General features: G+C 39.0%; 2 protein-coding genes and 1 pseudogene across 3 annotated transcripts; 2 read left to right on the top strand and 1 right to left on the bottom strand.

Annotated features, from left to right (window-relative positions):
- The first annotated feature begins 39866 nt into the window (after positions 1–39866).
- Positions 39867–40586, top strand: LOC149224967 (ARM REPEAT PROTEIN INTERACTING WITH ABF2-like). Its single transcript, XM_089388319.1, has one exon. It carries the CDS (start codon positions 39867–39869, stop codon positions 40584–40586), a length of 720 nt encoding a protein of 239 aa, XP_089244445.1.
- A 16298-nt stretch (positions 40587–56884) lies between these two features.
- LOC149224965 (phosphatidate cytidylyltransferase 4, chloroplastic-like) lies at positions 56885–288132 on the bottom strand. Of its 2 annotated transcripts, XM_089386366.1 has the most exons (9): positions 287835–288132; positions 287387–287723; positions 286893–287263; positions 285787–286106; positions 285314–285507; positions 235419–235543; positions 208601–208734; positions 137230–137345; positions 56885–57278 (listed from the first exon to the last, which is right to left on the bottom strand). In XM_089386366.1, the coding sequence occupies exons 3-9, from the start codon at positions 287259–287261 to the stop codon at positions 57187–57189; spliced, it is 1350 nt and encodes a 449-aa protein (XP_089242492.1). In that variant the 5' UTR covers positions 287262–287263; positions 287387–287723; positions 287835–288132; the 3' UTR covers positions 56885–57186. The 2 variants fall into 2 exon arrangements, with proteins under 2 accessions (XP_089242492.1, XP_089242491.1); XM_089386365.1 differs by having other exon boundaries at positions 286893–287723; positions 287835–288128.
- Positions 210179–211393, top strand: LOC149224966 (protein YLS7 pseudogene; annotated as a pseudogene).
- Positions 288133–288358: the final 226 nt, after the last annotated feature.

Genomic DNA, 288358 nt, shown 5'->3' with positions numbered 1-288358 from the left:
CTTTCTATTTTATAAGATAAGGGAGATAGAGTCACTTTTATAGATGGAAAGGTTATGGTTTGGGATAAAATATCTAACATAGACAATGCAAAAATCATTGGGACTCGTGAAGGAAGACTCTGCAGATTGTTGACCTCTCTCTCTCAAGATTTGGTTCACGTTGAAGTAAGTCCATGTGAATTTTGGAATAGAAGATTTGGACACCTTCACTACAAAATCTTACCAACTCTAAATTCGATGGTGAATGGCATCCTTGAGCTCAAGGAGGATCATGCAGGAGTATGTAAGGGATGTCCATTAGGTAAAATGTTAAGAGACAATTTGGAAGTAGTGCTTCAAGGTCAAAATAAATCTTGGATCTCATTCACTATGATGTTTGTGGTCCTATGTCTATGAAGTCTCTTGGAGGTCATCTATGTTATGTAACATTCATTGATGACCACTCCAGGAAAAATTGGATCTATTTGCTGAAGTCCAAGGATGAATTATTCAACAAATTTCAGGAATTCAAAGATGAAGTAGAGAACCTTACAAAAAGGAGGATGAAGGTACTAAGATCTCACAATGGAAGAGAATACACATCAAAGGAACTCATAGGTTTCTGTAAGGAGGCTGGGATTAAGAGGGACTTGATAGCCCCATTTGATACTGAACAAAATGGAGTTGCTAAATGAAAGAATCGGTCGATTGAGGAAAGTGTTATTTCCGTGTTACATGATCGCCTAAATTTTTGTGGGGTGAAGCAACAAAAACTGATGTGTATGTTCAAATTCGAAGTCCTCACAGATCACTAGACAACATGACTCCTAAGGAAGCATTCATTAGGAATAAACCAAACGTAAACCATCTTTGAATATTTGGTTCTCCTGTCTATATTCACATTCCGAAGTATAAGAGAAAGAAGTTAGATCCTACAGGCACGAAGGGAATATTTGTTGGCTATAGTAACACTTCAAAGGCATATAAGATCTACATAAAGGAAGGGCATCGAATAGAAGTAAGTTGAGATGTAATATTTGATGAAAGTATTGAATTTAAGAAATTGAAGGACCTCCCTATTGACTCTGATGATGAAGAACTTCTAATATTTGAAGAAGAATACACTATGGAGGAAGAGGATTCAAATCATGAAGAAGTAGGTCCCTGTGAACCTGTGTAACAAGTCATCATCCTTGAGAGTAGAAAGAGACCTAATTAGCTAAAGTCTACTCTTCTAGATGTAGAGAGACATGGAGTAGCCAACGGTATGTTTAGGGAAAGTAAGAAGCCTAAAAAATATTCAGGGTATGCAACCTATGTGACAAAGTTAATTGAAGCAGAACCATCCACCTTTGAAGAGGCTGTCAAACATCAAGAATGTAAAGATGCCATAAATGAATAATATCAATCAATAATGAAAAATGGAGTTTGGGAAATCGTTCCTAGGCCTGAAGACAAATCTGTGCTAACTTCCAAGTAGCTCTAAAAAATTAAACGTGCAGTAGATGGAAGTATTGATAAATATAAGGCAAGATTTGTGGTTAGGGGTTTCTCCCAATAAGAAGGCATCAATTATGAAGAGATATTTGCACCAACTGCAAGGGATACAACTATACATTTGTTGGTCTCTTTCGCAGCATCGATGGGATGGAACATCCATCAAATGGATGTCAAGACAACATTCCTGAATGGTACTATCGATGAAGAAGTCTATACAGAACAACCCTTGGGATTTGAAGTAAATGATAGAGATACTTATGTTTGCAGGATAAAGAAGGCACTTTATGGCCTTAAGCAAGATCCAAGGGCTTGGTATGCTAGAATGGACACATATCTGTAAAGATTAGGCTTCTCAAAGAGTTCTGCTGATCTGAATCTCTAGATCAAGGTTGTGAAGGATGAGCCCATAATAATTATTCTATATGTGGATGATCTTCTAATGACAGGTGTGGAAGGTCACATTCAAGAGTGTAAAAAACAATTGGCAACAAAATTCGATATGAAGGATCAACTTAGGCTGATGCACTATTACGTGGGTTTGGAAGTTTGGCAAGGACCCGATGAGATATATCTAGGTCAAGGAAAATATGTGATCGAGATGCTAAAGAGGTTTGACATGATGGATTGCGAACCTATGAAAACCCATATGATCACAAATTTGAAGAGGCTAAGAATTTATAATTCAAGCTCTGTGGATTCGACAAGGTATAGACAATTGGTTAGCTCACTAATGTATTTGGTAAATACTCGACCAAACATTTGTTTTGTAGTGAATATCCTCAGTCAGTTCTAGGTAGAGCCCAAGTATGATCATTGGATAACAACCAAGCATATTATGAGATATTTGCAAGGAACAATCCACTACTGCCTGAAGTATGATAGAAAGAATGATGTCCACTTGATTGGATATACAAATTCTGATTAGGAGGCAGTGATATGGATGGGAGAAGCACTATTGGAGGATGTTTTAGTTTGGGATCCTCCATGATATCCCGGATGAGAAGAAAACAATAATCGATTACTTTGAGTAGTGTTGAGGTTGAATATATTGCAGCCTGGGAAGTAAGCAAGGAAGTTGTCTGGTTGAGGAAGCTGTTGTCTGACTTGTTTGAAGGACTGATGGACCCTACGGTGATACATTGTGTCAAAACCAGCTGCATAAGGTTGTCTGAATACCCAATGTTCCATGGAAAGACAAAGAGCATAAAAACAAGTATCACTACATACGGAAGTTGGTGCAAGATGGAGTGTTGCATCTACAATACATCTCCATCGATGAGCATGTAAACATCTTGACAAAATATCTTCCTAATAAGAAGCTTGTGTATTTAAGAGACAAGCTTGGATTGGTTGATATATCCTCCCCAGTTGAGAGGGAGAGATAGACACATTAGTCTTTTCTTCATGTTGTGAAGAAATAATGGAGGATTGGGTAAGCATCTGGTTTCCAATGCTCTTTGAGGATGAGGTAGGGAATCCTGTTGAGAAATCAATGCTAGTAGATATTAGGGTTTGATTCCTCTTTCTTGATAATTACTTGTGGATTATGTTGGCCTCTTTTACTTGAAATATTTACCAAATTACCAAATTATGTATGTGTGAAGATCACAAGAACAAGAGACACAAGATGTAGACACACAACCAGGGAAAAACCCATATAAGGGGAAAACCAATTCAAGAACTCTTCCTTCAGTAATTCAATTCAAGATGAGACACTTCCAAACTTCTTAGACCTAAACAAAGACGTCCTCCAACAACCAAGTCAACCCTTCCTCCTTGTAGATGTCCTTTTCTCAGCCTTCCAAGTGTCAATGCTTCAAGGTACAACTTCGGATCATAATTTCGACGCCAACAATAGATTTTCAGCCCTCAGCTTTAGAACTTCGACCCTGCAAAAAAGACAAAATTTTGGCCCTAACCTCAGCTCAATATCTTTGTAGGTGTGAGAGAAAGGTAGCCCAAAAACTCGATTTTCCTCTTCCCAACTTCTCTCCTTCTTCTCCCTCAACTTCACACTCTTTTCTAGCTACTACTTATTAGATATCAAACTTGTTGATGATGCTCTCCAATTGAAGTCAAACTTCTCAATATATAGGCTTCTTGTGAGGTCAAATTGCCCTAATCCAGGCTGACTTGGTGTGAAGGTGACAAATTACCTTTTTGACTTAAAAATAATTCTTTTTACATGATACAAAATCCCAAGAAGGGTCTAATAATAATAAAAATGACTCTAATGACTCAAGACAAAACCTATAAGTCCTCAATGGGGACTTTGACCTAGAAAACATTGACCCAAGCATGAAACCCATGCCTTAATAAGCCATTTTATTTAATAATAAAATTTTCTTTTAACAAGTATAATTATGACGACCGAAGCTAGTTACATTCTTGAACACTCCTTCTTAATTAGAGAGGTATTCATAATTACATTTTACACATAGATACAAGTGCATGGAAGGTTTCAAAATGACATGAACTACGAAGATTCTAACACACCTAATGCTACAGACTAGATTCCTAACCAGGGTAATCTATCCGGGTGGGACTAAGATGAACTAAAGATTTCAACTAGTCTAGGTACAATCAAGCTTACAAACTAACCATCAACCCAAGGATCTAGGTGTGTATCCAAGGTTAGAGCTCCAAGGAAAACGCCACCCTCCCTCTTTGGGATCTAGACATCAACACATAAGTCGACCAGATGTTGTCCCAATCATCCGCCATTAGATGCTTCATCTTTCCCTATCAACTAAATCTGTAATATCGACCAACCCAAGCATGCTTCTAAAATATTCAAACTTCTTATTCAGAAGAGACTTCATCAGTACATCAACTACCTGTTCATCTGTTGGAATATATTGTAGCTTTACGACCCCATCTTGTACCAGGCTCCTAATGTAGTGGTACTTGTTGTTGATATGCTTTTTAATTGCATGGAATACAAGATCTTTAGACATCTTGATGCTTCTTTGATTATCACAATTTATCAAAGTAGGATCCAGAGACTTCCCAAACAAATATGAAAAAGGTTTTCTTAACCACACACCTTCCTTTCCTACCTCACATGCAACAATGCATTCTGCTTCAGCACTACTTAATGCATCAAGATACTGTTTTCTACTCATCCATGAAATCATAGCAGATCCCAAGCTAAAACATCCACCTGTAGTGCTTCTTCCATCACTTTCACTGCCACCCAAATCAGAATCGGTAAAACTTGTTAACTTGACTTCCTTTCCATCATATTTTAGGCAATGATGTATAGTTCCACGTAGATATCTCAAAATATGCTTGGCAACTATCCAATGGTCATGACGAGGCTCCAACTGAAATTGACTAAGAACATTAAGGGGAAAACATGTATCAAGTCTTGTATTTACTAGGTACATCAGAGAACCCACCAACTTATGATAGCTAGTAGGATTGATGAGACTAGAGTCAAAGATTCTCAACTTCTTGAGATTAATGATCATGGGAGTAGTCATAGGTTTGGAATCCATCATACCGAATCTCTACAATATCTCGATTATGTATTTCCCTTGATCCACATATATTTCTCCAGGTTTATGCCAAAATTCCAAACCCAAGTAATAATGCATGATTCCCATATATTTCATTTCAAATTTCGCTGCCAACAACTTCTTGCATTCTTGTATTCTGTCTTCCACACATGTAATCAACAAATCATCCACATATAGTAGAATAATGACTGGTTAATTTTCACCACCTTGATGTAGAGGTTTAGATTTGCAAAACTTTTGACGAACCCAATTCTAAAGAGATACGCATTCATTCTTGCATACCATGCCATAGGAGCTTGCTTCAAGCCATATAGGGATTTCTTGAGTTTGCAAACATGTGTTTCCGTACTATTTATCTCAAATCCTTTCAGCTGTTCAATGTATACTTCTTCATCGATGGTTCCATTCAGAAATGTTGTTTTTACGTCCATTTGATGAATATTCCATCCCATTGTAGAAACCAACGAAACCAAAGATCTTATAGTAGTATATATTGCAATAGGTGCAAAGGTTTCTTCATAATCCATACCTTCCTTCTGAGAAAAACCCCTTGCAACAAATCTAGCTTTATATTTGTCAATACTTCCATCAATATGATGTTTGATTTTGTAAATCCATTTTGAAGTGACAACCGATTTGTCACTAGGTATAGGAATTATTTCCCAAACCCCATTCTTCATGATGAATTGATGTTCTTTTTGCATCACCTTCTTCCATTCTTCTTGATGAGAAACTTCTTCAAATGTAGTTGGTTCAACTTTTACTAATTTTGTCATATATGCTACATATCTTGAATATCTCTTTGGTCTTTTGCTTTCTCTAAAAGTTCCTTTAGTAGCTCCATGTCCTTCGACATCTTAAATAGTAACTTTTAACCAATTTGGCCTCTTCCTTGTTTCGGGTATGATCATGGGTCGAATAGGCTCACTTGGTACTTTGACTTCTTCTCGGTTTGTAGTTGTCTTATCATGATGCTCTTCTTCTTTAAATAGTGGTGTATCATCGTCATCAGAATCTATTGGAATATCCTTGGATCTTTTGTAGGCACGATACGATTCTCATCGAATATAACATCCCTGCTTACTTCAATTTGTCTTCCTCCTTTGATGTAGATTCTATATGCTTTTGAAGAGAGACTGTAGCCAACAACGATTCCTTTAATGCTTGTAGAATCTAATTTATTTCGCTTGTCTTTTGGAACATGGATGTATGTGGGACACCCAAAGATGCAAAGATGGTCCACACATGGCTTCTTTCTTGTGAAGGCTTCTTCAAGTGTCATATTCTCTAGGATTCTATGAGGACTTCTATTTTGTATGTATATTGTTGGTAGATCTTGATTAAATATCATAGTTCTTATACATTCTTCAATTGTTTTATTTTTCTTTTCTGTAACTCCATTCTGCTCGAGATTGTAGGGAAGAATGATCTCCCTCTTAATACTTGCTTCTTTACAATATGCAACTATTTATTTTGAAGTGTATTCCCACCATTCTTGGATCTCAAAGTTTTTATCTTTCTTTCAGTTAAGGTTTCCACTTTAGATTTAAACTCCTTGAAATTTTCAAATACCTTGTCCATTGTCTTGAGAAGGTAGAACCGTGTCTTTCTAGAGTGATCATCAATGAAGGTCACATAATAAAGATGGCCTCCAAGATATTTGTTAGACATAGGCCCACACACATCAGAATGAATGAGGTCTAATATTTCCTTAGACCTTGTATCACTACTTATAAAATGCTTCCTTGTATTCTTCCCCAAAGCACATCCCTTACATACTCCTTCACAATCTTCCTTGATGTTGGGGATGCCATTTACCATTTGATTAAGAGAGGGAATGATCTTGTAATGTATATGCCCATATCTTCTATGCCATAGTTCGATAGGATTGATCTCCATGTGAACTAGGGCTTGAGGAGATGGAGTTATGACTCTATATAACCTTCCTTCATGTACTCCAATAACTTTTGCCTTATCAATGCTTGAATCCTTTCCCCAAACCAGAAATTTTCCATCTACAAAGGCAACCCTATCTCCTTTATCTTCTAAACAAGAAATTGAAAGTAAATTCTTTTTCAAACCTGGAACATAGAGTATATTGTTGAGATGTAGCTTTGCTCCATTTTCCATCTTTAATGATGTAGATCCCAGGCCCTTGACCACATAATTGTTGTTGTCTCCTAGCTCCACTGCATGAGATGATGGTTCCTTCGATAGAGTATGAAGTTATCCACTTTCTCTCATCATGTGTCTTGACGCTCCACTATCAATGATCCATGCATTGTCATTATCGAATGTACCTATGAGAGCAACCAAGAACCCTTCACTTTTGACTTTATTAAATAAGTTGTAGATAATCCTTTCAATCCACCTTCCTGCAATTATTATAATATTGAATCCCATTTTCAAGTAACTTGTCATAGAGGGAGTAACCTTTCCTTTCCATCCAACAAAGCGATCTCCGACCTTCTTCGACCTTAGTTCTGATACCATGTTGAGAAATCAATGCTAATATATATTAGGGTTTGGTTCCTCTTTCTTGATAATTACTTGTGAATTATGTTGGCCTCTTTTACTTCTTTATTAGATTAAATTTCATCAAGAAATTTCCAAATTATGTATGTGTGAAGATCACAAGAACAAGAGACACAAGATGTAGGCGCACAACCAGGGAAAAACCCCTATAAGGGGAAAACCCAATCAAGAACTCTTCCTTTAGTAATTCAATTCAAGATGAGACACTTCCAGACTTCTTAGACCTAGACAAAGACCTCCTCCAACCACCAAACAACCCTTCATCCTTGTAGATGTCCTTTTCTCAACCTTCCAAGTGTCAATGCTTTAAGGTGCAGCTTCAGATCATAATTTTGGCCCCAACAATAGGTTTTCAGTCCCCAGCTTCAGAAATTCGACCCTACAACAAAGATATAACTTTGGCCCCAACTTCAGCTCAATATCTTCACACATGTGATAGAAAGGTAGCCCAAAAACTCTATTTTCCTCTTCCCAGCGTCTCTCCTTCTCCTTCAATTTAACACTCTTTTCCAGCTACTACTTCTTAGAGACTGAACTTGTTGATGATGCTCTTCAAATGAAGTCGAACTGCTCAATATATAAGCTTCTTATGAGGTCGAATTGCCCTAATCCATAACAACTTGTTGAGGGCAGGGCCGACTTGGTGTGGAGGTGAAAAATTACAAAATAATTTTTTTTACATGATACAAAAGCCCGAGAAGGGTCTAATAATAATGACAATGACTCTAATGATTCAAGACAAAACCTAGAAGTCTTCAATGGGGACTTTGACCTAGAAAACATTGACCCAAGCATGAAACCCATGCTTTAATAGGTCATTTTATTTAATAATATTTTTTCTTTTGATAAGTACAATTATGAAGACCGAAGCTAGTTACATTCTTCAACACATCCAAGATGTAAGAGTAGTCGAAGAGGAAATTCCTTGAGGATGTGCTATTCCAAGACAGGAATTGTCCTAAAAGGACATACCTTGTGAACACTCGAGTGGGGTATGTGCTTTGAGAGACAATGATGATGGTGTCTATCAGTCATTGGTCTCACCAACATTGTGCTATGATCTTGTGGAGAGATGGAGCTGTTAATTAAGGCCTTGCTATGTGACGATGTTGGTTGGTATGATGCAAAGAGATAAGTTGAAATGATAGCTTAGATGAATTACCAATCTGACTCTTCTTATGAGATCTCTTCAATTTAAGAATGTCCACGCACCATTATGAATACCTCCCTAGTTAAGAGAGAGTGTTGAAATGTGTAGCTAGGTTCGGTCTTCATAAATATGAAATGTACTTTTGATTCTTGTATATTGTAATAAGAAAGAAAATTTGTTATTGTTATTTTTGTAGCATGGGTTTCATGCTCAAGGTATTTTATTTAGATTTCAAGAACCCATTGAGTGCTTCTAGGGTTTGTCCTAGGGTCAAGAAGTCAAAAGAGTCAATTTCATATGAAGAAGACCCCATTAGGCACATTATAACATGTAAAAAGTATTATTTTTGTATTTAAAAGTGTCAAAATACCCTCCAAGGCCAAATCAGCCTCGTAGCTAGGAAGTCGGCCTCATTAGGACATGTCCTCCTCCTTGGAAGCCTATATATATGAGGGAAATTAACCTCCTATGGATATTCACTCATTTCTCATCATCTATGCGAAGGAAAAGTAGAAGAAGGTTAACAAAGAAGGAAGAAGGAGGGAGGATGAAAGTTTGGGTTATTTCTCTCTCTCTCGCTCTCTGACATGTACAAAGAAGGAAGGCTATGGTTTTCATGCTGCAAGATCGAAGTCGAAGAAAATGCAAAAAGAAGGTTGAAGGAAGGTCTATTAGGTCTCCTACAAGCCCTAGAAGAAGGAGGAACCCAATCAAAGGTCAAAGAGAACCTTGGAAGCCCTAAAATTGCTCACACGTGTGGAATCAGTAACCGTTGCAGGGGTCGAAAATTTCAAACCTCCGGTGGAGGCTGAAATTCTGTAGTTGGGAGTCGAAGTTGTGTAGTTGGAAGAGACTTTACTAGGTTTGACTTAGACAGAGGAAGCACATCATCAAGAAGGTCAAACTTGGTCTTGGAAGGGTATTGGTCTTGGTCTAGAGGTCTTGGAATTCATCATTTGAAGAATCTATAAGAAGAGAAGATATTTGTGGGTTTTCCTCTCAAGTGGAGAGGTTTTGGCCCTGGCTTGCAGCCTACATCCCGTGTTCTTGTGTATTGTTGATCTTCTTGTTTTGGAAGCTATTTGATGATAAGAACAACATAATAATAAGAGAAGAAGCTAATAATCAAGAAAATAAAAATACATCACAAGCAGTTATAAAGTTTAAGAGAAATAATATTAGTTGCAACCCTTTCGATTTCCCAACATAAATAACATAATGATATTTCGTTCAATGGTTAAAAATGTGGAAGGGGAAGAATACACGTAGGAAATGCACATAGTTTCACCTTGTTGGTAACCCCAATAACCTTTACTGGTACCCCTTTGCGTAGTATCACATTAAACAATACTTGTATATGAAATCTCACTTCCACGTACCTTTTGGTATATAGGAAGTCCCCTAAGTATACCTGAGCAAGCTTTAGATATGATAATAAACCATCTTGTTGCTATAGTGCATCGAAACAACACTTATGGAGACCACTCTGTATTACTTGGGTAGTCAAGTAACATGGCTACGGGTATGGTTGAGCTTCCTTGGTTAGTGCCATGATATATTGGGATGAGTACTATTATTGGAGTCCACACATATATCAGAGAATTATATCAACTACACTCCCTTGTCCCTAAGACCCAATAAATTTTTCTAGTGAGCTCATCCATGAAGGATAACCATACTTTGTGTTAAATAGGTAAAATAAGAGAATCATTATGGTCTCACATGGATCCAAAGAAAGATCCAAAAGTTACTTCACCAATTAAACATTTAGATAACTCAAACATGACTCAGGAGAGATACATAACCAAATTTCCAAATTAGAGAAGAAAGTTAATGAATTGAGTGATATGTTATTAACAAAGGATGATTTAATAAACACCCAAATACAAATACAATACACATAAGATTAGATGTAGGAATGGATGGGGAATTTACAAGAGTTCCATGTCATCCATGATCATATATACACTATAGAAAAGGTTCTCTAAGGGATATATTAAGACACAAGAAAATTAGGAAAATGTGGAATACATAAATATTGAGTCACATAATTATAATTATTCATCATATCCAAATCCACATCGTCATGGGTTAAATGCAACACCAAGGAATTATTTCATTCCAAAGATAGATATGAGGAAGTTCAATGGTAGAGATTCTATAACATGGATATTTCAGATGCAACAATACTTTTATTTACACTAAGTGTCAACCTATCAAAAGGTAACTACTGCATCCTTGTATTTAGAAAACGATCAATTTGTATGATATCAATGACTTTGTGAACAAGAAATGATTCTATTATCTATTGGTCCATTTTTACAAATAAATTGATAACAGATTATGGGGATGCCAAAAGAAAGGAATTTTTTACTGAATTAATAAATCTTCGGTAAATAGGTCCAATTGCAGAGCATATTAAACAATTCCAAAAACTAAGTCTCATGGTAAAGGACATTCTAGAGGATAAACTATTAGATATCTTTATGGGAACTTTATGTAGGAATTTACAGGGTAAGTTCCTCAGAAAGAACACCAAAAGGACACCGCTCACAACCAGATCACAGATCAATACACCAGTATTTTTGACGTGGTTAAAACCCTCAAAGAGGGAAACAGTCCACGGCCTGCGCCAACGTGGCTACTACAGGCAATTTATTAATCAAAGAATGAAAATTTACATAAGCTTCTCTCATGCACGGATTACCCGAACAATGACCCTCCATGCGCTTTAAATAGAACTCATGGACCAATCGGGTGTCAAGCCACGGATCAAGTGTCGGTAATACCGAGGAGAGAGTGAACCGTCGGATCACTACATATCGTGACCGTCGGATTGTAAGTTACAAAATGTACAATGGTAAAGAAACACACTTTACCTAACTCTATACCTAACTCTATACTAGACCAAGTTGAACTTAACTATATCCTATGTGTCGGAATATCCTAACATCCCCCCTTAAGAACAACTTGGGATAGGATTGAAGGATTTACAAATATGACACAATAGGAGAAGGAAGGAGGCACTAGAGCCTATCCCCCCTTAGTGACAACTTCCTGAACTCCAAGCATATATCGAAGTTTAGTGAACTTCGCCTCTGTGAGAGCCTTTGTGAAGATGTCTGCAACCTGATCATCCGTTGAACAATATTGCACTTCAAGAACATGGTCATGAATGAGCTTTCTGATGAAGTGCATGTGTAGTTCAATGTGTTTGCTGCGCTGATGCTGGACTGGATCTTTTCATAGCTGAATGGCACTTTGATTATCACACCAAAGTGTGGTTGGATGCTACTGCTCAAAGCCAAACTCTGATAGGATCTGACGAAGCCATAAGGCTTCCTTACTAGCTTCCACGGCACCACGATACTTTGCTTCTGCTGACGAAAGAGAAATGGCAGCCTGTTTCTTACAAGCCCATGTAATAGGTCCTGAACCAAGAGTGAAGACATAACCGGCAGTAGACTTTCGATCATCAGGTTCACCAGCCCAATCAGAATCAATGAAACCAACTAATAGAGGAGCTTCTTTGGCACTGTAATGAATCCCAAACTGTACTGTACCTCGAACATAACGAAGTATTCTTTTAGCTGCTTTCCAATGACTTTCACGGGGGTTTTGCATAAAACGAGCAACAAGGCCAACAACAAAGGAAAGGTCAGGACGAGTATGGGTTAAATAAAAGAGTTTTCCTACAAGTTGACGGTATAAGGTAGCATCAACTTCAGGAGAAGTACAAGAGACTGAAAGTTTGACTCCAGACTGAAAGGGAGAAGGGGCTGGCTTACAGTCTTCCATGTGAAAATGACGAAGAATATCACAAGCATACTTGGATTGGGAAAGGGAAATACCCTCCTTGGATTGCAAGACTTGAAGACCGAGAAAATAGTGTAAGTGTCCTAAGTCTGTCATATCAAATTTCTTTTTAAGGCTGGACTTCACATGGTTTATAAGGTTGGGATCACTACCAGTAAGAATAAGATCATCAACATAAAGAACAAGGATGATAAGAGAGTTGCCCACTTTCTTGGTGTAGACAGTATTGTTAGAATAACACCTAGAAAAGCCAGATTCTAAAAGAAAGCTATCCATTTTGGCATACCAAGCCCGAGGAGCTTGCTTGAGACCATAAAGAGATTTCTTAAGTCGACATACAAGGCTGGAGTCTGTTTGGATGAAGCCAATGGGTTGTTCCATATAGATTTCTTCATGCAAGTCCCCATGCAAGAAGGCAGATTTAACATCCATCTGATGGACTTCCCATTTTAAAGAGGCAGCAAGGGAAAGAATAAGGCGGATAGAGTTCATTTTGGCAACAGGGGAGAAGGTTTCAGTGTAGTCAATGCCTTCAACCTGTGAAAAGCCCTTAGCAACAAGACGAGCTTTATGTTTATCAACTTTCCCATCTGGTCCATACTTGGTTCTGTAAACCCATTTACATCTAACAAGTTCCTCAGGGTAAGTTCCTCAGAAAGAACACCAAAAGGACACAATCAAACATGAAATGAATCTCTTTGAACCTAAATCCTTAGAGAATGTTTTTAGCTTGGAAAGGAAGGTTGAAATTAAAAATATGGCCACTAGAAGAGTGGTCACTAATAATTATAGAGAGCATCATGCTTCCTCTCCTAACCTCACTCAATAGAAAAGGTTGAAAACTCAATAAATGGATGAAAGAAGAGAAAAAGGACTACATTTCAATTGTGACAATAATTATAGTAACAAACATAAATGAGGTGAGAAGATATTATTCTACATGGAATGTGAAGAGGAAGAAGATCAAGAATTGGAACCATCACAAGATATATAATTAAAAGAGAATACTGTAATGATATCTCGTCATGCATTGGTCGACATCAATACTCCACGAAGCCTCAAGATAGAAGGTTATATAAAAAAGAAATAGGTAAATGTTGACCCATATATTGCCTACTTGTGTTACAAAAGGTTGCAAAGTGTTGCTAAGTTCATGTCCATATGTTAAAATCAAACTATAGTAGATTTGGTCCCATATTGAAAGTATCGTAGATGATTGATTACATTCTACTTCTATATGGAACATGATTCTATGAGCATCGCTGATGGTTTATAATTTTTATCATGCATATGGTTTCAATTTTGAGAGAGTCCATAAATACATGAGTCTACATATGGTGTCTTATAATATAAAGTGGTTTTACATATGTATCATTATGTCGTCACATGAAAAACCAAATAAGATCGACAACACACCTTGAACATAGGCCTGGAATATGGTTTGAAGCCCATGGTGGAATGTGAATAACATTACTTAACACTCCAAGGTCAAATGATGTGTTTTACCATGAGAGAAGAGACTAAAACATATATAAATTATGGTATTGTTCAATGGTATAATCACAAATACAAATCATGATAATACTCGTGTGATGGTAAGAAGGTTTATATATTAAGTTCATGGGAAAAGCTATGGCATAGGTTCTCAACCTTTCATTGTTATTTATCATAATGTTGTGAATCCTATTACTAAAAATCTTGTTATTACACTATGAAAAAGTTGTATTATTAAAGCATGGTGCACAATGTTTACATACAAGGGTTTATTTTTTATATTTTGATACAATATGAAGATATGTTGCATGCTATAACATATTATAAGTTATATGGCATAATTGATGGCATTAATCAACAATTAATGGTTAGAATTGACATGTTATGCAGAGGTGGTAAGGTTCGTGGTGTTGTTTTGGGAGTTTCAATAGACGTAATTGCCATGCATTGACTATGAAAAGAAGTGGGGCATTAATGCCATCAAATTTTCAACTTATCGCAATTAGAATTATTTAGGATTGAGCTATACATACTCGTTTGGTCATTTGAATTTTTTATGTGTTGGTTTTGCTCCTACAATATGGTTTTTAGTTAAGCTTGGACTTGGACATTTGTTCAATGGATTCTAGTTGGATTTAAGCTTATAATTCGCACAAGAGAAAATTATGGATGAGGTAAGTACCTAATGTGGTTTTAAAGCATCATTATAGATTGATTTTGTTGATAAATGTATTAAAATGGCCTTGATTTAGCTGGTTGCTAAGTAAAACACTCATTTTTCCCTTCTAGCTTAGAAAATATTGTCATTTACTTTGTGAAGTAAAGTCATATGGTATTAGTCTATATTATTAGTAAATTTGCACATATTCAATGAAAGTGGTTATGGAAACTCATTGCATAAGAGTTCATAGTGAATGAAATGTTATGCCATGTCTCACTTATTCTTGGTTTTCATTCTTCCATTGAAACACACCCAACCCCCTAATGCCATATTAGGACTATGGGGCATAAATAAACTTGATCTTCAAGGTACTTTATGAAAACGGGTTATCCAAAAAATTTCTTTCTTCCATCACGTCAAATCACAATTTAGATACCACCATCATCTTTTGCTTGTCAAGATCTTTCCAATGATATAAATTTCATCTCATTATGAGCTCCAGACATAGTTATGCCCATTTGAAGTTTTTTCCCCATAGGGTCACATCATCATCCATAATCATCCATGTGGCTTCCTTGGTCACATGGCATCTTCGCACTAGTTCATGTCCTTGGCCCATATCAACGATTTTCCGTATGACCACATGGTCCATTTCCTCGGGGTTTTGATATAGTTGATATGTTGGGTAGCCGACAGGCTGAGATATCGAATAAGACAATATAATGATTGGATGATATTCCAATATAGCTCGCGTGGTTGATATACTCCAATAAGTTGATATTATTGCATGATTGATTAGGTTATCGATGAATTTCCTTATAACTAAAAGTCATTGCAAAAGATAGATAGACGACAGAGTTGTGGCCAACACATCATGCCACCTCATTTTATGACATCCAATCATATTCCACCACACAACAAAGGTTGAGATGCTCTACATGTGGCAATGTTGATGCGTATATCGGGATATCGTGATATTAGATATTTTCCAAGCACAATCCCTCAGAAATGTTGATATGATGATATGATAACTCAACTTGCCACGTTGAACTCCAACATCCAATCACTGTTTGGAAAGTGGAAAACGCTGAAGTATCCTCTGCCACATTGCACTTGTTAACGTGTTCCATGTGTCATTCGTATTTGCACATTTGGCATGCCCAAAAGGGAAAAATCCGGGTGACACATGACATCACCATGTCAACGTCGAATGTCATGATGATGTCACCCTCTGGGAACTCTTGATATGTCGATGCTTCCGATATGTAAAGGACATCGTTAGACACATCCGGTTAACAAAACATTTTTCCATCAATTGTTGGTCATCACCTAAGGCCACACCATATTGGGGATTTCCCCAACTATAGTTCTTTTAATCCTTTTGGGGGCTTATATTCCAATTCAACCCCTTTCTGGTTGGCTCCAAATCCTGGCTCCCTTCAGGATATGTGACTAGGGGCTAGGGCCAAGATTTTCCTAAACTCCAAATTTGTGAAAAACTTGAAATTTTTGCCTAATTAATTCAGATATCTTGATCCTCTTTCTAAGGCCAAACAATTCTCTGCCTTTAACCAGACAAACTTCAACTTACTCGTATCCATAGACAGTCAGATCCTTAAGCTCCCATTCATCATACAGGTCTTAATTCAACATGGAGGCATTCAAAAACATGAAATAAATTTTTATTTGCATACAACCATTACAATCCAAGCTGGTTGTTCCATTTATGAACAAACGACATATATCATTCTTATTTAACATATATGAGAGGTTCCCATTTCACACAACATTCATATTAATAAAGGAATGTATTTCAAAAGTTAGGAAATACACGTTAGCTACTCAACACATTGACCATGCATATTAAATATGACAAAACCACAATTTTCAATCTACCATTGAACACATTAACAATGAATCTTGCATAATATTTAATCGTTAAGTATTGAACAACATTTATAGTTCATTTCAAGGAAGAAATACACTTATCTGTTCCAATAAATTTGGTTGGAAACTAAAGAAGGAACTTGCACTCTCCACCCAACCATAAACACAACTACACTATAAATCCTTGTAGCTGGCCAAGCTTGACGTAAATTTGATCTCTGAAGGACACTTCACTCAGGGTATTACACCAAAAGGGTTAATTTGGGGTATAAAGAATGAAGGCCAATCTCCTTAACTGGTTGGGAAATAGGGGTGCCACTTCTCAAGCACTAAGTCTGGGTTCAAAACATAATAATATATGGCCATTGAGGGTTGGCACAAGGCAAAGGGAGACCCCTTCATCGCCTCCTACATTTCCCTTCGCAATCCTCCCTATTTCAAGTGCTTTACATGCATAAACACAACCAAATAGCAAATTTCTCCTAGATATGCTCGACTCAGGTGGAGGGCTCTCTCACTATTTCTCTTATATATCACAATTCAAACATAGAATCTATGGTCTAGTTTCTGAACATAGGTTCATAGGGTTACAAGTTTACAACTTCGCAATGGTTCCAAGTTTACACACAGTTCGGGTCTCTTCGCTATCTTTGTCTCAAGTCACTACCATACTCCAACTCTATAACCATAAAAAATAAATAAACAATTGTCAACCTTTTCTCCCCATGAGCACCACTTCACGTAGGAGGGGGCATTTTCTTAGGTTGCAGAGTCAGCCAAGACTCTACCACCATGTATGTAACCCATGCTTAGGCAGCTTGAGTACCTCTTTCCCCATCCTCCCATAACTGCTTGGGCAGTTGGTAGTTCAACAAGAACATCAAGGGTTAGAACTTTTAATTCGGGGACGATAGGAAACTTCCCAATCACCCTTATGGGCTTCCTAATCAAGCTATCCTTTTAGAGACCTAGATCCATATAGGCATGTATTCTTCTTCAACTTCAATAGTTTATAATTAAATAAAAATATTTACATAAGACAATCTTGGCAATATATCTACGACATTATCATCCTTTAATTACATTACATAACTTGGAAATTAAAAAAAAAGGGATATTACATCCTTATTATCACTTTCCATCATCTTTTTTTCATTCAAGCTCTACATACTTTGTTTGGTTGGCTATGAAATTGAAATATTGTTGTATACGACTAACTATATATTTATATTGAAATCAATTGTGCATACTCTAATAAAAGTTTTGTTGTGAATATCTCTTGAAGTATACAATAAGGGTTTGAGCTAGGAGTGTTACTAAATAGTTGAAAGAAGGAAGATACATGAACTATGACCACACCTGTATTTCCCATTCGTTTATAAAAAAAATGTATGGGTTAGAAGCATAATATCATATCAACTGTAGTTGAAGGTTGAGAGTAAAAATGTGTTTTTTTCACTTGAATGGTTATATGAAAGTTTTACGATAATATAATGTAGGGTTCGAGCTCAAGTCAATTTTATTACTTAAATATATATGGGATATGACCATGCCTTATACTTTGTGCCATAATGATATGGATAAAAAATAAACCCTACAACTATGGCTACATGCTAATAATGAATTTTTTTTACCTCTCATGTGACATGAATATTCTAAAATGAAAATATAATAAGCGTTTTCGAGGGTTGTAATGCTTTGAATGAATATATAATTGACTAACTTGTTGCTTAGAATATGGTACCCTAAATTTGTGTTTTGGTATCATGTTGGTTATGTGAATTGTTGAGATTGATATTTATAACAAAGTATTGAAAAGAACAAAACTCACAATGTCAAAGATTTTAAGACAAGAGTTTTTACATATCTTTTAGACCTTACCTTTGATCTTGATGAACATGAGAAATTTTCCTTGTTTGTGCATGCTTGTTGAATTTGGTTTTGACTATAGAAGGAGGCTTGGCATATATTAAGAGGTGTGATTTTATTTGGATACAGAGTGATAGTGTTGGGTAATTTAATTGTGAGTTAAATTACTTGCATTAAATGTCAATCCAGGTTCGTATACTTGTGAAGTACACTTGCACAATATATGCTAGGCAATTAACTCTCAATCAAAAAGGAAATTAACCTATGGAAATGATTGCAAGACTCAGAAAACCAATTAATGAAAAGATCTAAATGAGCACACACACATGTTCTTTCTCAAAGACTATATCTATAAAAGCATCAAATTCATAACTTGAAAGAAACAAGCTATTCTAATTCTATACTATGATTTTTTTTTTGAAATTCTATTCTATCAAACATAAAGGTAAATCCTATTCTATTGGACTCGGAAATGAATATGATCTATTGAACTTAAAAGCAATTCTAATATATTGAACTTGAAAGTAAGTCTAATCTATTGAAAGCAAATGACTTGAAATTAAGATGCCTAAAGCCTATTGAAAATACTGATGTGTGCATACTAAATAAAGCCAATCATAACTATCAAATTATCTATGAATCTGAAACTAAGAAACTTAAATGAAATGAGCATAAAAGAACATAAATAAAGTGCATAGAAAACGAAGCATCTAATCAAAAGACTTGAAATAAACTTTACATAAAATGAAAATAAAATAAACTAATCTATCTCACAGAAATGAAACACTAAAATACACTCGTACTCATCAAGTGGCCATCCTAAAATGCATGAGAGCTCAAAGGGGTTGGATCCAATGGTGGAAAGCCATGGGGGAACCTTGAGGTAGTGGTCAAAGGGATTTGTTTCCCCAATTATGCTTGATTCAAGCCTCTGAAGAGATGTTGTAACTGGCCTATTTGTGGCACTTACGAAATAAGTTACCAATTCTCCAAAAAGTTTCATTCTGATTACTAAAAACAAAATAAAAATATTTTACATTTGCAACCATGTGCAAATTTTGTAAATTTTGCCTTGTAAGTAAATCCTAAGATAACTCCAACCATCTATGGTATTTATCTAAGATAAAATAATATACTCCAAGTAGGTAAATTTTTTTTAATGACAAAAAAAATTAACATTTACTTAAAAATAGAGTATTTGAGAGTTAGTTGATGGAGAGAAAATTTTTGTTCAATTACTATGAATATTGTTGGATTCATATATATATAACTTCAAGGGTTAACTCAATTGGTCAAGTTTTCATTCTTAAAGCACTTTGCTATTGAGAGCTCAGAGGTCAATTCTCCTCAACACTCTCTCCATTAATGAGACGGTGGGAAGTGATCCCTTCGGATCCATTTACCCATAACAATGTTTCCATGGACGTAGCAGTCACTGATCTTTGAAGTCCATGAACCACATTCGATATATATATATATATATATAGATATGAAATTAGAGTGTCCATGTATTAATTGGTTAACTACAATATAAATAAGAAAAATTATAAAGTAAGCCAATTATATATATATATGAAATTAGAGTGTTCATATTGTTTGGTTAACCACAAATAAATAAGAAAAGTCATAAAGTAAGCCAATTGTATTTTTTTTTTTTTTTTTTTTTTCTAGTTAAGACTAACCTAAGTACCCACAGGGGATTTGAACCAGTGACCTATCGCAAGGAGTGCCTTAACAGTGCACCCATTCACCGTCAATCCAAAGCCCCGTGGGCAAGTAAGCCAATTGTATTAGGTTTATTAAAAATTTACATTATTATAACTTTTCTTGCAACATAAAGTTAAATTTGTAATTATGTATAATATAATTTGAGTTGTCATGTGCTGTTATTATAATTGAATTTAATATTTTCATTATAAAAATTGTTTCCATGTTCTAAAATATATAATAAAGTGAGGATGTTATCTTAAAAAAAGAAAAAAAGAAAAAAGAAAAAAGAAAGAAGGAAGAAGATTTCTCGTTAGTATGATGGGCACCCTAGAACTCCTTGACACAAATTTGACATCTAATGTTACAAATATAATTTATATAAAAATACAAATACAAATGAATGAATAATAATCATAAATTAATGAATGATTAGTTAATGAAGAGGCATGTCTCTAAAAGACACGACCATCAAGGAAGGGCACCTGCCTAGGTAAGCAAGTCCTCATTGTAACATTCATCAACCTTACATTTCATATTATTAGTAAAATATTATTTACAAATACCTTTGTGTATTTTACATTTAAAGCACTAACACATTTAAGTTTTGTCGCTTCAGTGGTATTAAAGCCATGCGAGCCTTTGAACATTATTTGCCGCACAATGTGCTATTAAGTATAGGTCCCGAAATTATGGGATTAACCAAACCTCATAAATCTATAATTGAGACGGTGAAATTCGAGAATCATTACAACAAATAAAAATATCATTTGTAGAATCAACAAAACATCTTGAAGCATATGCAACATGTCTAAAGGGAGAGAACATTGACATGAATGAGAATGATAATCGAAGTGGGTATATGACAGTTGAGGACGAAAGAAGGGAGGAAAAAATGACTCTATAGAAATTATTCATGAAGAATCACTACATTCTGTAAGAGATCACGATGATTTTGATTCAGTTAAGATGACGCAGCTAAATTGCGTCTTTTCAGTTTTCCACATGTCGCCTGTGAATTAGGGCCACATTTACATCGGAAGTGATTTTATAGGCGGATTTCACATAAAATCCGCAAACAAACAAACCATGGAAAAATACAACACAATTTGTAAATGAACACCAGTCCCACTTCGACGCATAAGACCAGATCTCAAATAGAATTAAACCTGTGTTGATAACTCATCGGGTCCGATTTCCAAATTAACCAGTGCGCATCTTCCCATGCGATATCTGTCAGATTTCCAACAGATTGGACGATCACGATTTACCCATCAATCAACTCGATTTTATAGGGTTATTGGGTCCAGTTGCCGCTTTATAGCGAGTACATCTTTGCATGCGATCACCTAATCACCGTTGGATCTTCCCTCGATGAACGATCACGATAGTCTCATGACTTTCATGCAACTTTTGTTGGTTTTCTTTTTCTGCGTTCCGCCAAGTTAACACTTCATTCGTTGTGGTACTTTGTCATTACATTATTTTCCAAATAATTTCTTTCATGAGATCTAATTGAACAAATGATCTCGATGTATTCAGACAAATACAACAAAACTATGCTGAATTCCCTTTTCAACCTCATTTCAACTAGATAATCATTGATCCGATCTATGATCAATGATGAATTCTCTCATAAATCAACTCTGATCCACCTTTAATTGGAGTTTCGACAATCAAATCTCTGCCCATCATACACTAACTCCATTACAGGATTTTATAATGCATATTTCCTTCACAAAACAAATAATTTATCACACCAGTTATATCCTGAAACTAAGGCTTTTATACTTTAGAAAAACCTCTTCACTCAATTAGAAATCATGTACGAAAATTCATTTAAACAGAGATCGGTCTCATTCCATTAAGGTTACACACAATAACAATTCTGAACACAATAAAACCATCCTTTCATTCATAAACAATATTTACATAAGTTCAAAACATCTTGTGTTCTGTCTAATCTTCTTTAGGCGTGATCTATGTTTATTTTTCCATTCTCATCTCTCTGTCTGTAGACCTAATTTAGTCATCTCTTTCTTAATTCTCTGTCCTTCATGCCTTTAAGGATTAAAAAAAGTTTCTGGAACCATTTTTGGTTCAGATCCATAGTTTTCTCAACAAAATCCTAAATATCTCCTAAATCTATTTTTGACTCAACTAATTTCCTAAGCATTCTCTCTAATCCTAAAAATCATGAAACCATTTCCTAATCTAAATATCTATAATATTCCAAAATCTGTCAGTCCTCATTAATTTCTCATGTTCTCCTATATTCAAGAACATTTACAAATATCCTATCAATGATTCAAAAACATTAAATTACATTAATTTAATCCTTTTGGGATTCAACTCCCTTTAAACACAAGACCCCCTATTCTACTAAATACAATGATTTTTCCCTGAGCTGGATGCTCCTGCATCAGACTCCCAAGGTGAAATTTTTTTATGACCTCCTGGTCATAAGATTTTATGTATCACTCCACCAGGATCCCAAACTTTAGTTTGTAAATTTCCATAAGCTTTGCTCCCTTGTTGCTATTGTATGTCTACTATCCTCTGTTGCATCTTCTTCTCTTCAATCAGCTTCAAATTCTGATTGATCATCCCTTCTACTGTCAATCTTCTTCTTTTGGACTGTTTCATCATTAATTTCCTCAGTTCTTCAATCTCTATGCCCAACATATCATTGGGATGGTACATACTCTGCCATTTATTTCTTCTTTCTTCTTGCTGAAGCTTTCTGCTACTGTCCACTAGCTGCTGCATCTCCACATTCTGCATATATTCAAATTGTTGATTACCTCCTCCAACTTTTCCCATTTCAACTCCTGTTATTTCTCTTGAAATTACTCCAGTCACTGCTATAGATATTGCTGTAGTTACTGCTCTAGATATTGCTGCCTCCCAAACTTCCTGAATATCTTTGAAGATATCTCCCTCTGCAATATCTAATTGCTGCTCCTTGTCTGCCAATTTACTTTGAAAAAGTAAATTTTTCTTTAACTCTTTGTCTTCTATACAATTCCTTTCAGCCATCTCATCACTATGCTGCTTATCAATTCCAACATAACTCCCCTCTTTAATCCATTGCTCAAAGAATTGTATTTCATCTTCATGCTCTCTTGTTTCCCAATGTTGAAATTGCGATTTTTCTTCTTCTTCCATGGCTGCCTCTTCCTAAATCAAATCTTGTCTCTCCAACATTCTTTCCAACAATTTAATATCTTTATTCCATGGATTAAATACTTCCACAAAATCTTCCTCTCCCTTGTCTATTTGGCTGTTTTCCTGTAGCAAATTTTCTCCGGTATCTACACTAAAACCTGCAATCATAAAACAATTTTCAAATTAAAAATATGAGGCCTTTGTGCCTCTTCTTCCTCTGACAACATTTCAATATGCTGCTCTGATTTTTTTACCAATGTCAGCACATCAGTATCCTGATTCAGATTCTCCAAAGAATTTTCGAGATTGTCAGCTTGTCTCGCCTCCACATCATCTGTTCTAAGAATGTCTCCCTGCTCTAGTTCACAGTAGTGAACTCTTTCCTCTATTATATATTCTTTGCAATCTTCACCAGGCTCTTTCCTTTCTTCTGGTGCTTTTAGCCAATTCTCCAGTAGTTTTACCTCTTTTTCCCATTAACTGTTTGTCATTACATCGAAATGATGATCTCCCATTAATGTTTCAGCTATCATGATCTATCTTTCAAATTTACCTTTTACTTGTTGTATGTTACCTTTACCTTGGATTTGTTTGATTCTTGTTGCAACCCTTACATCCTTACCCTCTTGATGCTTTTGAACTTCTACCTCATCTCTAAATAATTTCTGCCCAATCTCTTTGATTACAGAATCATACTCATTCATGCTATTCAGTGAATCTGCAAACAAGCTATTGCTTTCAAAACATTCTTTTGTCTTCATGACTATTAGAGACATGTTTTCATCCCCAGGAACTATAATTGCAGCCTCTAATTTTCTGCGATCAGGTTCTTCTAGCATTTTAATCTCTTCTTCAAATTTAATACGTATTTCCTCATAACACTTTTCATTTCCAGCTTCAACTTTTACATGGTTACTATTGTTCAGGGGTTGTTCCTCAATTTGATTTTTGTCCATAGACAATTTTGTTTCAGTCATCTCCATAACAAAAGTAAATTTCTGTTCTTTCCTTATGCTTTCAGAAAACAATGTTGTATTAGTTCTACGCTGTGTAACAATATTTGAACATTGTACTCCTTTGACATTTACAATCCCTGCATTCATCAAACAATTGTTAGTTTTTTTTTGAATGTAGGGCTTAACAACCTCAACTGATTTTCCCCATATCAGCTCTTCAAGCTGAAACTCATCTTCTTTCTCCACAAGAAATTGTCTTTGTTTTACAACATCTTCAAATAATTTTCTTCCACCAAAATCTATGAGTTTTTTTTGCTGTAACAAATTAGTAACTTCCTCCTCTACGAGGCATTCTTCATCATACTTCACCTCAGGAACTTTATTCATCCTTGTGATAGTTTCACAAGACTGTCCATTACCTTCTGCAAATCCTGCAAACACACCAAAACCATTAGACTCAAACATATAAGGCTTGATATCCTCTTGCTGATCTGAACTTGTCCAACAGTTCAGAAAATTATTAATATTTCCTTGCTCAACAAAGTAAACTTCTTGTTGTCTTGAATTCTCACTGTAATTTATAAGATCTTTCACAGATCTCCAGTGTTTATTTTCACTCAGGAATTCACCCTGTTCTGGTCTGAAAATAGAAACTCTCATTTCTAACTTTGCTTCTCTGAGTTTTTTCTCCAGCCACTTCACTTGCCTTTGTTGTAGCTTTTCCTGTAATTTAGGCCACTTCACTGCCGTTTTCCTAAAGACCCAACCTTGTCTTTGGTCTTCTCCTATCATCATATTTAATTTATTAAATTTTTCTCTTATCTCAGCAATCTCCTTGTCACCCTCCTCTTGACTCATCCGTTTCCAGCAGATTTCTTTAGCACCCTTCTTCTTCATCTTGTAGCTTTCTTCTGAACCTTGCACATGACTTCTCATAGTCATTTTCTCTTTTGTGTGAGCTTCTACACCTGCAACCAATCAACCTCCTACTGGTTAATCTTCTCACCAAGCTTCTCCTCTGCCTGGTCTTCAAGTTCTCTCCTTCTCAGAACTTGCACTGAGCAACCTTGCTCTCTTTTCTGGTTGCTGCACTCACTTCATTTAAAAACACCACTGTCCCTGTCTATTCCAAGCCTTAGTTGGAATAAGGTCTTGCTACAATTTCTAAGAACTTTCAAAAGTTCTTCCTACAGTCTTATTGCTGTAATCTTGTGCCAAACTTTCCATTCCTTTAATCTGCTGTAGTCTTTCTCAGAACCCCTGTGATGACTATCAGTAGTCATCTTCTTCTTTCCATCTCTATGAGTTCATTACTCACTCACTCACTATGAGCTGTACTAAGCCTCTGCAACAGCAAGTCCTTCCTGCTGCCACTTACCTCACCAAGTTCTTCCTCTGGACTTGGAATTTTGGCAAGTACTGGTTCTCTATCTCTGGAACCTCCTTGAGCTTTCCTCTACTCCCTCTAGGCTTCAACTCATCTGCTCTTAAGAACATGATTGTCCTCTTGTATTTCAATTTCTAGATGAAATACTAGGTTCTGACTACACTTCTTCTTTCACTCAGAAATCCTTACTAGTTTTCTTCATCACTGCTTCTTAAGGTTTGATCTTCTTTTGCTGAGATATTCTTCCTTCATCTGTAACCTGAAATATGCAAACTCAATCCTCAAAACTAAATTTATCACAAATATACCTGCAAGATCTTGTCATGATCTTGTCTCTCCTTCTCCAACATTTTGAATGGTTCATATGCTTTTTAACTTAGATTCTGCAGATCTGAATTTCCTCATAGTCTTAGGCTACCATGCTTCCACTACATATTTTTTTTCCAATCTACAACTGCTACCAAACAGATTTAAAATCTGATCATGTAACTTCTTTTTCAACCTCTGTTACAACTTTCTAAAGAACTTTAATTCTATTTCACACAAAATCAATCATTAACTAATCATACCTCTTTCCAATACATGTATAATCCACTTCTTCTGCTTTAATACCACAAATGACGCAGCTAAACTATGTCTTTTCAATTTTCCACGTGTGGCCTGTGAATTAGGGCCACATTTACATCGAAAGCGATTTTATAGGCAGATTTCACATAACATCCGCAAAAACAAAAACCACGGAAAAATACAACACAACCTGTAAATGAACACCGGTCCCACTTCGACGCATAAGACCGAATCTCAAATAGAATTAAACCTGCGTTGATAACTCATTGGGTCTGATTTCCAAATTAACCAGTGTGCATCTTCCCATGCGATATCCGTCGGATTTCCTACAGATTGGATGGTCACGATTTACCCATCAATTTACTCGATTTTATAGGGTTATCAGGTCCGGTTGCCACTTTATAACGAGTACATCTTTGCATGCGATCACCTAATCACCGTTGGATCTTCCCTCGATTAACGGTCACGATAGTCTCATGACTTTTACGCAACTTTTGTTGGTTTTCTTTTTCTGCGTTCTGCCAAGTTAGCACTTCATCCGCTGTGGTACTCTGTCATTACACTGTTTTCTTGTTGACACCTAATCATCAGGATTGGGTGAATAACTGAAATTGATGTAAATAAATAATAGAGAATATGAATAGTCCCTGGGAGATGAAATGAACAGTCTCTCCCTCATGTATATAATAAAGACCAACCTGAATGAATATCAATGAATTGTTTTGAGGAGTTACCTCCTGGTCTGACATGGTATCAGAGCCAGCACCATTTTTGGCTTCCCTCTGCTTTGTAACTCCCTATTCTGCCTATGGTATTCTAAATCCTATGCAGACTGGCTAGCCTGGTAACTCTGACGCTTCCACTGGCCTGAACGCATTATTCTCTATTATTCTTTGCTACGCTACTCCTGTCGCTACTCCACCTACATACAAAACACTCACTGACATAGTCTAATAACGCTGCTCTCTGGCATTGTGCGCATTTCGTTTTGAAGATTTTCTCGGAGGCTCCTCCAGGCGACGGTAACACTGTGGTATCCGTTGTACTGTGTTGAAAGTTTATTCGTTGTTCTTTGCGTTGATGACTACTGACGGTTGGTCCATGAAGGCATAACAAACCAACCCATGCTGCATTGAACTGTGTGAAGACTGTGGTATATATGTTGCGTTGAACAACAAGGGTGTTCTGGTGATGGTCATTTGAAGGTCGTTTGATGGTGCCTCTCGTTCTAGCGAATGGTGGAAGCTGTTACCAGTGGGGAGAGTTTGGCCACTTTGCTAGAGACTGCACCAACGGTGGCAGTGCTGGTGCTGGTGGCGACGGTGGCGGTGGCAGGGGGCAGCTGTTATTAGTGCGGTGACTTTGGTCATTTTTCCCGAGATTGCCCTAACCGTGAAGGTTAGGCATATCGGAAGCCTGCCATTCCTCTCTTCTCGTTCTACTTCAGTGTTTTGAATGTTGTGCCCGCTGCCGCTACTCACGCCTTCCCCAAGATTTCGTGGTTTGTGGCTTTTGTTGTTGTAAGCCTGCTCCAGTTTTGGATGGTATCACTGTTGTAAGCCTGCTTTGGTTTTTGGATGGTTTTAATACACTGTTGTTTTTGTTTAATACATGCTCCTCCATTTCATATACACGCTCCTCTATTTCATATATACACTGTTATAATGTATTTTGTCTCCACACTGTTTTCTGAACGCTCCTCACCATACTCCAGTGTTGAATAGTCTTGAAGAATGCGTTGAACTCCTGGTGCATTGGTCATTTTTGTTGGGTTGGTTGAACGATGGACCGTGTATGCCTATTGTGAAGCTGTTGCAGCAATTTTGTTGCATCCACTAAAAATCCTTCCAATTTTCACTGCAATTGGTCGATTAACGCTCGAGTTTGAGCCAGGCTAGAGCAATGGGAAAGTGATATTCGTTAAATTGTGGATATGGTGTTGCATTCTGCATTGACTGTATTCAAATATTGTTGTTGTTTGGTATGTCCTTTTTTAATGGTCGAAATCCATTAACAGCACATACGTTGAAGCGTTCGATGGTCAATGGCATGTGTTCATACCACATAATACCTCTGTCTCCATATATCATATATCAGAAACAATTTTTTAGCAGCAAAAGTTTTTTTTTCTCCACAAAAGCACATTTTTTTTGCCAGCAAAAGTATTTCTACAACACTCAGATTTTACAATGCATTCAATCATATCTTCTTCTGAAGAGGCTATGTGCCTTGCTCATAAAGAAAAGAATCGTGCCCAAGATTCTTCCAAAGGTGGTCGAAGAGGAAGAGGAAGATATTTCAAAGGCAGGGGGGCAGACTCTCTCAAGGAGAAAAGTCATATTTGCACTGCATACGCTGCAAAAGAAACGGATCACATGATGCCTCTAGATGCAAGTTACCTTGGGACAAAATTGAGCAACAAAGAAACCAACCCAAAGGTAAAACTAATGACACAGACAAAGGTAAAGCACTTGAATCCGCTCATTATGTTGTGGCACAATGTAATATTGGAGTAAATGAAGACTTATTTAATGCTTCACTTGCTTCTTGGAAAAATGATTGGTTGCTTGATTCAGGAGCAACTTGCCACATGACTCATAGAAAAGATTTTTTTGAAGAATTTACTAACAATGTTGATGGAGCAGTATACTTTGCAGACCAATAAAAAATCAAGCCATCAGGGTTTGGCACAATCAGGCTTAAAATCCCTGGTCTTCCAGACTTTCTTTTGCATCATGTTCTATATCTCCCACAGTTGAAGAGAAACTTGCTGTCCTTGGTCCACATCTGTGTAGGAATTTACAGGGTAAGTTCCACAGAAAGAATACCAAAAGGACACCGCTCACAACCAGATCTCAAATCAATACACCAGTATTTTTGACGTGGTTAAAACCCTCAGAGTGCAAGGAGGGAAACAGTCCACGGCCTGTCCCAACGTGGGTACTACAGGCAATTTATTAATCAAAGAATGAAAATTTACATAAGCTTCTCTCATGCACGGATTACCCGAACAATGACCCTCCATGCGCTTTAAATAGAACTCATGGACCAATCGGGTGTCAAGCCACGGATCAAGTGTCGGTAATACCGAGGTGAGAGTGAACCGTCGGATCACTACATATCGTGACCGTCGGATTGTAAGTTACAAAATGTACAACGGTAAAGAAACACACTTTACCTAACTCTAACCTAACTCTATACTAGACCAAGTTGAACTTAACTATATCCTATGTGTCGGAATATCCTAACATCCCCCCTTAAGAACAACTTGGGATAGGATTGAAGGATTTACAAATATGACACAATAGGAGAAGGAAGGAGGCACTAGAGCCTATCCCCCCTTAGGGACAACTTCCTGAACTCCAAGCATATATCGAAGTTTAGTGAACTTCGCCTCTGTGAGAGCCTTTGTGAAGATGTCTGCAACCTGATCATCTGTTGGACAATATTGCACTTCAAGAACATGATCATGAATGAGCTTTTTGATGAAGTGCATGTGTAGTTCAATGTGTTTGCTGCGCTGATGCTGGACTGGATCTTTGCATAGCTGAATGGCACTTTGATTATCACACCAAAGTGTGGTTGAATGCTGCTGCTCAAAGCCAAACTCTGATAGGATCTGACGAAGCCACAAGGCTTCCTTACTAGCTTCCACGGCACCACGATACTCTGCTTCTGCTGACGAAAGAGAAATGGCAGCCTGTTTCTTACAAGCCCATGTAATAGGTCCTGAACCAAGAGTGAAGACATAACCGGCAGTAGACTTCCGATCATCAGGGTCACCAGCCCAATCAGAATCAGTGAAACCAACTAACAGAGGAGCTGCTTTGGCACTGTAATGAATCCCAAACTGTACTGTACCTCGAACATAACGAAGTATTCTTTTAGCTGCTTTCCAATGACTTTCACGGGGGTCTTGCATAAAACGAGCAACAAGGCCAACAACAAAGGAAAGATCAGGACGAGTATGGGTTAAATACAGGAGTTTTCCGACAAGTTGACGGTATAAGGTAGCATCAACTTCAGGAGAAGTACAAGAGACTGAAAGTTTGACTCCAGACTGAAAGGGAGAAGGGGCTGGCTTACAGTCTTCCATGTGAAAATGACGAAGAATATCACAAGCATACTTGGACTGGGAAAGGAAAATACCCTCTTGGGATTGCAAGACTTGAAGACCAAGAAAATAGTGTAAATGTCCTAAGTCTGTCATTTCAAATTTCTTTTTAAGGCTAGACTTCACATGGTTTATAAGGTTGGGATCACTACCAGTAAGAATAAGATCATCAACATAAAGAACAAGGATGATAAGAGAGTTGCCCACTTTCTTGGTGTAGACAGTATTGTCAGAATGACACCTAGAAAAGCCAGATTCTAAAAGAAAGCTATCCATTTTGGCATACCAAGCCCGAGGAGCTTGCTTGAGGCCATAAAGGGATTTCTTAAGTCGACAAACAAGGCTGGAGTCTGTTTGTATGAAGCCAATGGGTTGTTCCATATAGATTTCTTCCTGCAAGTCCCCATGCAAGAAGGCAGATTTAACATCCATCTGATGGACTTCCCATTTTAAAGAGGCAGCAAGGGAAAGAACAAGGCGGATGGAGTTCATTTTGGCAACAGGGGAAAAGGTTTCAGTGTAGTCAATGCCTTCAACCTGTGAAAAGCCCTTAGCAACGAGACGAGCTTTATGTTTATCAACTTTCCCATCTGGTCCATACTTGGTTCTGTAAACCCATTTACATCTAACAAGTTTGCGTCCCTTTGGTAGAGGAACAAGATCCCATGTATCATTTGTCATCAATGAATGATATTCTTCATTCATAGCTGCTTCCCAATGTGGATGGCCTGAAGCTTCTGCAAAAGTGTCAGGATCATGATTTACTAGAGCTTGAGCCAGTAAAGAAGAGGCTCTTTCAAACTGAGAACGTGTACGTCGCTGATCTGTAGGATCACCGGCAAGATCACCTGCTGCATCCCGAGTGGCACGGACCCATCTTGGAAGTTGAGGATCCTGAGAAGGTGGGGGAGGATTATCATCCTCGCTTTCATCATCTGAAGAAGAAATGTTTTCAAAGATAGAAGAGATAGGAAGAGGTGGCACATCCGCCGGACTAGGCTCGCAGGCCGATTTATTTTCATCAAACTTTACATCTCTTCTAATGATAACATTTTTAGACTTAAATGGAATAAGTCTATAACCTTTTACATCTTCAGAATATCCAACAAAAGTACATTTCTCACTCTTAGGTTCTAAAGCTTTATGCTTTTCATCTGGAATATGGGCCCATGCTTCACTTCCAAACACACGAAAGTGACTTACATCTGGTTTAATGGAACTCCAAGCTTCTTCTGGAGTGATATTCTCTAGAACCTTAGTAGGAGTGCGATTGATTATATAATTTGCACAATTAATTGCTTCGGCCCAAAAACTAAGACTGAGTCCTTTAGATTGCAGCATACAATTAGCCATTTCCTTTAAGGTGCGATTTTTCCTTTCAGCTACACCATTTTGTTGTGGAGTGTATGGAACAGTATGTTGCATTTGAATTCCATTTTCGGTGCAAAAGTTGATGAATGTGTTTTTAACATATTCTCCACCATTATCAGTTCTTAGCTTAAGAATTTGATGTCCAGATTGTTTTTCAACAAAGGCTTTGAAGGCCAAAAAAGTGTTGAATACTTCGCTCTTGAGTTTTAAGAAATATACCCAAGTGCGTCTGAAGAAATCATCAATGAAAGTTAAGAAGTACTTGCAGCCAGAGAATGAAGCAACAGGAAGAGGACCACATAAATCACTGTGCACAAGCTGTAAAGGGGCTGAGGCGTGCCAAGAGGCACGTTTGTCAAAACTGTCCCGATGATGTTTTCCGAGTACACATCCGGAACAAACACCATCTCTGCAAGATACCATAGGAAGACCTGTCACCATATTTTCTTTACATAGATGCTGAAGGGAGCGATAGTTTAAGTGACCAAATCGCTCATGCCAAAGTTTGCTCACTTCATCATTATGAGCAACAAATACTGAGGGAAGATTTGATGACCCAAAGTTGTGAAACTTATACAACCTTTTGGAATCATCAGCAAGACCAGTAGCTAGAATCTGTTTAGGATCTTTTAGATCCTTGATTACAACATCATGAGGTGAAAATTCAACAATTTTACCTTCACCTGAATGAGTTATCTGATAGACAGATAGAAGGTTGCAGGATAAGGTTGGAACACATAATACATCATTAAACTGACCATTGTCTAGATGAACAGTTCCAGTCCCTACAACATTAAGAGATCTATCATCACCAATATATATATTTTTGGTGTTACAATCATTTAAAGAAGAAAACATGGCTTGGTTTTTGGCCATGTGACAAGAGGCTCCAGAATCAATGAGCCACTCATGAGAATGAGAACAAGAAGAAGATACATTTAATGCATAACCAGACTGAGATGATTGACGATGACATGCAGAAAGTGCCATTCCGGAAGTTGAAGTTGAAGTAGGCTCCACATGGATGTTATGTTTCTTCATTGCGGCTTCCAAGGCTTCTATCTTCTTAAAGCATTTAGATTCTAAGTGGCCATCTCGATTACAAAAGTTACAATGTCTATCAGTCTTCTTCCATTTGTTTTTATTGGTCTTATCATTTTGCTGAAATGATCTTTCATTTTGAGGCTGAGATGGTTTAGGACCATTCTTTTGAGGATATGACTTCTTATGATTCTTGGAATTTGGTTGCTGCTGGGCGGCTAACGCTTTCGTGGAAGAGTTGCCAAGATTAAGAAGACCAAGGTGTAAGAGTTTTTCTTGTTCTCTTATTAAGGAATCACAAAAGGAGTCAAAGGAAGGGGCCTTGTAGTCTTGTCCTTGACAAATGAAAGCTTCTCTTGTAGAATGGAAAGTGGAAACAAATACAGAGTAGGCTGGTCCCAACTTAGTAAGGATGGAATAAATAAGGTTACCATCGTCTTTCTTAACTTTAACACCTTCCAGGAGATATCTAAGGTTCTTGAATTTGGACAAGAAATCTTCAATGCAAGAAAAATTATTAGGATCCAAAGTAAGCAGCTCATTTTCAAGTTGATGGGCTCTAATTTCATTTTTAATCCCAAAAACTTTAGCAAGTTTTTCTAATGCTTCATGAGGAGTCTCAAGTTCTGCAATGTGGAATCTAAGATCAGGAGAAACAGACATCCCTATCAAACCACGTGCTTGATCTTGTCTATTTTCCCATTTTGCCGCCTTGTCTTCATCTTTTGGTTTCTTCTCTTGGTCTGTGGCTATTCTGAAGAGACCTTTAATTCTAAGTAAATCTTCGATGTAGGCTACCCATTGGAAGTAGTTAGTGCTGTCAAGAATGACTTGGCATGGGCTTTCCATTTAAAAAAAAAAAACTGAAGCTGAAGATGCTGAAAGTAAGTGTTCCAATGGATAGATCTCGAAAAAATAGGCGGTTTTAAAAAAAACGGCTCTGAAAAAGGCTTCCGGATGAAGAAGTTATGGCTTTTTGAAAAATAATTGTTGAAGTTGCCGGCAAAGTGCGCGAATGTGCGGGAATGAAAAAATCCACCCCCACAAAATGGAGACTTGAACCCAAGACCTCTACTCTCTTAAAATAGCTTTGAACCAATTGATCTATACAAAAAATTTGAGAGAGAGAGAGAGAGAGAGAGAGAGGGGGGGGGGGGGGGCTTGGTTTGCGTGCTTGCCTTGAGAAACCTCTTTTTCCCTACAAAACACAAAACGCAAAACCCAACACGAATATGCAAAGAAAAACGAACCTTGCGGCTCGAAGTTAGCTTTAGCCAAAAAACTAGAAATTTTAAAAAAAATCTCAAAGTTAGCTTTAGCCGAAAAACTAAATATTTTTCTCAATGTTTCTGATTTTCCGAGATCACACTAAGGTGCAGGGAAAAGATCATACGCATGAGAAAAATCCTTCCTTTCTGTTTCTGATTTGCCCAGATCGCACAGAGTCGCAGGGCAAAGAGCATACGCAGAAATGAAAGGTATAGATCCGGTTAAAAAAAGGCTAAATAAACCGAAACCGAAATAAGCAGAGAGAAAATAACAGTAAACTGCAAAAAAAACACTGTATACCTCCCGATCTGAAAAATGACGCAGCTAGGGCTACCGGAAACCTTTTCGCGTGAAACGAAAGGGGTTCCTCACTGGAACAGATGCTCCGAACGCAACAGAGCAGTCCTCTCGGCCCAAAAGCAGTCAGAAACAGCAGATCTAGGAAACGATAGCCGCATGCAGTTCTACCGGCTTCAGATTTGGATCACCAACGGACGCGGCCCTCAAATAGCTCCGATACCATGTAGGAATTTACAGGGTAAGTTCCACAGAAAGAATACCAAAAGGACACCGCTCACAACCAGATCTCAAATCAATACACCAGTATTTTTGACGTGGTTAAAACCCTCAGAGTGCAAGGAGGGAAACAGTCCACGGCCTGTCCCAACGTGGGTACTACAGGCAATTTATTAATCAAAGAATGAAAATTTACATAAGCTTCTCTCATGCACGGATTACCCGAACAATGACCCTCCATGCGCTTTAAATAGAACTCATGGACCAATCGGGTGTCAAACCACGGATCAAGTGTCGGTAATACCGAGGTGAGAGTGAACCGTCGGATCACTACATATCGTGATCGTCGGATTGTAAGTTACAAAATGTACAACGGTAAAGAAACACACTTTACCTAACTCTAACCTAACTCTATACTAGACCAAGTTGAACTTAACTATATCCTATGTGTCGGAATATCCTAACAATCTGCCAGCAAGGTCACTCCATTCATATGTTTGATGGCAAGCTTGAGGTGAGAAAAGAATCTGACCACTTAGTTGTCATGAGGAGGATAGAAGAAGAAAGGCTTCTCAAGCTACAAGGTACCTCTGCTCATGCACAACATTTCTCATACAACTTTCATTATGAAGAAGGTACACTTCCATCAAGTTTATTATGGCATGCTAGATTTGGAAATTTGAACTATGACAGCCTCTGCTTGTTGAAGAAAAATGGTGTTACTGGTTTGCCTACAATTCCTAGGAAACTTAAGCAATGTGATGCTTGCATTCTAGGAAAGCATAGCAAACAATCTTTTCATGATTCACATTCAAGAGCACATAGAAAACTTGAACTCATTCATTCAAATTTATGTGGTCCAATGCCTGTTCCTTCTGCAAATGGAAACAAATATATGATGACATTTATTGACGACTACACCAGAATGTGTTGGGTTTATTTATTGAAGAACAAATCTGATGCTTTTCAAACATTCAAGAACTTTCATAAATGGATTGAAAATGACGCACAATCTCATATTGGCTCTATTCGCACTGATAATGGAAAATAATACACTTCAAATGAATTTGAAAACTATCTTCACCAACATGGGATCAAACATCAAACAACTGTGCCTTATAATCCCCAACAGAACGGTGTAGCTGAAAGAATGAATAGGACAATCTTAAATATGGTTCGCTCCATGATGTTTTTCAAAAATGTAAAATTGATGTTTTGGGTTGATGCAGTTCTATGTGCTGTATATATAAAGAATAGATGTCCATCTAATGTTATCAGAAACAAGACTCCCTATGAAATGTGGTATGGGCACATTCCTTTGGTAAAGCATCTCAGGGTCTTTGGTTCCACTTGTTATGCCTTGATACCAAAAGGTACATAGAAACAAACTTGGTACAAGAAGTCGTAAATGTATCTTCCTGGGGTATTCAAACACCTCTAAAGCATACCGTCTCTATGATGAAGTCAATAAAAAGTTTGTTGTATCTAGAGATGTAATCTTTCTTGAAACATCCAAAACTGACAATGTTGTTGAGCGACAACTTGATCGCTTGGATAGATTCGCAAATGTAAAATCATTTCAAGAATTTGATAATTAGATTCCGCATCTTGAATCTTCTTCTGAAGCACTCTCTCTTGTGCATAAAACTCCAACTTTTAAGTGATGTGTTTGATAGAATTGGGAGAATCAATCTTGATTCAGTCCCAACTCAATCAACGGAGCAGCCTGGACCATTTGAGAAAGGTCCCCCAAAGTGGCTGACAAAGACACTTGAAAGTGTTCATCCTGATGAGGTTGGAAAGACAGGAACTAGAAATTCAAACCAGCAAAATGGAGGTGATGTAGATGACTCTGATTCCTTTGTTGATATGGATGTTTCTTATGATTGTGAATTGAATTTGTCTACAAATTTCGAACCAACTTCCTTCAAAGAAGTTGCTTCTGATGATGAATGGAAAGAAGCGATGCAAAAGGAGTATGATGCCCTAATAAAGAATGGCACTTGGAAGCTGGTTGATCCTCCATTATGAACCAAACCAATTGGCTGCAAGTGGGTCTACAAGAACAAGTATAAAGCTGATGGCTCACTTGACAAGCACAAAGCCAGGCTTGTGGAAAAAGGTTTTGCACAGAAGGAAGGGGTCAATTATGAGGAGACTTTTGCCCTCATAGCAAAATGGGCTACCATCCGGACACTCTTTGCCCTAGCAGCTCAGAACGGTTGGAAAGTCCATCAAATGGATGTAAAAACTGCTTTCTTGATGTTTTTATGTCCCAGCCTGAAGGATTTGCCGTGAAAGGACATGAACATAAAGTATGCAAACTTGTGAAATCCTTGTAATGCCTCAAACAAGCACCGCGAGCCTGGTATGAAAAACTAACTGAGCATCTTCTGAAACTCAATTTCAAACATTATGATCTTGATGATGCAACTTTATGTGTCAAGAAAGTTGGCAAAACAATTGTATACCTTGTGGTATATGTAGATGATCTTTTGATGACAGGGAACAATAAAAGCTACATTGCATCCATAAAGAAGGAACTGAAGAAAGGTTTTGAAATGACTGATTTGGGCTATGTTCATTACTATCTTGGTATTGAAGTAACTCAACATCTGAAGTCCATATTCCTTTCTCAAAAGAAGTACATTGGAGATCTGTTGAACAGGTTTGGCATGACAGAATGCAACCCTCTTACTACTCCAATGGAACAAAACATAAAGCTCACATCCATTGAAGTAAAAGAATTTGAGGATGCAACAAAATATAGACAGCTTGTAGGAAGTCTCAACTACCTAACTACTACCAAACCAGACATTTCATTTGCTGTTGGAACCCTCTCCAGGTTTATGCAAAAGCCTTGTGAGGGACATTGGTCTGCTGCAAAAAGAGTTTTAAGGTACTTGAAGGGAACTCAAGACTTTGGAATCAAGTATACACAGGTGTATGACTTCAGCTTGATTGGATAGTCTGATTCAGACTTCGATGGAGACAAAGAAACTGGGGTATCTACTTTAGGTTATGCTATGAGTCTTGGATTAGGAGCTGTCTCCTGGAGATCACGCAAACAATCAGTTCCAGCAGATTCCACAACAGAGGAAAAATATGTGGCAGCAACTGAGGCAACAAAAGAAATTGTGTGGCTCAGGAAAATTCTTGAAGATTTGTAGGTAAAGCAAGTACAATCGACTCCACTCATGATTGACAATACCTCGGCAATAAAGTTGGCCAAAAACCCAAAGTTCCATGATCGAACGAAGCACATCAATACTAAATATCATCTAATTCGACATCATGTTGAGGCCAGAACAATCCATCTCTGCCATTGTTCCACTAATGATAAAATTGCATACATCTTCACCAAAGCGCTTGGAAGAGAAAAGCTTGAAAGATTCAGAACGATGCTTGGACTCACCAACATCCCTTCAGATTAAGGGGGGGAATGTTGACACCTAATCATTAGGATTGGGTGAATAACTGAAATTGATGTAAATAAATAATAAAGAATATGAATAGTCACCAAGAGATGAAATGAACAGTCTCTACCTCATGTATATAATAAAGACCAACCTGAATGAATATCAATGAATTGTTTTGAGGAGTTACCTCCTGGTCTGACATTTCCAAATAATTTCTTTCATGAGATCTACTCGAACAAATGATCTTGATGTATTCAGACAAATACAACAAAACTATGTTGAATTCCCTTTTCAACCTCATTTCAACTGGATCATCATTGATCCTATCTGTGATCAATGATGAATTCTCTCATAAATCAACTATGATCCACCTTTAATCAAAGTTTCGACAATCAAATCTCTGCTGAGAAATCCGTCATATGCTAACTCCACTACAAGATTTTATCATGCATATTTCCTTCACAAAACAAATCATTTATCACACCAGTTATATCCCGAAACTAAGGCTTTTATCCTTCAGAAAAACTTCTTCACTCAATTAGAAATCATGTACAAAAATTCATTTAAACAGAGATTGGTCTCATTCCATTATGGTCACACAGGGACAATTCTGAACACAATAAAACCCTCCTTTCATTCATAACAATATTTACATAAGTTCAGAACATCTCGTGTTCTGTCTACTCTTCTTTAGGCCTGATTTATGTTTAGACCTAATTTAGTCCTCTCTTTCTTAATTCTCTGTCCCTCATGCCTTTAAGGCTTACAAAAAGTTTTTGGAACCATTTTTGGTTCAGATCCATAGTTTTCTCAACAAAATCCTAAATATCTCCTAAATCTATTTTTGACTCAACTAATTTCCTAAGGATTCTCTCTAATCCTAAAAATCATGAAACCATTTCCTAATCTAAATATTTATAATATTGCAAAATCTCTCAATCCTCACTAATTCCTCATGTTCTCCTATATTCGAGAACATTTACAAATATCCTATCAATGATTCAAAAACATTAAAATTATATTAATTTAATCTTTTTGGGAACCAACTCCCTTTAAACACGAGACCCTCTATCCTACTAAATACAATAGTTTTTCCCTGAGCTGGATGCTTCTGCATCATAAGACCATATCCAATACAGTTGATTTGGAGCAAACAGGGGAGGGTGAAGAAAAAAATAATGATGAATATGCATTTCCAATAGCTATCAAAGACGATAAACATGAAATTAATGACATGATTTCCCCATTAAGGGATAGGAAGAAACAAAAGCAATCTGAAATTTTTATAGTGGTCTTGATAAAGAAGCTGCATTGTATTGCATTCAAGCCATTTAAAGTACAATTCCCAGTTCAGAGGCAGTTAAATTGCCACAAATTATAGGATTACTACCCAAGTTACCACTTCAATCTCATCTTCTTCAGACAACTTGTTTTCCAGTTACCAACTGTTTGAAATGGCTAAGTAGTGCACCCAGTGCGCCAACCTTTCTGCCTTCCATTGTAGAGATGTTGATAAAGGATCACGGCGTAACACAAACTAGTCTTACATCAAATTCATAAAAGGATAGGCCTATTACTTCATCCTCTACTCAGACTCAAGATACTTATTTGCTAAGAAATTCAACTAACATGCCCCAGAGTAAACCACCGGATTCATCATAACAAATTTTCACTTCAGCTGATAGTGTTTTTTCGGAAGTTCATAATGTTGAACCTTTGGGTTCATCATCATCTTCTGTAGAAAATGAGGTATTAGCCCAGAGCTGTGGTGTAACAAAGCCCGTGGCGGTCTTAGCTACTGATGACATCAAACACTCAATGACATGCCCAACTGTTTAAGCTCAGTCAGTGCCAATTGTTGATATAGTTTCAACGCGTGCCTCTGTTTCTGCTCCAAAACTGGGATTAAAAATTATCATGCTTTCTATCCAAATAATTTATGGTCTCCAAAAATAGAGAATGCACAAATTCAGAGATCATTCATCAGATCTTTACCGAGAAACCAAATCTGTCTCCAGCCATTCATTCAAGCCTTCCAGGTGACCAACTTATGGGCCTCTTTGTCAAGGTTGCTAATAGGAAGAACAGGTTCAATAGCACCACGATTTTCGCGGTTCCTGACGGAGATTTCAAAGCCCCTAATGACATTACCTTCTTGCCAGACAATAACACCAAGCATTTTCAGGTCTACAAGTGCATGCTCAGCGAAGCATCCAACGTATTCCGCACAATGCTTTTTGAGAAGTCCTTCAAAGAACTTGCAGAAGGATTTGTGGAGATCCCCAATAGAAAACATTCGACATTTGTATCAGTGATGCAATTCATCTCTACAGGTCGTCTGCAATATTGTCATGTCGACAATGCTTATGCCATTTTCGAAGCTGCCGACTTCTATGGCTTGCATTCTTTGAAGAAGGTCTGCGAGTACTTTATTTCCCGTGAACTCATGATCGTAGAGAGTGTTGCATATGTCTATGAATTTGTTGAGAAGTATAATTCGAAACTGTCGATGCACGTATGCATGATTTTCATTTTGGAGTATCATGATCAGGTTCGATCCTTGCCTTGGTATCGAACTCTGATGGAGAGGATAATCCCAAAGATCCGCCTATGGTTGCCCATGATAATTATCGAGCCACTCGCGATCTTTGATACGTAGGCGTGCAATTGCATGATGGTCGCCACCATCGTCATGTAAAAACAAGTTTTCAATTGATTGATCGTTAGTACCAAAAAAAAATGTTGCTCTTTACAGACAAAATGTTGTTCACTGTGACAGAATGCCATAAACGTCCACCGTACCATCCAATTCCGACAGCCACAGAACTATTCGACAACAATGGTCAAACAACGATTATTTTCGTGGAATATTCGATGTATACGACCATCCGCATTCCGACTCTGTCGTTTCGTGGGACATTTATGCCATTGGCGTGAGGAATATATATATATATATATATTAAAAAATACATATTATTATTATTTAAAAAAGTGTGAAAAAGACTTAGTTTTAAAGACACTCTTACCAATGAATTATACCTGCTGAGGTACCAGTGACAAATTACATATATCGAAATGAAAAAACACAAGGTGAAGAAAATTGTCAGTAATAAAGTTTTGAAGAAAAACTTTTGAAGGGAGAGGCAATGTTACGAATATAATTTATATAAAAATAAAAATAAAAATGAATGAATAACAATCATAAATTAATGAATGATTAGTTAATGAAGAGACATGTCTCTAAAAGACATGACCATCCTTGAAGGGCACCTGCCTAGGTATGTAAGTAGGTCCTCATTGTAACATTCATCATCTTTGTATATTTCATATTATGAATAAAATATTATTTACAAATACCTTTGTGTATTTTACATTTAAAGCACAAACACTCTTAAGTTGTATTGCTTCATCTAATACCACACACAATCACTTGTCTTATCAATAAACCATCAATCTTATTCACCTAATATCATTAAAAAAACTGATTAAAGAAACTTCCTATTCTTAGAGAAGACAATAAGTCATGTGAAGGACACAAAAAGGTAATTAGACTTCCTATATTTCAATTTTTCATGTGGTTGACACTAGAAATCTCTTATATTTGTGACCAACTTTTAAATTTGTTAGAAACTACACCTTATGTACGTGCTTTCATTTTTACATTGCTTTTGCCCATGCACATGTTCTCACTTTTGTCAAGCACACCATAATTTCGGTATCTATACCTAGACTAAATCCTAACTTTTCAAACACAACCTTAAAGGCAACTCTTGCATGGCCCTTCACAAATCAATCTTACCCATCACAAACTCAATCTGATCTCTAATATGTTCCCACCTATTACAAATCATGGAACCTTGATATCTCTATATGTAACCTATGTGATCACTGTTTGTACCTAACATTTTTGTCTATCATAAATATCCTCTCACATTCTAGTAGTCCCACACCCCTTTTCAACAAATGTACTACTTTGTGCAACCCTACTCTTGCACTTGTGACTTCACTCAATACTCATGCTTGTGACATTCCTATGCTATCATTTATAAATTTGCAATGACTCAACAATGTCGATTCATTTACATGGTTTGTGCTTCAACATGCATACACTCCACCTTTACTTTGCAAATATGTAATGTTTCTACCCTTAATGTTTGTGATAATGATCTCAAATCCGCTCACCACCATTATCCCTTTCGTATTTTGGACTCTACAAAATGCATGCATTGTTGTTCTACATAATGCCTTAGTTCTCATACAACACTTGAACCTTCAATTTCTCTTGATGTTAACTTAAGTATCTTACAAATATAAATTTTGTTTTACTTTGTTTTTCTATTTTTCAAAATAAATAGATATACTGACTTTTATCCACTAAAAAACCATGTATTTCATCATTATAATTTGATCTAAAAAAAAATGTACTTAACCAAACCAATTTAGTTGGCTTGCCTTTCTCTTTGTTTAATGTTTGACTTGTTGTGAACAATCCTTTGATCCATGTCTAATCAATATAGAGCTTAGGCCCCTTCTTTACTTTCTTCTTGACTTCTCTTCACATTGGTTCTAATACCATGTTAGAAAACCATACGAGCACATCAACAATAAATGCAAACGACAATAGGATAAAAGAGAAAGACATACATGGTTCATTCTTCAATATGGTAGTTTTTTATACGGATATATAGGAAACAATATTCCATACCAAAATCTCATATAACCAATTTACTAGTTAAACATAACCACCCTATTAATAAATTATCTTAATATCACATGACTTAAATACCTTAAGTCACTTTATTATATCACATTATAAATCATATGACCATTAGAATATGCTAACTTTTTAAGTATGAAAATATATTTAAATTATCACATTATTAAATTCCTAATATTAAATCATATGCTAAGTCTAACAATAATTTTAGTGTATGTCCAATAGTTTATTTAAATTTATCACAACATTAGGAAGTCCACTCACCATATATCATGATTCACCTCCACTCTACAAAGGCGTGAAAAGATAGTGTAAATCTTCATGGCTCTACTTTGGAGATTAGTAATAACCATTGGTAAGATAGAGGACAAAATTCCCATTTCATTTAAATGCTAGCTAAATCTGACTTCCTATTTATAATGACTCTACTTTGGAGGTTAGTGATAACCATTGGTAAGATAGATGGTTGACAAAATTCTCATTTCATCTAAATGCTAGCTAAATCTAACTTCCTATCGATAATGGCTCTACTTTGAAGGCTAGTAATAACCATTGGTAAGATAGATGGTTGACAAAATTTCCATTTCATCTAAATGTCAGCTAAAGTTGACTTCCTATTGATAACATTAGACATGTTGTTGAAGGACTATGTTGAAACCCAATCGCAGTTTGAAAACTCAAAAAAAATTAACAGAACTCCTTACAAGAATTTGACACCACATCCTAAAAAGCAAGTGTCCCTTTAAAGCATCTCATCCTCTTATTTTTAACTACGATTGTACCTTCATCACTTGTCAATCTTGAAGACTAGAGAGATTAAAATACCAACCCATATAATTGACAAAGAAAGAAAGTCAACAAAAATCTTATGCAACTCATAAAATGAAACATGGCCCTTTGTTTCTTTAAAATAAATTTAGATAGTTTTGCTATACTCAACAAGTTTGTTTTTAAATGAATACTAATTACAATTGCAATAAATTTGTAGTTTGTACCTTACTAAAATTTAAATTCATAATAAATTGTCTAACTCTTATCATATATTTAATACATTTCTAGCGAAAAATCAATATCTTTTTACAGCTAGAAGGTTTGTGACATTCTCTTAACGATAAATCATCTCCAATTTTTTAGTCGCCAGAAAACTTGTGCGAAAGAACGGAACAACTAAACAACTTATAAGGACATACCCTCCTCTTAACTTAAACAAAATATTAATTATTAATTTCCAATATTGTAAGTTTGCCATCTTCATGCTAAAAAAAAACAATGTCCCATAAATGGGCAATCTACACTTTTTCAAAAATAACATAATAACACTTAAAATAAATTATATAACTATGTTAAAAATGTTCAAAAACAAAATTCAGTTTGATGCTTCAAATGCCTCTATAAACCATAATTTATATTTTTTCAAGTCAACAAATAACACAAATTAAAATTAATATTATTAATATTAAAATTAATATTATTAACCATATTAAGTATGTTAATAAATATTAAAATTAATATTATAAACTATATTAAGTATGTTAATACAAATATTTGATTCAACACTCTAAATCTTCTCAACCTTTCATCTATTTAATTGTATAATATTTTTGAACTTGTCCCTATGGTTGTAACTAGATTTTACCTCCACCTTAAAAATGATGTTGGATCCTATGAGGCCGAGCTGAATTTTAGCATTTGTCATTCAAATTATTTATTTTTTAATATTTTAAAAATATCTTTGATTATATCTTTTTAATGAAAGTTTGAACATTAAGAAATGCAGAGTTACTTAGGCTTTTGCCCATACATGCTTTGTGCAGTTCCATTGATTAAAATGTAAATAAATCTATATTCACCCCGTGCCCTAAGCACAACTATTTGAAATTAAATTTCACATTGCATGAACTAAGCACGACTATTTGAAATTAGCTTTAACATTGCCTGCACTAAGCAAAACTATTTGAAATTAACTTCTCACGTTACATGAACTAAGCACAACTATTTGAAATTTAGTACAATAGTCCGGACAAAGGAAAAAAAGGTTGGTTGAAACACAACCTAATGCATGCAATACTATTTTGTAGAGGGCAAATTGTCAAAACAAGTGTGGCGCTAACGGACGTGTGCAGGATCACTGATTCAAGGCAACTCCATTCACGGTAGAGATTATTCCATACATGGCTTATGTCTTACATTTGCATTGGAACACACATATTTAACTTTATGATTATCTGTTACACTATAGTATTATTCGAATCGATGGATATTACCATAATTTATGAATATTTTGTATACAAAGTATTTATATACTGTTACAGGGCAAATATTAAGCACCATGCAATAAACCAACAATGCTTTACCTAGTATACATAGCCAATATAATAGAAAAAGTTGAGATAGTGATGCCATAAACTTATTCTTCTAAACCTTGCTCATCACGTAGTAATATCACTAAAATGTGCGTGCATACATGTTTACCAAGTAAATGAGCTCTAATTGTGAGTCGGGAGCAGTTGGTAGTTCTGGTGGATGTCAAGTTAAAAAATAGCATAGGAGAAAGCTTGTGAGATTGAAGGCCCTAACTTAGAACCGTTGTCAAGGAAGCGAGCTTATTGGAAAAGGTCAAAGAGGGGTTGAGCTTACCTTGTTAGAGCCCGTGTTGAGGTATGATTTAAGACTTCATCCTATAACATTCCTTGCCCAAAGGACACATGTTAATGGAAGTGATGAACCCAATACTGAGTGCGTTGGGGCCTCTTAATTCCTTTTTATCTTTTGTGCCAACTTAAAGGACTAGGATATTAAAGAGTCTCATTAAGCCTTGCAAATTCGTTCTTATAGTCAATTATTGTAAATATATAACAACATCAATAAACCATGCCCCCTTGGAATTTTCTTGTTAGACAACTAATCCTTGGGATTAAGGTTGGGTTAGTTTGTGTTAGGGTGATTGGTTAATAGAGTCCAAGAAGACCTAGACGCTGATTCAACGGTTTCTTGTATGTATTAATATGTACACATTGTACATCATTCATTAATATACATTTGAGTTTGGTTTCCAATTTTGTTGTCTTACAATGGTATCAAAGCACTGGTTCGAGGAGTATCAGAGCACAATTTATCTGCTCTTGAAATGGAGTAAGTCACTAGTTTTGTGACCATGAATGTCTGCGCTCCTGAGGACGGATGGTGCTAGTTTGAATATTGAAGGAGTCGCGACTATCGAGGACCAAGAGAGCCTGAGTTAATTGCATATATTTTGGTGCAGGGTTACCCCCACACATACCCACAATATGCATTAATATGCATCCACACTTCTGTCCCAGGTATCTAACTCTGCAATGGAGTCAAAGCTTCAATATACATGAATGGTTAAGGCCCTACATAACAGTTCCTTTATCGGAACTCAATCACCCCACCAAAACCTCCTATCGGGACTTAAACTAGTCCTCAAGCCTTCGTTTATGACTTTGGTTTAAGCCTTCCATTACTTCCTTATCAGAACTTGAAACCACCTCACAACCTTTATAAACCCTTAATCACATTTATATAACTTTTCCTCTTTAAACCTTGGTTAATATATATGTTTATCGCATAAATGCTTTATCGGCACTTTTTCTTATAAAACCCATTAACAAAGAAAAATGCCCGCAAACATACCTTCTTTCCGCATTCCGTACGGCTTCGGCACAGATTCCGAGGCTGTACCTCTATCGCAATCGGCTATCGACTCTTCATGGGTCACATATGCCTCATCACCCCTTTATTCCCGATACGCGACTATCAGAACGCATATATATATATATATATATATATGGGATTTCATTAAAACTCCGCTCTGAAACCCTTTATTCAGATTTCAAATCCCATGCACCCGCATATAATAAATCATCGGATCCGCGTTCTTCCTCCGCACTCTCCGAACTCCACTTCCTCAATCGCCAACTAGCGCTTTATCGCTATCGGCACATCGACGTTCCCATTGACCGCCAACCCTAACTCCTCCGATTGCGATTTAGCGATCCAATCGTGATCGTTGATCTGATTCATGATTCGACGGTTGAGATTTATTCGTGCGATCACATTTCGCTAACCCTCCAGGCCAGATCCTTTCACTTCAAAGTGTCGATCTTACAGAGACGATATGGTATAAAACCTCGCCTATAAATGCTTCAAATCTGGAACTCGATTCCGACTAAATTTTCACTCCTTTTTTAGTGTAAATTGAGTTTTCCACTTGCCGTCCAAAATTACATGATTAACTCTGCCAATGTGATATTCTGTCTGCTCTTTAGCGACGTCATCTGGATTGTTGATCCTCGAGATCTAACGGTTGTTGAGCGTCGAACTTCACTTCTTTGTTCTTCCTTTTTCACTTAGTTTTTGCGTTAGACTTCAGTTCTTCTGTGGTTTGCTCCTCCTCAGCCTTCTTGTTGTTTTATTGCGCAAATCCCCCTGAGCTTTACTCCTTTGTGAATCTCACTTCGCTTCCACCTCAGAGTTTCACTCTTTTCCCCAATTTGATTCAATATTCTCTGTGGTTCCGGTTTTTCCAAAGGATCCTGTTCTTTGCTGTTCCGCTGCTCAACACTTTCTGAGTTTAACTCCTCAAACTCTCAACTTCGCTATCTCTCCAGAACTTCGCTCTGCTGCTTCAATTGGACTCGATGATCCATTACGATTCTTCTGAATCGTTCTCCTCTCTCTGCGTGTTCTTCACTAGAACTCTGCCTGCAATCATAATTACAGAACCTACGAATTCACCAATTACATGTAATTCAAACATTCAATATAATTTCACACATTCACACAGTCCAGAATAGACTTCTATATATATAAATATGAACAAAGATTACAAAATGAGACTCTCTGTCTCTCACAGGCCTGATTTTTCAACTATCAGTGCCCTCTCTCCTTTTGAGTCTGCCCGTAGGCTTACATATATCCAGCATTGGTTCTGTTGAACTAATTCTGGGGTAAATCCTAAACTGACTCCTAAATCTCTTGTCCACTTCTACTTCCATTAATTCCTAAAGTCTCTCTCTTGTCCCTCCAATCATGAACTGTTTTAAGAGTCTTGATTGACTTTGGACTCTTGTCATTTATTCCCACTCATGTTCTCATTTATTTGAGAGCACTTACAATTTCTTCCATTATCTAATTAATTCCTATTCTATGCTCAAAAGCCTAATATTACATTAATTTATCACTTAGGAATCCAACTTCCTAAAAATACATGACCCCTCTATGTCTACTTAATTACAATGATTTTCTCTTGGGTGAATGCTCTTGCATCAAACTCCCAAAGTAGAAAATATTCATGATCTCCTGATCATGTGTCTTTTGGTCTTGTCTTCCTGGATCCCACACTTTGTTTTGTAACTGTCAACATGCTTTGTTCTCTTGTTGCTGCTGTACTTCTGCTGTCTTTTGCTCCATTTTCTTCTTCTTGTCAATCAGGTTCAAACTCTGATTGATCTTGCTTCCTATTGCTATCATTTTTCTCCATTTGAATTGTTTCATCATCAGCTCTCACATTTCTTCAATCTCTGTCTCCAGTACATCTTTGGACTGGTCCATTTTTTGCTTCATATTTCTGCCTCCTCTTTGTTTCAGGTTGTTGTTGCCCACTAGTTCTTCAATCTGCTGCTGGTTTACTTTTTTTTCTTCATTTGCTCTTGTTCCAATTGCTTTGCTTACTTTGAATTCTATTTTGCTTGCTCCAACTTTTGGTTTGCTTGCTATGACTTCTACATTGACTCTTGCTTTGCTTGTTGTGCTTACCGCCTCCCTATCATCCTTACCCTCTTTCATGATTGAATCATGACTGTTCAACACTTTCTCCAACAAATTAACTTCTCTATTCCATGGATTGATTTCTTCCATAGACTCTTCTTTCACCTTTATTTGGCTATTCACTTGTGCCAAATCTCCTCCAACAATGGCAACAAAACCTGCACTCACAAAACACTTGTTAAAATAAAAAACATAAGGCTGCTGTGCCTTATCTCCCTTTGGCAACAATTCATTTTGCTGCTCTATTTCTTTCTCTTTTGTCAGCACATCAGTATGCTGTTCTGAATTCTGAAAAGAATTCATGAGACTATCCATTAGTCTCTCTTCCATACTATCTATGCTAATGATGTTTTCCTGCCCTTGTCCACTGTAGTGAACTCCTTCTCTTGCAGTGTCAATCTGCTGAACTTTCATATCCATTTCATTTTCCTTGTGACTGTCATTCATGACAATTCTTTTGTCTTCCCTTTTCAACAGTCTATTTTGAACATCTATTCTCTGTCTTTCCAACTCCCTTCTTTGAAAATCTAATTTTCTATATAACTCAACAATTTTAATTGGAGTAGATTTTGGAAATTTCACACAGTTCTCCATATGTTATGGATAGATCATCAAATGTCCTTTCTCCCTTTGCTAAGTCTTTTTCATAGACTTCTTCTTCCTTCTTAACATCCTTCAGTAGATGTCCCTCTTTTTCCTTGACTATCTCAACAACTTCCACGGCTATTTCCATTGTGCCTATCATCATGGTGGATTGATGATCCTGTACTATGTTTTCAGCTAACATAGTCTCCTCTTCAAGTCTGCCTTCAGTCTCTTGCTGTTTATCTACCCCAAGAGCTATCCTTGTCTCACCATCTTCACTAATATTCTCCTGCATTTGTTTTGCATCCATAGACAAACTATCAATCTTAAAAACAATAGACTCTATGGTCCCACTTGATGGTTCAACCATCATATCTTCTTGTTGTTCTAAATCCTTCATATGATTAAGAAATTCTTCGATGGTCTCCTCTTCAATCTCCTCAAGCCCTTCACTTTGTTGCTTGATATCTTCCTCCAACTGCATTTGAGACCTATCTATCTCATCTTCTTCCAAAACAAAATTTAGATTCTGCTGGTCTTCTTTCTTCTTCATGACAATATCAACAAATTGTCCTTCTTTACATGTTTCACCTGCAAACATACACAAATTGTCAGTTTTAAAACCATGTGACCCTTTGGCCTCACTTGAAGTTTCAGTCTTCAAGTCTTCATTCTCTCCCAGAATTTCTCCCTGTTTTGGTTCATAAATGGACTCTTCCATTCCCAACTCAACTTCGTTGAGTTTTTCCATCAGCCACTTTACTTGCTTTTGCTGTAGCCTTCTCTGTATCTCTTGCCATTCCACTGGCTTATTCTTCAAGACCCAACCTAGTCTCTGGCTTTCCTCAAGCATTCTTCTTAATGCATCGAGTTGTTCTTTTAACTCTGCAATCTCTTTGTCAATTTCTGTTTGACTCATCCTCTTGCTATCTGCTTTGGCATCCTTCTTCTCATATCTTTTGTTGTGGCTTCTTTCTGAACCTCTGCTATGACTATCAGTAGTCATCTTCTTCTCTTCTTTCTTCATGAGCTCCTCATTTATCTGCAACAAGCCTTTGCTACAGTTAGTCCTCCTTGCTGCAATCTTACCTCACTAAGCTCTCCTCACTTAGTCTTTTGGTAAGCATGGTCCTTTATCTCGAATCTCCTCTCGAGCAACACCTTTGCTCCTTCTAGGCTTCTGCAATCTCTTACTCTCTCTTGAGAACAACTCAGATGTCCTCTCTGTCTAATCTCTTGTTGGATTCTTCAGGTTCACTGCCACTTCTCTATCATAGTGTTTTCCTTACTCTGTCTTCAAGAACTCATCTGGTTTTCCTCTCACAACTTCTCTTGCTGTCACTTGTGCATTAGTATAAAAAACACATATTCTCAATTTAAAACAGAACATATTACCTCACCTTCAAGATCTCAGCATGATCGTGTTTCACCATTCCACCTGTGCTTTGAATGGATTGCCCTCTGTTTTGTTTCCAAGTCTTCTTTCCTTCAGAACTTGCATTAAGCAATCTTGCTTTCTCTTTCCTCTGTTCCTGTCTACTCCAAGCCTCTACTGGAACTGCTATAGTCTTCCAAGAACTTCAAAAGTTCCCCTTACAGTCTTTTGCTGTATTCTTTATCATTCATCAATTAACTTATGCACATGACCTTCTTCTGTGTGCAAACTTCCTTTCGTAGAAATCTTTCCTCGCTCTGATTTCAAACCTGCTCTAATACCATTAATGGTGCAGGGTTACCCCTGCACATACCCACAGTATGCATTAATATGCATCCACACTTCTGTCCCAGGTATCTAACTCTGTAATGGAGTCAAATCTTCAATATACATGAATGGTTAAAGCCCTACATAACAGTTCATTTATCGAAACTCAATCACCCCGCCAAAACCTCCTATCGAGACTTAAACTAGTCCTCAAGCCTTCATTTATGACTTTGGTTTAAAGCCTTCCATTAACCTTCCCTATCGGAACTTGAAACCACCTCACAACCTTTATAAACCCTTAATCACATATATATAACTTTTCCTCTTTAAACCTTGGTTAATATATATGTTTATCGCATAAATGCTTTATCGGCGCTTTTTCTTATAAAACCCATTAACAAAGAAAAATGCCTGCAAACATACCTTCTTTCTGCCTTCCGTACGGCTTCGGCATAGATTTTGAGGCTATACCTCTATTGCAATCGGCTATCGGCTCTTCATGGGTCACATATGCCTCATCGCCCCTTTATTCCTGATACGCAACTATCGGAACGCATATATTTATCTATGGGATTTCATTAAAACTCCGCTCCGAAACCCTTTATTCGGATTTCAAATCCCATGCACCCGCATATAATAAATCATTGGATCCACCTTCTTCCTCCGCGCTCTCCGAACTCCACTTCCCCGATCGCTGACTAGCGCTTTATCGCTATCGGTGCATCGGCATTCCCATTGACTGCCAGCCCTAACTCCTCCGATTGCGATTTAGCGATCCAATCGCGACCGTCGATCTGATTCATGATCCGACGGTTGAGATTTATTCGCGCGATCGCATTTCGCTAACCCTCCAGGCCAGATCCTTTCACTTCAAAGCGCCGATCTTACAGACCCGATATGGTATAAAACCTCGCCTATAAATGCTTCAAATCCGGAACTCGATTCCGACTAAGTTTTCACTCATTTTTTAGTGTAAATCGAGTTTTCCACTTGCGGCCCAAAATTACATGATTAACTCCGCCGATGTGATATTCTGTCTGCTCTTTAGCGACGTCATCTGGACCGTTGATCCTCGAGATCTAACGGTTGCTGAGCGTCGAACTTCACTTCTCTGTTCTTCCTTTTTCACTTAGTTTTTGCGCTAGACTTTAGTTCTTCTGTGGTTTGCTCCTCTTCGGCCTTCTTGCTGTTTTATTGCACGAATCCTCATGAGCTTTACTGCTTTGTGAATCTCACTTCGCTTCCACCTCAGAGCTTCACTCTTTTCCCCAATTTGATTCAATATTCTCTGTGGTTCCGGTTTTTCCAAAGGATCCCGTTCTTCGCTGTTCCGCTGCTCAACACTTTCTGAGTTTAACTCCTCAAACTCTCAACTTCGCTATCTCGCCAGAACTCCACTCCGCTGCTTCAATTGGACTCGATGATCCATTACAATTCTTTTGAATCGTTCTCCTCTCTCTGCATGTTCTTCACCAGAACTCTGCTTGCAATCATAATTACAGAACCTACGAATTCACCAATTACATGTAATTCAAACATTCAATATAATTTCACACATTCACACAGTTTGGAATAGACTTCTATATATATAAATATGAACAACGATTACAGGATGAGACTCTCCGTCTCTCACAGGCCTGATTTTTCAACTATCAGTGGCCTCTCTCCTTTTGAGTTTGCCCATAGGCTTACATATATCCAGCATTGGTTCTGTTGAACTAATTCTGAGGTAAATCCTAAACTGACTCCTAAATCTTCTGTCCACTTCTACTTCCATTAATTCCTAAAGTCTCTCTCTTGTCCCTCGAATCATGAACTGTTCTAAGAGTCCTAATTGACTTTGGACTCTTGTCATTTATTCCCACTCATGTTCTCATTTATTTGAGAGCACTTACAATTTCTTCCATTATCTAATTAATTCCTATTCTATGCTCAAAAGCCTAATATTACATTAATTTATCACTCAGGAATCCAACTTCCTAAAAATACATGACCCCCCTATGTCTACTTAATTACAATGATTTTCTCTTGGGTGAATGCTCCCGCATCATATTTCCACGGTGTAAGTTTGAATGCTTGGAGCAGCATGGTGTCATACTTAGCAAATAGATGATTTGAAACTATCATTGCAGTTTTAATAAAAGCATCGATCAAAGGGTACCAAATGAAATACAAAAAAACTTTTGGAAGAGTTACGCTTTGTGCAAAATCGCCTTGGGATTTTGGCGGAAAGATGTTGTGCGAACTCGCCGTGGAATTTTGGTAGACATCACTGCATTTAACTTGGCAAGAGAAGTGATCCACCTGCGAATTCAGATCTGGATTTTTTGGTAAACTACATCTGTGTGCAAAATTGTTTGTTTGGCATTATTCAATAATAGTCCTGATTGTGTTAAGGAGAAATTTGAGAGATTTGATCGAGGTTTGAAGAGAATTATGGGAATTGCGCCTGACAGATTGTGATAGTTGTTGATTTTCTGGCTCTTGTTTTCTCACTATGTTTACAATTATGTATGCATGAGATTACTATTGAAAGCCGAATGGTTTCGCTTGTAAAGATCGATTGCTGATCTATTTTAGAATTTGATCGGATTTTCAGAATGTTGATTTGGCAGTGATCTTTTGTGTTGTTTTAAACTTTGACTGATATTCAATCGGTATGTGTTGTGAGAGTTTGATCAAGCCAAGGCAGGTTCAATATTGAATGCATCCCGCACCCTTGACTACAGTTTGGCACACTGCTGATCGATCGATCCCGTAGTGGATGTTGTGACTACTGTATTTTTTATTTGCTTAGCAACCTAGTGGGGTGAATCATGCTGCACATGTTTGAGGATTTATCATAGATAGTGTCGCCATTCAACTGCCCTTCCACCCTCTACAACATATAGTGATCTGCCTGAAAGTTGAACTAGAAATTGAAAATGTTTGATCTAGTTGCTGCATTGGCATCATTGTCTAGAAATCATTGTGGTCTGTAGCAGAGAATATTTATCGTCTGAAGAAAAATAGGATGGCCAACCAGTAAAGTACAGGTACTTAATCATATCATATGTTTATGGAAAAGCGTTTTCAAGAAAGATTTAAAAAAACAAAATAAAATGTGGTGGACATTTTAAAAATGTTTGGCAGTGATTTATTAAAGAGTGAAAACAATAAAAGAAAATTCAAGGAATACATTTTTACAAGTTGTTTCCAGAGATGAAAGGTGCAAGAAGTTGGACAAGCGGATATGTATGACCAGTGGTTCTAACAAACTAGAGTCAAGGGGGCCTTCTCGGTAAGTTTGCAAGATAACTTCGTTGCTCAAGAGTGTTGCAATTTTGGTGATAGGCGACTAAAAGGTTTTAGCACAATAGTGATTTGAGTTAGAGTATTAGGGATGCATGTATGCATAATAAGATTGAAATTTTGAGGAAGGCATTGCGGTTAGCAAAAGTTCATACAATATTTGGTATCTTGAAGGTCACAAGTTCAAATCTTTGTGGAAACAATTTTGGAAGTTGTTAAGACGACATAATTTTTGCAATAGTTTCACTTTTATCAGAACATTGTTAATCTTACATTGTGAATTTGTTTGTATTGGGTGCATTTTCGGTGGTAGCTGACACCCTTTTCAAAGTTGATTACAAGTTTTCTCTAATAGGAAGCTGGAAAAAAATGGCTAAACGCATTGATTTGTTAGAGTTATTAAGTAGTTATTAGAGTTATTAATGTCGTTTATAGTTCATAAAGTGTCCAAATCAGCAAAAACGTCTTGTCTGACATTAGAAATTATTTGCAAAATTCACAAGAGAAGATCGATTTTTTTCAACTTGAATCCCAATTCCAACGAGATGAACCACATGAATTACAAAAGAAGAATTTTGAACCTGTTCTTGTTCAGAACAACAATTTGTTTGAGCCTGATCATCAATTAGAGAATGATCAGAGTAATGAAGTGATTTCAAAAGCAAATTGGATGCAGTTGAAAGTCTAGATGTGAACCCTACTATAAGAGCTTGGGAAGAAATGACACATAACAAAAACATAACTGATTAGGGGTATAACAAGGATGTCGTGGATGTATCTTTTTATATTCCTGATTTTTCTAAACCTATACAATTTCGAAGTGTTGTATTTCTAGATGGTGTTGTTCCAGAACAAGTTGATCGATGCCAACATTGTGACAGAGTTGGACATGTGAAAGATTAATGTTTTGATCTTCACCCGTGTGAGCACTGTGGAAGGCGAAATCACCATTCAAACATATGTTCTAGAAAGAAGACCACTGCAAAAAAGAAACTAAATTTCGGATAGATTGCTTCTTGGGATTTGTCGAAAACAACCAAGAAGATTTACAGGTCATACCGCAAGATATGTTTGAGAGTGTTGACCAACCTTGCAGTGATAAAGGGTACTTAATCTTCTCACCCTGTATTTGACAAGGGGGGAAATGATATTGAAGGTCTACTACATGTTTGAATATTTGTCAAGCGAGCCTGAGACAAAGATCATAATTTCGCTGCTACAGTCTAGAGTCTGAGTTTAGATTCAGAGTTGTAGACAGAGTTTTTGATTTATGCTCTATGAGAATGAGCATGATTGCATGCTTTTGGCATAACTGCTATGAAGGTTCTAGATGTGGGTATTGTTTGTGGCTTTCTCCTAAAAACCACCACCTTGGTTTGTGGTCATCCTTAAAAACCATTTTCGAGAGACATTCAACTCTTGGCTGAGATGCATTTTTGCATTTTGAGCTCTCATTCTTGGACTTAGGATACATCCCTTTGGATTAAGGGGGGATGTTAGACAACTAATCCTTGAGATTAAAGTTGGGTTAGTTTGTGTTAGGGTGATTGGTTAATAGAGTCCAAGAAGACTCAGAAACTGATTCAATGGTTTCTTGTATGTATTAATATGTACACATTGCATATCATTCATTGAGATCATTCATTAATATATGTTTGAGTTTGGTTTCCAAGTGTGTTGTCTTACATTTCTAGAATGCTCATCAGAAAAGTGAGCCTAGGCTAAGTAGTTGGTGCTTATTTCATTCATAATCATCTATGGTAGAAGTAACTCTCTAACCAGCCCATGAATTGTATGCCAACAAACACAAACGAGAATCGAGAGGGCAAGAGGGATTGCTCTATTATAACACAATTGTTGAAAAGATCAAGCAAATAACCTTATCAATGACTTGTGAACAAGTTCTTTTAATATTAGTAATTGTAGTTTCTAAATGATTTTAATCAAGTTAGTGATGCCTACACATCAAAATATATCCTCCCCAACAAATTTAACAACAATTCTTGAAGAGGGACATACTCATCAAAAGATATCTCCTCAAATTCACGTTCTTGTAGTCATTGAGAATTGTAAATAAACAGTGCCTTATGCATTTATATTTACAAGGGCATCTATACCAGCAAGAGCAGATGTTTTTATGATCAACAACATAGAAAATTAGCGTTATTTGATAACAAATGAACCTGCACATCAAAATATATCCTCCCCAACAAATTTAACAACAATTCTTGAAGAGGGACATACTCATCAAAAGATATCTCCTCAAATTCACGTTCTTGTAGTCATTGAGAATTGTAAATAAACAGTGCCTTATGCATTTATATTTACAAGGGCATCTATATCAGCAAGAGCAGATGTTTTTATGATCAACAAAATGGAAAATTAGCGTTATTTGATAACAAATGAACCTGCAAAACATGTGACAAGAGCCCTATAATGACTTAATGAGAAACATTTTCAACACGCAAAGGTACCATTGGTGACATGTATTGAAAATCTTTAATTCCTTTGAGAGGAGGGAAATCTTACATCCCTTTGACTTTGCCCACTAAACAAGTAGGCTGCTATAGTAAGGATATTTTCAAGCATCCTGAAATGAGTACTGAATCCTGATAGTATACCTATGGCATGTAGAGATGGCCTTGAGGTAAATGGCAGCTAAGCTGCGGCTAAATTTTGTGCAAATTTTCCATCCCATAGATCCTGTAGGGTATTTTAGGATGTAAATAAATTTATTATTCTTATTATATAAAAAAATTATAAAGAGTAAAATCAATACATGCAACTATGTTAATTGCCTCTGACAATCATTGAGAAACAAAAGTGCCACCACAAGGAAAAATGGCCTTTTGTACTGTGCTGCCGATACATCTGAATAAATCAATTTTGCTCTAAATTGTATAAACATTATTTCATATATATCCTCTCCTTCTGATCAATTTTACACTACGAAAGAATTAAGTCACAAATGTGGCTAGAATAAAAATATTTGATCCAAGTATAGTTTCTGTGCTTGATGGATAATTACCTGTTCAGGGCCATGCCAAGGAAAATGTTTTGATTTCAAATTCAGAGCAATCTTTAACTCCATAAGACAGGCTTATGGACTGATTGCAAAAAATTCATTTACAATTTGGCTGCCATTTTCATGGCATTGCTGGGGATCAACTAATATCAAACACCATAAAGGGGCAAGCCAGTTTTTACAAATGAATAAACAAGAGCACCAGTGAACATGTAGCTATCAACTCGGTCTAGCAAGCCACCTAAGCAGATCACAAGAAGATGGCAACAAGAAATCAAACAATCATTATAATATCAGACAATTTTTTTTACCAAACAATACTTAAAGATCATTCATTGCCTAAACCCTATAGCAGAAATACACATTCCTAAAGCAACAAACAAACAGAGAAAAAACTAAATACTTCAGACTCCACAGCTAAACCTGAAGTACAATACTGATGCCTTGTGTTTTATCGTGTTATTAAGAGTGCAAGCTGAAAAAACAAGAGCAATTTTTTTTCGCAAAAATTATAAACAAGCAAACATCTAAGCTTTCTTTCAACCACTCCATCTAATATTTAGGAACTTAGCACTATGTCTGGACACATTATCATGTGCATATAGTACAAGTTTGACAGTTGCTAATATTAGTTTTTGGTTACTCCAGGTCATTCTTGTAGGAAGAGGGCACATGATGTTTAAGGGGCCTACTTGCAAGATGGGCATGCCACCATGACAGATTCCTTTACAGTGCTTGGCATTTTCTATGAGAGTTATGACAAATTCCTCTTGCATAGTTATGACATCTTCATGACGACTTCCTTACACAGTTATGACAGATCCATTTCATAAAAAAATGTGTAGAGAGCTGTTATTAGTGGCTAAGTTTTGTAACTGTTTTTCTCTCTTGTCAAGTTTGAGGATTATATTCATACATGTGAGGTGTGTGAACATATAGTAAGAGTCTGAAGGCTTGCGAAAAAAGAGTTGTAGTCCCTTGAGGGCAGTGTTACCTCCCCAACTTGCATTTAATAAGGAAATCCCTAATCCACAAGGTGCAACCCAAAAGGGAACTACTACCGTGATAACCATTGTAACCTAAGCAACCTATCTTCTCACTTTATGCCATCTTCCCTTCGGTTCAAGGGCGTTATCTCTAGGAAGTAGGATTACCAAAGCTAAACTATCAGGCACAAGGTGATATAAGAGAGTAGCTTTAACAAAATGTTTTTTTGGAGTATAACAAAGTAGAAAGGGGATGGAACGATTAAGAGATTAATGCCTATACAAACAAGGGAAAATGGAGACAAGACCCAATCCAAGAGGGCAAGCTTAATAAAAGGTTAAGACTACAAGGGCCACATAAACATGCCACAAGAAGAACATTGTTGAAAAATGAAATTAAAGGAATACTAGGAGGGCCTTGAAAGTGCCACATCAAAACCTTGCTAATGAGGTGTGCCTAACCATGGACTATTAGTCTAACACTCACTCATGTACATGTAAGATGCATGGAAATAATCCATTTACAAGACAACAAAGGGTTAGGGGGGAGAAACTCCTCATACAAAACCCTTCCAATGTGATAGTTGTATTCTTCGCCAATGGCCAATCAATAGCTAATACTAGCAACTCTATGATCATAAGCAACCATAGAAAGCATTAGAACATTAGCCTCACTTTGATAGGAAACAAACCCTTACACATCACATATGCTCCAAGAGAGATATATCCATTAAGCTCCAAGGAGCAGAATCTCCGAAAATCCAACCATGACAAATGATGGAGAGCTACTCTATAAAATGAGTTGAGCATTGTTGTTGCCTAAGATGCACACCTAGATAAATGTGGGAAAAGTCCCCAATCCCACTAGGTGTGGTCTTTAAGGCACAACGCTCAGAGAAGGGGCTGTCACCTATTCCCAACTCTCTTTGTTTAAGCTCTCTCCTTCCAAAGATGTATTTTGTTCAAGTTGCCAGACGTCCAAGGGAATAGAAATTTACGCAATGGTTTAATGGAAAAACCCTCTAATGCTTGCAGCTAAGAGATAAAAGCCTCCAAAAATTAAAACTTTAAGCTATCAAGCTTCCAAAAATCAAATCTTAGAATTCCCATGCCTTAGAAATGCTTTGCTCTCTTCAAGATAATTTTGCTCAAAGAAATTTTGATGTCCAAGAAGAGAAGCCTCTCCTATGCTTGCAGCTAGCAGAGAAACGACTCAAAAAATGCAGACAACTTCCAAAAAATTTCGATCTGAATTTATTCCAAGATTTCAAACAAAGGTCTCTTCATATCTACTTGAAAACCCTAGCCGTCAAGCTATTTTGTAAGAAGACCTGAAAGAAAAATTTATGAGGGTTTTTATCAACGAACAAAGGTATGGACAACCCCAAAAAAATGTGACTCGATTGATCCTCAAGCCTCCAATAGAATCCCTTTAAATTGCTTTAAAACCCTTGGATCTCAAGCCTCCCTAAAGATCTGTGCAAATCAATAGATAGAGACTTAGATCTGTAGCATAAGAAGTTAGATCACGAGTATATACAATGAGTGAAGTTTACATACAACAAGGGTCAGTAAAGTATACAAAAATATTCACAAGATTTACAAATTTCTTAACCCAAAGCGTATCAGTACAACTCCACTCTTGGGCAACATAAATATAGCTCTAAATTAGCTAGATCTGAAAATAATGCTCATAAATTAAAATAGATTTGAATAAATTTTGATAAAATTCATGAGCTATTATGGCAAAGAAACTCCCTTTAAAATATATCTTATGATAAGTCTTTGAGGGGGATCTATGCGGGTTCTTCCCACTTCTATGCTTGAGAGTTGGTTAGTCCAACCAAAAACATCCCCAAATGCTCAAGATCTGGTTTAGAAAAAGATCTCTGCACACTTGAAATAATTTTGTTAGATCACAAGGAGATAGATAACACAATGAAAGAGAAGACTAGGGGTTCAACCAAAAACCCATGAGCGCCTCAAATTCTAAAGTGTTTCTATAAACTCAAATACTAATGTAAGATACCTTACAAATACTAGATCCACAACTGGCAAGTGAAATAACAGAATTTTGATTAGCACTAATAGAGTATTGAGGGAAAGAAAACCAAAAAGATTTACCATAGAGGCTGGAAGAAAAACACCACAAAAATTTTACCCCCAAAGTCTTTCATTGTTATTGAGAAAATATTCAGTACATAGTCCAACAGAGCTTCCAGAGCCAAGAGCTCGATTACATGATGTTTTCAATGAGGATCTTGAGATTCCTTAAATAGAAAAATTCAAAAATGAGAGAGAGAGAGTCTTCTCCAAATGGAAAATTCTAGATCCCACGAGAAAGTGGCTTGATCCATGTCAACTTAATCTCAACCCTTGATGAGCCTATGCAGAGCCTGAGAGAATGTAGCCATTTTGCTTGAAGGAATGGATGAATGGTCTTGAAATTAATTTCTAGAGTGGTTTGAACTTTGGACTACCAAAAAATATTTTCCAATTCTTCTCCTAATTCTCATTTAATTTAACAAACTTGGACCATCTTCCTCAAGAAAATCTATTTTTTGGACCACAAGAAGGACCAACAAATTTGCCTTGGGACTTTTCCTGCTTGATTTGTGGAGATTCCTCAACCTTTTGACTTAACTTCTTTCTTGGGAAAGTTCACTTCACCTTTTTTTAGTCTTTTTCCACTTGGAGAGAATTTTATTTTTCTCTGATTTTATTTTCTGGGTAATTTCTGGCTAATTATTTGCCCTTTTTTGCCAAAAATTAGAAAAATGGGGTTTCGAGGGGTAAAGACATATTTTCTCTGTTACACCGAAACCGCTCCCGAGAGGCGGGAAACTTGTTCCAATGGTTCTCGCGCTCCCGGGAGCTTTGTAACTAGATGGGAACATTCCCTTTTCAGCAAGAGCTGCAACGGGAGTTGGGGAAAGTTCTGGGAACTTTGAAGACTATTTCTTTTGGAGTTCCGGTGTTCCCTGGGGTTAGGGAATACAAAGCCTGTAGAGAAATATGCTGAACTGCCCACAAAACATGAGCCTATGTTGAAACCTTCGCAGGAAGAAAGGCCAAAGACATCCTTAACACTGATATCCTTAATTGAGAAACTGGAGCAATCTCTTGATGGGTTAAGGAAGCATGTGGCACCTCGATGTAAGGGCGATATCTGGGATGTCATGCTGATGAGTATTTCTTTTGTTGTTTATGTATATATATCACAGAAGATTGTGTGTGGTAGTCAATGCTTAAACATTAGAGGTTCTTTACTTTTTCTCTTAAGAATAACTAGAGAAACATATGTAAAACTATTCCTTTGTATTTTTAAGCTAGATTGTTTCAAAGACTGGTCATGTGTTAGAGAACTAATAATGAACTTGACATTTTAATATTTTATATATATAAAAGGGAGAGACTTGGGGCAGAGAATATATTTATATATTTAAATTGATTTGAATATTTGAATATTTGAATATTTTGATTCAATATTAATTTTGATTATTATATAAATTATATAATTAAAAAAATATTTTATATTTTTATATTTTTAATTTTTCTATTATATAATATTACCGCTCCCGATTAGCTGTTTCTTGTAAATTTTGGGGAAACTTCTAGCCGTTCCCGACACCCGTACCCAAGTTCCCAATGTTCCCACGTTCCAGAAACTCATACAACATAGCTTATTTTCAACCCTCAAAGTGTGTCTAAAGAGAAAGTTGAGGTGTTGTGGTTTAATTATGAGTATCCATACCCCCTATAACTTCTATAGGCAACATGTTTTACATTTTACATCAAAAAATTATTAAAAATCTCGACCAGTGGGAAACTTTAATAATTAAAAAGAGACACTTTGACACAACCAAATTCTGTGAAACTATAGACATGATCTAGTATGGTAATATACATAAACTTTATACACTAGGAATCACCTAAGACTTTACCATCAAGCCTCACTCCAACTTTGGGGGATATTTGGGAGAAAATATTACTAATTATTTAGTGTTGAGAAACACAAATAATTAGCTAAGGAAAAAAAACTCCCAAAAGTGAAAACTCTCTAGCAAAATCCTAAGCTACCTAGATGTGTTACATGACTCACTTTTCATCATATTAAAATCATTTTTTACATAATCCCCGCAAGGCTACAAAATTTGGAATACAAAAATGATGACAATTTTTTGAATGATAATGATGATGAATTTTTAGAATTTTGAATGTCTAACCATGATGGAATGTTATGAAATGTACTCTACTCATGGGGTACTTGACTAATCCTCAAATGTACATTTGAGTTGTCAACAAGCTTCATCCCCATTTACAATAAAATAATTATTGTTTTGATGTATCCATTAGTTCTCCAAGGAGTAACAATAAAATAACCTTCTGAACAACATCCTTATTAAAAGTAGCAATGAGTTGTTGAGATCCCCTTTCCTCTCCAAGAAGAAACAATAGAATATACTTGGAGTTATTTGGATACATCCTTATCTCCAAGGTAAACAATCAAATAATCTTCCCTCACATAACCAACTCATGGGACAAGCCAAACATCAAAACAATAATGAGGTGGTTTTGTGTATCCCCCCAAGGTAGAGATCTAGATACATCCTTATTTCCAAGGTATACAATTAAATAATCTTCCCTCACATTACCAACTCATGGGATAAGCCAAACAATAATAAAATAATGAGGTGGTTTTGTGTATCCTCCCAAGGTGGACATGTCCTTCAAAGATAGCCTTAAACACATAAATCTTTGCTCTATGTGCAAGGTGTATTCCACCATGTGCATACATTAACTTAAATCTTCCTAAATAGCCAAAATTCTCAAGCAACAAAGCTGTAGCGCTATTCAAAAATTTGGTCAAAATGCAGTGGGAAATTTAATGCGGAAAATTGGAAACCACCAAAACTCATATTTATTGAAATTTCTATTATGGCCATAGTTTGGAAATGCCGCAGCCACTCTACATCTAATGGCATTGATTTGGTAGAAATTTGGGCACTTTGTCAAAAGGTAACTACTCCCAAAGCTAGGACAACCTCAAAATATGCAATGAAACCTTAGATCTAGGGTTTGGAACCTCCTAGATCTCCTCCAATGTTAAACACCCTCCTCAAACCCTGAATAAGTGTGCAATTTGGCCTCGAGTGATGGATGTCCTCCTTAAATCAAGTGCTAAACAAGTGGATCTATGAAGCAAGGCATCAAATCTATGAAGAAAACATGTAAAATAACATTAGTACTCAACTCACTCCATGAAGAAAAGGGGTAGTCCCTTCATCCACTAATAAAATAAAATTATACCTCGACACGGACATATGTGCAAAAAACCACTCAAATGACATGTGTAGCTCGTCAAAAGGTGAATGTATAGTTCTCCAAGGTAAGATGTCCATAAAATGCATGCAAGCAACCTCCTCAAGTGGATGTTCTCCTCCAAGTAGGCCATGAAACCATGAAAATCCTCCACAAGAGACAAGTGGCATCTCCCAAGGCAAGCGTCCTCAACCATAATATAGATACGAGTGCAATAAGGCTCCAAGAAAGGTGGACATTCTCCATAATGAGGGTTCGAACTGAGTCAACCTCAAAAGAAAGCAAATATAATACCCCCAAGTGGCACATGTAGCTCTCCAACAAGACATCCCACCAATGATGCATGAGAATGTGTATGCAATGATCCACTAGTTGTTGTAACAACTCCTTGAACATAGGGAAACCTCAACATGTGTGCCAAGAGTGAGCACTCCATCAAAAGTGTTAGTACATGATGCCCAAAACACAGATGCCAAGTGTCTCCATATAAGTAAGGGTGCTCTCACACCAATGCTCCAACTATATCGAATCACCCAAAAATGTGAAACTGAGTGTGAGAAAGAGGAAAGTTCCAAGCAATCTACACTAGTATGAAGCCAACCGAATGAAGATGCCAATATGATGTCAACTTACTCCAAAAGTGCTAGGTTGTTCCATCACGGGGGTCATATATCTTCATATCCATATTGAAGGCTAGAACATCACATGACCAAGTGCAATGCTTTCTTCATGCTAATCAAGTATAACAAGAAAAACACCATCAAGACACCCATGACTATACCATCGCATCAACCATCAACCAAGGCATTAAAATCATTAAGTGAACTCACAGCCTATGTCACATGGTTTGGGTTTAATTAAGTTTTGGCAACAATTAAGTTTGAATTGAATTTGACTTTTTTAATAAGGTTCACCATTCATTTTTTATATATAAAACTTTAAAATAAATATAACATAAAATAATAAGAAACAATACCAATGTCAATTGGGTTCAGCTTGGGTGGTTGGGAGGAATAATTGTTATCCTTCCCATCCAGGTCCAAATCCCAAAACTGACACTCGAGTAATCTATGTGGATCTCTTGAGCGAGTATATAATGTGGCACTAGCATGGTAACAACAACCTCATTCTTGCCTTCAAGTTAAGAGGGATGATGATTAGTTTCCTTGGGCAGTCCCTAATGTTGAATTTTGTAACTATATTCCGTCTTCATAATGCATATTTTTCATCATTTGTGTATTTATTAAAGCATGTTCTTCATGCTCAAAAGAAATTTTATTATTATATTTGTCAAAAGAAAAATTTGAATTGTGGAGTTTTGGTTTATGACTTCACAAGAAGACCAATTCAGCCCTCCTCCTTGACAAGTCAGCTCAGCCCCAAAGAGGCACCTATTCGGCCCCCAAAAGGACTATATACATATGCATTCGTTCTCCCTCCAAAAGTGCAATTCAGATCATCTGTTTTTATATATCTCTGAGGCTAGCAAAAATGACAAGAAACAAGGACAAATTCAAGGTTTGTAAAAGATGAATATCACTCTCACGGAAAGGATCGAATCTCTGTGGAAGACCAAACCTCTGTGCTGCAGTAAAATTCTGTAGAAGAACCGAATTTTATGGAAGGACCAGAGACCTAATTCTGTGGGCATATATCTTGGAGGGTTGACTTGGCTTTTTGGTGGACTGTTGGTCTAGTCATTTTATTGGTCAGTTTATCTATAACTTTGATGCCTCTCCTGTTGACTTAATTCTATAAGGAAATATTGGTGGGATTTTCCCCCATGTGGGTTTTCCCAGGGTAAACGCTTGTGTTATTGTGTGGTTGTCTCTTTATGATCCTCTAACCATTTTGTTTTTACTGTTGAAGTTCTGTGTGTAATTGTTTTATGATAAAGGTAAGAAGAGATCTATCTAAGAAAATCATAAGAAACAATTATCAGTTAGAGGACTATTGAAAAATAAACATGGTATCAGAGCTATGGTGAAAGAGCAGCCCTAGAAGTCTTCTATGCTCCACGTCATCATCCAGAGCTTAATTTGTCAACTAGCCCTAGATACCCTAGTTTCAAAACCTCTGTTCATCTACCTCCATAGATAGAACCTCAGAAGTATATTACAGAAGTTTTATTTAAAGTATAATCTTGTGCCAGGTACAGGAAAAAAGACTGAAGCCTTATTACTTTGTCAAATCTCAAGAAGGCGAAAATCTAGATCTGTTAAAGGATTCTCAGTAAAAGGAACAAAGATCTGTCTCAAGTCTTAAAAAGTCTGGCAAATTATGTATGTCGAGAAGAGCTGATTAAAAGGAGGCTGAGATTATCTAGGCTCTAGTCCGAAGTACTTCAGGCCAAAATTATCTGAGGTTAGCCCTCAGAGAGAATTGCCTCAGTAGCCTGGAAAGAAGCCTCAGTGTAGTTTTCAGGAGGACCGAGAGCCTCAGAAAATTCAACATGTTTTATGCCTCGATCCAAGCTAAAAAAGTTCCAATTCAATCTTCTGTCAAAGCACTTATTTAAGGTCAAAGCCTTTATTGAATCAAGATCTCACAAGTTCTCCATGCGAAAGACATTACAGTGATATGTTGTTCAATAATAAAGTATGTGATCTCAGAAAATTCTGAATTGGCTCAGTCGATTGAAAGGCCAAACTATTTTTGTTGGAACATACCTCTTTGAAAGGCCGAAGGCTGTTCTTTGTAGTCTCTGGAATAATTGCAGAAATCCTGGGATGGTCAAAGAACCTCAGATTAGGCCATAGGCCTTGTAGAATCCAAAAGAGGCCAGGAACCTATGAATTATCCTCAGAAAAATTGATCAGGGCCGAAGCATTTGAAGGTTCACTTTTAGGTCTTTTCAAGACTGTCATGATTCCTTTGATCGAGTTATCCCAGAAGTGGAAGATCTCTGAAAATGGTCAAAAAATATTCTTGACAACGGCAAAAGTTGTTATTGCTTTGAGACAGAGTTGAAGAAATCTCAAACAATCTTCGGATTTCTTAAAAAGTCATCATGGTAGCCGAACCGAAGGAAGCAATCAAGAGGAAGTTTGAAATCCTCCCTATCCAAAGGGGTGAAATATTAAGACCAGAGAAGCCAAAAGTCAAGGATGTTTAAGCTACAAAGATCGTAAAACATTAACAATGGACCTTGTGCTATTGCACATACTGATACTGAAATTTGGATATCCTGTCATGAAGTGTAAATTCAAAATCTCTATCACTATCATAAAGCATACAGTGATGAATCGAATTCGTTGGACAAGATAAAATTATGAGGACGAGTTCCTCTTTAAGGTTGAAGGCTGAAGAAAAATGAATCATTTGCAGATCTAGAAGTATTTCAATTTTGAAGGATAAGCTCTTGGGTTCAAAAAGGCAAATCTGATGTGCAACTGATCTGAGAAGATATCATTTATGATATGGATCTTTTATCATTGATCTTGACACATTTTCCTATCTGATATATCATCACATGTGTCCTATGATTTTGGACATTTGAGTATCTAGGGTTTGAAAACCCTAGCAGGGAAAAATAGGCTTAGACAAGAAAGGTCTAGGGTCTATGGACAAGACCCTAGGATTGAACAAACATTTCTGCTAAGAAACCCCAACCTCAGCAAGGAAGGAATGACATCATGATGAGGACGAGGATGCTAAGGTGGCAATGGATGCAAGGAGCTACCATTCCACTACAATCCTCAAAAGATAAGTATTTTATGTCTCTTTTGTTTGATTATTACTATTGTTGTTATTTGACTATTAGTTAGTCTCTTGTCTTTGAATTCTTTGCTTCGTTGTAATTGTTCTTCCATGACCTCCTAGTGAGGATTGCAGGTACATAGTGAAGGCTGCCAAGGCTTTGACTGTGAATGGAAGAAGTGGAATAACGAAGCAAAGTGTGTGTAAAGAGGACTTTCCTTGAATCATAAATTGAGTTGACAAATATTATGCTAGAAGAAATCTGAGATCAGAGGGAGCCAGGAGATCAACAAGTTTGAAGTTTGCAGTAGATGGCAGCATAGTCAAATTCAAAGCAAGAATTGAATAAAAGATTCTCCTAGTAAGAAGGAAAGGATCATGACAAGACATTTTCCTAGTGGTAAGGTACACCTCTATTATCTTTGTTTTGAAAATTGCATCAGGTTCATGTAGAGATTACTTTCCTCATTAAAGTGATTAAGGAGGAAGAAGTGTACATAAAGCCACCTCAGGATTTTGAGGTACATGAAAAGAAGTCTCATGATTAAAGTGTTGGAAAATCAGGAGACTTATGTATTATAGATGATTTTCTTTAACTTGATGATTACTTGTGATATATGTTGGCCTTTTATTACTTTATTAGTTCTCGTTCATCAAGCAATTACCAAAAAAATGAAGATCACAACAAGACAAAGTACACAAGATATGGACTCGAAGACAGGGCAAAACCCAGAAAGAATGCTTCTCTTCTTATAGAATCTTCTTACAATGAGACTTCCAAGACCGAAAGACCAAAGCCCAAGATCCTCCCAAGCACCAAGTCAGCCCCCCCAACAAGATCTATCCAAGGTAGCTTCAAAACTTCGACTTTCTGTAGCTTCGCTCTAGAATTTCAACCCTGCAATTGCACTTCAAAGTTTCATTCCTGCAATTTTAGACCTCCTGCAACTGACAACAACAAAACCCTAACTTCGCACATGTGGAGAGAGAGAACTGATCCCAAGGAGAGAATTGATCCCAAGAAACTTCGACTTCTTTTCTTCCTTGCTTCGTCCTTTCAACACTTCTTCTCCTTTTCTATTGCAAATCAAACTTGTGTTGGATGTGTGTCTCAAATGAGGTCGAGCTCCTTGTATTTATAGCCTTCTTGAGGGGTCAAATAGCCCTCCATTAGGTCGACTTGACCTTGATTGGGGCCGACTTGGTCTTGGAGGAATCAATGGCTTTTTCTTGACAAAATAATTTCCTTTGTTGTAATGAGTCCAAATGGGACTATAATACATGACATAAATTCTCCTTTGTCCTAGAAAGACCTAGAAGCACAAAGAACATGCTTTTGACCTAGACTTGAGCATGAAACCCATGCTTTACATAATATAATTTTTTCCTTTTCTTTCTTTTTCTTTCTTTACACAAAGTATACAATGTCAAGATTACAAATAGGTCATTAGGAAGACCAAACCTAGTTAAAATTTCCAACATAAAGAAGGTTATCACAAGTAGACACATTGGGCTTGGTTAATCTTATTTGATTTGTCTCTAACAGAAGATGAAGGACTCATGTCAGAGGAAGCAATTGTAGAAAGAATTACCTCCTTAACAGAGGGGGTAGTAAGAGAGCCCTGTTTTAGCTTCAGAGGGAGTTGACCTCTTAGTCTGAGATGATGGACTGTCTTTAGCATTGTCTGACTAGATAGCTGAAACTTTGAAAGACAACAATGGCAGAAGGAGCAACTTGAGCAAGATATGTTTTAGTCTAAGAGGGAGCACCAAGTTAGGGTGATCAAAAAGCATTTGTGATCTAGTGTAGGGAGCAGAACAGTTTATGGTTGAGCCAAGATAAGTTGCTCAACATGTGTTGTAGTATCGACATGGTACAGTTGGTCATGAATGGTTTGAGAAGTACAACAACAAATTTAGTTTGGGCAAAAGAATGTTGAAGACAAAAAGAATTCATCAAGATGTTGCTTCAGTTTGGGCTCCATTATAATTTCTTGGATGAGCATGAAGCAGTCATTTGTTGCACTCAGTATGGCAGAGGCCGAGTATATTGTAGTTGGATTGGCAAGTTGAGAAGCAGTATGACTTCAAAGGTTACTTGTAGGATTATCTTGATCAAGTGCTGGTGATGACCATGATGACAGGTCGAAGCACATTGGGATCAAGTACCACTTCATTCAAGACATGGTGTTGAAGGGAGCTGTGAAGCTCCAATACATCTCCACTGATGAGCAAATTGTTGATATTCTTACAAAGCCTCTTTCTAGAGGGAAGTTTGTGTACTTCCGATTCAAGCTTGGGCTCATGGAGAATACCTCTCTTATTGAAAGGGAGAGCTGATGAGACACCATTATGAATGGACATTCTCCCTATGTCTTCATGACCTTGGTTGGAGAATGGTCTGATATTCTCCCTATGTCATTATGACCTTGGTTGGAGAAGTTCTCCTTGTGTCATTATGACCTTGGTTGGAGAATGGTTTGACAGATTAGATAGAATCATGGACCAACATTCTTCCTGTGCCTTTATGACTTTTGTTGATGAATGGTGGGCTGACATTCTACCCGTGTCACTTTGACCTTGGTTGGACAATGACCCAGTAGAAGACATTCTCCCTGTGTCGCTTTGACCTTGGTTTGAAGAATGGTCCGACAAAGGATATTCTCCCTGTGTCAATTTGACCTTGGTTGGAGAATAGTCCTAGAGGCCACTTAGATGAGCAGGAGCCTCCCAACATCATGCTTGGATCTCTTTCTAAGGTGAGCTTGTTTATCATGATGACGCCTCTGGCGTTTCACCTAGACCATGTCCATAGTTGTTTGATGGTGAACTGTGATTATGTTGATGGTGATTATGATATTGATGATGGTGCTTATCTTAATCTTCATCCTTCCTTATAGAATTGTCATCTTGAGAACATCTTGATAGTCATTATGAATACCTCCCTAGTTAAGAGGGAGTGTTGAATTTTTTAACAATGGTCGGTCTTCATAATGTATATTTTTCATCATTTATGTATTTATCAAAGCATGTTCTTCATGCTCAAAATAAATTTTATTATTATATTTGTCAAAAGAAAAATTTGGATTGTGGAATTTTCATTTATGACTCCACAAGAAGACCAAGTCGGCCCTCCTCCTTAACATGTCGGCTCAACCCCAAAGAGGTTCCTATTCGCCCCCCAGAAGGACTATATACATATGCATTCATTCTCCCTCCCAAAGTGCAATTCAGATCATCTGTTTTTATATATCTCTGAGGCCAACGAAGATGACAAGAAACAAGGACGAATTCAAAGCTTGTAGAAAATGAATATCTCTCTCAAGGAAAGCATCGAATCTTTGTGGAAGACCGAACCTTTGTGTTGTACTGAAACTCTGTAGAGGAACCAAATTTTATGGAAGGACCATAAGATCTAATTATGGTGCAGACCTAATTTTGTGGGCAGATATCTTGGAGAGTTGACTTGGCTTCTTGGTGGATTGTTGGTCAAGTCATCTTGCTGGTCAGTTTTTCTACGACTTTGATGTCTCTCTTGTTGACTTAATTCTATAAGGAAAGATTGCTGGGTTTCCCCCCATTTGGGTTTTCCTAGGGTAAACTCTTGTGTTCTTTTTGTTGGAAAAAGTAACTAGGTTTAGTCTTCATAATTGTCATTGTACTTATGTCATTATATATTTTATGTAAAATGCAAGAGAAGAAACATAAATATTGGTTTTCAAGCATGGGTTTCATGCTCAAGTCAATTGGTCATCTAGGTCAAGCATGTTCTTCATGCTTCTAGGGTTTGTCAAAGTTAAAATAATATTGGTCATGAGTCAAGAGAAACTCAATCTGTTTCTGGCCTCATGGTCAAGAGAAACTCAATCTGTTTCTGGCCTCATGGTCAAGAGAAACTCGATCTGTTTCTTAACCACCTTAATTCTCAATATGACTCCATCAAGTTCACGATGGAAGTTGAGGAGAATGGTCGCCTTCCCTTTCTTGACATTCTCCTTTCGAGGATGGATGATGGTTCCATTTGTCACCAAGTCTTTCGGAAAAAGACTCACACGGAACAATATCTCCATGCCAGTTCTCATCATTTCTCGGCTTAGAAATTCGGGGTTCTTAGCACTCTTGCTACCCGTGCTCTAAGAATCTCTGATGATAGCCACCTTGAACAAGAGAAATCCCATCTTCTTGAAGTTTTTAAAAATAATGGGTATAGCAGATCTCAAAGCCTCAAGGCCTTTCACAAAGCCTGCAAAGCGCCTAGAGTTAAACCTGCTCGTGATGATCCTATCTCTAAGGTTCATCTCCCATATATCCAAGGAACCACTGATAGGATTGCCCATATCCTTAAGAAGATTAATGTCTCTTCTTCATTCAAACCTCTCAATACCATTAAAAATTCTCTTAGATCTGTTAAAGACCCTATTGACCCTAAGGACTCGAAAGGGGTCTACCTTGTTCCCTGCTCCTGTGGTATCCCCTACATTGGAGAAACATGTAGGTCTATTAAACAAAGAATCAATGAGCACGCAACAGACCTTAGACACAATCGCTCCCGCTCACCAGCCTCAGCAAAAATGTAGAGAATTCGAAGCACCATGTCTGCATTGAAGAATCCAAAGTTATCGCTAGGATAGGTCAGGATAGGTCATTTCCACCACAAGAAGCTTAGGGAGGTGATTGAGATCAAAAGGCATGCCAGAATCTTAATAGAGATGATGGTTAGAAATTGAGTAAGAGTTGGATTCCAGCTCTCTCATCATAACTCACCATCCCTTTCTTCTCCTTTCTCCTTTATTTTCTTCTGGTTTCAACCTTGTTCCCCAATTTTTTTTTTAATCCCTAAAATATGTTTGCATAACAATAGAAAATTACTAGTTATTTGTTTATATATATATATATATATTATTTTACTAAAATATGTTTGCATAACATAGAAAATAGCTAGTTATTTTATTTAGTTATTCTTTATATATGTATATGTATATATGTATATATATTTTGACTCTTGTTTTTAATTTTGGCTATAATTTTTGAGGGTTTCAAATATCCCTCTTCGAACAATATAATCTTAATATAGAAATTATTATTAATTGATATTTATTGAACTATATTGGAATCAAATATTTTAAATTCCTAACAGCTAGTTTTCTTCCAAATACATTTTTAATATGAATAAGTCAACCCCTAACAAATAAGATGATTTAAATTATTACTTTACGTAAATCGATAATATTGAAATACTATATTTTATATTTAATTATTCCTTAACAACTATTTTTAACTAAATATAGAATATTTTAATAAAATAACTTCTTACCACTAATTCCAAAATAATTATTTTCTTTACCGATTAACTAATTCACCAACAACTATTTTTAACGGCTAACTCTAGGCAATGATGCATCCTTACTATTTATTCCTTCTGATCGATGGATTTCTCACCTTGTCCTGAGGATGAACCACATTAGTTGGTTCGAAACATCGACCAAATCCTAGCAATGTGATTAATCCGAAAGACTTACTTCTACATTATGGATCACAAAAGTCTTAGATCTAACATGACCACACTTTCTCAACAATCCAAGGAAGCAAGATGCAAAGACATGAAATTTTTTCGAAATTCAGATTCATTAGCCAACACAGTTTTATCATTGTAAACCCAATTTTTGCAAGTTATATTGTAAATGATGCTAGTATGACCATTGAATTATGTAACCAAGCCTAGGTAAGCCTCTAATTTTGGCAATAGATTTCATCCTAGGAAGTTTTTTAACTTCACCGAATTATGTGTGTTTCTAAATATGGATAATTGGCAAAAATTTTCTTCCAGCTTAAACCCCAAAGCTAGGGTGGAATCTCTTGACAAGGTCTTAGGTGAGTCCTAGTGTTATATCGAGTTTTTGTAAAAGTGTGTTTGGGAATAATTTAAGCACATTTGGCTAAATTATTTTATTACAAACCACTTGGTCTATACTAGATCATATTGTGTCGCAAAATTGGGTAATGTCATGAGGGTCTATATGTAAAGGTGTATTCCCCCTTTGAGGGTTGAATTAATTGTAATATCTTGATGTAAAAAATATTTTAGTGCATGGTCCCTCATACTTAGACACCATGGCTAAAATATTTGAGGGTGGAAAAAATTATTAATCCCCTCTAGTGTCAATTAATTAATTTTTCTGGCAAAATTAAATTAAGAAAAATTAAATTAAATCCTATCCTAGAAAATTAATTAACTTTGGGTCAAAAAATAATTATAGAGAAATTAATTTCTCTCCAAGTGGAAAATAATAAAAAAAATTGTGAGTCAAAGAAAAGTCAATTTTTGGAGGTCTTCCACCAAGGAAAAAATGGATATTTTAAGAAAAATTGAGCCCTTGGACCTTGGTTGTTAAGTCAGTGAAATTTTTTATGAAATTAATCCAAAATATTTATTTTTGGATTAATTAAAAATGGGTTTTAAGAAAATTTTGATTTTTTCTTCAATTAAAAATTCGACAGTGGAGATTAAAAGATTATCAAGGTTTTTTCAATGGTCGAGATTATTTTGATGGGGATCAAGCCAACTAGCCATTATTTTCCACTTGGAGGGATTTCTCTATAAATAAAAGTCATTTTTCTTCTATGAATATCTTTGGATGATGTAAAATTTTGTAACGTTGGTATTGAGTCACTGCTACGCTGGGAACATTTTGTATCATAATAAAAAGACTTTGGGGTTTAGTTCATGGTGTTTTTCGAAAATTTGTTCATCCATTGTTATTTATCCAAAATTATTTTCTCCACAAAATTTAAATTTTGTAAATCTTGTATATCTGTAAATTATTTCTAACCTATTTTTTGCAGCAATTGGGGTTTTATTATTTTTGGGGTTTCAAATTTTTGTATATATATTTGAGGTTTTGGCATTTTTTGATTCATTTGTATAGGTTAATTTCAAGTTGATCAAAGGATTTTTCGCTGTGGTTTTGAGGCAGATGTAGCCTCCAAGCTAGCCATCTAGTCCAAGAAGCAAGTCGTACAACTTTTTTTGCAGAGAACTTGTGGAAATTTTTTCATTTGCAAGGGTTTCAATTTTTTTTTTGGCCTTAAGGCCTTGCCATCCAGCCTTTTTCTCCTAGCAGTGGGCCCTCGAGGGCTTGTAAGGTTGTCGGCCTCCCTCATCCTTAAGCCGCTATCCCTATAAGGGCTAGCCACAACCCTTAGAGGCTCGTTTAGGGCCTCGGCCCCATGGTTTTGGCTAGTCTTGGGCCCCTAAAGGCCTTAGCCTCCTTGATTTCCCTGGTCGTGGGCTTGGGGATCCTCCAAAGGCTCTTCGTCTCCCGTTAGCTCCTAGTCGCAGGCAATGTCACATGGTTCGGGTTCGAATTCGAATTCGATTACAATTAAGTTCGATTCGAGTTCGAATTTTTCGATGAGGTTCGAATGAGGTTCGCCATTAAGTTCGTTCACGTATATAATTTTAAAAATATATATAATAATTAAAATTACATAAATCTTTTATATTCATTTATAATTAATATATATTTATAATTTTTATCATATACTATCAATAAATTTATAACTTTTCATAAATATACGTTATATTATTTTATAATATTTAAAATAACAATACCATAATTTAAAATATATTAAAAATAATTCTTGTAAAAATATATAATTTTTAAATTAGGTTAACTTATATTTATTATTATTATAATAATAATAAAAAATATACATTAGCCTATCGTAATGCCTCATATAAGCTGAGTTCAATACATTATAATGTGTTAACATATTGTATTGCTTGTAATACATGTACGTTGAGTTCATTGTAATATTGTAATACTTATAGAATTATAATAATGTTGACGCCTTATAATATAATGCTTTTAACGCATTATAATGTATGTACGCAGATTTCGACGCGTAAGCATTATAATATAATGCTTTCAACGCGTAAGCAAACAATATGAATGCCGTTATAACGCAACAGGAACCGAACCTTTTCGAACTTATACGAACCTTAAGATTTTCTTTGAAATTCGACGAATTTCGGACCTCAACCTTTGGGTTCGACGAACCCTGTGACACAGGTCGCAGGCCAAATAAGGCCTTTTCCTTGGCTGTTAGCCCCTAGGAGGCCTTCTCCTACCTTGCGTTAGCCCTAGACGGCTTACTTGCCCTTGCCGTGGCCCTCCTTGCCCTCATTCCACTCATTTATACCCTTGTTCAACCCTTCTAGCCTCTCACTGGCCCTTTCTAGCCCTAGTCTTGGGGTTTTCTAGCATTTTAGCCCTTGCCCTAGCCTTGTATTAAGTCATCTTTGGTTTTACATTGTTTTAGTAGGCTAACATTGTGGTTTTGCAGCAAGTATTGGAGCTAATTTGATGGTTGCAGGTACCCAAGTCCATTGGAGGTCAAAATAGCCTTTAGGCCTCTAGGGCTCTTGGTTTGCCTCTTTTCCCTTCATCATTTTCTTTGTTTTGTCACAACCACTTTATGCAGTCATATAGCTCAAAAAATTCATTAAAATTGACTAAATATCATTTAAAAATCACTCAACTTGATTAACTAATCATTTGAGCTATTGTGGCATTAATATTTTGACACCTTGTTGGTTTATTAAGGACTGAATCACTAATTTTCTGAATTATTTCAAGTCTGATATATGTTTTTCTAAGATCTGATCTGAACATAATAAATCTGATCTCTAGTGTCCAAACAGTCTTATAATCAAGTAAATATCATTGGAAGTTGAATGCATTGGTTTTGTAACATATCTTGGGCATCTTGCATCATTCCTTGACTGCTGATATAAAATTGCAGATCTCTGAATACAAGGTTGCAGCGATAATAAACCACACATAAGTCTCTAAAATTGGCTAGGGCAATTTTACAATTCATAACTATTGATGGTTGAAGTGATTAGGGCAATTTTACAATTCATAACTATTGATGGTTGAAGTGATTTGGGCTTAATTTCGGTCATTGACATCTAGTTTCACACTTGCATTCACACATAAGTGCTCTAATCAAGTTGATAAAGTGTTTAATAAGTTTGACTAATTGTTCTAAGTGACATTGTGGATTAATGCTCTAAATTTCTCGCTGCCATTGGATAAGTAGATTCATTGCTAGATTGGATATCTCTTGTGGATGCCTATTCTAATCATAATTGTGATAAGGGATCTAATTTTCTCTCTTGTATATCTAATTGGAATAAGTGGTGATTTATTGGTTATTGTCATGAAGATTGCTAATTGTCTTAAGAAGCATTAGTCTTGTATTGATTATCTCTTGAGCTAATTGTCTATTGATATTACCGACAACATTTTCTCGCATTGTTAAGCTTAAGTACTTTCTCTTGTGGTTGAGATTGTCTATTGTTCAAGTATTTACTATTTCCTTGTTCATAATTAAAAGATCATTCTAATTGAATACTTAAGTGATCTCAACCTAAAAGCACTCATCTCATCACTTGCGCTTGCCTTCTAGGATTAGCCTCTTGCATTAATAAATTTACTTCTAAGCCTAAGCTTAGTTGATAGAAACATAGACCCACCTTTCTCATCTAGCTTGAGGAGTTTAGCACCTCTTCAGTGATTAACATGGTGACCTTGTAGTCCTCAGAGCCACAATCTCTGCAGCGTTGGAGCCATCAAGTGGTTAGAACCTTAGGGGAAGTATCGTTAACCAAGCCTCAACTTGCTTCCCCTCAGTTTCTCTCTCACAACCTACTCTAGAGACTAGCTTCAAACAATTAAGAGAAAGCACACACTTAGAATAGGCATATAGTCTAAAATTAACCAAGATTTTGCATCTCACCTAGATTGCAGGATTTGTATTTCATATAGGATAGTGAAGCATCCTCAAGCAACAATTGTTCATCTGGTGACTTGGTAAACAAATCTAAAGCAAGTAATTGACTCCCAAGATTTTGCCTCTCACCTAGATTATAACATTTGCATTTCATATAGGATAGTGAAGCATCCTCAAGCAACAACTGTTCATCCGGTGACTTGGTAAACAAATCTAAAGCAAGTAATTGACTCCATTTAAGGCATTGATCTTTCACAATAATTTGATCTAATCCCTAACTTGCTAAATTCAACCAAGTTGCTAGGCCATTTAGTTGTGTCTCCCAAACTTGTTGGTTGCAACCAAATCTCCCATCTTCACATATCTAGGGACTACCCCCCATAGTTTGCTATAGGGAGACAACTAGAACGGAGAGGGCAGGGATCAGAGTGACAACCTCTGCTTTGAGTGTTGTCGCTTCTTGCCTGTATAGTTTGGGCGACAATAATTTATGGTGCCATTGCTGGGGATAAGTTTCTTGTTCCCGGTGTTTCGACATTTTCGTTTTTTCTTTCATTATCAATATGTCAATCGTCGCCACATTTTCTGGCACTGTTGTCAGGGACCAATTAGTGGACCTTAGCGTTACGACACTTTATCATCATCTTTTCATCCTATCATTCTTCATTCCTTCACTAATCTTCTCATCACCTTGTTCACCTTTCTATTTGCACTTTAGCACCTGGACATTTGGGTTAGTTTCTTGTTTGGGTGGGGACTCCACTTATTCATCCATTCACAAGAGCTTGTATTCAAAAAAATCCTGGTAGCTTGGTTAAACCCGCTCTCGATCCTAAAAAGGTTCTAAGAGCACGGTTAAACAAATCACATTCTAGCAAGCATTTAATCTTTCTCAGACAGGAAGCCCTCCCTGATATCCACTTGCTTTCCCCTGATCCCGTTAGTCAGGACTTCATGGATTTCTACAGGCCTTACAACTTTGCTAATATCTAGGGGCAGCCTCATAATCTTCCAGCCGATGGTTTGGATAAGATACCTACCTTTCAAGGGAACAATGCAATCACTGTTGATGCTCACATCAGGAAGTTCACAACTTTTATGCTAAAACATGTTCATGTCGTTGCCTACAATCATGAAGATGTTAAGATGAAGCTCTTTGTCCTTTCATTAGAAGATGATGCATTATAGTGGTACTTAGACAAGCCTGATAACTCCTTTGATTCTTTGCAAGCACTCCTCAATGCATTCAGGGGAAAATACGGGGACAAAAGGGAAGGAAGATATTTGTTTAAAGCCATCAATAGCATAAAGAAGAATGAGAACGAAACGGTTGAAGAATTTAATCAGAGATTCAATGGTATCATCAAAGAAATGACTCAAGATTATAAACCTCCGGACAAGTCTTTATTAGAGCAATATCTTGAAGCATTTTGTGTTGAGACATCTTATGAAATAAGACGTGCAAAACCAATTGATTTGGATTCTGCTCAAGCTATAGCTGAAGAGTTAGAAAAAGATAAGAAAGCATCTGGTAAGTCAGAAATTCCTGGTTTTGAACGAGGTTCGATCAAAGCTAAAAGAAAATAAATAAAGGAGGTAGAGCACGACCCAATTAAGGAACTCACTCAAATGATTAAGGAAATGAGAGTTGAGCATGCTAGAGAAATGAGTGCCATGCAATCTAGGCTAATCCAGATGGAACGAAATCAAGCTCAGAATGTCCAGCCTAGAAATAATAATAACAAAGGTAACAATAATCCATGGCCAAGAAAGAATCCTCTGAATTATCAAAGGCCTCCTACTCCTCTTGAGTCTAGTAATATCATTGATCAGCCTATACCATTTTGTAGACCTTGTGAAAGTTTTCATGAAGAAAGTGCATGTGCCATTGCTAGAAAACTTTAGATGAAGGAACTAGTGAGCAAATAAATAATGTAAATCAAAGTTCTTCAAGGGAAGGTCATTGCACGGACCCTTCATCTTTCACCATCAACAACTTCAATGATGAGAAAGATCCTATCACACAGATGTATGGTGAAACTCCGTCTCAGGAACAAATTCTGGAAATTGCTAGAAGCAAAGGTTATACTTATCAAAAGAAAGGCAAAGATCAGAATCAGAATAAATAGGTTGCATCTAAAAGCTATCAATCAGGATTGAAAATTGATTGGGCCACATGGATAAACAATGTTAAGATTTTTGTCCCAGTGCTAGAACTTCTAAAGATTCCTTCTCAAAGAGAAACGTTCTTCAAAGCTCTAGGCATGGCTCAATAGGATAAGACTGATGCACATCCAAAAGATGAAGAAATTAAGTTAAAGGATTTAAATTGTTATATGACTAATGAAGATAATCAACCTTTCTTCCTTACTTTGGAAGTTAATGATCGCTTGCTTCACAATTGTATGTTGGATTCAGGGGCCTCAACTAATGTCATGACTAAGAAAGTTATGGATCAACTGAATCTGAGAATCTCAAGGCCTTATCACAACATTTGCTCTATGGACTCTAAGAAAATTGAGGTCCTTGGTGTGGTTAAATATTTGCAAGTTGCTTTGGCAAATTATCCATATAAAATCATCACCATGGACATAGCAATCATAGATGTGTCGAATGTATGGGGAATGCTTATGTTAAGAAAGTTTGCAACTGACTTGGGTGGATGTATTCAGATGGACTTATCATATGCTACTATTCCCACAACAACAGGTGGTATGGTCAGGTTATACAGGGAAGTTGAAAGAAGGTACCATGTTGAAAATCTGAAGAGGCCAAACAATGATGAGGAAATTGAACCACAGGGTCATCCTTCAGAACATAATGCAATTGTGACTAAGTTCTTCCAGCCTATATATCATTTTTCTTCATCTCATCTTCCGAGCAAGAAAAGAAGGTGGTTAGATTTTGACAAAGATATGCAAAGCAGTGATGAAAGTTCACATCAGCCAAAAAGGGTCAAGATTCAACAAGGGGCATCTGACAACTAGCTAATCGATTTACCCATAAGCAAACAAATGTTCCAGATTGTGCCACAGGGATGACATCTGATGCCATAGGGCATCTTCTGTATTGTATTTCTAACCCTACACTCTTAGTTAGGATTTTATTTATGTCATTATTTAGCTTTCTTTTATGCATTTATATTTCATGTTTTTATGTTTCAAGATGTTAGAGTAGAATTTGTTTATTCCAACAGATGTTCTATATGTACATGATGATTTTGATTTTGATTTTGAATGGATATCTATTTGATGGACTTCTATTTTCTTGGATACAAAAATCTGGATTCTCACATTCTTTCAAGGAAGCAATGTGTTCTCATATGGAGCCAGATGTTAACCACACTTTGTAAACAATCCATGGAGGAAGGATGCAAAGACATGAAGAATTTTTTTCAAAATTCAAATTCATCAGCCAACATAGTTTTATCATTGTAAACCTAATTTCTGCAAGTTATATTGTAAATGGTGCTAGTATGACCATTGAATTATGTAACAACACCTAGGTAAGCCTTGGTCTTGGTAACAGATTTCATCCTAGGAAATCTTTTAACTTCACTGAATTATGTGTATTTCTAAACACGGATAATCGACAAAGTTTTTCTTCCAGCTTAAACCCTAAAGCTAGGGTGAAATCTCTTGACAAGGTCTTACGTGAGTTCTCATGTTATATCGAGTCTTTGTAAAAGTGTGTTTGGGAATAATTTAAGCACATTTGGCTAAATTAATTTATTACAAACCATTTGGTCTATAGTAGATCATACTGTGTCGCAGAATTGGGTAATTTCATGTGGATTTATATATAAAGGTGTATTCCCCCTATGAGGGTTGAAATAATTGTAAATCTTGATGCAAAAAAATATTTTAGTGCATGGTCCCTCATACTTAGACACCATAGCGAAAATATTTGAAGGTGGAAAAAATTATCAATCTCTTTTAATGTCAATTAATTAATTTTTTTGACAAAATTAAATTAAACACTAAGCCAGAAAATTAATTAATTTTGAATCAAAAAATAATTATAAAGAAATTAATTTCTTTCCAAGTGGACAATAATAAAAAAATCGTGGGTCAAAGGAAAGTCAAATTTTTGAGGTCCCCCACCAAGACAAAAATGGATATTTTAAGAAAAATTGAGCCCCTAGACCTTGAGGGTTAAGTCAAGTCAAATTTTTGAGGAAATTAATCCAAAATATTAATTTTTGGATTAATTAAAAATGGGATTTAAGAAAATTTCGAATTTTCCCCCAAAATTAAAAATTCGATGATGGAGATTAAAAGATCATCAAAGTATTTTCAACAGTCGAGATTATTTTGACAAGGATCAAGCCAACTAGCCATTATTTTCCACTAGGAGGGATTTCTCTATAAATAGAAGTCATTTTGCTTGTATAAATATCGTTGGATGATGTAAAATTTTGTAACGCTGGTATTGAGTTGTTGCTCTGTTGGGAACATTTTGTATCATAATAGAAAGACTTTGGGGTTCAGTTCACGATGCTTTTCTTCCGCTGATCTGTGGTATGTGTTAGCTATGGGTGATCCTATTTTGACCTAAATATTGATTAATAATTGTCATTTCATTTGTCGGTGATACGAACATTCTATTGATATATATTATCTTAGGTGATTTGATTCACTATATGTTCTAACAATTTTCTTCAAAATATAATAGAGATTTACGGGTACGCTAGCCCTTGGGCAACAAGTTTGCAGACTGTGGGGAAATGATGACTATGTTTGGGCTTTGAGCTTTCCATATGGTATTTAATTTTGCAGGAGGGTTTTCTGCCAATATTTATTTTTCAAAAATTTGTTCATCCATTGTTATTTATCCAAATTTATTTTCTCCAAAAATTTCAAAATTTGTAAATATTGTATATTTGTAAATTATTTCTAGCCTATTTGTTTTGCAGTAATTGTGGTTTTATTATTTTTGGGGTTTCAAATTTTTGTATTTGGGGTTTTGGCATTTTTTGTGAGTTTCAAGTTGTTCAAAGGATTATATATATATATATAAATTTTTTGTAGTTTTGAGGCAGATCTATGCCTAGGAAGGAAAGATCTAGCCTCCAAGCTAGCCATCCAGCCCAAGAAGGAAGTCATCCAACTTTTCTGCAGTGAATTTGTGGAGAATTTTTCATTTGCAAGTGTTTCAATTTTTTTTTGGCCCTAAGACCTCGTCGTCCAGCGTTTTTCTCCTAGTCGTGGGCCCCAAAGGGCTTGTAAGGCCCTCAACCTCCCTCCTCCTTAGGCCACTATCCCTCTAAGGGCTAGGTGCAACCTTCAGAGGCCCGTTTAGGGCCTTGGCCCCCTAGTTTTGGCTAGTCGTAGGCTCCTAAAGGCCTCGACCTCCTCGATTTCTCTGGCTATGGGCTTGGGAAGACTCCAAAGGCTCTCAGTCCCCTTTTAGCCCTAGCCGCAAGCCAAATAACGCCTTTTCCTTGGTCGTTAGCCCCTAAGGGGCCTTCTCCTCCCCTGCATTAGCCCTATTGGGCTTGATGTTAGCCCAAGAGGGCTTACTTGCCCTTGTCGTGGCCTGCCTTGCCCTCATTCCATTAATTTCTGCCCTTGTTCAGCCCTTCTAGCCTCTCATTGGCCCTTTCTAGCCCTAGTCTTGCGGTTTTCTAGCCTTTTAGTCCTTTCCCTAGCCTTGTATTCAGTCATCTCTGGTTTTGCATTGTTTTAGTGGGCTAACATTGTGGTTTTGCAGCAAGTATTGGAGCTAATTTGGTAGTTGCAGGTACCCAAGTCCACTGGAGGTCAAATTAGCATTCAACTAGGCCTCTGGGCCTCTTGGTTTGCCTCTTTTCTCTTCCTCATTTTCTCTGTTTTGCTACAACCATTTTATCCAATCATATAACTCGAATAAATTCATTAAAATTGACTAATGATCATTTAAAAATCACTCAACATGATTAACTAATCATTTGAGCTGTTGTGGCATTAATATTTTGGCAACTTGTTGGTTTATTAAGGACTGTATCACTAATTTTCTGAATTATTTCAAGTCTGATATATGCTTTTCTAAGGTCTGGTCTGAACATAATAAATCTAATCTATAGAGTCCAAACAGTCTTATAATCAAGTAAATATGATTGGAAGTTGAATGCATTGATTTTGTAACATACCTTGGGCATCTTGCATCATTCCTTGACTGCTGATATAAAATTGCAAACCTCTGAATACAAGGTTGCAGTGATAATAAATCACACATAAGTCTCTAAAATTGGCTAGGGAAATTGTACAATTCATAATTATTGATGGCTGAAGTGATTTGGGCTTAATTTCGGTCATTGGCCTCTAGTTTCACTCTTGCATTCACACATAAGTGCTCTAATCAAGTTGATAAAGTGTTTAATAAGTTTGACTAATTGATCTAAGTGACAATGTTGATTAATGCTCTAAATTCTCACTGTCATTGGATAAGTAGATTCATTGCTAAATTGGATATCTCTTGTGGATGTTATTATAATCATAATTGTGATAAGAGATCTAATTTTCTCTCTTGTATATCTAATTGGCACAAGTGGTGATTTATTGGTTATTGTCATGAATATTGCTAATTGTCTTAAGAAGCATTAGTCTTGTATTGATTATTTCTTGAGCTAATTGTCTATTGATATTACCAACAACATTTTTTGGCACCGTTAAGCTTAAGCACTTTCTCTGGTGGTTGAGATTGTCTATTGTTCAAGTATTTCATTGTTCATAATTAAAAGATCATTGTAATTGAATATTTAAGTAATTAAGTGATCTCACCTTAAGAGCACTCATCTCGTCACTTGCACTTGCATTCTAGGATTAGCCTCTTGCATTAATAAATTTACTCCTAAGCTTGGTTGATAGAAATATAGGCCCACCTTTTTCATCTAGCTTGAGGAGTTTAGCACCTCTTCAGTGGTTAACACAGTGACCTTGTAGTCATCAGAGACATTGTCTCCGCAGCGCCAGAGGCATCGGGTGGTTAGAATCCCAGGGAGATTTCGTTAACCAAGCCTCATCTTGTTTCTTCCCGGTTTCTCTCTCACAGCCTACTCTAGAGACTTGCTCCAAAACAGTTAAGAGAAAAGAGACACTTAGAATAGGCATATAATCTAAAATTAACCAAGATTTTGCATCTCACCTAGATTGTAGGATTTGCATTTCATTTAGGATAGTGAAGCATCCTTAAGCAACAACTGTTCATCAAGTGATTTGGTAAACAAACCTAAAGCAAGTAATTGACTCCGTTTAAGGCACTGGTCTTACACTATAATTTGATGTAATCCTTAACTTGCTAAATTCAACCAAGTTGCTAGGCCATTTAGTTGTGTCTCCCGACCATCTTCACATTTCTAGGGACTACCCCCTATAGTTTGTTGTAGGGAGACAACTAGAATAGAGAGGGTAGGAATCAAAGTGACAATCCCCACCCTGAGCATTGTCGCTTTTTGCCTGTACAATTTGGGCGACAACATTTTCTGGTGTCGTTGTCAAGGATAAGTTTCTTGTTCTCGGTGTTTCGACATTTTCAAATTTTCTTTCATCATCAATTAGTCAATCATCGCCATATTTTCTAGCACCGTTGCTAGGGACTGTGAAAAATCGGTTACCTGATTCCTATTGCAGCAACTGATGTTAATTCTTCTAATTGTTAATTCGATTAAACAATTTACTTCTTGTGTGCTAAGACAAATATCGAATTAAATACACTACAACCTACACAAATAAAAACTACGAAAGTACATACAACGGAGGAGAGAAATAATCATCACACACATTTACACAATTATTTTTGGACAAATGTCCCCGAAAAAACAGCAGCTGAGGGTTTGTATTATTACACAGTAGTTTTCTGAATACAATCTCTGGACACCTTGCTGGCTATCCAGTATAGAGAATATGACTAACAGAAGATTAGTGAGAAATACCTCACACTATCATTGGTGATCTTGACTAATTCAGCGACAAAATGGCTAGTCCCTTGCTGCCTCTACGCAATCACTGCATAGGCACAACGTCACAACATCTAGGGACATCGTCACTCTTTTTGCTGATCGATCTGCCTCTCTAAGTCTTCGATTTTGTCGTCCCGGTCTCACACCCCAGCTTCCGGCTTCAGAACTCGACCTCTCCTCAAGCCTCTACGTCAGTTTACGATGCCTAGTGTAGCCTCTGCGCTGCTTCTCCCGGATCTCTCTCTGCCTCCTCTGCTGAGTATTCCCAGATCAGGAAAAACCTCCAACCAGAACTATCCCTACCCGTCACTACAAGAAATCACTTCGAACTTCTCTCCGGCAATTGTTACGCTGCTCTCTTCAGAAATTCGATCTCTGATCTCCCACTCGATGTAATTTCCAAATGCCCCACAAGCCTCTTCTTATAATTCTCCAGTTGAGAATCAACGTCCCAAATTAGATTCTAATCAATGGCTCAGATCATTTTGGCTTGATCCTTGTCTTTTTATAGAAATTTCACCCACAGTTTGATTAATACCCTTTAATTATTTTAATTTCCTAACTTTAGACTTGGGCGCCCATTAAAAATAATTAATTATTTTAATAAAACTGTCTCCGAGTGGAATTTCCCAAAACGATTTCTGGGTATTGTGGAATACATGTATCCTAGCCTCCCTGCACATTTTTAGGCTTAGAGCACATCTGATGCTACCAAAAATCAACACTCCCTCTTAATGAGGAATGTGCTCTAGTAATGCAACCTGTTGAAGCATCACTCAGACTCTGAAACATCTTCCTCTGTGTTGCTGATGTCTAACATCTCTACCCATCAACTACTACGCAAATGCTGCATCTATACTGCTGCTGACCCTGCCACTGCCAACACTGCATCTGTACCCCTGCCACTGCCAACGCTGCATCTGTACTGCAACTCCCTCTCCAGTTCTGCATCTGTGCTCTTGCTAGCACTGCCACTGCCAACGCTGCATCTGTACTGCAACTCCCTCTCCAGTTCTGCATCTCTGCTCTTGCTAGCACTGCCACTGCCAACACTGCAACCTTCTCCAACTGCTGTTGTTGCTACTGCATCAGCAATGGAACATCATCCAAAATTACTGAACAAGGGTTCAGTATGATGCATTTGCTGCTAGTCTCTGCGTTGTTGCTAACTCTGCACTGCTACCAACTCTGCTATGCGTTGCTTAGTCTCTGGCACTCCTAGCCATTGCAATTGTCACTTCGACACTCCTCTACACCAACTGACACTGGTCCATTCTGCTACTACTAATTTGAGCTCCCATAGCAAGGTATTGATCTGATAGGTAGACTCCTCTAGGATCTTGCCTATCTGCAGTTCTTTCGAACTACAGTTCTAGATCACCCCACCTCTCCCTTGGAGGTATCTGGGCACCATGGCAAACTCCTCCTCGATCTTTGCGGATGCAGCCTTCGGCTCATACTTCTCGTCTTTGTCTGTTTTCTTGAGAGGACACTGTGTAGCATAGTGACCAAGTTCACCACACCGAAAGCACTTGATCTTCGAAACATCTTTCTTTTTCTTCCGCTGCTCCTGTTGCCACTTAGATGCAAGGGTTGCATTCTCTTCCTCCTCCTTTGGCTTTGTCCCACTGTTGCTACTGCTACTATCAATTTTGCACTTGACTAAGTCTCTCCTCATCTCTTCTTACTGAAGAGTGGCCCACATTCCTTCCCAATCCGGCAATCTCTCTCTGCCCAAAATACTCTAGACAAACACTTGCCATTCTTCTAAGACTGAGTTTAGGTCTAGCCTCACCATCTTGGTAGGCTGAGGTGTTGACCCCACAACTGCCAACGAGTCTTGGATCTCCTGAAGCTTTCTAAGGAACAGATCAATGTGTTCCCCCTTCTGCATCTGTGTGGATCTCATCTTCTGCTCCAAGTACATCTTCCACTGCTTGGAAGATCCTTCGTATAGCGTGGCCAAAGCTTCCCACATCTGTCGAGCAGTATCCTTGCCGACAATGTGACACACTACATGATCCTTCACTTTGTCGAGGATCAACCTCTTGGCCTACGTCATTTCGGCCTTGTACTTCTTGAGCAGATCTGGATCGTATAACTACCACCCTGTCGACATAGGTTTTGAGATCGTGCTCATCCAGAAGACATGAGATCCTTGCCTTCTAGATCCGTAGTTGGATGCACCCTCCAACCAATCCTGATCTCGCAACCCATAAGCTGCCATCTCTGCCAGTGAAATGTAGAACTACCTCCTCTCTCCTCTGTGCTCTTGCTGGGCTAGCCTACGCACTCCCTACTAGAGTTAGTAGATCTACTGCTACCTGCTACTGCTCATCAAATGAGAATTTAGACTTCTTGGCTAGAAGTCCTTTGAGGAAGAATTCCCTCAAGTGTGTCTTCTTCTCCCCCACTAATGTTATTTTGCCAGCAACTACTACTAAATATCTGCGTCCCAACTGAAGATCTACTCTGCAAGAAAAAGTAAGCTGCTCACTTCTGCCTCTGGAAATCTTTGATTTGGAGATCAAATTTCTTTGTCGACTCACTCAGAGAAATCGAATTCTCCTCAACACTTCGACCTTCGTAGACCACGAACTGCATTGCCTCTGGGGTTTCGAATTGTTGCCTCCGCAGTAATTTTGAACTCCTCTTCCTTTTTGCTTCTGAGCTCTTCTGCTCACGATCTATGCTCTGATACCATGTGAAAAATCGGTTACTCGATTCCTACTGCAACAATTGATGTTAATTCTTCTAATTGTTAATCCGATTAAACAATTTACTTGATGTGTGCTACGACAAATATCGAATTAAATACACTGTAGGCTACACAAATAAAAAATGCGGAAAATACTTACAACGAATGAGAGAAATAATCATCACACACATCTACACAATTATTTTTGAACAAATTTTCCCCAGAAAAATCCAGTGTGGGAAAACTAGTGCAGCAACTGAGGGTTTGTATTATTAAGCAATAGTTTTCTGAATACAATCTCTGGATGCCTTGTTGGCTATCCAGTACAGAGAATATGAATGACATAAGATTAGTGAGAAATACCTCACACTATCACTGGCGATCTTGACTAATCCAGCCACAGAATGGCTAGTCCCTTGCTGCCTCTATGCAGTCATTGCGTAGGCACAATGTCACAATGTCTAGGGACAGTGTCACTCTTTCTGCTGATCGATTTGCCTCTCTGAGTCTTTGATTTTGTCCTCTCACTCTCACACCCCGACTTATGACTTCAGAACTCGACCTCTCCAACAAAAATATGGATCTCCTCAAGGCTCTGCATTGCCTCTGCGTCTGCCCTGCCTCTCCCAGATCTCTCTCTGCCTCCTTTGCTGAGTATTCCCAAATCAGGAAAAATCTCCAACTAGAACTATCCTTGCCCCTCACTGCAAGAAATCACTTTGAACTTCTCTCCAGCAACTGATGCGCTGCTCTCTTCAGGAATTTGATCTATGATCTCCCACTCGATGTGATTTCCAAATGCCTCTCAAGCCTCTTCTTATAATCATCCAGTTGAGAATCAACGACCCAAATTAGATTCTAATCAATGGCTCAGATCATTTTGGCTTGATGTGTGTCTTCTTCTAGAAGTTTCACCCACAGTTTAGACTTAGGTACCCATTAAAAATAATTAATTATTTTAATAAAACCGTCTCCAGGGGGAATTTCCCAAAATGATTTTTGGGTATTGTGGAACACGTGTCCTAGCCTCTTTGCAAATTTTGAGGCTTAGAGCACATCCGATGCTACCAGAAATAAACAAGGACCAATTTTGTGGACCTTGGTGTTACGACACTTTATCATCATCCTTTCCATCTCATCATCTTTTCATCCTATCATTCTTCATTCCTTCACTAATCTTCTCATCACCTTGTTCACCTTTTCGTTTGCACCTGGACATTTGAATTAGTTTCTTGTTTGGGTTACGACTCCACTTATTCATCCATTCACAAGAGATTATACTAGAAGAAATCCTAGTAGCTTAGTTAATCCCGCTCCCAATCCTGAAAAGGCTCTAAGAGCTCAGTTAAACAAATTACATTCTAGTAAAGCATTTAATCTTTCTCGGACAGGAAGCCCTCCCTAATATCCACTTGTGTTTCCCTGATCCTGTTAGTCAGGACTTCATGGATTTCTACAGGGCTTTCAACTTTGCTAATATCCAGGGGCAACCTCATAATCTTCCAAATATTGGTTTGGATAAGGTACCTATCTTTCAAGGGAAGAATGCAATCACTTCTTATGCTGACATCCGGAAGTTCACAACTTTTCTGCTAAAACATGCTCATGTCGCTGCCTACGATCATGAAGATGTTAAGATGAAGCTCTTTGTCCTTTCATTAGAGGATGATGCATTACAGTGGCAATTAAACAAGCCTGATAACTCCTTTGATGTAATGATGTAATGAGAGAGCAATCGTGGTGGCATGAATTACCTCTGTCCTCGACCTGCTTTTTCCACCCCTCTATTGCGCCTTTTGCTTTCATGATTTATATTTATTTTGTTCATAGCTTAGGAGCCTGTTGCACACATTTTGTCAAAGTTCCAAGGAAGCAGTTGCGCCAAAATTTTCAAAAGTCCAGGATCATTAGCGAACAACTTATTGAGTCATTGTAAACCCATTCTGCAAATTTGTATTGTAAATGATGCTAGTACGACCATGTAATTATTTAACAACCTAGGTAAGCCTATGATTATGGCGATGAATTTCATCCTAGGAGGTTTTTTAACCTCACCGATTACCTGTGTTTCTAAACATGGCTAATCGAAAGAGTTTTTTTCCCTCCAACTTAAACCCCAAAGCTAAGGTGAAATTTATTGTCGAAGTCTTGGGTGGATCCTAGTGTTATTAGTCGAGTTTTTGTAAAAGTGATTTGGGAATAATTTAAACTATTTGGTTAAATCATTTTATTACAAACCACTTGGTCTACTAAATCATATTGTGTCACAAAATTGTGTAAATTTTATGAGGGTCTATAACGAACGGGTATTCTCCCTTCAAGGGTTGAATTATTGTAAAATCTTATGTAAAAAATATTTTAGTGCATGGTCCCTCATACTTAGACACCATAGCTAAAATATTTGAGGGTGGAAAAATAATTAATCCCCTCATGGGTCAATTAATTAATTTTTCTGGGAAAAATTGAATTAAATCTTAAACCAGAAAATTAATTAATTTAGAGTCGAAATTAAAATGTTAGAGAAATTAATTTCTTCAAGTGGAAAATTTCGTGGATCTAAAAGAAGTCAATTTCAGAGTAGTATTGCAGCAGTATCAAGAAGAAGAATGACTTTGAATTACGCAGAAAGAGGCAAAGTTCGACTTGGTCTTGGAGGAGTTTTGGTCAAGGGTCTAGGTCTTGAAATTTGTCAATTGAAGATTCTACAAGAATAAGAATTCTTGTGGATTTTCCTCTCAAAGTTGGAGAGGTTTTGGGCCTAAATGATCACCTATATCTTGTGTCCTTTGCCTTATTGTTCTTTATGGTTTGGTAGTTGTTTGATGAAGAAAACATTAATAATAAACAAGTGAAAGAAGCAGCAAATTAAATGAAGTAAGAATACACCACAAACAGTTATCAAAAGCAAAGAAATCATCCCATATTGCTGCCCCTAGATTTCTCAACAAGTCCTTGACTTCAAACTAGCATAACTCACAAACCATGAGGCCTCTCGTGGCATGCCATATACCACCAAAACCAGTATAACGAGGAGAATCCGATGGAAAGGGTCTCCAAGAAAAAATTGGCGATTTTCTACTTCAAAAATCCTCAACAAGTGCGGGGTATGTCCATTGTCTAGGGAACCCAAATCCTAGGTTTCCAACCATCCTTCATTGGAGCTTCCAACTAATGTAATCTAGATAAATATTAAGAATGTTCAATAACAGATGTTGACATCAATGACGACATCATTCAACAAGAAAAAATGTCAAGCTCCTGGATCTGCTCATTTTGTTATTGCTCACTGCAAAATTTGCATAAATGTAGATTTGTTCAAAACTTCATTTGCTTCTTGGAGGGATGCATGGTTCCTTGACACCAATGCTACTTACCACATGACTTTGCAGAGAAACTTCTTTGAGGAATTGAATGACAATATAGGGGGTGTAGTATACTATGCAAACAGATCTCGTTACAAACCTACGGAAATTGGTACCATCAAGCTCAAATTGTCTGGATTCCCTAAGTTTCATTTGCATGATGTTCTCTATCTTCCTAAGTTGTTGAGGAACATGCTATTGCTTGTGCATAGTCGACAAAAAGCCATACTACTTACATGTGTTGATTTGGGGTAGCATCGGATGTGCTCTAGCCACGAAATTTGGTGGAGAGGTTGGGGCACATGAGATCTCCTTTACCCAGAAAGGGATTCTAAATAGATCAAGGGATATTAAAATAATTAATATTTTTAATGGAGTCCCTAAGTCTAAACTTAGGGAAATAAAATATTAATGTGTATTAATATGAATCTGTGTTAGAGTGGTCCAAAAGACATGGATCAAGCCAGATCTAATCTTAACCGTTGATTAGGGACTTAATCTTGGCCATTGAGAAGTCAACAGGAAAAGTATAAGAGGAGGCTTGAGGGTCACTTGGAGAGCACACCAGAGTGATCAGTCATTCTATTCTCTAGAGTGGGGTTTGCTAAGACAGATAGAATTAGTGATCGGGAGAACAATTAAGGGGCATTGAGTACAGAGAAACAGAGAATGCAGAGATTGTGTCGGGATAGCAGCGCAGCAGCCAAGGAGAGTGACGCAGAGCCAACAAGGGCTCACGCAAGCCCACGCAAAGGCAGCCAAGTGCTGTGAAGAGCACCAGAGAGGCCAACCTGTCTGACGCAGAGGCCCAGAAAGCTGATGCAGGGCCTCTTAGGGTTGATGCAAGCCAAGAGAGGAACATGCAGGGCCAGCGTGAGACAGAGAGGGGCTGACGCAGTCCAGATTAGGCAGACATTGGGGTTGCAAAGCAGTTTTGTGCTAAAGAGCTATCGGAAGGATTTTCTGGGGTTTCGGCCAGGAGACTTCTCTCAAACTGTGAGGTATAGCCACTAAGGAAATTCTCTGTTGGGTAGGCCAGTTTCCACACCTAGATTGTACTCTGATATTACTTAATAAGAAAACCCTCAGATAGTTGCACCAGTTTTCCCGCATTGGGTTTTTCCGAGGACATTGGTCCAAAAATAATGGTGTCATGTGGTGTGTTTGTTCTTGTTTCTTTTAGTTGTTGATCTGTAATATGTTGAGCATGCACTGGTGTTTATTTTCGGTATTTACTTTGTAAATAACTTGTTAAAGAAAAATAACAAGTAGGTAGGAATAAATCAGAAAAAGTGCATGAAGGGTTTCTAAACTAAGTAAAATTAGAAACTTCAACCTGGTATCAGAGGGTGATTGCAAATCACAAGAGGACTAAAAGACATCCGCTGAACGGAGAAATAGAAGCAAAAAACAGATGTCCCGAGGTGACAGAAGTTGTTTCTAGCAGCGCAGAAGCCAAGGAAGTGTGACACAAAGCCAACCAAAGCCACACAGAAGAAACTGGGAACTACGCAGAGCCTCAAAGAGGCCAGAGGGCTAACGCAGGGCATCCCAGGGGTGACGCAGAGCCAGCGTCAGGCAGAGAAGGGCTGACACAGTTCACAGAGAGGTAGTTGTTGGAGTCTAGAAGGCTACAAAAATATTGCTGAGTGGAGTTGGTGAGGTACTGTGGTCAGAACAGTACCTGACAGAGCAGGGCCAGAGGAGTTGTTACCGAGGGTTTTTAGCCGAGGAACCTGGATCAGCAGTGCAGTTGCACAAGACGATCAGAGTAAGGGACATCTCAACAAGCCGTAGAAGGATTTCCAGGAGGGAAATCAAGACTCAGAGGGAGTCCAGAAGAGAACATCCAGACGGGAAGTAGAGACTTAGAGGAGTCTAACAGAGAACTTCCAGAAGGGAAGTAGAGAAGTGCCATGGCACTTCATGGGGTAAGAGACCAGGATATACTGGACGGACCATCGAACTTCGCAGTCTGGAAGGCTAGAATCTTACCAATGCTTGACAGGAATCGTGTCAAGAACTTCGCCTTGAAAACGATAGCTATCCCAGTCGACCCAAATGATAATGACAAGTACAAATAGGCGATGGTGAGGGCCAAGTGCATTATCCTTGACGGGGTCAAGGATCATGTGGTACCACATATAGCCGAGAAGGAAACGACAGTTGAGATGTGGGAGGCCCTCAAGAACCTGTACCAGCATACCTCTGTGCAGAGAAGAATGATGCTCGAGAACCAGATGAGGTCATATCAGATGAACAAGGGTCAATCGATTGACACCTTCCTCGGAGGACGGAATGAGATCCAAGACCAGTTGACTACTATAGGAGCGACATCGGATCATGAGATTATGGTGAGGACAGCCCTGAATGCTGTCTCAAAAGATTGGGAAGTGTTTGTCCAGAGTATCCCTGGCAAAGGGACTATCCTACCTTGGGACAAGATGTGGGCAGCTCTTCCCCAAGAAGAGATCAAATGGCAGTCAAATACAAGTAGCAGCAACAAAGGGATCAAGGTTCAGCAGGAGGAGGATGTGGCCCTAGCATCTGAGGGAAAGCAGGAGAAGCGAAAGAAGAAAAATCTCTCCAAGATCAAGTGCTTCCACTGTGGCGAGATGGGTCATTATGCAACCCAGTGCCCAAGGAAGAAGAGTAAGGGAGAGTCTTCCGAGACTAAGGCAGCGCCAGCACGGGCAAAGAAGGAAGTTTTGACAAATGATGACCGTGTCATGAGTGCACACACGCCACTTGAGCGGAAGTGGGGAGACATCGAGCTATAGTCAGGCGGACTACAAGCGATGAGGGGCAGGAACCTCGAGGCCCGAAGAGGAGTAACAGGACTGGCTGAGCGGGTAGAGATGGATGCGGATGGAGTGGTAGAGAGAGCTACAGTGCAGGAGTCCCGAGACAGTGCAGAGATAGCAAGTTGTAGCAGTGTGAGAGGCACAGGAGTGTTGCACCAGTGCAGGAAGGCACAGAGAAATGTGCAACAGTGTGAGATGCATGGAGTTGTTGCAGCAACGCAAAGGTCAGAGAGGGAGCACTTGTCAACGACAGAGGGAGCTTCTGCATCAGAGGGTGTTTCTAGCCCAACAAGGAGGTCAGTTGGGAGATCAGTTACTTACTTCTCAGTAACTGAGTTGCAGTGTAGCAGTGGGCAGCATGATGAGAGGAGGTGCAGTGTGGATGCAGTGCTAGGAGAAAAGACCAGCAGCAGCATGGATGCAGAGGGAGCTGTCGTATAGATGCAGCAGTGGCAGTGGCAGAACCATGGGCAACAGTGCAAAGGATGTTGGGCAGGAGGGCCTAGCATCAACACAGGTACCGATGCTGGATGATCAAAGTAATACTTAGTGAGGAGTATAGCTAGAGCACAGTCCTCTCTAAGAGGGAGTGTTGATTTGGGGTAGCATCAAATGTGCTCCAGCCACGAAATTTAGTCGAGAGTTTGGGGCACATGAGATCTCCAATACCCAGAAAGGGTTTGGGCAAATTCTAAACAGATCAGGAGATATTAAAATAATTAATATTTTTAATGGAGTCCCTAAGTCTAAACTTAGGGAAAATAAAATATTAATGTGTATTAATATGAATCTGTGTTAGAGTGATCCAAAAGACACGAATCAAGCCAGATCTAATCTTAGCCGTTGATTAGGGACTTAATCTCGGCCATTAAGATGTCAACAGGAAAAGTATAAGAGGAGGCTTGAGGGTCACTTGGAGAGCCCATTAGAGTGATCAGTCATTCTATTCTCTAGAGCGGGGTTTGCTAAGAGAGATAGAATCAGTGATCGGGAGCGCAGCTGAGGCGCATTGAGTACAGAGAAACAAAGAAGGCAGATATTGTGTTGGGAGAGCAGCGCATTAGCCAAGGAGAGTGATGCAAAGCCAGGAAGGGCTCACGCAGGGCCACGCAGAGGCAGCCAAGTGCTGCACAGAGCACCAGAGAGGCTAGCGTGTCTGACACAAAGGCCCAGAATGCTGACGCAAGGCCTCCTGGGGCTGACACAGGCCAAGAAAGGCTGACGCAGGGCCAACTTGAGATAGAGAGGGGCTGACGCAGTCCAGATTGGGCAAACGCTGGGGTTGCAGAGCAGTTTTGTGCTGAGGAGCTGCCGAAAGGATTTCCGAGGTTTCAGCCAGGAGATTTCTCTCAAACTGTGAGGTATAGCTGCTAAGGAAATTCTTTGTTGGGTAAGCCAGTTTCGACAGCTAGATTGTACTATGATATTGCTTAATAAGAAAACCCTCAGGCAGCTGCACCGGTTTTCCCGCATTGGATTTTTCCGGGGACATTGGTCCAAAAATAATGGTGTCATGTGGTGTGTTTGTTCTTGTTTCTTTCAGTTGCTGATATGTAATATGTTGAGTATGCACTAGCGTTTATTTTCAGTATTTACTTTGTAAATAACTTGTTAAAGAAAAATAACAAATAGGTAGTAATAAATCAGAAAAAGTGCATGAAGGGTTTCTAAACTAAGTAAAATTAGAAACTTCAACAACATGTTTGATGGAAAATTTGAAATGAGGTCTTCATGGTCTTCATGACACGATGAGAGGATGAGAGTTTGTTGAAGTTGAAAGGGACATTTGCACAAGCACATAAATTTGTATGCCTCTCTCACCATGAAGAGGTTACATTGTCATCCATTCTCTTGTGGTGTGCCAGATTTGGGCACATCAAATACTATAGTCTTCATGTGTTGAAGAAAAATAGTGTTTATGGCTAGGTTGCACGAAACGGGGAAACGGGTAAGAGTTTCCGAAACGAGAAGCGATACGAAACGCAACCTCCCCAAATTTTGGAAACGGGGAAACGCGAATATATATATGTGTGTGTGTGTGCAATCATAAAGCATAAATGATACATTATAATTTATTACACTTAAACATTAAGATTTAATTTACATCACATTTATTCATGAACGATCACATAATGAAAATAAAAATATCGAAATATCCAAAAGCAACCTTTATTATATATCCAAATCTCCAAATCAGCCTTTATTTATATTAATAGATGAGGCTGCAAGTACAATAAAGACTATAAGGCTACAAGAGAGAGATCCAAATCAAGATTTTCTACATCCACATCCCATTCTTTAGAAGGACCACTGTTGTATTGAGAGTCTCCTCCTACATAGTCGAACGACCTTAGTGCTCTTGATTAAATACAAGTTTCATACCCTAGTACCCTACATGATCTTGATTATTGGGAGTTTCCCCTGCATAGAGGGCTTGGTTCTCTTGATTAAATACAAGTTCCATACCCTAGTACATGATTAAATCCAATCCCCCCAATCCTGAAATCCTGAAAAACAGATAAGTCTGCTGGATTTTGAGTGAGATCTAAAATTCTACTTTCTCCATATGAAATCCAATGAGGGCGAAACCACTCTCAAACATCCTGAGTCATTTCATGGTAATGTTAAAAATTTAAGTAAAAGGATGAAAATGAAAAATAAAGGAGAATATCACTTTTACTTTAAGAATTTAACATTACCATGAACTGAATATGCCTCAAACTTCCTGATGAACTGCATATCAACACTAGGGCAAAAATTCACTTTTATAACTTTAGACACGCATCTAGAAACAACTAGAAGTCACTAACATACCCTAAAAATAAATTAAAAAATAAATAAAATAAAAAACAAAAGTTAATGAGGAAACGTGGGTCGTACGGTCGTGAAACGCGTTTCCGGCCGTACTAGCCACGTTTCCGAAACGAAAACGTGGCCAGTACAGCCGAAAACGCATTTCACGGCCGTACCAAACGCGTTTCCGCGTTTCGTACCAGTTTCCATACGAAAACGGACCTCCGTTCCACGTTTCCTGCAACATAGGTTTATGGTTTTCCTACCATTCCACGGAATTTAACGCAATGTGATGCATGTATCCTTGGTAAAAATAACAAGCAACCTTTCCATGATTCTACTTCGAGAGCATGTTGAAAGCTAGTGTTGATACACTCTGATTTGTGTTGTCTCGTGCTTGTTGCATCTACTTTTGGTAATAAATATGTCATGGGTTATTGATGATTACACCATGATGTATTGGGTTTATTTGTTGAAATATAAAACCTCAAGCATTTGAAACATTTAAAAATTTTCATGTATAGATTGAAAATGAAGCACAATCTTGTATTGCCACACCCTTTGTATTGATAATGGAGGGGAATTTACTTCTAATGAGTTTGAAAGCTATCTCCACCAACATGGGATTAAGCATCAAAGCATCGTTCCATATAATCCTCTGTTGGCATTATGATGCATGTGTTGTACTTGATGGCAACCCACTTGTAGCAAAACAACTCACTTGAATATGGTAACTAGATGAATCTACAGAAGAGATATCAGATGTGACAGAATGCGTGACAGTTGTGTTTACAAATGTGACAAAATGCAGGGTAGTTCAAAGAAATCAGTTCAGAAATAATGTACAATGGCAACTCTCTCAGATGATAGTTCACAGTACAGCAGGTTAACAGCAAAGGATTACAAATCAAACTCCAAAGAAAGAAGAAAGAGAGGTATATGCAGGTTCACCTTGTCCAAGCTGCGTATACACACAAGTTTACTGAACAAAAGGAGCGTATATGTACACACACACTTTCACAGAAGTAAAAGCGCGTACATGTTGGAAAACTAAGTTTTTGGTTCGAGGTATTTGGTCCGAGGTATTGACCCTAGGTATTTGGTCCAAGGTATTGGTCCTAAGTGGTTTAGGTCCAAGATATTGAAAAAGGCCTAAAACTATATAAGGAGGAGAAGATCATTAGGCCAAGGTGTGCAAATATTGAATATCTGATGAAGTATGAGATCTAGTATGCAGGTTATCGGCTTATGGTGATTTGCTTGATCTGAACCAAGAATGAACCTTAGCGGTTGATAAGGGATAAGATCTAATGATGGATCGGGACTTTAAGGCTTGAAATGAATTATCATTATGTGGTTTGATCATGTATAGTCTAGATCTGAATACTGATGCATGTGTTATTATGTAAATCTTATGATTTGGGTATAACTAAAGTCTGGAATAGCTGCAAAATTATGAATTAATATTTGCAGATATGTACCTTGGTTGGCTTTGATAAAAGCGCATATACATGCTGGTTCAGTTCATCAGAGTAGCGTATACATTATGAAATATGATATTTGAATTTGCAGTTGGTTCTAGTGGTTGTTGCAGAGTTCTGGGTTCTGTTCTGTGTTCTAGTGACTATGTTTTGATGATAGTATTCTGAATGTTCAGATTGGCTGATTGTGATTTGCTTCAGTGATGATGGGCCTTCAGTGATTCAGTTGTGGGTGATTCAGAGATTGATGATTGAATTTCAATGATTAGTTAATGCAGATGTATTTGATGGTTGTATGGCAGTGGTGATTGATTTTGAGCTTCAATGTTGTTGATGGGTCCAGTATGAAAATTGGATGAAACGTGGCCTTTAGATTATGGTGTTGTGTTCCAGGGGTATCCAGTCTGAAAATTTATGAAACGTGGTCCCTGGAGAAAGAAAGAAGGTCGTAGCCTTCTGTAAGTCGGTGCCTACGTACTAATAAAAATATCGGCTAGTACAAGAGCTAGGGGGTTGTAGCTTCCTTCCCGTAGAAGCTGGAGAACAAGAGAAGGTTGTAACCTTCTGCAGATAGAAGCCTGCGTACTGGTATGAGTGCACCAGTACAATGTTGTAAACAGATTTTCTTATTATTAAAAGAAGACAGAGACGATAGCAGCAGGTGGTTTTCACCCACATTGGGTTTCCACCTTAAATCTTGGTGTTCATGTGTGTTGCTTATGTGTGATGGTTCATTTTGTTATTAACTGCTCATGGCTACTATTTAAATTTAATAAAGTACTGATACACAGATTAAATATCAACATATGATGAATTAACTGAATCATAAGTTCACTAGATATACGTTGGTTGCCTTAAGAACAGTTGCGTGCACACGCGAGTTCCCTTCACTGAAGTAGCGTATATAAATCTGATTATGGAAATGAAAAAGTTATTGATTTACAAACATTGATTCACCCCCCCCAGTATTATTTCCAACAATTGGTATCAAAGCGGGTCCTTTGACAGAAGCTTGATCGCTTGAAGGAGATCCGTAGAAGCAATGGGAAAGAAGAAAGCACCTCAAAAGAAGAAGGCATATCAAAGGAACTATGACAGTGGGAGAGTCGATTGGGGATTATGTGGAAGCAACTCTTCAGATTCAGAATCGCCTCAGAATGAAGATGAACAAGCAAAAGAACTATCAGGTATGAATTTGTTATCCTCTGGTGATACATTTCTCTGTCCATTTGAAGATGATGAAAGTGACAGCAAAACAATTGAATTTACTCTTATGGGTGAAAGAAAAAGATATCAAATAGAGGCAGAATTTAAAAGGCTTACAGACAAAATTAGAGATCAACAAGATCTATTGAACAAAAAGGAGCGTGTCTTCAAAGAAGAAGTTACCAAACTAAAAGCTCAACTAGAGGAAGGAAACAAAGTAAGGAAGTAGTACAAGGAAAAGGAAGATCAATGTCAAAAGCTACAGGATGAAGTGACATCATTAAGAAATGAAGTAAATAAAAGGAGCACAACAATCAAGAAACTTAAAGATAGATCCAATTACTATGAAGATCTTGAAGCTAAGATCCTCTCTCTAAAAGAAGATCTTGAAAAATCAAATAAAAAGAATGAAGAACTACTCCAAGCTCTTGAAGAACAAGAAAACGAAGTTCTCGAATTAAGGCAACAAGTGGAAGAAGGAAGAAAAGCTGAAGAAATCATGAAGAAGCAGTATCTTGAAAAGGAAGAGCAATATCAAGTTGACGAAAATATACTAAAAGGTAAATTAGAAGAAAATGATAAGCTTTTACGATTTCAAAATAGTACTAAGATCTTGGATGATATTCTTAGTGGTCAAAGGTCTCCTGCATCAAAACTGGTCTTGGTTTTCATGAATCTGTTGAAGGTGAATCTAGCTCACAAAGTGAGGCAAGGAACTCTAATGCAAAATCTAAAATGCTCAACAAGGAGATTAGAGGTCAACCCCATCAACAACCAAGGAAAGAAATTCTTCAAAGAAAATATTTTACTCCTAACTGTGGAAGTGATAGTCGGTTATTTCCTCAAATGAATAATGTTGAATGTTTTATATGTCATAATCTTGGACATGTTGCAGCGAGATGCGGAAGTAGAATGGTTCAAGACCATCACACAGAAAGATCATCAGCTTCCAGGTACTTTAAGGGATATTGTTTTTCTTGCAATATGTTTGGTCACAAAGCCATTGACTGCTATAGAAGAAATATGAAACATGTAAGATGTTATGCATGTAACAAGTTTGGACATATAGAAAAGGAATGCAGGAAAAAATTTCAGGCACCATATCAAAAGGAGAAAACATCATCACATTCGAAGATATGGAAGAAGAAGGAAGTACAGTGAGAAAAATGTGGCATGGCACAGTGTACAGACATAACAGACTCAGGGGGAGCTGAAAGTGTGAAAATTCAATGTTCTAAATCTCATACGCAAGTTCATAAAGACAAGTCGCGTATATACACGAGTTCGAAGCTGCACAGTCGCATATATGTGGTTTGAGAAAAACGCAGTGGGACGGACTCAGAAAAATTGATTTGATATGATTCAACCAATTATCAGTTATTTTTTCTATTGTGATGATAGATGACTATACTCTGTGGCTGTTATTTAGAAGCGCTTTTGATCCTCACAAGTTGTTGATAACTTGATGTATATATGATTGATGATGATGCCTTGATACTTCTTACTGATATATGCGATGATTAGATCTGACAGTGAACAGATGGAACAGGTTCAGGGGGAGAACATGCTATGCTCCTAATAAAGCATTGTTGGAATTATGTTTAGAAGTCTTTGGTACCTAATCAATGATGATGATGCTTATGTGGCTAAAGTGTTTAAATGATACATCTTTCTATGTGACGGTTATGAGTTGCCCATGATGAAATCTCAGATGATACTTGTATTGCTTAGGGTTACATAGTTATTATTCAGATCAGATTTATGGATGACTGTGGATGACTTTTTGATGATGTATACAGTACATATATGTTGTTTACATGGTGATCTTCATAAGGACAAGGAGAAGTACAAAGCTTGAGTACACAACTTCATTATTTGATGATAAGCCACTCATTTCTTTTATGCTGGTGTCATCATGCCTTCAAAGATGCATAAAGTTCATATGGTGCAGTTATGATGCAGGATTCCTATAGTTCTTGGCTCTCACATGGTTGAGGATTGTTGTTGTTGATGATATCAAGAAATCTTGACAAATGACCATGAGCTCATGGTTTGCTAGATACATATTGATATCTCTTTGATGGATATATAGTATGCTGGATACATGGATGATTACTTAAGTTGCATATTGATAAATATTGTTGGTTGGCCAAGAGAATGGTGTTATTGCAGGTCGCATAAAGACATAGCTATTTGAAGACATGGCTTACTTAGACACATAATGATGATGAGTTCTTACCTTATGATGATAGGTTGATACTCACATATGTTGATTATCATGGTTGATGCTTATCAGATGTGGGATGTTCCCTAGTGATGATACATGGTTGATATATTAAGGGTTCTTGTGAAAGATCATAATGTGATGATCATGGTGTTTTCACATATGATATGATGTGAATGACTTTGTGTTACTGCTCGGAGATATGACATATGCTTAGTTGATTCATGGAAGGTTATGATAAGGCTCTTTCTACTAAGGAAACGAAGCAAGTTGATCTTCATGAGATCAAGAGGATGAGTTGATATCTATATACGGCATACTTAGTCATACTTTGTCATGGACATATACAAGTTACAGGTCTGGAGGTTGTTGATAGATGCTTATGGTGCAGATCATGCATAGTGTACGATAGTCGCTGATGACTATCATGGTCTTGTTTAGATATTTGTTCTCTGTTATAAATGTCATGTATATCATTCGATGTAAAGGTCATATAAAGACCCATGATGCAATAATTTATCTTTGTCTTTTGATGAGTCCTTTTTGGTCATATGATGTAATTTGTATCCCCACTTTGCATGGGATGGACGATGTAATTTCTATCATGTATAAACAATTGGTATATCCCCACTTGGTTGGGAGGATGAGTCAAATTTGGTATATCCCCACTTGGTTGGGAGATTGATGTATGTATGAGTCATTGATGATAGGAAGGTCAAACTCACATAGTCGAGTGATAGAGTCATGTTATTCTTTTGGAAAATATTTGCAGACTCTGCATGTGCTCAGGGGGAGCATGGATGATATAGTGCATCTCAGCATGTACAAAGGGGGAGTTTAATCAAAAAATTCAGCATGTGCTTAGGGGGAGCATGATCAATGTTTATATTCAGCTGTTCAGATATGAAAGTCTTTTTTTTGGTCAGCCCTTTGCCCTTGATATCAAAGGGGGAGAATATCTTGGTCCGCCCTTTGCCCTTGATGTCAAAGGGGGAGAGTATTTTGGTGTTGCTTGTTATCTCTAACAGTTTCTACAGCTTGCGGTAATCAACACCAACATGGTTGCCATCAAGTCCAAAGGGGAAAATTGTTGGCATTATGATGCATGTGTTGTACTTGATGGCAACCCACTAGTAGCAGAACAACTCACTTGTATATGGTAACTAGATGAATCTACAGAAGAGATATCAGATGTGACAGAATGCATGACAGTTGTGTTTACAAATGTGACAAAATGTAGGGCAGTTCAAAGGAATCAGTAATGTAAAATGGAAACTCTCTCAGATGACAGTTCACAGTACAGCAAGTTAACAACAAAGGATTACAGATCAGACTCCAAAGAATGAAGAAAGAGAGGTATACGCAAGTTCACCTTGTCCAAGTTGCATATATACGCAGGTTTACTGAACAAAAGGAGCGTATATGTACACACGCACTTTCACAGAAGGAAAAGCACGTACATGTTAGAAAACTAAGTTTTTGGTCCGAGGTATTGACTCTAGGTATTTGGTCCAAGGTATTGGTCCTAAGTGGTTTTGGTCCAAGGTATTGAAAAAGGCCTAGAACTATATAAGGAGGAGAAGATCATTAGGCCAAGGTGTGCAAGTATTGAATATCTGATGAAGTATGAGATCTAGTGTGCAAGTTATCGACTTATGGTGCTTTGCTTGATCTGAACCAAGGATGAACCTTAGCGGTTGATGAGGGATAAGATCTAATGATGGATCAGGATCTTAAGGCTTGAAATGAATTATCATTATGTGGTTTGATCATGTATAGCCTAGATTTGAATACTGACGCATGTGTTATTCTGTAAATGTTATGATCTGGGTATAACTGAAATCTAAATAGCTGCAAAATTATGAATTAATATTTGTAGATATGTACGTTGGTTGGCTTTGATAAAAGCGCGTATACACGCTAGTTCGGCTCATCAGAGTAGCGTATACATTATGAAATATGGTATTTGAATTTGCAGTTGGTTCTAGTGGTTGTTGCAGAGTTTTGGGTTTTGCTTTGTGTTCTGGTGACTGTGTTTTGATAACAGTATTCTGAATGTTCAGATTGGTTGATTGTGATTTGCTTCAGTGATGATAGGATTTCAGTGATTCAATTGTCGGTGATTCAGAGATTGATGATTGAGTTTCAATGATTGGTTAATGCAAGATGTTTTTGATGGTTGTATGGCAGTGGTGATTGATTTTGAGCTTCAACGTTGTTGATGGGTCTAGTATGAAAATTGGATGAAACGTGGCCTTCAGATTATGGTGTTGTGTTCTAGGAGGATCCAATTTGAAAATTTATGAAATGTGGTCCCTGGAGGAAGAAAGAAGGTCGTAGCCTTCTGTAGGTCGACGCCTATGTACTAGTAAACATATCGGCTAGTACAAGAGCTAGGAGGTTGTAGCTCCCTTCTCGTAGAAGCTGGAGAACGAGAGAATGTTGTAACCTTCTGCAGATAGAAGCCTGCGTACTTGTATGAGTCTGCACCAGTACAATGTTGCAAACAGATTTTCTTATTATTAAGAGAAGACAGAGACGATAGCAGCAGGTGGTTTTCACCCACATTGGGTTTCCACCTTAAATCTTGGTGTTCATGTGTGTTGCTTATGTGTGATGGTTCATTTTGTTATTAACTGCTCATGGTTACTGTTTAATGTTTAATAAAGTACTGATGCACAGATTAAAGATCAACATATGATGAATTAAGTGAATCATAAGTTCACTAGATATATGCTGGTTGCCTTAAGAACAGTTGTGTGCACACGCGAGTTCCCTTCACTAAAGTAACGTATATAAATCTGATTATGGAGGTGAAAAAGTTATTGATTTACAAATACTGATTCACCCGCCCCTCTCAGTATTATTTCCAACATCCTCAATAAAATGGTGTAGCAGAAAGAACAAACAAGACACCCTTGAATATCATATGCTCCATGCTATTTTTCAAGAATGTGAAGTTGATGTTTTGGGCTGATGCATTTTTTGTGTCCACTATATTTGAAAAACAAAAGACCATCTCATGCTCTTGCGAAAAAGACTCTTTATGAAATGCAGTATGATCGTATTCTTTCAGTGGGGCATCTCAAGGTTTTTAGTTCCACCTGTTACGCCTTGATTCCCAAGGAGCAAAGAAAAAATTAGGTGCAAGGAGTCAAAACTGCATCTTCTTGGGGTACACTGAGGCATATCGCCCTTATGATGAGGTAAATAAAAAGTTCATCGTTTCTAAAGATGTGATTTTTCTTGAATCGACTAAAAATGACACGACAATTGAGCAACAACTTGATCATCTTGATATATTTACCCATGTAAAGACATATCATGAGTTTGATAATGATATTCCACATCTTGAAGGGGGATCCCTACCTTGGATCAATCTCTAGAATATCCTTTTTAAGTGCCATCTCCCCTTCATGTTGAAGATCCAACGACTTCATCAGAACAAAAGGTTCAATTAGATATTGCGATTGAGAGCTAAGTCATAGGGTTAGCCGAACTTCTAGGTTGAAGTTCGAAATTTGACGAACCTCTGAAAAATAAAAGTTTGTTGTGGTTCGATGAAGGGTTCAACTAATTTTTCCACCGCCAACCGCTTCCACATGTTGTCGTGGGTTTTAACCAGAGTTTTCCACATCCCTTGCTATGGGTTTTCACATGTTTTAACTAGAGTTTTCCCGTGCCTTTGCTAGTAGTTCTCTGTGTCTTATCCAAATTGTCGACCAAGCCAATTTTAACCAACGGGCCTCATCTTTGTATTGTGACATTGTCAATTGTTGCGCTAGGTGACTACTACTTCCTACCTGTGGGCCTTTTGCAAGGATGTGATTCACTATTGGCGATGCTTACTGCCATGACACATGACCACAGACTAAGATCGACCAACTAAGCGTACCTCAATGTATCGTGACTAAGACTAAGATTGGTTTCCTCTCCCGATCCCTTTGGTCGAGCGACTAAGCATACCTCACATGTTAAGTAATTTCAATACAACTTCGTCACTTTCCACGAATGTGCAATAGGCAACCCATCCCTCGGTTCCAAAAGATCCACTCACTTTGAAAAAGATATGATTGAGACTAAGCGCAAAGACTTGAAACTGGTAGGAGCCATTACATGTCGTTATTTATGATTTTTTAAATTTTTTTATTATATATATTTTAGATTATATTTTTTTGTATATTACTCTCTCTCTATATAGATATAGAAAATATCATTTAATAATAATAAGTTAACAATAAATATTAAATATTAATAAATTATATGTGCATGATTTATTATTATAAATTAAAAACAAAAATTATTGAATTATATAAAACAAAAATAATAAATTACATAAAATTAAAATTAGTATAAAATATAAAGTGTAACATAAATAAAATATAAACATATACACATAAAATTATTATAAACTTACATATATATATATATATATATATAGTTGAACCTAAACCCAAACCTCATTCGAACCTCATTGAAAAATTCGATCCCAAGTCAAATTTAATCATTGTCAAACCCAAACAATGTAACTTAGATTGGGATGATTGAAAGGTTCACTCTTAATGGGAATGTGACACCATCTAAAACAATTGAAAAACCGAGAACATCACAAAAGTTTCCAAAGTGGGTCATGAAGACAGTGAAAAGTGTTTGTTCCGATGAAGTTGGAAAGATAGGAACTAGAAAGTTCGGTAAGACAAGACAATCGAAGTGATCTAGATGATCAAAATTTGGGTGATGTCAATGATATGGAAGTTTCATATGATTGTGAATTGAACTCATTTACTAACTTTGAACCAACTTCCTTTAAAGAAGTCATTTCTCATGATAAATGGAAAGAAGCTATGCAGAAGGAGTATGATGTTCCCATCAAGAATGGGACATGTAAATTGGTGGATCCTCCATTTGGAACCAAACTAGTTGGTTGCAAATGGGTTTACAAGAACCAGTGAAGCACAACCCTTATAAGACCCTTCAAGACTCATGGGTCTTGACGAGTCATATGCCGAAACCAGTGTAAAGCATAGAACCTGTGCATAAGACCTTTACCCGCGCTGACCTGTGGACTTGCATAAGATTCGTATCGGGCTCGTACAAACCCGTATAAGACCCATTCCTGGACCCAATGTGGACTTCCTTCAACAAATTTCGTTTATTTTTTTTTTTATTTTTTTTTAGATTCGGTGGAGGGAAAGGGAAAATGGAGGGAAGGTAATTCTTTATAAGAACCTCTATTAAATTATGGTATGTTCCATGCGTAGAGAAATTTACTTCAATTCTTCTTATTAGCCCAATGTCAATTCTCAGTATAGCAATCACATTAACATATAAGTAAAATGATGATAGAACATAAATAAAATCGACAAAAGACAAGCCAAGACAAGAGACACAAGATGTGGTGGCTAGCCAGGGACAAACCCCAATGCGGGGAAACCCTTTGATCAATTCTTCTATATTCTTCAATAATTCAGTAGAGAGAGAGATAGTACAATATCACAAATATGTGATTTATAACAACAACAACATAAATCAAACTAGCAAGGTCAAAGCTGGTCAAACAACTCACCAATAACCTTTAAGATATCCTAGGAGAACTCGGCCTCCAACAGCAAGTATGTACAACCCAAAACAGTCCAAGTAAGAGAGACAAATCAGCAATGAAAGCTACAACAACCTACAGCCAACCCTAACCAGTCAACGTTGTCCCAAATCAGCCCTCCAAAAGTCAACGCAACACTTCGTCTAGCCTAGGAGAGGCTGCCCATGCAAAGCTGCAGTCAAAGAGGGTAAGACGCTAGTCAAATCAGCCCTAAATCACCCCAAACAGATGGTTGTACCCTCCTGCGTCCTCGCTGTCCTAATTTGCATCCTCACAATGATGCCCTAGAGATTTGCGTCCTTCTTCAAAGCTGCCCAAGAGATCTACGTCCTCCTTCCTTGTGTATACCCAAGAGACAAGGAAGAGATGAGAGGATGAGAGTGAGTGAAATCAGACAATGTCTCCTTTTATATGCAACGTTGAGGTTAGCTGGGGGTGTGCAACACAACTTAACTTGCTAGCCGACCTTGACAAATTGTCAAAAAATACAAATAAATTCATATCTCCATGAATACATGTCGAAATCGAATGATCGTTAGATTAATCCTACACCTCTCAACGAGAGGAATCCAAGAAAAATATCAGTTGCCATAAATAAGATGACCCACATGGAGCTTGGCCCTAGTTGCCAATTTTAACACTCCCTCTCAACTAGGGAGAACTCCATCTGCTAATCCATTTGTCTGTCAGTACTATCTCTGCCATCAAATGCACTGCCTTGCACTGCTTGGCTCTACTCTCCTCTGCTCTGCTGAACTATGAAGAATAATAAATGATTGAGAACGTATCATACCATCCTCTACTGATCCGAAGTCAGTCCCAGATAAAAGAGAGTGCTCAATAGTGCTCTTACTGACCCGAAGTCAATCTCAATGAAGAGAGTGTGTCATACCACTCTTATTGATCCCAAATCAGTTCCAAAAGAGAGTGAGTTATATCATTCTTACGGACCCGAAGTCAGTTCCAATTGATCCTAGATCAATGTCATCCTAGCATAGGGAGTACGGTAGATACACGATGCGTCCATCGATACTACTATGGTCCCTATCCTCATTTCCCTACTCATTGGCCAGATGAGAGGTACTTCCCATGAGTCCCAGACTGCATGGGTAGGATGTCTCGGCAGGAGAAGGATGAACCACTCATCCTGCCTACATGTCGCCACAGGTATCACAGGGGAAGGTTGAACCATTTACCCTGTACACAACGCACCACTAGGGGAGGGTGAGTCACCCTATGGTCGCTCGTCACTCCAAGAAGTACCCCAAGCCCCCCGGAGCTCCCAAAGCTCAATGTATGCATCATACAGGACCCTCATAAGAGGGTCTCTCAACGACTCCTAGTCGTTCTCGAAAAGTCAAGAATTTAACCTTTCCCAGGGGCTTTGTCAGAATGTTGAAGACCTGTTCATCTGTCCCAATATGATGGAGCCTTATTGCTCCTCATTGTACCATATCCAGGATAAAGTGGTACCTGATATCGATGTGCTTGGAGCGATCATGAAATACGGGATTCTCGGATAAACAAATCCCACTCTAGTTGTCGCAGAGGATCACGGTAGTATCCAATGTATGTCCAAACAGCTCTCTGAAGAACTTCCTCAACCAGACAGCTTCACAGGAGGCCATACTCGCAGCAATGTACTCTACCTTAGCGGTGCTCAAATCCACCGACTTCTGTGTCCTGCTCATCCAGGGTATCGAGGCAGAACCCAAAGAGAAACAACACCTGAAAGTACTCTTTCGGTCCACCACACTGCCTGCCCAATCAGCATAGAAATATCCATGTAGCCTCACATCTCCAGCAGTGTATCTCAACCCATGAGTGATTGTGCCTCGAAGATATCTCAAAAGATTCTTAGCACCAATCCAATGAGAGTGATGAGGCTCAACCATATATTGGCTCAACGAGTTGACTACAAAACATATATCTGGACGAGAGTTCACCAAAAACATCAATGCTCCTATGAGTTGATGATACTCAGAAGCATTTCCCAAAGCAGGTCTGACAAGTTAAGCTCCATCGAAGTAGTCACGGGCTTGCAGTCCACCATACCGAATCTCTCCAATATCTTCACCACGTATTTTCCTTGAGATAGGAAAATCTCTACTGACTTCTACCAGACCTCCAGCCCTAGGAAATAGTGCATCAGTCCTAGGTCCTTCATGTCAAATTCGGAAGCCAACTCCCTCTTACATTTGTGAATGAGAGGGTCTGCACCTGTCAGGAAGAGGTCATCAATATACAACACCAGTATGAGAGGCTTATCATCCTCAACCTTAAAGTAAAGGTTTGTATCGGCTTCACTCCTAGTGAATCCCAGCTTCATCAAGTAGCTATTGATCCTCTCATACCAAGCTCGGGGTGCTTGCTTCAGCCCACATAGAGCTTTCTTCAACCTGCATACGTGAGATTCCCGATTATGAATCTCAAACCCCTCAGGTTGTTCCACATAGACTTCCTCTTTAATTGAATGATGCAAGAACGTTGTCTTGACATCCATCTGATGTAGGTTCCATCTTTGCGAAGCAACAAGGGCTATGATCGAGCGGATGGTGGTGTATCGGCCAACAGGTGCAAATATCTTGTCATAATCTACACCTTCCTTTTGAGAGAAGCCTCGAGCAACAAAGCAAGCCTTATACTTTTCAGCACTCCCATCAGCTCCATGCTTTATTTTGTAAAGCCACTTCGAGGTGACAATTGTTTTGTCCTAGGGTCTAGGGACCACATCCCAGACATCGTTCTTCATGATGGACTCGTATTCCTCATTCATAGCATCCTTCCATACTTGATGCTTCACGGCTTCTTCGAACAATGAAAGCTCATTTTGAATGATGGTGCTCATAATGGTCAAGTATCCCTGATACCTGGGCGACTTCTTATTTCCACGGAAAGTCCCTCTAGGTGCAATATGTCCTTCGGCATCATCTTGCGAAGGGGGATCAATAGGATCCAAAGATTCTTCCACATCAGGCATCGTCTCATCTTCGTTTCATCCAGCTTCCTAGTGTCAACTTCTTTAGTTTTCCTTAGAATAGGAAGATTGTCAACCTTGCTAAGAGCCATATCTTTATCAAAGGTGACATCATGACTAATCTCAACTTCCCTTTGACCAGCCACATAGATTCTATAGCCCTTATAATTTTTGCTATAGCCCACAAAGATTCCCTTCTTTCCAGATGCACCCAATTTGCTCCTTTTCTCTTTTGGCACATGAAAATATACGGGACTTCCAAAAATTCTAAAGCGAGGGACATCAGGTTTCTTACCAGTGAACATCTCTTTGGGAGTCTTGGAATCCAATGCTTGATGAGGACATCGGTTTTGAACATATATAGTGGTATTCGTAGCTTCGTCCCATAGAAACTTTGGAAGCCTTTGATCATGGAGCATCGCACAAACAACTTCCACAATCGTACGATTCTTCCTTTCCGCCACACCATTCTGCTTAGGAGTGTATGGTGTTGTGGTCTCGCTCTTAATGCCAGCCTCTTTGCAAAAGTCATGGAACTCATTGGATTCATACTCGGTCCCATTATTAGTCCTTAAGATCTTGATATTCTTCTCGGTCTGATTCTCGATCAAGGCTTTGAAGTGACGGAACCAGGAGAACACTTCATCCTTCTTTTTCAATAAGTATATCCAAGTCTTGCGAGAATAATCATCTATAAAAGTGAGATAATATAAATATCCTTCCAAAGAGTTCACAGGCATCATACCATATATGTTGGAGTGAACCAACAGCAAAATGTCAGAGGTCTTGCTATGGCTTGAGGGGAATGGTCCCCTTTTGAGATTTCATTCGGCACATCCCGTACATACACCCTCATGCTCTATTTTGAACTCGTGCATCCCTGTCACCATTTGTCTCACATCAGGTAGAGCCTTGTAATGAAGGTGGGCAAACCTCCGGTGCCATAGTTCAGACTGAAGAGATGTGTCGCAAGACATGACTCCCAACAGACTTCCTCCAACTTGATATAAAGAGTCAACTCGAAACCCAAGAGTGAAAGCATCTTTAAAATTCTTTTTCCACACATGTACCTTGCCATCGATGAAGGCCACCTTGTAGCCTTTGTCTTCCATTTCCGAAATGGACACCAGGTTCTTCTTGAGATCAGGGACATATAGGACTTTTTGCAATTGAATTGTGTTACCCTGATTTAATTGAAGAGTAACATTCCCTACACCCTTTACGGGATAGGTGGAATTGTCTCCAAGAATAATCTCCAAGTTTGTCTCCTTCTCTATCAGATTAGAGAGAGCTTCCTTGTAACCAGTGAAGTGCCTTGAGGCACCACTATCAGTAAGCCAATTGTCGAATGAGTCCGGAGGAGAGGTAGTGGAGAGGGACGATATCAGATAATATTCATCTTGCTTATTGTTAACAACATTTGATTCATACTTGGAGTTCCTTGCTTTCTTGGAGGGTTGACCACTTCCTTGATTTCCGACATTCCTCTTTCCTTTGCCATTGAACCTGCCATTCCTTTTATTGTGGTTGGAGTTGCCACGGGAGTGATTTTGATCATCGTCATGAGATGTGTCCTTCCTATTTGGACACTCCCTCACATAGTGGCCAAATTTATTGCAAGCGAAGCATCTTCCCTTCCTTCCACCCTTCAATCTGGCTTTTCCTTTGAATTTAGACCCAAAATTATTTCTCCTTTAGCTTGAGAGGAGAAAGCAGTAGGGTTACCTTTGCTTGAAGGAATTTCTTGCTCTACCACCCTTGTCTCTTCTTGAATGCATCTCGCCATCAATTCCTCAAATCCCGGAATTCGATCATTGTTGAGAAGAGTAGTTCTAAATACATGACATTCAGATGGGAGACCTCCAAGAGTAGTGATAGTCGGTTCCCTGTCAGCAATGACTTCTCCAATTGATAGGAGATCATTCTTGATGTAGTGATCCTTAAGAAGTAGGATTGAATATCCTCGTCTTTGCCCTTCTTAATATCCTTCAACTTATTTTTGAGGAACAAAACTTGAATTGCATCGCTAACTTTAAACAAGCTTACCAATCTATCATAGATCTCCTTGGAGGTGTTCAGCTCGGAAACATAGGCCACCAGACACTTGTCAATAAAGTCCCGGATGATCTTCTTTGCTTTGACTTCACCCTTAGTGTACTTGTTCCTTGTAGCAGCCAGTGCATTTGATGGAGGCTCCGTAATTCTGCCTCACATAATCCAACACTTCTTGCCCTTCCAATGTTAGATCAAAAGACATCTTCCATCCGTGATAGTCAGACTTCTCACGGAGCTTGTCTTCGGCAGGGAAGTGTGATGAGGAACCCATGAAGCCTTTTGACTTTTTCCAACTGTCTTTGGTGATTTCTCTTGCTCTTGCTTGGGCTTTGTCTTCATCTCAGCTCTGATACCATGTTAAATTATGGTGTGTTCTATGCTTAAAGCAATTTACTTCAATTCTTCTTATTAGCCCAATGTCAATTCTCAATATAGAAATCACAATAACATATAAGTAAAATGTTGATAGAACATAAATAAAATCAACAGAAGACAAGCCAAGACAAGAGACACAAGATGTGGCGGCTAGCTAAGGACAAACCCCATTGTGAGGAAACCTTTTGATCAACTCTTCTATATTCTTCAATAATTCAGCAGAGAGAGAGAGATAGTACAATATCACAAATCTGTGATTTATAACAACAACATAAATCAAATCAGCAAGGTCAAAGTTGGTCAAACAACTCACCATTGACCTTAAGATATCCTAGTAGAACTCGACCTCCAACAGCAAGTATGTGCGGCCCAAAACATTCCAAGTAAGAGGGACAAATCAGCAATGAAAGCTACAGCAACCTACAGCCAGCCCTAACCAGTGAACGTTGTCCCAAATCAACCCTCCAAAATTCAACGCAGCACTTCATCTAGCCTAGGAGAGGTTGCCCATGCAAAGCCGCAGTCAAAGAGGGTAAGACGCTGGTCACAACAACCCTAAATCACCCCAAACAGATGGTTGTACCCTCCTACATCCTCGCTGCCCTAATTTGCATCCTCACAATGATGCCCTAGAGATTTGCGTCCTTCTTCAAAACTGCCCAAGAGATCTATGTCCTCCTTCCTTGTCTATACCCAAGAGACAAGGAAGAGATGAGAGGATGAGAGTGAGTGAAATAAGACAAAATGTCTCCTTTTATATGAAACGTTGAGGTTAGCTAGGGGTGTGCAACACAACTTAACTTGCTGGCCGACCTTGACAAATTGTTAAGAAATACAAATAAATTCATATTTCCATGAATACATGTCGGAATCAGATGATCGTTAGATCAATCCTACACCTCTCGACAAGAGGAATCCAAAAAAAATATCAACTGCCATAAATAAGATGACCCACATGGAGTTTGGCCCTAACTGCCAATTTTAACAACTTCCTTCCCTCTCATTTCTCATTCACTTGTCATTTGACTCATTTCTAATTCTCATTCACTGAGTGTTGAGTCTTAGTTGAAGGTGTTGAGTGAATCCATTGCATAGTGAAGGAGCTCTTATAAGACTTTCTACAAGGCTTTCAAGACTCCATTCAAGACTTTCTCCAAGGGAGATGAATCTAAGTATATCGTTTTATGACAAATTATTGATTCCAAGTGGGACAAGCAATTATATTTACCATTGCATGCAGCGGGAGCATATCTCAATTTGAGTTTATTCTATAATGAGGGATCTAACATTCAAAAAGATCCTGAGGTGATGAGAGGTGTCATGATATGCATTGAGAAGTTGTTCCAAGATCAAGATATTCACAACAAAATCAACATGCATCGAGATATGTACAAGAAGCATCTAACATGTTTGGATTCAGGTCAAGCCAATGCCTCAAGGACAAGAAAATGCCTTGTAAGTGCAAATTGTTAGAACTTAGCTTGTAATTTTGCTAGTTCTCTTTTATATGTTTGGTGTTGCATACTGATAATCTTTGTTGTTATTTTTTTACAACTCATTGGTGGATAGATAGTGACTCTAAGGTACCACAATTACAAGAATTTAGCATCAAAGTTTTGAATCAACCTTGCAACGCTTCTGCTTGTGAGCACAATTGGTCTGTATTTGACCACATCCACAACAAAAAGAGAAACAAGTTTGAGCATGAGAGGTTGGAGAAGTTGCTTTATAAGCACCTCCCTCCCTCCCATTTCTCATTCACTTGTCATTTGACTCATTTTTAATTCTCATTCCCTGAGTGTTGAGTCTTGACTGAAGGAGTTGAGTGACTCCATTGCACAGTGAAGGAGCTCTTGCAAGACTTTCTACAAGACTAGACTCTATTCAAGACTTTTTACAAGGGATATGAATCTAAATATCTCCCTTTATGGAAAATTATTGATTCCAGGTGGGACAAGCAACTACATTCACCATTGAATGCAGTGGGAGCATACCTCAATTTGAGCTTATTATATAATGAGGGGTCTAACATTCAAAAAGATCCCAAGGTGATGAGAGGTGTCATGATATGCATTAAGAAGACGTTCCCAAATCAATATATTCAGGACAAAATCAACATGCATCGACATATGTACAAGGAAGCATCTGGCATGTTTGGATTCAGCTCAAGCCAATGTCTCAAGGACAAGAAAATGCTTTGCAAGTGCAAATTGTTAGAACTTAGCTTGTAATTTTGCTTGTTCTCTTTTATACTAAGTCACAGGACACGTCCTCCAAGGTCCCGTGTCCCGTATTTTACGTGTTGGACACGAAAACGGCCCTAAAACGTGTCGAAAACGTTTTTCATCGTGTCCTGTAAAATGTAAAACGTATTCGCCGGTTTTCGTCGTGTCCTGCATCTGGAAAACACGTATTCCGTTGATAGAAAACGTTGCCTGCATAAGCTGCAAATTTTTTAAAAGAAACAGATAATTTTTGAGTGGGGCAGCTTAATGATAAAGTCTAGGCCCTAGTATTGATATGCTATTCATGGTAATGTTAAATTCTTAAAGTAAAAGTGACATTCTCCTTAATCTTCAATTTCATCCTTTTACTTAAATTTTTAACATTACCATGAAATGACTCAGAATGTTTGAAAGTGGTTCCGGCCTCATTGGATTTCATATGGAGAAAGTAGAATTTTAGATTTCATTCAAAATGCAGCAGACTTATCAGTTTTTCAGGATTTCAGGATTGGGAGATTGTAATGTTTCCAGGTGACACCACCTACCTAGGCTACCCCTGCCACCAGTAGAGGACGTGGTCTACCTCCTATAGCTCCTACTTCTAGTTTTTCAGCTTCTAGAGCATAGCAAACTCCACTGTCAACTCCACTAGCACCAGCATCTACATCTAGAGGGAAAAGGAAAGCTGTGGCATTTTCTCGCAAGAGGGGCAGAGGAAATCAATAGGATTAGAATTTAGTTATTTTCTTATGTGCTTGTAAGTTGTACATGAACAATGAACATTGAATATTCAAGAATCAAGATCAAGCATATCACATTCTAATTTCTAAATAGTAAATTTTGATTCTATTTATTTTTTTAAAGTGAACTATGAACTTTGAGAAGTAATTATATTTTAATTTGATTAGATAAGCTGCAACCTGCAATTTAATAAGGATAAAAAACTATATTTCGATATATATATATATATATTTTTATTAAATATATATAAAACGTGTCCCCCGTGTCCTGTTTCCAGGTCGCTGCGTTTCGTATTGAATACTCGTATTACATGTCCTCCGTGTCTCGTGTCCTCATGTCATGTGACTTAGCTTTTATATGTTTGGTGTTGTAAACCGATAACCTTTGCTGTTATCTTTTACAGCTCACTTGGTGGATAGATTGTGGCTTTGAGGCACCACAATTACAAGAATTCATCATCAAAGTTTTGAGTCAAACTTGCAATGCTTCTTCTTGTCAGCACAATTGGTCGGTATTTTAGCACATCCACAAAAAAAAAGAAACAAATTGGAGCATGAGAGGTTGGAGAAGTTGGTTTTCATCTACTACAACCTTTGATTGCTCACAAAACAACAACAGCCAAAGGATTTAGATCCAATTTTATTGGATAGTATTGATTTAAAGTTTGATTGGGTTGTGGAGGAGGAGTCCCCTGATTTGAGTTGGCTTGATGAAGAGACTGAGGATCTCTCTAGTTTTCCATCTCAAATGGAAACTCCAAATACGCCTACCTCATAGTTGCTTCAGTCTTTTGATGTTGGCACTAGCTATTGGAGAATGCAATAGGGCAACTATTAATTCAATTTCTCCTTAACCTTAATAATTTCTTGTGAACTTTAGTTTTCTTATGTTTCGTTATTAGATCTTTTCATCAAACAATTATCAAGAGCAAAAACAATAAATACAATGGGCACAAGAAGTAGGCTCCAAGCCAGCGCAAAACCCCTCCAAGGGGAAAAGCTAGAAAGAATCTCTTCTCTTCTTATAGAATCTACTTCAAATGAGAAAACCAAGACCCAAAACCCTAGACCAAGTCCTCCTCCAAGCACCAAATCAACCCTCCAATAAAGCCCTTGCAATTAGTCAAAGTCTTCCAAAGACAACAAGAGTCAACGTCCTTCAAACCAAGCCTAATCTAGCTCTTGGCCCTGCAACTCGAATCTACAACTCGACCTAGAACTCTTCGGCCCAGCGGTAGCATAGAAACCCTAGTTCACTTCTCACATGTGAGCAAAAAAGTTCAAATTTTAGTCTCTTTCCTTCGCTAGGGTTTCCTCCTTTGCTTCTAGTCTTTTTGGCTTCAAACCTTGACCTTCTTGCACAAAGGTTCGAACCTGCAACTAGATATGAAATCTCGGCCTTTGTCGCAACAGCATAAACCCTAACCTTCACACATGAGAGAGAATAAGGCCCAAAAACATATCTTCTTGACTCCTTGCTTCCTTGACCTTCGCTCTAGCTTATTTTATGTTTCTTGCTTCAAATCGAATTTTTATCTTGAGATGATCGAATTCATGCCAAATGAGGTCAAATTTGCTTATATTTATAGCCTTTTGATGAGGTCGAATACCCCTATCTAGGCCGACTTGTTCTTGGAGACTCATAGGACTTTTTAGACTCAAAATCAATATCTTTTACATGTTACAACTTGCCCAATAGGCTCTTATACAATTGACAATGACTCTATTGAATCAAGAAAAATATTCTTTTGACATGACAAACCCTAGAAGCATGAAGAATATGCTTGACCTAAATTGACCAACAAAATGGAGCATGAAACCCATGCTTGAAATATTTTTATTTCTTCTTTTTCTTGTAACAATAAGATATATACATAATGACATGAGTACATTGACAATTATGAAGACCATAACTAGTTACATTTTCCAACACTAGCTCCTTGAGGGCTTATTCTAGGCATAGGTCGTCCATGAGACTCAAGATTGCTATGAGACTATCACTTATCATTTATGACATATGTATTTGAATTTTGAACTTTCTTCCATTTTTTATTTTGATTATGGAATCATGATTCCTTTTCTTACACTATCTAAATTTTTTGCTTACAAAAATCGAATATGTTATGTTGTACTATCATAGTGAGATGATGTTATGAATTATTGCATATATTGTGATTTTAGAACTTATAAGGATTGGAAATTTCATTAATTTCCTTTTTGTGCTTAAATTTACCATTTTTTTTTCCTTTTTTTTTTTCTTTATTTTGGTGAGTCTTATATGAGCCGTTCTCGATTCTTATACGAGTTGTTAAGTCAATAACTAGACGTGTCTTATACGAGTATGAGTCGTGCAACATTGAGAAGAACCAATACAAATCAGATGGCTCATTTGACAAGCATAAGGCAAGGCTTTTGGCAAAAGGATATGCATAGAAAGAAGATATAAACTATGAGAAGACTTTTCCCGCATAACAAAATGGGCTACCACTTGTGCTTTGTTGGCTTTAGTATCATAGAATAGGTGGAAGACTCATCACATGGATGCGAAGACAACTTTCTTGAATGGACATTTTAAAGAGAATGTCCACATGTCTCATGCAGAAGGATTTGTTGCAAAGAGTTAAGAACATAAGGTATGCAAACTCATCGTCTTTGCATCGACTAAAGTAAGCACCTCACGCATGGTACAAAAAGCTAATTGAGCATCTTTTGAAGATCAATTTCAAGCACTTTAATTTTGATGATGCAACTTTGTTTGTCAAGAAAGTTGACAAAATTGTTGTATATCATGTATGTATGTAGATGATCTTTTGATTCTAGTGAACACTAAATCACATATTGCATCCAGAAAGAAAGAATTGAAGAAGGGTTTTGAGATGACAAACAAAGAACATCTTCACTACTACTTGTGTATTGAAGTAACTCAGAATCTAAGATATATATTCATCTCCCAAAAGAAGTACATTGGAGAGTCGTTGAATAAATTTGGCATGGTATTGTAATCCTCTCTCTACTCCAATGGAGTTAAATTTGAAGATAACATCAAAAAAAGGGAATGAATTTGAGAATGCAAATATCAATATTTCATGGGGAGGCTCAACTACCCTACCACCACTAGACTAGATATTTCCTTCACCATTGGGATCCTTTCTAGGTTCATGCAAAAACCTCGTAAAGGACATTGGTGTGATGCAAAGAATGTTCTAAGGTACTATAAAGGAACCCAAGACTTTGGGCTCAAATACTCTAAAGGTGGAGGACTTCAAACTAGTTGGATATATAGATTCAGAGTTTGATGAGGATAAGGAGAATGAAATGTCTACTTTAGGGTACTTTGTGAGTCTTGGATCAACGACTATCTCTTGGAGATCACGCAAATAGTATGTTTCAATAGATTCCACTACAGAGGTTGACTATGTGGTTGTTCTTAAAGCAATAAAGGAGATTGTGTAGCTTAGGAAGACACTAGAGGACTTGTAGGAGAACCCGGTGAATGCCACTCCATCTTTGATTGAAAACGTTGTTAGAAAATCATAAAGGAAGAAAGATATTCTTATCTTGATAATTACTTGTGATGTATTGTTATCTTTTTTAGGTCTTCTTTAACTTCTTAAAGTCTTCTTTTATCTTCTTATCATCAAGCAACTACCAAAACATAAATACATGAAGATCAAAACAACAAGGACATAGGATGTAGGCTCTCATCCAGCAAAAAACCCCTATCCTAGGGGAAAACCCAACAAAATTCTCTTCTCTTCCTCAAGAACCAAATCAAATGAGACAACCAAGACCCTTAGACCAACAATAAGACCTCCTTCACTCCACCAAGTCAGTCTCCCAAGATAGACTAGTCAAGTCCTTCAAAGTCAACTCAAGTCAAAATACTTCAAGTCAAGTCAACAAGAATATTGGCCCTCTCTAAACTTCCAAAATCTCGGCCTGCACCTCCGCACTTCTACCTCAGACTTCTTCGCACATGTGACAAAAAATATCCCTCTCTTCTTCGCTTGGACTCTCTATGAAAATTCGGTGACCGAAATCCCTACTGCAGCAACTGATAATGTTTCTTCTATTTGTTAAACTAATCAAACAAATTACTTGCAGTTTCCTTCATAAATACAATATTGTGGAAGAAATAAAAACATTGGAAGAATAGATGCACACACACAATAATACACCGTTGTTTTTGGACTAATGTTCCCGGAAAAACCCAACTTGGGAAAACCGGTGCAGCAACTGAGGATTTTATTACTATGCAGTAGTAAATCTTAGTACAAATCTATGGAAGCTCAAATCTAGCTTTCCATACAGAGAAAATGACTGACAAACATCTAGTGAGAAAAATCTCACTTCCACCGGTGATCCGACACTAACCTTAGCTCAAGATGAGTTGCTCCTAGCTGCCTCTGCGTCACCCTTTCTTGGACCAATGTCTCTCTCACTCTACTGATTAGTTGCTGCTTTGGAAACTCGATCTTCTGGCCTCCGGGCTCGCACTCTGGCTCCTGCCTTTGAATCTCGACTTCTCCTCATCAAATACGGATCTCCCTTTGAAGCTTTGTGTTGCCTCTCTGCATTGCGTCAACCTCTTTGTGGAGTACGTTGTCTCTCTACTATGCACTTATCGGACTGGAAAAACTTCCTTCCGACCTTACTATCCCTGCCCCTCTCTCACTGCTTCGAAACTACTGAATCACCTCTAGCAACACACAATTGTTACTCTAGAGTTCGATTGCCCAGCAATATCAAATTCCTTGTGGCTCCAAGTGTGTTCACCAACCCCCATCGAAGTTCTTATAATCTCTCGTTGAGGCTTCAACGGCCAAGATTAAAACATAATCGATGCCTAAGATTAACTAGAACTTGATCCATGTCTTCTTCTAGAAGATTTTAACATGACTTAATTAATACCCTTTAATTAACCAGATTTCCTAAGTTTAGACTTAGGAATCATTTAAAGAAGTTAATTATTTTAATTGAGTAATCTCTAGGTGGAATTTCCAGAAATGATTTATGTGTTTTGGAGAATTCATGTGTTGGAATTTCTAAGTTTAACTCGTTAGAATTTCTTCCTGTACTATCTGGTTTATTTCTTCCTACTTGTTAAATTACTTAACAAGTTATTTACCATGTAAATACTGAAAATAAACACAAGTACAGTATCAACATCTACAAATCATCAACTGAAAGAAAACAAGCACACAAGTGACACCGTTATTTTTGGACCAATGTCCCTGGAAAAAACCCAATGCGGGAAAACCAGTGCAGGTATTTAGAGGGTTTTATTATTATGCAATTTTCATAATACAACCAAGGTGCTAGAAATGGCTCACCCACAGAGAATGCCCTCGACAGTAGTACCTCTCCTCGGAGACAGATATTTTGGCTGAATAATCACTGGATGAACAATCCCAGCAACAATTGCATCTCCTACAGCTCTGTGTCACTCTAATAGGGACTGCGTCACCCTATCCGGCTCACCAGCACCCAATCTGTCCCATGAAATCCTTCCAGCATTGCCTCTTGGCCCTGCATCAACTCTGCTAACCTCAGCTTCTGGAGCTTCTGCGTCAGCCCCTAGACCGTCCGCGTCTCACACGCTGGCCTCTCCTAGCTCTGCGCAACTCCTAGATGCCCTTGCGTAGCACCCAGCGGCCTTTGCATCAACCTCTCCGGGCTCTACGCTGTCTCTCTGGTACCAACTCTGCCTCTCTGCTATGTATTCACTGCCCCTCGTTGTTGATCACTGATTCTATCTCTCTTAGCAAACCCCACTCTAGAGAATAGAATGACTAATCATTCTGGTGTGTTCTCCAACTAACCCTCAAGCCTCCTCTTATAATTTTCTCGTTGGTCTGTCAACGACCGAGATTAAATCTCTAATCAATGGCTAAGATTAGATTTGGCTTGATCCATGACTTTTGGAACATTCTAACCCAGTTTTATATTAATACCCATTAATATTTTATTTTTCCTAAGTTTAGACATAGGAACTCCATTAAAAATATTAATTATTGTAATATCTCCCAAACCGGTTAGAATCTGCCCAAACCATTTATGGGTCTTTAATATCTCATGTGCTTTAGCCTGTCCACCAATTTTCATGGCTAGGGCACATCTGATGCTACCCCAAATCAACAACATGTATTCTAGCCTCTCCACCATATTTCATGGCTAGAACACATCCGATGCTATAAAAATTAACACTAGCCTTCTCTTGCAAAGACAAAACCTCCCTTTCTATGTTTCTCACACTTCCTTTTTCTTCACCAAAACTGTAGATCGAATCACTTGGATGGATGTGCCACAAGGTCGAATGTATTGTCTATATATATAGTCTCTTGTGTGAGGTTGAATCCCTTCAATGAGCCCGACTTTATGGGAGGGTAGGCCGACTTGGTGGAGGAGAGATACATGAATATTTTATATTAGATTAAAATAAATAAATATATATAAAAACAAAACAAAAAAAACAAACAAAACGAAAAAATCATACAAAATACCCAATAAAGGTCTAGAACATGATGACAATTACAATGACTCATGACTCAACCCTAGAAGCACTCAATGGGTGATTTGACCTACCAACAGAATCAAATGAGCATGAAGAATACTTTTTCCTTTTTATCTTTACAACGATTTTCTTTTCTTTACAAAGACATAAGAATTACATCATGTCATGAGCCAAACAACAATTATGAAGACCGATACAAGTTACATTTTCAAAACTCTCTCTTAACTAGGGAGGTATTCATAATTGTTCAATTGGTACAAGGATGACCTCAATTTGAAATGTTCTAAGAAGAGTACAACAACATATACAATGCTAGATACCAAAACTGCCAAGGTATCAATTCATCAAGGTACCATATAGGCTTCCTGCCAAGCTACCAACTCAACATATCAAAGATCCAAGTATTCCTGCCAAGCTACCAACTCAACATATCAAAGATCCAAGTGTCAAGACACTAATTCAAGGATCCAAGTGTCAACACCAAGACACTAATTCAAGGATCCAAGTGTTTAGACACTAATTCATAATCAAGGATCCAAGTGTCAATTATCAAGACACTCATGAGGGGCCCTGGTGTCATCCAAGACACCTACTTATCACGGATCCCTTGGTGTCATCTAGGCCAATATATCAATTCCAACAAAGCTTTATACATCATCCAGGCCAAGACACTAACATGATAGGGGATTTGGACATCATCAACCACCCTAGAAAAGGATTTCAATATCATCTAGATGTCCTCCCCAGTACCATCATACGGGTTCGCAACCTAAGGTACTCATCTCTCCCTCAAATCAAAGATCTCTATCAATTCAAGCATGCTTATCAAATATTCAAACTTCTCAGGGAGAGATCAACACATCAGCTACTTGTTCAACATATTGTAGCTCCACGACCCCAACTAGTACCGGTACTTATTATCAATATGCTAGCATGAAACATTGGGTCTTCAACCATTCTGATGTTGCTGAGGTATTCGCAATATCCAAACAAATGTTGACAAAATCTTCCTTTTCCAATCTCATAAGCAACACCAAACTCAGCCTCAGCACTACTCAAAACAACCGAGCCTTGTTCATGACTTATAAAAAATAACCACTAGTAGTGCTTTAGCCATTCCCCGATCTTATAAACTTATCCCCTCCTCATGTACTTCACTAGACGTACAACCATTAGTCCTATCCTAGTGACACATGAAGCAGAGAATCATGTCCTCCCTCTCAACCAGGGAGGATACACACTTTCCTTCATAAAGGAAATATATCCAAGCTCCCTCTCAACTAGGAAGATAAGTCCATCATCAACAATTTCTATCCTTCCGGCTACACAAGCTCTTTCGTCATGTCACCAGAGGACTTAGACCTTTCAAAACATCATTCCTTTTATCTTCATATGGCAACAAGGTCAGCCTTTTAATCATCAATGTAAATTTTAATGTAATCAGGGTTCTTATAGCTCCCTCTTTTCATCATGCTCAACATCATCATAAAGTCATCATCAAGTATGAGGTAGGCTTACATTTTTACAACTTTGACAACTATGTATATGCAAATATCATCAACAAATATATATGTACAAGAGCATGAAGTTAACTTTATTAATCTAGGGTTATCATTTCATCACAAGGAGAGCATCTAGGGTTATCAAAACTTCAAAATTGAACCTTAAATATCCAACATCTAAACCTTGTTAGAGATTCAAACATACGGAAGCATTTACACCTAGGGTTTCACTTTCATGTTATAGGATCTTATATCAACCTCTACTAGGGTTTTGTCATAAACCCTAGATATTATCAAAAAACCCTAAAAATCTAGGATTGTATCAAAGTGAATATATAGCAAAAGATAATACTGCAAGGGTTGATTTAATCTAGAAATCAAACACCTTAACAATATATAAATCTTCATGATTCTATAGAAAAACTCTAGAGATGAGAAAGAAATTTTAAAGACAAAATGATTGTACCTTTTTATATGATGGAGACCTGCTACAAATCTTAAAACATACCTTGAGTTGCTTCTTCTACAAACCTTGAAGGGCTCCCTCTCACCATGATAGTCTTCTTCAACAAAACATCAACATCCTCATGGTCCATCTTCATATGAGTCTACTTTTATTAGAGTGCCCAAGGATCCAACTTGATTACCAAGTTACCATTCTCTTTATTCATCATGCTCTTCATGGCATAATATTAGTATACATTTTCTCATTTTGCTTCCTTCATTATGTACCTGTAACATTCATTGACAAGTACCACCAAAATATACAAATACAAGAGCATGATCATGATTTTAATAATCTAGGGATACTTTAGGGAGGGAGAATTCCTATAGATTTCATATCCAAACCCTAAGTCTTTTGATATTACTTTTAGAAACATCAACCCTATGGTTTGAACCTCAAATCCAATTCTACCCTCACTAGGGTTTTCCATTTCACCCTAGACTCCCTACAAAACCTAGAGACCAAAAGCTAGGGTTTTTGTAAGAGAATAGAATAGGGTTAGGGTTTTTCTTATGACTATGGTTTCCAAATACCAACTAGGGTTTACAAGAAACTTAGATGACAACAACTTCCAACAATATGAAGAATTCAAACCCTAGAACAAAAAGGGAAATCTCAAAACCCTAATCCAATTTAGGTTAGAGCTTATATGGATAAAAACAATTATATGTACCTCAACGACTACATACCTTTGTCATCCAAGATCACAGAAGCTTTTGCAACGGTTTCTTCAAGATGTCATGATCTTCTTGTTGCTTTTAAGAATGAATACTCCAAAGATGTCGAGGTGAAGGACTACCTTCAAAGGTACTGCAACTTTTATTGATGTCAAGGTCTTCTCAAGAGCAATGCTCTACACAAGGTGATTAACTGTAGCTTCATAATCCTTCAAGCTTGGTACCAATTTCTTCCAACCAAGCATACTTTCTTCACCAATTTGAATTTGAATACAAATATGGATGCAACCTGCTTCTCATTTTTACTTACGAATCTCTGAAGATTGTAATAAGGGTAACTTTTCTTCACATGAACTATATGACAGTGCTTTATTGTAGAATGAGGTTTTTCCTCCAGTCTTAAGTTTCCTTACTTGCAGGATTGTAAGTCTTAAAATGTCACTAGTGCAATTTTTGGATAGGTAACCTTTTTGTAGTTCGATCTCTAAGCTACTTGTAGATTTCAGAGTTCATGCATAAGACTGTATATAATCTCAATCTCCTTCATATATGGGAGCACAAAAGCTTCTGCCTTGATTTAGTCTCTTATAGTGCCTTTCAAGCTTTGGAATGTACTTCTTGGCTTTTCCTAGGTCCTCGGCCTTCTAGCACATGTCTATATTATGATTTTCGGATCTTGAAATAATTATCTAGTTGCCTGGAAGTGCTTCTCAGAAATGCTTATATTGCTAAAGTGAACAGTGCTCCTTCAAAATGATAATGTGGATTCTTTCTATAATAAACCAAGACTTGTATATCAAGACTTCCTTCTTTCTTGCAAATGACATCCTTCAAAATATGTTGAGTGCTATTGATCTTCAAGCTTCCTTTTTCCTCTGTTATTTCACCTTAGCTCTGATACCATATTAGAAAATTAGAAAGGCAAAAAGCTTTTATTACCTTGATAATTACTTGCTATTATCTTCTTTAGGTCTTCTTTAAGTTCTTTATGTCTGCTTTTATCTTATTATCATCAAGCAACTACCAAAACATAAATACATGAAGATCAAAACAACAAGGACACAGGATGTAGGCTCTCAGCTAGGGCAAAACCTATTTCCCAGGGGAAAACCCAACAAAATTCTCTTCTCTTCTTCAAGAACCAAATCAAATGAGACAACTAAGACCCTTAGACCAACAATAAGACCTCCTCCACCCCACTAAGTCAGCATCCCAAGATAAACTAGTCAAGCTCTAGTCAAGTCCTTCAAAGTCAACAAGGATCTCGACCCTCTCCAAAATTATGAAATCTCGGCCTGCATTGTTGGCCCTATTGTCGCACAGATTGTCACGACAACGCTCAGACCGGGGGTTGTCACCTTGATCCCCGATCTCTCCATTTAAGCCTGTCTCCCACGGCTAAGGGGGCTAGACCCTATGGGACAATGGATGACCAACTATGCACCAGTTGGATTGGGAGACACGAGGGGAAACAAGCACTTAATTGATTTTATTAAGTTAATAGACCAGTGCCTTATGGAGTTAATGATTAAATGATTATTTATTAGATGTTGCAGAAAATATGAACCTTGTAAAACAATCATTTATCATCAAAAACCCAAGCAATGGAAGATATTCGATAAACGCACAATGCTTTAATAGTGATCCAGCAATTAAACTTCAAGAAAAATTAAATGCTTTAAATGATCATAAAATTTAAATGCTGACTAGTTACCACTTTCATATAGCTAACTTTAGACAAACATTTAAGCGCATTTAACTATAAGAAGTGGAACATAGATACCACAAAAATGAATTTTCAATTTTTTATTAAGCTTTTTTTTTTCAATTTTTTTTTTTTTTTTTTTTTATATAAAACTTAAATCTTAAAAGAACTTTTTTATTTTTTAACCATTTATGATTTTTTTATATTTTTTATGTTTTTATGATTTTAAAACAAAACTTAAAATCTAATCTAAAACTAACACCTAATCTATATACATAAAATGAAACAATGTAAAATCTAAATTCTAAATAAAACTTAAATCTAAAAACCTGAAAAAGAAACCTTTTTATGCCATTATATATATATATATATATATATATGTATATATATATATTAAAGTAAAAAAAATAAACTAGACAAAAAAAAATGAAAAAACTAAATCTAAATTCTAAAACTGAACTACATAAAAAGGCTAACTCTAATCAAAATTTAATAAAACATTAATCCTAACTAAATTGAAATCTAATTTAAACTAAAGCCTAAAAAGCAAAAAACTAAAAGGGACTTTTTATTATTTTATTCAATGTTCCACCAAGTCTCCGGGACGGGGAGACGCGGGTGCGGGGAGACGCACAAAGGGGACGTGTGGGAGTACCCTCAAATTTTAGGGAAATTTAGGGGAGACGGGGGGACGTCGAGGTATATATAATATAATTTTTAATTATATATATATATATATATATATATATATATATATATATATATATAATTTTGAATTTTCATGTTCATATTCATTGTTCAATAATGAAAGCATATTAAATAGACTAATTAGTAATAGTAATACCAATACATTGAAATTTCAAATTTGATCCATACATAAAATTTAAATTCATAATTGAATCAAATAATAACATATTATAGCAGCAATGCTGCCGGCCGCGTGGAGGGTTTGGTGGAACCGTGAAATAAACACCCACCTAGCAAGCAGAGGTTGAACCCATGTTTTAAAGAGACAAACAGCACAGGGAAATCCGAAAAACAGTTTAATAATAATAATGCATGGCCTGAATCGGATTAAAATTTAGAAGGTAGATAAAATGTTAAGAGACTGGCATAGTAGATTGCAAAACAAAAATTACCAGCACAGCAAATAGAACATAACAAATCGTTGTTTCAGCTGCCGGCTGCGTGGAGGGCTGGTGGAACCGTGGAGCAGCAATGTTGCCGCTTGCGTGGAGCAGCAAGGTAACCAGTAACCTCTACAACGTAACTACTAACAGCAAGCCGCTGCGTGGAGAAGAGGGAGGATAAGGCGTGAGCTGAAGCTCTCACGCTCTCGTGGGCGCAGTGGGAGCAAATTCACACTGAAACGATGGAAGAAAAAAATGCGCTTAGCTGTTTTAACTTTTAACAGAAGTAAGAGCATAATGAATGGCGACAGAATGAAAAGTAGAGTTAAACCTGACTTTTCATGTAATTTTTTATTTGTAATTGTTAGTTTAGTTTATTTTTATTTTTATTTTTTTTAATAAATTAATTTTCATTTTCATTTTTTTATTTTTTTTATATAAAGGGTAATTAGACAAAAATGAAGGGGGGATGCCCAGAAGAACCCCATATTCGGGGGGACGCCCAGAAGAACCCCATTTTTGGGGGGGACACCCAGAAGTACCCCTTTCGGGGAGTCGAGTCTCCCACCCTGGGGAAACACACCCCCTTGCGTCTCCCCAAAAGGGGGACGTGGGGGAAACGCACCCCCGAGGGTCTCCCCGTCTCGGGTGCGTGGGGTGCGAGGGGTGCGCGCATCCCACCCTGGGGGACGCGTCCCCGTGGAACACTGATTTTATTTATATTTTTTTAATGAAACTAAAAGATGTCTAATTTAAAGCCAAAACCTAAGTTAAAAATTTAAACTTAAAGCTAAATTCTGAACAAAACGAAAGATTAAAATTTTATTATATCCCTTTCCTTTTTTAATTTTTGTGAACTTCTTTTTTTTTATATTGTATTTTTATGAATTTTTTTGATATTGTATTTTTTTGAGATTTTTTATTTAAGTGAAAGTCAAACAAACTAGACTACAACAAAAATTTAATTTTAAAACTAAAACTACACTACATAAAACTATACGCACACAAAAAACAACCTAAACTAAAATGAACAAAAAAAAGAAAAAAAATCGAAAATGAAATGTAATCTAATATATATACAGTGCTAAAAACTAAAGCGTATTATTCTTTTTTTATTTAGAACAAATAAAGTGAGTTTAAATCTAAACCAAAAATCCAACGCATGAAATGTTTTGACTTACGCAGGCCTGGGAACTTCGACGGCAACTTTGTTTGCAGGTGCGTGGAGGAGAGGCTGCGTGAAGGGAGCTGTAAAAAAGATTAGCAGTGGGAAGGACGCAGGGATCTCGAGCTGCCGGTGGATGGACACACTAAGTGCCGAGCAACGCTGGTTGTGAAGGCAGAAGCAGCGTGTAGCTGATACGATGAGAGGAGCAGCGTAAGGAATTAGCAAACGAAGGTCTAAGGTTAGCAGGTTGATGCAACAGTGGAAGGAAACCTCGGGTTTGGAAGCTATGGGTTAAAGGAGAATGCACGCTGGAGAAAAGAAACGTAATGGATTTGGCAGCGTTAAGAGGTCTGAGAAATGGACTGGCGAGGAGGCCGAGCTGCGGATAAGGGAAAAGGAAAAGGAAAAAAACGCAGGGATATGGGGTATAGCCGCCAATGAATAGTGGAAATGAAGAGATGGCAATACGCTGTTTATGGCAGCCAGAGGAACTGAACCTGGAGGTAACAAACCGACAGTCCAGAAACTTAAATAAAATTTTAAATCCTTCCTGCTCCAAATTGCCTGATGGAAACCCTGAAAATTTCTCAAAGCCTATAGCTGCAGCCTGCAATGGAAAAAACAGAAAACCCAGAAATAATATGTGCAGAAAACAAAACTGAAACCCTAAATCAGCTAAATGATTACAGCATTTACAAATTTTCGACTCTTAAGCAGCCAAATTTGTCAATAATTACATTAATATTATCAGAATTTAATTTTAATGTGAGATACTTCAGAAAACCCTGCATGCATTCATAAAAAATCTCAAATGATAAGCCCAGGATTAAAACTAGCTGGGCTCTTTCAGAAAACGCAGTTCGGGAGTTGGCTAGTTCAGCGGAGAACTTCCCCTAACGCCTGGTAAACTCAAAACTAAGATTTCCTGCACAGCTTGAAATCAACCATTAACATAGAGGGAGAAAACAACAGTGAAATCCAGATCAAATGGAGATACCTGCCATTATATTTCAGAATCTAAACTATCATTCAAACCCCAAAGATCAGACAAGATACCCGTGTCTAAATCTATCTTCATCAAGCTATATCAATGGCTGAAAACAAAATTATGCAAAAAAATAAATCATCTTACAGCGCTTCCAGAAGAGTAACACCAACAAGATTTTTAACCCCAAAGTCTTTCTTTATTGCACAAAAAATGACTACAAGAGAGCTTTCTTTAGCACCAGACTCTCAGATCCAATCTAATCTCAAATGACCCCTAGCACCCTATTTAACAGAAAAATTCCCAACGGCTAGTTCGAGTGATCCATGTCAAAACGATCTCGACCGTCGATGAGGATCAAGATATCTTTTAATCTCATTCGTCGAAATTAAAAATTAAAGTTTTGCATTTGTTTTCTCAAAATTTCGACTTATTTTATTATTTTATTAATTAATTATATATATATATATATATATATATATATATATTTAATTTTTTTTATTTTTTTTATTATTATTTTTATCTATTTGTTTAATTCTTTAATTTTTTTATTTTTTTTGGATCCTCGAACTTAGCCTTTGGAAAAATCACCTAGGATCTAGGACTTAGGATTTAAGACTTATGAGGGGATTAAAACATTTTCTAACCCTCAAGACACTTTACATCATGACTTTTACAATTTTACATCTCAAGGGGGAAAACCCATTTGACATAGACCCTCATAGACCACCCAGTTCTGCGACACAACTATAATCTAGCAGATTAACACGCTAGGATTCCTCTAAGATTCTAATGACAAAATTCATTCCGGCTTTGGGGTTAGGCTGAAGGAAAACTCTGCCGATCATAGATCGATCAGACAAAAAACCTTCCGGAACGTAGATTATCACTAGAAAATTAGGTCCACCTAGGCAATTTATATACATGACTCAGATCTACTAAGATTATTTACAATTTACACATGCAGATTGGGTTTACAACATAATATGGTCAAGTCAATGATGATTGTGGAATGGCACGGACACGTCAATCAAGCAATATCCCTTTTGCGAATAAAAGGGGGTGTACTGCGATGGGAAGTTGACACACAGTGGTCAACAAGCCCTACACCTTCGCACTTCTACCTCAGAATTCTTCGCATGTGTGACAGAAAATAAATAGATTTTCGGTCCCTCTCTTCTTCACTTGGACTCTCCTCTTGCAAAGACAAAACCTCCCTTTCTATGTTTCTCGCACTTCCTTTTTCTTCACCAAAATTGTAGATCGAATCACTTGGATGGATGTGCGACTTGTTGGAGGAGAGATACATGACTATTTTACATAAAAATATCTTTTCTTCTTTGATACAAAAAGCCGAATAAGGGTCTAGAACATGATGACAAGTACAATGACTCATGACTCAACCCTAGAAGCACTCAATGGGTGCTTTGACCTATCGACATAATCAAATGAGCATGAAACCCATGCTTATAGAATATTTTTTCCTTTTGATCTTTACAATGATTTTATTTTCTTTTCTTTACAAATACATAAGAAATACATCATGTCATGAGACAAAAAACAATTATGAAGACCAATAATAGTTACGTTTTCAACAAGCACTTCTATAATCAAGTTGGCCAAGGATCCTAGGTTCCATAATCAAACAAAACTCGTCAACATTAAGTACCATCTGATTCAACATCATGTAGAGGCCAAGACCATTCACTTGATACCAATGTCGATAAAATCTCTGATTTCTTGGCAATGTTTCGAAAAATCGTGCTTTTTTCAACCAACCGATTTTTTGACCTGAAAAAGTAGTAATTTTTTCCTTTGGTGATTTTTTCAATTCTTTCCTGATTTTTCCGATTTCTACTGATTTTTTCCAATTTTTCCATTTTTTTCTGATTTTGAAACAGCAAATATATTTTGTATTTTTTAATATGTGTCACAGGTTGCTGATTTTTTCACTGATGTTTTCTAGACCCTTGCTGATCTTTTGCTGATGCCGATTTTTTCGACACTGCTTGATACATTGTTCCATGAGTGGGAAAATTGCAAACATCTCCACCAAAGCACCTAGAAGAGAAAAGTTTGAAAAGTTCGCAAAGATGCTTGGACTCACAAACACCCTTGCAGATTAAGTGGGGGACTTTAGATACCTAATCCCAGGAATTATGGTGTATTGTAAATATTACTACTATTAATTTAAGAGAATTATGAAGAGTCGTGTGTGAACAAGAACAGTCATCAGACCTCTTGGAAGACGAAACCAAAGGTCATATCTCAATGTATTTATATGTGACATACATTAATAAAATTCATTTATACCTAAAGTTATTGAAGGCTTGTTAGTTGTTCTCCCAAGAAGAAGGCACATAAATGTTGCAAGGAATTCGTTGCAAGATGGCTGTACCACATGGGAGAGGTTCCCTTATATCATTACGATAGGTTCCTTCACTAATGAAGCTTGACATCTTCCAATTTTGGTCAGTGTAAAGTTATGATAGATTCTATGACAGTTATGATAGATTCTATGACAGTTATGACAGATTCCTTTTGTGAAAAATTATATATGAACTGTTATTGCCAATTGAATTTTGTAACTGCTTTTTCCCTCTTGTTAAGTTTGACAAGATAGAGGGTGCACTAGTGAGGGATATATATTCATGTATGTGAGGTGTATGAACACATAGTGGGAGTATGAAGGCTTGACAGAAGCCATTGTAGTCCCTTGCGGACAGTATTGTATTTTTCTTATTTGTTAATGAGATAAATAATGATTTCCATGACAAAATTTCAGCTTGTTGTCTGCTACATTCACGCTCCTGTTTGCATAAATCAGATACATCTTTTGCAGGGATGATCTTACCTCAAGATATGCAGTGTTTGCAAACTCTAAGTTTTCCATTCAGCACTTTCTTTCATGCAGATATTAAGCATTTTCCCCTCAGCACTTTTCTTTATGCAGATATGTGTTGACATATGTAACTAGGTTTGGTCTTCAGAATGGCATATGTAATCATGATTTTATGTATTTAATGAAAAGAGAAAAATAAATTTATTATTGTTATTCTTGAGGCATGGGTTTCATGCTCAAGGGAGATTTATTTTAGGTCAAACACCCATTGAGGGCTTCTAGGGCTTGTCATTGAGTCTACAAGTCAATTGAGTCATTGTCATGTATGAAATACCCTTTTGCGCATGTTACATATTGTAAACAAAATTTATTTGAGACAAAAGACCCTTCAATACCTCGTCATGGTGCAAAGATCAAGTCGGCCTACATGAAGGGACAAGTCGGCCTAAAGATAGCAATTAAGTCGGCCTAAAGATAGCAATTCATACCCCTCAAGAGCCTATAAATAAGAAGGAACTCGACCTCAATTGGACACACACTCAAGCAAGTTCGATCTCCTCAAGATAGAAGCTGGAAAAGGACAAAGAAGAAGAAGAAGATTGAAGTTTTGGGCCTCTCTCTCTCTCTCTCTCTTTCTCTTTTGTTAGGGTTTCTATAGTTACTGGACAAGACGAAATTCTAAAGTTGCATCAATATTGTGAAGTTGCATCGAAGTTGTGAAGTTGTGTCAAAGTTGTGAAGCTGCATCGAAGCTGTGAAGTTGCATCGAAGTTGTGAAGTTGTATCAAAGCTATGAAGTTGCAACTAGGTCGAAGTTGTGAAAGGTCAAAACTATGAATCTACTGGAGAGGTTGAAGTTGAAATAGATTTTGCAAAAGATTTTTTTGGATAGAAGAATTTGCTGGATGTCGAAATTGCAGTAGTTGTTAAGGAACTGCTAGAAGGAAATCCCATCAAAGGACTTGGTCTTGGAAGTTGGAGGGTCTTGGTCAAGGGTCATAGGTGTTGGAATTCGTCAATTGAAGATTCTATAAGAAGAGAAGAATTCTTGTGGGGTTTCCTCTCAAGTGGAAAGGTTTTGGCCCAAGATGATTGCCTATATCTTGTGTCCTTTGTCTTATTGTTCTTTATGGTTTGGTAGTTGTTTGATGAAGAATGCTAATACTAATCAAGTGAAAGAAGAAAGCTAATCAAATTAAGTAAAAATACATCACACGCAGTTATCAAAGTAAGAGAAATCATCTACCCTAGCTGCCCAGAGATGTAGCAGTTATCATATAAAGGAAGTAGCTCTTGGAAACCTCATTGAAATCATATATAGTACATATGATTGAAAAAAAGTCATCTAGCATGATAGAAGGAATTCATCATACATCATCATCATTAGGAAGGAGCATTTGCAGGATGAGGATAATCAAAATCCTCTGTTGGAATCTTCATCAGAAGGATAACCTCTCTTGAAAGAAGCAAGTGTCTCGCTGAGAATTCCACCTTGTATGGGATTCATTGTTTAGAAGGATGATGGTACAGTGACAAAGGAATGCAATGTGTAGAGATGGTTGAAGTACTCTCAATCAAGAAAAGGAAGTTTTTGAAGGAAGCCTAGATGACCAAAAGAAGGAAAGAGGTGTGTATGCATGTATTTAATTGAGTCATGTCGTCATATGGTGTCATCGGTAAATGCTCTATCTCATGAGCATGATCAAAGAAAGGGGATCTCTTCCTTTGGGAAGATGCATGAAAGCATGGTTCACATATTGACTAGATGAAATCAACATAATATGTCCTCATATGGAATATGAGGTGGTTGACAAAGATGAAAGAACTATGTATGGAAAGTTCCTAAGAAGTAATATGTGAAGATAGAAACAAGAGATCATGAAAGATGCAACTACGGTCACAGGAAGTCAACATCCGACGACTAGAAGAATTGATCATGACATCTCCATAGAGAAGAAGACCGCGATAAGGTCTGTAAAGAAAAGAGACCCTTGACATATGAAGTCTTGGAGATGTGTTTATGAATGTGCAGGATGTTGCAGGCAAGTTAGATGTCATTATGAAAGGCCATCACACAGGTAATTGTGATTTGATGTTCATTTTTTATTTTGAACAACATCTGGATGGGTTGATATAGGGCTACCGAAAGAGGGTTGTAGATGTCACCTACAACTAACACTCATGTGATTGGATGAAAGATCCTAAAGGAAGCATGACTTGGAAGAGGTAGCAGTATGAAGAAAAATCCAAATGTGGACTAAAGGATCACTTTTCGATAGAGAGAAGGATGACATGACCGATGTGGCTCGTGAAGGAAACTGATGGAAGGTCGATACACTATGAAGAAGTCCCAAAAAATGAAGGCTCCATAATGTTAGAAATGAACTTCATGAAAACAAAAGAAGGAGCCCCACAAGCAACTGAGAGTCCCATGATCTCCACCTAGAGAAGAAAGTTGTTGGAAGCAATTCCCTCATTAAGAGGGAGCTTAAACAAATCCCTAGATAAGAGGGAGCTTGGATACATTCCTTTTATAGGAATGGGTACATTATTTCATGGGAATGGGTATATCCTCCCTAGTTGAGAGGGAGAGATAGACACATCATTCTTGTCTTCACTTTAGAAGAAAGAATGGAGGATTGGGTAAGCATCTGGCATTCAATACTCTTTGAGGATGAAAGAGGGCAGCCAACATAAGAGTAGTCATAGAGGACCGATATTCTTTGAGCATTGGGAAACCAAGATAAGAATAGTCCTGGAAGTACATAATCTCTGAACACCCAAGTGGGGTATGTGCCTTCAGAGACAATGATGGTGGTGTCTATAACTCATTGGTCTCGCCAACATTGTGCTCTGATCTTGTGGAGAGATAGAGTTGTTAGTCAAGGCCTTGCTATGTGACAGTGTTGGATTATATGATGCTAAACAGATGGGTTACCAATCCGACTCTTCTTATGAGAATTCTTCAGATTGAGAATGTCCAAGTACCTTGTATGGATTATGAATATTTCCTTAGTTAAGAGGGAGTGTTGAAATATGTAACTAGGTCCGGTCTTCATAATGGCATATGTGATCATGATTTTATGTATTTAATGAAAAGAGAAAAATAAATTTATTATTGTTATTCTTGAGGCATGGGTTTCATGCTCAAGGGAGATTTATTTTTAGGTCAAACACCCATTGAGTGTTTCTAGAGCTTGTCACTGAGTCTACAAGTTAATTGAATCATTTTCATGTATGAAAGACCCTTTTGGGCATGTTACATATTGTAAACAAAATTTATTTGAGTCAAAACACCCTCCAATACCTTGTCATGGTGCAAAGATCAAGTCGGCCTACATGAAGGGACAAATCGGAATAAATATAGCAATTCATACCCCTCAAGAGCCTATAAATAAGAAGGAACTCAACCTCATTTGGACACACACTTAAGCAAGTTCGATCTCCTCAAGATAGAAGCTGGAAAAGGACGAAGAAGAACAATATCAAAGTTTTGGGCCTCTCCCTCTCTCTCTTTTGTCAGGATTTCTGCAGTGACTAGGCAAGACGAAATTCTAAAGCTGCATCGAAGTTGTGAAGCTGCATCGACGCTGTGAAGCTACATCGAAGTTGTGAAGTTGCATTGAAGCTATGAAGCTGCAACTAAGTCGAAGTTGTGAAAGATCGAAACTGTGAATCTGCTGGAGAGGTCGGAGTTGCAGTAGAATCTGCAGATTAATTTGTTGGACAGAAGAATTTGTTGGAGGTCGAAATTGCAGTAGTTGCTAAGGAACTGCTAGAAGGAAAACTTGCCAAGGGACTTGGTCTTGGAGGGTCTTGGAATTCGTCAACTAAAGATTCTATAAGAAGAGAAGAATTCTTGTAGGTTTTCCTCTCAAGTGGAGAGGTTTTGGCCCTGGCTGATCGACTATATCTTGTGTCCTTTGTCTTATTGTTCTTTATGGTTTGGGAGCTGTTTGATGAAGAATGCTAATACTAATCAAGTGAAAAAGGAAGGCTAATCAAATTAAGTAAAACTACATCACAAGCAGTTATCAAAGTAAGAGAAATCATCTACCCTATCTGCCCCTAGATTTCTCAACAATATGAATCTTTGATTGGTGTTTCAGTCTTTCTGTTTTAGTTGTAGGACAGATTTTTTAAGTGCAGATCTGTGTATCATGTGGATGTAAAATTATGATAGTTAACTCTTACTCAATGGAAGAATGGCCCCATAATTGAGGTTGTGCAGGTGTGCCACCCTTGCTGTGAACTATAGATAAGATTTCCTTTTTGAATGGAAAATCCAGTTAAACATTTGCTATGAAAAATATGCCCCTATAAATCTGACTAAAGCAACTTGCCAATAAGTTTGTGTTGATGTAAAATTAAGCCAATTAACTCTTTACAATTAACTCTTACACAGATGAAGAATCACCCCATACATCGGGCTGTGTGGGTGTGCCACACTTACTATGAACTGCACATAAGATGTCCTTAAATGGAAACATCCAGTAAAAAATTTGCTAAAATAAAGATGCCTTTACAAGTCAAATTAAAGCAACTGGCAGATAGCTATCAGTTTAATCCCCTTACATCAACCTTGAAAGGCATTTCCTCAAATAGAAAACATCGTATGTGTAAAAGAGTAGGTGTAAGGGATCGATATAAAATAATTTCAAATTAATTACCAAAAAGGGATTTAAGTTTAAATATAGGGCCAATATGCTATTCTCAGTTTGATGTACCCAAAGTGTAAACAATTACAAAAATGAATCCAAGAAAACACTCCCTTGCTTGATTCTGGATTCTTTATATTACTTTGTTACATTTATTGGGATCTTGTAGCTGGTCAATTCAAGTTATAATGCATACAGTGTAACATGCAGGGAAAATACATACCATGTCCAGGGATGAGCTGTCCAGAATCCTTGACACCTGCGTCACGCTTGATCATTGACTCAACCAGGTCCCCAAAAAGAGATCCCATAAAAGTGAGAACTCCAAATGCTGATGCACTGATTGAAACAGGAAACCAATGATGAGAATATATTATATAATATGGAATCAGTGACTAAAGGTAGCTTTTTCCTGTCCATGTTTAATGAGATGAACATGATAAATGACATGAACCTAATGTTATGTCGATGATCCCATGACTAGAAAGCATTTAGAAAGTATAATCTTTAAATACATTAAATACAAGTTTCAGCAATAGGCACTAGAAGTTGCCAACTTTAGGACAGCACGAGAGAATGGGTATCTATATGTTATAATATTATATAGCAAATGTGTATCTATATGTTATATACCAATCTTTTTATATGGGATCCATGAGCATATGCCCTATTATACATGGGATGCACCTAATTACGATGTAAAAACCTTGTTTTGTTTTCTTACCTTGTGGGAAGGGGTCTTATGCCCATGTACAGAGCGATCGCATTGCTATTCCACCATGGGGGCTTTGATATAATTGGGGTAAAACATCGGTTAAGAGAATGAGAATCCATGGTAAGAAAGCTACTGTTCCTTGACAAGTGCTTTTAAATTACTAATATCTCAAAAAAGGCTTTGCCTAAATGACAGATTACCACACTCATTTGAGTTGGGTAATCCAATTAAAACCTTAATACATCTATTAACTCCATCAACTTGGTCCACTCTATATTTCCTCCTTTGGAATAAAAATATTGTTGGCCATCTTGCTTTTGTTTTATCAACCAGTTCATGTTATCGATAACTTTTTGAAAACTAGAAGACTGTGAAAAGAACAAGCTTATCACTCTATGCTCAGGAGCCCAGAGAGCATTACTAAGTCTTTAATCTCGCATTTGTTTCATAAACCAGTTAATGTTATCCATACTTGTTTAAAAACTAGAAAATGCACATTGTGAAAAGAATCAGGTTATCACTCCATGCTCAAGAGCTTAGTGATCATTACCAAGCCTTTAATCTATTAGTGGCCAGCACGAAATAGCCCTAAACTTGGCAGTGTTCCTTGGAAGTGTTCCAAAAAATCACAAGGTTGAAATGTTTGTGAACGATGGTATCAGAAAACTCTCATTGAAATAGAGCTTGCAAAGCAATGGAAAGAAGCCTCAAGTTGTAGGGCACCACAATTTATCTATAGGAAGGTGTGTGGAGAATAGAATGGCCAACTATTGAAAATGTATTTGCCATTTCAACAATTTTTTAATTTTTTTTCCTCCTCTTGGGCTTTACTCCTAGTGCCAAATGTTGAAAATGACCATCAATGAAAATCTAGGTAGCAATAAGTGCTTAATCCAAAATCTTCTATTTGCCATGTTTTTGAAAATGTCTACAACAATATCAGCACCAACAAGCGGTATCAGTATTCACTGCTCCATCATTCCTAAATCCTAACGATTTGAATGTTGAATATTCTGCAAGAATTAAGAGGAAGAAACACGGTAACCAGTAACATTTCTAAATCCAGACAAAAAAAGGACATGTTAGATTGCAGATCCAGATGATAACCCACAGTGTCCATTTTGTTCTGATCAACGTTTCAAATCTAAAACAAGATTCATCTTCATAAGAGGAGGACAAATAGTTGATCATCATAAAGCAGAAATGTAATTGTAGGAAAATCACTTTGAGAGAAGAAGATAAACTATCATATCAATTTTTCATATTGAAATAGCAATGCTCAAGGATCAAACATAAGTCTATGCTTAGTAAGCACCCATGTTCTCACTGTGGCTTCAGAGGCCCTGATTGACAGTTTATGATATTCGATCATTGTCATCTAACCATTTACAATTTTGTTTGTAGTGGTATCAGTAACCCAAGGCACTCTCCAAATCACCCATCCAAAAAGGATCCAACAAGACATCTCAAAAATTGGGTTGGGGAGGGAATGAATCATAAAACCCTATTAATCTGTCTTTGCTTGCCTTGCAAAAATACTGTACACATATAAAATACAAATACTGCACATATATTCGTAATAAATGATTGATAAATGAAAAAATGATTACAATTGTAGGCAACATTTTTATTAAATATACATTTAATGGTTACATATGGGGAGCTTTGTCCTTTGATTTGTGTATTGTATTCATTACTATGTTTAATTATTCTTTATAATAATTATTTATATTATGTATATCCAATATATTTAGATATATTACAAGTCCTCCCCCCCTCCCAACCAAGAACAAACTAAAAATGCTTTGTCCTCAAAGCATGGATAGAAAAATACTTCATCTTTCCATGTTGCTTCATCATTGGATAGATTCTTCCAGTTAATACGGTACTTGGTGATTTATATTCAACGAAGTTTCTTGATTTTGGTGGACATTATTTATTATTCAAGATCCAATACCAATTTGCCTTCTTTGTCCAATACTGGTAGCTCTATTTGGATTTGGAATTGGTTCCCCAATTTTTTTAAGGCGTGAAACATGAAAAAGTTGTGGATTTTGATTCATTGGGGAGATCCACGGCATAAGTGACTTGCACGATCTTCCTTTCGATTTGATATAGTCCACGGGACTTTCGGGCTAGTGTGTTTATAACTGGTTGCTTTAATGACAATTGTTTGTAATTTTGTAAATGTACAAATACTGAATCACATTATTCAAACTCTCGTTTTGAGTGGGGGGAATTTCCTTGCCACTTCATTCTATTCCTGGCATTTGCAAGGCTTTTCTTCAATAGATTGACCACCCTTTGAGATTCTTCTATGACATCTCTAACTATTAAAACCTTAATATCTAATCGGATTAAGTTTTTCATCTTGGAAGGTTCACAGCCATATAAGGTTAGAAATGGTGTCATTTTGTTAGAGGTGTGATAGTGTTGGAATTTCTAAGTCTAACTGTTAGAAATCCTTCCTGTTCTTTCCTATTTATTTCTTCCTACTTGTTTTGTTAATTAACAAGTTATTTACCATGTAAATACTAAAAATAAATACAACTACAGTCTCAACACATGCAGATCATCAATTGAAGGAAAACCAAGCACACAATTGACAGTGTTATTTTTGGACTAATGTTCCCGGAAAAACCCAATGCGGGAAAACCAGTGCAGCTATATGAGGGTTTTATTATTAAGCAGTTTCAGAATACAATCTGGGTGCCAGAAATGGCTCACCCAACAGAGAATGCCCTCGGTAGTAGTACCTCTCAGTTAGAGACAGATATCAGCCCCAAAATGCCCCACGAAATTTGTCAGCATCAAAATCTAGGGTCTGTGTCAGCCTCTCTGGCCGAACGTCTACCCACCATCAGCCTCTCTAGCCCAGCGTCAGCCTCTCGGGGCTTTGCGTCAACCTCTGGAGCCTCTGCATCTCCCACGTTGGCCCTCCTCAGGCTCTGCGCAGCTCCTGGTTGCCTCTGCCTGCTTCTGAGTGGCCTCTAGCTGGCTCTGCATCAACCCTCTCCCGGCTTCTGCGTTGATTCTCCCGGTACTATCTCTGCCTCACTGCTATTGCATTCACTGCCCCTCAGCTACAACTCTGATCACTCCTTCAATTTCCTCAGCAAGCCCTGCCCCAGAAAATCGAATTCTTGATCAACTCAGTGTGTTTTCCAAGTGACCCTCAAGCCTCCTCTTATACTTTTCTCGTTGACATTTCAACGGCCGAGATTAAGTCCCTAATCAACGGCTAAGATTAGATCTGGCTTGATCCATGACTTTTGGACCATTCTAACTCAGTTTTATATTAATTCACATTAATATTTTATTTTCCCTAAGTTTAGACTTAGGGACTCCATTAAAAATATTAATTATTTTAATATCTCCCAAACTGGTTAGATTCTGCCCAAACCATTTTTGGGTATTGGAGATCTCATGTGCTTTAGCCTCTCCACCAATTTTCGTGGCTAGAGCACATCCGATGCTACCCCAAATCAACACTCCCTCTTAGCGAGGATTGTGCTCTAGTAATACTCCTCACTAAGCATCACCCTAATCATCCGACATCGGTCCCTATGCTGATGCTAGGCCTGCTACCCAACATCCTCTGCACTACTGCATCATGTACTGCTACCCATGGCCCTGCCACTGCCACTGTTGCATCTGTATGACAGTGCCCTCTGCATCTATGTTGCTGCCCATGACCCTACCACTGCCACTGCTGCATCTACACTGCAACCCCTCTCATCATGCTGCATCGTGCTGCCTATAGCACTGCCATTGCTAACTGTTGCACTGCAACTCAGTTACTGAGAAGTAAGTAACTGATCTCCCAACTCTCACATCTCGGTCAGGCTAGAAACACTCTCGATGTTGATGCTCCCTCTATCACTCCATCCGCATCCATCTCTACCGACATCCGCCAGTCCTGTCTGTCCTAATCTCTTACCCCGTTCACTGCCATTTTGTTGCTCCTCTTTCAACTCTTCCGAGTCTCTCTACTTCCCTCCTAGAATTTCTCGGTGTGACTCCCTTTGAGCCTCGATTTCCCTCCTGGAAACCCCTCTACCAATGTCAAGATGCCCCCACTCCGATTGTTAGTGCAGTTGCACCACTGATCCAGATTTCTTGGCTAGAAATCCTCAGCAGCAACTCCCTCCTCCTTGGTCTTGCCCTATTAGGTACTGTTCTGACCACAGTACCCCACCAGCTTCACTCTGCAACTTACCCACAGCCTCCTATGCCCCAGCAAACTGAAGGTTAGAGCCTCTAGGCTCTGCACAATCCCGGCACCAGCAAAATCCGCACCTCCTGGCCACAGGCGTCAATCCTTCCTCACTGAGAAAGATGATTGGGCACTGCATAGGTTAGGTCTGCTCCTCTATGCCACTGCGCTAATCCTCTTTGCAGCTCGAATTGATGACGCAGGCACTGCGTCACCCCTTCCTTGTTGCTTTTCTGCTAGGAACAGCTTCTGTCACTCGGGACAGCTGTTTCTGTTGCTACTGCTCTGCTCGGTTGATGCCCTCAGTTATCTTGTGATCTGCAACCACAATTTGATACCATGTTGGAATTTCTAAGTCTAACTGTTAGAAATCCTTCCTGTTCTTTCTGATTTATTTCTTCCTACTTGTTCTGTTAATTAACAAATTATTTACCATGTAAATACTGAAAATAAATACAAGTACAGTCTCAACACATACAGATCATCAACTGAAGGAAAAACAAGCACACAAGTGACATAGTTATTTTTGGACTAATATCCCCAGAAAAACCCAATGCGGGAAAACCGGTGCAGCTATCTGAGGGTTTTATTATTAAGCAGTTTCAGAATACAATCTGGGTGCCAAAAATGGCGCACCCAGCAGAGAATGCCCTCCGTAGTAGTACCTCTAAGTCGGACACAGATATCAGCCCCAATCTGCCCCACGAAATCTCCCAACGTCAACCTCTAGGGTCTGCGTCAGCCTCTCTAGCCCAGCGTCAACCTCTCGGGGCTCTGCGTCAGCCTCTAGAGCCTCTACGTCCCCCGCGCTGGCCCTCCTCAAGCTCTGTGCAACTCCTAACTGCCTCTGCGTGGCCTCTAGCTGCTTTTGCATGGCCTCTAGCTGGCTCTGTGTCAACCCCCTCTTGGCTTCTGCATTGATGCTCTCGGTACTATCTCTGCCTCTTTGCTACTGCATTCACTGCCCCTCAGCTACAATTTTGATCACTCCTTCGATTTCCTCAGCAATCCCTGCCCCAGAAAATCGAATTCCTGATCAACTCGGTGTGTTCTCCAAGTGACCTTCAAGCCTCCTCTTATACTTTTCTGGTTGACATTTCAACAACCGATATTAAGTCCCTAATCAACGGCTAAGATTAGATCTGGCTTGATCCATGACTTTTGGACCATTCTAACTCAGTTTTATATGAATTCACATTAATATTTTATTTTCCCTAAGTTTAGACTTAGGGACTCCATTAAAAATATTAATTATTTGTATATCTCCCAAACTGTTTAGATTCTGCCCAAAACATTTCTAGGTATTGGAGATCTCATGTGCCTTAGCTTCTCCACCAATTTTCCTGGCTAGAGCACATCCAATGTGTTGAAATTTCTAAGTCTAACAAGTCAGAAATTCCTCCTGCATTATCTGGTTTATTTCACCCACTTGTTTATTGATATTCTTTAACAAGTTATTTAACCATATAAATACTGAAAATAAACACAAATGCAGTCTCAACTCATATACAGATCATCAACTGAAATAATAGACAAACACACAAGGGACACCGTTATTTTTGGATTAATGTCTCCGGAAAAACCCAATGTGGGAAAACTAGTGCAGGTATCTGAGGTTTTATTATTAAGCAATTTCAGAATACAATTTGGGTGTCAGAAATGGCTCACCCAACAGAGAATGCTCTCGACAATAGTACCTCTCAGTCGGAGACAGATATTCTGGCTCAAAACCCCATATGTACAATCCCACAACTCTGAGCTCCAACCTGTCCCACAAAATCTCCCAGCGTCGGCCTCTAGGGTCTGTGTCAGCCTCCCTGGCCCAGCGTCACCCCAACGTCACCCCAACTAGCCCTGTGTCAACCTCTGGAGGCTCCGCGTCAACCTCTGGAGCCCCTGTGTCACCCACGCTGGCTCTCTTTGGCAATGCACAGCTCCTGGCTGCCTCTGCGTGGCCTCTGGCTGGTTCTGCGTCAACTCTCTCCCGTCTTCTGCACTGATGCTCCCAATACCCTCTCTACCTCTCTACTTCTGTATTCACTGCCCCCCAGCTGCAACTTTGATCACTCCTTTGATTTCCTTAGCAAGCCCTGCCCAAGAAAATCGAATTCTTGATCAAATCGGTGTATTCTCCAAGTTACCCTCAAGCCTCCTCTTATACTTTTCTCGTTGACAATTCAACGACCGAGATTAAGTCCCTAATCAACAGCTAAGATTAGATCTGGCTTGATCCATGACTTTTGGATCATTCTAACTCAGTTTTATATTAATTCACATTAATATTTTATTTTCCCCAAGTTTAGACTTAGGGACTCCATTAAAAATATTAATTATTTTAATATCTCCCAAATTGGTTAGATTTTGCCCAAACCATTTCTGGGTATTGGAGATCTCATGTGCTTTAGCCTCTCCACCAATTTGTGTGGCTAGAGCACATCTGATGCTACCTCAAATCAACACTCCCTCTTAGCGAGGACTGTGCTCTAGTAATACTCCTCATTGAGCATCACCCTGATCATCCGGCATCGATCCTTGTGTTGATGCTAGGCCTGCTGCCCAACATCCTCTGCACTATTGCATCATGTACTGCTACCCATGGCCCTGCCACTGCCACTGTTGCATCTGTACAACAACTCCCTCTGCATCCGTGCTATTGCCCATGGCCCTGCCACTGCCACTGCTACATCTGCATTGTAATCCCTTTCATCATGATGCATCGTGTTGCCCATAGCACTGCCACTACTAATTGTTGCACTGCAACTTAGTTACTGAGAAGTAAGTAATTGATCTCCCAACTCTGACATCTTCGTCAGTTCTGCTACTCCTCTTCGAGGCTCCCGTAGCAAGGTATAATCCAAGAGGTTGGGTACCTCGAGGATCCTGCCCCTCATCGCCTATAGTCCGTCTGACTACAGCTCGATGTCTCCCCACTTCCTCTCACGAGGTGCATGAGCACTCATGGCACAGTCATCATCTGTCTCCACTTCTTTCTCTGCCCTTGCTAGTGCAACCTTGGTCTTAGAAGCCTCTCCCTTGCTCTTCTTCCTCGAACACTAGCTCACATAATGACCCAATTCCCCACAGTGGAAGCATTTTACCTTGGAGAGGTCCTTCTTCTTTCGTATATCCTGCTTTCCCTCAGATGCTAGGGCAGCATCCTCCTCTTCCTCCTTCTTGATTCTAACCCCCTTGTCGTTGCTTCTTGCCTTGGCTAGCCTTCTGATCTCTTCCTGACGAAGACCCACCCACAGTTCCTCCCAATCTGGAAGGGTCGATATGCCCAGTATGCTCTGGACAAATACCTCCTAGTTCTTTGAGACTGCGTTCAATGTTGTTCTCACCATCAATTCCTGATCTGGCATGGCCCTTATGGAACTCAATTGATCCCAGATCTCCTTCAATCGACCAAGGAAGGTGTCGATCTATTCTCCTTTCTGCATCTGATATGACCGCAACTGATTTTCTAGTAGCATCTTCCTCTGCATGGAAGTATGTTGATACAATTTCGTCAGGGCCTCCCACATCGCATATGTCGTGTCCTTTTCGGCAATATATGGTACTACATGGTCCTTGACCCCGTCAAGGATGATGCTCTTGGCCCTCGCCATTTCCTCCTCGTACTTATCATTCTCAGCCGGGTCAACTGGGATTGCTATGGTTTTCAAGGCGAAGTCCTTGAGACGATTCCTATCTAGAACAGACAAGATCCTGGCATTTCAGACTACGAAGTTTGAGGCTCCATCCAATCTATCCTGATCTCTTACCCCGTTCACTGCCATTTCGCTACTCCTCTTTCGAGTCTCTCTACTTCCCTCCTAGAAGTTCTCGGTGTGACTCCCTTTGAGCCTTGATTTCCCTCCTGGAAACCGCTTTGCCAATTTCGAGATGCCCCCACTCCGATCGTTAGTGCAGTTGCACCACTGATCCGGATTTCTTGGCTAGAAATCCTCAGTAGCAATTCCCTCCTCCTTGTTCTTGCCTTGTTAAGTATTGTTCTGATCACAGTACCCCACCAGCTTCACTCTGCAACTTCTCCATAGCTTCCTATGCCCCAGCAAACTGAAGGTTAGAGCCTCTAGACTCTGCACAATCCCGGCACCAGCGAAATCCACACCTCCTGGCCACGGATGTCAATCCTTCCTGACTGAGAAAGATGACCGTGCACTGCGTAGGTCAGGTCTACTCCTTTCTGCCACTGTGTTGATCCTTCTTCTGGATCAAACTTGATGACACAGGCACTACGTCACCCCTTCCTTGTTGCTTTTCCGCTAGGAACAACTTCTGCACTCGGGGCAACTGTTTCTGCTACTGATGCCCTTAGTTCTCCTGTGATCTGCAACCACGCTCCGATACCATGTTGAAATTTCTAAGTCTAACACGTCAGAAATTCTTCCTGCATTATCTGGTTTATTTCACCTTCTTGTTTATTGATATTCCTTAACAAGTTATTTAACCATATAAATACTGAAAATAAACACAAATGCAGTCTCAACCCATATACAGATCATCAACTGAAATAATAGACGAACACACAAGGGACATCGTTATTTTTGGACTAATGTCCCCGAAAAACCCAATGTGAGAAAACCGGTGCAACTATCTAAGGGTTTTATTATTAAGCAATTTCATAATACAATCTGGGTGCCAAAAATGGCTCACCCAACAGAGAATGTTTTCGGCAGTAGTACCTCTCAGTCGAAGATAGATATTCCAGCTAAAAACCACGGATGTACAATCCCATAGCTCTTAGCTGCAATCTGTCCCACGAAATTTCCCAATGTCAACCTCTAGGGTCCAGCGTCAACCCAACATCACCCCAACTAGCCCTCCGTCAATGTTTGGAGCCCTTGCATCACCCACGCTGGCTCTCTCTAGCACTGCACAGCTCCTGGCTGCCTCTGCATGGCCTCTGGCTGGTTCAGCGTCAACCCTCTCCCAGCTTCTGCGTTGATGCTCCCGGTACCCTCTCTGCCTCTCTGCTTCTGTATTCACTGCCCCTCAACTGCAACTTTGATCACTCCTTCGATTTCCTCAGCAAGCCCTGCCCTAGAAAATCGAATTCTTGATCAACTCGATGTATTCTCCAAGTGACCCTCAAGCCTCCTCTTATACCTTTCTCATTGACAATTCAACGACCGAGATTAAGTCCCTAATCAACAGCTATGATTATATTTGGCTTGATCCATGTCTTTTGGACCATTCTAACTCAGTTTTATATTAATTCACATTAATATTTTATTTTCCCTAAGAAGACATGGACCATTCTAACTCAGTTTTATATTAATTCACGTTAATATTTTATTTTCCCTAAGTTTAGACTTAGGGACTCCATTAAAATTATTAATTATTTTAATATCTCCCAAACCGGTTAGATTTTGCCCAAACTATTTCTGGGTATTGGAGATCTCATTTGCTTTAGCCTCTCCACCAATTTTCATGGCTAGAGCACATCTGATGCTACCCCAAATCAACAGATAGTTGAAGTTCTACCACCATTCTGCTAGATGCAACCATTTGTTGTGCTTGTCAAATAAGAAAACTAAAGGTATGTTTCTGTACATTTGTTGATTGTTTCAATTTGTCTGTGAAATTGGTGATGGAATGTAGAATTCATTGTGAAAGGTAATCCAACCTACTTACATAATTGACTCCCAAAGTTACTTTTAAAATTGGGATTGCAGTCACTTACAATCAGCTTTGGAAAACCACGCAATTTATATATTTTTTGGAAATGCCTCTACTACTTGTTTGTCCTCGTCACCTTTTTAGAGCAATATAGAATGTGGATATTTTGTTAGTCTACCTACCACCATAAAAATTATATCTTTCCCTTCTAATAATGGACATCCCTCTATAAAGCCCATTGAAAGCTCTTACCATTTTTGGTTTGGAATATGTAGGGGTGTACTAAATCACAGTAAGGGAAGACATCACTTTTGTTACTTTTATCATTCTTCATTCCTTTTCAGTGGAAAGATATCCTGGTGTTAAAGTATGCTTTTATTAAACCTTCATGACCAACTTGTGGTGACTCGTGTAATTACTAAAAAAGTTTATGTTTAAATTTGGCAGGAGGTAGGGAGATGCAATCTTTATACCAAAGGATATAATTTTTCGAAGTCAAATTTGTAATGCTTTCTATATTCTCGATAATTTGGGTTTTTTCAAGGTCTTTGATGTATTATGTCCTCATCATCAAGTACAATGACGAACATTGTATATGAATTTATCTCTTCATCCTTTTTGGAAAGCGCATCCACGACCACATTAATTTTTTCCTTTTTATGTAATATTCAAAGTCAAAGGTTTGTAACTTTTCAATCAACTTTTGTTGTTCCACGGTCAGGGTTTTTTGATGTAATAGATCTTTAAAATTATCAAATCACTTTGAACTAAAATCTGCTTCTTAATAATAATTGTTGTCAATTGACCAATGAATTTCTATTTGCTAGCATCTCCTGATCAAACCTAGACTTTAGACATTCCCGACTTGTATTTTTCTCTATTGAAGGCTTGTTGACCCACAGTAGTACTCATGCAACCAGATGGTTAAGGTCCAGCCACATTCCATCCCACTAGTCTCATTTCAGATGCATTCAGAGTCCAGACATTGACATTGATCAGTACTCCTTCCAGAGTAAGTTTCGTCAGGCCTAAATGTTAGTGATGATTACATATTCTTGATCTTTGTAAAAAGGTGAGTCCAATAAGATTGCTTTTAGTTGAATGTGAGATGACCAATCTGACCTGCTTTTTTCTTTTTTGAAGATAGACTAATGCTTGATTTCTTCATGATCAATCTATTCCACTTTTTGTTTTTCCACCTTTTGGAGAAACACATTCTTTGGGCATGTCTATAACTAGCATTTTCTATTTATGGCAGGTACAAGTTAAATGTTACGTTTCCAACAAGACAGTGGTGGTGTGGTTTGTAGTTTTGGTGGTAGAATGAATGCTAAGACGAGCAGTGGTGTACAATTTGTTAAACCAGGGCTGTAGGGGAGAAACCCCCCCCCTCTCCCCCGAATCCGCTCACGAAGCGTGCTCAGAGCGGGAGGAAATCGAGAGCATGCTCCCAAAAAAAACAAAATTGCTCCATGACTTTTTCACCCAAAAAAAAGGTAAAAGTGACTTAAATTTTTAACATTACCATGAAATGACTTGGGATGTTTGAGAATAGTTACAACCTCATTGGATTTCATATGGAGAAAGTAGAATTTTAGATCTCACTAAAATCCCAACAAACTTATCAATTTTTCAAAATTTCAAGATTGGGGGGATTCCAATGTTTCCATTGGATTTTCTCATGTACTAGGGTATGGAACTCGTATTTAATCAAAAGCACCAAGTACTTTGATGTTAGGGACATTGGTTGTCAAACTCCTCTATTATGACCCTACTAAAAATGTACGCACCACTCAAGCAAAATCTTGACTTGAAATGCTACGTTTTTACTATTTTATGTTAATGCTTAGAGGGTGATATTAATGACAAAGATCCCAAGATAGGCAATGATTTTGATGATATGTAGGTATTTTTTGTAGCATGATTGTTTTGGATGCTAGAGGCCATCTAGAGCCTATTTGTTGATGTATTTTTGGTTCAGAGATTAATTAAACTTGATGCTATTTTGGTTATGTGCACCCTTACATGCTATATAAGTAAGAACTTGTAATCTGTGGACATGTGGTTAATGAAGATTATAACTTCTAAATTATTGATGTTATATGGTTTAATCCATGTTTTATGTTGTTTATATCTAATTCATCATTCTACATTCTTTTGTTAACATATATGCATCAAAATATATAAAAATATATATTACACAAAAATTCGCTCCCAACTCTGGAGCTTTTGAAAATGCTGCTCCCCGCTCCCAAGCAGCCTTGTGTTAAACTTCTAATTCCAAATGTATTTTATTATTCCTAGTCAATTTATAACTCAGAGATTTAAATCTACACTTATTGGATAAAACACAATGGAATTTTAACTCGGAGATTTACAATGACAGCAAACACAGGAAATAATTCTCATATAGAATTAGCCCTCCAACTGAACTTCACTTTTATTACTCAAAAAAGTAAGGCCTCCCTACCTAGGAAAAATGACCCTTCTAAAAATTATAAGCTACAACAAATACAAATATTTTTCGGGCATTTGTACCAATTGTACAACCCTCCAAATCTCCTCTAAAACACCCCAACGACCCACTATTTGCTTCATTCTGCAACTTGCCCTCAATCATGTGGTCGATTTGGACTCATGCACACCTAGGCACTTGTACCAGTTGTACAAACCCTCCCTATGTGGCATGTGTGAGATCTCTAGCTAAATGTGGCCTCACATGTGCGGTTGCTCCTTGTTGATCTGCTAAACATGTACAATCTTGTTGGGAATGTCTCTTGCCAATGAAATCTCTCTTCATATTTTCTTCACTTGGCCTTGACCTCTAAATGAAACTCCTTCTTCACCTTTTGTTGAGCTCTCTCACTGAGAAAATGCTCTTCACAAATATGTCTTCTTCTCTCATAAAGTTGTCTTTTATAATTCATCATTGAGCTAAATCCCTAACCCTAATCTCCAAAGTGGTTGATGATTGAGATTAGATCTCACCTCACTTGAGATCAATGGTTGAGATTAAATCTAAGTCACTAACGTAATTAAATTACATTTCCTTAGATTTTCCTAGCTCAATAGCCAAAATTAATTAATTAACTTAATTAATGTGCTTTCCCTAAGTTAGACTTCGGAAAATCATAAAAATGACTTACTCAAATTAAGCAAGTTTCCTAAGTGATATTTTGGACGACTCGTGCATACTTGACACCTAACCTATGCAATAACACATGTTTGTTGCTAAACTTCAACACCTTCTTTTAGCGAGAAGGTATTATGCACCACTCCTAACAAATCTCTATAGAAGACAACTTCCCCTTTACCAAGGGCTTGGTCAAAATATCAACAACCTACTCATCTGCAGAGATATATCCAAGCTTCACTACTCCTCTATGAACCTCGTCTCTGATGAAGTGATATTTGATCTCAATATGCTTGGACCTATCATGGAACACTAGATTCTCTGAGAATTTGATGCAACTCTAATTATCACAATGTATCATTATGGCCTCCAACTCCTAACGAAATGATCATGTGAGCAACTTGCTAAGCCAAATAGCCTCATGACTCACCACACTAGATTTCATATACTCTGCCTCTATTGAACTAAGTGCCATGAATACTTGATTGCTGTTGAACCATGATACCACTGTCGATCCCAAGTTGAAGTAGCATGTTGAGGAGCATTTCTATCCACTACAATTCCGACCCAATCTGAGTCTATATATCACTACAGCTTCACTCCATCACTCCTGACATATCTCAGTCCATACACCATTGTACAATGCAAGTACCTAAGCACATGCTTCGCTGCAGTCCAATGCACTTGCCTCGATTCCACAATTAACTAGCTTAGGTTATTTACAGCAAAGTAGATATCTGACGTAGTGTTGACCAGATACATCAATGAACTAATCAGTTGTCTATATGACATGGGATCCACCAACTTTGAGTCAACCATCCCAAATCTCTTAGAATATCAGTTGCATACTTCCCTGGTACAAGGAAGATCTTACTTAGCTGCCCACACCTCCAACCCTAAGAAGTAATGCATCAAGTTGATGTCCTTCATCTCAAAATACAAAGCCAAATATTGTTTGCACATAGCAATGAGCTTCTCTGCACCCATGAGAAACAAGACATCAACATACAACACCAAGATGAGTGGATCATCTCCAACAAGTATAGAGTACAACTTGGGATCCACCTCACTCTTGGTGAAGCTCATGCTTATACCCATACATCCTAGAGTACCCTACCCTCAATGCCTGCCTGAGTTTGTACAAGACCTTCCTAAGCCTGCATACATTAGAATCCCTCCCATGAATCTCAAAGCCCTGAGGTTGCTCAATGTACACCTCCTACTCAATAACTCCATTGAGGAATGTCTTTTTCATATTCGTCTTATGCATCTTCCACCCCATTACCAAGGCATAAGATATGACAGCCTGAATGGAAGTATACTTGGCGATTGGAGCATAAGTATCCTCATGGGAGAACCCTCTCACCACAAACCTTGCTTTGTATTCCTTATGCTATCATTCACAACATTCTTGATCTTTAAGATCCACCTAAAGCTCACTGTCGATATTTCCCTCCAATCTCAAAACTATGTCCCACACATCATTCGTCATAATGAAGTGATACTTCTCCATCATGGCGTCCCTCGAAACCTTCTTGTCTTCTACCTCCTCAAAACTAGCACACTCAGAATCAATGGTGTTACTCATGAGAACCATATAACTGGGAAACTTCCTTGGCAGTGTACTCTCATTGGATACGCTCCTAGGAGCCTCCACATGCTCCTGAGCATCCCTCAATGTTTGTTCTCGTCATTTGAGGCCTCCTCCTGACAAAACTAGAAGGAGTTTCCAACTCCTCCTCCTAAAGTAAAGACCTTGTCCTTGCTATGAGTGGCGATGAAATATCCTCAATCTTCGAAGCCTGTCAATCCTTGTCTTCTTTCAGTGGATGGGCTCATGAGACTTCTTGAATGCCAAGCCCTCCTCAATCTTGACATCTCAACTCACCACAATCTTCCATTCTGTTGGAATGAAGACCTTATATGTGTTTAAGGTCTCACTATAGCCCACAAATAGGCCCTTCTAACCTGAGGACTCCAACTTCGTCCTCTTCTTTGTTGGTACATGGATATACACTAGACAACCTAAAGTGTGAAAGTGGCCAATCTTCGGCTTCACTCCAAATAAAGCCTCCTCTAGAGTCTTGTTCCTTAAGACATTATAAGGACTCAAGTTTTGCACATACATTGTCATATTACATGCTTCCACCCAAAGGAACATGGTCAAATCTCAATCATGAATCATCACCCTGGAAACTCCACTAGGGACCAATTCTTCCTTTCAGCAACCCTGTTGACGTTTGCAATTTGAGCAAGTAATTTTGCATAGGACTAAGCGTCTAGGCGTGCAGAAGTTGACCAAAGTCTCCTTGGATACTTTCTTTAGTGTAAGTTGCATTTGTAACTTAGCCTAAGTCTAATTTAGGAAAGCGCATAATTACTATGTTCGCTTATTGAGCTAAAGAAACATTAGAAAAAGTATAGTAAATTACTTTAGTCATTATCTTTTAATCTCAACCCTTGATCTCAAGTGAGGCGAGATCTAATCTCGATCATTAATCACTATGGAGATCAATTTACGGACATAGCTCAACAAAAAGTTATAAAGGCAAGGCTAAGGACACGGAGAAGGTACACCATACAGTATCACAAGAGTAAGAGAGGCATCTTAGTGAGGAGTGTGCTACTTTAGTGTGTTGGCTCGGAGAAAGGGGGTAGCAAGGAATTCCAAATCAACCAACGAGGGCTTGATCAGTTGGATCAAATCCACTGTTGTACATGTATTTCCTCAGTTGGGTCATTATTTCTGGATGAGATACCAAGCAGGTTCTGAATCAATCTAATGATGAAACTGATTGACTGGGCAGAATATATGTCATTTTATGAAATTGGTTATGTTTTTGCTTCTGTTGATTTAACTTAAGAACCTAGTTGTGCTTCCATTCAGTAGATTTGTAATCTGCTAGGTTAATGGTTTGTCAGGTGCTAGGTTCACAAGAAAATGTAACAAACCCTATTATGTTGTGGGTTGTAATGCACCAACAACTCTCTCTTGACCCCTACCTCCTTGCAGAAACCTTTGAAGTCATTTGCGGTGTGTACTCACCCCCATTATCCGACCTCAAGACTCTAATCATTCTACCTATTTGAACCCCTCACTAATGCTACTAATATCAAACCACACACATCGATAGGCATTAGATCGAAGATCCCTTTGGATCTGCTCTCACTACTCAGAAAAGCAGCCTTGGCATACTTGCCAAGAGCACACCCCTTGTACAGTGCTTGTTGATCCACATTAAACTGCAAAAGACCAATGACAATATCCCTGAATATTGGAAATGCTCTATGATGCTGTTGATTTGGAGTAGCATCGGATGTGCTCTAGCCACGAAATTTGGTGGAGAGGTTGGGGCACATGAGATCTCCAATACCCAGAAAGGGTTTGGGCAGATTCTAAACAGATCAGGAGATATTAAAATAATTAATATTTTTAATGGAGTCCCAAAGTCTAAACTTAGGGAAAATAAAATATTAATGTGTATTAATATGAATCTGTGTTAGAATGGTCCAAGAGACATGGATCAAGCTAGATCTAATCTTAGTCGTTGATTAGGGGCTTAATCTCGGCCGTTGAGATGTCAACAGGAAGAGTATAAGAGGAGGCTTGAAGGTCACTTGGAGAGCACACCAGATGATCAATCATTTTATTCTCTAGATCGGGGTTTGCTAAGAGAGATAGAATCAGTGATCGGGAGAGCAGCTGATGGGCATTAAGTACAGAGAAACAGAGAAGGCAGAGATTGTGTCAGGAGAGCAACGCAGCAGCCAAGGAGGGTGACGCAAAGCCAACAAGGGCTCACGCAGGGCCACGCAGAGGCAGCCAAGTGATACGCAGAGCACCAGAGGGGCCAGCGTAGCTGACGCAAAGGCTCTCAAAGCTGACGCAGGGCCTCCTAGGGCTAACGCAGGCTAAGAAATGCTAACACAAGGCCAGCGTGGGACAGAGAGGGGCTGACACAGTCTAGATTGGGCAGACGTTGGGGTTGCAGCAGCAGTTTTGTTCCGAGGAACTGTCGGAAGGATTTTCCGGGGTTTCAGCCAGGAGATTTCTCTCAAACTGTGAGGTATAGCTGCTAAGGAAATTCTCTGTTGGGTAGGCCAGTTTCGGCACCCAGATTGTCCTCTGATATTGCTTAATAAGAAAACCCTCAGATAACTGCACTAGTTTTCCCGCATTGTTTTTTCCAGGGACATTGGTCCAAAAATAATGGTGTCATGTGGTGTGTTTGTTCTTGTTTCTTTTAGTTGTTGATATCTAATATGTTGAGCATGCACTGGTGTTTATTTTCAGTATTTACTTTGTAAATAACTTGTTAAAGAAAAATAACAAGTAGGTAGAATAAATCAGAAAAGGTGCATGAAGGGTTTCTAAACTAAGTAAATTTAGGAACTTCAACATGGTATCAGAGCGTGATTGCAGATGATGGGAGGACTAAGAGACATCTGTCGAGCGAAGCAATAGCAGCAGAAAACATTTGTCCCGAGGTGACAGAAGTTGTTTCTAGCAACGCAGAGGCCAAGAAGTGTGACGTAGAGCCATCCAGAGCCACGCAGAAGAAGCCGGGAGCTGCATAGAGCCTCAGAGGGCCAGAGGGCTGACACAGACCCATCCGGGGTAACGCAGAGCCAGCGTGAGGCAGAGAAGGGCTGATGCAATTCACAGAGAGGCAGTTGCTGGGGTCTAGAAGGCTGCAGGAATATTGCAGAGTGGAGCTGATGAGGTACTATAGTCAGAACAATACCTGACAAAGCAGGACCAGAGGAGTTATTACCGAGGGTTTCTAGCCGAGGAACCTAGATCAGCAGTGCAGTTGCACAAGACGATCAGAGTAGGGGACATCTCGACAAGCGGCAAAAGGATTTCCAGGAGGGAAATCAGGACTCAGAGGGAGTCCAAAAGAGAACTTCTAGACGGGAAGTAGAGACTCAGAGGAGTCGAACGGAGAACTTCCAGGAGGGAAGTAGAGGAGTGTCACGGCATTACACGGGGTAAGAGACCAGGATAGACTGGACGAAGCATCGAACTCCGCAGTCTGGAAGGCCAGAATCTTATCAATGCTTGACAGGAATCATGTCAAGAACTTCTCCTTGAAGGTTACAACTATCCCAGTCAACCCCAATGATAACGACAAGTACGAAGAGGCGATGGCAAGGGCCAAGTGCATTATCCTTGACGGGGTCAACGATCATGTGGTACCACATATAGCTGAGAACGAAACGGTAGTTGAGATGTGAGAGGCTCTCAAGAACCTGTACCAGCATACTTTTGTGTAGAGAAGAATGTTGCTCGAGAACCAGATGAGGTCATATCAGATGAAGAAGGGTCAATCGATTGACACCTTCCTCGGAGGACTGAATGAGATCCGAGACCAGTTGACTGGTATAGGAGCGACAGCGGATCACGAGCTTATGGTGAGGACAGCCCTGAATGTTGTCTCAGAAGACTGGGAAGTGTTTGTCCAGAGTATCCTGGGCAGAGGGACTCTCCTACCTTGGGACGAGATGTGGGCAGCTCTTTGCCAGGAAGAGATCAGACGACAGTCAAAGACAGGTAGCAGCAGCAAAGGGATCAAAGTTCAACAGGAGGAGTATGTGGCCCTAGCATCTGAGGGAAAGCAGGAGAAGCGGAAGAAGAAAGATCTCTCCAAGATCAAGTGCTTCCACTATGAGGAGATGGGTCATTATGCGACCCAGTGCCCAAGGAAGAAGAGTAAGGGAGAGTCTTCCGAGACTAAGGCAGCGCCAGCACGTACAGAGAAGGAAGTTTTGACAGACGATGACTATGCCATGAGTGCACACGCACCACTTGACAAGAAGTGGGGAGACATCGCGCTGTAGTCAGGCGGACTATAGGCGATGAGGGGAAGGATCCTCGAGCTACCCATCCTCTTGGGTTAGACCTTGCTACGAGAGCCCCGACGAGGAGTAGCAAGACTGGCTAAGTGGGTAGAGACAGACGTGGATGGAATGGCAGAGAGAGCTACAGTGTAGGAGTCCTGAGACAGCGCAGAGCTAGCAGGCTGCAGCAGTGCGAGAGGCACAGGAGTGTTGCGCCAGTATAGGAAGGCACACAGAGGTGTGCAATGGTGTGAGATGCAGGGAGTTGTTGCAGCAGCGCAGAGGTCAGAGAGGGAGCACTTGTGAGCGGCAGAGGGAGCTTCAACATTAGAGGGTGTTTCTAGCCCAACAAGGAGGTCAGTTGGGAGATTAGTTACTTACTTCTCAGTAACTGAGTTGCAGTGCAGCAGTGGGCAGCACGATGCAGCATGATGAGACGAGGTGCAGTGCGGATGCAGTGCTAGGAGAAAGGACTAGCAGCAGCACAGATGCAGAGGGAGTTGTCATACAGATGCAACAGTGGCAGTGGCAGAACCATGGGCAACAGTACAGAAGGCAGCAGTGCAGAGGATGTTGGGCAGGAAGGCCTAGCATCAGCACAGGTACCGATGTCGGATGATTGGAGTAATACTCAGTGAGGAGTATTGCTAAAGCACAGTCCTTGCTAAGAGGGAGTGTTGATTTGGGGTAGCATCGGATGTGCTCGCCACGAAATTTGGTGGAGAGGTTGGGGCACATGAGATCTCCAATACCCAGAAAGGGTTTGGGCAGATTCTAAACAGATCAGGGAATATTAAAATAATTAAAATTTTTAATAGAGTCCCTAAGTCTAAACTTAGGGAAAATAAAATATTAATGTGTATTTATATGAATCTGTGTTAGAATGGTCCAAAAGACATGGATCAAGCCAAATCTAATCTTAGCCATTAATTAGGGGCTTAATCTCGGCCTTTGAGATGTCAACAGGAAAAATATAAGAGGGGGCTTAAGCGTCAGTTAGAGAGCACACCAGATGATCAGTCATTCTATTCTCTAGAGCGAGGTTTGCTAAGAGAAATAGAATCAGTGATCGGGAGAGCAGTTGAGGGGCATTGAGTACAGAGAAACAGAGAAGGCAGAGATTGTGCCGGGAGAGCAACACAGCAGCCAAGCAGGGTGATGTACAGCCAGCAAGGGCTCACGAAGGGCCACGCAGAAGCAACCAAGTGCTACCCAAAGCACCAGAGGGGCCAATGCAGCTGACGCAAAGGCTCCCAAAGCTGACGCGGGGCCTCCTGGGGCTGACACAGGCCAAGAAAGGCTAACGCAGGGCCAGCATGGGACAGAGAGGGGCTGACACATTCCAGATTGGGCAGACGTTAGGGTTGCAGGAGCAATTTTGTGCTAAGGAACTACCGGAAGGATTTTCCGGGGTTTCAGCCAGGAGATTTCTCTCAAACTATGAGATATAGCTGCTAAGGAAATTCTCTGTTGGGTAGGCAAATTTCGACACCCAGATTGTACTCTGATATTGCTTAATAAGAAAACCCTCAGATAGTTGCACTAGTTTTCCCGCATTGGTTTTTTCCAGGGACATTGGTCCAAAAATAATGGTGTCATGTGGTGTGTTTGTTCTTGTTTCTTTTAGTTGTTGATCTGTAATATGTTGAGCATGCACTGGTGTTTATTTCAGTATTTACTTTGTAAATAACTTGTTAAAGAAAAATAACAAGTAGGTAGGAATAAATCAAAAAAGGTGCATGAAGGGTTTCTAAACTAAGCAAATTTAGAAACTTCAACAGATGCAAGTGACCCATCCTCCTTGATTTTCTAGGGCACCATCTAGAATTAAGTTTTTCTTCTCCTGATAACTACTTCAATGATCAAAAACACTATCTCCCTTTTGTTGGGAATGTAACAAACTTTTGTATTGGATGATTCCCCACCTGAGGTGAAGCACTCTACTCCCACCTTTGGCGATTTCAAACTCTGAGCACGTTTTCTTCCTTCGGCACTTGGGGCCTCCTCCACTAGGAGCTTGCTGCCCTCGACTAATACACAATGGACCATGCGGAGACTCCTCATGTAGGTGCATCAATCCCTGCCTCAACTACTGGAACTTCAGCTTAGCTGGGAGAAACTGTGGAAGCCTTTGCCTCTCTGATCTCCTCCCTTGGACCCTCTCGTCCTAGGACGGTCAATATCAAAGTTTGTTAAGAAGATCAATGAAATACCTGAAATAATTCTTCCTCCCTCCCTTCCTCGTCGCGCAGCTCTGTCCCTCTCTGAACGAGGATTGGTTGGTCATTTTACTGGACTCTGGCCCTCTCGTCATTCGGTTCTCAAATGGGTGGAATGAAACTGGGCCTCATCTATCATGGGGAAAATCTCCATTAGGTTTTGTGGAAGAGGTTATTTCACCTTCCACTTCGAATCAAAAGAGGATAGAGATTTAATCTTCAGAAACGGACCACATTTCATCGATTCAAGAGGGCTTTATCTCAACAGATGGACTCTGGACATCGATCTAGAGTTGGATGTGCCAAATGCAGTGCCAGTATGGGAGAGGCTTCCCCATCTTCCTCTGCATTGTTAGGGAGATGAATCTGTTAAAAGCAATAGGAAACACGTGGGGAAATATATCGACAAAATTGAGCCAAAGGAAAACATGCATGCTTACGCGAGAATATGTGTGGAAGTAGATCTGGGGAAAAGACTTCCGGAATCAGTCAAGATCAAAGTGTATAGTTGGGTTCGCATCCAACAGCAAGATTATGAACAAATTCCGTTCAAATGCAAGGTATGTCATGAATATGGTCATTTCGCTAATAGATGTGTTAAAAATCAGGAATCAGAAGAAATAGAAAACCAGGAACCAAAATGGGAGCAGGTCAAGAAGAAAAAGTCAGCATCCAAACCCTCATCCCATCTTTCCTCTGTCTCCATCCTCCCGTCTTCGACTCTCCCCCACCTCACCCCCTCCTCCTCGACTCCTTTGCCTTCTCCTCTTAAAGATCCCCCCTCTCCTTCCTCATCTTTACCTCCTTCTTTTATCCCCCCCCCCTCTTCAAATCTTTTGGCTTCTAACCCCTTTAGCTCTCTTGGGACCCTGATCTTCCTTCCTCCCCTTCCCCTCTAGTCCCTCCCCCTCCTCTCCCATCCTCTCCCATAGCCATTCCCATTCCTCCTTCAACCGAATAATTACTCAAACCATCTCCAAAGATCTCCTCTCCTCCCTCGACCACCCTAAAAGGGCAGGTAGAAAATCCAAGCGAGAAATCAAAGATGAAGTTGTGGCAAAGGATATGGCTCTGGGCACCCAACAACCATTGGACACCTTTCTAGAAAAAAACAAAGAGAAAACCACTCAACCCAACAGACGGAAAGGTCCCTCAACTCCAAGCGATAATGAATATAGTCTCTTGGAACTACAGAGGAATGGGAAGTATGCCAAAAATCAAGGCAATGAAAGAATTAATAGCATCAGAGAAGCCTGATATTTTTATGATCTGGGAGACAAAGATAAATGAAAAGGAAATGGAAACAATGACTCAAAAAATGAAAAATTACCAAGGAACATCAATTCCAGCACCAGGAGCTTCAGGAGTGATTTGTACATTATGGAAAACAGAAAAGTGGGAGTTGATTCAGGAAAAAAAGAGTTGCATTGGATGAAAATAGACCTGAAAAACAAAAAGTCAAAGGAGATATTGATGCAGGAGCATCCGGCACTCTTCATTAAAGAAGGAATCCAAAGCGGAGAATGAAAGGACGTGGACCATCGAAGTAAACAGGGGACATTTCTGTTAAAATAGAGCTAGTTTGATGGAATGGATAAATTCTCTAGAAGACTTATTTAATGTAATCTGCCATATGCATGTATGCATGTAGAGAGAATTAGGGACAATTGAGTGATTCATGGAGAGGATTTGATCGGATCCTTTCAGTGATCCGATCCAATGTGTTTATAAATGATGAACCTGTGTGTTCAATAGGACAAAGTGGGAACAGAGAGTAATATAGAGATTGTATAACAGAGATAGATACAATGTATTCAAGAGGGAGTTTGTTCCTAGGGCTGAAATGCCTTATCTATATTCATATCGTATATAATAAAAGAGTGTGTGTTCTATAGATTTCGACATATCTATGTATTTATGTCTTTCTCAGTTATTCTGTGTATTGGAGTGTTGATCGACCATTGATCACTATATGGATCGATGGCGATCTAAAATGTCATGTCGTGTGTTTAAAACAGTGTATGGCAGATCTATGTTAAAACACAGAAATCCATCAAATCGAAAGAGACCAAGTCCAAGAGGAGGTTTGAGAAACGATGCACAGGATCTGTTGGATCTAGAAGATCAACAGCGTAGGCGACAAGAATGAGAACCGTCGGATCGTTAGATCAACAGTTATCGCGTGGGTAACTGTGGGGGCCTTACGCGGGGAAAGCAATTTTCAAAGGTGGTAAGTGGATTTTTTGGGCAGCCTCAAAACCATAAGTGGTAAAAAGGGTTAGTCACCCGATTCCATTCAGCGGAGGACACGTAGCAGCGAGGAGGAGAGAGGAAACCGCTTTTCGGGTAATTAATCCTCGTGCTATTTGTCCACCCGAAATCAATGACAATCGTCGGATCCATTGGGTGCAGATCCACCGTGGAGGATTGACGCGCCAATTTGAATATTCAAAGTGAATGTTGACCATTGGATCCAAGAAAATAATGGACGGCGGAGATCGGTGAATGGAGAGCGCAGCAGGACACCGATGGACTGGATGTGCGGACCCGACGATTTATGAACGCGGGTTCATTCTTTTTGAAGTCCGACCATGCTTTCAACTGTGTGTTTTCCTATGTATTCTTGTGTATTTCCGATGAAGTGTTGTGGTCCCAATTTATAAAGAAAATCCGACTAAGTCGTATGGTCCTGGTTTTTAAAGGCTAAGGCCAAGAATAATGCTTCCAATAAGTTTGTGGGCCATAACCCACAGGCCTCAGGGTCGAAATTTATAAAGAAAGGGGAAATTGGTATACCCGAAAACTCCTTTCATCATTTGGTATCAGAGTAGGGAAAGGATTTCCTGCGAGAAGGGAGAAAGAGTGCAAGCAGAAGGAGAAGAAGGTACAGTTGTTTAAAGCTGGAGAGTTTATGGTCTTTACTGTCGTGCAGATAGCGGCAGCGGAAGGTGAGAATACTTGCAGCGAGCCTAGAGCATGGAGTGCTCAAGTGGTTCCAAAGAAGAGAGAACTAGAAGGATGCCAAAAGACTAAGCTCAGGAGAAAGCTTGGTGAGGTATCGTGTAGCAGAGGAAGACTGTTACTGCAGAGGTTTGGTTGCAGCTCACAGAAGATCATGAAGGCAGTTCCACTGAGAAGTGGGTAGAATTGCTAAGAACAAGGAGAAGCATATGACGAGGAGGTCATAATTTTTTGTCCCTCGGGAGTCTGATCCGAGAGCATTCGGCACTCTTCATTAAAGAAGGAATCCAAAGCAAAGAACGAGAGGACGTGGACCATCGAAGTAAACAGGGGGCATTTCTATTAAAATAGAGCTAGTTTGATGGAATGGATAAAGTCTCTAGAAGACTTATTTAATGTAATCTACCATATGCATGTATGCATGTAGAGAGAATAGAGATAGTTGAGTGATTCGTGGAGAGGATTTGATCGGATCGTTTCAGTGATCCGATCCAATGTGTTTATAAATGATGAACCTGCATATTCAATAGGACAGAGTGGGAACAAAGAGTAATATAGAGATTGTGTAACAAAGATAGATACAATCTAGTCGAGAGCGAGTTTGTTCCTAAGGCTAAAATGCCTTAGATCTGTATTCATATCGTATATAATAGAAAAGTGTGTGTTTTGTGGATTTTCGCGTATCTGTGTATTTATGTCTTTTTGAGTTATTCTGTGTGTTGGAGTGTTGATCGACCATCGATCACTATATGGATCGATGGCGATCTAAAATGTCATGTCGTGTGTTTAAAACAGAGTATGGCAGATCCATGTTAAAACACAGAAATCCATCAAATCGAAAGAGATCAAGTCCAAGAGGAGGTTGGAGAAATGATGCACAGGATCTGTTGGATCTAGAAGATCAACGGCGTAGGCGACAATAATGAGAACCGTCGGATCGTTAGATCGATGGTTATCGCGTGGGTAAACTGTGGTGGCGTTACACGGCGAAATCAGTTTTCAAAGGTGGTAAGTGGATTTTCGGGCGGCCTCAAAACCATAAGTGGTAAAAAGGGTTAGTCACCGGATTCCATTCAGCGAAGGACACGTAGCAGCGAGGAGGAGAGAGGAAACAGCTTTTCGGGCCTTAATCCTCGTGCTATTTGTCCACCCAAAATCAATGATAGTCGTCGGATCCATTGGATGCAGATCGACGGTGGAGGATCAACACACCAGTTTGAATATTCGGAGTGAATGTTGACCGTTGGATCCAGGAAAGTAATGGACGACAGAGATCGGTGAATGGAGAGCACAACGGGACGCCGATGGACCGGATGTGTGGACCCGACGATTTATGAACACGGGTTCTTCTTTTTGAAGTCCGGCCATGCTTTCGACTGTGTGTTTTCTTGTGTATTCCTGTGTATTTCCGATAAAGTGTTGTGGTCTCGATTTATAAAGAAAAATCAACTAAGTCGTATGGCCCCGGTTTTTAAAGGCTAAGGCCACGAGTAACGCTTCCGATAGGTTTGTGGGCCATAACCCACAGGCCTCAATGTCGAAATTTATAAAGAAAGGGGAAATTGGTATACCCAAAAACTCCTTTCATTAGATATATTGCATTGTTAACATTTATGCCCCAAATCATTACAAGGATAAGGAAGTCTGCTGGGACACCTTAAAAAAACATCTTTTGCAAGTCCAAAACAGAGGCATAATAATAGGAGGGAACCTCAACTTGGTACTGAATGCAGAGGAGAAGTTTGGTGGGAAATGTAATGTTCATCCATCAAGCGAAATGGTAGAATCTATTATGGAAACTTGTAGATTAATGGACATGCCTCCTAGCAATGGGAAGTATACATGGAGTAACAAAAGAATTGGTAAAAATAATATAAAGGAAACACTAGACAGATTCCTAATCCAAGACACAATAGCCACCTCCTTCAGTGAAATAAAATCCAAAAGCATTCATAACATTGCATCGGATCACAAACCAGTGGCAATTTCACTTGGGTTATTAGAGAACTTTGGCCATGTTCCTTTTAGATTCAGTTCCATATGGAACGACAGTGAAGAAGTAAAAAAATCATTGGAGATGTATGGGCAAATCAAATCATTGGCTCTCCTAATTATGTCGGGGAAACTAAACTTAAATCATTGAGGAAAAAAATAGAGAAAATCTATGTTTAAAAAGAGCAGCAAGCAGAAACACAGGAGAGTCTATGGCAGGAAAAACAAGTGTATTGGGAATTGTACAAGCAAAACAGAGTGGAAGAAGAAGAGCAGAGACTAAAGTCCAGAAGCTTATGGCTTATAGCAGGTGATAACAACACAGCCTTCTTCCGTAATACTGCCAGGATCAGGAGAATACAAAATCATATTGACAGAATTATGGATAATGAGGGCAAAGAAGTAAGAGGACAAGAGGAAATAAAGAAGGAGACTTTCAGATATTACAAAAATATGTTATCATCCTCAGCAGAAAATAGTGAGTATGAATTAATTCCTACAGCATACCCTAAAAGAAATTAGCGATGAAAAAAATAGTGAATTTACAAAGAAGTTGAAGAAAAGGAAGTGGCTGCTATTATTTGGGATCTACATCTGGATAAGGCTCCAGGCCCGGATGGGTTCCCTATCTACTTTTATAAAATTAATTGGAGTATCATAAAAAAAGATTTGATAAGAATGATCAGAAATGTTTTCGGGAAATTCAAGATAGGAGGATTCACAAATTCCTCCTTCCTTGCTCTAATTCAAAAAGAACCGAATGCAAACACTTTTAGCAGGTTCAGGCCGATCTCTCTATGTAACTCCTACAAAATTATTATAAAGATTCTGGCAAATAGAATAAAAGCAGTGCTCCCAGAAATTATCTCAGAAAACCAAGGAGGATTTGTACCAAAAAGACAAATTCTTGACAATATCCTAATTGTCCAAGAAGCTCTGCACTCTAGCCTTCTTAAAAAGGAAAAAGGTATGATTATAAAGCTTGATATGGCAAATGCCTTTGACAGGGTCAATCTGGACTTCCTTGTGGCGGTCCTTCAGAAATTTGGTTTCTCAAAAAAGGCAATAGATATAATTAAGGCCTGTATAGTAGGTCCCTGGATTTCTCCATTGATCAATGGAAGACCAAGTGAATATTTCCAAAGTTCAAGAGGGCTTCATCAAGGCTACCCCCTCTCTCCTTTCCTATATATTATAATGGCGGACTCTCTGATCCGAAATCTCGAGAAATGCAGACAAGAGCAGTGTATCACAAGTCTCTCAATCTCCCCTGAAGTAAAAAGCATAAACCACTCTCTATTTGCAAATGACACCTTGGTCATGGGAGGGCCTCTTGTATAATGGCAAGAAGAATCAAAAAGGTGCTGAACAATTTTATGGAAGTCTCTGGTGGACTTCTAAATAATAAAAAATGTAGAATCTTCGGATGGAACTCTCCTCTTTGCGCTCTCCAAAAAATTTCAGAAATTTTGGAAATTCCTTTACAAGAAAAATGGAGCCATTTTCATTATCTAGGCCTCCCTATCTCCAAAGAAAATTTGAAGACTGAGATATGGAATAAGTACATAGAAAAAATGAAAAAAAAGGTGCAAAACTGGGGAATGAACTGGCTAAACATGGCAGGAAGGGTGGTATTAATCAAAGCATTACTCATAGCACTCCCAATTTATCAGCACGCAGCAATACTAGCTCTAGCAAGCATACATAAACAAATTGAGCTAGTAATCAAGGGGTTCCTATGGCAAGGAGTTAAAATATAAACGAAGAAGCATAACCTAGTGAAATGGGATGAAGTAACGCAACCCTATGAGAAAGGCGGCTTGGCTATAAGACTTCCAGGGATAATGAATTTGGCATTGGGGGCAAAAATAACTTGGAGATTTATAACTGGAGAGAGTTGTTGGTGGAAGCAAATCCTGGAAGCAAAATATATGAACCATAATAATATTCTATTATTAGAAAAAGGTTTCCCAATAAGGCCATGTTCCTGGATTTTGAGTTTGATTAAAAAGACTCTTCCCCTAATCAAAGAAAACTTCTCTAAGATCCCTGGGAATGGTAGATTCATCAAAATCTGGAAGGACAGAATAATGGGAAATCAGCCTATAGCTTTCCCAGAAAATCTTCAAGACCCGAGAAGGTGGATGAATTCAAAAGGTATCAGTACGCTGGAAGATATCTATGTTTGGAGAGATGGAAATTGGGTGGCCTGGATAGTCCACAATCTTCCCCAAGGCCTTGTCCCTCAGTGGAGGTCACTAATCTCGCATCTTAAAGGGGCTGCCCCATTGAGTTTGGACTCAAAGGACTCTCTTCGTTGGGATCCTAATGGAGGAGTTTTTTCAGTCAAATCTGGATATGCCTCCTTACATCAGCAAGAAAATAGTGATTGGGATCACTGGAGGGAGGCATGGAAAATAGAATCCCTACCAAAAATCAAAGTATTCATGTGGACACTCCTCAAAGGCAAGATTCTTACTGTTGATAATCTTAAAAAGAAAGGTTATGAAGGCCCTTTACGCTGTGCAATGTGTCAGAAAAGTGAAGAAAACATCCAACATCTCTTCGTGGGATGTCCCTTTGCTCGTGCCTGTTGGCAAGAGCTCATAAGACCTCTGGAGGTAAGTATTCAGCACTTGTTGCCTCTGCAAACGCACCTAACAAATTAGAAAAAAAATATCCATATACGTTAAGAAGTAAAGAAACGATCAAAAGATATTGGTTGAGCTTGCCCTCATTTATGTGCTGGCAAATCTGGTTAGCAAGAAACCAAAGGATCTTCAAAGACTGCACTCCAAGCAACAAAACAGTACTGGCTAAAACCTGGAGCATGACAATCGAGTTCATCAACTCCAAAGGAGCTAAAGCAATAGAATCATAGATCTCAAACATATGCAGCATGTGGAAAGAACCTGGTTAGAATTTGCGATGAGCAAGCAGCAAAAAACAAACATCAACAAATCAACCATCAGTAGATCTGTTATTAGCACTCAGAGTTGGAAAATCAGAATTAAAAACGAGGATTTTAAAGCATGGTCAAAAAAAATTAAATAGGCCCTGTTTATTGTTTGATGGAGCTTCTAAGTCCAATCCAGGCAAGGCTGGAGTTGGAGGTCTCATTATCAATCCAAGAGGATTAAATCCCATCACTTATGAATGGGGATTAGGAGAATTATCCAACAATAGGGTAGAAGCATACAGCCTCCTCTTGGGACCAGAAATATTAAGGCAATGAGGTATGAAGAACCCAGTCATAATGGAGGATTCGGCAATAATTATTCAATCAATGGTGGAGAGAAGAAGCCTCAAGAACCGAACTCTGAGTCAAATAATCAAAAGGGTGGAAAAAAATCTTCAGTATCTTGGAGAAGTCACCTTCAATCATATCCTAAGAGAAAATAACAATACAGCTAATCTGCAGGCCAATTTGGCTGTCAATCGTCCTATGGGAGAATCTAGAATTGACAATGAAATTGCTCAAAAATCCATCCCATAAGACTTCAAGCCGTCAAGTGCAGAGAATTGCACTCAAGCTGAGGACATCAAGGTGGGCATCAATCGCCTCAATACGAAAAGCTAGAACTCAGAAGCATAATAGAATCAGGAAAATCACAATGTACAGACAGCATTGTCAGACTCTGTCAATCAAGCGAGTCTCAGCTACTCAGGCTCCCCGTGAAATGAACAAGTTATCTATCCTGCAGAGGCCCTCAACGCAGCTATATAACCTTCCTCTCTCTGCGCTTGTTCCCATCTCTTCGCTACTCTTTCTCTCTGTCTTTCTCCTATCCCCAAGCTTAGTTTCCTGCGCTCTCCTTTATATTCCGCCAGGTCCCAGAAGCAACTTACAAATTTCCTGCATCTGTCTCTGTGCCCCTTGGGTGATCGAGCTTATCCTCTCTGATATTGTCTGGCCCCTCCCATTCACGCAGCTCTGGTGGTATATGTTTCTCCCCTTCGCGCTGAGCTGGTGGTTTTTGCCTCTTCTCCCCCTCACACAGCTCTGGTGGTTCGTGCTTCTCCCCTTCGCGCAGCTCTGGTGGCTTCTTTTCCTACTTCGACTCTTGGCTTATCTCTTTTTCTCAAAAAGCACCACTATAGCCTTCAATTCTTTGTTCTCTTCTCACTGGCAGCTCCTTGTTGGCCTGCCTTGTGGCCGAGTTAGCATTTACTCTCGACTTATTATAGCTTCTTCTTCTCCCTGTTGGAAAGGACGCCTTCACCTCTCTGGTCACTCTATATCCTTCGCTCTCCTTTATTTTCTGCCTAGTCACAGAAGAAGCTCTCAATCTTCCTATAATTGTCACTGCGCTCCTTTGGTGACCAAGCTTATCCTCTCTGTTTTAGTCTTGCCCCTCCTCTCCGCACAGCTCTGGTGGTTTATGTTTCTCCCCTTCGTGCTGCTCTAGTAGTAATTGCCTCTCCCCGTCGCGCAGCTCTGGAGGTCTATGCCTCCCCTCCCATAGTCCTAGTGGTCTGTGCTTCTTCCCTTAGCGCTGCTCTGGTGGCTTATTTCCAGTTTCGACTCTTGGATTATTTCATTTTCTCCAAAGAGAGCCTTGTTTGTTGTTGATCCTTTGTTCTCCTCTTGGTGGAAGTTGTTGAATAGCATCTATTCTCGTGCACTTTCCGCCTCTTCTTCTCCCTGCTAGAAAGAACGCCTTCATCCCTCAAGAAAAATGGAATGGAATCCTCTAGAAAATGTACCTAAGTGCGAGAGCTGCGCTGTGTGTAGAGTCAAAAAATTCATGATCGAACAGATTACAAAAACGATTAAGGACTAGAAATTTGAAGCAAAGTCTAAGAACTCATTCCTGAAGAAATAGCTGGGAGAGCATAGGAAGGAAATTGCAGCCCTAAAGCACAAATGCAAGCACATGGATGAAACGATCAACTATTTGAAGAGTTTACTAATCAATCAAATGGGAGAGAACTCTAACTATCAAAGCAACAAGAATCGACTTCCGTCTCATCATGAATCTTCAGTCAACAAAAATAGACTCCTCATTTCTGCTCTTCTTCTCTCTGCAAAGCTCTTCCTCCAATAGTTTATTATGTTATGTAAATGTATATTCATGTTGAATTAGTTCATAGGTATTTATAAGGATAGTGCAATCGGTACTTTCAAAATCAAAAAGGGAAGGGCTTGGAAGATAGGGAATGTTTGCCCTCTGGTTTTCTTCCGGGTCACCCCTCTCCATTTTGCATCGATGTAATGGGGGCTTGCCTCCTCTTTTCTTTTTTGGAATAGAAATCCAGTAACTGACACTATTAAGAAAAAAAAACCACTTCAATGATCAATAAAACATTAGTTTCACATAGCATTAAATTCAATATCATTTAGGCAGAGTTATACAAAAGAAAAACATCAACTAATAAACATGAAAGAGCAGTAAAGTAAACATGAAACAAAGAGACAAAAGACACAGAAAATTAGGCACATAGCCAGGGCAAAACCCACAAGGGGAGAACCCAATAAAAGTTCTTCCTTATGAGAGAGAGAGAGAGAGTTTCCATATTCATCTATACATCATAAATAATAATAACCAAACCAGTAACCAAAATCATGATGAAGTGCCATGGAAAAATTCATATCCCTGAAATTTCGGCCCTCCCTAGAATTTTAGCCTTCTGAAATTTTGGCCTCTTAGAATTTTGGCCCTCCTGTAATTTCGCTAGATTAGAGATGAGTGAGATCAAGTTAATGTGTCCAAATGGGGAGAAATAATCTCCTTTATATAGCCTTCAAGTGGGGGTCGAATGGGTGCCACTTGGGGGCCCAACCGACCTAACAAATTTGGAGGCAAATTTAAAAATTGAAATTTCCATTTATTTTTCAAGATGAAATTACCGATCATGGCTACCATATTTTTCAATACTCCTCTACCAAAGCTCACACATTGTCACTTTCATGAACAAGGATTGCACTAGCTAGACTTTAGCTCCAATTACTCATCAACCTCCAATTACTCATCCTGAATCAAGTTTAGAATCACTTAGTCGAATGAGCACCTGTCCATTCAAGAAAGTAATGGCATATCCCCTGTCCTCCATGGCTAAGACTAAGAATAAATTCCTCCTAAGCCCTAGAACAAATTGTGAAAATTCCTAATGCTCAAGGAACCCCTATTGCAGCAAAAACTGAATTTACTACTCCTACTTGATTTTAATATACAGTATCAAGTTATTCTCTGAATACTGAAGCAAATTACTTTTGCAGCCTACACTACTTCAATATTGATTACATGAAACAAAAAACTGAGTAAAGAACAATATACATAGGACACAGTTATTTTTGGACAAAATAGTCCCTGGAAAAACCCAATGCGGGAAAACTGGTGCAGTGACTCTGAGGGTTTTTATTATTAAGCAATAATTCTGAATACAAATATTGGATGCCCTCCCGACAATCCAGTGACAGAGAAAATACAATGGCCGAAAAACTGAGTGAGTTTTACCTCACTTCACCTAGCAGATTCCGGCTAATTCGGAAGCAAAACTGGCTAACCCTGGCTACCCCTGTTCTGGCCCTGCGTTGTCTCTTCTGCCCACTGCGTCAAACTTCCCAGTTGTTCCGGCAGTTTCGACTTTCTGCGTGAGGGAAGCTTCAACTTTTGCACTGGCCCTTCTACTCTGTGTCAGGCCTGCGTGGGCCCAAATTGGCCCAGCGTCAATCCTCCTGGTTGTTGCTCTGCCTCCACTAACTTCTCTCTGCCTCTTTGTCAATACTCTCGAACTATCCCCGCCCCTCTACTGCAACTGATCACTCAATTCGAATTTCTCAGCTTCCTAGCCCCAGAAATCGAACTCCAGTTCAATTCGTTCTCTTTGTGTGTGTTTCTAAATGAACCCCAAGCCTCCTTATACTTTTCTCATTGAGACTTCAACGACCGAGATTAAGTCTCTAATCAACGGCTAAGATTAAAACTTGACTTGATCCACCTTCTAGATCATTCTCACCCATATTTTGATTAATACCCATTAATACTTTAATTTTCGTAAGTTTAGACTTAGGAACCCCATTAAAAATATTAATTATTTTAATAAAATATAATCCGGGTGGAATTTCACAAAACGGGTTTATGGGTTCTTTAGAACTCATGTGCCTTAGCCTCTCCACCAATTTTCATGGCTAGAGCACATCCGATGCTACCAAAAACTAACGCTCCCTCTTAGCGAGGAAAGTGCTCTAGCAACACTGTCCAACTGCATGCTGATCTGTTTCTGAACCACCTCCTTTTTGCACTATTGTTGCCACCAACACTATGTTGTTGCTGCTATTGTATTGTTGCCCATGACACTGCCACTGCCAATGTTGCATTTGTACTACAGCTCCCTCTCAATTGTTGCATCTGCTATGTTGCTAGCACTGCCAATGTTGCATCTATACTACAACTCCCTCTCAATTGTTGCATCTGCTATGCTGCTAGCACTGCCACTGCTAACACTGCATTCATGCTGCAACCTCGTCGCTAAGAGAAGCAACTAAAAAACATCCAAAGTTACTGAAGTTAATTGTGTTCAGCATAATACCATGAATGTTGGAATATGGCTGCTACTAGTCTCTGACCCACTGAATCTTCTGCGTTGCTGCTGACTTTTGCACTGCTACAAACCTTGCCCTGCGCTGATCTCTGGTCTCAAGCTACTACATCTGTCTCTCCAAACAATCCACTGCATCATCTGACACTATGTCCATCTCGCAACTGTTGATTCTCAGGCTCCCATAGCAAGGAATTGATCCAAGAGGTGGACTCCTCAAAGATCCTGCCCACATGTAGTCCTCCCGACTACAGCTCAATATCGCCCCATTTCCCTCCTAGAGATGCGTGGGTACTCATGGCAAACTCATCTTTGTCAATCTTTGTTGGAGCAGCCTTAGGATCATGTTTCTCATCCTTATCCTCTTGCTTCAAAAGACATTGGGATGCAAAGTAGCCCATCTTGCCACATCTGAAACATTTCACCTCGAAATGTCCTTCTTTCGCTTCTGCTTCTGTTGTCCCTTTCATGCTAGAGCTGCATTATCCTCCTCCTTGGTCTTCGTGCCACTCCCACTACTGCCATTGAGGTTGACCTTTACCAGGTCCCTCCTTAATTCCTCCTGTTGAAGGGTTGCCCACATCTCCTCCCATGAAGGTAGTCTTTCCCTGCCCAATATGCTTTGGACAAAGACTTGCCATTCATCTGAGACTCCATTCAAGGTCGTCCTTACCATCGCGGTAGACTGAGGAGTAGACCCCATTGCAGCAAGTTGGTCTCTGGTATCCTGAAAATGTTGAAGATAGGAGTTAACCCCTTCTCCCTTCTGCATCAATGTCTGTTGTAACTTTTGTTCTAGGTACATCTTTTGTTGTTCAGAAGAGCCTTCATACAAGGAATACAAAGCTTCCCACATCTCTCGGGCTGTATCTTTGCCCTGCAAGTGTGAGACCACATCATCTCAAACTCCATCTAGTATGAACCTCTTCGCCTTCCCCTGCTCAGCCTTGTACTTCTTCTTTTGATAATTGTCAGCAAGAATAACCACACCACTCTTGACGAAGGGTTCGAGATCGTACTACTCCAGAACAGCTAAGATTCTGGTCTTCCGTATGACATAGTTGGAAGCTCCTTCCAACCTATCCTGATCTCTGAGCCCATGCGATGCTATCTCACCCATAGTTTTAAAAAACGGTCGTTTCGAAACGGAAACAGCCGAGTTGGTCCGTTCCATTGCCCTCCCGAGTGACTCGGTACAAAAAACGGCTCGGTTGGCCGAGTTAGCCATGACTCGGCCAAGTCATTGAATGACTCGGCCGAGTCATGGCTAACTCGGCCAACTCGGCCGTTTCCCGTACTGACTCGGCCGAGTCACAAACAGCGGCCCGTAACCCACTAAAACAGCGATTTAACATTATTTTAATGAAATTTTAAGGGGTTTGCTGATTGGTTTGGACTTCAAGGCGTTTTATGAATTAGCTAAATGTTATTTGGGGTCCATTTCCCCCTCCCAAACCCTATTTAACACACTCAAATGCTCTCTACTATTGATATGCTATTTAAATTTCATGGTAATGTTAAATTCTTAAAGTAAAAGTGACATTCTCCTTAATCTTCATTTTCATCCTTTACTTAAATTTTTAACATTACCATGAAATGACTCAGGATGTTTGAGAGTCGTTTCGGCCTCATTGGATTTCATATGGAGAAAGTAGAATTTTAGATTTCATTCAAAATCCAGCAGACTTATCAGTTTTTCAGGATTTCAGGATTGGAGGATTGCAATGTTTCCATTGAATTTTGTCATGTATTAGGGTATGGAACTCGTATTTAATCAAGAGCACCAATCCCTCTATGTACCTTGATGTTAGTGACATTGGTTGTCGAACTCCTCTGGGATTCGCTCCCAAACCAAGAGCTTCTGAAAATGTCGCTCCCGCTCCCGTTTTCAGTCCTGCTCCCAAGTAACACAAAGAAGAGAAACCGTTTGGATAAAAAACGGTTAAATGATCTAGTTTATGTCCAATACAACCTCCGGCTCAGACGAAACCATTTGCTGAACAAAAGACCTGATTCAGATCCCATTGTGTTGGAAGACATTGATCCAACATCAGATTGGGTAGTGGAGAGTCGTCCAGCAGAGTTTGATCCTGATGAGTATCTTGATTTAGGTTTAGATATCGAGACATCAGTTGAACTTGAACATGCTGTTCAGTTGAATGCAGATCCCAATCCACCAGCCTCAGTCTCACAGCCAGCAAGGACTCCAGTTGTAGGTGCTTTCTCTGCTCAGCCATGACAGAAGCGCAGCCGCATATCTACTCTATCTCAGCTTGCATCTGCTGCAGTTGCATAGCCTGCTAGTGGTACCACTTCTACAGCTGCAGTTGGAGATGATGATGATGAGGAGGAGCCATGGGGCCCCCTGTCTGACTCTGATGATGATCCAGAGATTGATCGACATGATCTTGGCTCCTCTGGCAGTAGCTACTAGCCAGTAGCTGTAGTACTAGTACTGGAGTCTAGTCACAGTTTACTTTTGTTGTAGAGGCCATTTCTAGCCTCCTTGGTTATGTGTTTTTTGTTTTGAGTCTTTGATCATGTATGACAGTTGACTATGTATTGCCATTGGGTACCATTTTGATATAATGGATTGGTTCATGAGCCTACTTTGATCATATGTTGTCTTCCATCTATATTATAATGTTGTGTGTTCGAAAACATGAATGAAAAGCTTTAAAATTATGTTTTTTAATAAAAAAATATATATATATTTAATGTATTTTTTACAACGACGAGTCATTGAAATCGAGCCGGCCGAGTCATTACTGTTTCGGAGTCGGAATCGGAGTCAATCCTCGGCCGAGTCGGAGTTGGAGTCGGAGTTTTAAAACTATGATCTCACCCAAACTGTCGAACTGACTCCTCTAGTCACTGCTCAGCACTGTTGCCCGGCAAGTGAGAAATTCAAACTTTTGGCGAGAAAAGTTCTCGGAGGAGAAAATTCCCCTTCTATGTGTCTTCGCTCTTTTCCGACGGATTTCTACCCCGGCATAAACTACGTCCTTCAAGCACTTTGTTAAGGCTTTGCATCATTCCCTTTGCCTCTGCAAACTCACGAGTTAGAAATCGTACCTCTCTGTAGACTCTCTCAGAGAGAGATTTCCTCAGAATCTTTGCTTCCCGACAAGGATTGCGCAATTCCTTCAAGGGGATTCGAATTGTTGCCAAGTGTAGCTTTTGGCCTCTCTGCTCAGCACTGGATCTGCTCTTCCTATTTCAAAATCAATGCTCTGATACCATGTGAAAATTCCTAATCCTCAAGGAACCCCTACTGCAGCAAACACTGAATTTACTTCTCCTACTTGATTTTAATACACATTATCAAGTTATCCCTGGAATCCTGAAGCAAATTACTTTTGCAACCTACACTACTTTAATATTTGATTACATGAAACAAAAAACTGAGCAAAAAACAAGATACATAGGACACAGTTGGCCAAAATAGTCCCCAGAAAAACACAATGCAGGAAAATCGGTGCAGCAGCTCTGAGGGTTTTCTATTATTAAGCAGTAATTCTGAATAGAAATGTTGGATGCCCTCCTGGCAATCCAGTGACAGAGAAAATACAATGGCGGAAAAACTGAGTGAGTTTTACCTCACTTCACCCCGCAGATTCCGTTAGCAAAACTAGCTAACCCAAGCTACCTCAACGTTGGCCCTACGTCAGCCTTGTGTTATCTCTTCTACCCACCGCGTCAACCTTCCTGGTTGTTCTGACAATGTCGGATTTCTACATGAGGGCAACTTCAGCTTTTACGCTGGCCCTTCTGGCTCTGCGTGGGCCCAAATTGGCCCAGTGTTAGTCCTCTTGGCTGCTACGCTGCCTCCACTAGCTTCTCTCTGCCTCTCTATCAGTACTCCCGAACTATCCCTGCCCCTCTATTGCAACTGATCACTCAGTTCGAATTTCTCAGCTTCCTAGCCCCAGAAATTGAACTCCAAATCAATTTGTTCTCTCCATGTGTGTTTCTAAATGAACCCCAAGCCTCCTTCTTATACTTTTCTCGTTAAGACTTCAACAACCCAGATTAAGACTCTAATCAACGGCTAAGATTAAAACTTGACTTGATCCGCCTTCTAGATCATTCTCACCCATATTTTGATTAATACCCATTAATACTTTAAATTTCCTAAGTTTACACTTAGGAACCCCATTAAAAATATTAATTATTTTAATAAAATACAATCCGTGTAGAATTTCACCAAACAGTTTTTGGGTTCTTTAGAACTCATGTACCTTAGCCTCTCCACCAATTTTCATGGCTAGAGCACATCCGATGCTACCAAAAACTAACACAAATAACACATCGTTCACTTCCAAAAAACCTCCTAACTCTAGTTTGAACAAGACAATCCCAAGTTCCAACTCCCTCTACACCATATGTGGCTTATGAGGCATTGTTTCCAAGCTCCATATGCAAATCTAAATCTCTCTCTGATAGATTGTCGAACAACTCCTATGTCCCCATCATCTGATGAGAAGCTCCTTTGTCCACGAACTAGGCACCATTGGAAACTATGCTAGAGAGACAAGAGACTAATGAAAATTCCTTGAACTTCACAGCAAACTCCTTAACCCATGTATCTACAATGCTGCTACCTAAGATGACTTTCCCTTCCCCTTTTAACATTCAGGACATTATGAAGCATAGTGCTCACTCTTGTGGCACGCAAAGCATTTTACCTTGCTCAAATCCTTCTTCTTCCAATCCTATGAAGTTGTTTCTCCACCTATATTCTTCTTGACCAAACCCTTTCCTTTGCCCCTCCTTGCATGACTAGCAAAAGCTAGATTCTCATCATCACCTTTCTATTGGCCTGCTAGAGAAATCTCCCCAATCTCCTCCTAAATGAAATCATCCCATAACTTGTCAAACTCGGGAAGTGTTTCCCATGCAACAACGCCCTTAATGAAAGTGATCCATGGCTTGGTGAAACCATTCAAGGTTATCCTCACCATCTCTTTATCTATCACAACCTCCTCTACTGCTGCCAACTAATCACTAATCTGAGTGATCTTGGTGAGATAGCTTGTCGCTGTATATGCTCTGGTTATCTTGATGTTTGTGAATTTTTCTCTCAACACCATTTTTCGATTTGTATTATTTCTTTGAAAAAAATTGTCAAAGCCTCAAACATTTCCCTTGCAAACTTCTTCTTAAATAGGTGAGGAATAAAGTGATCCTTTACCGCATCTAAGATGATCCTCCTAACCTTCACTTCCTTTTGGTTATGGATGACTAACTCTGCTGCATTTGTCACCAAGGTTATTGTGGTATTTGTAAAATCCCACAGCCCATTTTCCATCAGGACTAATGTAACCCTTGCCTTGCAAGGGATGAAGCTAGATGCACCTGCCAACCTGTCCTCAAAACTCAAACCAGTTGCTGCCTTCTCCAAATCAGATATTTTACTAAAGAAAAACCTACTGCTAGAATTTTAGATCTGCCGTAAAACCTACAAGAATTTTAATTTACTCTTCAGAGTTTATTGCTCTGATACCACATTAAACTTCTAAATCCAGTTATAGTTTATTATTCCTAGTAAAATTATAACCTAAAAATTTAAATATGAATTTACTAAATAAAAACAAGCTAGAATTTTGACTCATAAATTTATAGTAGCAGAAGCAAACAAAGGCAATAATTCCCACACAAAAATTAACCCTCTAACTGAACTTCACTTTTATTACTTAGAATAGTGAGGGATCACCAACTTGGAAAAATGACCCTACTAAAAGCTACAAGCTACAACAATTACAGAGGTTTCCGAAGAACCTGTAACAGTTGTACAACCCTCCAAATCTCCTTTGAAACACCCCAGTGGTAGTGATCTGTTGTTTGTTTCAGTTGTGCAACCTGCACTCAATCGTGTGGCCAATCTGGACTCATGCACACCTGAGCACTTGTCCCAATTGTACAAACCCTCCCCCCGTGGCAAACATAAAATATCTAGCTAAATACAGCCTTGCACATGCAGATACTCCTTGCTAATTTGCTAAACTTGTTGTGCGGTCCTGCAAGCAATGATCTCTTGCTGCTGAAATCTCTCTTGATATTTTCCTCCCTTGGCCTTGACTTCTAGAAAAAAGTTCTTCTTTACCTTTGTTGAGATCTCTCACTGAGAAAATGCTCTTCTCAAATATGTGTCTTCTTCTCTCATTAGGCTGTCTTTTATAATTCTTCATTGAGCTAAATCCCTAACCCTAATCTCCAAAGTGATTGATGGCTGAGAATAGATCTCACCTTACTTGAGATCAATGGTTGAGATTAAATCTAAGCCATTAATGTAATTAAATCACATTTCCTTAGATTTTCCAAGCTCAATAGCCAACATTAATTAACTTAATTAATGTGTTTTTCCTAAGTTAGACTTAAGAAAATCATAAAAAACAACCAACTTAATTAATTAAGCAACTTTCCTAAATGAGGCTTTGGACGAGTCCTGCATGCTCAACACCTAGCTTATGTAGAAACACCTTCTGGTAAACTCCAACATGGTTGGATTGTTTCCTAGAGTGGGATGTGGGAGTTGCTTGGAGGGTTTTATATGTCTCAACATCCCAAAGGATCCTGAAGCCTGAATCATTATTGATTTGACTCTTCAAAGGCTTACTTTTCCTCATCAAAAATTTGGATTATTAACGTTCAAGCATTCTCCCTTCATATATTAATGGCATATGTAATGGCATTGAATCAACAATGTGAAGGGTCATTGACTAATTTTCCTTCATTTCATTTCTCTAACCAAAGGCACAAATTTGTTGAGCACTCTTCACCCAAAAAACTTGCTAGGTGTGCCAAACAGCAAATGTTCAAAGAGGAATGAATGAATGATATTTTAAAATCCACGAGACTAAAAGTAGTCTATGGGACTCCCAGCCTCCCTGTTTTTTGCCTTTTGCAATCCAATCATTTTCTTGCTCAAATTGATGATGAGCTGACCCAGCCTTCTCACAGTCCCTTCACTGAAAAAACTGCCAAGGAATTGATGCTAACATACTGCCATAACTGTCCCTGATGTCTCTGAAAGCATCAGATTCCAAAATGAAATGTTTTTCTGATTCCACTGCCCCAAAAGTGCAAAAAGTACACACCCGTTCTTCCCGAGCTTTCTTAGGTCTCTTCCACTGTCCCGTTTCACACCGAAATTGATGTGAGTTAGTTCTTAATTGAGCAATAAGAATCTTTGCTCTCCACGGAATGTTAGCTCCAATGTAATCTTTTTGTTGGAGATCACAAGTGGGGTCGAATTCCTAAGGGAAATTGTTTTAAATGAGTGTCTAAGTCAACAACAAAAAATCCTCGGGTCAAACTGTCATGCTGTTTCCACTGAGAAAAGGAAATAGGAGAAAGGTGCTTTAAAGAAAGAACAATATTTATGCTTTTAATGGTTGTCAAAGGAAAGCAGGTTTGACTTCATCCATGTCATGGCAATTTTGTTGATTTTGGAAATCTTTTCATTGCCCCAAAGCAGAAGTCAATGAAGGAAAAAGGTTTATCAACACTAGGAGAGCGCATGACTGGAATTTGCCAGCCATTTTACACCTGGACAGCACTGGAAAGAGGAGTTTCTCAGTTGTTTCTAACATTACAGTTGTTAACAGAGCAAGCTTAAGGCTGTTCTAAAAAGGAAACAGGTGTGTCTTGGTTGGAGGTGCCGAAATTAGAATTTTAGCAACAATCTGTAGTCAAAAAGCCAGAAATTGTGGAGGAAAGCTACAGGGAAACGATGAGGATGACTAGTTTAGCAGTCTTTTGTGTGGGATAAAAGCATGCACGCAGGAAATTTGGGTTTATGAAGTGACACACTTCAATGGCAAACAGAAATATGTATATAAATATCTTTATTAATAAAATGAATACTGAGTTGATGATTACATTTTCAGAGAGAGCCCCGGTTATATACTACAGCTAATCAAATTTACATACTCCTAACTAATTTTTACATAACATTGCCTTCCTCTCGAAAGAATGCTTTGTCCTCAAAGGATACGTTACGACGGATGTTGTTGACAAAATGATTCATTCTCCCAAGAAGCTTCTTCTTCGGCTAAGTCCTTCCACTTGATCAGATATTCCTTGATAGTACGGTACCGAAGCTTCCTTTCTCTAGTAGACAAAATACCTTCTGGTTCTAGAATGACTCTTCCCTCATCATCTAAGGATGGAAGCGTTGTTTGCGATGTTTGATTGTTACCTAGTGCCCTTTCAAGGCAAGATACGTGGAAGACATTGTGAACACAACTTGTCTCTAGAAGGTTTAAACCATATGCAACTTGGCTAATCTTTTTGTTGATCTGATAAGGTCCATAAAACTTTGGTGCTAATTTGTTTTTTCCTTTTTGTTTTAAGGATAATTGTTTGTATGGTTGGAGCTTAACAAATACCCATTCTCCGACTTCAAACTCTCTTTCAGTTTTGTTACGGTCTACTTGTTGCTTCATACGATTCCTTGCATTATTCAGGTTTTCTTTTAATATTTGGACGATTTTTTGGGTTTCTTCTAGTTGATCTTTAACAGCAGGTAGATTTGTCTGGACAATAGCTAGATCCTTCCATTTCGAGGGTTCATACCCATATAAAGCTTGAAATGGCGTCATTTTTGTTGATGTATGATAAGTGGAATTATACCACCACTCAGCAAGATGTAACCATTGAGCCCACTTATTTTGTTTTTCTGTAGCATAGCAACGTAGGTAGGCCTCCAAACATTTATTGACAACCTCTGTTTGGCCATCTGTTTGAGGGTGATAAGCGGAACTCATATTTAGGTAGGTTCCTATATGGCTGAACAATTCCTTCCAGAAATTACCTTTGAACTTGGCATCTCTATCACTCACAATGACTTTCGGAAAACCGTGTAACTTATATATGTTTTTGCAAAATATTTCAACGATTTCTTTTGCTGAGTATGACTTCTTTATTGCCATAAAGTGAGCATATTTAGTGAGTCTGTCAACTACTACGAAAATCTTGTCCTTGCCTTCAGATACTGGTAATCCTTCGATAAAGTCCATCGAGATTTCTTTCCATTTCTGATTTGGAATGTTTAAAGGGTGAAATAATCCTGGTGTCGTAATATTTTCACTTTTATTCCTTTGACAAGTGTCACATTCTGCTACATATTTCTGAATATCATGATTCATACCCTTCCAAAAGAAGGATTGACATGCATTGTAGTAAGTCTTAAAGAATCCTACATGTCCAACTGATGGTGAGCCATGTGATTCCTTGAGTATCTTAAACTTAAACTTGGAATTTGTATTTAGATAGATTCTTCCCTTGTACCATAGGATATCATTCTTCCACTCAAATTTTGAGTTGTTCGAAGGTTATTGATTATTGTTGTTATTTCTGGATCCTTGGCATACTCACTTCGAATTTCGTTAAGCCACTCAGGGACAGCAATCGAAATTGCAAGTAGTGTTGGTTCTTCATCTTTCCTAGATAGGGCATCTACTACCACATTGTCTTTACCTCTTTTATGTAGTATTTCCAAGTCAAAAGCAGCAATTTTTTCCATCCATTTTTGTTGTTCTTCGGAAAGTGTTTTTTGTTGAAGGAGGTGCTGGAGACTGTTGTGGTCTGTTCGAATAGAAAACTTACTTCCCAAAAGATATTGCCTCCACTTAGCTAGTGCGTGCATGATAGCGAGCATTTCTTTGTTGTATGTGGATTTGAGGCGTTCTCTTTTGTTGAGCTTCCTACTTTCAAAAGCTATTGGATGTCCTTGTTGCATTAATATTGCACCTATACCGAATCTGGAAGCATCACACTCAATGATAAATGGTTTAGAAAAATCTGGTGTTGCTAATACGGGAGCATTAGACATAATTTCTTTAATTTTTCAAAACACCTTCCTGTCTCCTCATCCCATAGAAACGAATTCTTCTTTAAAAGATTTGTTAGAGGTGCAGTTATATGTGTATAGTTTTTAATAAATCTTCGATAATATCCAATCAAACCTAAGAGCCCTCTTAGCTTGGATATATTAGCAGGTTTGGTCCATTCTTTTATAGCTTTGATTTTATTAGGGTCCACCTTTACGCCTTCATGGGATATAATGTGTCCAAGGTATTGTACTTCTTCCTTTCCGAAGGTGCATTTGGATTTTTTGCGTAAAATTGGTGTTCTTTAAGTAGTGTAAGAACTTTGTCCAAATGTTGCAAATGCTCCTTCCAAGTTTTACTATAGATTAGAATATCGTCAAAGAATACTAATACAAACTTCCTAAGATGTGGACGAAATAATTCGTTGATGGTTGCTTGAAACGTTGTTGGTGCATTGGTTAATCCAAACGGCATTACTTTAAATTCATAGTGACCTTCGTGTGTTCGGAATGTCATTTTTGGTATGTCCTCTAATTTGATTCTAATTTGATAGTAGCTTGATCTTAAGTCCAATTTTGAAAAATACTTTGCGCCATGTAGCTCATCCAACATTTCGTCGACAAAGGGGATTGGGAACTTGTTTTTGATTGTTATTTTGTTTAATCCCCTATAATCAATGCATAGCCTTAATGAACCATTTTTCTTCCTTACCAACACCACTGGAGCAGCGTAAGGACTTTTACTTTTCGAGATGATCCCACACTTTAAGAGGTCTTGGATTAATCTCTCAATTTCTGTTTTTTGGTGATGTGGGTATCGGTATGGCTTGATGTTGACAACGTCTAATCCTGCCTTGACTTCTATTGTATGCTCAATTTCTCTATTAGGCGGCATCTTCATAGGTAGGTCTTGAAATACTTTTTCATGCTTCCGAATTAGATCTTCCCTAGTGACTCTTCACTGGTCATATTTGCAGATAACATTTCTAACTAGTGACATTGTACTACATAAGCGGGTGCTCCTTTTCGAATCATCTTCATCATCTGAGATGATGATACAATTTGATTTTCTGGTGCTTGGAATCCGTGTAATTTGTACTTCTGACCTCCACATTTGAATTTTATAAATTGTACTTGGTGGTTGGCGGCATAAGTACCTAAAGTTCGTAACCACTGGATACCTAAGACAACATCTACTCCTAACGCTACCATGAAAAACGGAGACTCTAAACTGAAGTCTTGAATCTGCAATTTAACCTTATGGCATTTCCCCACCTTTTCAATCTTCTTACTGTCAACTACCATCACCTTCATGTTTGGTAAGGGAAATGAAAAAATATTGAGTCTCTTTGCCACAGTTGCATCTAAAAAATTGTGTGTGCTACTAGAGTCGATGAGAACCACCACGTTGTTCTTCTTTATGTGTCCTTTTAACTTTAAAATCTAAGGTTGTGATATACCTGTCATAGCTGATAATGACACTTGTGGAATACCTTCGTCATCTAATTATGGTGACAATTCTGGGGCATCTTCTATTTCTTCTATGTCAGAATCTTCACTATTTGAATCATTGGTTGCTTCACAATTATATAGGTTCTTTGGTTCTTTTCCTTTAGCACACCTATGTTTGGGATCCCACTTCTCACCACAGCGCTTGCATTTACCCTCTTTTATCCTTTGTGTTTCCACATTAGATTTTTCATCTTCATGATGATGTGGTGGAACATATCTTGTGTTTTTTGCGTCCGCATACTGAGGTATTCTTCATCTTGTATATGTTTTTTCGAATTTTGACCAAAATATTTGTTCGAATTTCCTTTCGGTTGTTTTTGCTTTTCGTCTTGCTACTTCAATTGATGTAATGTCATGCATCTCAAGTTCTACTTGTAAATGGGTTTTGAGTCTCGAGACGTATGACTGAATTAGACGAGATTCTGATAATCCAGGTACTCGTGTTACTAAAGTCTCCCATTCTGGAGTGTATTCGTCCACACTTCCTTTTTGTCGTAATTTGATGAGTTTTGAAAAGAACTCTTCTTCTTTTACACCTTGGAATCTTTTAAAGAATGCATCCTTAAATTTTCTCCAACTAATGACGTGTGTTGTCTTTTTCCACCACATATACCAATTATATGCTTCCCCTTCCATTTTCATGGATGCGTGCGTGAGCTTTTCGTCATCGTCATTGATGTCATATATCTCAAAGTATTCTTCCGCTTTATTTATCCATGCAACATTGTTTTTTTCGTTTCCATCGAATTTAGGCATCTCGACTTTTGCCCTTTGCTGATATGTTGCTAATGGTTGAGCGAAATAAAAGGTGTTGATTGGTAAAGGTATCCCAGAGTTGCTTGTTTGTAAGGGTTGCATTACTCACTTCTTGGTGGGTGTCGCTGATTTTTTTGGAGATTCAACTTTTTCATGAGAGTCTGTTAACTTTGTTGAATCTGATGAGATGTGTTCTTGATTCTCTTCATTTTCTTTTAGTAGTTGTTCGTGTGTACAATTCGCCCTTTTACACAGAATTTTCAGCATTGTTAAGACCTCTCTGATGTCTACTTCTATTTGAACATGTTGATTTTCCATCTTTATTTCTATTCGATTTGTCATATCTTGAAGACTTTTTATTTTTTCAGCCTGATTTTTGATATTGTCAGCCTGTTTTTTTATATTGTCAGCCTGCCCCTCAAGCTTGATCTTGAATTCATCTCATCTTTTACTGACCTCATCGTGGTTGTTACTTATCCTATGCTCCGAGTCCAACAAATTTTTTTGGAAATCCGCCATTGTCATTGTCGACATTGAGCGAGTTTGTGGGGGCGTGTATTTTTCTGTCAGCTTAAATAAATTTTTTTTAAATAATCAAATTAAATTAATTAATTTAATTATATGACATAAGTTTTTTTTAATTAAAATAAATTTAATTAATTAAATTAACTTTATATATATATATATATATATATATATATATATATATAATATAAAAAATAAATATATATAATATATAATATAAGTTATACATATATAGATATATATATATATAACTTATATTATATATTATATATATTTATTTTTTATATTATATATATATATATATATATATATATATATATATATATATATATATCGTACGGATACTTATGTCCCCCTGCCACAGTCACATCTGGTTAACAGACACGTCCACCGGGAATATTACGCAGCCCACCGTAAAAGAAGGAGACCACTGATCCATTCGCCGCCCGCTGTTAAGAAAAGAGACCACGGCTCACACCAAGGCACCGCAGCTACCACGGCAGAATTGACTGAGGTTTCAGCGTAACACAACAGAGGTCGATCCGGCGGCTTAATCGATGAATCGATTGGCAAGAACCAGAGGCTCAAAAGATGTTTGGGAAAGGGTGCATCAACCAACAAACAGCAGAATGGGAAGTACGAAATAAGGGAGACATGCGTACACAGCGGAATCGTTGGCGTTGATGGCGTCGAAGGGTGAGCAAGGATTCATCGGTGGAATGCAGTGACAGCGGATTTTACGAGCTGCGGATGCAATTGAGATAGTAAGCGCAGCAGTGGCTCTGATACCAGATGAAGTGACAAACTTCAATGGCAAACAGAAATATGTATATAAATATCTTTATTAATAAAATGAATACTGAATTGATGATTACATTTTTACAGAGAGCCCCAGTTATATACAACCTTAGGTGCCTCTTGGTGAAAGCGCATGATCTTTGGTCATGCCCTTTTGCCTAAATACTATAGCTAATCAAATTTACATAATCCTAACTAATTTTTACATAACAGTTTACTACATCATTTTGTGTGGGATAAAAGCATGCATGCAGGAAATTTGGGCTTTATTAGCGAAATAAACCTGTGGGAGAGGGGTTTGATCGTCTTTATGTACAGGTGAGACAGAGAGGAGGGGGATGGACGATTTTTTATCTTGAGACGATTTTACTGAAGCATAAGTCTTCTCATTCTTTCACCAACCAAACCCTAACCACCACCTCCACTGCAGGGAAGGAAATCAATGGCAACCTGTCAGTGATCACTCACTATGACACAAACAATCTCTTGGGTAAATAATTGTTCTGATACAGTTATGCTTTATTTTAGTTATCTGAGAACTTTGGTTGTGTTGACTTGATCTTCTCTGCACTTACTTTGAATTTTCTTCACTTAAAAGTGTCAAACTTTCTACAAGAGCACAGTAGAATGCTATTTTCTGCCAGATAATTACTACCTAATGATTCTTTACACAATATTCTTATGCCACTAATATCATTGAGTAACTACACTTCAGAAAATATCAACAATAAATGCAGCGGAAATAGTAAAGATCAGAGGAAAAACAGCCATGCACAATAGAGACAACAATTTTATCCTGGGAAACCCAACAACTTTTCTTCTAGGAGAAATTGTTCTTCAGCAAGGTTTATAAATCCAATTCATCAAGAAATCTGTGCCAAAATCCAAGTCAAAACATCAATCCAACATGGTCTAATTCTAGCAAGTCAACGCTGGTCAAACAATGGTCAACCTTCTTCCCTATGGCCCCTACGGTCAACTACGGTTTGCTCCTATGGTCAATTCTGGTCAACATTCAAACTGATTACTCGATCAAAGTCTAGTCAACTTGGCCTCTTTCTCTCACACATGCCGTTGCTCTAGAAGAGAGAAGATATCGAATGATTGATGATGAAAATGAAGTGTCACATCATGTATATATACTAGTCGAATGGGGGTAAATTAGCCTAAGGGACACACCATTTCATGTGGATGGGCCGACTAGATGCCCCAAAAATATATTTATTTTGATTTTTCTTCAAGACTGACTTAGGCATATAAAAATACCTCCCGATGGTACAAAAAATCAACACTCCCTCTTACCAAGGGTGGTATTCTCCTTGGCTACAACAGATTGCCCCTTAGCTGTAATTTCTTGTTGAAAATAGTACCAAGGAGAGGTGTTACTAGGCTTGTATCCCTTTTAGCCTAGTTAGCACATTAATGGTTTTTGCCTCGATAACATTTATGAGTTATATTAATGTCTTGGTGGGAAAAGGTACTTAGAAGCTATGTCACAAGGTTCTTGGAACTTTAACTTTGAGGTTCGAATTTCGGCGAACCTAAAAAAAAATTGAGGTTCAGCAAACCTCATAGCCATTGACCAAGTCCATAGATCAAAACTCAGAACCTCATGTCACAACTCAAGCTTGTAATTTATCCTTGCAATTTCCATGTCCGTGATAACATTCTTGATGTTTACTAATGTTGATTTTTTATTATTTTTTCCTATAATTCATTTTAAATTAATATATGTATATAGTCGAACTTAGTGGCAAACCTCATCCAAAAATTTGAACTCAAACCGAACCTAATCATTGCCGAACCTGAACTCGAACCCGAACCATGTGACATAGCTTAGAAGTGTTGTACCATGTACTTTTTCTAACATAAACGTCAATTGTAGTTTATAAAGTGACTTTAAATTTAAAAGTACTAGGTGTACTTAACTAATATTAAAGTGAGGAGAAAAATCACTTTATGACAAATTAAAAAGGTACACAACTTCAAAAAGATACTAGGTGAATTTTAAGTGATGGAGCCAATGTATGAAGGTGGACATCTGGGAGAAATGATCTCAACCACACATCTTGAGATTTGATGATGAAATCTCAGCCATTGGATCCTAGGTTTAGGGATTCAATCTTTTTCGGGAAACAAAAGAGGAAAGGGGAAGTTCATCCTTCACTTCACGCTTGAGAGAGCATGATGAGTAGAGAAGAGAGGAGAAAATTTCAAGGAGAGGAGGTTTAATTGCAGCAGTAAATGAGGGGCTCAAGTCCCAAGGAGGACTGTACAACAGCACAAATTTCAAAAAGAAGCAGGCACGATTTTCAAGGAGGACAACAGCAATTCATTGACACAAAATTTGAGGCAGTCAGGCACGAATTTTGGGGAAAAGACAAAGTTGTTCTAGGCCGAAATTTGAGGCACAAATTTCAGGATTCTGCCTGCTACATGCAGCACGAAAATCAAGGGAGACTTCAGCAGTTTTTTGACATGAAATTCGAGGAGGTAAAGTCAGTTTTGGGAATGCAGTTTGGGGCAGATCTGAGCACTGTTCTCTAGGTTGTTTCTGGACACAAATTTCGAGGGCCTGCGCAGAGAAGAAATGCTAAATTTCTGTATAAATCTGATTTGTCAGTTGACACAAATTTCCAGAATGTGTGCATTTAATGCTACAGCAAAAGGGAGATAAGCACTGTGTATTTTTATGTACTTATTTACAATTACTCAAGCAATAAAATACTCCTTTGAAGACTGGTTTACCCAAGAGGTTGAGGGGTTTTTCCAGGGTCAGATTGACCAAAAATAAGTGTCTCATGTGTTGTGAATGCTTGCATTTAATGCACTTTTAATTATCAGTTGTTAGGAAAGAGAAAAAGAGTAGAAGCACTTTTTATGTTTGCAATTAATCCATTCTGGTTTTTATATCAACATGACAAAACATGTGGGTTGGGCCTAAACAAACATATGCAAAATTGTAAATGGGGTCAAGGGTGCAGGTCATTAAATTTTCTACATGGTATCAAAGCATGGTTGAAGGCTCAGATCTAAAAATTTCCATACAGCTGATAAAGAGGCCAGCAAGCATTAAATCCTGCTAACAGTGAACCAAAATCTTTTGAAACTTTGTCAAAAACCCAAAGACTTCAGCAATTCGGAAGGAGGAAGGTTTTAGTTCACAGATTTGTTCCAAATTGTTGGTTGTGGGTTCATGGCAACAGGGTTGAGAGTAGAGGACAGATTGGCAGGGTCTAAAAATTTTGGCCCATGGAAGGAGAGAATCATGCTTTTACTAGAGGAAGTTGAAGTGTAGGATGTTGTTGAAGCAATTGTGCAAGCACCCATTGATCCAGCTCAGTTGGTGGAGTTCAACAAGAAGAATGTGAAGGCAAAGAGGATCCTTCTAGATGCCATCAACGAACATTTATTCCCTCATGTTTTAGGGATGAGATTTGCCTATCAAATGTGGGAGTCCTTGGTCTCTTTACACCATAGTTCTAATGAAAACAAGAAGATGGTGTTGAGACAAAAGCTACGCAACACAAAGATGACCAAGACCGACAATGTGACCTCATACCTCACCAGGATCTCACAGGTGAAGGATGAGTTAGCTGCCATTGGAGAGGCTATTCCAGATGAACAGTTGGTTAGAATTGCTTTGGATGGGTTCCACGAGAAGTGGGATGGTTTTATCCATGGCTTGGTGGCCAGAGAGCATTTTCCTGGTTGGAGGAGGATGTGGGACGATTTCATATAGGAGGAGACCAAGAGGAGTGCAAAGGGGGCAGCAAGAGTGGTGGGGGAGGTGAAGAGGAAAATGTTTCTCTTGCGGCAAAGGGCAAGAAGAAGAAGGCCAAGAAGGGGTCTTCTAGTGGAGCAAAGCAAGAGAAGGGGAAGCAGAAGGCTAAGGAGAAGGACATGAGCAAAGTGAAATGCTTTGCTTGTGGGAAGATGGGTCACTATGTTTTACAGTGTCCCAACAAGAAGGGTAAGAAGAAACAGGGAGTTGCAGCTTCAGCTGAGGTGGATGATTTTGCGGCTACATTTGATTCAGAGTGTGCATTGGTGGTGAGTTTAGCCACTCATATTACATCTTCCCGTGCATGGTTCATTGACAGTGGAGCATCCTACCATATGACCGGAGTGAGAGAGCACTTCACAAGACTTTTAGAGAATGATGTTGACATGGAGGTTGTGCTTGGAGACAACTCCAAATTCAAAGCGGCAGGAGTGGGGTCAGTTTCATTTCAAAGAGAGTCATTACCTCCTCTAAAGGTGACAAATGTTCTTTATGTTTCGGGGCCAAAGAAGAGTTTGATATCGGTCTGAAGCTTGGAGGACAAGGGGTTTGAGGTATTGTTCTGAAAGGGACAAGTGTTGATATATCCCAGAGAATCTGGTATTCAGTCTGCTCGTGCGATTGGAGCTCGTAGTGGGAGACTATACAGACTTCTGTTTTAGCCTATTAGAGCTTTGATAGTGGAGAATAGTAGCAATGAGTTGTGTGAGCTATGGCACAAGATGATGGCCCACTTGCACCATGGAGTTTTCAAGATGTTGAGGGAGATGGTTACAGGTTTGCCTGACTTCAGCGCAAAGCATCATGACGTGTGCAAGGGGTGTGCTTAAGGAAAGTACACCAAGACACCTTTCTCGAGCAGTGACAACAAAGCTGCAAGTATCCTTGATTTGATTCATTCTGATGTATGTGGTCCAATGTCCCATGTTTCATTGAGTGGATGTGAGTATTATGTGACTTTCAATGATGACCACTCCAGGAAGACCTGGATTTGCTTCCTAATACCAAGGATAAGGCCTTCCAGAGGTTCCAAAGTTTAAGGTTCTTGTGGAGAACCAAACAAGGAGGAAAATCAAGGTGTTGAGATCAGACAATGGTAGAGTGTAGACCTCCACGGAGATGGAGGAGTTATGTGGGAGTGTTGGCATCAAGAGGGAGTACATTGTGCCTTACAACCCCCAACAAAATGGGGTGGCAGAGAGGAAGAACATGACCATTGTGGGTGCAGCTAGAGTGATGTTGTATGATCAAAGATTACCTTTCTTCTTGTGGGCCGAGGCGTGTAACATTGTTTTATATTTGCAGAACAAGAGCCCACACAAAGTCTAGGGGAGCAAGACTCCTGAGGAGATGTTTACTGACAAGAAGCCAAAAGTTGGGCACATTAGGATATTTGGGTGCCTTACTTATTCACACGTCCCTGAGGAGAAGAGGACAAAGTTGGAACCCACTATAAAGAAGGGTATCCTAGTGGGTTACAATGACGCCAGCAAAGCCTACCATATATATCTTCCTACACAAAGGAAGATTGTCCTAAGGTGGGATGTGGTATTTGAGGAGGAGAGGGCTTTGAGAAGGTCTCGGGAGGTCGATCAGGTAGAGCAGCAGGCTCCTCAGCAGGGGGGCACACTACAGGTTTCAAGAGCATTAGGTGGTGCATCAGGATCAAGAGGTTCACCTTCTTCAGGGGTGACAAGTTCACAAAGTACAGTTACGCCTGGTTCAGGATCACCTGGTGCAGTCTCATCAGGCACGGGATCTCAGAGTCCAGGATCTCCATTGGTTATACTAGAGCCTCCCTCATAAGGAGGAGAGGCACCAGTTGAGGATTTTCCCATACCACACAAGAGACTACTACAGGGAGAGGAAGTCAAAATGGCTTCATAAGACCCTGAAGGAGACTCAGGAGGCAGTGGGGAGACCCAAGTGGTCAGTGAGGGAGAGCAAACCACCAGAAAGGTTGGGTGGCTTTGTGGCAGATGTTGTGGAGACAAAGCCAGCTGGTTCTGAGGAGGCTGCCAATCAGCAGATCTGGAGGGATGCTATGGTGGACGAGTATGCCTCTATCATTAAGAATGATGTCTGGGAGGTAGCACCACGTCCTAAGGGGAAGTCAATGGTGACTTCCAAGTGGCTCTACGAGATCAAACATGTTGCGGATGGCAATGTGGATACTTTTCCAAGCTTGATTTGTGGCGCGAGGGTTCTCACAGGTAGAGGGAGTTGACTATGAGGAGAACTTTGCACCGATTGCTCGTTATACTTCTATTAGAGAAGCGATATCTATAGCAGCTGAGATGGGATGGAGGATTTGTTGAAGAATCTAGGGCAAAGTAGTGTTGTGATGATTCTTCGTTACTTGATAACAATTTGTGGAGTCTTTTTACTTTTCTTGTTTAGCTTATGCTTCTTCTTCTTCTTATTAGTGCATATGTGTGTACTTCATCAAACTGCTACCAAAACAAAATAACAAGAACACAAAGTTTGGCTCTCTGCTAGGGACAAAACCTCTCCACTCTTGAGAAGAAAACCGTTTGTAAGTTTTCTCTTATTGAAGCTTCTTATTTGAACAACTGCCAAACCCTAGACCCTTGACTAGGACATCTTCCAAGCATAAGTCAAATCCTTCCTCTTTCTACACTACAACTTCCAGCACATGGAATTCTGTCTTCCAGCACTCTACTCCTAAACACTTCCTCCTTCTGCTGCTTAGGCTTCTTTTATTCTTAGGAGAAACCCTAGAACATTAGGGCTTCTTTACTTCGTTATAGGGAGAGACTTCTTCGCTTTCCTTAGATACTTTGTAGGCCTAGATGCATATCTGAATGAGGCTTCTCATGTTGTTGTCTTTAATTGCTATCAAATCCGCAAATCTTTCCTTGCTACACGTGTGGACAGAACCCTAAAACAGTCCTCCTTTTCCTCGCTTTCTTTTCCTTCCTTCTTCACTGGAGAGAGAGGACTTGTAGGCCTAGTTTACACCCAAAACAATGATATATGAAGACTTTTACTTTTATGATGTTATGGCCGCAGGCAGGGCTTTTTGAACCTCGCACGTGTGGCTGCAAAAACCCTAGAAATTGTTTTTCTTCTTCGTTGTTTTGTCTCCTTATCTTGCTACTCTTGTAGACCTGCTTCCTTACCTTTTTGCATCCTTCTAGTCCCTTTTCTTTCTGCGGATTTCAGAGTGAGTGCATTTTCCTTTTGAAGAGTGGACAACCTCTATAAATAGAGGTTTGTCCCTCCTCTTTAAGCCGACATGACTGTCCATTAGGCCAACTTACAATTTGCACTATAATTCAACTTTTATTCATTGTTTCGCTGCTTGTAGACTTCATTTATGCTAGGAGAGGATTTGACTATGCTTGGAGGTGTTCCCATGACCTTGTATGATGACATACATGATGTAACATGCCCTCAAAGGGTCTTATCATAATTACATTTTGACTTTGACTCTCTAGAAGCAGTTCAAAATGTGCTTGACCTATTTTCAATGAGCAAGAAACTCATTGATACAAAAATAATTTCTCTTTTCTTGAATAAGTACAAATATCAAAATTACCTTTATGAAAACCTAGCCTAGTTACATTTCCTTCAACAGGATTCACTAGATGGACGTGAAGACTGCCTTTTTCAATGGTGTTATACAAGAGGAGGAGTACATTGAGCAGCCTAAGGGCTTTGAGTTGCATGGGAGGAAGTGTCATGTGTGTAGGCTTAAGAAAGCTTTGTATGGATTGAAGCAGGCACCAAGGGCATGGTACGAGAGAATAGATGCCTACTTGCAACAGATGGGTTTCCAGAAGAGTGATGCAGATCCGAACCTATACTTTATCATGGTAGGTGACAATCCACTCATTTTGGTTTTGTATGTGGATGAATTGTTTATTACAAGGGAGGACAAACTCATCCAACACTACAAGAGAGATCTTACTTCAAAGTTTGATATGATTGATATGGGGTTGATGCATTACTTTCAAGGGTTGGAGGTTTGGCAGGGGGATGGGCATAATCTTCGTGAGCTAGGGCAGGTATGCTGGTGATATATTGAGGAGATTCTGTATGGATAGTTGCAGGCCTATGGCTACTCCTATGATCACCAACTGGAAAAAACTGCATGCTTCAAATTCCACATTGGTGAACTCCACTTTGTATCGACAACTAATCAATTCATTGATGTATATGGTCAACACTAAACCGGATATTTGTTTTGCAGTCGACACGTTGAGTCAGTTTATGATGGATCCCAAGAGAGTACACTGGGTGGCTACAAAACATGTGTTGAGGTACTTACAGTGCACAGTAAGTATTAAAGGCTTTCTCTTACAAGACTTTGTAAATAAATGACGAGTCCTAGCTAGTCTAATTGGCTAGTTAGACTAGACTTAAGCCCTCAACATCATATATGACTTTGGAAGTTAATTCATATGCTACCCTTGTATCCCCTTTCATAAGATAATAATATCCACCAACTTTGACTTAGAGTAATTGGGAAATACCTTATGCCCTAGGCCAAGGACACATGTAACAAGGGTAAAGACTGTAAAGTTATCGGCCCTGGTTAGTTTTGTTTTTTTCTTTTTTTACTAAATCAGTTCACATTGGCTAAATTATTTGTGTTTATAAATCCTATCTATGTCAATGCCTCACAACCAGTGTTGCAGGAATCGCCCCCCCCCCCCCGGAACATAGGCCGGAATCGCGTCCCGTACGGAAGCGTTCCGGAACCTCCAGGCGAAGCGCGATTCCAAAATTTATGAAGCGCGATTCCTGTTTTTTTATGCGATTCCTGGAATATAGGAAGCGTTGGCCCGGATCCGCGCTTCGGAGGGCGCTTCGGGCCACCGGAAGCGCCTCGCTTCGGCCCGGAAGCGCACGCTTCACGAGCTCCGGATCCGCGCTTCCGGAAAAGTCCGCGGGTGCAGCAATGTAACTCGATTTTTTTTTAATTTTTTTTAAAAGTTAACTTGAGTTTGCATGAGGGGGTGGGTTAGGGTGAGGTTAGGGTGGGTTTAGGGTGAGTTTAGAAAAGAATAAAGCCCCCATTCTCTTCTCATTTTCTCACTTTGAGTTTATGAGAGTTGGAGAAGAGAAGAGAGGAGAGGAGAAGAGAAGAGAGGAGAGCTTGGAGGAGTGAAGAAGGAGGAGCTAGGAGAAGGAGGAGGAGCTTGGAGGACTTCATCTACAAGAGCTAAAGAGGTAAGTTCAAACCCCAAACTCCCTTGTTTTTTTGAAAAAAAAATTGTATTTTTCTCCTCCCTCTCCTACTCTTTCCCATTGTTTCTACTTGCTCCTTTATTTACAGGTTGTCCAACACCTATATCCATATTCCAAGATGGTGTTCTTTTGGCTTCTATGTATCATTCCACTCTTGGTTTTAATGATGGCAAGGGTGAGGAATAGAGAGGAAGAGGAAGGGGATGAACTTGGTCCTAATAGTAGTGACCCAATGTATGATGAGGAGGAAGGGTTTGAAGAGGAAGGGGATGAACTTGAAGGGGACACTGAAGCACAAGATGGGAAAGGTACATCAACACCCTTGTGGAACTATGTGACCAAACTTGATGGGGGAAAGGGTGGTGGATCTTACAAATTTGTGTGCCCTCATGGTTGTCATGGAGGAAAACCATATACGGGTTCATATACCCGTCTGAGGAGGCATCTTTGTGGGGTGCTGGACAGTGATGAAAAAAAGGGTTTTGTGGGGGTACAAATTTGCCCAAACATTTCAACTGAAGAAAGAAGAAAATACATCCAAATAGAGATGGCTGCATAACGAAAAAACAAGAAACAAAAAACTCATTCTGAATCAAGTGCAACCTCTAAATTTGGTAGTTGCCCATCTCCTCATGGTACTTCTGCAACCTCTGGAGGTAGAAAAACAATAGGGGATTTCCTTAATGTTTCTGGGAGGGATGATGTGGATGGAAAGATAGTCCGTTTTCTTTGTGCTTGCGGTGTACCATTCAATGTGCTTCGCTCTCCCTATTGGCATGACATGGTAAAGGCCATCAATGAAGCCCCAAAAGGATACAAGGCCCCCAACTATGAGAAAGCTAGAACAGTGTTATTAGAAAGAGAAAAAGCTAAGGTTCAAAGAGCTTTGACACGTTTTACACATGAGTGGGTGGATTCTGGGGTATCCATTGTATCAGATGGGTGGACAAATATTAGAAACCAACATTTGATAAATGTTCTTGGTGTTTCTTCTAGTGGTGCAGTATTTATTGCATGTCATGACTCCTCCTCCATCAGTGCAACTGCACAAAACATTGCAGATCTCCTATTGAAATCAATCAAAGATGTTGGTCCAAATAATGTGGTTCAAGTGATCACAGATAATGCAGCAAATTGTAAGGCAGCAGGAAAAATTATTGAGCGTACTCATCCACACATCTTTTGGTCTGGGTGCCTGGTTCACACATTGAACCTTTTGATGCATGATATTGTGAAACACAAAGATTGTGGGTGGATTGTTGAGGTTTACAGGAAAGGGAAGCAGCTCATTAAATTCATCACAGGGCATACAAGGGTAAACTACTTCTATGGCACTTACTCCAAGTTGCAATTGCTTAAAATTGCAAAGACAAGATTTGCTAGTTATTACCTCACCTTTAGGCGGCTAGTGAGGGTGAGACAAGCTTTAACTAATCTGGTGTGTGCTGAAACATGGGATGAAATTAACACTGACACAGATGGTGCTAATGTAGTCAAGGACACTGTTCTTGACAGTTACTTTTGGTCACAGGTTAAATATGTTTTGCAATTCACCAAACCAATTTATTACATGATCAAGTTTGCAGATTCAGATCGACCAGTAATTGGGGAGGTGTATGAGCAAATGGATAGCATGTTGGGGCAGATTAAAGACATTGTTGAGCCTAGAGATACCACCTTGTACAATTATATTCGTGTAGAGGTGCAAAACCGATGGGAAATGCTAAATATTCCATTGCATGCATTAGCATATGTTTTGACACCTAAATACTATCATCCATCATGGCTTTCAACACCAGCACCTGGGGGGGAAGCAGGAAAAAACCACACCAAGATAGAGAGGTTCACGAAAAATATATGGCTGCATTGAGTAGATTAATCCCTGATAATGAGGAGGCTGCATTGGTACGGAGACAGGTGAGCAACTATACGCTCAACACTGGTCCATTTGGGAGCATGCATGCAATTCAAGATCGAGAGCATTTTTCTGCTCTTGAGTGGTGGAACATGCATGGAGGGGCTACTCCACTTCTACAGAGTTTGGCATTGCGGGTGCTATCACAGGTGGTAAACACTTCTTCTGCAGAGAGGTGTTGGAGCTCTTATTCTTTCATCCACAATGTTAAAAGGAACAAGTTGAATTTAGACCGGGCAGAGAGCTTGGTTTATGTTCATTACAACTTGCGATTGTTGTCCCATTACTGTGAAGATGCAAAGTCTAATAAAGACTTGTTGACTTGGGACAAGAATCCAGAGGAGCCCAATTTGGAGGATGGAGTGTTGCGACTAGAGCAATTAGAGGATGCTCTTATCCAGGTATGTCCATTGTGGTATGAATTTTCCAATTTTCCCTTATAAAGCATTTCTCTAATTCATGTTTTTAATTTTTTTGTTAACTAGTGTTTTTTTTTTTGCATGAATTTTTTGAGCGATTCTAGGATGATGATGACCGTGTTGATATGCCACCACCCCCACCCCCATCTGGTCCCTTGGTTCCTAGGTTCCATGGTTCAACACCAACAGCAGGGGGTTCTTCTTCATCAGTTCCAGTGCCACGACTTACACAGGGACCATCTTCTTCATTGCCACCACGTGGAGGCCCGCCATCACGTTCTATTCGTGGTGGAAGGAGGAGAGATTAGTAGATATATTCACAATCTACTTCTTTTTGTCATAGATTACTCATTAGACTTGTAGACTTGTGAATTTGAATTTTGAACCTTTTTGGCTTGGCGGTGACCAAGTGACATATTTTGTAAACATTATTATTTGAATTTTGGACATGACAAATGTTGACAGTTGCTCACTTGCTAGATAAATCATAATATGCTCTATGTTTTATGTTTTATAATATGCTTAAATGTTTTATGTTTTATAATATGCTTAAAAATTTGATGTATGTTTGTAATAGCTAGAATATAGATGATTGTTGTACTAGTAAGTAACTACAATGGAATCATGGATGCCATATCTATCTTGATTTATGCAAAAATATGCATGTTTTCATGTCTTCTACAATTAATTTGGTATTTGGGATGTTTGTTTTGAGTATAAATGCAAAAAAATATAAAAATATATATATATATAGCAGACGCTTCCGCGGACGCTTCGCTTCCTAGATTTTTGGAAAATGACGCTTCCGCGCTCCGCGCTTCCGCTTCGCTCCCGCTTCGTGCAACATTGCTCACAACTAGTTGAAGTTTGTTAAAATTGGCAACTAGGGCGAAATTCCACCTTGGGGGTGTTTATAAATCTTATCTATGTCAATGCCTCACAACTAGTTGAAGTTTGTTAAAATTGGCAACTAGGGCGAAATTCCACCTTGGGACGGCTCATTTGATGGAGATGATGATTGCATTAAATTCTTCTTTTTGAGAGGACCAAAATTGATATAAAGACCATCTCATTTGGACAAGCAGAAGTGTGATTTTAAATTTATGCTCACACATGCAAATTATCAAGGTCGACCACATCATCATGTAGGCTCAAAAAGCCCAATGGATGTGTCACTTCACCCTCAACGACTTGTATAAATACAAGTGACCTCTCACCTCATTTGGCATCTTCATCACTCACACATTCTCTCTCCTTCTCTCATTGGTTCGTACTACATTGGGCATTCTTCTCTCTCACACATGTGGATCAAGAAGGACGAATTTCAGAAGTTGAATTACAAGGCCGAAATTATAAAGTTGACTGCAGTTTGACCAATGTTGACCAGCACCTTCTGGGCATCATTTGACTTCGATCTTTTGGGGATATTTCTGTCTCAGCAGGCCGCAGCTTTTGGCACAGAAACCAAGGTTTTCTGAGCACTTTGACCATAGACCAAATTACAGGTTGAACGCAGATTTCAAGTCAACAATTTGACAGAGTTTGACTATTGACTTTGTCACTGTTTTGGGCTGACTTTGACCTCCTTATCTGGCCAGATTTGACTAGGGAATACCGAGCTGTTTTGAGAACATTCTACTGTTGCTTTGACCAGCATTGACTTTTTGGTTAGGGCTAAGTTTCACTGCAATTGACTGCAAAAATTGTCGGGATGTTTTGTCTTTGAATTGTGCAAGTCAATTGGACTTTCATACTCTCTCTCTCTCTCTGCTAAACCATTTTGATATAATAATAAAAAGAATTGATGAAAGGGTTTTCCCCACATTGGGGCTTTTCCCTGGCATCCGCCAAATCTGGTGTCCTCTTGTCTTGGCTTGTCTTTTGCATTTTGTTTCATGTTTTATCTACTTTTATTGTCAATGTGATTAATGGTTAATGTGATTGCTACTGGAAATCTAAATTGGAAATTGTCATTAGGCTGCTAAAGGAACATTGAAGTAATTGTGCTAAGCATAGAACATACCATTGTTATCTAAAATTAACAAAGTTGAATGTGCTATTATAAGTTTGGAGTTGTGCATTGGGAAAGTACCATGCCTTGGGGTACATGCACAACATTTCGTGATTTGTGTAGCTACCTTGGGACCCATGCACTAACATACAACCATATCCAATTGCATTGTGATACGTGCCAAAGTTTCTTGGGATGTGTGCCCATGCATTGGGATCTGTGATAATTAACATGGACAATACCTAGACAACGACATCATCATCAAAGGTCAACATCAATTTTTGTGTAGACTTAGCATCATACGACCATCATTGTATTTATCATATATGTATACTAGCAGATGTATGAGGGAAGTTCCCCCTGATGTATTTGTGTTCACACATGAGAGTATTTGTGAACTAGTGTGTCACATCCATGTGTGTGAACATGACTAGTCACCACTCTCTCTCTCACTACACTTCCAGAAGCTTCAAGCAAGTGATTTGACCATTTCTTCATGAATTATTACTTCTAGAGCTTCTTGAAAAGGAAGCCAACTTCAAGGGAAATTATCTTTTGACAAATTGCTCATGATTCGACTAGATCAGTGCCATTGGATGCATATTGACGGCAGGAATTTCAAAATGGGGTCATAATAAAAAACAAATAAAAATTGAACAAGTCGGGTTGTTGCAAGAATTGTCGTGGGAAAATTATCACACGATTTGACCATTTGACATCCACGTGGGCACACCATTATTAAGGTAGCATTCCACTATTTTTTTATTATTTTCTAATCTTGTCTACCTCACAAATTTGGAAAAAAGTTGGTTGGAATCACTTGTATTGAGCACAAGGATTGTAGTTGATGTTTTAGAGGCTTCCTTTGGTTTCTACCTTGATCCTCCAAAGACATCAGTAGCGCCCTTAGCCTCCTTTGGATTCTGCTTTGATCCTCCAAGAACATCAGTAATAGTGCTTGGTGATACTTGCAGATCCAAGTTCATCCACCTTAATGTTGCTCAAGCCATTACCCTCCAAATTTGATGGAATTGGCTAATCCAAGCATAAAAATGAGACAGAAAGCTTAACATGCCTAATCAACAGTTTTGGCTTGAGTGATGGGTACATTATTAAATCCTGAAATGCTGAAATCCTACAAAACATTAACTTTGCTGAATTCTGTGAAGCGAACAAAGTTTGTTCTAGTTTAAATGCTCCAGAAGACTTGGAATATGTAGATCTCCATTGAAATACAAGATTATATGTTAGAATGTATGAATAAGAATTTTGATACAATGAGAGTCAGGGGCCTGCTTATATATTAGGCAGGTGCCTCATCATGGAAAGTCATGTCCCACTTAGACATGCCCTTTCAACCTAATCACTAATTAAATAATCATTAATACAATTATCCTCATTACTTATATCTATATTATTTATATATATTTTATTCATAACATTGCCTTCCTCCTCAAAAAAGCTTTGTCCTCAGAGCTTGTTTTTCGGTTTTGAATGTCTTCTCTTTTCAGCGCTGTCATCTTTGTTGATACAAGTTGATATGATCTTCTAAGTGACAAACAAAATTGTCGCACTGAGAAGGGATCACACCATCCTAGATTAATCTTTTGTGAAATCTTTCAATCACTAGAAACTTGTGATGAATCATTATCACTGCACTGAATTGTGCACACTTCAATATCCTTCTGAACAAAAGTTTGTTGTTTTTGTTCCGAATGGTCCCGAAACATAGCATGGTTGAGTTGTCTACTCTCATGATTCAGATGTCGATAGGGAACATTTTTGGTTTGACATTCCCTTATTAAGTGTGGAAATTTTTTTATTTACTTCAGGTGACGATGTTGTTGAGTTGGCTATAGAACCTTCACTTGGGATGTTTATCATTTGAACTTCGACATCTAAGTGTGTCGTTTCTTCAACTGACTTGTCTTCTTGAGTTGTCATATTCACCAGATCGATGTTCGCTTTTTCTTCAACTTGAATTTCTACATTTGAAAATTTCGACACTTCCTTTTCAACAAGTTGTTGCCCCTTGTTTTCCAAAAACTTCTTATCCTTCTTAAGCTTCTTAATTTGCGTTTGTAATTTTTCACTGTGGTCTCTAAGTCGAGAAACTTCCTCATTCCTATCAATGGTGATTTTTTCAACCTCCTTTTGCATATTTTGTATCGCCTTTTTACTTTCTTGAAGAATTACTTTTGAGATTTATTGTATGTCTCTTGGCGTCACTGAATCTAGCTTCAAAGTAACATCTTGTAGCGTTATTTTTTTCTTTTTGTGGGAAAATGTCAAAAAAAAATTGTATTTAGAATAAAGGACCCTAGAGTTTCCATTCAAGGTGAGCCCAAAACCATGTCACTATCGTCAAAAAATAAGGTTTTCACGGTGAATTACGAAGTAAAAGTATAATCTCCAATACTTAAGTGTAGATTGTTTATGTCGTATTGTTTGTCAACTGTGTCAACAAAATTCGTTTCAACTATATTTGATTCAGGAATCACTAATTGGTTAGCACATTTAGAACTAACATAATTATTTCTTTCAGTGGGACTAATATAGATTATGATATCCCTTCCTGCGAGTGATCCTTTGATTTTAAAAAATGTATCAACACATTTACTAAAGGTTTTAGGAAATATTTCATTACTAGTCTCCATTTTACTTTCTCGGGACAAGCCCTAGGGTATAAGCGTAACCTCTTTAACTTTTATTAATTCTTCAACCCCTTTAAAAATCTATCACTGACAGTGGGAACTTTTAATTGTGGATTTTTTTATTTTTATTTTAAAAACACTCTTTTTCTTTTATTTTATTTAAATTCTGTAAATGTAATTTGAATATATGTTGACAACCTTATAAGGGGCATTAGTATATCACCCCTCTTTCTTTTGCACCTTTATTGTCTTTTACCCCTTTATTTTGCAATTTCAAGACAATAATTTTTTATTCAATAAAAAAATATGTATACTTTTAATCTATCTTGACTTTCACTTAAAATTATAATTAAAATGGTTGGATTTAATATCTTATGCACTCATTAAAATGGGTCGATTTAATCAACTGACAATTGCACCAAACAATATGGACGCGATCGTACGTTAAATTAATTGGAGCCCGTGGTACGATTGCTAGTGAGCAGTGGTAGTTTGATGACACTAAGGGCAGACAATTGTTGTGAGGTGCGGCTTGCAGAAAATGAAACAAAGCAGCGATAAAAGGTTGATACGCTCAGTTGGATGGAGGCTCGATGGCCAGACGATGGGGAGGACTGCGTTTTAAGTTGACTGTTGGAAAGGGTAACGTTGGTTGAAGACAAACAGAGCAGGACAGACGGAGAAGGTTGTGGGGCGGAAGTAACGGAGGTCGGAGGGATGAAAGACGATCAAATGGGTACAGCGAATGCAGCAGCGGAGCTCAACGGACTCTGTTCCAGGCGCAGACTTGGCCGCAGTGTGGGCTAAGATTAGTGAGGAGCGGCGACAAGGAAACATGGCTACCTATCCTTTTTACATGGCGGCTAGGGTTTATTCAAACGGCAACAGTGAGAACACTGGTCGTTGGACGATCATCAATGGTAATGGATGATAAGGTTATGCAGTCGCTTTTTTATTTTTTCATTTTTTAACTTTTTTGTTATTCTTCCTTCTCCTTTTTTTAGACTCTACTTTTTATTTTTATTTTTTTGCTTTTTTTGCTTTTTTTGCTTTTTTTTATATATTCTTTTTCTTTGATTTTTTTTAATATCTTTCAATTTTTTTTTTTCCAATTTGACACTCTCTTTTGACCTTATATATATCTTATTTTTATTTTTTTAGATTAATAAAAAAAAATTATGGCCAAAGGCCAACTAGCGAATTGGAGACTCTCCAAAAGCTAGTAGCGAAACGCTTCAACGGTGACAAAGTTGAAGAATTTCAAAGGCCACAGACCTAGATCGGAGAACGAACTTTGTGTTGATTTTGGGTAGAATCAGATGTGCTCTAGCTCCGAAATTTTGTGGAGGGGCTAAAATACATGAGATCTCCAAGACCCAGAAATCGTTTGGAGAAATTCCAATCAGTTTGCGAGTTATTAAAATAATTAATATTTTTAATGGGGTTCTTAAGTCTAAACTTTGGAAAATTAAAATATTAATGGATATTAATAAAAATATGGATGAGAAGCTTCTAAGAGACGAGGATCAAGTCTGTTTTAATCTTAACAGTTGATTAGGGACTTAATCTCGGTTGTTGATTAGGGACTTAATCTCGGTCGTTGATTCATCAACAGGAAAAGTATAAGAGGAGGCTTGAGGGTCAATTGGAGATACACCAAGTGATCAAATTAGTTCATTTTTTCTGGGGCGTGGTTTGCTGAGAAAATCTAACCAGTGATCTGAGTTGCAATGAGGGGCAGAAGCAGAGATTTTGATCAGAAAGGAGTTCCGAGCAAAAGAGTACGGGGCAGAGAGGAAACAGTAGCATCAGAGAGGCAGCGCAAAAGCCTACGCAGCCCAGGAAGGGGCTCATGTAGTGCTGACGCGGGCCAAGAGGGTCTCTTCCAATGGCAGTGCAGAGTATTCATCAGAAGTCTAAGATTTTGTCGGACAAGCGAGGTTCTGAGCCGGGAGGGCTAAATAGCAGTCTTCCTCCAACAAATCGATCTAGCAAAAGGGGTGACACAGTCTCCTAGAGGAAAGACGTTGGCCCAAGCAATGATTGCGCTGGGATTTCGCAGTGTTTGTCGGAGTCAGGCCACTCAGTGGATTAGTTGTGACTTGGAGAACGAGGTAAACCATCGTATGTATTTTTTGTTGTCATGATTTCTCTGAAAGGTTAGCCGGTGTGAGAGGCAACCTGTTGTACTCAGATTATGTTTGCTTAATAATACAAACCCTCTATCTACTGCATTGATTTTCCCGCATTGGGTTTTTTCGGGGACATGTTGTCCAAAAATAACGGTGTCCCTTGTGTGTTTGTTTCATCTATTGTTTTAGTTTATGATCTGTATGTCAGTGTAGTCTGCCATAGTGTTTTTCATCATTGTTTATAAATTAAATAACTTGTTGAATGAAATAACAAGTAGGAGATGTTAAACCAGTAACTACAGTAGGATTTATGTGTCTAGATGCAGAAATTTTCACATGGTATCGGAGCATTGCAGATCATAGGATACTGAAGCCATCAGCCGAGAGATCCAGCAAATCTAATGTAGAGAGGTAGTTGTCCTAAGTGGCAGCGTTGTTCCAGAGCCACAGAACACAGAGGAAGGGTGACGCAGTGCAGAAAAGGTGACGCAGTGCAGAAAAGATGACGCAGAGGTTCACGCAGTGCCTGCGTCAGCTTTCTAAGCCAAGAGGAGGAGACGCAGTAGCCGAGAGGAGCTCACACAGTGACTACGTCGGCACTCTGGGACAGCGCAGACCCTGAGGGACTCAGAACAGTCAGTTGTCAAGGCAAATGGAGCAGTGCAGATTAGATCTGTGGTGTTGGTGGGACGTTGTTTTTGTTGTTGCAGAACAGTGTATGTGGACACGAAGCTGAGGTAGAGGGAGTCACTGCGTTAACGGATTTCTTGCCAAAGAAGTCTAGGTCCGAGTTGCTGAGCAGCAACAAAGGAGGATTGGAGAAGGGGTGATTCGACATTATTTGGCAGGAGGATTTCCGTGAAGGAAATCACAACTCAGAGGGAGTCTAAAAGAAACTTGTTCCTTAGAGGATTTCTAGCGCCAAAGAAATCCAGATCCGAGCCTTGTTGGGGCAGCAGCGAGAGAGGGAGAATAGAACATGTTCTATACTTGTTTGAGCAGAGATGGCAATTAATGGACTGAGGGATCAGGACAAATTGGATGGAGCATCCAACTTTGTCATCTGGAAGGCCAGGATCCTGGCAGTCTTGGACAAGAATCGCATCAAGGATTATGCCTTGAAAGTGGTGGTTGTACCAGTCGATGTTGATCCTCTCAAGAAATACGAGGAGGCTCAAGCAAAGGTGAAGTGCATGATCTTGGACGGGGTCAAGGATCATGTGGTCCCACATATTGCTGAAAAGGAAACAACAAGGGAGATGTGGGAGGCCTTGACCACCTTGTATGAGGGAACTTCCGTCCAACAGAAGATGTTGCTTGAGAACCAGCTAAGACAGTATCAGATGCAAAAGGGAGAAGAAATCGATCCCTTCCTTCTCAGGTTGCAAGGGATTCGAGACCAGCTGACTTCCGTGGGGTCTACACCAAATCCTGAGTTCATGGTCAGGACTGCCCTGAATGCAGTCACTGAAGACTGGGAGACCTTTGTCCAGAGCATCTTGGGTAGGGCTTCTCTCCTAGTTGGGAGGAGATGTGGGCAGCTCTTCGACAGGAAGAGATCAGGCGGTTAACCAAGGTAGAAAGTAGCGGTAAAGGAGTCGGAGTCAAGAAGGAGGAAGAGGAGGATGTAGCTCTCGCATCAGCGGGACAGCCAGGGCAACAGAAGAGGAAAAGGAAAGACATAACCAAAGTCATATGCTTCAGAGGTGGGGAACTAGGACATTTCGCCATTAAATGCCCTCGGAAGAAGGGCAAGGAAGAGAAGTCTGACTCAAAGGCTACTCCAGTGAAAGCTGACGAGGAGTATGATGACGAGGATTGCACCATGAGTGTTGATGCATCTCTGGAGAACAGGTGGGGCGACATAGAGCTATAGTCGGGAGGACTACACAAGGGCAGGATCCTTGAGGTGCCCAAACTCCTGGATCACATACGACTGCGGGAGCCCTTAATGACTGTAGCAGAATGACAAGAGTCAGTTGGTGCGAGGGATGATGGAGCAACAGTGGCAGAGCTAGAGTGCCAGAGTCTGAAGCAGTGCGGTGGAGGTTGCAGTAGTGCAAGAGGCACAGAGCAGATTGCAGCAGCGCAGTAGCAGCAAAGGGTCAGCACAGATTAGTAGCAGAGGTAGCTTCAACATCACGAGGTATCCAAGGTGACCAACATGTCAGCTTTTGGGTGGCTTTTCAGTTGCTTACTTCTCAGCAACTGAGTTGCAGTGCAGCAGTTATCAATGGCAGTGTAATGGGTAGCATGATGCTGCATATTGAGAGGGAGTTGCAGTACAGATGCAGCAATGACAGTGGCAGTGTCATGGGCAGCAGTACAGGATGCAGCGGTGCAGTGGATGAAGGGTCGCGGGCCAAGCATCAGCAACGCAGAGGATTGATGCAGTGGATTAGTGTGATGCTTCTATTGGGAAGTATTGCTAGAGCACATTCCTCGCTAAGAGGGAGTGTTGATTTTGGGTAGCATTGTATGTGTCTAATTCTGAAATTTTGTGGAGGGGCTAGAATACATGAGATCTCCAAGGCCCAGAAATTGTTTGGAGAAATTCCACTCGGTTTGTGAGTTATTAAAATAGTTAATATTTTTAATGGAGTTCCTAAGTCTAAACTTAGGAAAATAAAAATATTAATCAGGATTAATAAAAATATGGGTGAGAAGCTTCTAAGAGACGAGGATCACGTCTATTTTAATCTTAACTGTTGATTAGGGACTTAGTCTCAGTTGTTGATTCATCAACAAGAAAAGTATAAGAGGAGGCTTGAGGGTCAATTGGAGATACACCAAGTGATCAAATCAGTTCGATTTTTCTGGGTTGTGGTTTGCTGAGAAAATCGAACCAGTGATCTGAGTTGCAGTGAGAGCGGCAGAAGCTGTAATATTTCTAATTAGCCCCAGCTAATTGGAATATTCGATTTTGCCAAATTTTGCCTTCTATAGTTATTTTGTAAATAAATAAAAAAAGTGAGAAAGGGGGACATAACTCACTTTTAGAATAAAAGTCACTTCCTAGTAGCACAACATTGTGACTTAACGGGAGAGCTAAGGGGACCAAAAGGAGGACGCAGAAATGGAGCCCACGCAGACACATGGAGGGACTGCGCAGGAGGGGAGGAACACGTGGCAAAAGGGGAATCACGCAAGAGAAGGTGAGCATTGGGATTGAGAGAGGCAGAAGCTATAAAAGAGAGAAGAGCCCCCTCATTTTGATCATTCGGTTATGTGCATTTGTGATAGTCTGCAGCACTGTTTAGTGCATTAAGTATCTCCATTTGGAGATCTCACCCTTAGCCCCGGGGGACTTCGAGTCCCTGCTCGAGCAAGGTATTTTCGTTGGCATTTCAATAGCAGTATCTTCAGCATTTCAGCAGCGGTTTTATCAGTGTTCTGGAGGACTGCGCAGCACTGGGAGAGGGACGCAGTTCTTTTTGGGAGCAGTCGGGATTGGGGGTTTGTGGAGGATTTGAGCCGAGGGATTGAGCAAGAGATCAGCTCTTGCATATTGGAGGAGTTTGGCAGAGTTCTGGGCTGAGTTTCAGAGGGTTCTATTCAGTGGCAGCGCATAGCAGTGAGGAACTGCGAAGAACCCCAAGGGGGTGATTTTCGGGGGTCGGTCATTCCAGGAAAGCTTTCTGGGTTTTTCTGGGTTTCTTGAGTAGAGTCCGATTCCAAAGTTTCAGCGTTTTCTGAGGAGGGGAGCAGTCCCGAATCCTTGTTTGATTTCTAGCAACAGCAACAGCGCAGCAGTGTTCCCAACAGCTTGGACACAGATCAAAGAGGGGCCATTCCTTTGCTATTCTGAGTGTATTTCTTCACTTGCCTTGTGCAAGTGGAGGTGCCATCTTCCTGATCACCTCCTGTACTCATTTTATTACTCCAGTATAATAAAATGGCTTAGCATTCTCCCTGCATTTCTTGTGTATCTGTTTATGGTTTATTTGATATATATAGTATCATTGTTACTTGTATCTCTATGAGCATTCTCGACTATTATACCACTTGTGTGTTTCTATTATACTCTTAGACAGAGTCTAGAAAGGGCCAAGTAGCCTCCGGATCTCGTCCTCTTTTTAGAGGCAACATATCCGGTAAATGCCCTCCCAATCCATCTCTGGTTGGAGTTTGCTTGTGTTTAGGGTATATTCCTGACATGGGATATTACAGAAGCAGACATTTGGATCGGAAAGGAATTTCGAGCCAAAGAGTACCGAGCAGAGAGGCAGCAGTAGCATCAGAGAGGTAGCGTAGAGGCCTACGCAACCCAGGAAGGGGCTCACGCAGTGCTGACGCAGGCCAAGAGGGTCCATTGCAGTGGCAATGCAGAGTATTTGTTATAAGTCTGAGATTTTGCTGGAGAAGCGAGGTTCTGAGCCAAGAGGGTTGTACATCAGTCTTCCTCCAGCAAATCGATCCAGCAGAAGGGGTGACGCAGTCTCCTAGAGGCAAGACGCTGGCCCAAGCAGTGATTGCGCTAGGATTTCGTAGTGTTTGTCGGAGTCAAGCCACTCAGTGGATCAGTTGTGACTTGGAGAATGAGGTAAACCCTCGTATGTATTTCTTGTTGTCGTGATTTCTCTGTAAGGTTAGCCGGTGTGAGAGGCAACCTGTTGTACTCAGATTATGCTTGCTTAATAATACAAACCCTCTATCTGTTGCATCGGTTTTCCTGCATTGGGTTTTTCTGGGGACGTGTTGTCCAAAAATAACGGTGTCCCTTGTGTGTTTGTCTCATCTATTGTTTTAGTTCATGAAATGTATGTCAGGGTAGTCTGCAATAGTGTTTTTCATCAATGTTTATAAATTAAATAACTGGTTGAATAAAATAACAAGTAAGAGATGCTAAACCAGTAACTGCAATCGGATTTTTGTGTCTAGATTCAGAAATTTTCACACTTTGTGCAGCGATGAAGCGGCCAAAAGATCGAACTGCTCTGATACCAAATCAAGCGAACAAAGTTAGTTCTAGCTTAAATACTCCAAAAGACTTGGAATATGTAGATCTCCATTGAGATACAAGATTATATATTAGAATATATGAATAAGAATGATGATACAATGAGAGTGAGGGGCCTGCTTATATATTAGGCATGTGCCTCTTCATGGAAAGTCATGTCCCATTTAGACATGCCTCTTCAAATTAACTAATCATTAATACAATTATCCTCATTACTTATCTTTATATTATTTATATATATTTTATTCCTAACATTCTGAATGGGATATGGAATTCTACTTTCATTGTATGAAGTCCAATGAGGTTAGAATCGCTCTCAAACATCATGAACTATTATTGGTAATGATAAGGATAGAAAAGTAAAGATAAAGGGGAACATGAACTTTTATTTCAAAGAATTTAATATTAGCAGTTATGGCTTTTGAATTTCAGCAATTTTTCATTGAGTGTTTAACAGCACAATTTATCACAATGTTGGCAATTTTCAGCAGTTTTTCATCTATGAGCTTCTAATGGCTTAAGATATAAAATTGAGAAATTACCATGTCTACAAAACTTGCATGAATACCATCTTTAATTTTCCATTATAACCATGAGGATTAGGTTTGAGTGCATTTTATTTTCTTTCCTTGTGGACAACCTGCTGATCACTGAACTAGTTTTCAAGTGAAAAGTAATAATCTCCCACAGTCAAGCATATGAGCAGCAATGATATTTCTTCACAAAACTCTGCTATATCGATTTCAGATTGTATTCAAGTTCTACTACAAACATGTGTAAAGCTTAACATGAAAGGCTATAGTACCCTGTTCAACCTAAAAGAAAAAGATACCTTAAGAACGATGTAGGCCAATTGAAAACTTTGGAAAGTACAATTGTAACTGCGACAGAAGCACTAAAGCCAGCAAATGCCCCTTCCAACGTCTTCTTGGGGCTAACAACAGTTAAAGGAGTTCTACCAAAGGTCTGCAAAAGATGAATATAGAAAACGATTTTATCAATTGATTCATAATCCCCTTCTATTGTTAACACTTTTATTTAACAAAGATATGCATACAATCATTTTCTGATGAATGGTAAAGTTACCTGACACAACTGTGGATAAAACAGGTCAATATAATGTCTTTAGAGAATTAAAATATAAACACAGTCTCCATTTTCCCCTAAATTGAACATAATCACTTAGGAATATATAATGCTTCCCAAGATCTTGAACTGAGATTCATGGCCAGTATTTTCTATAATTCTAGCCATACAATTTAAACTGCAGGAAAAACAATTTAAAGCATGTGACATAGAATAGAGTAACCGTCTATCTACCATAAATGTTTATCTACACAATCATTTTGCATAAGTAGCGCATTAAAAAATGACAATTTTAGCCCCTGCATTCTGCCATTGAGTGAAAGGATGCAGATGCAGATGCAGATAATGGGAGTATGTGGAGACACCCAACAGATGATTGGAGTACCTGTGGATGTTCAAGAGATCATCAGCACCCTTGCACTTAATGGCAACATGCAAGGGCTAAAAGGCTCCTTTTTTATGTCCTCTCACCCTCTAACTCAAAATTAAGTATGATAATTTATACTCACTATAGTCATTAAAATAGTAGCTGGGATAGTAAGAACTCCCCTCCCACAGGTCAATGTTAAGATTTGAGTTTCTATGAAAATGTTCATCAAGTAATGACATAATCTTTTTTTGAAATCATCATCAAATTTTCAAACTTATCTGCCTTCCATTGTTCAGATTGTTACCAGTGGAAAATGCAAAATCCAACTTGTATTTTCATTGGCATTCTTTCAGCAGCATTGTACCAGGACATACATATATTGGCGACTTGGTTGGATGGCTTAGTTCACACATTTTGGTCACAGTGCATGGTGTTCTCAAGTTCTTATAAGGTTCAAACTTCATACTTGGATGATTGGACTTATCTTTTGTACAGATGCAGGAGGTAATACAGTGTTGTAGCTGCTACAACACCACCCGATATTCTAGCCTGTACACCTAAAGTTTGGGTCCCCCTTTATCTTTTCAAGGTTTTCATGGATCTTTCCTGTCATATCACTTGCCTAGCTATCACCAAAGGCCAGGGTTGATCATGCTTGCATCAAACTATGCATGCTACTCCTCGTCCTCGCATTCATTTTACATAAATTCATTATGGTCTACAGCTCATGCAGTCAAGCAACCTTACAAAATCTTTAGCCTTGCTCTGGTTTTGGTTTCACATGGATTAACTTCTCTTGATCTGTCTCCACCAGTATTCATTATGGTTTTTACCCATCTTGCAGGTATGAATACTGTGTTGTCCTTCATCTTCTAGAAGGAAGCATAGATGTTGTTCATTCTTCAGCTTTCTGCCCACATGAATCTGCTCCAGCTTTGTCAGCTATTGGATACAATGGAAGCCTACTTAGTACTGTGGCAGTATGAAGGTTATATCAGTGCTAATGACTTCATAGTAAGCATTGAGAATGCAAGGGCAGATCTTCATTCTCAAGAAGTGTTATCAAATTTGGTCTCACCCAAGCATAAAGGAAGGTGTGAACTTTTCCAAGGAAAATGGGTACATGATTCTCTTGGGCCTTTATATAAGAGTGATTCTTGTCCAATATTGACACAAGCACAAAATTGCCAAGGTAATGGAAGGCCAGATAAGGATTGTGAAAAATTGGAGGTGGCAACCTATGAATTATGATCTGCCAAGATTTGATGCACACAAGTTTCTGGAACTAATGCTTGAAAAAACCCTTGCTTTTGTGGGTGATTTGATTGCCAGAAATCATATGGAGTGAACGATGTGCATACTGTTGCAGGCTGAAACTCCCCAAAATAGGGGAAACAGTAAAATGCAATGCTGCTTTTTTCGTTCTCAGCCTGTCACAGTCATCCGCATATGGTCTGCATGGCTGGTACACACTTCGTCAGAAGACTTCCAATTTGCAACAGAGGGTCTTACCAAATTGCATCTTCACAAAATTGATGAAACATTTATGGATTATCTTACTACATTTGATGTTTTAGTTATATCATCTGGCTACTGATTTACAAAAGGGCAGCTTTTCTATACAAAGACAATGTTGCAGCTTTTCTATACAACGACAATGTTGTGGGTGGACAGCTATGGTGGGAAAAAGGCCACGAACGCAAAATTGAAAATGCTTAAGCATTTGCTATTGCCACAGAAACTGCATTGAAAGGCATTGTTTCCCATCCAGATTACAAGGGATTAACAATTTTCTTTGCCTTTTCTCCCGGTCATTATGAAAAAGGTGCCTTGAATACTGGAGGTTCCTGCACTGGTAAAGTGAGACCTTTTACAGACAATGAAGTTGTTGCCAATGGTTTCACTGACTTGATGAAATCACACCAACTATATGCATATGAGGAAGACATGAAAAGGGGGAACCCTTTAGATTATTACCTGATCTTGGGTGTTGAACCTTCAAGTAGTGCTGCTGAGATCAAGAAATCATATCAAAAGGCATCTTTTAAACATCATCCAGACAAGGCTGGGCAGTTCTTGGTGCGGGATGATGCTGGAGATGATGGACTCTTAAAAGAATGTAAGGAGGAGATCCACAAGGATGCACAAAAATTGTTTCAAATGATTTGAGAAGCAAGCACTCTTCCGTTCGGTCACAAATAGCAATTGTGAATCACAGTTTTTTGGCACTGCTCTCTGTAAAAGTGACCTGTGACCTCCCTAGACCCAGCACATGCGATAAGATTAGGGCACATTTCTGACTTGCGACCCCTCAACACGTCCTTTCACTTTATAAAACACATCGCTCTCTCTAGTTCACTCCGCCCCCTCCAGTTATCATTGGCGATTGTCACCTCCTGGTTTCTGCTTGCCAAGTGTTGAAATGATTTCCTTCCTACTAGCTCTGTGTTCGACCATCAGGCATTCACCTTTGGCCTGCGCAACGGAGTTATGTCCTAAAGGAACCACCATTTATCTTGTGTCTGCAAAATTTGGCACCTGTGGTTTTCCACGCCCACACCCTGTCCAGTCTTTTGTTAATATGGATTTTTGCCCTAAAACTGCTATGAATCCCTTTTAATTTTCCACCTCAAATCGAGCCCATTGCTTCAAACCCATGACTCAGTTGCATACATATTCGTTTGTGGCAAGAACGCAATGGTTGATGGTCTGAATTTGGTTTGAAAAGTAGTTGCAAAGGTTTGGGTTTGATTGTGTGTTACTTTGTGCCATCGTCGGTTTAAGCCTCGAGCTGTGTTAAATTAATAAATACATCACTCGATATACCCATAAAATTGTTGAAGTATGTAACTAGTTTTCGTCTTCATGAAAAGAAATTTTATTGTAAAAAGATTGACTTATTAAAGCATGGGTTTCATGCTTGGGTCAATGGTCAATAGGTCAATCACCCATTGTGTGCTCTAGGTCTGTCTTGAGTCAAAAGTCAAAGTCATGATGTTAAGTCCTGTTAAGTCCCTTGGAGGGCTCATGTATCAAAGCAAACAAATATATTTTATGTAATGAAAATGTCTAGAAGCCACGAAAATGATCAGGTCGGACAGCCCTACGAGTCGTCCTAGAAAAAGCTTGTGCACCCACTCAAAGGTCTATAAAAGAAAGAGGATTCGACCTCTTTTGGACACACTGAAGTTCAACTTTTATAAGAAGATCTGAGGCAAGAAAAAGAGTGTGTAGAAGAGCGGGAGGGCAGCGAAAGGATAAGGTCTTATCTGGTCTTGGTTTTTGGTCAAATCTTTTCTCTCTTGGTAGCTGAATTTTCTGTGGAAGACAAAGGTTTTCATAGGTCCAAATTTGTGAAGGAAGGAGCAGCAGACCTTGTCTTGTTTGGGTGGCTGACCTGATCAATTGGTGTAGTCTTGTTTCTTGGTCTTGGAAGTCTCCTTGAATTGATTCTATAAGAAGAGAAGTTTTCTGGTCTCCTTGAATTGATTCTATAAGAAGAGAAGTTTTCTGGGTTTTGCCCTGTTGAGGGGTTTTGCCCTAGCTTGGAGCCTATCTCTGGTGTCTCTATTCTTTGCATTGTGATCTTCTTGTTTGGCACTTATCTTGATGATGAAAACATAATAATTAAAGAAGAAGAACTAAAAGGTATCACAAGAACTTGTCAAAGATAATAGAAATCATTATAAAAAAACACTTTTACAGTCTGCCCTAGATTTCTCAACATGGTATCAGAGCAAGGTTCGTTTGCATGAGGGCAGGAAGAGGATCACACAGGGTTTCAACACAAGAAAAGAAGGCCAATCATCTAAGACCGAACACCTGGAAGGAAGAAAATATGAATTCTGGGCACTTGTTTTGAGCAGCATATAAACCCTGTTCTAGAGGACCGCAGGGCTAGTCCAGTAGCCTATTCAAGACCGAACACCTGAAGGAAGAAAATATGAACTCTGGGCACTTGTTTTGAGCGGCATATAAACCCTGTTCTAGAGGACCGAAGGGCTAGTCCAGTAGCCTATTCAAGACCGAGCATCCTGACAAAAGAAACGCAGTTCTGGGCATGATCTTTAAGGCCTGAAATCACCTTTGAAGAAGACTGAACTCTCTGAGCCACCTCAGAGATACATAGTTTTCAGAAGTTTGTACTTGTGGATAACCAAATCTCGTTTTGTGGTCTAAATAAAGCTTCGTTAGCCAATATATTGATTACATGAGAAGAACGAAGTGATAGGAGGCCTTATAAGCCTAATTGGAGGGCTTATCATAAGATTACAGTCACCCTGAAAGCAGAGCCGGAAAATTTGGGGCATAAGTACATTTGGAAAATTCAAAGTGTAGACAGACATTTTGTAGAGGACCGAGACCCATTCTACAGTCCTGTGCTCATAAAAGACCTAGACCAAATTGCTTGAAGATGCATTAGATCTATCTTGGAGGGGCATTCATCATGTTACAGTCATCCTTATTAAAATAGAAAAATCGCAGTCCTGTACAGTGGTATAGGATCCATGACAGTGTAGTATATTTACATATGTTCTGAGCTGGAACAGTCACATAAAGAAGCCGACAAGATCCCTGTGAAGAAGAACATAATTCTGAGCAGTCATATATTTGGTCTTCAAGGTCTGGACAGTGTGAGAAGAAGTCAAACCCGGTGATTGTCAAAAGGCATTCATGTGTTCTTGTAGTTTCTTCACCTACAAAGTGCGTCATTCTGAAGCAATGGTATATATATTTGAAGTCAAATCCTAAGCAGCAACCTTGAAGTCATTCTAAGTACACTCGTTGATTAATTCAGTATATATATCAGTTCTTTTTGAAAGCCCTAGCAGAGGGTAATCCGAAGTCTACTTGGCAGCATACAAAGTTTATCTCCCTTGACAAATATACATTATTTAAAGACTATCTCATCAACTAGATCTAGGATTTAGTCTACATTGATAAGCTACAGCCAGTGGAAGGAGATTCTCTTACATTAGTGATTTATGACAAGTCTCTGCTATATTGTCTGTCTCAAAGGAAGAAGCAGTCTACACCTACAAGGTTTTACTAGTATGACAAGGAATATGTCATCTATGAGAAATAGTTACTAGACCTATTGTCATATAAGAAGAAGGAGCTTCTGAAAATGATAATCCTAGCTTGAAATACTGTAGCACCTGGATGGCGTTAAAGATAAAAGTTGCAGTACCTTTGTGAACAAATCTTAAGTCTTCACTCTTAAAAGCAGTTAGAAGATCATGGCCTCTTATAGCAGCTTCTAGAATATAGAAAGGACAAAGGTACGTAATAATGAGGTACGTATAGCTTATTTATTTGTTAAGGTTCTAACATGAAGTGTTATAGGGTTTAATTGTTTATATGTCTCTAGGGTTTGTAGATATTGATATTAAATTCTAGGATTGTAAACCCTAGATGGTTCATGGATAAATCTTAGTCATCTGGAAAACCTTGCCCTATCTTGCTTATTCCTTAATAGAAACCCTATTTCTTGATTTCTAGGGCTTGTGTGTAGTTTAGGGTATATGATAAACCCTAGTATGGATGGATGTGACGATTTCATAAGCTAAGATTTGTATTTGAAAACCCTAGGAGTCCATCCTCTTAGATTCCATGGAAACCCTAGAATCACTGATGGACATCATGATTTTATTATTACATATATTTGCTTGGTTGTGTTTGTTAATAAGTATTGCAAGAGCATCATGAAGAAAGCAAAGAAAGATGGCTTAGGAAAGCAAATCTTGTGGTTTGGTAAGCATGATAGAAGGAGGGAAATGGAAGGACCTTGAGAATGGTAACTTGGTAAACAAGTTGGATCCTTGGGCACTCTGATGCGTATAGTAAGATTCATGTAAAAAAAGGTCGTATGGATACCTGATTGAGAAGATCATCATTATGAGTTGATTGATGAAAAGAAATATTTGGCACAACATACTAAGAAAGTCCACTATACATCTATAGCAGAAGTTCATGTAGCAACTGGTTGGTGAGGGTCATTCAAGGATCCTCCATTAGATGAATTCATGGGAATATTTCTTCGCCTAGTAGAAGAAGGACCATGATGATATTGCAAACATTTTCTACTCTCTCAAGATTTGGAGCAAGCTTCCTAGAAGTTTGTTGATACAATTGCAGCATGATGAAGTCCCATCTTCAAGATGGGAAGCAGTTTGAAGAAAGTTAGATGACCAGCTAAAGTAAGAGAGGAAGCTAAAAAATTCCTGACAAGATGACTTGATGTGAGGATGACTCTTCCTGGTGATTGAATAAGGATATTGATGAAGACAAGGCATGGCAAGGCTATTATAATCTGATGACTCTGATAGTTCAATATAGTTATGCTATCAAAAGAAGATGCTTTGCATAAAGATTTAGGACTGAGATTCAATTGCAAAAAATTGAGTGGATGACTTTGGCAGTCTAAGTCCAAAGGATATATATCACTGACAAGAAAAGTAGCAGGTTGCAAATGGTTCGATGATCGTGTCTTGATAGATCACTTTCTGAATGTTTCGAGGGAGCTATGTTCAAGTTCCATAGTGATTGGTTCATGAATATGTAGCAGGAAAATATTGATGATATGGAAAGTGATGGCTTGTCCCTACAAGAAGTTGTGAAAGAAGATGGCTCCATGATGTGCATAAAAGTTGATGATGATGTTGGAATTTCTAAGTCTATCCGTTAGAAATTCTTCTTGTACTATCTTATTTATTTCTTCCTACTTGTTCAGTTACTTAACAAGTTGTTGTCGCGCAGATTGACACCACAACGCTCAGACCGGGGGCTGTCACTCTGATCCCCAGTCCCTCCGTTTAAGCCTGTCTCCCGCGGCTAAGGGGGGTAGTCCCTGTGAGATGATGAGACCAACTGTCGACCAGTTGGTTGGGAGACACGAGATACGATATAAAAAGCACTAAAATGATTTGACTAAATTAGCAGACCAGTGCCTTAAGAGATTGTTATTAAAACGATTACTTGTTAAATGATATAAAAATATGAATCGTGAACAGCAATCATTTGTCATCAGCTAAATCACAATGCTCTTAAAATGACCAAAACGATATCCAGCAACTGAAAAATTTGAAAAGATGAAAGCCTTAAACCACCACGAGAATCATGAATTATTAACCAGATATCATATTCGCATCTCGACTTGAAAATTTTAGATCTCAGCATGAAAGATGATAAATCCCGAAAATGACTGGATGTGACGAAGAAAATTTTCCACAAAATTTTTATGTTTTTTCGAAAAAAATTTAAATCTTTTTTTTTTATTTTTTTATTTTTTAATATTATAAAAATGAAAATGTTAAACAAACTAAAAAAAAAAAAAAAAATCTAAACTAAAAACTATAAAAGTCTAAACTTAAATCTAAGGACTAATTAAAATCTACATAAAATAAATCCAAAAAAAAAAAAAAATCTAAGTAAAAACTAAACTAAAAATTAAGATTAAAATTTAAAATCTAAATTCTAAAACCATAAAGCTAAAACTATGAAAATTTAAATCTAAACTTACGAAACTAAAAAAATTATAAAAGAAATCTAAACTAAAACGAAATCGAATTTCAAATAAAAACTATAGCTAAATCTAATTACAATCTACGTCTGACCCTTTCAAAATATGATTAAAATCTAACAAAAAAAAAAAAAATCGAAAATGGCTGAACCCTGAGCTACGCATATGACCACGGAATGCAAAAATTTCGATTTACCTGATACGTGAAAGCATTGACGGCAGACCACTGAACACGCAAAGAGTTCTGAAGATAATACCTGGCATGCGATGTCTTTAAACAGAAATCGAAAACAATTTGCTTTACCGCCTGTGTAATCTCACCAGAAATTCGACGGAAATTCGACGGCGAGCAAATGGAAATCGAGAATGACAGCGGCGATTTATGCTCATGCAGTCCACCCGTGAAACCAAGAAAACAAACTTACTGTGGTTTCCAGTTCCCGACAGCGAATAGAACAGCGTGGAGATGCATTGAAGGATTTTCGATTTATATGCTACCGTCTGCGATTAAGATGGAATCGATTTTACCTGAGCAGCTTTGAGAATACGTTTACCTTCAAATTTCGTGAAGCCGCCTGCGTCTGGAACTCGACGGCGGCAGGGAAAGAACCCGAATCAGTTCACCTGAACGCTTATGCTTATCATACCCTTGCCTCAGTCGATGGTGGCGGACGGATCTGTGTATACTGACCCTGGACGTCTGACGGATTTGAGCCGTTGAGGATTGATTCGAAACCGTGTTGATACCGAATTGAAACAACTTTGATTTGCTCGGATCAGTTACATGGCGTGTATAGTTTGTTTTCTTTGTGCATTTGCAGGTGCGATTTAGACGGCGGAGGTGAATGCTGCAGCGGATTTGAATTGGAACGACCTCAATTTGCACGCATCCTCACTGCCGCAGCAAACAAACCAAGGAAATACGCTAAGCAAATCGGAAATGCTACAGGATGACGTCTCAGCTGTGCAGATGGAGTTCGATAAAAACTGGCGTCCACAGCAAAAATAATATTTGATCCTCGCTCAGTTTTAAAAGGTCGATCGGTTTTGTTTTGAATGGGTGCGATAGCTTCGTCGTAGCCGCAGGAGAAAAGAGGCACCGTAACCGACGTTTGAAATGGCAAATGCCCACAGGATGACCAACAGCAGCGTGGAAAGATAGCTCTTTGGACAACGAAGAAATGACCCTGCAAAATTTTTTCCTCCAGATCTTATCTGTAACCTGCAAGAGAAAGAGAACTTAAGATGGAGTATGCCAGAAGCTAACCTAAAAACCCTAAGCCCTAATAAAAACTGTACAAAACAAGAATTTGAAACCCTAGATCAGAGAAAATTGAAACCCTAAGACAGCTGATTAATCTACAATTTGGCCCCTTAACAGGCAGATTCATCAATAAGTACAGAAATATTTTAAAAAAGCAGAAATTTCAGACTGTCACTGTGAAGAACTTCAGAAAATCTCTCATGCAAATTAGAAAAATAAACCGAATGATAGACCCAGGATCAAATCCAACTGGGCTCAGCAAAAAATGCTTGCGGGAGTTGGCTGGTTCAGCCGAGAACTTCCCCGAACGCCCACAAAATTCCTTCATAAAATGTTTTCTGCACAACTCAAAACAACCGTCAATAAAGAGGGCAAAAATGCTGCTAGATCTCAAACAGTAATGGAGATACCTGCCATTACTTCAGAAACCCTAACAGTACCCAAACCCCAGCAAGTGAACAAGATACTTGTGCTCACAATACTCTACAAAAAGCTATTATTAATGGCTGAAAATAAAATATGCAAAAAATTTAAACAATCTCACAGCATTTCAAGAGAGTAACACCAGCAGGATATGGACCCCAAAGTCTTCTTTTATTAACCAGAAACAGATTTACAAGAGAGCTTCTTCAGTATCAGACTCACAGATCCAATTCATCTGAAATGACCACCTAAGACCCTATATAAAGGAAATGATCCCAACGGCTAGTTTGAATGATCCATGTAGAAATGATCTCGACCGTTGATGAGGATCAAGACATCTCTTGATCTCATCCGTCGATTTATTCACTTAAAATATTATATTTCATTTTTTTTAAATTTTTAAATTTTTTTAATTTTTTTATTATTTTTTATTTATTTCATTTTTTAAAATTTTTAAATTTTTTATTATTTTTTATTTATTTCATTTTTTAAATTTTTTAATTTTTTATTATTTATTATTTTATTTTATTTTTTTTAATTTTTAAATTTCTTAATTTTTATTTATTTTATTATTTTATTTCATTTTTTAAATGGATCATCCAACTAAGCCTTCGGAAACATCACCTAGGACCTAGGACTTAGGACTCACGAGGGGATTTAAAACATTTTCAACCCTCAAGACACATTTCATGATGACTTTTTACAATTTACATCTCAAGGGGACAAACCCACTTAATACAGACCCTCACAAAACACCCAGTTTTGCGACACAACTATAATCTAGCAGATCAACACACTAGGATTCTCCTAAAGTTCTAATGACAAAATCTGTCCCGGCTTTGGGGTCAGGTTTGAAGGAAAACTCTGCCGATCCATGGATCGGTGAGACGAAAAACCTTCCGGGACGTAGATTACCACTAGAAAATTAGGTCCACCTAGGCAATACACATACACGACTCATGTCTGCTAAGATTATTTACAATTCATACATGCAGACTGGGTTTACAATTAGATTGATCAAGCTGTTGATGACTGCTGGATGGCATGGACACGCTGCTCAGGCGCTGCCCCTTTCTTGCAAAGAAAAAGGGGGTGTACTGCATGGGTAGTTGACCAGTAGAGGTCAACACAAGTTATTTACCATGTAAATACTGAAGATAAATACAAGTACAGTGTCAACACATACAGATCATAAACTGAAAGAAACAAGCACACAAGTGACACCATTGTTTTTGGACTAATGTCCCCGAAAAAACACAATGTGGGAAAATCAGTGCAGCTATTCAGAGGGTTTTATTATTAAGCAATTTCATAACACAACCAAGGTGCCAAAAATGGCTCACCCAACAGAGAATTCCCTCGGAAGTAGTACCTCTCAATCGGAGACAGATATTCTGGCTAAATCATCGGATGAACGATCCCACAACAACAATACAACTTTCTGCTACTTTGTGTCACCCTATCTAGCTCTCCAACTCCAATCTGCCCCACGAAATCTTCGAGCGCTGCCTCTAGGGTCTGTGTCATCCTCTCTGGCCTAGTGCCAGCCCAGCGTCAACCTCTAGAGCCTTTGTGTCTCACACGCTGGCCCTCCTCAGGCTCTATGCAGCTCCTGACTGCCTCTGCGTGGCCTCTAGTTGGCTCTGCGTCAACCCTCTCCCGGCCTCTACGTTGATGCTTCTAGTACTAACTCTGCCTCTCTACTATGTATTCACTGACCCTCCGCTGCAACTCAAATCACTTCACTCAATTTCCTCAGCAAACCCTGCCCCAGAAAATCGAGTTCTTGATCTCTCTTCGTGTGTTCTCCAACTAACCCTCAAGCTTCCTCTTATACTTTTCTCGTTGGTCCATCAACGGCCGAGATTAAATCTCTAATCAACGGCTAAGATTAGATTTGGCTTGATCCATGACTTTGGACCATTCTAACCCAGTTTTATATTAGTTCGTATTAATATTTCATTTTTCCTAAGTTTAGACTTAGGAACTCCATTAAAAATATTAATTATTTTAATAACTTGCAAACTGGTTAGATTCTGCCCAAACCATTTCTGGGTCTTGGAGATCTCATGTGCTTTAGCCTCTCCACCAATTTTCAAGGCTAGAGCACATTCGATGCTACCCCAAATTAACAGATGCCTGCAAGCAGCTAATAGCACAAGCAATAGAAAAAGGAGGGCTACAATCAGTTGATAAGTACCATGATCTCCATAGAAAAATAGACAGCTAATATTGGAAGCAAGTCCCTAGTTGAGAGGGAGCTTGGATATATTCCTTTCATGTGTAAAGGAATGAGTAGATCCTCCCGGCTTGAGAAGAAGAGATAGACACATCATTCTTGCCTTTGCATAAATGAAGAAAGAATGGAGGATTGGGTAAGCATTTGAGACCGATACTTCTTGGGGATAGAAGTTGATCCAGGTGGATGTTGGTGGCCACCCACCTATCCCATTTGGACCCCCACAACTGTCTCTTTCAGTTTTTCAGTTTTCTTAATTATAGCGCAGTTTAGTATTTTTAGCAGTTTTTCGGGTCATAAACTTCCGGAGCCGTTTTGAGGCCCTAAACGACGTTTTTTGGGAAAAATCCACCGCCAGCGATTTTTTTGATAAAAATCGTCTTTTCCGTCGTAGTCCTCGGAGAGATCTTTCCAACGGGCTATCATGCGCGTCAAACTCACCCCAAAACGGGGCCCACAATTTGCCGTTTCATCTTCTAGGCTTAGGTTTTGGAATGTGAAGGGTTTTCCATTGTTTCTCAATAATAAATAGGCCTTTGAGCCTCATTGTAAACACAGTTCCAAACAGTTCAGAGGCATGTAGCCGACACATCTCTTCTAAGAGATAAGCTACCATCGCCCTAGCTGGGTTATTTCTATTTGTAAGCATATTTCAGTATTCTCCATTAATGAAATGAAGTATTATTTCCGTTGCATCTCTGTTTTTATGGTTATCGCATCTCTGTATTTATGGTTATCTCTGTAATCTATTGCGTTCCTACTTAAATCCGGATCAGTGGTATCAGAGCGATCTGCTTTTTCTCTGTTTTTCTTTGCATGTCCCCAACGAGGTCGGCATATAAGGAGTTAGGGCTTGAGTTGGTCGAACCTTTGCACGACCAGCCTCGCAAATCTCGACGACCTCCCATGGCGGATGAGAAGAAAGACGAGGGGGCAGGAGATCCTATCAGAATCTTGCTCGAAGAAGCCCTCGAGCGGCAAAGGAACGCGATGATGGATAGCTTTGCGCAGATCCTTCAGCGGCTACCCAGAGGCGACGCATCGGCTTCCAATAGCTACTCTAGAAACGCCACATCGTTTAAGGTACAAGTTAATTTTGAAATCCCCATCTTTGAGGGTCAAATAGACGCAGATGCCGTAGATAAATGGTTGAATCTGCTAGATGGGTATTTTTCTGTTCATGAATTTTCAAGTCAGGAAAAGATTGTTTTCGCTCTTCTCAAAGCAGCCCCCCACGTCAAGGACTGGTGGGAAACATACTGCGAGCAGAAGGGTGAAAGTACAGGCTCACTGTTTTCAGCCGCCCCCACTTGGAATGACTTCCGGGATGCCATCAAGGAGCAGTACTACCCTATCAAAAGCTATGAGGACAAATACATCAAATGGACCACACTGCGGCAAGGACGAGACCAAGATGTACCAGAGTTCACAAATATTTTTCATACCCTTCGCACACAGTTGGGTATCAAAGATTCTGCGCTGCATCTGGTACTCAAATACCGCGGCTGCCTACACAGATACATCCAGAAAGAGATGGAGTTCTTGAACATCTCCTCACTCGGCACAGCATATCGATATGCTATCAAAATCGAGCAAAAGTTCAAACAGAAGAAGCGAGACTTTGGATTTGCAAATCCGAAGCCCAAAGGACAAAGCCAAGGCGGGGTGACCCAAGACAACCCCTCTAAGCTGCAAGAAAAGAACAACACCACAAAGCCGAAGAAGGACACAGGAAAGTGGTGTGAGTTCCACAAGAGTCCCACTCATAACACAAGTGAGTGTCGGACCAAGCAGTCGCTGGTGGTCGAGTTGAAGGCTTCCGAATCAGATGCATGTTCTGACTCTGAGCCGGAACCCGACAAGGGGGATGGCAAAGGGAAGCAAATCATTGATGCGGATCCTAGTGCCACTGTTGCCACTGCCAAGATCCAGAAGAATGAGCCCGAAGAGCCAGAGGAGGGGGAACGTCTTTTCCACTCACAGATGTGGGTGAAGGGTTCGCCACTGCAATTCATTGTCGATAGTGGCAGCCAAAAGAACCTCGTTTCAGCAGAGGTCGTGAAGCGGTTGGGCCTACCAACTACGCCACACCCACAACCGTACAATATCGGGTGGCTTCACGAAGGACGAGATCTCAAAGTTCACCAGCAGTGCTGCCTTCCCTATAGCATCAAGCCCTTCACAGATGAGGTATTGTGTGATGTTACACCTCCGGATGTTTGTGATGTACTATTAGGCCAGCCATACTTGTGGAGGCGACATGCTGCGTATGAGTCAAGGCCTCGTGTTGCCATTATTTCTTTGGATAATTCATTATACAGGATACCAGAGGTAGCTCCACCTACCACCACCTCTTTGATCACTGCTAAGAAAGGCAGCAAGCTCATCTCACAGACTAGGAAATTTATTTTCTGTCTGGTTCACTCCCAAAGTACGGGGAAGATCGTTGCTACATCCATGACCCCCGCAAAGGGTTCCTCCACGCAGCAGCAACAACATAGGGATACAGTCATGACAGAACACAGGAACAACTTCTCCTTACCCAGAGGGGTACCACACAAGTTTCAGGTGGGCGAAAAAGTTTGGTTACATCTGCAAAGAGAACGTCTTACCAAACCCATCAGAAACTCAGACTGCTTCGACATGGTCCTTACACCAGTAACAGGGTTGTGGGTAACAATGCTTTGAAGCACAACATTCCTCCATTCCTTCGCTTGCACCGATTGTTCAATGTGGACCATCGCTGACCATGCTTCCCACCATTTCTGGACACATCAGAGATTGCAGAACAGCTCACTGGAGACCCAGCTCAGCACAAGCTTCCTCATCTCAAGAAGGAACTCAACGCAATGGGGACCATTGCTTCCTAAGGAGGGAGGAATGATCCAGGTGGATGTTGGTGGCCACCCACCTATCCCATTTGGACCCCCACAACTGTCTCTTTCAGTTTTTCAGTTTCCTTAATTATAGCGCAGTTTACTATTTTTAGCAGTTTTTCGGGTCATAAACTTCCGGAGCCGTTTTGAGGCCCTAAACAACGTTTTTTGGGAAATCCATCGCCAGCGATTTTTTTGATAAAAATAGTCTTTTCCGTCGTAGTCCTCGGAGAGATATTTCCAACGGGCTATCATGCGCGTCAAACGGAGATAATACGACCAATTCGCGACCCCGGGAAGTTGGCTGTCCAACTCACCCCAAAACGGGGCCCACAATTTGCCGTTTCATCTTCTAGGGTTAGGTTTTGGAATGTGAAGGGTTTTCCATTGTTTCTCAATAATAAATAGGCCTTTAAGCCTCATTGTAAACACAGTTCGAAACAGTTCAGAGGCATGTAGCCGACACATCTCTTCTCAGAGATAAGCTACCATCGCCCTAGCTGGGTTATTTCTATTTGTAAGCATATTTCAGTATTCTCCATTAATGAAATGAAGTATTATTTCCGCTGCATCTCTGTTTTTATGGTTATCGCATCTCTGTATTTATGGTTATCTCTGTAATCTATTGCGTTCCTGCTTAAATCCGGATCAGAAGTAGTCTCGGGCATCGATACTCTTTGAGGATGATGTAGGCCATCCAAAAGCAAGAGTAGTCGAAGAGGAGATTCCTTGAGGATGTGTAATTTCAAGAGGGGAATGGTCCTAAAAGGACATACCTTGTGAACATCCAGATGGGGTATGTGCCTTGAGAGACAATGATGAGGGTGTATATAACTCATTGTCTCCCCAGCATTTGGCTCTAATCCAATGGAGAGATAGAGTTGTTAGTCAAGGCCTTGCTATCTAACGATGTTGGTTGATATGATGATATGAGATAAGTTGATAAGATAGCTTATGAGATAACTTACCAATCCAACTCTTCTTATGAGAACTTTTCAAACTAAGTATTGTCCTTGTACCGATGGTCAATTATGAATACCTCCCTAGTTAAGAGGGAGTGTTGAAGCATGTAACTAGTTTCGGTCTTCATAATTGTATGTCTCATGACACAATGTAATTATTGTTATACTTAAGAAAAGAAATTTTATTGTAAATGAAATTAACTTATTAAAGGATGGGTTTCATGCTTGGGTCAATGGTCAATAGGTCAAGCACCCATTGTGTGCTTTAGATTGATCTTCATCTTGAGTCAAAAGTCAAAGTCATGATGTTAAATCCCTTGGAGGGCTCATGTATCAAAGCAAATAAATATATTTTATATAATGAAAATGTCTAGAAGCCCCCAAAATGATCAAGTCGGCCTAGAAAAAGCTTGTGCACCCACTTGAATGTTTATAAAAGAAAGAGGACTCGACCTCTTTTGGACACACTAAAGTTCGACTTTTATAAGAAGATTTGAGGCAAGAAAAATAGTGCTTCTTAGAGCAGGAGGGCAACGAAAGAATAAGGTCTTATCTGGTCTTGGTTTTTGGTTAAATCTTCTCTCTCTTGGCAGTCGAATTTTCTGTGGAAGACCAGGGTTTTCACAAGTTCGAATTTGTGAAGGAAGAAGCAGCAGATCTTCTGTTGTTTGGGTGGCTAACCTGATCAATTGGTGAAGTAATCTTGTGTCTTGGTCTTGGAAGTCTCCTTGAATCGATTCTATAAGAAGAGAAGTTTTTTGGGTTTTCCCTTGTTGAGGGGTTTTGCCCTAGCTTGGAGCCTATCTTTGGTGTCTCGATTGTTTGCATTGTGATCTTCTTCTTTGGCATTTATCTTGATGATGAAAAACATAATAATTAAAGAAGAATAACTAAAAGGTATCACAAGAACTTGTCAAAGATAAGAGCAATCATTATAAAAAAACACTTTTACAGTCTACCCTAGATTTCTCAACAAAAATGACCATATAAATCCTTATGCTTCAATCGCAATCTTGTCGATGGAAAAAGCCTATCCATTCATAGTAGATCGAGACTAAGGTTAGGAGTTTCCCTTTATATATATATATATATATATATATATATATATATATTTCTCACAGTGGCAATGAGTGAAGTTTGCGACTCAGTTGCTAGTCACATATTCCATCTCCAGTGAAAATACGTCTTTCAATGGCGACCTCCACTGGTGTGTTGAATTGCAATGATTCCTTTAGTCGCATATCGTAGTCTTAGCATCCATTTAATAATGCGACTTGCTCTATGAACTAAAGTTGCGACCAGGCCTACGCCTCAGATCTCACCTATGCCCTTATAGTCGCAAATTGCACCTGTTGCTTTCAACAAGGTTGTGGCCCATAAATGTGACCTAAACAAATGAGATCTCATTAACATGAGTTACTGGGAGCCTACCATGTTGCCCGACTATGGATGCTTTGTTGAACTTGCAGATGAAGTGGTAAACAAAAATGGAGTGATATTTGTAAGCAGTGCAAGGCAACAATGGGCCTTCATTAAGCACTCTCAGTGCTCCTCGTGGGACAAGCTTGTGCATCATATGTATTGGAGCCTATGTCTCCCATGTTATGGCTTTTGTTGCCCATAATGTGGTTGAGCCACCCCCAGAAGGGCTTGAGTATACATGGTCAAGTCGTGGACCAACAGTAGATGGTGACTTAGGAGTCCCTTTAAGTGCTCCTAGTGGCGTTGTTGCTCTTATCCCTAGATGGACATTACAGTGGCGGATGCTAATGAATGGGACTTCCATGGCTTCTCCATGTGCTTGCAGTGGTGTTGCTCTTTTGCTTAGTTCCATGAAGATTGAGTGTCTTCCTATCAGCCCTTACACTGTATGTAAAGCCTTGGAAAATACTACAACCACTATTGGTAACCAGCCATAAGAAAAATTATAAACTAGACATGGGTTGGTGCAAGTTGATCAAGCATATGAGTACCTACAAAACTGCAAGGATGCACCTGTTGGAAATTGTGATTTTATGTAAATGATGTAAAAAAAAAAATTGATTGTAATGTTTGCCTCATGGGTTTCATGAGCAAGGAATTTTATTTTTATATGGCTCCCATTGTGAGCCTTTAGGATTTATCATCTAGTCATAAAATTCAAAGAGATTCAATGTCATGTATGAAGAACCCTTCTTGGGCATGTTACAAATGTATATAAGTCAATAGGATTGTCAAGTAGCCCTCCAAGACAAGCACAAGATATCCTTCTTCAAATCGGCTTCAAGATGAAATATAGAAATCATGCCAGCCCACCTAAATTGAGACACAACTCTTCATATGGTCATGTCAGCTAATATACACAGACAGACAACTATAAATAGGCAGCTCGCCCTATTCCACAGTCGACAAGTTCGGATCATCTCTGAAATTCAGTGGCTAATTGCAAAAGCAAGTTCGGTGAAGGAGCTCGGATTAGGGTACAGGAACTCGGGCTAATTACAGTGAACAGTTCGGATATATTACAGTGAACAGTTCGGATATATAACTATGAACAGTTCAGATATATAACAGTGAACAGTTCGGATATATATATATATATAACAGGTTATATAATAGTAAACAGTTCAGATGCAATTGCAGTGAGATGCTATTACAGTGAATAATACGGATGATGTTATAGTGACTATAGTAACTACAGGTCTTGGTGCACAATTACAGTGGAGCCTATCACAGTCTCGGTGCTATTTCAGTGGAGATATCTCAGTGCTACTACAACAAGTGATCTCGGAATTGCTACAGCAAATAATTTCGGTGCTACCAGCAGAAGAGAGGTCATGACAAAGTTTTGAAGCTAAAGAAGATCGAAGTGGAAGAGGACAAAGGTCAAGGATCTTGGTCTTGGTATTCGTCAATTGGAATCTCTAAAAGAAGAATTTGTGTGGGTTTTCCTCTCAAAGAGTGAGGTTTTGGCCCTGGCTGATAGCCTACATTCTGTGTCTCTTGTCTATTTATGTTCATGCATTGGTAGTTGTTTGATGAAGAAGAACACAAATAACAACACAAGATAAGAAGATCCTAATCTAAGAAGTAAAAAGCATTCACAAATAGTTATCTAACAAGAGAAATCACCTAATACTTGATGCCCTAGATTTCTCAACATGGTATTAGAGCTAAGGTAACTAAGTCAAGGAAGAGCATCTTATCAAGGGATACTCAAGGATTAAATCTCAAGGAAGGCATCAAAGCGAAGATCATCTTGAAGTCAAGAAGTCTACAAAGAAGTATTAAGATCATCATCAAGAAAAGAAGGCCAAAACCCTACATCTACTCAAGATTAAGTGTTTTGAAGACTATTCATCCAAAGGAAGCTATATCAAAAGGCGGTGTCATCAAGACTCTCTCTCGTTGAAGCAAGTTCCTTACCATTGAAGACATCACCAAGAAGTCATCATTGATCCTCATCAACAAGACTTCACCATCAAAAGGGATCTCCCTCTCTGTGAGATCAAGGATCATTATTGAAGAAAACTATCCTCAACAAAGAGAAGTTTTCTATTCTCTATATCATCATCAACATCAAGGAAGTAGCAAGGAGAAAGGAGCATCCTATCAAGCAAGTATATGACCTTATCTGAATATGTAAAAATGTCTTTTTGCAAGGAAAGCAACAAATTGGTTGGGGCTTCAAACTACCTTGCATGGAAGAAAAGGACAGATCTAAATCTCATTGAAAATGAGGTCATGGATCATGTCAAAGGATCTATCACCAAACCAAGAGAAGAAGATGCTCAAGAACTTGCAAAGTATATGAAAGGGGAAGTTAGGGCTCAAAGGATTCTCATAGAATCCATCAAGGATCCCCTCATCCCATATGTATCTAAACTCAAAACTTCAAAAGAAATCTATGACAAACTAGTAGAGTTGTATTCCGTAAGCACTGCTAGAGAAGTCATCTCATTAAGACAAGAACTCTACAAGCTGAAGATGTCTAGGGAAGATGGAATAACCTCATACTTTATGAGGATATCTGAGATCTGGGATCAACTACAAGATCTGGGAGAAGTCATGTTTGATAGTGAAATGACTACAGTTGTATTAAATGCACTACCAGAGGAGTGGGGTAACTTCCCTTCAAGTATCTATGGGAAGAAAGAAGCTACTCCATTCCAAGATCTATGGTCACTATGCAAGATTGAAGAATCTAGACTAAAGGTCAAATTTGACGTGGGAGCAAGTGAGAAAAATCAAGCTTATGTTGCAATAACAAGAAGGAAGGGACAATTTGGAAAGTCTGGTCCTCGGAAAAAGAAAAAGAACATGGCTAAAATCCAATGTTATGGGTGTCATAAATATGGAAACTACAAAAGAGATTGTTCTAAAATCAAGAAGGAGAATAACAAAAGAAGAAGAGAAGAAGCTCATATCACCGAAGAAGTGGAGGAAGCTGAAAAGAAGAAGTCCAAGATAGAGAAAGTAAGATCTCTACTATGACTGAGATAGTATTCCTCACCTAAGTTCTTTTCAAATTCCTAAGTCTTTTGTTGTGAGATATGACTATCATAATTCACCTAATGGGATGCATCAAGGCATCATAGAAGCATTGAAAGAAAGAGCTCGAGACATCATCATAGAGAAGCATAAAAGATGGTTAGAATCTATGGAAGTCAAAGATATAGCTCTTGGCAATCTCATTGGAAACATAAGTGGCAAGGTCACCTAGTACAAGGTTCATCATACATATGACAAAAGGAAACATTTTTTGATGGAGATACTTTAGATCCTCAAGATTCTCTGATGGAATCTTCATCGAAAGGTTCACCAATCAAGAAAGGAAGCAAGTGTTTCATCAAGAATTCCAAACTTGTGGAATTCACGGGATGATGGCATGATGACATAAAGTGAAACAGATCAAGGGATTGAAGCTCTTTCAATCAAGGGAGCTGTTGTAGGAAGTCTGGATGACCCAAAAAAATGACGTATGTATGCTTACATTTGATATTGTAGAAGTCATGTCATATGGTTGCAGGTAACATGGATCAATGTTGTATCTTGAAAGCATGATCAAAAGGAAGGATCTCCTCCCTCGAAGAAATGCAGGAATGCATGAGTCATACATTCACTAGATGAAATCAACATAATATGTCCTTATATGAAGTATGAGGTGGTTGACAACAATTGAGGAACTCTGATTGGAAGCTCCTGGGAATGAGATGTGTGATGAAAGGAAGGAAGAGATCATGGAATATGCAACCATGGTAAAGGCTATCAACATTCAGAAGACCAAGAAGATTTGACTAGGATATCTCCATGGAAGATATGAAGACTCTGATGAAGTCTAAAAAAAAAGAGACCCTTGACGATATATATCTTTGGAGATGTGTCGATATGTATGCAGGATGTTGATGCAAACTTGTAGATGTCATGATAAAAGACCATCAGAAAGGTAATGGTGTTTTTGATGTTCATTCCTTTGTTTTTGAACAAATATCTGAATGGGTTTATGCAGGGCTTCTAAGGGAAGATCTATGGGTGTCTTCCACCACCGATGCACATGTAGTAGGATAATAGATCCTTAAGTAAACATGGCATGAAGAAAGCAACATGGCATGAAGGAAGGCCAGATATGGACTAATGGATCCCTTTCCGATGATGACATGGCTAACACATGGATGAAAGTGATGGATGGTCGATGCCCTATGTAGAAGTCCCAAACATGAAGACTCCTAGATAACGAAAAGAAGATCATGACATCGTGAGGAGGAGTTCTTCAAGCAGTTGGTTGTCCCATCATCTCCACCTGAGGAGCTGTTGTAGGTCCCTAATTAAGAGGGAGCCTGGAAACAAGTTTCTTACTTGGAATATAAGCCAAGAGGGTACATTCCTTCTGTAGGAATGAGTACATTCCTTTATTGGAATAGATATGTCCTCCCTAATTAAGAGGGAGAGATAGACACATCATTCTTGTCTTCACTTGGGAAGACAGAATGGAGGATTGGGTAAGCATCTAGCATCCGATGCTCTTTGAGGATGTATTAGGGCATCCAAGATAAGAGTAGTCGTTGAGGACCGATATTCTTTGAGGACTAGGAATCCAAGATAAGAATAGTCCTGGTGGAACACACCCTGAGAACCTGGGTGGGGTATGTTCCAAGAGAGACAATGATGAGGGTGTCTATAAATCATTTGTCTCGCCAACATTGTGCTCAGATCTCGTGGAGAGATAGACTTGTCAGTCAAGGCCTTGCTATGTGACAATACCGGTTGATATGATGCTATACAGAGGGGTTACCAATCCAATTCTTCTTATGAGAAATTCTTCAAATTGAAAATGACCAAGTACCATTATGAATACCTCCCTAGTTAAGAGGGAGTGTTGGAAAGTAACTAGGATCGGTCTTCATAATGACATGCGTAATTGTGATTTTATGTAAATGATGTAAAGAAGAAAAATAAAATTATTATTGTAATGTTTGCCTCATGGGTTTCATGAGCAAGGAATTTTACTTTTAGATGGCTCTCATTGTGAGCCTTTAGGATTTGTCATCTAGTCATAAAATTCAAAGAGAGTCAATGTCATGTATGAAGAACCCTTCTTGGGCATGTTACAAATGTATATGAGTCAATAGGATTGTCAAGTAGCCCTCCAAGACAAGCACAAGATATCTTTCTTCAAGTCGACTTCAAGATGAAATATAGAACTCATATCAACTCACCTAAACTGAGACACAACTCTTCATATGGTCATGTCGGCTAATATACATGGACAGACTACTATAAATAGGCAGCTTGGCCTATTCCACAGTCAACAAGCTCGGATCATCTCTGAAATGCGGTGGCTAATTGCAGAAACAAGTTCGTTGAAGGAGCTCGGATTAGGGTACAGGAACTCGAGCTAATTACAGTGAACAGTTCAGATATATATATATATATATATATATATATATATATATATATATATATATATAACAAGTTATATAACAGTAAACAGTTCGGATGCATTTGCAGTGAGATGCTATTACAGTGAATAATTCGGATATTGTTATAGTGACTACAGTAACTACAGACTACTATAAATAGGCAGCTTGGCCTATTCCACAGTCAACAAGTTCGGATCATCTCTGAAATTCAGTGGCTAATTGCAGAAACAAGTTTGGTGAAGGTGCTCGGATTGGGGTACAGGAACTCGAGCTAATTACAGTGAACAGTTTGGATATATAACAGTGAAAAGTTCAGATATATAACAGTGAACAGTTCAGATATATATACATATATATATATATATAACAAGTTATATAACAGTAAACAGTTCGGATGCATTTGCAGTGAGATGCTATTACAGTGAATAATTCGGATGCTGTTATAGTGACTACAGTAACTACAGATCTCGGTGCACAATTACAGTGGAGCCTATCACAGTCTCGGTGCTATTTCAGTGGAGATATCTCAGTGCTACTACAACAAGTGATCTCGGTATTGCTACAGCAAATAATTTTGGTGCTACAAGCAGAAGAGAGGCCGAGACGAAGTTTTGAAGCTAAAGAAGATTGAAGTGGAAGAGGACTTGTGTCTTGGTGTTGGAGTGGCACAAAGGTCAAGGGTCTTGGTCTTGGTGTTGGAGTGGCACAAAGGTCAAGGGTCTTGGTCTTGGTATTCGTCAATTGGAATCTTCATAAGAAGAATTTGTACAGGTTTTTCTCTCAAAGAATGAGAGATTTTGGCCCTAGCTGATAGGCTACATTTTGTGTCTCTTGTCTATTTATGTTCATGCATTGGTAGCTGTTTGCTGAAAAAGAACACAAATAATAACACAAGATAAGAAGATCCTAATCTAAGAAGTAAAAAGCATTCACAAACAGTTATCTGACAAGAGAAATCACCTAATACTTGATGCCCTAGATTTCTCAACAGCCCCTGCTATTCAGTATCGAGTTAAAATCAACTGTAGTGGAAACTCAAGTTCTAACATGTGTGGAATTTATTTAAGGGAAACTTTCAATTGTCAACAAACCAGTGAATGGACTATGCAAGTTGAGCCAAAGTTTCAGGGAAACACTGATAAGTTGGAAATATTAGTTCCTTTTGAGGAGTACATTCAACTAAAATCTAGTAATTTTTAAGTAGTGAAGGTCCCTGAATATATTCTCCTCACACATAATGGATGCAGTTTTAACATTTTGGTAGATCCAACTTCGCTTCTCAAAGGGTTGCACTATTTTGAAGTACATGGTATTGATTGCAAGGCACCTCAGTGTGGACCACTTTTTAGACTACCTATGACAATAATAAACCGTTGGTGTTGAGAGAAACACCTCCAGTAGTTTCATTTTCAGGGTTGTCCTTTGAGGCAGGCCACATTGAACAGAGATTCATTGAAGTACCTATTGGTGCTACATGGGAGGAGGGTACCATCCAAACCTCTGGTTGTGACACTCCCAAGAAGTTTTTCATCATCAGTGCATAGATTTGTCCTAAAAATGGCCTATTCATTGGGAAATTTTTATGACATTCTCTTCACCATCATTGAAAAGTTTTGGCTTTGCAGTGGAAGGTGGTCGAACAATGGAAATAACTATAGCTCGGTTTTGGTCTAGTGGCAATGGTAGTCATGTAACAAAATGTAGATTTGGAGGTCGAATTCCATGGAATCAATGCAATAAGGAAGATGGGATCGAGTTGAAGACAATAAACCTCTGGTATTGTCAATGCATCAACAAACTTTCTTGCAATGCATCTTTTCCAAGCTAAGAAGCCTGTGGGGCATTAATGTCAGTTAGGGGCTCCTCACAAATGTAGAGACAATTCAAAAGATACGAAGTGTTGTCTTTTCCAGCTAATGTTAATGCATTCGCGCTCTAAGCTATTGGCATCCAAGTTCTTAGCTTAACCTATTGGTTCAATATTCATTCCCCGAGAAGGCTACGCAACTACGGTTTCGACAAGCAGGGGAGTTGACTCCATCCAAGCTTCTGGGACCATTTAGCAATACCAAAGGCACAACATCATAAGTTGGTTGGATGAGCGCTTCCAAGAAAATGGGGTACAAAGACAGCTAATATATGTTATGCAATGAATGGGATTAATTATCACAAGATGGTTCCATATAGCTGCCGCTTCCAAGAAAATGGGGTACAAAGACAGCTAATATATGTTATGCAATGAATGGGGTTAATTATCACAAGATGGTTCCATATAGCTGCTCAACGCATTGTGTCAAGTTGTCAACCAAGCTGTGGGGTGTTGATATTGTTCCTAAAGGCTAATCTACTTGATGGCAGACGTAGTAGCAGGAAATAGACATTCAACACAGCAAATGAACATCACAACCATGTTCATTAGCTCATGCAAGTCTCCATGTCTTTGCAACAAAATTGGCAACAAGCACTCTAGGGTTTCCAAAAGCCATCTCTATTCTCCTCACAATTTCTCTTCTATCATGGTATAAATATTTCTTATCATAATGCCAACAGTTATGCAGAGATCGATTGGGCATGTAATAATCATTAGACATGAGAGAGTCATGAGGGAGTTCAAGAGGCACGAGGGTAGGCAAAAGGTTACGGTAGTTGAATAGTCACCTCATTTCTATAAACATACCCCCATGCCTCATTTGTAAGGGGACTTTAGCACTTGAGCTAGGCTAGTTTTAGAGAGTTGATTTGTGCTTAAAGAACTAGAGGCACCTAGCTCTTGGCAGCTAGTAGGGTGAGTTGTCATGAGGCTAGGGTTTTGCTTTGGAAGATGGTATGAGCAGCCCATGTTCCACTAGTGGCTTTGATGGACTTGCTAAATATGTACTCAAATTTGCAGCATGGATAATGAAAAGTTCTTCACTTACGGTATGGATTCTCGTGCATCTTTATGGTGAATGTGTTGGCTATCATGTATTTCCATTGTGTTTATATGTGTGCTTTCATGTGGGCAATATGTCAATGAACTTGTTTGTGGCTTATGGTTTGCATGTCTGCTTTGAATCCTTGCTTTCTTATTTCACACAATGTCGGTAACTTATTTGTGAATTGATTTACAATTAACCTCTAGCACTTTCATGTTTATGTATGTTTGGGATGGTTTAAGCTCACTTATCCTTCTAGTGATATGCTTCTTCTTGTTATTTTGTTGTTACATTCTAGTATCTCGTTCTGCAGGTTATCAATTGTGGGTTGACCTCATTCCCATGGTCAGGGCATTTCTTTCTTGCCATCAATCTAACATCTCCATATTTCACAGCGAGGAGAAAACCCTACATGGTGGCAGTTGGGACCACATACCGGATGGAGCTCCTATCCCAAACCGTGTGGGGTCTAATTGGGACCTCAAACCAGTGAGACCCCCTAACTGTTGGCGGTACATTTTCCCCGTCAACATACAGATAATTTCTTATTGATAAAATAATAAATCAAAATCCAAGAATTACGAGTCCTCGGCTAGAGTCTGCCAGAAAATATCATCTAATAAATAATAGTATTATCTCATAATAAGTCTTAAGCATTTGAATCTTAGCAATGTCTACAAACAATGAGGTTGACAACTGAAGACTTAACAATGTCCCAATTTTACCTACTGGATTGGAAATGACCATATCCCACTGAAGTATAACCCAATCAAGCAACTACCAGTACCTAGAATATGAAAGAAAGCATAAATTAAAGGCCATTGCATAAATGAAAATATGTTTCTTCAGGACAAGCTGCTCCTTACATGTCTTCGGTTGCTGTTCCAAATGAAGATATCACACATTTTTCAAGGAGGAAGAACTTCGGTATGGATAATAATAACACATTTCTCAAAGATGAAAAACTTTGATATCTGTAAGTGATGGGCCATTCTAATTCAATCCAATCCTTGTGAATGATCTATCAAAAAGCCCTACTATATGGAAGAAACATTTCTCCAAGCAAAAAAAACTATCTGCGAAGTTGAGATTACCTTTCCTCCTAGGAATGCGCCTGTGTCTGCTGCAATAATACTGCTAAAGGAAATCAAAGTTGCCACAAGACCCACAGTCCATTGTGCTCGACCACCTAGCAATACTGGCCATGATGCTCCTATTGCTGCAAAATATCAGCACCAACTCAAAACTCTCTATCTCACAAAGGTACACAAAGAAATATGGAGCACACAAGCTACCATTTAGTTCACAAGTAATTTCCACTTCAATGACCAGTAATGTTACTATAGCATTCCCTATTTGTCATAATCAACAGAATCTCAGATTACTAAAGAATTGATAGCCCCTAGACATAAGCCAAATACCCTAGACTCCCCTTGACACAAAAAAATATAAGAATACAAAATCCAGGACAGGAAGAAATGCCTTCTATAAACATTAGCAGGTCAAACTGCTTATTTTGCAGCAAGAAATATTGATGAAAATGCAAAAAGAGAAGGAAAGGGACAACTGAGCCTTGGCAAAAACCAGAAACTGAAAAGGAAAACAATGAAAAACAAGCCAAAAATGTTCTTCAATAAATTGCTAATGTATGGTAGAGACAAGTATCTGAGAAGTATCAATTGAGTGCTGTTATGTATCTAAGAGAATCAATTGAGTATTATTGTCTGGGAAGTATCAATCGAGTATTGTTATTTGAGGAGGTTCTGATCAGGTAAAGTATGGAAAACACTATTCATCCAAAAAATACAAAAAAGCATTCCTTGGTCTTTTGGTTAGACAAGTTGCATACTCCCTAGGTTTCAGTAAGAACCACTTTCCCATAAAAAAGGCATCATGGGCAAAGTTGCTCCCAATGCAAAAGAGAGGAGCATGCAAAGGAGCTCCCAATGCAAAAGAGAGGAGCCAAACAAAAGTCAAAACATGAACCATGTCAGATTCCACTACAAAAAACTGAATGCAAGAAAAAACTGTCCCAGTAAAAACGCACATTTTTCCTGAACCATGGCAAACAAAGAAGGAAAAGGAAGAGGAAAAAAACAAAGTATTTATAAGAAACAAAAACTCACCAGATGTAACACTGCAATCACTTATGTGTATGCCCTCTAAGTGACATTGTACACTAGAGGTATTAACCATCACATTATCGACTGCTTATCATGATTCTCATTGTCCAACTGCGACTTGATAATACTCTACCTATACAATTGAATAAAATTTACCCTATGTAGCTAAAAAGTTTGACTTTGGGCTTGTTTCTATATTGGAAACATTTCCACTCCAGAATTTGTATGGTAACTATTGATAAGCATTTCATAGGAATTCCCTATGGAAAATTCAAGCAAGAAACAACAACAAAAAAGTATATTAATGTCCACAAATAACCAAAATAGGTCAATGGAACTCAAAATTGTTACATGTATCAACTCTAATGAGCGTGCCTAAGGCATCCCCTGAAAACGAAAGACAAAAACAACAATCTAGGCTAGTAAAAGAACAAATAACGAAATAACAAAGAAATAAACCCAGATATGAAGACCCTGCGCAATGAAGTGGAGAGACAACACTAAGACTGTGTAAGACAAGAGGAAAAACAACAATACCTGAAGCAAAGAAGTTTGGTTGAATCACAAGTTAAGACCAGGAGATGAATTAGATCCCACTCTGCATTGAAATAGAGGGCATTCTACCCTATCATCCATCATGAAAGCAATATTGTTAAGCATGATAAAGTCCTTTGAAAAATGGTTTGGGCTAGGGAGGCAGGCTGGACTATCATGGGAGATGTTGGGTGCTCCCCATTGAAGCTCTCTTAACATCCAAGTTTGACGAAACTTTAGTGGAAGAGAGAAACTTGGTAATGGATTCTATCAAGATTTGTGCTGGAAAATAGAGGAGCCCAATTGCCCCCCTAAATCAAGTGCCAAAGTTAACATGTTTAAGTGACCTCATCGCATGTCTAGATGGTCTCGAGATAGCTCAAGAAGGGAGTCACCATCTTGCTAATCTACCATCACTGATTCCTATACTATCTGTTCTATATTTGACACCTTCATTAGTCAAAATGGTTGAGACAGATGTAATCAATAAAATGGATCTGGACCAAGAGGATTCTTTCAAGGCCTATAGTTTGAACTTTTGAAGGTAATTACCCTCTCTAAGGTAGAGAGCTAAACATCTATAGTCGAGGTAACTTAAAAAGGTAGATAGGGAGCCTCCCAAATTTCTATAAAGAAAGTGGAATCTCCCTTGATTTCATAGTAAATGGGACACTTGAAAATGAAAAGCTCCACAATATCCACCCCATAAACAGAAAATAACAAACAGTTCATGTCCACACACAAGATACGGTGGTCAATCTCTGTGAAATTTCCACAAATGCAGTAACCAGAAATTTATCTTCTAACTTATGCAGTTTATTTGTCTTTTGTAAATTACTTTACGGCAAATAACGATAAATTCACTACTGCAATTCTTCACAAAATTAAACACTGGCACTGAGAAAATACGCACACACATCAAATTGGAAACCAATATTTTTGGACAAACATCCCTGGAAAAAACCCAATGTGGGGAAAACCAGTGCAGCAGATAAGGGTTTTATATTAAGTCTTCAGCAATTTAAGAGTACAATGATTTGCTTGCATGATACTGGCAAAGCTCCGGAAAATAATCATCTCCACTGGCAAAATAGTCTGGAGACACAAAATCTCCTCTGCAAATCGATCTGGCCTCCTCCAACAAACTTGCACTCCTCTTGGCTATTTGCACTGCCTGCCAGAAATGCGCATCACCTGCTCTGGAAAATTTGTACAACCTCTGAGATGACTCCCTGCAAGTAAAATTGCCTTCCTCTGCCTCCTGAAGCTACTCGCACCTGCTTCAACAATTCTTCCGGCAACTAGAATTAGAAACACTGCTCCAGCTACAAGCACTGGGTAAATTGGCTAACCCGCACTACTACTTCGGCCTCCTTTCCTGTTACTGAGAGAATGGAAAATCTATGGAAACCCTCTACGGAATTCTCCTCCCAAATCTCTGTTGAACCCTTGTTGTTGATGTCTCCTTTGCTTCAACTACGCCCTTGTTGAATAACTGCAACTAAGTAAGTCAAACTGCTCAAATATTGTGTTGTTTCTCTCCAAAACCCATCGACTTGCTCTCTATAATCTTTCCTTGAGCAACCAACAACCATAATCACAATCAATGGCTATGATCATCTTAACCCCATCAAGTGACTTTTCTAAAAGTTTCTAGAGCAAAATCGATTTTCTCCGAATAATTTGATTTAATTAACCAGTTTTCCTAACTTAGATGTAGGGAAATATTTAACTATGGTCAATTAATCTAATTGAGGTGTTTCTTGCAAAACCTTTTCTAGGTTTTGGAGATCTTGTGTTCCTTAGCCTCTTAGACGCCAGAGAGATTAGAACACATGTCCGTTGCTAACAAAAACTAACACTCCCTCTTCGCGAGGAAGGTGTTCTCCACTACTCCCAACTTATCCCTGAAGATGACAAACTTTGCCTTGCCCAAGGCCTTCGTGAGTCTATTTGCAACCTGTTGATCTGTGGGAACATGTTGTAGCCAAATTGATTTGTGCTTCCGCTGTGCTACTCTGATCTCACACTGTTGATGCCCCTGCGTTGTTGCTATCACTGCAATAGGGAATCTCAATCTCTCACCGATATCTTTGCTACATTAATATTTGGGCTCCCATAGCAAAGGTAATGGTCCAACAGAGGAATCACATACACAACAATTGGATTTGATCTACTAATCAAGCCCCCCCTTAGCTAGGATCTAGATCTCTTTGTTTTTCCTTCCTCAGACCCTGCTCGATCTGGAATATTGGAGTGTCATACTCCTCATCCTCCTGAGGATACTGTTGCTATAAGTGTGAATTCATCCTCGAGTCTGGAAGCAGTTGTATGCTTCCCCTTCGTGTCCTTCTTCCGATTATGACATTGGCTGGTATAGTGACCAAGTTCACCATAGCTAAAACATTTTGACAGGTCCTTCTTCTTTTCTCCTTTCAAGCCTTGTCCCTTGTTGGGACCCTACTTCTCCTTCCTTTTTCCTGCAAGGGAAAAAATTTCCGCCTCCTTCTCCACCTTTGGTGCCTTATCACTGCTACATTCAACCAAGTTGAGCCTAAGCTCTTCCTAAGTGAAGTCGTTCCAAAGGCGTTCCCAATCTAGAAGTTTAACTTTCTCATTGATCACTTGGACGAAAACACTCCACTCCTTGGTAAATTCATTGACTGTTATTCGCACTACCTCATCATCACTGAGCTTATCACCCACTGCAGCTAGCTCGTCTCTGGCAAGTCAAACTTTGGTGAGATACAAGGTCACATCTTCTCCCTTATTTTGCTTAATGATCTTCAGCATCTCTTTGAGAAACATCTTCCTATTTTCTGTAGGATCCCGGTACAGTTTTACGATGGCATCCCACATTTCCCTTGTTGTACTCTTCTCTGCAATATGTGTAACAATATGATCTCTCACTCCGTCGAGAATCTTCCTCTTTGCTTTGGCATTGTCCCTGTACTCATGAAACTGGATGGGATTTGTTGGTACTATTAGAAAATTAGATAAAGGTAGCGTTTAATTCATTTTTCCATTCATGACAATTATTTGTGATTTATATTCTTCCTTTATGCTTATGTTCTTATCATCAAATAAATTCCAAAACAAGAAGATCACAATCATACAAATGAGCACAAGATATAGTCTCCAAGCCAAGGCAAAACCCCTCCAAGGGGAAAACCCAGAATGAAATTTTCTTTTTATAGAATCAACTTCAATGGAGACTTCCAAGACCAAACCCTAAACCCAAGCTGCTAACAAGAACCAAATCAACTAGCCAATCTTCTCTTCTGCAATGCAAGACAAAACCTCCAAGAGTAGCGAAGCAATATTTCTACAAGATGAGCTCTTTTTTAGCCTTTTGTCCTTGATAAAGCAACCTACAACATACCTTGTAGCTTCAGACCTGAGATAACCCTAGGAACCCTAGGGTATTCGCATGAGTGAGCAATAGATAACAAGATTTCATACCTTCTCTTAATTCTAGAGCCTCTTCCTTCTTCGCTAGCCTTCCTGTCTTCTATAACCCTCGCATTGCTTCTTCAATTGCAAATTTAATCAATAATGTGTTTGTTTCATATTGTCAAATGAGGTCGAATCCTCCCTCTATATAAGAAGCCTTTCTTAGGGCTAAAAAATCCCTCACAAGACCAACTTTAGGTAGTTTGGCAGACCTTATAGGAGCCTTGTAGACAATTCCATGTACAAAATATTTTTTTTCTTTGATCCAAGTGCCCAAGAGGGTCTTTTACAATAACAATGACTCTTTTGACTTATGGTAAACCTAGGTGACTTAATGACAAACAACTTGAGCATGAAACCCATGCTCCAAAATACTTTTATTTTATTCTTTTACGTCATTGCATTTCTCCTTTTAATAGACACATAAGATTTACATCATGACAAGAGTCAAATGACAATTATGAAGACCAAAACTAATTACAATTTCCAACAAGTACAACAATAATTGTTGTAGCAAACTCCTTCAGACCATGCTCATCTAATAAGAATGGCATCCTATCCTTCCAAACTCCAAAGTTAGAGGCTCCATCCAACCTGTCCTGATCCTCAAGCGCCCACTTTTGGAAAATTTGTGAGACTCCAATAACTGGAGAAATTAATAAATTGGGTTATAAAACCTCGTGTGCTTCCTCTTCCTGTGCCCTGCATTGGTTTACTCCTACAAAATCCATTTGTAGAAAACCCTTTGCGTTACATCTACTCTGATACCATGTGAAATTTCCACGAATGCAGTGAGCGGAAATTTATCTTCTAACTTATGCAAATTATTTGTCTTCTGTAAATTACTTTACGGCAAATAACGATAAATTCACTACTGCAATTCTTCACAAAATTAAATACTAGAACTGAGAAAATAATGCACACATATCAAATTGGACACTAATATTTTTGAAAAATCAACCCTGCAAAAACCCCAATGTGGGGAATCCAGTGCAGTAGATAAGGATTTTATATTAACTCTTCAGCAATTTAAGAGTACAATGATTTGCTTGCTTGATGCTGGTAAAGCTCCGATAAATAATAATCTCCACTACAAAAATAGTCTAAAGACACATAGTCTCCTCTGCAAATTCATTTGGCCTCCTGCAGCAAACTCGTACTCCTCCTGCCTAGTCACACTGTCTGCCAGAAATGTGCACTGCCTGCTCTATAAAATTCATACAGCCTCCAGGAATGACTTCCTTCAAGGAAATCTGCCTCCTGAACCTACCCGCATCTACTCTGGCAATTCTTCTGGCAACTGGAAGTGGAAACACTACTCCAGCTACACGCAATGGAAAACCTGGCTAACTCGCACTGTTATTTCGGACTCCTGCAAATAAAATCATCCTCTTTTCCTGTCACTAAGACACTAGAAAATCTGTGGAAATCTTCTCCGAAATTCTCCTCCCAAATCTCTGTTGAACCCTTGTTGTTGGTGTCTCCCTCTTCTTTAATTGTGCCCTTGTCAAATCACTGCAATTGGGTAAGTCGAACTCCTGAAGTGTTGCGTTGTGTCTCTCCAAACCCCATCAACTTGCTCTTTATAATCTCTCGTTGAGCAACCAACGACCATGACCTAATCACAATTGATGGCTAAGACCATCTTGACCCCACCAAGCGACTTTTCTGGAAGTCTCTAGAGCAAAATCGATTTTCATCAATTAATCTGATTTAATTAATCAGTTTTCCTAAGTTAGACTTAGGGAAATATTTAGTTATGGTCAATTAATCTTATTGAGGTGTTTCTTGCTAAACCTTTTCTTCATTTTTGTGTGCTTTCTCTTCCCGGGCCCCTCCAATGGTTTACTCCTGCAAAATTCTTTTGCAAAAAACTCTTTGCCCTAGACCTACTCTGATACCATGTGAAATTTCCATGAATGCAGTAAGCAGAAATTTATCTTCAACTTATGCAATTTGTTTGTCTTCTGTAAATTACTTTATGGCAAATAACGATAAATTCACTACTTAAATTCTTCACAAAACTAAATACTGGAACTGAGAAAATAATGCACACACATCAAATTGGACACTAATATTTTTGGAAAATTGACCCTACAAAAACCCCAATGTGGGGAATCCAGTGCAACAGATGAGGGTGTCATATTAACTCTTCTGCAATTTAAGAGTACAATGATTTGCTTGCTTGATACTAGTTGTTGACCACTACGTGTCAACTACCCATAGCAGTACACCCCTTTTTTCGCAAAAGGGATAGCGCTTGATCAATATGTCTGTGCCATTCGACTGTCATCATCAGCGCGATCATGTTATGTTGTAAACCCAGTGTGCATGTGTAAATTGTAAATAATCTTAGTAGATCTGTGTCATGTATGTATTTTCCTAGGTAAACCTAATCTTCTAGTGATGATCTACGTTCCAGAAGGTTTTTTGTCTCACTGATCCATGATCGGCAGAGTTTTCCCTCAGCCTAACCCCAAAGCCGGAATGGAGTTTGTCATTAAAATCTTAGGGGAATCCTATGCTTCGAGTCTATGTAAAAGTAATTTGGAAATAATCCTAATTATTTGGTTAGGTTGTTACAAATTACTTGATCTGCTAGAACTGAGTAGTCTATGAGGGTCTTTGTCAAATGGGTTTTCCCTCTTAAGATGTAAAATTGTAAAAGTCATGATGTAAAGTGTCTTGAGGGTTAGAAAATGTTTTATCCCCTCATAAGTCCTAGATCCTAGGTGATGTTTCCAAAGGCTAAGTTCGAGGGTCCAATATAAATAATAAAATTAAAAAATTAAAAATTAAATAAATTAAAAATTAAAAATTAATTAAAAATAAATAAAAATTTGAAAAATAAAATAAAATAATAAAATAATAATAAGTCAAAGTTTTGAGGAAATAAATGCAAAATTTTAATTTTTAAAATTCATTTAAAATTTCGACGGTGAGATTAAAAGAAATTTTGATCCTCATCAACGGTCGAGATCACTTTAACATGGATCACTCGAACTAGCCGTTGGGAAAATTTTACTTTAAATAAGGTGTCAGGGGTCATTTGAGATCATTCGATCTGTGAGTCTTGTGCTAAAGAAAGCTCTCTTGTAGTCATTTTTTTGTGCAATAAAGAAAAACTTTGGGGTTGAAATCTTGCTGGTGTTACTCTTCCACAAACGCTGTAAGATGTTTTATTTTTGTGCATGATTTTTAATTTCAGCCATTGATGATAGCTTTATGAAGAGTGATTTTAAACATAGGTATCTTGTTTAATCGCTAGGGTTTGAATGGTAGTTAAATTTCTGAATATGATGGCAGGTATCCCCATTAGATCTGCATTTTAGTATCGTTTTCTTCCTCTTTGTTAATGATTGAATTAAGTTGTGCAGGAAATCCTTTTTTTGAGATTACCGGTCGTTCAGGGAAGTTCTCGGCTGAACCAGCCAACTCCCGGATTGCATTTTTTGAACAGCCCACCCAGTTTTGATCCCGGGCTTATCATTTGAATTTTTCTTGTGAATGCATGAAGGGTTTTCTGAAGCATCTCATGTTAAATTTAAAATTTTGAAAATATTTTTGTGGCATACTGACAAATCTAGCTATTTAGAGCCTTTAAACTGTGAATACTGTAATTATTTCGTTGGTTTTAGGGTTTTTAGTTTTGTCTCTTGCACATATTATTTCTGGGTGTTCTGTTTTTTTTTTACATTGCAGGTTGCAGGTTTGAGGATATAATTTTGTTTGAAGCCAGATCTAGGGCCCTCTCGTGTCAATTAATTAATTTTTCTGGCAAAAATAAAATTAAATCCTAAGCCAGAAAATTAATTAATTTAGAGTCAATAAATAATTATAAAGGAATTAAAATTTCTCTAAGTGGAAAATTCGTGGGTTGAATAAAAATCAAATTTTGGAGATCCCCCACCAAGGCAAAAATGGATATTTTAAGAAAAATAAGCCCTTGGACCTTGGTGGTTAAGTCAAAGTCAAAATTTTGAGGAAATTAATCCAAAATATTAATTTTTGGATTAATTAAAAATGGGTTTAAGTGATATTTGAAATTTTCCTCAAAATAAATATTTTCGATGGCAGAGATTAAAAGATAATCAAATTCTTATCAAAAGTCGAAATTTTTGACGGGGATCAAGCCAACTAGTCGTTATTTTCCACTTGAAGGAATTCTCTATAAATAGAAGCGATTTTGTGTCTCGTGTCATGATGAAAATTTTGGCCTGACCTATCAGTGGATGATGTAAATTTGTAACGTTGCTATTGAGCCATTGCTCTGCTGGGAACCTTTTATATCATAATAAAATGACTTTGGGTTCAGTTCATGGTGTTCTTGTTCCATTGATCTATGGTACGTGTTATTTATGTGCTTTCTTATATTGTGCTAAAAGTATTTATGACCTTGTTATTTCATATGTCGGTGATAAGAACATTCTATTGGTAAAATTTCGTTTTATCTTGGGTGATCTTATTCACCATATGATCTAACAAGTTTGCTTGAAAAAATATATAGATATTTGCAGGTACAATAGACCTTGGGCTCCAAGTTCACAGACTTTGGGGAAGGCCGACCTTGTTTGGGTTCTAGGAATTTTTATATGGTGTTCTTACTTCGCTAATCGAAAATACATTGATCCACTACCATTATTCAAAATTTATTTTCTCAAAAAATATTTTATTTACAAGCATTGTATATTTGTAAATATCTTGCAAATATTTTGTAGAATAATTTTGTAAATTATTTCTAACCCTTGTTTTGCAGCAATTGGGGTTTTGGGCTTTATTTTTAAATTTTGTATATATTGGGTTTTGGGAAAAGTTCATTTTCATTCGTGCAAGTCAAATCTCAAGCCATATCAAGTGTGTGAGGGTTTCTAGCATCTTTGAAGAAAATTGTTGGGGTTTTGAGGTGGATCTAGGCCTAGGAAGGAAAGATCCACCCTCTAGCTCCCCTCCAAGCTCAACGCTCAAGCCAAGGAAGAAGTTGCTAGCCCTTGAAGACGATTTTGTGGCAATTTTGAAGATCTGAAGCAAATTTGTCAATTTTGCAGGGGTCCGAAATTTTTTTAGGCCTTCTAAGCCTAGTGTAAGCCTCACTCTCCCTTATCGTGGCCTTTGTTCTTATCCTTGGTGAGCCATTGGCTTGAATTAGGCTCCAAACCCTAGCCACAACCCTCATTGACCTAGTTGTCAGCCCTTAGGGCCTTCTAGGCCTAGCCGCAAGCCTTTCTAAGCCTCTAACCCTCCTTGGCCAGTCGTCTCCTTCCTCTATGAGCCCTCTTCTACCCTCCACTAGCCTTTCTCCCCTCTGTCGCAGGCCTAAAGGCCTCTTCTAGCCTTAACACAAGGATATATAGGCCTTTAGCCCTAGTCGCTGCCATCTCTAGCCCTAACGCTAGCCTTCTAGGCCTAGCGTTGCCCTATTTTGGCCTTCTTTGACTCTTTTCAGTCATTGTTTGGATATCATTGAATTTTTTGCCTCTAACACATTATTGTTGCAGTGATTTTCAAGTGAATTTGGAGCTAACAATTGTGGTTGCAGGAGGTCATCTCATTAGAGAAATTTTGGGCAAAGAAGACTAGTCATTTTCAAGGCCTAAAGGCCTATTGGTTTGCTAGATCAAACCCTCATCTTTATCTCTCTTTTAATTGCAGCCTATAATCATTTGCATAACAGTGGTATTGTGAAAATTCTATCATTGCAGCAACTGATCTACTTTTCCTACTTATTTCATCATAAGTTATTCATGAAATTACTTCAACAAACATTAAAATAAAAATCGTTGCAGATATCGCACCGTAATACAGAAACAAACATATGCACACATTGACACAGTTATTTTGGACTAATGTCCCCGGAAAAACCCAATGTGGGAAAATCGGTGCAACAAGGGAGGATTTTATTATTCAGCAATTTTCTTGTACAACAAGGTGCCAAACTAGCTTACCCACAGATAGACAAACTTCCAGCACTTTTCTAAACCTAGCGTAGGGCCTTCTGACCTCTGCTACAGCCTGAAACCCTTTGCGTCAGCCTAAAACCCTCTGTGTCAACCTACTGAAGCTCTGCGCAGCCTCTCTACGCTTCTGCGTCACTCCTGCAGCCTCTATGTGGATGACGCAGGCCCTTCTAGCTCTGCGCAGTCTCTCTACCTCTGTGTGGCTTCCTCTGGCTCTATGTCTGCCTCTTCTGCATTGATCTCCCATCTCTCTGTTCCATACTTGTTGCCTCCTGACTGCTCTCCAAACCACTGATTCAATTTCTCAGCAAACCCCGCTCCAAAAATTGAACTCACTGGTCTCCCTCAGTGTGTTCTCCAAGTGCCCCTCAAGCCTCCTCTTATACTTTTTCTATTGACATCTCAACAGCCGAGATTAAGTCCCTAATCAACGGCTAAGATTAGATCTGGCTTGATCTATGTCTTTTGGACCATTCTAACACAAATTCATATTAATACACATTAATATTTTATTTCCCCTAAGTTTAAACTTAGGGACTCCATTAAAAAATATTAATTATTTTAATATCTCCTGATCTGTTTAGAATCTGCCCAAACCCTTTCTGGGTATTGGAGATCTTATGTGCCCCAACCTCTCCACCAAATTTCATGGCTAAAGCACATCCGATGCTACCCGAAATCAACAAGTATATAACTCATAAAAGTGGCATAAAATCAACTAATAAGCCACCTAATATATTGCTAAGTCACTTGCATCAAATAGGGTATTCACTATTTGGCATATCTTTTACAAATTTTGATGGCTAGCATATCTTTCCAATTAGTTTATTTTAATCTTCAGAGCATTAAATTCACATTAATCAGCATCACATAATATCAACAGTAAACAACACCATTCAACAATGGACAATAATGAAGACAGTAGACAAAAGAGGTTTTTAGGTGGAAACCCTTCCAACAGAAAAACCACCAAACGCTTTTTAATATTTATCTTCAATAATTTACATCAAGATTTTCAACTCCAACTCAAAGAGGCTCCAACCCCCTGGTTTATAGGCTCCAACTTGAAGGATGCTCCCACACCCTGGTTTACCAACTCCAACTAGAAGGACGCTCCAATGCCTTGGTTTACAGGCTCCAACCTGAAGGATGCTCCAACACCATGTTTACTAGTTGCAACTATAAGGACACTCCAATGTCCTGTGCAGGCTCCAACTTGCCCTAGCACCTCCCTACCTAGCACCACCCTGCCACCCTGCTCAGCAAGATTTCGCTTGCCTTGAAGGCTTCAACCTTCAACTCACCATGGCGGACCACGTTTCATATATTTTCAGACTCGATCCACTAGTGCTCAATACAAAATAAATAATATCAAAAATACTCTGCGAACATTGTTGACTTGTAACATTGGCAAAAGATTGTCAACAACAACTACAACCCCTTCTGCTCAAAAGATCAAAACCTAATAACATTTGTCAAGTTCACTGTAAAAATCAAATCCGCTTCTGCTCAACATCAATACCAAACCCTATCTAGGCAATAATGTTCTCTACTCAATAGACCTCAACAAACTGCAAAAGAATATCTAGTCAATCAAATTTGCTTCTGCTTAATCACTACATCCATCCACTAATATTAGAAGTCTTGGTTTCATTGTTACAAACATGAATTTGTTGTCTACGAAAATCAAGCCATACAAAATGTCAATATGAAAGTCTTTGTAATACAAACCCTGACCCAACAACTCAGCAACACCATCATATCCTCAAATACATCTCTAGCAGTAGTATAAATAATGTCTCTTTGCCCTGCAAACAATTCATTCACGTTTCAAACCCTAGCTACGGCATATACATAGCATCAACAAACATACAAGGACAACCTAGCAACAACCTCTTGCCATACAATCTACTTTCTACTTCACATGGCATTAGTAGTAAAACAAGAACATGGCAATGACAGTAGCATACAAACTTTTACTAACAGCATTTTTGAACCATGTAAGGCACCAATTGCAACATACACATAAACTCATAGTCTACAGACACTTGCCAAACTTCAGTAGTAATTTTACATCAAGCTCCCAACAATATCATGATCTTTCCATATACATTCCCTGGCAGCATCAATATAAGACATTTGCTCATAAGCTTAACTAGCATTATACTTCAATCCCTTTTGGCTATGTAATGAACTAGTGTTGGTTATAGGTCAACAGCATGTATCTGTCCTTCAACCAAGTGGCTAGGCCATTCAATCATGTCTCCCGGAATTGTTGGTTACCAACGAGTCTTGCATTTGTTGAGAAATCTAGGGACAAGAGGTGATTTCTCTAGTAATGATAATTGCTTGTGAAGTCTTTTTATTTTTCTTAGTTATGTTCTTCTTAACTTGATTATTATTATGTGTTCTTCTTCATCAAACAACTACCAAAATCATAAAGAACAATGAGACAAAGGACACAAGATGTACGCGATCAACCAGGGCCAAAACCTCTCCAAGCTTGAGAGGAAAACCCAAACGAATTCTTCTTCTTATGGAATCTCCAATTAACGAATTCCAAGACCTAGACCCTTGACCATGAATCCTCCCAGACCAAGCAAAGCAACTTCTTCCTTGACTTCAACTTCGACCTCAGCAACACTCTTACTGCAACATCGTCCTTCCTTACTGCAACTTCGGCTTACCTACAATTTCTGCAACTTTTCGGCCCTAGCTTTAGAAACCCTAGATCACATGAGAGAGAAGATAATGGAGAGATCTATCATCCTTTGCCCTCGTTATGCCTCCTATTTCTTGGTAAATTCAGCCTTCAAACTAGATCTTCTTGACACCAATCTTTGACACTTTGATGTGACTGTAACTCGGCCTTTCTGCAGCAGATTGAAACCCTAGATCTCTTCGCACGTGTGGAGAGAAGTAACCCAAAACTGATCCCAGAACTTCGATCTTCTTGTCTTCTTTTGTCCTCCCTTATCTCGCACCTTTTCCTCTTACTTGTGATCGAATGACAAGTGAGTACTTGTGTCCTTGAGAGAGGTTGAGTGCCTCCTTATATAGGCTTCTTGACCATGACTTGAGGCCGACTTGTTCTTAGTGATGGTTGATTGCTTTATTGAAGACCGACTTGTTGGAGGTGCTTTGGCTTGGTCTTTGTTATGAATATAATTCATAACAAGTAACATAAATAAAATTAATGTAAATATTAAATAATCAAATATTAGTTATGTTAAATAGTCATTAAGTTAAGTGAAAAGGCATGTCTAAAAGATATGCCCAGTCACGAAAAGACACCTGCTTAGGTATATATAGCCAGGTCCTCATTGTAAACATTCATCACTTATACATTTTATATATATAATAAATTATTATTATCAAATACCTCTTGTGTATTTTTACATTCAAGTCTCCAAGCTATCAGTTTTCATACTTCAGTAATAGTTTTTATGCTTCAATGGTATCAGAGCCATGGCACACAATATAATCATGCGGGTCTTTGAACGTTGTTCACCGCACAATGTGCCATTACGTTCACATCCTGAATGTGTTGAACAGTTTAGTAAAATTCAAGAAGCATTTCAGCGTTTAGAAAAATCATATGCAGAAGTTAAAGCATGCCGAAAGGAAATTGATAACAAGGAAAATGATCTAGATAATGATTCCGATGTAGTTGATATAGATCAAGAAGATTATAATGTTGAAAATCCAGAAGAAGTTGATTTTGATATGGATGAGAATGACATAAATCGGGATTTGAATATGAACCGCTATGAAAACGATCGCAACAGGGACGAAGATGGAGAGGCCATATTTTATCCTGATGAAGAAGAAGAAGAAGAAAGGGGCTATCAACTTGAAGAAGAAAGGGGCTATCTGCCTAAAGAAGAAAGGGACTATCAGCGCAGCCCGCAATATTCCCCAAATGAACAACAGCCCGGTGAAATTAATTACAGTCAATCCAAAACAAAACCTCACATGCGCACAAAGCATAAGTCTTCTGTGCTGAGCAAAAAGAATATTGAGGGCAAAGGTCACACAGAGAGAAATCCAAAATCCACAACTCTGAAACAAAACCCCAGAGAATTAAATCCCAAAACCAAAACCACAAAATCTAAATCCTCACTGCTGAGCATAAATAGGCTCGTCAATATTGACGACCCTGGCAATCAAAATGATAAAAAAGATTCGCAGAAGACTAAGCCCAAACGGAAATGGATGGAGACGACGAATTCGCTGGACAAAGATGAGGAAATTTCAAGAATCATAACAAAAAAGCCCAAAAAATCCGCAGAAGACGAAGCAGAAGCCGCCAAGAAATTCGGTCTCGATATCGAACGTTTCATAGCTAGGCTTGAAGTTGCAGCAGAAGAAGAAGCGGAGCTTAACAGAAAAGGCGAGCCTGTTGTCACAAAGTTGTTGATGTTACACGAAATGCAAGGTGTTCTTTCCAAGAAACCTGTAAAGACAGAATTTATAGAGCGAGGGGGTTTGTCGGCCTTAAAGGCCTAGCTGGAACCCCTGCCGAACAAGTGCCTCCCTCACGTTAGCATCTGCTCTGTTGTTCTGAATGTCGTGGACGATTTAAATCTCGACATCGCGGATCTTTCTGTGAAGGAGAAGCTAAAGGAGAGCCGATTAGGGCACGTTATTAATTTCTTGACCAAATCTGAAGAAGAGGTGCCCGAAAATAGAAAACTGGCACAACGTCTGATTAATGAATGGTGTCGAGTTATTTATGGAAAGTCTTCAAATTACGGCGCTGCATGTCCAGCAATGGCCAATAGACCTCTGATTCCCAGGACAATTGTCATGAAATGTCCCGGATTTCTGCCTAAATTAGCATAACGGGATCTGCTAGAAAAGGAGATAAAGGGCCTGGACTGAAAAACACACGGGTGTGATCTGACAAACAGAGTTCGAACCTCGTAGCAGCCAAGGTTCCACAAGAGCCATTTGTCATATCAATTTCAACCATTATTCTCTTCTTAATTCATTTTTTAATATCATTGATTTATACTAAAAAAAATAGTAATAATGGCACTCGTTATTCGTTGGTCAACCTGCAATTCGACAGGAAGGGCCACAATATTAAACGCAGAAGGTACGGGGTCACGTACGGAGTCAACAAATGTGACTCGAGGAGGTGCGTCTATCCATTTTAATAATAATAATAATAATAATAAAACAATTTTTAATTAAAAGCTATAAAATCGATTTTCATTTAAAAACTATTATTATTAAAAAAAAAAAAAACTTATAATAATTTTTTTTAAATATTATTAAAAAAATCACTAACCCTGGACTCAAATCAGAGTTACCAACGAAACATAGAAGATGAGCTACCAATGACGCAGTCAAAGGAAAAAAGTATTAGCGGTCAAGTGTAAAAAGACATTCGCGACATTCGTGGCAAATAAGAGATCAAGTCTTTTTCATCAACAAGCTTTAAGGACAAAGCTTCTGAAGAAAGGGGCTATGTTATGAATATAATTCATAACAAGTGACATAAATAAAATTAATGTAAATATTAAATAATCAAATATTAGTTATGTTAAATAGTCATTAAGTTAAGTGAAAAGGCATGTCTAAAAGACATGCCCAGTCACGAAAGGACACCTGCTTAGGTATATATAGGCGGGTCCTCATTGTAAACATTCATCACTTATACATTTTATATATATAATAAATTATTATTATCAAATACCTCTTGTGTATTTTTACATTCAAGTCTCCATGCTATCAATTTTCATACTTAGTAATAGTTTTTATGCTTCAGTCTTGGAGGATCTTTAGACTTTTTACAATGATTCAAATACATATGTAACATGCCCAAATGGGTCTTTAATACATGACATTGACTCATTTGACTTTATGACTTAATTACCAAGCCTAATAGCTCACAGTGGGAGCTTGATCTACAAAATAAAATTCCTTGAGCATGAAACCCATGCCTTAAGCATAACAAAATATTTATTTTTCTTCTTTTCATTAATTACATAGAATCATGATTACACGTGTCATTATGAAGACCGAACCTAGTTACATATTTCAATAGCATTATCATATTCCATAGGGACTACCCCCCATAGCCTATGGTTGGGAGACATCTAGAACGGAGTGGGCAGGGATCAGAGTGACAGCCCCCACCCTAAGTCGTTGTCGCATCGTGCTTGTACAATCTAAGCGACAACAGGTCCATTATGCTATTATGACTCGTGGATTGTATTCCTACATCGTTATGTATTTGGGAATTAGGAGTCTACCATGCATGGTCTTCAAATAAATGAGCAATGTTGAATGTTATAGCATCGATTTTGGGATGTTAATTGGAAAGAAAATTCCAAATATAAAGGGAATAGACATGAGAGGTGTTACCCCTCTTTCAGCAGGGGCACCTATATCTATTGCAATGATTCTTAAACACCATTGCAAGCCCAAGGTCACAAGTCAAAAGCCGTGTAACAACCATGTGAGGCCTTGTACGCATCCTAGACCTTGTGTCATGTTGAATCAATATGTTTTTGGTCAGACCATGACCAATCCCTTTGAGTTCATCTCGAGTTCCTTTCATCCTGGATAGGATTAGAGGGGCATTCTTTGGGGTTATTCAAGGACTCATGGTTTTATGAAAGCCTTGTTTTGTAGGGGTGATCACCACTGTCAGGGCCAATGCACCCCATGTCAAGTGCATCGATATATTTCCACATGTTTATGTGTTCTATCAAGTCTACAGGTGTCCTTGGCTTTGGTGTAGTATCACTCAATATTTCTCAGAAATGATAGTCTCACAATTAGCAGCATTTCATGCTTCCAAAGGCAATTCATGTTTCCCAATGCAAAGTGGTCTAAAAGGTTGAAAACTCAACAAGGTCTTAGGCTGCAAAGCTCAATGAGAGGAACGACTCGTGAAACTTTTGCATTTAGATGAGGCATTCTCAAGTTACGACTGGTCAAAGCTAGGCAACAATAAGGCATCGATTTCCAGGGGCAAAACAAGTGGAGTGTTGCATTATTTTACAAATACATTACATCCAAAGACGACTACTCAGTGAGAGGAACAAAGCCCATGTTTCAATTTTTTGTGTACGTCTAAGGCCTTAGAGATCATCCACTTTGGCATCATGACATGGTAGGACAGGTTTCTAGGTGGCATTATAGGGGCAAATCTTGAAAGAATTTGACATGCAATACGTCAAAATTGATCTACAAAAGAAGAGGAGTGAAACCCACGTCTCAGATTCTCCAAATTCCCACGGGCATTAGAGATCTAGCACAGGGTATGATGACATGGAAAGCAGTGATGATGTGGAAATGCAAGGCATAATTTGGACAAACAAAGTAAGACCCAGATGAAATCAGGCCAAATTATAGCTAACCTAGGAGGCAGAATTCGAAAATTCTGTTAATTTTCTTGAAACTCTGCGACTACTTAGATGAATTTACTAAAAAAACAAGGCAACTAAAAATTGAAACCAAGTTTAATTTTCACCAAGATACAGAGTTTCTTAACATTCAACATGCAACGGAAAATAATCGAGATAAAAACACATGCACACAATATTAACACGCTTGTTTTACCCAGGACACCCAAAAGGGAAAACCTGCTTTCCTTATTGTGGTATTTTATTGATTATTCTTTGAGCAAATGGATCTATTACAACTCACATTGCTACTGCAACAAGCAATTTGTATCTGAGAAAGCACTAGCCTTCTCCTCACTATTCTAAGCTCTACAATTGTTCTTGGCATGCTCTTGATCTCGGTCTTGCACAATTGTTCTCTGCTAAAGATAGTCTCAACCTGCTCTATGAATCCTAATCCCTTGCTCCACAATCATTGCACACTCTGGCTCCTAAATTTATGTGCACTTTTGGCACCTAAATTTATGTGCACTTCTGGCTCCTAAATCCTTGCGCACTTTTGGCTCCTAAATCTATGTGCACTATTGATCCTCAACTGATGTGCATTCCACGATAAAGAACTGATCTGTGATATTGTGCCTTTGTCTTTATCTTTATAGATAGAAATCAATGCATGCAACGAGGCCAACTTCGATTAGTAGTTCACACTAGTGTCATGAGTTTCATTTATTTGTGATTGCGAGTTAACTGAGAACTCAACTCATTCTCTCTCCAATCAACATTGGAGTCTTAACTCGTTCTAACTGAACTTGTCACTGCTACCTCATCCTATAGTCTAACTGAAGAAGACTCCAACGAATTGAAGCTCCAACACTACGCATGCAAACTTGATGACCATTCCAATAAACTAGAAATCAACTCATCATAACTGAATTCTATCTCATGAATTCACACTCATGTGAGAGAAATACTAATTCATGGTCTTCATTGGCTAAGGCATAAGCCAGAAGACCTTCCATTGCTACATTTTTTACACTCCCTCTTAGCAAGGAAGGAATTACGTACAACTCCCAACTTATCTCTAAAAAACATGAACTTGCCTTTAACTAAGACCTTCACAAGATATCTGCAACTTGCTCATTTGTTGGAATGTAGGTAGCTTCACAATCCCTTTTTGCACACAGTCCCTAAGATGATGATACCCGATCTCGATATGCTTGGAGCAATCATGAAACACTGGATTCTCAGAGAGCTTAATGCAACTCGAATTGTCACAATGGATCACAGTGGGCTCCATCCTCTGCCTGAAAAGTCCCACAAGCAACTTCCTCATCTAGATAGCTTCATGTTGAAAAGTGTAACTAGGTTCAGTCTTCATAATGACATGTAATTATGATTTTATGTAAAAGATGTAAAGAAGAAAAATAAAATTATTGTAATGCTTGCATCATGGGTTTCATGAGCAAGAGATTTTATTTTTAGTTAAGGCTCCCATTGTGAGCCCTTAGGGATTTTGTCATCTAGTCATAAAAGTCTAAAGAGTCATTGTCATGTAATGAAGGCATGTTACACATTGTAAAGAGTCATACTTGTTTTGTAAGTCACCCTCCAAGACCTTGTCACTAGCCCTCAATCAAGTCGGCCTACAATGAAAGAATAATTCGAGAAAGGTGAAGTCGACCTAGTCCAAGGGGATCATGTTGGCCTAACAATGATGAACCAACCACTATAAATATTAAATACCAGTGCTCGGCCTCATTTGGAGATCATCTTTTCAGTGAAGCAAGCCTCTATCTCAAGTGCGCAAATCATCTTGGCAGAAGCCTTATAGCCAGCGAAGGAAAAAGGAAGGATAGCGAAGGAAAGAGTCATCATTTAGGATTTTTTTTGGGCTAGTATACCCTCACACGTGCGAAGGTTGCAGGTCTGAAGTTGGCAAGGAAGGATCGAAGATTGCAGTCACCTTGAAGTGATCTTGTTTGGGTGGAAGTCTTCGCTTAAGGAAGTCGAGTTAGAGAGAGAAGAGTCTCTCTCAAGGAGGAGACTATTTGAGGAGCCAAATCAAATCTAGGGTTTTTGTTGTGAGAATAAAGGGTTGTAGACCTACAAGAAGTCGAGAATCTGAAGGAAGTCGAGAAGAAGAAGAGGAAGAGAAACATTGACCTAGGGAGAGGAGGAGGCTTGTGACTTGGTCTTGGAAGGGCTCCAGTGTCAAGGGTCTTTGTCATTGTCTTGGTATTCGTCAATTGAAGGTTCTATAGGAAGAATTTTGTTTGGGTTTTCCTCTCAAAGAGTGAGAGGTTTTGGCCCTAGCTAACAGCCTGTACACTATGTCTCTTGTCCTCTTATTGTTCATGAGTTGGTAATTGTCTTGATGAAAAGAACACAATAATAACACAAGAAGAGAAGACCATAGTCAGGAAGTAAAAATACACTCACAAGCAATTATCATAATAGAGAAATCACCTATCTATTGATGCCCTAGATTTCTCAACACTTCACACGCTGCCCAACTGGCAGCCATGTACTCGGCCTCTGTTGAACCGAGTGCAACTGATCTCAACTTCCTACTGAAAAAGGAAACAACTTTGACCCAATGTTGAAGACGCACCTTGAAGTACTCTTCCAATTTGTGGAGCTCCTTGACCAATGTGCATCTGTCAAGCCCTCAAGCCTCAAGCCATCAACCTATCTATACCATAATCCATAATCTATCATGCCTCTCAGATACCTCAAAACATGCTTCACAGCAATCCAATGAACTTTGGTAGGATCCATCATGCACTGGCTCAACTAGTTCACTGCAAAACATATGTCAGGTTGTGTGTTGACTAAGTACATCAACGACTCAATGAGCTACCTGTACAATGTAGCATCCAGTCGCTCTATTATGCTAGTGTCCTCCTTCCTCCAATTTGTGACTAGAGGCGCGGTCATGGGCTAGCAATCCTGCATGTGAAACCTCCAAAGGATCTATGTAGTGTACATCCCCTACCCCAAGAAGATTTCCCCATCACCCTGCCATACCCCCAACCTGAGGAAATAGTGCATAAGCCTTATGTCCCTTATCTCAAACTCTCTTTTGCAAGATCTGCCTTGCGATCTTGAATCAAGTTTTCTGCTCTAGTTAAAATAAGATCGTCAACATAGAGCACTAGAATGAGCAGAAGCTCTCCAATTGTGATGTAGTACAGCTTGGCATCCACCTCACTCTTAGTGAAGCCCAATCCTCGAAGGTAGCTATCAATGCAAGTGTACCACACTCCCAGTGCCTGCTTGAGGTCATAAAGAGCTTTCTTCAACAAACAGACATGAGTGTCTCTGTTGAAGGTGTCAAACCCCTCTAGTTGCTCCATATAAATCTCTTCCTCAACCAACCCATTGAGGAATGTTGTTCTCACATCCATCTGATGGATCTTCCACCCCATTTGAGTTGCAAGTGCATGAATTGTCCTGATGGATGAATAACAAGCCACTGCGGCAAACGTCTCATCATAGTCGATGCCCTCAACCTGCAAGAAGCCCTTGGACACAAACCTTGCCTTGTACTTCTCCACACTCCCATCTACTCCATGCTTCACTTTGTACACCCAGCATGAGCCTACCACTGATTTGCAATCTAGGTGTGGCACAATCTCCCAGACGTTATTCTTCATGATGAAGGAATATTCCTTCACCATGGCATCTTGCCAAACTTGTTGCGGGGCTGCCTCCTTATAACAATAAGGCTCTAATTCTGACAACTCAATCATCAGTGCCATGTACCCAATGTACCTTTGTGACCGCTTGCTTTGTCTAGACATATAGCTAGGAGTCTCAACTCGCTCCTGAGCCTCTTGAATCAACCTCTCGGCCCACTTGGCTCTCTTCCTCCCTATGTTGGGAGTCACTAACTGAGTGGCTACCTCCACTCGTCTTGGTCTCTCCTCTTCATCCCGCAATGACTCCTTGTCATCCTACCATATGACCTGCTTGCCACCTGGCTCAGACTCAATCTGTGATATTGGTTGAGGCTCCTGCTTGAGAGCAAGTTTTTCCTCCTCAAGTACTCCAACCTACTCTCACTCCAAGGACTCCTTCAGAGCTTTGTCCTCCTCAAACCTCATATCCCGCTTGAGAACTGTCTTCTTAAGTAATGGTATGTACACACTGTATGCCTGAGGTGTCTCAAAGTAACCCACGAAAATTCCCTTTTCAGTTGTGGGCTCCAGCTTCTTCCTGCCCTCTTTGGACACATGGCAATAAACTTTGGTGCCAGAGATGTGAAGGTGAGAAACATCAAGCTTCTTTCCTGTGAAAGCCTCCTCCAGTGTAACTCATCCAAGCACGCTGTATGGACTCATGTTTTGTAGAAATACTGCGATATTGCATGCCTTTACCCAAGAAAAAATGGGTAGCCTCTAGTCATGCAACATGGCCTTGGCCGCTCCAACTATGTTGTGATTCTTTCTCTCTGCACGCTCCGTCCAGCCTATCCTGATTTCTCAACCCATTCACGGCCATCTCACTACTCTTCTTTCGACTCCTTCGAGTCTCTCTACTTCCCTCCTAGAAGTCCTCTGTTCGACTCCTGCTGAGTCTCTCAACTTCTCGTCTGGAAGTTCTCGGTTCGACTCCCTCTAAGTCTCGATTTCCCTTCTGGAAATCTCTCTGCCAACCTCAAGTTGCCCCACTCCGATCGTCTACTGATCCAGATTCCTTGGCTAGAAATTCGCCTCAGCAACAACTCCCTCCACCTTGGTCTTGCCCTGTTAGATATTGTTATGACCACAATACCCCACCAACTTCGCTCCGCAAATTACCCACAGCCTCCTATACCCCAGAAACTGAAGCATTGAGCCACTCGGCTCTGCGCAATCCCGGCACCGGCAAATCAGCCCTCCTAGCCAACTGCGTCAGCCCTCCTGGCCTCTGCGTGGCTCTACATGAGCCTGATACTGCCTCCCTTAGCCTCTGCGCTGCCTTTCTCTAGCCCAGAATGATGATGCAATCCCTCTGCGTCACTCCTTCCTCTATCACCTTTTGCACGGATCAGCTCTATCACTCGGGACAACTAAATCTACTGCTATTGCTCTGCTAGCTAATGCCTTCAATTTTCCTGTGATCTGCAACCACCCTTTGATACCATGTTGGAATTTCTAAGTCTAACCCGTTAGAAATTCTTCCTGTACTATCTGGTTTATTTCTTCCTACTTGTTTAATTACTTAACAAGTTATTTACCATGTAAATACTAAAAATAAACACAAGTATAGTATCAACATCTACAGATCATCAGCTGAAAGAAAAACAAGCACACAAGTGACACTGTTATTTTTGGACCAATGTCCCCAGAAAAATCCAATGCGGGAAAACCGGTGCAGCGATTCAGAGGGTTTTATTATTATGCAGTTTTCATAATACAACCAGGGTAACAGAAATGGCTCACCCAACAGAGAATGCCCTCGGCAGTAGTACCTCTCCTCGGAGACAGATATTCCGACTGAATAATCACCGGATGAACGATCCCACAGCAACAATTGCAGCTCCCACTGCTCTGTGTCACTCTGATAGGGACTGCGTCACCCTACCCAGCTCACCAGCACCCAATCCGTTCCACGAAATCCTTCTAGCACTGCCTCTTGGCCCTGCGTCAACTCTGCTAGCCTCTGTGTTAGCTTCTGGAGTTTCTGTGTTAGCCCCTAGACCCTTTGCGTCTCACACACTGGCCTCTCCTGGCTCTACGTAGCGCCTGGTTGCCTCTGCGTAGCACCCAGCTACCTCTGCGTCAACCTCTCTGGGCTCTACGCTGTCTCTCCAGCACCAACTTTGCCTCTATGTTATGTATTCACTACCCCTCGTTGCTGATCACTGATTCTATCTCTCTTAGCAAACCTCGCTCTAGAGAATATAATGACAGATCACTCTGGTGTATTCTCCAACTGACCCTCAAGCCTCCTCTTATACTTTTCTCGTTGGTCGTTCAACGGCTGAGATTAAATCTCTAATCAACGGCTAAGATTAGATTTGGCTTGATCGATGACTTTTGGAACCTTCTAACCCAGTTTTATATTAATACCCATTAATATTTTATTTTTCGTAAGTTTAGACTTCGGAACTCCATAAGAAATATTAATTATTTTAATATCTCCCAAACCGGTTAGACTCTGCCCAAACCATTTCTGGGTCTTGGAGATCTCATGTGCTTTAGCCTCTCCACCAATTTTCATGGCTAGAGCACATCCGACGCTACCCCAAATCAACAAATGACTGCTTCTAGATTAACATGATATAATGTAGTCGTTGCATGAATTGTGAAGTGCTAGATGGTCAAAATCCTTCTATCCTTCCCTGCTAGATGTTCAGATCATTGTTTTCAATAAAATGCAACTGACTATGCAGACTCTAATTCCTCCAATGCTATATGCTTATTTACATGATGCCAAAATTTGCAAAATCCAAGACTCTTCTACAAATGTAGCTACATATGCTACTCTAACTGCCATCTTCTAATAAAGGGAAAACAAATTGCTAGAATACCTGGTAGTGATAAAGTTCTTCAATGATAGAGATCCTTATGATCTTTAGTCTTCGGTTTATTTTCAGGTTCTTCATTTTCTTCAGCAATGTGAGCTCCACTTCTTTCCTTCCTCTTATTGTTCTTCCTGTTTTGAGGATCCTTGGGACAATCCCTTTTAAAGTGTCCATATTCATTGCACCCAAAGCATTGTACTTTGGATATGTCTCGGCCTCCACATGGCTGATTGTTATTGTTGTTGTTGTATTTTCGACGAGGTTCAAATCTTCCAAATTTTTCAAACTTCTTTGATCTAGTAGCAAAAGCTTGAGACTTTTCATTGTTGGGTTCGGTGTCATCCTTGGCTTTCAATCTTGATTCTTCTAGAATACACAAAGCCCATAACTCATCGAAGTTTGGAGTGTCCTTTCTTGAATAGATGTTGGTCACAAAACTACTCCAATCTGAAGGTAGAGCATTGAGTACACAAGTAGTTAATTCGGAATCAGATATGACTTCTCCAAGCCCTTGTAGTTGATCTTTCAATTGTGAGATTTTCACAAGGTATGAGGCCAAGTCTTCATCTTTTGACAACCTTGTTTTGTAAAGTTGATTCCTCAAAGATATTTTCTGACCTGTAGTATTGACAGCATATAGTTTTACCAATTTGTCATAGATTCCTTTAGATGTGCCCAAATCTGCAACAAAGGGAATAAGATGATCTTTGATGGACTCAATGAGAATTCTTTGAGCCCTAACTTCTCCTTTATTGTACTTGGCCAATTCTTGAGTTTTGTCATTATCTAGTACTGAAACTTTGCCTAGAATGTGATCCGTGACTTTATTTTCAGTGAGAACCAAATCAATTATCTTCTTCCATGCTTGGAAGTTTGATGACCCATAGAGTTTGTTGCCTTCCTTACATAATGAAGCATTTGATTTGAAGATTGAAACATGGAGTGTAAAAAAAAACTTACTTGTCAAAAGAGTGAGATGCTTGAATGAAGATGATGCCTTCAAATATCTTGATGCTTCTTGAGTGATGATTTCTATAGAGATGTCTTCCAATATGAGTGATGATCAAAGAGCTTTAAGTAGGGAGAGATTGATAAGATGATGATATTCTTCAAAATGATGATGAGTAACCAAGAGCCTTCAATGATAGAGAGAGTGAGATGGACAGTTGATGTAGTAGTCTTTCTTCAAGATGAATGATGGTATTTTAGTCTTCTTCTGTATGCCCTTTGCAAATGATTTCCTCCAAAGTAGCTTCAATGATTGTTGTAGAAATGTCTTCCCCTTATGCCAACAAAAGTGATCTTCAAGCTTCCTTCTCCTCACCTTAGTTCTGAAACCATGTTGAGAAATCAATAAGGCAACCAATTTGGGTTGATTTCTCTTACTTAATAACTGCTTGTGAATATATGTTGGCTTCTTATTACTTTTATTATGTTCTTTTCATCAAACAGTTACCAAAACATAAACCATGAAGATAAAATATAATGAACACAAGATATAGGCTCCAAGTCAGGGAAAAACCCCACAAGGGGGAAAACACAACCAACTTCTCTTCTTATAAAATCAGATCAAAGTGAGAAATCTAGGACCCAAAAACTAAGGCCAAGACCTTGACCTTCCACAAGACCCAAGTCAGCCCTCCTTCAAGCCTTCCTCAGCCAAGTCAATTCCAATCAAGTCAATGAATGTCAAAGTTCTTTAGATCAGAATTTTGGACTTGCAACTTCGCAGAGTCGCCCCAGCACCTTCGCAGAAATAGAATTTCGGCCCTATAATTCGTAGAGTTGCCCCAGTACTTCGCACGTGTGAACAGAGATAGACAAAAGTTTGATTTTTCTTCCTTCTGGACTCTCTCTCTCTCCTTTGACTTTTTCTCCTTTGATTTTCGCTTGTCTTCTTGCTCTTTTTTACAGAAATCAAAGTTTCCAATATGTGTCCAAATGAGGTTGAACTGCTCTCTATATATATACATCCAGGAGGTCAAATTGTCCCTTCTAGGGTTGACTTGGACTTGTGGAGACAAAATTGACTCTTTTGACTTATAATTTTTTTTCTTTTCCTTCCAAAAGTCCAAATGGGACTTGACTCAAGTACAATAGATTAACTCATGACAAATATTCTTTTGACTCAATAAACCCAAGAAGCATGAAGAACATGCTTGACTAATGATATAATAATAATAATAATAAATTATTTTTTCTTCTTTTTCTTTTTCATGAAATACAAAATGATACAAGTACAATGATAATTATGAACACTGAACCTAGTTACATTTTTCAACACACATTAGTGTCACGAGTTTCCTTTAGTTGTGATTACGAGTTAACTAAGAACTCAACTCATTCTCTCTCCAATCAACATTGAAGTCTTAACTCATTTTAACTGAACTTGTCACTACCACCTCATCCTATAGTCTAACTTAAGAAGACTCCAACGAACTGAAGCTCCAACACTACGCATGCAAACTTGATGACCATTCCAGTAAACTGGAAATCAACTCATTGTAACTGAATTTTATCTGATGAATTCGCACTCATGTGAGAGAAAGACTAATTCCTGGTTTTCACTGGCTAAGACACAAGGAAGAAGACCTTCCATCACTACATTTTCAACATATTCAATTAGGCATTGGAGACCTAGAAAAAGGTGGTCAAGTTCAAGTTGTTATGCATGGAAAAAACAAGTCAAAGGCTGAGATAGTTGTTGAAAAGGTCAAGGAGAACGTTGGAGCACTAAAGGCTACTATTATTCATCTTAGAATCCTTTGCAAGTGGAACGTTGGGTTTCCTTGGATTTTGTGAGAGTCAATTCAACCTATTAGTGGGCAAAGTCGTGAATTTAATGTAATATTTTGTAAAAAATTACAAAGTCTCCAACATGTGGATGACTAGTAAATATTGTTTTCTAGAGGGAAACAAACTAACCAGTTTCTAGCCATTAGAAAAAGTTTTATAAAAGGCTAGCCTCTCCTCTAGTAATTACTGTTGATTGTGAGATCATTTGATGCCATAATACAAAGAAATCAATTTGCAAAAAAAATTCTCGTGTATTGAGCATTGAGTTGATTCTTCTAGTCTCTTCTTTCTTGATTTTTCGCCTCTATCACTGTGCTTTTATAAAATTTGTTTTATAGGTACATTTCTTCCATCACGAAATCAAGGTAGAGGTCCATTGAGGGACAGATAATCACGTGGAATGGAAGTTTTCTTCTTCTTTCCACTTCTTCTCCCCCTTCTTAGAAGTGCCCTAGTGCTCCTACTTCAATCCACTTGGTTGACCTTTCTTCAGGCCTATGTTCTCCAGGTACTATGCCAATGCACAAGCCTTGTCCATCGATCTGGTCTTGAACAACATCACTTGTTTCCACAAATGGCTTTGTAGACCCCCCAGATACTTGAGGAGTACAATATAGCCATCTTTCTAATTTTGTGTACACCTGTACACTCTACCCCTGCTTTTGCTTGAAATAGTGCCACCGAATCTACTTGTCCTCTACATACTCGATAGGGTAAAATTGTGACTTTATGAGGTTTTAAAGTCCTCCCACTTAGTCACTAAAGGATCTCCCTCTAACCTCAAGGTCTTTCTGTGGCTTTCCCACCAAGTCATGGCATGGCCTTCTAACTTCAACCGCGCAAATGAAATCTTTTGTTCTTCCTCTATATGATGAACACTACAATAAACTTCTAATTGTTGCAACCAGTGATTTAGCTTCAGAGCATCAACCTCACCTCAATACGGCTTGATATCTACCTTTGCTTCCATTTTGAACAAGGACAGTGAATGGTTCACGACAGTCGCACTAGATTGATCCTTTTCAAGTTCTTCCTTTGGCTGCTTCTCAGTTTCTTCCCAATCTCCTAATCTCCACTCTGATCGAACCTCTATGTTAGAACCCCCATCTTCTCCAAATAGCCTGAGCAAAGGTTATTGGTTAGGGCCGCCATGAGGAGATTCATGTTACGGTTTATATCTGCACCTTCTATTTCCAGCCGCCAAAACCTATCTTTTGCAGGATCGGGAGGATTATTCATAGATTAGTCAACCATGACTGACGTTATATGACTTGAGGCTTAGCCGATCTAGATCCCCTGCAAATCTCTACAATATACCCAAAGAAACCTGCTTTGATACCAATATGATCCATAAATTGTTGTGGATATTCCACTAGACAATTCGTCACAACAGATCTCATACAATATATTAGAAAATCATAAATCTACACTATGAGGGTTTATTAATATTTCTCCTTAGATTTATGGATCTATTAATTATTGTTAATTGCATATGCATTCAATTTATAATTATGCAGAAAATAAAGAACAGCGAAATAAAAACTCACAAACCACAATTGACATAAGATATATCCTAGGAAACCCTTTAAGGAGAAAACCCAACTGGAAGGTGAGGCCACTTCACTCTCTTTCTCTGAATATAAAATGGATGCGAATACAAAGAAGTAAGGCTTGTGCCTTGTGGGCTACTACAGGGCACAAATCCTCTATGTGTGTTCTCTCCCTATCCCTCTCGGCAACTCTGCTCGTTTATGGAACAAGATGCACTCCACAAGAATGGAACCCCTTTCCCTCCTAGTAGCTTGGTAATAACACATCCCGATAGCCTACTAGCGGTTAGGTTTGACTCCTTCAACTCTTAACTAGAGTTACAATATGGAATCTTCTAGAGTCTTCTTCAACATGATCACATGGCTAGCCCCTTTTCCATGAATAATGAGGGTTGATGCGTTATCCTCACGCATTATGATGGTCAAAACTGGAAGATTAACTTCTGAGTGGCATAACTTTTGCATATGAACTTTGATTGAAGTGGTTTTTGCGTCATTGGAAAGGTCTTTGTGTGTAGAATAGGAAAAAAATGTGTGGCACTAAAGCACCAAAGATTTACCCCCCAAAATCGTCATTTGATGCCTTGAGATGCTCCAAGAAGGTTTCAAACCCAAATTTGCCAAATCAGATTACACCCGTAAAAATGGCCCTATGAGTTAATTCCTCCACTTTTTCCATTGTGAAAGCATCGAGATGGATGACAAACAATATAACGATCCGATGTGGATCAATTATGGTCAATTCTAAGCTTGTAATTAGCTAGTTAAGCGGAAAGAGCGATATCACTAATCTAGTATTAAGGCCTATCATGAACAGAGTTTAGGTACTGAGAGTTGATTTCGAAGAAATTTCCTTTACTCATGTTTACAGGGAAGTCAACCACAATGCAATACTCTTTAAAAGGAAGTTTTAACCATTCCAAAGGATGTGCTAATTGAGCAAGAATTCGGAGATAACTCCCCTCAAGTAGCAATACAAATGGTTCTTTTTTGATGGAGAACATGATTGTTTCTTTTTGTAATAGTCTTGTATACAACCTATGGAATGAACTATTAAGGTTTTGGCTTGCCTTAGTCATTTTGTTGGAATGTTTTGATTGCTCAGAAGGGTTGTCCAAAGATGAAGTGTAAGGCAAGGTTGCAAGTAGCAATAGTTTCTTATAGTCTGGGGTGGTTGGTTTAAAGGCCTAAAGGTCAATTTATGTGTATTTGATTTCTTCTTGAAATATCAATACAAATATTTTTTTCCTTCAAATTATATTAAAAAAAAGAGTAATGTGAGGTTTTCAACCTTTCTTATTTCTATTGTTGGTATGTTATCCTACCATCTAATAAACCAATTTTTTACTAGATTAATGTAACCTCACTTTTGTAACAATGCTTAAATATAGCACTCTTAGCCTTACAAGGAAAATATGCTATAAAAATCAGCAAACTAAGGGTGATTTGTGGCATGCATAGCAGCCCCTATTGCCTTACATTCTCATGCACTTGTCCTCTTTTATCTATGCTCCATTTTCCCAAGGCATGATCAGGCACTGGGTCTTGGGTTTCGACCTTCATGTTCCCCTCCCACACCACTTATTTATTCCACCTTTGCTATAAACATTCATTTTGATTAGGCTAACTTTTTAGAAAATCACCTTGAGCCTCCACCCTATAGCCTTCGCAATCCTATCTATAAAAAATCCCCCCCTTGAGTTGGAGAAGAACCAACCAAAAGTGTGAGGAAGAGCTACAATGGTGATAATGGGTAGCCTTCCTAATGTTAGTTTTCTTAAAACTTAGCAACTAATCTATGAACTATGCTAAGTAAAGAGTTGAAAACTGATCTTTAACTTCAATCCACAAATATACTGAGTTTTCTAACTAGCATGCAGCAGAAGAAATAAGGAACAAATGAAGACAAATACACCATAAAACAGTACACAACAAATTTTACTCAAGAAATCCCAATTAGGGAAAACCTGCAAACTGTGTTCTCTTTATTTTTCTTCAGCAATAGCAAATTCTAAAAAATTTACATGAAGAGGGAAAAGACTTCCCTTCACTCATAAATTGACCAGCACACTTTTGTGCACCAGTTAGACTTTATCTACCCCACTTGGCCTCCCTCTTCTACGTGGCATGAGTTCCATACAATCATGTACGGCCTTCTGCACAAGCACACTTGCATTGGTGTTGGAATCACGATTCTGGAAGTTGTGATGGTTGTACGACCCCCTTTCTCTTGCTGGTCTGCACTATGTGGAAAACACTAGTGCTGGAATTCGCTATGCTCTATTGCTGAAGAGAGAACACATTGAGCTAATGCGTAATGACCAAGTCTATGCCGTTTTTCCCTCTTAGAAATCAACATGGGCCCATCAGTTCCACAAAGCGCTGAGATTAAGTCTCCTTGGACAGCTGAGATCGCTCCAATTCTTGACTAAAGGAAAATTTAATTTTTCCTATGTGAAGGAATAAAAAAAACTAAAAAAATTGCACCTTGGTCCTACTTGTGGGCCCCCCCTACAAAATTTAGTGCACCTGCTAAATTTAGTTGAACCCTTCCTCCTCTAACTCCATTTAACACCTAAGTGCACAAAACTAGTCCCTTGATGCTCAAGACTTTACATCATTTAAGGGAGCTAGATTTTGTTGTAACATGTGACATCCAAGCTAATTTCATGCCTTTGTATCTAATAATATCCAGGCTTAGCTTTAAGATTGGATAAAGCATTCCCTCTTAACTATCCCTATCATGATTCACGTGAAAAAATCCTCATTTTTAAGAGCTTTCCTATCATGGAACAAGTTACCTAGAATAACACAATAAACAATGAATACATCCAACAAATATAAACATGTAGCACAACTCCTGATCCGGATTTAAACAGGAACGCAACAAATTACAGAGATAACCATATACACAAAGATGCAGCGGAAATAATACTTCATTTCATTAATGGAAAATACTGAAATATGCTTACAAACAGAAATGGCAATAAACTAGCTAGGGCGATGGTAGCTTATCTCTGAGAAGAGATGTGATGGCTACATGCCTCTGAACTGTGTTACAATGAGGCTCGAAGGCCTATTTATTGTTGAGAAACAATGGAAAAACCCTTAACATTCCAAAACCTAACCCTAGGAGATGAAACGCCAAACTGTGGGCCCCGTTTGGGGGTAAGTTGGTACATCAACTTCCCGGGGTCGTAACTTTGGCATATGATCTCCGTTTGACGCGTACAATAGCTCATTAGAAAGATCTATCCGAGCACTATCATTGTTGGAACGGGCAACACCAGTCCATTCCATGGACTCGTGTTGCCCCTGGATTCCCCAAAAAACGTCGTTTAGGGCCTCAAAACGGCTCCGGAAGTTCAGGACCCGAAAAACTGCTAAAAATAGTAAGTTGTGCTACAATTAAGGAAACTGAAAATGCTGAGAAATACAATGGTGGGGGTCCAGGTGGACTTGGCAGGTGGCCACCAATATCCACCTGGATCATTCCTCCCCCCTTAGGAAGCAATGGTCCCCATTGCGTTGAGCTCCTCCATGAGATGAGGAAACTTCTGTTGAACTTGTTCCCTAGTGAGCCACTTGCCCTGCTGAAGGAGTTGGCCCGCTTTGACAACTCGATACAGTTGGATATTCTGTTGGCGAGTGTTCTTGATCTGTGTGTCCATGATCCGATCAGTTGCAGCTTGTTCCATGCAATCTGGATTTAATTCTGTGGGTTTGAGCTGTTCTGCAATGTCGGATGTGTCTAGCAATGGTGGAAAGTATGGCCGAAGGCGGTCCACATTAAATACTGGGTGCAGGCCAAGGAATGGGGGAATGCTGAGCTCAAATGCATTGTCTCCCATAGCCTTAGTAATGGTGTAAGGACCATATCGGAGTGGTCTCAATTTCCGATAGGCTCCAGTAAGGCGTTCCTTTTGCAAATGCAACCAGACTTTGTCGCCCACCTGAAATTTGTGTGGCACCCGATGTTGATCATGTCGCTGCTTGTACTTGGCATTTGATTTCTCAAGAATGTCATGGACCTGCTGGCAAATATGTTGGATGCGCTCAATGAAGCTGGTGGCCTTATCTGTTTCGGACTGGACATGAGCTGAATTCATGTGAGTAGCTGCAAGTGGCATGGCCACATCAATGGGGCATAGTGGCTGGAATCCCAAACCCACCTGAAAAGGGCTATGGCCAGTGGAGCTGTGAAGAGCTCGGTTGTAGCTGTGCTGAACGTAGGGGAGGCTCTCGTCCCATGTGCGTGGATGCTTTGAGTTATACATGCGCAGAATGTGCACAATCATCCTATTGACAACCTCTGTCTGGCCATCAGTTTGAGGATGGAAGGCTGTGGACTTCGTGAGTTTGGTGTCCAGCATTGACCAGAGACTGGACCAAAAGGTGCTGAGAAACCGACTGTCCCGATCTGAGATGATAGACTGTGGGATCCCAAAGTGCACCCACACTCGTTCAAAGAAGAGTTTAGCAGTGGCTTCTGCTGTGATATTCTTCTTGCAGGCCATCATAATGGCCATCTTTGAGAACTTGTCGACGACCACAAAAACACAGTCATTTCCATGCTTAGTGGAAGGAAGGCCTGACATGTAATCCATGGAGATGGATTCCCAAGGTCGACTAGGGGTAGGCAACAGGGTATAGAGGCCTTGCTTCTTAATGGTCGGTTTGGCAATGGCACAGGCAGTACATGATCGGATGTACTTCCCAACATCCTGTCGAAGATTCGGCCAATAGAAATAGTTTTGCAGTACTGCCACTGTTTTCTCGACCCCGAAATGCCCAGCAGCCCGACTGTAGTGTGCTTCCCAAATCATCTTGGCACGCTCGCTTGAAGGAACACAGAGGTGACCGAGGTGGCATAATAGGGCATCCTGGAGGTGAAAATCTGCAACCTGCCGACCCTCCAAGAGTGTCTGGTATGTGTGGCCGAATTCTGGGTCGCTTTTGTAGAGAAGTGGCCAATCAGAAGTCTCGTGCCCGCAAGAGTTGAGCACGGTGGTTAGCGCCATGATCGGTGGTCGACTGAGGCAATCTGCAACATTATTGGTGCTGCCCTTTTTATACTTGATATTCAAGTGAAACTGTTGCAGGTATGTAGACCACTTCTGATGGCGATCATTCTGCAATTTCCCTTGGGTCTGTATGAACTGCAGAGGTCGGTGTTCTGTGTGGATGACCGTTTCCTTCCCCAAAATGTAATGCTTCCATTGTCGGCAGGCCTGTACAATGGAATACATCTCTTTATCATAAGTGGGGTACTTCCGGACTGTGTCTGAAAGTGTTTCACTGTGATATGCCACTGGATGTCCATGTTGAGTAAGGACTGCCCCAATAGCATAGTCAGAGGCATCTGTCTCGACCTCAAATGGTTGTTGTAAATCTGGTAACGCGAGCACTGGTGCCGTGCAGAGGCGATCCTTCAACTCCCTGAATGCCTTCTGTTGAGATTCAGACCAAAAGAATTTTGCTTTCGCCCCGCCCTTGGTGACTTGACTCAAGGGCCAAGAAATATGAGAAAATCCCAACACAAACCTGCGGTAGAAGTTGGCAAGACCTAGAAAGCTGCGGAGCTCTGTTAGAGTGGTTGGAGAGGGCCAATCCCGAATGACTTGGACCTTGGCTGGATCGACATGCACCCCCTGTTCATCAATGATGTATCCCAGATACTGAACCTCGGTCATGCCAAAAGTGCATTTCTCCAAATTGGCACATAGCTTGTGTTGCCGCAGTGTTTGGAGAACCTGTCGGATGTGGTGGAGGTGCTCTTCCCAACTCTGGCTGAAGATCAGAATGTCATCCAAGTATACTACTACAAAGGAGTTGGTGAATGGCCGCAAGATGTCACCCATTAGCCTCATAAAGGTTGCAGGAGCATTCGTCAATCCGAAAGGCATGACCAACCATTCGAAGAGGCCCTCCTTGGATTTGAAGGCAGTCTTCCACACATCTGAGGGTTCAATTGGTACCTGGTGATATCCTGACTTCAGATCGATCTTGCTGAAATATTTCGCCCCCTTTAGTTGGTCTAGGAGGTCATCAATCCGCGGGATCGGGTACCTATTACGGACAGTGATCTTGTTCAGCGCCCGATAGTCAATACAGAGTCTCCACGTCCCATCCTTCTTCTGTACCAACACTATCGGGCTCCCACAGGGCGAAGAACTCGGACGGATGTGACCTTTCTGCAGGAGCTCCTGAATCTGCCTCTTGATTTCATTGTTCTCCAGAACGGAGCGCCGATAAATTGGTCCATTGGGTAGCGACGCACCTGGGGTCAGATCAATGGAGTGCTTGACTTGACAGTGCAGAGGAACCCCTGCCGGGGAGGTGAAGATGTCTTCGTACTCCTCCACAATCTTGTCCATCTGTAGCTGCCGTGCAGAAGGACCCCGTTTGGAGGCCGCGGCCACTGTCTTCTTCTTCCCTTGAGGGCGTATCATCAGGAAAACAAATTTCCTGGTTTTGGAAATGATCTTACTGCATTGTTTTGCAGTAATCAAAGAGATGGCGGCAGGTGGTGCTACCTCTGGTATCCTGAACAACTTATTTCCCAATGTAATAATAACAGCACGGGGCCTTGATTCATACACAGCATGTCGCTTCCACAAGTATGGTTGTCCTAGTAATACATCACAAACTTCAAGGGGAGCAATGTCACACAATACCTCATCCGTGAAGGGCTTGATGTTGTATGGAAGGCGACACTGCTGGCTCACGCGAAGATCTCGCCCTTGGTGAAGCCACCCAATGGTGTATGGTTGTGGATGTGCTGTGGTCGGTAAGCCCAACCGCTTCACGACCTCTGCCGAAATGAGGTTCTTTTGACTCCCGCTATCAACAATGAACTGTATCGGGGAGCCCTTTACCCACATCTGGGAGTGGAAGAGACGCTCCTCCTCCTCTGGATCTTCGGGTTCATTTTTCTGGATCTTTGCGGTAGCAACAGTGGCGCTGGGATCCGCATCAATGATCTGCTTCCCTTTTTCATACCCCTTATCGGGTTCTGACTCAGAGTCGGAACATGCATCTGATTCTGAAACCTTTAGCTCAGCCACCAGTGACTGCTTGGCCCGACACTCACTTGTGTTGTGAGTGGAGCTCTTATGGAACTCGCACCATTTTCCAGTGTCCTTTCTCGGCTTCGCGGCGTTGCTCTTTGCTTGCAGCTTCGGCTGGTTGTCTTGGGCTGTCCCGCCTTGGCTTTGTCCTTTGTTCTGTGGTTTAGGGGCACCTTTCCCCTGCTTTGGATTCGCAGATCCAAAGTCTCGCTTCTTTTGTTTAAACTTCTGCTCGACCTTGACGGCATACCGGTATGCTGCGCCGAGCGAGGGGATGTTTAGGAACTGTATTTCTTCCTGGATGTACTTGTGCAGGCAGCCACGGTATTTGAGTATCAAATGTTGCTCCGAATCCTTGATACCCAACTTTGTGCGAAGGGTATGGAAAAGATTGGTGAACTCCGGCACGTCTTGGTCCCTTCCCTGCCGCAGCGTGGTCCACTTTATGTATTCATCCTCATAGCTTCCAACAGGGTAGTACTGCTCCTTGATGGCATCCCGGAACGAATCCCAGGTGGGTGCGGCTGAAAATAGTGAGCCAGTACTTTCATCCTTCTGCTCGCAGTAGGTTTCCCACCAGTCCTTGACGTGGGGGGCTGCTTTGAGAAGAGCAAAAACAATCTTTTCCCGACTCGAAAATTCATGAACAGAAAAATAACCCTCTAGCAGATTTAACCATTTATCTACGGCATCAGCGTCTATCTGACCCTCGAATATGGGGATTTCAAAATTAACTTGTACCTTAAAGGGTGTGGCGTTTCCAGAGGAGCTGCTGGAAGCCGATGCGCCGCTTCTGGGTAGCCGTTGAAGGATTTGCGCAAAGTTGTCCATCATCGCGTTCCGTTGTCGCTCGAGCGCTTCTTCGAGCAAGATTTTGATGGGATCTCCTGCCCCCTCGTCTTTCTTCTCGTCCGCCATGGGAGGCCGTCGGGATTTGCGAGGCTGGTCTTGCAAAGGTTCAACCAGTTCAAGCCCTAACTCCTTATATCCCGACCTTGTTGGGGACATGCAAAGAAAAACAGAGAAAAAGCAGACCGCTCTGATACCACTGATCCGGATTTAAACAGGAACGCAACAAATTACAGAGATAACCATATACACAAAGATGCAGCAGAAATAATACTTCATTTCATTAATGGAAAATACTGAAATATGCTTACAAACAGAAATGGCAATAAACTAGCTAGGGCGATGGTAGCTTATCTCTGAGAAGAGATGTGATGGCTACATGCCTCTGAACTGTGTTACAATGAGGCTCGAAGGCCTATTTATTGTTGAGAAACAATGGAAAAACCCTTAACATTCCAAAACCTAACCCTAGGAGATGAAACGCCAAACTGTGGGCCCCGTTTGGGGGTAAGTTGGTACATCAACTTCCCGGGGTCGTAACTTTGGCATATGATCTCCGTTTGACGCGTACAATAGCTCATTAGAAAGATCTATCCGAGCACTATCATTGTTGGAACGGGCAACACCAGTCCATTCCATGGACTCGTGTTGCCCCTGGATTCCCCAAAAAACGTCGTTTAGGGCCTCAAAACGGCTCCGGAAGTTCAGGACCCGAAAAACTGCTAAAAATAGTAAGTTGTGCTACAATTAAGGAAACTGAAAATGCTGAGAAATACAATGGTGGGGGTCCAGGTGGACTTGGCAGGTGGCCACCAATATCCACCTGGATCAACTCCCAAGTAAAGTAATGATGGGTTGTGCTTGCAACTGTTAATTAAAAGGGGGAATATCTCATAATAACCCCAAAAGATAATAAATGTCAAAGAATCATATGCATATTTTTTCTCTTTCTTTTTACAGGTACAACATTGTATATTCCATATGAGCAACATATGTATACCATCATTGTTGTAAACATCCATCATGTCACTTGTGAGAATTGAACCTGGGTGGGGAGGATTATTCCTACCTCCCAACCACCCGTGCTACGCCCAATTGACAATTATATGCATCTATGCATGTGAATAATTATATTTATTTCCTATGTATATTAATTTCTTACTAATTACTCATTTGGGATTACTTACCACAACCAACCAACATAGCATTTGGATATTCAAGTGATCCCCTATATCATTTAAAGGAATCACACCATTTCCTCTATCCTGCACATATGGGTACTTGAGTCTATCTTTTGCATATTTATACCAATGGCAATGTTTGAACCATACTTCAAATATTTTGCTTTAGTTTCAGCCACAAATTCCATAAGAAATGAGGTCGTGAAAACAAGCAAAAGAGGGTGGGGCACATTACTTGTCACCCCTTTCTTGATCCTAGGGAGAAAAAAAAATCCTATTATGTACATGGAAGTGTTAAATTTCCTTAAACCCCAACAAACAAGCAAAATATTTCCTAGTAATACCTTGTTGTAAATTGAGTTAAATTGCAAATTAATAAATAAATTGCACAATTGGGATTTAACAATAAATAAAACCAAAAATTGATGGAATCAAAATGAGCCAATTTCACACATGCACACAAAAAATTTATGCCTTTCAAATATGTTGTTCATTAAATAAATATCTAAGCATACAAGGCCTCCCTTCATGGGAAAATAGCCCACTGAGGAAAAATACAAACAACAAAACCTAAAAAAAATTCAGTTGATAAAACCCTCTGCAAAACCTATCTTTTGATCTTGCTAGCTACAGGATCCTTCTCCCTTGCTGCCCCTTGTTCTTCTTCCTCAAACTTTGCACACTTGGATGAATGTCCTTCTCCACTGTTATGAACATAATAGTAAGTAATGATAAGTTAATTAAAGAAAGATATGTCTTATCAAAAAGATGGCCCTTAGTATGAAAAAGTACCCTGCTTAGGTATATATAACGAGGGCCCCATATTGTAATATTCAATCAATTTTTATTCATTCTATCTATTATTTATATAACAATACATTTATACAATTACAAATATATTGTCTACACACACAAATAGATATTGTTTGCTACATTGGTATCCAAGCCAAGTTTTGGCTACCATTAGGTTTTTAGATCTTGAAATTAGGGAAACCGAGACACTTTTCAATGATTTAAAGGAAATCAAGGAATCAAGAAAAGGATTAATACAAGAAATCAAAGAATTAGTTATAAAATGGTCGAAGGATCTTAAAATAATGGATTCGGCGCCTAAAATCAAAATTGTCATCAAAAAAAGGGAGTATTCAAACTATATTCAAGGTAAAGATATTGTAAGTGCAGGTTCAAATGTTGCTAGCAAGGGCCATGCAAACCACTTCACCAAATATTGGGTTGCAACAATGAATACAATGTAAGGTATTTCAGAGAAGAAAAACTTCAAACAAAAAGTCGAGTAATTTAGTAATGACATGGAAGCAAAGACAAGGAAGGGCAATGATGACAATGACAAGCATGTATATTCCTTCACTTTGATCAATGAAAACAGCCACAAACGACTACCAATAGCAACATCTAAATCCCCTAGATATCCACCATGTTACAAGGCATTGTTTAATGTTTTATCTTTCAAGGATTTAGCCCACATATCAATCATGGAAGACAACCATGAAAGTGGGTGCAAAAGGAAAGAGGTGAATATCATAAAAGCATTGGCTTCAGCTTCTTTTGATCCTATACTTAATCTCACGAAGAGAAAAGTAGAAGGATCAATTGTATAGACCTTGAAAGAATCCTCAAATGTCTTAACTTTGGTGCCACCCCGGGGAATGCCTTCTTTGGAGTCTTCTCCCCCAATATCCTATGAGCCTTGAGGACTCCTATTCTGCACATACATTGTAGTGTTACACACCTTTGCCCAAAGAAACATAGGTAGATTTTGATCATGTATTATTGCTTTGGCAAAACCAATAATGGACCAATTCTTTCTCTATGCAACCCCATTATGTTGAGGGTTGTACAAGATTGTTATCTCCGTTTGGATCCTTGCCTCCTTGCAGAAACACATGAAGTCATTGGCAGTGTACTCACCCCTATTATCCGACCTCAAGCCCTTGATATTCTTTCCTGTCCAATTCTCCACCTGAACTTGAACTTCCGAAACTGACTGAAGACCTCATCTCATGAATAGGATCCAGGTTTTCCTGGAATAGTGATCAATGAACATGACATAGTATAGCGCTCCCTACGCTATGCCACTGACATCGGTTCACATACATCTGATGTTGAAAATGTAGCGAGCAAGGTCTTTTGACTTGTGCCTTAGCCAGTGAAGACCTCGAGTTGTCCTCATGAGTTAGACTTTAGTTAGGATGAGTTATTTCTAGTTTACTGGAATAATCATCAAGTTAGCATGCATAGAGTTGAAGCTTCAGTTAGGTGGAGTATTCATCATTTTGACTACAGAACGAGGTGGCAATTAGCAGTTCAATTAGAGCGAGTTAGTCTTCAGTCTTGATTGAAGGAAGAAGTTAGATCTCCAGTGTTGATTGGAGAGAGCACGAGTTAACAACTCCAGTGATGATTAGAAGGAGAGTCAGTAACACTCTCAGTTAACTCGCTATCAAAGCTCGAGTTCTAAATTAAGTTGGAATTCCTTGCATGGATCGAAGTTCACCTATAAAGAGAGGACGAAGGCACAATAAATGACATTGTTTTGGGCACAAAAGTTTGTGACAAGATAGAGCTCACGAGTTAGTGTGAGAGAGCCTTGATTGTGGAGAGCAGGAATTGTGTCTTAAAGAATAGAAGCACAAGTACGCTAGAATTTAGGAGAATTGGTTGTGCGTGGGTTGTGTGGAGCTAGTGTCCTAAAATATAGGAGCTCAATTGTGCTAAGAAATAGGGCCAGAAGTGCGCTAGGAAATAGGAGATTAGGGCAAGGAATGAGGAGGCTCAAGTGCACAAGGAAGGAGGCGCAGAATTGAAGAAAGAGAGCAGGGTTTGTAGAGAAAGTCAAGGAGGTAGCAAAGGATCAATTGTGTGCAAGAACCAAGATCAAGTAGTGATGAGGGAAGCCAAGATCAATTGTATTAGCTGAGATTTGTGTGAGAAGCAAAACGCTTTATCAATAGAGAGATTGCTTTGTAATAAATTTAATTGCTCCAAGACAATCAATAAAATAGCCACATCAAGCAAGCAGGTTTTCCCTGTTGGGTTTCCTGAGAAAAGTGTGTCAATTGTGTGACGTGTTTTTATCTCTGTGTTTTTTTATTCCGCTGCTTATAAGTTGTTAAAGAGGCATTGTATCTTGGTGAAAGTTGACTAGTTTAAGTTATCAGTTATTCATCTGTAGTTGCAAAGTTTCATGGAAATTTAACATGGTATCAGACCAAAGATTAGTATAAAGACCGGCACCAAATTGACCAATTAGTGGGCAGCGCAAATCAAACAGAAGGCTTGCGCTAGAGTTTGAAGAGAAAAGTTGTTCTTTGGATAGCAGTATGGCATTCTAAGGACTAAGGTCAGATCACATTTTAGAGAGAACCTCAAAATTCTGCTCATGGAAGGAGCGGATCTCAATAGTTTTGGAAGATAATGGAGTGCTTGAGTATGTGAAGCAGGCAATAGCTCCACCTCAAGATGCTCAACAATTGATCAAGCATAACAAGAATGACACCAAGGCAATGACAATTATTCTTGAGGGGATCAGAGACCATATTATCCCTCATCTCCATGAGAAGAAGACAGCATACGAGATCTTTAAAGCCATCTTAGATCTGTATCAGTGTTCCATCGATGCCAAGATGCTTGCTCTCAAAGAGAAGCTAAGAAGTATCTGGATAAGCAAAGGAGAGTCAATCATCACATATCTTTCAAATTTCACTCAAGTTCGGGATGAGCTAGGTGGTGTGGACGAGACAGTAGCAAAAAAAGACCTTGTGAGTCTTGTGCTTTTGGGAATCCATAAGTCTTAGTATAGTTTCCAGGATGCAGTAAGTGGCAGAGAGAATATTCCTAGTTGGGAAAGATTATGGAGTGATTGTGTTCAAGAAGAAATCGAGAGAGGAACAAGAGCTGGTAGAGAAGCTCCAGCAGAGGAGAGGAGAACTTTGCCCTCACAAGCAAAGGTAGTAGAGTCAAGGGCAAGAAGAGCCAGGGAGAGGTCGAGTCTAGTCAAAAGGGCAAGAAGAAGAAGAATGATCTAAGCAAGATCAAGTGTTTCCATTACCATGAGTTTGGGCACTATGCCACTACGTGCCCTAATTGAAAGGAGTCCAATAAGGATCATGTAGTTGCATCAGGGGAGGTAAATGTGTTTTTTGCCCAGTTCAAGAAAGATTTCTCATTGATAACTTGCATGGCAAGCTCAACAAACAACAGTATATGGTATATTGATTCAGGTGCATCCTTCCAAATGACGGGGAATAAGAAGTATTTCAACTACCTGAAGGAGAAGGACATGCAATTTCAGATTGAGCTGGGAGATGATGGCAAGTATGCAACTAGGGGAGTTGGTACTGTCAATTTTAAGACGGAGTCAGGTAGCTCTCTCCATCTTAGAGATGTCCTCTATGTTCCAAGCCTGAGGCAGAACCTTGTTTCAATAGCTAACCTTAAGGACAAGGGTTATGGTATCATCTTCAGCAGAGGTAAGGCTCACCTCAAGCACTTAGCTTCTGGATGTGTGAAGTAGATAAATGTGAGGATGAAGAATCTCTACAAGTTCTAGGTAGATACAGGCATAGCCTTGAGCAAAAAGGCAAGAAGTGCATAGAGTAGGGAAGTGATGGTTGAGGAGAGCGGAGCTCTGAGGGAGTCCTTAGAGCAAGAGCATGTTAGAGTACCTAAGAAGAAGCTACTCAAGATGGAGCCTCAGCCAGTATCTCAGTTTGAGTCTTGGCTAGTTAGCAATTGAGCCAACCAACAAGATGATGAAAAGCAAAGCCCAGGGTGAATGGAGGCAGCCACTCAGGTAGTGACTCCAAGTATAGGGAGAGTTCGATCCAAGTGGGCAGAAGAGTTGTTTAGGTAGAATCAAAAGAGATTTGGACCTCCCAATACAGCCATCACCCAGAGTAAGCAGCGACAAAGATACACGGGGCACATGGCACTTATGCTTAAGGTGATAGACTCGCAGAGCATGGTTGGAAAGAACAAGTCTTCATATCAGATTCCGCAGGAGAAAGTAGGGAAGTCTTCTAGTTCAAAGGGAATAGTTGCAGTAACGAAGAATGTGGTAATGTTGAAGACAAATCTAGGTGGACGAGGTTCTTCTAGAAGTACCTTCCTCGCTAAGAGGGAGTGTTGAAATGTAGCGAGCAAGGTCTACTAGATTGTGCCATAGATATGGACGACCTCAAGTTGTCCTCATGAGTTAGACTTCAGTTACGATGAGTTATTTCCAGTTTACTGGAATAATCATCAATTTAGCATGCATAGAGTTGGAGCTTTAGTTAAGTGGAGTCTTCATCAGGTTGACTACAGAACGAGGCGGCAACTAGCAGTTCAGTTGGAGCGAGTTAGTCTTCAGTCTCGATTGAAGGAAGAGCAAGTTAAATCTCCATTGTTGATTGGAGAGAGCACGAGTTAACAACTCCAATGATGATTGGAAGGAGAGCTAGTAACATTCTCAGTTCACTCGCTATCAAAGCTCAAGTTCTAAATTAAGTTGGGCCTCCTTGCATGGACCGAAGTTCACCTATGAAGAGAGGATAAAGGCACAAGTAAATGACATTATTTTGTGCACAAAGGTTTGTGAAAGACAACTCACGAGTTAGTGTGAGAGAGCCTTGATTGTGGAGCACAGGACTTGTGTCCTAAAGAATAGGAGCACAAGTGCTCTAGAATTTAGGTAAATCGATTGTGCGCAGGTTATGTGGAGTTGGGGTCTTAAAAAAAAGGAGCTCGAGTGTGCTAAGAAACAGGACCGGAAGTGCGCTAGGAAATAGGAGATCAGCGCAAGGAATAAGGAGGCTCGAGTGTGCAAGGAAGGAGGAACATAATTGAAGCAAGACAACAAGGTTTGCACTGCAACCTAGGGGCATCCTGGGTCCATTTGGGCACATCATCAAATAAGCCAACATGTTGGTTTTCCTGTTACAGTGTTTCAACATCTGGAGGTGTAGCAAGGGGCATACAACCATGTGGAGTCTCATCGTAGTCTAACGTCCATCTCATGAGGGCAACATTGGAGCTATAAGGTCATATCTACTCTCAACAATAGGAAAAACTATAATATTATAAGGAAATTTTTGCCCAAGTTTTTCCTTCAATAGCTAGGGTTTCAAAATTTATTTTTGTACAAACAAATCCAACAACACAAACAATAGAGTTCTCAATAAAATTGTATTGAATTTAATGTAAAATAATCCCAATAGTGCAGTTCAATAATTTCATCATTCAGTGCAAAAGATATAGACCCTGGTGAATCCATAATTACAACGGAGACATGATTTTATGTAGACTAATACTACTCAGAATTCCAATACCCCAGTTTCCTCAAATTCGTGCTTCCTATCCCTACTTTTGACCACGACGATAATTTCAGGTCTGTTACAAATCAGGACCCATGCATTTTCTCAAAAAACTTCTTGTCCATTACAGGATTCACACTTTTATTCCCAGACTTCGGATCTATGGAGTTGGCATCCTTCATATGTAACACAGAGGAGTAGATAAAATAATTTCGCTGTCTCAGACATAAATTCTTATTACAAACTTTAAGTAACTCAGACCCTACCTCAAGTGTGAATGTCTAATGCTTTAGATTCTAGGTGGACTCGGTTCCTACAAGAGGGTTTCGATCCACTGAGGAAGGGCTGGAATTGCAAGTATGCGGCCTCAGGGAATGTCTTTGCCCAACATCTAATTTTCTCCTTGGGACACCTGTCTTGCTCAGGGATCTTCACTCTTCTCAATTTCTGAGATTTACGACCTGCCTTAGTCGAGTAACCAAAGGAATTAGTGCGATTTATCCAGAAGTTAACCTTTGAAGAATTCGCCCAGCGTTCCGCATGAAATTTACAGCCTGCCTCAGTCAAGTATCCACAAGAATTAATGTGGTTTGCCCAAAAGTTAACCTTTGACGAATTCGCCCAACCTTCCGGATTTTCCCTGAAATGCTTTGTTGTTCTTGAGTGATGAATTTTCCCTTTGCTAGAACAAATAGAAGAAAAATAAACTAACTAGGGTGGAATCTTTCACCACTAAAATTAGTAGAAAAGAAGGGGTCTTAAAACCCTCAGAGCCTCAGGCTCAAAGAAAAACAGAGACCAATGATCCAATCCAATGATGTTCCAAATGTATCCAAACTTCTTGTATTTATAAAATTTCTTTGAGGGGATTTTTCTCCTTAATTGATTGAGTGAGGTTCACTCACCACCCCAACTTTGGGTTTCTTTGCCCAGCTACCCCAAAACTCGCCCTCTGTTGCCCCAACATTGGGTATTTTTCGGTTTTCCCCTTTATCAAGGACTATAGCCTACGGGGATTGATAGGCTACTTCGTCTCTTGGACATTTAATTTCTCGAGGACATTACAAACATAGTTTTAAAAATCGATTACCGGCCAATTAGCAAGCCCGCCGGTTTAAACCGGCCAAAAAACCCGGTTTGAATGCCCATTTCTCCATTTTTTGCCCTAACCAGTGAAAACCGGTCGGTTTTAGGCACGCCCACCGTTAAGTTAAAAAAACATATTTCTGACTGTGTTTTAGGGGGGAACTAAGGGTGTTTCAACCCTAACAATGTTGGCAATTAATGGTAATGTTAAATTCTTAAAGTAAAAGTGACATTTCCTTTAATTTTCATTTTCATTCCTTTTACTTAAATTTTTAACATTACCATGAAATGACTCAGGATGTTTGAGAGTGGTTTCGACCTCATTGGATTTCATATGGAGAAACTCGAATTATAGATTTCACTCAAAATTCAGTAGACTTAATGGTTTTCAAGATTTCATGGTTTGGGGGTAAACAATAAATGCAATCGGAGCTCCAAATGATGAGCAAAACTCCTGATCTAGATCCCATTGTGTTGGACGATATTGATCCAACATCAGAATGGGTGGAGGAGACACAGAGGCTGATTTTGATATCGACATGGCTTTAGCAAGGGATGAAGCAGATTATGTGGTGGCATCAGAACCAGGATCAGTAGCGGCATAAGGAAAGGCAAAAAACCAATGGAAGGCACTAGTCATGCAGGTCGACAAACTCATGCTTCCATTAGGTCCACTTCTATTGTCATTGGTGGCATTGATACTGAGGTTGCAGATCAGGCTGAGGCATCCTCAGACTCTGAACTAGATGATGTCTATGTAGCTCCTGATGATGATCCTGTGTCTAGTGGTGGTGATGAACTTGATGATTGATCATGTGTACATTGTAGACTTGTAGTAGGCCAATGGCCTCATAGCTTGCAGCATTGTTTTTGGACTTTATAGGCCATTTACAGCCTCATTTCTTATGTATTTTGCTATTTTGTCGATGATATGTATTGCACTCGGTGCCATTTTGATATATTCACCTTTACATGGTATATAAATGAACAAACTTTGCATATTTTGTCTCTATTGGCTTGGAATCATGGTTTTACATCTTAAAAATAGTTTTGTTTCATTAAAAATTATTTTATTTAATGTATTTTTTTAAAACCGGTTCGTTTAGACCAAACCAGTCCCAGTTAGACCGGTTCCGGTCGGTAAACCGGTTCATTAGGTGGACCGGTCCAGTCACCGGTTCCGGTTTTAAAAACATTGATTACAAAAACGTCCACTAAATGTTGTTAGATAAGTTTCAAGTCTTCCTTCACAGTATCTTTGTTACATGAGTAATGAGTGACCCAAAACATACCCTTAAGATAAAGCAAGATCAACATCATCATGGACAAAAACCATTAAACTATCATGGTGGACCATATTCAATGTTAGGGGCACAAAAATTTACACAAACCTCACCTTCCAAGGTTTTCCTAGCTCAAGATTTGGTAAGCAAGTTAGCACACTTGCATTATGGATACTTATACCTTCAACACTATTAGGTGCTTCCAACCCCCAAGGGGAAGGACATTTCACAGATAGACCCATCAATCCATATGTGCATCTAATATTGATAGTGATGGAGTGGGAAAGACTTCAAGGAAGATGGCCATAGCCATGGTACCAGTGAGAGGGGATCCAATATCTGCAAGTACTATAATGAGAAGAGGGAGCAATCGTGGAGGCATCAGTTACCCCTTTCCTCAACCTACTTTTACCACCCCTCTAGTGTGCTTTTTACTTTAATGATTTATCTTTCTTCCGTAGCTTAGGTGACCAAGCTTACTTTATGTTTTTCCAATACCCCATAAAGATGTAGTAGTTTCTCACTCATTAGGACAGTGACATTCAAGAGTTCCTTTATGATGGAGCATGATATGCTAAGGAACTGGGTGATGGCTAATGAGGGGGGTAGAGCTCATGCTAGGCTTTTTCCCACACACTTACTATGTCCCGGCCATCTTTTGCAATTTTCTTTTCTTTAGTTGTGGCTTCATATGCTTTTATCATTACTTCAACTGCATCAACCTCTAAAGACAATTTTCAAACCCTAACTTGGAGATGATGATATAAGGTGCTAGTCCCAATGACAAATGACAGTCAACCCAAAGAATGGATGTGGATAATAAGGGAAACATGGAAAATGATAAGTATGGATTACCTTGGACACGCTATTTCAATCAATGCCTCCTATTAGTGCCCCTCCTAAAGGAAAGGCCTCAGGGGAGATCACACTAGACTAGGGGCAAAGGTTAACCTCCCAGGTGAAACATGGGAACAAGGGTTCAATCAAGAGCAGTCAATCATCCAGCTTGGCCTGTGATCCATATCAGTATGCCCCAAAACATTAAATGAAAGCGCATTATTACAAAAATGATTAATATACCTTCTGACAAATGACCCACCTTCCTTCAAGAAGCATGCCGGACAAGAGAGAGCACTGACTAGAGCATAAATGGAGAGCTTTGACGTAAAGCTATTTATGGGCCATCATAGGGTTGTTGGCTAGCTGACTGTCAAATGAGGAGAAAGTTTTCTCCTATGATTTACCCACTTTGGTGGGTAATAGGTCCTTTAAAACACACACACAAAAAAATAATTTCTGCCAAACCTTTGACTAGTACAGCCTCAAGGCTCAGCCTCCCTCTCTCCCTCTAAGTTATGACCTCAACCAATATGCTGGCTGATCTGATCTGTGACTGTGGCTGCGTGGCCTTCCTCTGCACATTGTTGTCTTCCATATCCAACCAACTCTGTCGACTGTTATGCATACTCTGTCAACTCTATCGTGCTCATACAGCCTCTTTTGCACTCAAAAGTTGGCAGTTGTTGGCTCGTTGTACCCTCATGCAAGTTACTCTTCGCATACAGACGACTTCTGCTAGCGTCTCTATCTAGTATGACTGCTTTTTGTATAATTTCCACGTCTCGTGCTCAACGTACAATTGTTGTACACATGCAACTCTATTGGCAGTTGCAGCTACTATTAGTTGTCATTTTTGTGCTATACGGAAACTACTGTCTTTTCCCTGCCATCTTTGCCATCATCCGTATGGCCTCTGTCCCCACTCTATATGGTCAACTGGTCTCTCACATGCACTCATCTGAACCTGGACTGCTCCTACCCGTATGACTCCTACACAGATCTGTGCAATACTTTTAGAGAATGGCCTCTCAGAGACCAAGCTCTGATATTGTGCTAAATTTCCTTAACCCCAGCAAACGGGCAAAATATTTACTAGTAATTCCTTGTTGTAAATTCAATTAAACTGCAGATTACAGAATAAATTGCACAGCTGGGATTTTAACACTAAATAAAATAAAATTAAAAATTAGCAGAAGCAAAATGACCCAATTTCACACATGCACACACAAATTTCTACCCTTCAAATCTGTTGTTCATTAAATAAATATCTCAACTTACAAGGACTCCCTTTGTGGGAAAATAGCCCACTGAGGAAAAATACAAACAGCAAAACCTGGAATATTTCTAGCTGATAAAACCATCTGCAAAACCTGTCCTTCAATCTTGCTAGCTGTTGGATCCTTGTCCCTTGCTGCCCCATTTTCTTCTTCCTCGGACTCTGCACACTTGGATGAATGTCCTTCTCCATCGAATCACTGGAATCTCACTATCTCACTATCTTGTGCTTCAGTTGATGCGTCTTCTGCCTTCACCTAGCCTTCATTTAATAAGTTTGATTTATTGACTGAATCCACAACCCTAATCTCCAAAGTGATTGATGGTTGAAATTAGATCTCACTTCATTTTTTTATAAAAACACTTTACTTTAATAAATCCTTTGATTAAAGTAATTTGCTAAGGTTGAAGATCTTGGATGACTTCCACAAATCTAGACACTTACACCTATGCAGAAGTTCCTGTCTGATGCTACGATCATGAACAGAAAGACTGAGATGAAATGGTATTACAGAACAAATTACATACAAAGGATAGGAAAAATACGAAGAAAGAATAGGATCCAAATGGAAGTAAAAAGAAACACACATTAAGTTGTACATTGGACATAACAGAGGTAAATAAGGAAACTAATCTCTATAATCATTCAATCCCCTTTTCATTCCACCTTTTCTTGTTCCATTTCGGTTGCTAGACTAACTTCTTCTATTGTTCCGTTTCAGTTGCTTGATTAACTTCTTTCATCGTTCAATGGCTGTTCCTTTTAAATTTTCAAAAGCAAATTATCAGGATAAGGAAGGCAAACATACTCGTATTCAATGCAGGAGCTGAAAGACCACATCGGAGTTTAACCCAGAAACATGGAAGATACCCACAGTAAAATAGCCCAAATATTGCACTGCTCAGCTGGGCAAAGCGAGGACTTCCTCTTTGAAGCAATAGAACAATTGCTAGAAAGAAAGCAAATGATGTCACAGCAACTCCCATGCGACCTCCAAAGTACCTGCCAGATATCATACCTCTACAATTATCCTCCAAATTTCACATTCAAGTTATGCAAGAATATGATTATCTAAAATAGTTTCAATCAACTAATGGAAGAAATAGAAAAGCTGTATGGTAATAAAATATGTCTGTAAGAAAGTTCTTTGTGTAACAGTAAGCTTCTTTCTGAGCATTGAAGGTTGACAATAAAGTGAAATGCATGTCAGATGGATATTGTGAACAGTTAAGACATACAAAAGCGAAACACACTGCAAATTAGCAGATAAATGGGACTTACAGTGTCATCAAAGGCATGAGTGCACAAACTGCAGAACAAACTCTTGATACATATCTAGGAGGGGGAGTCATGCCTGCAGCTATTCCACGACTTCTAACTAACTCAAAATACTCTCGTGTACCACCTAGGGTTGACAAAGCTAGTGCAACTGTAAAAATCCAACCCCCCGCCAATACGACTCCACCAACACCAATACCAATGGCCAAACCAAAAACAATCCGCTTTTGCAATTGACTCTTTTGACGTTGCTGTTCAAGTTCATCGCTCTGTATGCCCTCTGGCTCCTTGCTCGCTTTGCTTTGACCATCTTCTCCAGGATCCTACATAACAACTGTCTAAAATTTTCTTTTAACAGATCATTGTATAGCACTGTAATAGTTATGATTGACAACACATATCTTTTATGGGACCACAGGCAATGGCAATTTTCAACTAATAATAACAGCATTGGCAAGAATAAAAGATTAAAACATGTCAACAATATTATAAGGCAAACAAAAATTGATTGTTGTTAACTAAAATGGCGCCCAAACTTGACAAAAACAAGTGAAGATTTAAAAAAAAAAGGAGGATTTGTTATTCAAGAAACGTAACTGCAAAACAAGGAGGGAAATGGCTGTGTTTCTTTTGACAATTTGTCCACAATGGTTTTGCATGTTACTTTGTTTGTGACTCGGCCAAATAGGACAGATGGCCTATATCTTAATACGCGCTTATTTTTCTTGTAAAACAACTGAAAATTGCAACCCAGAAAATGTGTCGCAAATGTCTGTTGCTGTATAGCTCTAACCAGTGCAAGAAAACTATGATCCCAATTTTCTTTTATAAGTGATTCAAGAAACATGCCCAGGGGGCTGCATTGCAAAGAATAGACTTCATTGGACTTAGGTGCCAGATTCAAGGAGTATCTATTCCACTAAATTGCCAATCCAAAGAGATATATAATCTCACATTTTTCATAGATTATTCCAAAGTTATGAATGAAACTGCAGTATGTGTGTGGATTTCTTGCTATTATGAGCAGCAAGGATCTTTCAGGCCACTCTTGAAACCAGTATAACCCAAAACCAACATCAGGAAAAACAAAATGGCAAAAGAGGACATACCTCTTGAGAATGGTCTTCATTGAGTTGTTTTGCCTCGGTGCCAACAGCATTGCAGAGAGGCCAACCACTGGCAGTGTCCTTATTCAATCTTCTCTCTGATGCACAAATTATACGAGTACCGTTACCCAATGTAAAAAATGGAACCGCGCGATTTGGTCCCAGCTTCAATTTTAAGAATGTGCGAAGAACAGGCCGGCGGAAAAGCCGAAAACCCCCCCTCCTCTCAACTCCCTGTGTGCAGGTGGAACTGTGTTCATAGTTTCTGGATGCATTTAAAAGACCACTCTTGGGGCATGGTAAAACTGAGATGGGGGGGGATTTGCAGTGACTCATCTCCATTGAAGAGGAAGCTGCACCATGTTCAAACATCGCTACACAGAATGTTCCCAGGTCAGCTCTTGTCTCTTTTGCAGGCAAAACACTATCAACAACCTTGAGACACTATAGTGAACCCTGCACACCTCAGCTAGTTTGCACTTTAATAAACATTTTACCTGGAATGATGCGCGCCTCTCAGCCTGTATGCCCTTTTATCAGAATTCCAGCCATCCCAGTCTCAAAAATACAATTTGAATTATGCCCACCCCGGCCTGTATGCTCTTCTATCAAAAATTCAGTCAACCCAATCCCAGAAATACAAATTTAATGACGCCCACCTTGGTCTTCTGCCCTTTTTTGGAAAAAAATCAGCTCAACCAATTCCAAAAATACAACTTCTGTGATGTCCACCTCAGCCTATGTGCCCTTTATGAAAAGCTGAGCCAGCTCAATCCCAAAAACTCATTTTGAATTATGCGCACTTCGGCATATTTATAGGAAAAACAACTAAACCTGCATCGAATGCAGTTGGATTAACCCATGGCCAACTCCACTTCTGCAATTTTCAACTCACAAATTTGTTAAAGATGCTAAAGGAATGAAACTAAAAAGACCAGAACTCACCAAATCCGTCGAAGGTCCAGACCAGGAATCCAATAACAGCCCAAAGTTATTTTATTTCATAGTAATCCACAAATCATATCAGCCCCAGCCATACAACGACCAGAAGAATAAAAAAAAAATGAAAGGAGATTCAATTAAATTTTTATTATAATATATTTATCAAGGCTAAAATCATTCGTGTTAAGTCGCGGGACTGTCGTGCATGGATTTGATTGTGGCAGTTTAATATGGATCATAAATTGAATTTGTGGATTATAAAAATAGACGATGACCACATGCCTCAATCCTCTTAGCGCTTTAATGCACATGGAAATGGAAGTTTCCAATAGACCCACGGGCTTTGATTTAAACTCTTTGGGTGTCTGAACCTGGACTGCTTTACGGAGACCTTGCTCTCGAAAAAATATAATTTAGGTCTTTATAAGTTGCGTGGAGGCTTGTAGGATAGGAACTCGGGGTTGAAAGCCTTTCCTCGATCGTTTAGTGTCACTATCAATGCAAGATAGTTATTTTTACGTAGAATC

Source organism: Pinus tabuliformis, chromosome Q, assembly GCF_031772625.1.
Source record: "Pinus tabuliformis cultivar Carrire ecotype Pingquan chromosome Q, CPIR1, whole genome shotgun sequence".
Taxonomy (NCBI): domain Eukaryota; kingdom Viridiplantae; phylum Streptophyta; class Pinopsida; order Pinales; family Pinaceae; genus Pinus; species Pinus tabuliformis.
The sequence above is the reverse complement of the archived record's forward strand: the minus strand, read 5'-3'. Positions and strand labels throughout refer to the sequence as shown.

Bases quoted from the DNA above. Each gene is read 5' to 3' on its own strand.
- LOC149224965 (XM_089386366.1), bottom strand. From the start codon at position 287,261: ATGTTTGAACATGGTGCAGCTTCCTCTTCAATGGAGATGAGTCACTGC. The intron at 285,508-285,786 runs GTAAGTCCCATT...GATATCTGGCAG, and splicing joins CTCATGCCTTTGATGACACT to GTACTTTGGAGGTCGCATGG. The intron at 57,279-137,229 runs GTATGTATTTTC...TGATCTGCTTAG, and splicing joins ACAGCTCATCCCTGGACATG to GTGGCTTGCTAGACCGAGTT.
- LOC149224967 (XM_089388319.1), top strand. From the start codon at position 39,867: ATGGTCTCCAAAAATAGAGAATGCACAAATTCAGAGATCATTCATCAG.